General features: G+C 44.0%; 2 protein-coding genes across 2 annotated transcripts in view; both read left to right on the top strand.

Moving 5' to 3' along the window:
• Nucleotides 1–34,638, top strand: part of LOC124596652 (rap guanine nucleotide exchange factor 6-like) — a 474,460-nt gene extending 439,822 nt beyond the window's left edge. The window contains exon 5 of the mRNA XM_047135886.1: nt 34,551–34,638. Coding sequence (XP_046991842.1) covers nt 34,551–34,638 — 88 coding nt within the window. The remainder of the gene's footprint in view (nt 1–34,550) is intronic.
• Nucleotides 34,639–46,915: 12,277 nt separating this feature from the next.
• LOC124596668 (fibrous sheath CABYR-binding protein-like) lies at nt 46,916–200,613 on the top strand. Its single transcript, XM_047135887.1, has 5 exons — nt 46,916–47,033; nt 77,927–77,961; nt 92,511–92,617; nt 195,242–195,374; nt 199,474–200,613. The coding sequence occupies exons 1-5, from the start codon at nt 46,916–46,918 to the stop codon at nt 200,611–200,613; spliced, it is 1,533 nt and encodes a 510-aa protein (XP_046991843.1).
• Nucleotides 200,614–288,358: the final 87,745 nt, after the last annotated feature.

The raw sequence follows: 288,358 nt of genomic DNA on the forward strand, positions 1-288,358 counted from the left end.
TGTTATTCAATCTGTATATTGAGCAAGCAGTAAAGGAAACAAAAGAAAAATTCGGAATTGGAATTAAAATCCATGGAGAAGGAAAAAAACTTTGAGGTTCGCCGATGTCATCGTAATTTTCACAGACAGCAAAGGACTTGGAAGAGCAGTTGAACGGAATGGACAGTGTCTTGAAAGGAGGATATAAGATGGACATCAACAAAAGCAAAACAAGGATAATGGAATGTAGTCTAATTAAGTCGGGTGATGCTGAGGGAATTAGATTAGGAAATGAGGCACTTAAAGTAGTAAATGAGTTTTGCTATTTGGGGAGCATAATAACTGATGATGGTCGAAGTAGAGAAGGTATAAAATGTAGACTGGCAATGGCAAGGAAAGCGTTTCTGAAGAAGAGAAATTTGATAACATCGAGTATTGATTTAAGTGTCACGAAGTCATTTCTGAAAGTATTTGTACGGAGTGTAGCCATGTATGGAAGTGAAACATGGACAATAACTAGTTTGGACAAGAAGAGAATAGAAGCTTTTAAAATTTGGTGCTACAGAAGAATGCTGAAGATTAAATGGGTAGATCACATAACTAATGAGGAGGTATTGAATAGAATTGGGGAGAGGAGAAAGTTGTGGCACAACTTGACTAGAAGAAGGGATCTGTTGGTAGGACATCATCTGAGGCATCAAGGGATCACCAATTTAGTATTGGAGGGCAGCGTGGAGGGTAAAAATCGTAGAGGGCTACCAAGAGATGAATACACTAAGCAAATTCAGAAGGATGTAGGCTGCAGTACGTACTGGGAGATGAAGCAGCTTGCACAGGATAGAGTAGCATGCAGAGCTGCATCAAACCAGTCTCAGGACTGAAGACCACAACAACAACAACAACAACAACGACATAGAAAATGAGTTTCTGCTTAGCACGGTTGATTACTCCATCTACTTAACGCCGTGTTTAAATCCGGAAATCGTTACTCCGTTTCTCACACCCATTTCTCCGTCTTTTTCGTCCTCGCATCCAGCCATCTGGCGAACGATCAAGCTGGTTGCTTACCAGACGATGCGTGGACGACGCCTGCGTGTCGGACTACCCGCCAAGCTGCGTCGCGTTGCGGGTGCTGTAGTCGCTCTTGCACAAGATTTACTGCATCGACACTAACTGATTACCGCACCGGTATGAGAGATTTTCTGTACTGTTAGATTCGCATATCGGATCTCTGTATGTGCCTCAGTCTTATCTTCACCTCCCCAATCCTTCGACAGATGTGTGGTGGTCGCAATGAACTCACTGTTTTTCGAATACCGGTTATCTAAATTTACTCAACAGGATTCCGCAACAACCACCTCATCTTTCTCCCGATCAAATCCCCCGAGCATTTATGTTACACTTCCTTTTACGCCGTAAGACCGGTTACATTGCTAGTAGTGTTCGTCTGAATTTTTGGATGCCTACTTCATAAGGACTCAAAATACCGCAGGAGTAGAATATGTCGTACTAGCGTCTCGCTGGGATTTGCATTAGAGATACGGTGCACGTTCCCAGAACGCTTCCAACAAATATTTCCTACGTGAACGTCCCAATAAATCTCTTCCTCTTCCTTCCTGTAGAACATTTTGTCTTACAGACTCGTTTTCTTTCTAAGAAATGTTTCTCTTATTTATATGATTGATCACAGTAGTTCTAATTTGAAATTTTTTCGTGATGTAGTCTTGGTAAAGAAAGTGTTCTTTGTTTAAAAAAAACCACCAATGATGTGACGTTATTGACGGCATGTTGTTTACATCCCTTGCGATACTAGCGGACGGGTTTTGAGCTGTGACGTCTTCACTATGACAGTTTCCTCTGTATCCAGACACTCCGTAAAACTGCAGGTAAATTCAGGAAAACGATCATCCGTAAGTTACCGTCAGTGACTGTCATTCAAAGACAAACGTTAAAATGAGGCATTCGGAACACTTAAAGCACTAAAACGTGGAAAACAAACACTACATTTGCAAGGCCTCATATAACGAAATCACCACGCTACTGGCATAAAAACGACAGTAAGCAGTAATGATAATTCATAGACAGCTAATGCCCATTTACCACAACCCAAATAGATCGGCCACAGTATCTTTAATCTTAAACCTCGCTTCTTGGTTTAACAAATTATTATTTGAGGTTACAATTTACACCTGAAATTTTCTATGAAGATTTTGCATACTTGGGATTTCCAATAAAGCCGCGACTTCAGTCAACAGATTCCGAGCTGTGTCCCGATTATATTATTTTTCATACTCAGGGTGTAACACCAATTTGCTAATAAAACGGTCGCCAGCCTAATTAGGCATTAATTGAGTTTCTTCCCTGTACAATTTGAAGTACGTGTATGCAAAACAACACGTAATAACACTGCGTAATATGGTAAATTTTAGAACCAGAAAATCTACTGAACTAATGATTTCACTTTCTGTACTAATATGAACAAGCCATAAATACACAGCAATACACTATAATGTTTACTACGAACTTCGTACAGTCTATTGATCTGATTAAAATCGGGCATAGGTTACCCTAGAAATAGCAGTTTCGAAACACACATACAATGTCAATTTTGAGAAAGGTAAAACACTAATAACTTTTGGTTTTATCTCGACTTTAACTTTGCTGGTCAAATCAGTTCAGTACATTTCAGAACTTTCATGAATAGAAAAGAAAAAGGGGGGGGGGGACCCTGAAACTGTTATGATCACTGTACTGAAATTTTTGATTATCAAAATCGTTAAGCACTCAAGATTTCCAATATATGAGTTACTACTCTTTTTGTCTTACTTCTTGCTCATTTAACTACCATTATTTTTGTCTCAAATTAATTAGCCTTCATTACTAAACCAATTTCAACATTATCTTCCAACTTTGTCAGACCTATATTATTTACCTATATATTCATTAACAACAAAGTTCTTTAAACATCATTCTAACATAAATAGGTCTGCAGGTAATTATTATTAACATACACTTCAAATCTTCATCTCGGGATACTCGGATTGCACAACATGTGGAGAGGATCCTGTCTAGGTTAGTGATGAGGATAATTAAATGATAGGACAGTTCTGGTAAACGTTAAGTTGTTATTGAACAGTAAGGAACAAAAGTAACACTGGTCCACACGAATACAGTACTAAAAGATTCAACCTGTTCGTATCGATGCGGCGGTTGGCGGGCGGCGAGATGGCGAGGCGCAGAGCACACATACAATCACAGCTATGGCTCTTGATATATCGGCACTTTACTTCTTCATAGCGTCGCAATATTTTTCCATTTAGTGCATATGTAATTTTGCCATGCTGTATAGTCGTCGGAAACGGCACATCCGAGGCTCAATGAAACTACGTCTTCCAGGAGAGCCTCCTCGATCCAGAACGTGTTACTTAGACCGATGCCCAACTCCGACTACTACTGCTGAGCCCTTTATGCCGTGCAGCGCCCGTGTGCATTTTCCCGCGCTCGCCTGCCATCCACCTTTTACCGCTCCCTTACAGACAGGGTATTCACCAAAGGTTTTGCATTCTACATATCCTAATAAATTGCCTACGTATGGACCAGGCGCACGATTACAACTTTAACATCTTGCAACAGTTTCAACATTTCTTACATTTCCATTTTGTTATAATATTGTTTGCAATTTGACATAAACATTAATATTCACACCGAAAGTTGTTTATAGTTTCCTCAACACAATGACACGAAAAGAAAAGAAATGAAACCAGAATATCGATTACACTAATTTATCGAAAATCAGAAGAAAAAATTATTATATGTACAATAGTATAGCGTTGTTGTTACAAGGGTTCCACAGACTCCTTTGTTGAACTAATCAGTTTCTCAGGGTCCAATTTCGCGTGTGAGGACGTCGACCGTTTTTGCTGTAGAAAACAAACTGATCTGAATGTCATAGATTCTCATCCGAAGTACGTACATTCGGACGATGAGATCGGCTGCATTGCGATCGCGCTCGTACTGGTATACTGATTTGAAAACTCTGGCGTCTTTCGCCTATGTCGGTCGCCGTCGGCATCCGCCGAAGTCGGTACCACTGTGACGGGAGCCTAAGTTGTAAAGATGGTAATTTCTCCGAAACTACAAATCGATTTTGAAGAGTAAAATGCTGTCGAATTCGTCTGTTTTTAGAACGAATATACTAGCAGACGAGAGTATAGTTGTATTTTAAAAACAGTAGTTAGTACCGATATCTGTCTAACCTGATACAGCTATGAAAAAAATCGTGCAGAGAGAACGTTCTCACAATCCATCTTCGTGAAAACAGAATTACGAGATATTACACGCTTCCAGAACTGTAGAGGTGAAAAACGTAGCTCAATCACCCGTGCTTACGTCTTGGACCTCTTGTAAAAAACACCTCTGAGAATAAATTACTGACAGAAGGCTAGTCATTCGGCTTTAAGGGAATCCGGGTTTCATTTCGCATTTATAAAATGTGCAGAGTCAATTAGTTTGGGAAAATAAGCAAGGATTATATGCAGAGGTTCTAAAATCACAGGAATAACACCACTGCAGTGGAACGGAAGAGGGGAATTGTTGGACATACGGGTTGAAGGTAGTGTGATATTTAGAATTTTGTACAGGTAGAAGGCGTACTCGGGTAATCTTCCAGTAACGCGACTGGTCGCCAAGCCAGGAAATACAGGTTCCACTCCTGCTCCTGGCACAAATTTTCAAGTACTACTTCAGATATTTCAAATACTTACTGGAATAAGTAGCTAGTTTCATATAATTGTTCAGTACCATCTCATGGATAAAAGGCTCCTTCAGGTGTGTGTGTGTGTGTGTGTGTGTGTGTGTGTGTTTTGCAGGAAAAGCGCGCACCGAACTCCTCTGCTACCAAGAAACTATGAGAAATTGAGAAATGGCGAAATCTCTTACCAACAGTCCTAAAACACGCGAACTAGGCTTACTTTCACTATCTGGTTGATATCTTCATTAATGCAGACTCACTGTCATACTTCGCACACGATTTAACGAGAGAGGAGTACCTCTGTTACGAACTATAGCAATTTATCGAAAGATACTGGCCCATCACGCTTGTATGGCTCAAAAACAGGAGGAGAACTGGAATATGCCTTCTTCATTGCATTTCATGTCACCTATAAAATGATCGCACTTCCACCTGAAACGTCTATCTATACGGTGGAGGTATTGACCATTAGGGACGTTTTCTATTATGTCATAGACATCTAAGCTTCGTTGATACTCACGGACTCGCAACGCTTCATTCAGCAAAATCCGGAACTCGACAAGCAGACTAATAGAAGTATTTTGGTTACACCGGAGGCCATAACAGAAGCAAGGCAATATAACAGACGTCCAGTTGCTGTGGATAAAAGGACTTCATGGAATTCTACATAGCGAAATAGTCGACCACTTTGCAGAGAGGAACACTAATGAATGAAAATTCCTTCTAATTCGGATTCCTCGTACTAATCTCAAAATCCACGATCAAGAAAACTGCTCACCATGACTGGAACCGTGAATCATATGTATCTCAGCAACATGACAGACATCTAGCGGCCATACAGCCCGAAGTATCTCCTCAACCTTGGTTCCACTACGTGAACCTAAGTAAACCTCTTGTGACTTTCATCACTCGAATTAGGCTGGGACATGGAGGTTACCCCATACATTTACACTGATTGCGAATTCTAAATTCTGGATACTGGCGTGAGGATCATGATATTTTTAAGATTCATTGAAGATGGGGATCAGAAATGTTACTTAATACAACCCACAGTTCAGTGCGGAACAGGTAGTTAATATTCCTTTAGTACGTTTTACCGCAAATGTGCCCGCTTCCTCGGCTTTCGTATCAGACCAGTGAGCCAATTGGTTAACGCGCTTGTTACACGGCATGTAACCGATCAACTTACTACATTTCTTGGAAGAATACCAAGTAAGCCACTGAACGCTGACCGATACGAAATATCTCATGGACGCTGTAGTTTCATGCGCCACGAGAAAACGCGATCAGCGTGCCATCGTTTGCCGTTGAACAATTCGCCACTGCCCCTCCGGTTTTAAGCCTGAAATAAAGATAAAAAATACATGGCAGTATGCATGATAACATTAATTATTCGAGTAACTGGAGTACTTGTATGTAGCTTACACATCATCAGCAACAAGAAAGATGAAAGTTTGACTGTATGAAGGCGGATCTTCAACTTTTTCAGTGATGAGCATTTACCAAACTAACACACAGATTATACAACACGAGTCGATAAAATGATAAATTTCTAGCCATCAAGGAAAAAGTGCAAAAATCCATAATTGAAGTTACGAATTTATACAAATCTTGGTTTATTCCTGAGGATTGACAGATTAGAATCGTATAACACTGGCATGCGCTAAATACAAAGACGAACAAGAAGTGCTGTACAGGAAACTGGTTGCATGGGATTTTCCCATCCCTGCAGTGTAATCGCCTAACCCTACCGATTATAACTATCTTAAGCTATAGAATGTCTTTGGACTGTGCTTTTTATAGTCACAACACGCCCATGTTTCTTACGACGTCGTTGGGCACAAAACTCTTTTTAATCTACTTGACTTCTTATATTTTTGTTATTTGACCTTGCATATCTACCGCATAATATAGGTTGTATATTGCGCTGTACATATGTAAGCATTGTCTTTTACCTACTATTATAAAAACAAAAATGTGTATATGCACATCATATTATATAATAGCATGTGGTAGTTTTTGATACACTTGATGATGGCGTAATATTTAAGGCCATAACTGTTCGTGTAAACTTACTAACCTCCAGAAAAAAAACCCATCTGGAGCTACTTTTCGTTAGCTAAAAAAATACAGTTTGATAACGAACTATTGAAAATAAAGACTAATACCGTATACAGATTTGAACTGTAAGTTCAGGTGAAGCAAGTACTCCTGTGGAATGAACCAGTTAGAAAAATGTATTTTGATTGTGTGTGTTTATTTTTAATTAAAAACTTCTATTTTGATCAAAAAACTTAGTTTATTGTTGGATTTGTGAAATTTGAAATTGTTAACTTAGTACTGTTGTAACTGCATGGTTGATGTTACATAGTAAATAAAATATGTGGGTGCACGAAACTGGAATACAGTACACGCTTATTAGATGCTTGCCTTTCAAATTGTGATTCCCCCCCCCTCCCTTTACAGTTGTAAGACGTATTTTAAAACGCGCAGCTGTAATCCAGCGGGCTCCCTGCGGGCGCTGTAGACGCCGTTGCCATCTAGCGGCGACGCTGTGAAAGCAACAGTTCTGCCGTGTGCCCAGAGATAGCGCTGTCGGCGCAGAGTGCGACCTTCGCCAAGGCTGAAGGCAGCAGCGGCCGTCCTTGGCTGTCTTTTTGCTCAGCGTGCCTTCCCTTCCCCGGCTGATGATCACCGCGTGGGACCAGTTCTGCAGGCCGCTGCGATAATATTAGGCGCCCCCAGCTTGGCGACGCGGACACTGGCTCAGCCATGGGCTGCAGCGAGGTCCGGGAAACATTGGCAGTCTAAGACGGAAAGCAGTGTCCACAGACAACATTGTTCGGGTGGCCAAGACAGGAGACCTAATGAGCAAACACTGTCACAAAAACGTCTACAGCCGTCGTAAGATAAATCTGAAAGTCTCGCAAGATCAGCAATGAAGGGTTCCACATCATTTAGCTTACTAAAAAAACAAGTATGAAACCTGCAAAAGATAAGATCTCGACGTGAAAATGAAGCGAAAATTCACATATGCAGACTTGCACTAATGAGAATAAATGTTATGACCACTACCCAACTTCAGTTTAAATGGCGCCTTGTAGCATTGCGGGCACATGATGCGGTAAAGGAAATGCGTAAGTGAAGCAAAGCAACACCGACTCAAAGGCAGGCCTCGGCGCTTGTTGGTGACGTCACATCAGCTAGGCACGGCGAACGCCAGGTCTGCTGCAGGCAGAAACGCCTGTGCGTGCTTATCACTATAAATATCTTATTTTTGGACAAAATGTTTGGTATTGTTTTGGATTCTGCAGTTTTGTTTAGATGAAAGATTTTTTTACTATCGTAAAGCTACAAATGAAGATCATAGTGCTGTATTACTGAATCCTGTCAAAACAAACTTGGATCAATATGAGAAGATGCTTTGCCCCATTGCAAGCTTCGGAAATTTTACGTTCAACTTACTATATTTACTTGATCCATTTTGTTATCGAAACTTACCCCAACCCCCTTACAATTAACTCGTTTCTTTTATTTATTTATTTTCGTTTGACATCTTCACTGGAAATGTAAAGTAATTTACATATGTAAATGTCCAACTGTTGCCAGTCATTAGATTACAGTCGTCTTCAACGAAAGGAATTCTAAACAGGAAACCAAAAAGCTTCATACATCGAAAATACTGCTGAGCTTAAACTTTTTTAAACATGAGCATTAGAAAAGATAAATATTCTCCTCTTGCAACTGAAAGGAAAACTTTAGAAGATAAAAAATTTTTATTTGATATAACAAGTATCTCTATTTTGCCTCTTCTTCTGTCCCCCACCCCCTCCCCCAACGTGTGCAATCGCAAGATATTTCATTAACGTTCAGTGCTCCTCACCCCATAGTCAACCAAGATACCTAAAGAAGAGCACTAGTATGTTCACAGTTTCTTGTAAAAGTAACCCAGTACAACCGTAACTTCCTCAGATTTGCAAATAAGATAATGAAGCACGAATTCTGTTGCTGCTGGAAAATGAAGTTGTTTTTGTATGTCAATCCTTAAAACAGGTGGAAATTTAAGTTCAGGAGTACACTATTTATTAAGAAGTGTAATGAATTGCACAATTAATTGATTGCAGAAATCTCTCGGAACAATGTGTGTTGGTCAACTACCGCCAATAGTTTCACATTTTCCTATGTCAGAGGGGGAGACACCACCATTATGAGTATGCCTGCAACAGACCTGGCGTTCGCCGTGTCTAGCTGACGTGACGTCACGAACAAGCGCCGAGGCCTTCCTTTGAGTCGGTGTTGAGCAAAGACGAATGGGAATTCCACTGAAGTGAGCGACTTCGACAGAGGGCTGCCTGGTATCACCTTCGCGTCCGGGAACGAGCATCTGGGACTAGGGTTACCAGGTGTCCGGCTTTAGCCAGACAGGTTCTCCTTTTTACGGCCGCGTCCAGCCAAGTGTATACACTTATTTATTTATGAGTAACAGCCAGCTAAACTGCTATGTACGTTGTTTATATTTTATCTCATTCACGAGCCCATTTCGGCAAATTGCCATCGTCAGGTGCTCTGTAAATACGAAGATCAGCGATGGTCTTAATCTAATGGTTTTGTAACTATGATCTGAAAATTTATAATATACCATTTGGTGTTTTACCTTACACGTAACTTCGTTGCTGTCATATCCTACCTGTTTTGGAGTTATTACTTTCTACCAGGGGTAGAGTAGAGACGTATATCGAATGTTGCTTGTTTTCATATACAGGGTGGCCGGAAATACCCGTTACAGACATCTTGGACTTGTAGAGGGGAGTGAGTACATCGTATTTTGAATAGGAAGCCATGTCCGAAAACATCCAAGGAGACTACAGAGCGTAAAAGTTACAGGGGCGGGCGGCTGTAAATGTACGTATACACGGGGCGATTCCGTGATGGTGTTACAGACTTTCTAGGATGATGGAGAACGATAAATGTATTAATTTGAAGTAAGGATCCTTGTCCGGAAACGAACGAGTCGAAAGTTATAAACGAAAATCGTTCTGATACCTCTGACTGTTGAATACATGTGCCGCTTCTTGTGTTACGAAGAGTGTAGGGCTGGTAACTTTCAGTGGTGGTAGTGTGGGCAAAAACGAGAAAAAATGTCTAATAAACGTGGGCTCATACCTGAGGAGCTATGACCATTCGTTCATCTTCGCTAATGTGAAACACATCTCCTCTATTGAGCAAGTGTTCATAGCTGTTACGGTACGCACTTTAGAGCCCACGTTTACTGGACACTTTTTCTCGTTTTTGTCCACACTACCACCACTGAAAGTTACCAACCCTACACTCTTCGCAACACAAGAACCGGCACATGTGTTCAACTGTGAGAGGTATCAGAACGGTTTTGGTTTATAACTTTCGACTCGTTCGTTTCCAGTACAGGGATCCTTACTTCAAATTAATGCATTTATCGTTCTCCATGATCCTAGAAAGCCTGTAACATCATCACGGAATCACCCCGTGTATACGTACATTTACAGACGCCCACGCCTAAAACTGTGATGCTCTGTAGTCTCATTGGATGACGTTTCCGGGCATGGGTTCCTATTGAAAATACGATGTACTCACTCCCCTCTACAAGTCCTAGGAGTCTGTAACGCGAATTTCCGATCACACTGTGTGCTACTTTTCTGACAGTTGGATGACAGTGGGTGAGCGATGTTAGAAGTTTACATAGCTACTATTATAAATGAATGTGTGAAATGCAGTTGTGTACTATTATTTTTCATATAGTTTTGTTTCTAATTATGTTTTTGCCTAAAGTTAGTTTTATTTTTATTTTAAGTTTTTAATTTTTCGTAATAATTGTTATGTCTGATTTGTGTTAGTGTTGTCTCTGTTTTACAATATTCATGTTAACGCTGTTATTACGGATATGTGTTGTTTGGAGTCACTGATATTATCATTTTACCCGTTTCCCGATTTATAATGTGAATAAAGTTTTCTATATACTTATTGTGCATTAGGTCGGTTCGTTCGTTCAGTAAATTTGTTAGGTTTTTGTATGCATGTGGATATATATCTACTTCCTGGAGGATTTCTAGTGCTTCTTTTGTGGGTTTTACATAGTTTTTCTCTTTTCGGCAGAGATGCCACAGATTACCATCTGTCCTACTTTACAGAGCAGATTGCAGACAAGGCTCCAAATCCCCCGTTCTGTGAAGAGTCGTGGACGTCCAACCATTTGGAGCGCCTAGTGATATTTTCGCTGTCCTACGTCTTTCCGTAGATGCTTACAACAATAGCACGTCAACATTCGACCAACTTGGCCGTTTTAGAGATACTCTTTCACAGGCTTTTGGTATTAATAATGTGCACTTTGTCAGAGTTGCTTACCGCATTGTATTTCGCCATTTGCAGCCCATATCTTCGCTAGGGTGATCCACCGTCCATGTCTGCTCCGTTTACCGTGACACTTGCCCGCAATGCCACCGGGCGACATACAATATCGCGGTGGACAGTGGTCATAATGTTTTTGTCTTACCAGTGTAGGTGACATCTTCCGGCAGGATAAATATCCATGCAATACGGCCTGAATCGATTAGGAGTTTGAGGAGCATAGTACTGAACTATGTCATGGCTGCCAAATTCTCCTGATCTGAAACGATGAAACACAACTGGGACGCTACTGGACGCCAGCACGTCACCCACAGAGGCCGACCTGTGCGTAGGCGTCTGGTGCCTCACACTTCCGGAAGACTACCAACGATTTGGCGAATTAATATCACGCAGAATTTCTCCTCTATTGCTTTTCAACGGACAAAAAAATTCACCGAAAACACCTTTAATATGAAAGAAGAAACGCATGTGGAATGTTAGTTAATATCATACTGCAGCAATAAAAAGGAGTTTCCAAGTTCAAAAAATGTCGATAACCTTCCAAGCGCTGTGCTGTGCTGTAATGCAGGTGGGAAATTACTGAAGTGCACGGTTACTGAAGTGTACGAAGTCGTGTTCTCTCTTACCAGGACTGATGACTGCAGTTATGCCCGTGTGCATATTTGTATTTGAGATGATGCGGAACACGTCTATTCCTTGGACATTTTTATGTTGCAATTCGCAAATGCAGTGTAAATGGAATGAAGCGAAGTAATGCATCACTGAAGTAGTAGCGTACCACTATTTAACATTTTGCCGTCCGAACGTCTCGTACAAGTTTATTCGCTTCGCGCCGACAGTGCTAATTCGGATTACTTGGCTTGCCGCCGGCCGTTCTTGACATTATCGGGAGATTTAAAATTGTTACGTTTTACTAATCTCACCGTCAGTTGTTATAAGTTCTCAGCTCTCTTCCCCTGCTTTCATAAAATTTCGAAGATATACTTAACGTAAATAAATACAAAATATGTTTGTTTCATATATTTGTTTATTTGAATTGTCTTTGGTACTTCGTATTTCTCCTTCATATGATATGCAGCAAAACAGTCTCCAAGACGTAACGCAACTCCACAAGACTTGCACATTAAGTTTGTTGTTCCTTTTTTGAAACATACATGGCAGTTTCTTCGTTTCCGTTTATTCGTTTCGGAAATACGTAGGCCTATTAATGGGTGTTGCTTGATGTGACCGGAAAGTCTGTCAACCGGATCATGATGAGACGTACGCGAACCTCCAACGTTTGCTCAGCGCATTCATCGTAAATAATCGTATCGTCTCTTTCGTCTACCATGATGAAAGGGCACAAGTACTTATAAAAACAAGAAACTTGATGAAATGTGTAACTTACTGTTACCTAAATAAAACTCAAACAGAATGCAAAAGATGCTACAGTGCTGTCGCCCGCCATGCGCGATACTATGCACATGACACCACTATGGTGTCGCCGACCGTTGACCGATATTTCGCGCACGACACCGCTGTGGTGTCGCCGGACGGCAAAGTGTTAATTACTAAAATCGCTATTGTGCGTTATTTTCCTTGGATTTTAAAGCTAATACTGTTAAAGTGATGATCATCTGCAGGGTTATGTGAATTGAAGGCGGAGGGCAGGGGGTTGGGGGAAGGGAAAGGAAAGAGAAGCAATTCATGATATCAGCTGCATCGGAACTTTATCCAGAGTCAGCGGCGACGAGTGAAAATGTGTGTCGGCTTGTGATACGAACCCGGAATATCCTGGAACATGGACAGAGACAGCAGATGTGTGGCTCTGTTTGGGTATGTGGGTCAGCCTGGGAGCGCGCCGAGGTAGTCAACGCAGCTGCAATGAATACTGTGTCCAGGTGGTGCAGTGGTTAACGCACCTGCATAGTCAGCAGGAAATCCCGGGTTCGAATCCCGACCCGACACACATTTTCACTCGTCGCTACTGACTCTACATGAAGTAACGGTGCAGCTGACATCATGAATCTCTTTTCCCTTCACCTCCCCCTCCCCTCCCCCTCCCCTCCCCTCCCCCTCCCCTCCCCCTCCCCTCTCCCTCCCCTCTCCCTCCCCTCTCCCTCCCCTCCCCCTCCCCTCCCCCTCCCCTCCACCTTGAATTTACATAATACTTACCACAGCTGGGGACATGTCCGAAAAAGCGCAGACACAACGCATTCAGATACATGTGCAGGAGATGTGCTGGTCTTCAAAGTGATTAGCATGATTAAATTTTAAATCTAAAATCATAACTTCATCTCATAATAATTCTTTAGTCGCTTACGCTTGTTCATTTGGTTTTGAGGCGAGGTATATAAGTAACTGCAGAGTATCAGTACGACATCATTTTTAAAATAATATTGAACGTATGTGTGGCTGGGGTTGACGTATTTACCAATTTTCGCATGCAATAACATGTGTTCTCGAACAATATTTCAACGCCCGTTGAGCAGAAGTGATCGCTCTCCTCCCTCGCCTTCAACATCTATCCAATAGGAGGGCTCTGGTTGTCAATTCACTGCACAGTACCCCTCGCTCATGCATTAGGCGACTGGAGTGGCGCGTAGCGAAAACAACCCGTGCGCGCGAAATGCTTAAAAGCTGTACTTTCAGAAACTCATAACTGCCTACGATCAGAATTATGCCTCAGATTTTGCCGCGGGTGCTACCTTACTAATATGATTTCTTCCACCTTAGTATGCTTTTTTCCTCCTCAAAGTTTGAGGTAAAGTTGGTGGTGTTTCCTTGACAGAGATAACCAGCGTTGTCAAGATTACGTTCGAGGTCGTCATAGGGGCTCTGCTCGTAGCGTGATAGTATGGGATGCCGTTCTGTACACAACACGATCAGTGCCTAGTTGTAGAGCAGGCGTGACATTTCTGAGGTGATAAGGCAGACGGCTGTACCGTATCTTCGAGGTCACTATGGCGTTATCTTTCATGAAGACAAAGCAACAGTGCACGTTGCCTTTGATGTCCTGATCTACCCAATATTGTTGCCCTCGTCAGCACGTCCTGCAGACCTCTCTCACTGTACACCTCTGGCAATGGACTGACAATAGACTGGCACGCCACCACTCCCGAGCGTCTACTGTTGATGGGCTGTAGCAGAGCGTTGAAGCAAAACGGAATGAGTACCCCTATCTGCCGTGCACGTTTAGTTGGACGCTGGGTTCCTGCGGCGTTAGAAGCGATGTTTGGCACTGCTGTATACTATTCTTCGCACACTGTACTTCGCCAGATCACCAGTAATGTAATCACGTATTCTTCCCACCATATTCTACACGGTATAATGTAGCTCCCTTCCCACTGTTGTTCATACGTGTACTGAAGCAAAATTTTCTACGTCGAATTGACTGTTTTATTGTTGTCAGTGTAAAATAATTTTTGATGACAATAAACATTATATTGTTACCTTGCCATTTCGGTCTCATTGCTTCGGCAGACATACTTGTTTCAATATTAATTTTTAAAATATGTTTTCAAAGGTTTTTAATAACGAATCACTGGAATATTATGTCGCTTTTAAATACTGCCTTCATTTATTGATCTGTCCTTCACAATTTTTTTACAACAGCACATCTTGTAGAAACACATTGTGTAACATTTCTGTACAATACAAATAACATTATCGAACAGTGTCACTCAGTGATTGCTAAATCTAATCTAGCGCTATCTAAAGCTGTCTGAAGCAACTGTAATCCTATCTGTACCTATATATGTTACGAACACAGCTTTCGGTATCTTTCAGAACAGGATGTAGTGCAAATTAGTATAGTACAGCTATCTTATACGAAATAGATTTTTAAGATTTAATTTACATAATGTTTCATTGAAATAAATATTTACGGGAAGATTTATACGCTTAATGGTAATAACAAAGGCTGCAAATTCTGACAATATGGAAAATAGCAGTTTCCTTAATTGTACAAGACTGACTTTATGGTTGATGATAAAATTCCAAAAATTATAAATGAAAACAGGAATTTAGTTTGCATGAAAACCGATGCATAATATTATTATCTGTACTGTAAAGCGGTTATTGGATCATTTAAGTTAACAATCGTGATTATTAATTTAATTTTAATGGTTCAAGATCGACAGCGCGTAATGGATCGATTGAATATTAAAAAAATACACGATCAGAAAAATAGATTTTACGCAGTTAAATATATTCAGAGAGATCTTCAGACGAAGCATCTAAAATTGAAGTAAGAGAGTAAACCCTTATCCTCAGTGGGATTAAAATTAAAGTTGAAAGGATATCTGTAATACGATTCGCAGATGACATTGTTATCTAAAGTGAAACTGAAAAAGAATTACAGTATCTCAATGTAGACAAATGTAATATGCTTCAAATACATAGAAAAAAGATCCGTTATCATTTAGCTACAATATAGCAGGCCAGCAACTGGAACCAGTTAATTCCATAAATTATCTGGGAGTAGACATTAGGAGTGATTTAAAATGGAGTGACCATATAAAAGTAATCGTCGGTAAAGCAGATGTCAGACTGAGATTTATTGGAAGAATCCTAAGGAAATGCAGTCCGAAAACAAAGGAAGTACGTTACAGTACACTTGTTCTCCCACTGCTTGTGAATACTGCTCACCGGTGTGGAATCCGTACCAGATAGGGTTGATAGAAGAGATAGAGAAGATCCAACGGCGAGCAGCGCGCTTCGTTACAGGATCATTTAGTAATCGCGAAAGCGTTACGGAGATGATAAACTCTGGTGGAAGACTCTGCAGGGGAGACGCTCAGTAGCTCAGTACGGGCTTTTGTTGAAGTTTCGGGAACATACCTTCACCGAGGAGTCAAGCGGTACATTTCTCCCTCCTACGTATACCTCGCTAAGAGACCATGAGGATAAAATCAGGGAGATCAGAGGCCATATAGAAGCATACCGACAATCCTTCTTTCCACGAACAATACGAGACTGGAATAGAAAGGAGAACCGATAGAGGTACCCAAGGTACCCTCCGCCACACACCGTCTGGTGGCTTGCGGAGTGTGGATGTAGATGTATGTGCTGAATCGTATGAACAGTCTAATAAGTACAGAATATGGATTGAGAATAAATCGGAGAAAATCTGGCCACAATTTATGCAGAATCGAACATTACCATTGAGATATGAATGTTCCGAGCAGGCAGGATTAATGAGGACGCACAATAAGTAGAGTTTCGTTACTTGGTGGCCTTACTGTTCTTCCTATTTTAGTGGCTAGCAGTGCAGCATACAAGTGCGTGCAGTCTGCCAACACGCCGTTATGCAGCACACGCGCACAAGACTGCAGGTGTGCGGTAGTGGGGTTCCAGCTGTTTAAATTAGCCTGCTTAAGTCTGCTTTAACCTGTGTGGTGCACATAAGTTTAAGGTGATAAAGTCTGCTAGGTAACGATGGAGGTTGCTTTACTTCGAGCTTTTTGGTGGTCTAAGGATGTTATTTAGCAGCGTGTCTGAAGTAGCGTCTTTTATAATTAAACAAAACGTCTTTTATAATTAATCAAAACGCCTTTTATAATTAATCAGTCTTGCCCTAGGGATGGGAAACTGTCCCTAAAGGTAGAAGAATCGTCAATGATCAACGGCACGATGATGCAGAAGGCAGTGGAAACCACTGCATTAAAGGCACGTGTGTGTATCTACATGACATGTGGCCCGTAATTGAGAAAGTGTCATGATGATCTCTCCATTGGCGAAAGATTCCGGACTAGTCCACCTTTGGGATCTCCGGGAGGGTACTACCAGGGGCGCGGGGGGGGGGGGGGGGGGGTTGGTTGGTTGGTTGGTTGGTTGGTTGGTTGGTTTGGTTGGTTGGTTGGGGGAAGGGAAGAGACCAAACAGCGAGGTTATCGGTCTCATAGGGTTAGGGAAGGATGGGGAAGGAAGTCGGCCGTGCCCTTACAAAGGAACCATCCCGGCATTTGCCTGGAGCGATTTAGGGAAATCACGGAAAACCTAAATCAGGATGGCCGGACGCGGGGGGTGGGGGGGGGGGGGGTGGCCATGAGAAAAAGACTGAGTAACCAACAAAATACTAATGCTTTACTAGTCGAGGCGTGGATTCTCAGAAGTTTGTACATGGTAGGGAAACAAACAAAATCTGGAAAGGAAAGTGAAAAGTCTCAATCTAGATATAGTGGGGGTCAGTGAAGTGAAGTGGAAAGCAGACAAGGATTTATGGCCAGATGAGTATATAATAATATCGACAGTAGCAAAAAATTGTACAACAGGAGTAGGATTCGCTACGAACAGGAAGATAGGACAAATAGTGAGTTACTGCGAATAGTTCAGTAATAGGGTTATCCTCATGAGAATCGACAGCAAACGAACACCGACAGTTCGGTAGTTCAGGTATACATGCAGATGTCGCAAACTGAAGATGAAGAAATAGAGAAAGTGTATGAGGATATTGAACAGGTAATTCAGTACATATAGGGAGATGAAAATCTAATAGTCATGGGGGACTGGAATGCACTTGTAGGGGGAAGGAGTAGAAGAAAACGGGAGAATATGGGCTTGAGACAAGGAATGAGAGAGGAGAAAGACTAATTCAGCTCTATAATAAATTTCACCTAGTAATAGAGAATATCCTGTTCAACAATTACAAAAGGAGGTGGTATACTAGGGAAAGGTCGGGAGATACGGGAAGATTTCAGTTAGATTACACCATGGTTATGCAGAGATTCCGAAATCAGATACTGGATTGTAAAGTGTACGCAGGAGCTGATATGGACTCGGATCACAATTTAGTAGTCATGAAGACTAGGCTGAAGTTTGACACATTAGTCAGGAAGAATGAACGCGCAAAGAAGCGGCACATGGAAGTACTAAGGAATGACGAGATACGCTCGAAGTTCTGAGGCTATTAGATACTTGCGATAACGAGTGGCTCAGTAGGCAGTCCAGTTGGAACGGACGTCTCCAAAAACGGAAGTCATAGAAGTTGGAAAGAAAGTAGTATGTACAAAGAAGCTAACTGCGAAGAAACTACTGGTAACAGAACAGATACTGAAGTAGGTCGATGAAAGATGAAAGTACAGAAATGTTCAGGGAAATTCAGGAATACAGAAATAAGTCACTTAGGAATGCAATACGAAAAAAGTGCAGAGAAGCTAAGGCGAAATAGTTGCATGAAAAAGCAAGGTGGTAACATTAAGAGTGCAGTGCAGAGGAGAGAGGAGATAAGATGAAAGATTACAGTGAAGACCTCTATAACGGGGAAGATTTGAATGACAACATCAAAAAAGAAGACGACGAAGAAGAAGAAGAAGAAGAAACAAGTGTCGACAGGGAAGAGATAGAGGATCCATTATCAGAATCAAAATTTAAAAGAGCTTTGGAAGACTTAAGAGCCAATAAGGCAGAAAGGATAGAATGTTATCTATCAGAATTTCTAAAATCATTAGGGGAAGAAAACGATTATTCTCGTTGGTGTGTAGAATGTGTGTGTCTGGCGATATACCATTTGAATTTCGGAAAATCATCATCCACACAATTCCGGGGGTTACAAGAGCCGACAAGTGCGGAAATTATCGCACGATCAGCATAACAGCTTAAGCATCCAAGTTGCTGACAACAATAACATACAGAAGAAGAGAAAAGAAAATTGAGGATGCGTTAGATGGCGACCATTTTGGCTTTAGAAAAAGTAAAGGCACCAGAGCGGCAGTTCTGACGTTACGGCTGATAATGGAAGCAAGACTAAAAAATAAATCAAGATACGTTCATGGGATTTGCCGATCTGGAAAAAGCGTTCGACCGTGTAAAGCTATAGGGGGAGATGGGTAATATGCATTATCTACGTGAGGCAAGAGAAACTGATAAGAGTGGACGATCAAGAACAAAGTGCTCGGATTAAAAAGGGTGTAATACAGGGATTTAGCCTTTCACCCCTACTATTAAATCTGTATATAGAAGAAGCAGAGATGGAAATAACAAGAAAGGTTCAGGAGTGGGACTAAAATTCAAGGTCAAAGGATATCAATGATAAGATTCGCCGAAGACATTGCTATTCTTAGTGAAAGCGAAGAAGAATTACAGTATGTGTTGAATTGAATGAACAGTCTGAGTACAGAATAAGGACTGAAGATAAATCTAAGAAAGAGGAAAGTAATGAGAAGTAGCAGAAATGAGAACAGCTAGAAACTCAATATGACTGATGGTCACGAAGTAGACGATTATGAGGAATTCTTCTACCTAGGCAGCAAAATAACCCGTGACGGACGAAGCAAGGACGACATAAAAAGCAAACTAGCTCAGGCAAAGAAGGCATTCATAGCCAAGAGAAGTCGGCTAGTATCAGACATAGGCATTAATTTGAGGAAGAACGTACGTTTGGGGAACAGCATTGTATGGTAGTGAAACATGGTCTGCGAAAAAACCTGAACAGAAGAGAATCGAAGCATTTCAGATGTGGTGCTACAGAAGAATGTTGAATACTAGGTGAACTGGTAAGATAAGGAATGAGGTGGTTCTCCACAGAAATGACGAGGAAAGAAATATAGGCAAGAAGGAACGATATTATAGGACATGTGTTAAGACAGTTTTGTCATATGATGACATGGTTGGAGACGGTGGCTGTTATTTGAAGATAAATGTTGATGGTGTTGAGACAGCAACCAGCCATCAACTTATTTTAAGCTGCTCTATTCAAAGCGTACCGTTACTGGTTTCGAATCATTACAGTTCATCTTCAGACGGCTTTCGTGCTTTCATTAGAACACATGGTGCATTTTTTACTGATTAGTTGTCCTAAAATACAAATAATACATAATTATAAGCACGTCACACAGATGGCTGCGTTACAGATTTGCATTGGGATGTGACTCAGGTGAAATGCCGGTTTGGAGTACTTGTTTTCATAGTTTTCATCCAGCAGACGGCGTTCGTAGTTTTCGCCACATTCCCATCATTGCACACACAAACTTGTATAATTGAGCGCTTCAGATTTGTTACTGAATACATTTCCACCACTTTCCTACTGTTGCACACGTAAATTTGTATCACTGAGCACTTCACATTAGTCACAGAACAGACTTCTAACATGCACTGCATGTTTTGATAGATGCAAAGTGTTTACAAACATATGAGTGTCAAAGATGCTATGATATCTCGGTACATAAAGGCATTTCAGTTATGTAAGTTAATATGTGATCTTTCCCCACACATGGGGCATCTTTATAATGTTACGGTATATCATAGCATCTTTGACACTCACATGTTTGTAAACACTTTGCATCTATCAAAACATGCAGTGCATGTTAGAAGTCTGTTCTGTGACTGATATGAAGTGCTCAGTGATACAAATTTACATGTGAAACAGTAGGAATGTGGTGGACAAATCTGAAGCGCTCAATTATACAAGTTTGTGTGTGCAATGATGGGAATGTGGCGAAAACTACGAACGCCGTCTGCTGGATGAAAACTATGAAAACGAGTACTCCAAACCGGAATTTCACGTGAGCCAAATCCCAATGCAAATCTGTAACGCAGCCATCTGTGTGACGTGCTTATAATAATGTATTATTTGTATTTTGGGACAACTAATCAGTAAAAAATGCACCATGTGTTCTAATGAAAGCATGAAAGTCGTCTGAAGATAAACTGTAATGATTCGAAACCGGTAACGGTACCTTTTCTGAATAAAGGAACTTATTTTTAGTTAGTTGCTGGTTGCTGCACCACCACAAACATGTGTTAAGACATCAGGCACTAAATTCTTTGATAGTGGAGGGAACTGTGGAGAGTAAAAAGTGTAGGGGAAGACAGAAATTGGCATGTGTACATCAAATAACTGAGGACGTAAGTCGCAAGTGCTACTGTGAGATGAAAAGTTTGGAACAGGGGACGAATTCTTCGCGGGCCGAATCAAACCAGTTAGAACACTGATTAAGGGAAAAAAGTTTAAGCATTGTTAGGAAAGTCACTTACCTCCAGTATTGCTTTGATGCAGTTTGTGTTGTCCAGACACCGATTTCACGTAGACTGATTTGTAAAGTACTGTGGTGCAGGATTTTCTTGTTCAAAATTAAATTCCACTTTAGATGCCACTTCGTTCTCTTATTGCTGAACATTTCACTACTCACAAGGGAATAGTCAGACTTGTCACGTCGAAACCTGTGTTGCTTTATTTACCACTGTGAGTTAACGTCGAGGAAAGTCCGTGCGCAGTATTTTAGCTGTTGACATGACCTGGAAATCTGTAAAAAAGCTTTATGAAGCAAGACATTCGTAGCGTGGTTTCCACATTTGTAACTGGCTATTTTACGGCTCTGACCTCCATCACTACTGCATGGCAACGCCATCTAGGGCGTTAGCTAGGCGCCGCTCTCTTGCCGCAGCAATGAGACAGCTGGTTCGCCCAGTGAAAGCGATTGTAAGATAATAAACATTAGCTGAAAAGTTAAACTAATATGTTATCTACAACATTATTTCCAAATTTCTGTGGCATCTACACAAATCAATATTCGGTTAAGAACACGTCAAAATTAATTTTATTTCTTGTAACTACCGCAGAAATGAGAAATATTGATGCACTGTTCCAAACATACATTTCTTGTGCATCAAGAACATACATATCAAGACGACATATAACAGCCCTGCGTGTTATGGACATTATTAGACGTTCTTAGAAAAAATTGTGCCTGTGTTAGAAATGAATCAGGTAAGTATGTATCGACGAATGCCACTCATGTTAAAGAACATTTTGAAAACCGTGGAGAGAAACTTTAGAATATTGTCACGATGGTAGACTGGAAACTACAGTGACCTGCACACAATAATTTTCTGTGTTAATATTCTGTAAAATGCGTTCCACTGACTAAAAACTTCTGTCGAGCGGTTGAATTCATGTCCTGGATGGAATTTGAAGTATTTCTTCTTCTTTTTCAGAGCGAGATCGAAATTTAGCTTTTAATGAATAAGAACTTTTATGACATTGTAAGGTTGCGGGGGTTTGTTTTTGCTTGCTTATTCTTGACTTTTAGCAACTCTGTGAGATGAAACGACAAGTTTATTGTCGCAATATTTCTCACCACATTACAGCTTTTCACACAGTGTTCAACTTGCCAACATAAAAACATCAAAAAGTCAAATAAGTTTATACATAACAATGTTAAATATTAACTTTCTGAAAGAACTTTAATCTTAAGCACAATATATGAAAGTTTAATTGCACATTTCTTTACAAAATTGCTCCTACAAATACATTATGATGTTGGTCAGTACTACGAAAATCGTCCGATTCCGGTTCAAAGTTCGGTACTATTTAGGATGACAATCAAATTTATGGTGGATGGGTAGTCAAGTGACAACTCTGAGCGCAAGATTACCCAAGGCTGCTCGAGCTACAGTGGACGCAAGCTGGTGAACCAACAAAGTTTATGCCTCTGCACGTGGTATTTACCTTAAGCTGCGACGTGCTGCTGTCTGCAAGGCCGCTCTCTCCCACTGAAATTCCTACAAAACTAATCTGGCCTTTGCTGAACTTTCCAGCAGAAACTTTCCCTCTGTTTCTCGTTATGCGAGAAAACATGTACTCAGCCCTAGTCTTATTATGTGGCGATATACACGCTCATGGTTGGAACAGCGTGCATATTATAGTGCCCTCTCAGTTCTCGCAAGAACAGTTAACTAATTTGGCTGGTTCGTTTCTCCAAAGTTGGAGCTAAACGTTGCTACAACTAACTTTGCATTCACAGCGGCCTCACTCCAGCTAGTGTCCACACCAATTTCTTCTCTGCGTCGTATGGAGCGTTAAGCGCTCTGTTCTGTACTTGACGGCAGTTCAGAGTCCCTTCAAAATTTCTCCCTTGTCCTACTGATGGCAGAACTGTCTCCCTCCACTTACGTTCCTTTTTCACGTCACGGCGTTTTTCGACGATAGGAGCATTCCTCTTATTTTGGAGAAACACCCTCTACCAATCGCAACGTCCCTTCTATCAAACTGCGTCGAAACTTCGGTAGTTTTCTCCTTCCTAGTGAGTTTCTGCCAATCGGACGTTTTGTGCCCGTTCTAGACGCCTAAAGTACTATGACCTTTCCGTGTGTCGCACTCGCTGGACGAAAATGCGTCAGTTGCTTTTGTTCGTATCCCATTGGAATTTCGAAACACAGTTTTCTAAAGCTTCTTCTCTGCTCTTGTAGTGATGCCCTCACTACAGGCGGCCCTCCAGCTTGAACCACCTGGCCCGGGGTCGCTGTCCTCCTTTCTGCCACCCCTTTAAGTGGTTGCTGGCGTAACTCCAACAGCGCGGTTTCGCTATGCCATTGTGGATCTGACTTTTCAAAACTAAAAGCGACTCGACTCACGTTCCCTGTTCTACCTTCCGCTCAAAGACATGCATTGTATAGGAATGGTCCACTAATTACCGTCGATTGACTGTCATCCCTTTTTACATTACATATTGGTCATAACTGTCGATTTACGTTAGGTGTCACCTTCACCTCATTTGTAAAGGTCTCAAGTAAGGTGCGAATCTGACCATTTATTCTGCCACCTTACAACCTAATCACGATTCCTGAAGAACAACAAGAGATTTGTCCAGCAGAATGGAAGAAAAGCACGACGCATGGAAACTGCAACATTTTCATTTCCCACTTTCCCCAACTTCGATGCGTTTACCACAAGACTGTATGCATAGAACATCGCTCTTTTGAAATGTGGTTCAAAATGTCTGATTGATTCTTGAAGACATACATATAGTTTGGGAAACAATTAACATCCAAACTAATCTTGGCCATTATAGTGTACGAACTCGAGTGTGTCATTGTGGAATGCGCTGTAGCGTTTGTATGTTTTTCCCCTTTCAAGGACAGAGCTCTTTTAGCACGATTTCTTTTTTGAAAACCGGACTGATCTGCATTGTGATTCACTAAAACTAGCCACTTTATGCTCTGCATTCGTAATGAAAACTATAATTTCCGTTTGAATCACTTCGTTTTCCTATCTGTTTCTCGATACAAATTTTGTTATTTTTCGTGCCACGACTTTGTGATCTTTTGAAGCTAACAATCCAACTTTGAGAAACTGTAAATTCTGTAGCACCTATCTCAGTGGCAATACATGAAGCCTAATAACGTAAAGTTTTCTCGCTGACACTAAAAGACTGTTGGGAAATAGCTCAAAAAGTCACGCATTTAACCCCGTCGCAATTTCCAGTCGACCCTTACGTCTTCCAGTGACTTCTTTTTTCCACCTACACAATTCACGTCCAGAACGGACTAAGCTATTTTGAACAGTACCGACACGCAGGTGTTCCACAGCAGTTTCGCTCAACCAATACCTCATCGCTTTTCCGTTGTCTGATAAGGTAATTTTAGTTCCTAGCGCCATCTATCCCCAGTCCTCGACCGTGTTCTCCATGCTTGCTACTTTGAGACTCTCTCAGGAGGTCGAACGTAATTGCTTTCTGACTTTTGTTTCTTGACAATTGATTCGCCTCGATAAGCAGTGAATCTACATCTACATCTACATTGATACTCCGCAAGCCACCCAACGGTGTGTGGCGGAGGGCACTTTACGTGCCACTGTCATTACCTCCCTTTCCTGTTCCAGTCGCGTATGGTTCGCGGGAAGAACGACTGTCTGAAAGCCTCCGTGCGCGCTCTAATCTCTCTAATTTTACATTCGTGATCTCCTCGGGAGGTATAAGTAGGGGAAGCAATATATTCGATACCTCATCCAGAAACGCACCCTCTCGAAACCTGGCGAGCAAGCTACACCGCGATGCAGAGCGCCTCTCTTGCAGAGTCTGCCGAGTTTATTAAACATCTCCGTAACGCTATCACGGTTACCAAATAACCCTGTGACGAAACGCGCCGCTCTTATTTGGATCTTCTCTATCTCCTCCGTCAAACAGATCTGGTACGGATCCCACACTGATGAGCAATACTCAAGTATAGGTCGAACGAGTGTTTTGTAAGCCACCTCCTTTGTTGATGGACTACATTTTCTAAGCACTCTCCCAATGAATCTCAACCTGGTACCCGCCTTACCAACAATTAATTTTATATGATCATTCCACTTCAAATCGTTCCGTACGCATAGTCCCAGATATTTTACAGAAGTAACTGCTACCAGTGTTGGTTCCGCTATCATATAATCATATAATCATACAATAAAGGATCCTTCTTTCTATGTATTCGCAATACATTGCATTTGTCTATGTTAAGGGTCAGTTGCCACTCCCTGCACCAAGTGCGTATCCGCTGCAGATCTTCCTGCATTTCGCTGCAATTTTCTAATGCTGAAACTTCTCCGTATACTACAGCATCATCCGCGAAAAGCCGCATGGAACTTCCAACACTATCTACTAGGTCATTTATATTTATATTGTGAAAAGAAATGGTCCCATAACACACACCTGTGGCACGCCAGAGGTTACTTTAACATCTGTAGACGTCTCTCCATTGAGAACAACATGCTGTGTTCTGTTTGCTAAAAACTCTTCAATCCAGCCACACAGCTGGTCTGATATTCCGTAGGCTCTTACTTTATCAGGCGACAGTGCGGAGCTGTATCGAACGCCTTCCGGAAGTCAAGGAAAATGGCGTCTACCTGGGAGACTGTATCTAATATTTTCTGGGTCTCATGAACAAATAAAGCGAGTTGGGTCTCACACGATCGCTGTTTCCGGAATCCATGTTGATTCCTAGAGAGTAGATTCTGTGTTTACAGAAATAACATGATACGCGAGCAAAAAACGTGTTCTAAAATTCTACAACAGATCGTTGTCAGAGATATAGGCCTATAGTTTTGCACATCTGCTCGACGACCCTTCTTGAAGACTGGGACTATCTGTGCTCTTTTCCAATCATTTGGAACCCTCCGTTCCTCTAGAGACTTGCGGTACACGGCTGTTAGAAGGGGGGCAAGTTCTTTCGCGTTCTCTGTGTAGAATCGAATTGGTATCCCGTCAGGTCCAGTGCACTTTCCTCTATTGAGTGATTCCAGTTGCTTTTCTATTCCTTGGACACTTATTTCGATGTCAGCCATTTTTTCGTTTGTGCGAGGATTTAGAGAAGGAACTGCAGTGCGGTCTTCCTCTGTGAAACAGCTTTGGAAAAAGGTGTTTAGTATTTCAGCTTTACGCGTGTCATCCTCTGTTTCAATGCCATCATCATCCCGTAGTGTATGGATATGCTGTTTCGAGCCACTTACTGATTTAACGTAAGACCAGAACTTCCTAGGATTTTCTGTCAAGTCGGTACATAGAATTTCACTTTCGAATTCAATTAACGCTTCACGCATAGCGCTCCTTACGCTAACTTTGACATCGTTTAGCTTCTGTTTGTCTGAGAGGTTTTGGCTGCGTTTAAACTTGGAGTGAAGCTCTCTTTGCTTTCGCAGTAGTTTCCTAACTTTGTTGTTGTACCACGGTGGGTTTTTCCCGTCCCTCACAGTTTTACTCGGCACGTACCTGTCTAAAACGCATTTTACGATTGCCTTGAACTTTTTCCATAAACACTCAACATTGTCAGTGTCGGAACAGAAATTTTCCTTTTGATGTGTTAGGTAGTCTGAAATCTGCCTTCTATTACTGTTGCTAAACAGATAGACCTTCCTCCCTTTTTTTATATTCCTATTAACTTCCATATTCAGGGATGCTGCAACGGCCTTATGATCACTGATTCCCTGTTCTGTACATACAGAGTCGAAAAGTTCGGGTCTGTTTATCAGTAGGTCCAAGATGTTATCTCCACGAGTCGGTTCTCTGTTTAATTGCTCGAGGTAATTTTCGGATACCACCTTCAGTGCGGATGCACGAAATTTCGCTGCTAAATTATCTGTTCAAAGACAGACAGTACCTGGCGGTACCTAACCTAGTACGAGATGAAATGGTGGTATGGCTTCACCTGCTGCAGCGCGATTGCAAATTCTGCTGTATGCTGAAATACATACAACAGGATATTGAAAGTTCCATCAGAATATTATGAAACATCTCGAATAAAACGATCTGTTCACAAATAACCCGTCGTATTCAAAAAAATATCGTTTTTATGTGTTACAACTGGCTCTTTACTCACTCGAAGTAATGAATGCTATCGACACGAAATCTTAAGTAGTTTCCGTATTCAGAGATTCCCAAAAGCCTTTTGTCAACGTTACTGTAGGTAATAATTAACGGGAAGTCTTAAAAAAGTGAATCAAAAGTATAAACGATGTAGCAGATAATCAGAGTAGGTATCTTAGATTGTTCGAAGACGATGCTATCGTTTACGTTCTAGTAACCTTTTTAGAAGAACAATACAAATTACAAAATAATTTACACAAGATACCTGCATGGGGGAAAACGGACAATTGACCCAAAACAATAAAAGTGAGGAGTCCTCTACATGAGTTCTAAAAACAATCCGTTAATTTTTTTACACGATAAATCAACAAAATCAGTAGTTGTCGATCCAACTAAATACCTAGTTACGAACAACTTTAATTACAAACGAAAGACATCGTTTTATTTGCAGAATGAAAGAAAGACAGGAACAGAAGAGTAGTAATGTGATCTTAGATGACAAGTTCCTGAGGAAACGACATCCGGCGCCCTCTAGCGGCGGCGCTTTGAAGTAGCGCAACAGGTGGGCGTGCACTGTCGCCATGGCTACAGGATGCCGCGGTTTCCGGGCGGCGGGACAAAGAAACGCGCTTCACGTCAGCCGCCGGCAGTGCTAAGCCGAGTCGATACGGAAGTCCTTCTGGAAGTCGAGCAATAAAAATCCGTTCCCAAGTTGTGGGTGGGGGGGGTGGGGGGGTGGGGGGGGGGGAGAGTGAACGTGCGGTGCAGTGGTGCCTCCACCTGTTTAAGGTTGGCAGCCTTGGTGGCCAGTTAACAGTACAGACAAGAAGTTTCTGAAATGAGGTGCTCTAGAGGAGTGCTAAAGGTTGGCCTAGTTACTAACGAGGGAGTACCGAATCGAATCGGGAAAAACAGAATTTTGTGGCGCAGTTTGACTGAATGAAGGGATCGGTCTATAGGACAGATCTTGAGGCATCAAGGAATAGCTGGTTATGGACGGACATTTACTGGGAAAAAACTGTAAGCAGTTTAAAGTGGATATAGGTTGGAGTAGTTATTTGGAGACGCAGAGACTTACACAGGATATCATAGAGCAGAGAGCTGCATCAAGCATGTTCTCGTACAAAACAAACACGACTTGTTAGCTGAAACTGCATGGAAGAGGTGAAGAGCCTTCATTTCTGCCTCCCGATTGAAATTGTGCAGGATTAGGCTAATAGGACAGCAAGAAACTTAGGGTAATTGGGAGACTGATGACAAAGTATTTTGTAACACATCCAGCCCCCAGTCCAGATCTCTAAGCTGTGGTACCCAATTCCCGAAGTGTGCATCTGAAAATCTATCTTTATGATTATCTGTGTAGTAGTTATATATCATTCGTGAAGAACGCTATTTGTCTTACAAGTGAACATAACTTCATCTCATGTTTTAAGGAGGAAAAACACTCTAGCAAGATATCAGCCCAGCAATCGACCCTGCACGAAAAGTTGGGCCATAATTTTGACAGTACGTAACAATGACCTTCGGAATGCATTTTTTTAATATGCGCGCAAATCGTTTGTCACTCTCACCGTCGGACTGCAGGTGCCTAATGCCAGTGTGAGCCGCACGTGGTAGCCGCGTGGTCTGGGGCGCCTTGTCACGGTTCGCGGAGCTCCCCCTGTCGGATGTTAGTGTCCTCCCTTGGACATGGGTGTATGTGTGTGTGTCGTCGTTAGTGTAAGTTAGTTTCAGTTAGATTAAGTAGTGTGTAAATCTGGGGACCGATGACCTCAGCAGTTTGGTCCCATAGGAACTTACCAGCACATAATTTTTTTGCAGAGCGTTAAGTATTGCGCAGTTGAATGACAATCAGCGTCTTCCCATTCGCAGGATGTTAAGAGCGATGGAATAGGAAGGGAAGGCGTGACATTTCATTTAGCATTGTGGTGCAGCATTTTTCGGTGGGCAAAACTGTCAAGAGTTCAGCAGAACCGTGCTATCAGCCCTGTTTACCCTTAGCTGTTTGATCGTGGTGTAAAGGTGGTTTACAGACCCTAGTGGCTGTTTGCACGAAAAGAGGCAGAGTAGCGATCTGTCTACATAATCCATTAAAATTTGTGGGAATGACGAAAGAGAGGGGTACTGCATATTTGCTATGCAACATTACAATACCATGCAGGAAGAATTTAAAGGCTTAGTTGACAATGAAATAACAAAAAATTACAACGATCCACAGACGGGAGTCATTGTTCTGTACATCAAAGTGTACTTTGTGGTGAATTTGCAGGCATGGAGCATGTGAATAAATCGGTGGTGCGAATAGCAAAATTTCTGAAGTTGCGCGAATTATTCCAGTTTCAGATGCACCAGTTTTCAGTGGAACTAAACGAAGAGTATAGAGACGTCATACGTTACTGCAAAGTACATTGGTTAAGTCAAGGGGTACGCCTGAACTTAGTTTTCGACTTAAAATTCGTTATCGCAGAATTAAGAAGGAAGAAAGAGTGGAGGAACGAAAATTAGAACATCCAGAATGGATTGCAGACTTCACATTTTAAGTGGATTTGACTGCACACTTTCCATGGTAAGACTGATTTCAAGCGGATCTATTAGAAAAGAAAATCGCGATGTAGGAGGAACACATGCTGACAAAGACAGTAAAGTTCTGTAAGTAAATGTGATACTTGAAGAATTAATTGTGGCCTTGGAAGAATTAAAAGGATAATTTTATAAAGGTTTTGAGGACACTGTCAATCATGCATCTGGCTTAGAGACGGTTTGCAGTTTCAGTTGAAAGCGCCCCTGCACATGTGCAGATGTAACTGATTAATGAAAAATTATTGTACGTTGTATCTGCCCAGGACATCTACATTGCTTTCGTCAGGTAGTTTCCAAGTTTCCAAAATGAGGTTGCAAAAGTGCTACACTATTTCGATCGACAATTTTGTGTAAACGACAATTTTGTGTAAATAACTTTTTTTTCGATTTTGAAAGTAAATAACTCACAACTACGTGGGAACTGAAGTGTGAAACTCCATGACATTGTCTGCGTCTATCCACATGCCGACAGTTGCCTGCACTGCAATGTAAATGCGGCGTGTTCGCATTATTCACCTCTTCTCCCTCCCTGCGCTCAGACAGCGCAACATGGCGGTGGGGGAAATGTGCAGTGAGGCTGAGCGCTTTGGCACTCGTGCCCCCGTATGACCCGCGAGCCGGAATCTTGGCCGCCCCTGCCCCACGGAGTTCCGTAAGCCACTGCTGCAGTGCGCTTGCTTACGTCACAGCTGAGCGCCGCTCAGCCCAGACAGCAACGTCCCACTACAGTCAGCAGCGGGAGAGTTGCAATAGACAGACTAAGCAGCGCAGTTTATGGACAATTGTACTTTTCCAAAAGCCATCTAAGGACCCACAACTGTGCGCACGAGTGTTATTTTGTCCGGACAACACTAAAAACCCTGACCGATGGGGCGTTAGTGTGGGAACCACATTTTTCTTTTTTCTTTTTGGTTTTCCTAGTCTTCTGGCGAAAATGCTTCCCAGTGCAAAATTCGGTTGCATTAAATTTCCTACAAAAAGGGTTCTATTAATTTTTTTCTGTAGAACGAATAATCACCGCATAGCAGGGGGTGGAAAATTCGGAGATAATGAAAATAACTTTTAGTAATTTAAAATTGATTATTTTAAATGAAGCGAGGTAAGAACAAATATTAGTTGTGTGTAACCGTATCTACGTGCAGTAGAACCGTATGGGATAAATTATGTTCAGGGCGTGCGGGGGTGGGAGGGGCAGGGGGAGGAATGGATGGATGGAGAGGACATGAGCGAGGGAAGGTAGGTCGCCGAATTTCTTACTTCATAGGTCGTCAAACTGAAGAGCAAGCAGATGCTTACCCACTCTGCCTACTGTACTACGCCACAGAAAGCCACTAAAGGGTATGTTACAAAGTTATTTCGACATTTGCGCAGCTCACCATATGAATCACAGGTGATGAGAGAAGCATATGGACCGAATCGATTGGGTCGATACTCAGCCTGTGCGTCAGCTGTAGCTTTCACTCAGGGAGGCAACTTCCACCACCACGGACACTGCTTACTTCCCACTTTAGACACACCATACCTCCACAGCATTGCCTATCCAGTTCTCTTAACTGAACAGACAAAATATCTTCACTGGCTTTGTGTTTACACAGTGGAGTTGTTTGCAGTTTATGAAGTGAGTACATATTTGCAGTTGATAAGTGAGATTTTATGTAAAATGCGTTACTATAGACAGTGGCGGAGATGGACTTACGAAAGTAAGTGTAATGTTGTCACTGACCTATGTAGTGTTGGTGGGAAAAGAAATGGATGCTGTCGTCGACAGCATATTGTAAAACTGTCTAACCGTATTGTAGTTACTTGGTGGAGAATAAATGAATGACAAGAAAGTAACTGCAATTTTGTATTGGTGGTAGGCTGCGCAAATCGCTTTTGTTCAGGGATTGCCGGCAGTTGTAGAACAGGCTGCACAGAGTAGTCACCATATGTACACAGTGTTATCTTCCAAGATGGGAGTGAATATGTCTGATGCAATAAGACTGAGCATGATAAAATCTACAACAGTAATGTGCTGTGATGCGTAACTTGACTTACATTGAAATATACGAAGTTCCATAGCAACTAGGTGTCCTCCTCTGGTTACGGAGGGGGCCAATTTAAGCCTCTGGAGCTCTTCAGAGCAGAGGCTGGGGTGATGAATTTGATACCCCCCTTTTTTTTTGGGGGGGGGGGGAGCACCAGTCTTGTGGATGCTTTGATGCATCTCACCACGAATTCCTCTCTTGCGCCAACCTCTTCATCTCAGAGAAGCACTTTCAAATGCTACGTTCTCAATTTTTTGCTATATGTGTTCCAATTCCTGTCTTCCTCTACAGTTTTTGCGCTCTACAGCTCCCTCTAGTACCATGGAAGTCATTTCTTCGTGTCTTAACAGATGTCCTATCATCCTGTCCCTTCTCTTTCAGTGTTTTACAATTATTCCTTTCCCATCTGATTCTGCGCAGACCCTCCTCATTCCTTACCTTATGAGTCCACCAAATTTTTAGCATTCGTCTGTAGCACCACGTCTCAAATGCTTTGATTCTCTTCTGTTCCCGTTTTCCCACAGTCCGTGCCTCACTACCGTATAATGCTGTGCTCCAAGCGTACATTCTCAGAGATTTCTTCTTCAGATTAAGGCCTACGTTTGATATTAGTAAACTTCTCTTGTCCAGAAATGCTGTTTTTTTCCAGGACTAGTCTGCTTTTGATGTCCTCCTTACTCCGTCCGTCATTGGTTAATCTGCTGCCCAGGTAGCAGAATTCCTTAACTTTAATTACTTCGTGACATCAATCTTCATGCTAAGTTTCTGGCTGTTCTCATTTCTGCTACTTGTCATTACTTTTGTCTTTCTTCGATTTACTCTTAATCCACATTCTGTACTCATTGGACTGTTCATTCCATTCAGCATATCATGTAGTTCTTCTTCATTTTCACTAAAGATAGCGAAGTCGTCATCGAATCGTATCATTGATACCCTTTCACCTTGAATTTTAATTCCACTCCTGAAGCTTTCTTTTATTTCAATCATTGCTTCTTCGATTTACAGATTGAACAGTAGGGGAGAAAGACTACATACTTGGCTTACACCCTTTTTAATCCAAGCACTTCGTTCTTGGTCATCCACACTTATTGATACCCTCATCCTGTTAAAAGTATTCAAAGCAAATATAATGGTGACTACGAAATCAACGTTGTCGAGTTCATGTTGACAACATGTTACTCGAGACACGCTCTCAAGTGTAGTAAAAGGTTGATGGCTTCAGCTGTGGAGCTTTTCTATATAATAACTCATTTAAAAACTGCAAATAAATACTCAATAATTTGCAAATATCTGCACTACTAAACAAAAGCTAAGAGAAGTTTAAGTATTTCTAAGTCTGGGGGACTGATGACCTCAGATGTTAAGTCGCATAGTGCTTAGAGCCATTTGAACCATTTTTAAAGAGGCTCGTAATGCCATGAAACCAGGAGCTATATAAAAATAAAGGACCAAATATAACTGAAGCGGTTTATCAGTATCCAGGATGAGTAAGAACAGACTTTCAAAAGATATTGAAGTGTGATTTTTTATCTACAGCGTTTTTGTCTGATTTCCGCTTCCATATCGAAGTGTCGTCTGCGTGTATTTTTCGGAGGTACTCCATAGTAAGGCCTTATTTCACCTTGGTTTGCAGCTTTACGCATTTCTAAATGTAAACTATGACAAAATATTGCACCAATAATGTTTGTTTACTTTCCGCTGGTTAAATGATTGTGTGTCCTGTGTTAGTAGTGTTGTCAACTTAACTGTTAGTTCTAGTTTTCAATTTATGTAGAAAACTTCTTTTGTTTTTGTTTGCCATAGTGTAATTTGCTATTTTATTTGTGTTCATATGTTTTACATGCATAAGGAGGATAGAGTAGTGTGGTAGTTAATTATGTAAGTGGAAAGTGGGTGAAGGGAGGAGGGAAGTGAACAGTTAATCCAAAGCATACAAAGAGAAAATGAGGAAAGGGAGGAGGTAGAAGTATTCTGGTTGTGGTTGTGGTTTTGTGTGTGTGTGTGTGTGTGTGTGTGTGTGTGTGTGTGTGTGTGTGTGTGTGCGCGTGCGCGCGCGCGCATGATATATATAACCTTTGTCTTTGGTTCTGCCAGTCATAGCTTCACCAAGGACATAGCTTACCTGCATTACGCGCCGATGCAACAGCAGAAAGAGTACATAAGTCTTTGCGCAGCCTAATATTGCGTTTTAAGAGCAAATTCTTTCTGGGATCTTGGCCCACTACTCGTACCCAGTGCTGCTGTAATGCTAAGAATTGAATGAATGCCTGAAATGATCTGCATGTTTCAGAATGAAATGTCTTCATTATGGTCTCTTTGTATTTAAAACAAATTCTTAAATGGTAAGTGGCTTTCGCTTCAGCTGTACTCAGCTACCAGTGGGAGAGGAGCAAACTCTGACATCGTCCTCCCATAATTTGACACAGCTTTGTGGTGAACACCTGCGCGTCGGTCGTAGCTTTCACACGCTATGATACGGCGGCACTACTGTTACTTAAAATCGAAGTCAGATCGGCCACTCACGACACGCTAATTTGTAAATACTTTTAATCATTTGAAAATCAATGAAGCTATTCTATGCCACGTACATGCAATTATCTATTTACGTTCTTCCCTGTCCTTATAATTTTTGTCCCACTGTAAAATGACGGTATTGTGTATTATTGGTTTATAGTTAAAAGGTATGATTTCGTATATATTTAAATCTTGCTGTTTACACTTCATAAACTGCACAGTGTATGTTTGCACGTGCTGATTTGTAAGAGGAAGTGAACCAATTGGGCGTTTTGTTGGCAGCACTGGCGAACTGTCGACGTGCTGGTACATCCTGCTGTCCGGTTCCGTGTTCATCGATGGCTCCATGTTCCTGCCGCGATCCAGGTAAGTGCCCACCGCAGAACACACTATAGTATACGTAAATAATAATGTGTAAGAGTTGAAAACTACAGATATTTACCGCGAATATCCAAAAGCAGCACCCAGTTCTGAGAGACGCCACATAATACCCGCATCAAATAACAAATTACGAGCAGCAGGTATTTTCTGTGATTTGTCAAAGGCATTTGATTGTGTGAACCACAACATCCTTTTAAATAAATTAGAATTCTATGGTGTCCCGGGCAGTGCTGCAAAATGGTTCAAGTCATACCTCGCTAACAGGAAACAAAGGGTGTCAGTGCAAGGGACTAGTGAATTAAGTCATCAGTCATCATCAGAATGGGAAGAAATTACATTTGGTGTCCCCACAAGGATCCATCTTAGGGCCATTCCTTTTTCTTGTGTACATTAATGATCTCTCATCAGTTACACTGCCAGAAGCAGAGTTCATTTTGTTTGCAGATGACACAAGTATTGCAATAAATAGTATGTCGAGTGTAGTTCTAGAATGATCTGCTAATGATATTTTCATAGACATTAATAAATGGTTTAAAGCCAACTCACTGACATTAAACTTCAAAAAGGCTCACTATATGCAATTCAGAACCTGTAAGAGGTTTCCTCCCAGCATATGCATAAAGTGTGAAGAAGAGCAGATAGAAGAGGTTGACAGTCTTAAATTCCTGAGATTACAACTTGATAATAAATTCAGTTGGGAGGAGCACACCACAGAACTGTAGGAACGCCTTAACAAATCTGTATTTGCAATTCGTGTGTTAGCTGACATAGGCGACATAAAAATGAAAAATCTTGCATACTTCGCCTACTTTCATTCCATAATGTCATATAGTATAATATTTTGGGGTAACTCTTCAAGTCAAACAAAAGTTTTCAGAGTCCAAAAGCGTGTAATACGTATTATTTGTGGAGTAAATTCACGGACGTCCTGCAGAAACCTTTTCAAAGAACTGGGTATACTAATTACTGCCTCTCAGTATATCTACTCCTTAATGAAATTTGTCCTAAATAATATATCTCTCTTTTCCAACAAACACCTCAGTTCATACATACAATAGCAGGAACAAAAATGACCTGCACAAGGACTTAAAAGCACTTACTTTAGTTCAAAAAGGGGTCCACTACTCAGGAACATTCATCTTCAATAATTTGCCAGCAAACATAAAAAATTTTGTTACAGTTCAAAAGGCGCCTGAAGACATACTAATGGCCAACTTCTCCTACTCCATTGGCGAATTTTTTAATAAAGAGAAATGATGTATGTATTCATACTATTAGTATTGTTATTTCAGCTTTAAAAAAATTGACATGTTCCACATCCACGAGGATCTCCTCAGCATGGATCTATGGAACGAAAAACTAATCTAATCTCATCCCAATACTGTCAGAAAATGAAGCGATGTACATCTCTGGGAGTGACAGTATCACCATCTACCGTGCCTACCCCCTTAACCAAATTAAAATAGCATCTTAATGCGCTAACTTAGAAATATATTTTTGTTGTGGAAGACGGAGACGTGAGAGAAATATTTTTACGTGTCCTGACGTCGTACTATGCATGCCAGCGATTCAGAAACTTCTCAGCTACTCAAAGATTTTCTGAAGAAAGACTGTTACTAAATTCTTTCGTGATTACTAAATCACTGCAAGATAATTCAAAGGTGACGTGCCAATTCAAGACTATAGTTGGCGGCATCACTGCATAGTGGGCATTGTCGCCTGGATAGCCACGGCATCGTCTACTGCCCAATTCTTGAGGGGGAGGACCGGTTTCTTTGTATGAGGAAGTAATTTTGTGTAAGGCCTACCGACATAACCCGTCGGTTCAAAAAGTTTGGAGACTGAATTAATGAAAAATAGAAACATTAGGAGATGGTATTTTAATCCCTCGGGTCTTCTGTAGTCTCTCTCTACTGGTCTACAAGGCACAGATCGTTCACACAACCATGTGAAGCTGTCAGAAAAGTGCTTCTGTGGGACGTTGTTCAACTCGCACGTCACAATGGCTTCAATGTCGGTTATGTCGCCAGCGCCTTGATCTTTGATGTCAATTTCTACAGTTTGTTGTTCTGTGGTAGGTTAGTACTGATCACAGGAAGTCGAGTTGCCTATGAGGATTTTTTCCAAAAAATAATTGCCCGCGTTTTGCATTTCAATCCAATAGCGACAGGCTACACGGTCGTCGTCCCGCACGCCTTGACTCCCGGAAAAAAAAAATAAACTTCGCACACACTTTTCTCTTCAAAACATTGTGGAAAATATCTTGAACACTTCATTTGGACATGTTGCTCCATTGCGATTCATCACGCAACAACACTGACGTACTACGGCCTCACGTTCACTATTTAAAACTGACTGGCCGAATGCGCGTCTGTTGTTTACAATTGTCAGTTCAAGCTGCTGTCGTATTGCGTTGTCGTCGCTTATACGCCAGGAGTAAAATAAGTCTTGGAACTTGGTGGGTGGATAGTTCAGATTTAGAGAGGTTTTTTTACAACGTCGCCTGGACTCTTTGGGATTTTGAAGGCAGCTGGGATCACACTGGAAACGAAAGGTTATTTACAGCTTGTACAGAAACCAGATTGGAACTATAAGAGTTGAAAGATGTGAAAGGGTAACCGTAGGTGAGACAGGTTACGGCCTCCCACCGGTGTTATTTAATCTGTACATCGAGCAAGCAGTAAAGGAATACAAAGAAATGTGTTGATCAAATCAATACTTCCAGCTTATCTGAAAAAATAATACTGTAATTATTCAAATAAAATATATTTTTTAATATAACAGGTATTTAAACTGCACTAAAAATATAAAATAATTTTTCCTACCCCCACACACATTCCTAACGCCATGCAGATAGTCGTGATAATTCGAGACTGAATTTTTAATGGCTGTGAAATCACTTTAAAGATTTAAAACTGAGAAACATGGGGCGCATACAGAACATAGCTGATGCATGAGTTGTTTGCCTCTTTTATCGCATAGTTCACAGGTTATCATTTTGAATCTTACAAATATTTTGATAACTATTAAAAATCCGCAACCACAGATTTTCAGGATTATGCATATGTGGTTAGGAATCTGTAAGGAGCTAAGAAAAATTGGTTTATACTTCTCAGTCCAAGTTAACAAGTTTTTGAGTTAAAAATAATTTTAATTAGATATTTATTCTGTTTTTTTTTTTAGGTTTGCGTATGCGAAATTTTTCAATAGATTTCAAACATATTTATGAGAATATGACAAACATCTGACATATTTCAGATTTTTTTTTTCATCTGAGCCAACAAATATATTTCTATTTCCTTCATGTATGTCCCGAAAGTATGAAAACTGAAATTAGAAATACTGCAGCTCATGAGGAGGCTTACCGGCAATCTTTCTTCCTGCGAACCGAACGCGACTGAAACAGGAATAAAAGTAGAAATGGCAGTGGTATACAAAGCACCCTTTGCCACACACCAGACACGAAAGCCAGTTAATATTGCATTGTCAACCAGTTCTAAGGTATGTTAAAAGTTTCATGTCTCTAGTTAATCAGGAAATACTTTTAAAATCGATTGCAAGAGTTGCACAAAACAAATTAATTTTCCTTTATGCAAATGGTTGCTTATTAATTATATACGACTACAGTTGCTGAGGCAGGATAAAATACTAAGTTTGACTTGCGAAGGTCGTTGTCGGAGTGTAGTGATAAGAAAAATCGTGCCATCGGGACAACTACTGCTCAGGAATATGGATGAGTTCTATACAGGGTGTTACAAAAAGGTACAGCCAAACTTTCAGGAAACATTCCTCACACACATATAAAAAAAAGATGTTATGTGGACATGTGTCCGGAAACGCTTAATTTCCATGTTAGAGCTCATTTTAGTTTGGGCCCCATGCTCTTCCACCTACGCTCAATGGAGCACGTTATCATGATTTCATACGGGATACTCTACCTGTGCTGCCAGAACATGTGCCTTTAGAAGGAAGACAGATGTGGTTCATGTACGATGGAGCTCCTGCACATTTCAGTCGAAGTGTTCGTAACGGTCACCGATGGATTGGTAGAGGCGGATCAATTCTATGGCCTCCACGATTTCCTGACCTCAAACCCTCTTGACTTTCATTTATGGGGGCATTTGAAAGCTCTTGTCTACGCAACCCCGGTACCAAATGTAGAGACTCTTCGTGCTCGTATTGTGGACGGCTGTGATACAATACGGCATTCTCCAGGGCTGCATCAGCGCATCAGGGATTCCATGCGACGGAGGGTGGATGCATGTATCCTCGCTAACGGAGGACATTTTGAACATTTCCTGTAACAAAGTGTTTGAAGTCACGCTGGTACGTTCTGTTGCTGTGTGTTTCCATTCCATGATTAATGTGATTTGAAGAGAAGTAATAAAATGAACTCTAACATGGAAAGTAAGCGTTTCTGGACACATGTCCACATAACATATTTCCTTTCTTTGTGTGTGAGGAATGTTTCCTGAAAGTTTGGCCGTACCCTTTTGTAACACCCTGTATATGGATGGCAGCTAGCAGCAATGGCGCCAGTTTTGAACTTCGAAGTGCAAAAGGTTGCTTGAAAGCCATAGTCGCCCAGAAGTGCGGCAACACTGAAACGTTGCCAACGGAAAGTAAACAAAATTCGCCGTGGTAGACGCGAGACACAGTCCGTGAAGAGTATCGTACCCAGTCGTACAGACCATTTTAATAGAAAAATCATTCTGCAGAGTAATCACTACTAGAATATTACGGAATAATGTCATCCCACCATTTAAATTTTGACGTTTGTATGTCTACAGCTGACACAGTTTGTTTTGAACAACTTCTTGTAATGTGGGTCCACAGTTTCAATAAATTGTTTAAATGACATTATCGCCCACTTTTGGTTGTAACTATTTTCATTGTGTTATTGCGATTTCGGCTTATGTCAGGTGTAAGATGCGATGCCATACTAAGACGTACAAACTGGTAACAAATAATGATATCCTTGTAGGTCTGTATCACCATTGATTGTAATAGTCAACGGCTGTTATCAATTAAATAGGTGACATGCGTTGGATACATGCAGGTTGAAGTCACTGGACGTAGAGAATTGATAACAGCAGTTCACTTCATTACGTGCGGACAAAGGAAGTGCACTGATCAGCCAGAACATCAACTATCAAATAATCGATTGTCCACATCTCATACAACAACGGCGACGCGTCGTGGCGTGGATGCAATGAGACCTTGGTAGGTTGCTGGAGGGAGTTGGCATCCCATCTACACACACGTCACCTAATTCCCGTGAATTCTGGGGAGTGGGGCGATGAGCTGTGACGCCACGTTCGATCACATACCAGATGTGTTCGATCGGGTTCAGATCTGGCGAGTTAAGGGGCCCAGCACACCAGTTACAACTCACCACACTGACACTCCTGGCCTTGAGACATGCCGCGTTATCTTGTTGAAAAATGCGACTGCCGTTGTGTTACAAGATTGTCATGAAGGGGTGGACATGGTATGATACACCTTGGCCGTCAAATGCCTTGCACGAGCTCCATTGGACTATGGATGCCCACATAGGGCTATGGATGCCCACATAACTGTTCCCCAGAGCATAATGGAGCCGCTGCCAGCTTGTTTCCGTTCCGCAGTGTAGGTGTCAGGAGCTGTTCCCATGCAAGACGACGGATTCGCGCCCTCCCACGGGCATCATGGAGGTGGTTTCGGGATTCATTCCGAGCGGAACTGGGTTGGAGGGATCAGATAATGCTACAGAAAGTACTCTCCGCCACACACCATTAGGTGGCTTGAAGAGTGTGATGTAGACTTAGATTCATGAGACTATGCAACGCTCTGTCACTGCACCAACGTCCAGTGCCGATGGTTCAAATGGCTCTGAGCACTATGGGACTTAACATCTATGGTCATCAGTCCCTTAGAACTTAGAACTACTTAAACCTAACTAACCTAAGGACATCACACAACACCCAGTCATCACGAGGCAGAGAAAATCCCTGACCCCGCCGGGAATCGAACCCGGGAACCCGGGCGTGGGAAGCGAGAACGCTACCGCCCGACCACGAGATGCGGACAGTGCCAATGGTCACGTGCCCAATTCGGTGTTGTTGCCAATGTCATGCTTTTGACATTGACACATGCATGGGTCGTCGGCTGTGGAGGCCCATCGTTAGGAGTGTGTGGGTGCGCCGTATGTTCGGACTTGTACTCTGCCCAGCATTAAAGCCTGACATTAGTTTCGCCACAGTTCGCCTGTCCTGTTTTACCAGTCTGCACAGCTTACAATGTCCTACCTCTGTAGTGTGGGGTGGTTGCCAAATTTCACGGCGTCTGGACGTGGTTTCACCTTGGTTCCCCCATGTATTAAAAACACCACAGCACTCCTCGAAGACCCGCTAAGTCGTGCAGTTTCCGAAATGCTCGTGCCGAGCCTCCGGGACATGACAATCTAACTAAAACAGATCCCGCGCCTTTCCCATTCTACACACGGACACCTCGCTCACTGATATAATATGCACAGAGCGTGTGTCTGACCGACTGAACGGGCTATATCGATTGCAGGTCGGTGGTCACAATGTTCTGGCGGATCAGTCCCCGCGCTAAGACCGTTACGAAACAAGAGTGGCGCATTGTCAAAAGAGGGTACATGTTTCGGGTGTGCTGCAGAGACAGTTATGCTGCTGTAAGCATAACCGTGCAACGCAGCGTGAGAGAAGTGACGCAGCTGTCGGAAAAGAACTCCTAAGGTGAAGTACGTGGGACAATAAGATCCATGTGGGCCAAACGTAAAAATTGCACACAGTCGCCGTGGAATTTTGGCAGTCTGTGGAGCATATGCAATGTGGCCACAAGCCGTCGTGAAATGGTACCAACAATTCAACGAAGGTGGCACAGACTAAGGTAATGCTGAACGGGAAGTCCAGGTGTGGCATCGTGCGATTCACATCTTTTCGGCGAGCTGAAGGAACATCTGGATGGAGGAAGAGAAGTTTCTTCAACGGTTAGGACGTTCACACGTCTGAGGCGGCTTCGAGACCAAAGTGCAGGTTTCCGTGGTCGAGGTAGTAGACGATTAGTAGTCAGCTCCAACCATTCATTGTTTACCGAGACTTGGTGACGATGTTGGAAAAACTGTCACGTATCTATGTCACTGTGAAGTGTAGTGCAGCAGTGAATAAGTTACTTGGCCTGCCGTGATAATGTGTAACTTAATTTTCGAAGTCCTTCAGACCATCAAGAGTGAAACAGCCCTACAAGGATGTTGTTTGAACCTGTTTCTATGCTGTAGTATGGCATCTCATCTTATAAATTTCCTTTACTTCACGTGTATGGTCACAAATTTTCGTGTCACCAGACTACTGGACCGAGCGAGGTGGCGCAGTGGTTAGCACACTGGACTCGCATTCGGGAGGACGACGGTTCAATCCCGTCTCCGGCCATCCTGATTTAGGTTTTCCGTGATTTCCCTAAATCGTTTCAGGCAAATGCCGGGATGGTTCCTTTGAAAGGGCACGGCCGATTTCCTTCCCAGTCCTTCCCTCACCCGAGCTTGCGCTCCGTCTCTAATGACCTCGTTGTCGACGGGACGTTAAACACTAACCACCACCACCACCACCACCACCACCACCACCACCACCACCAGACTACTGGTTTCGGCCTATAATGACCATCTTCAGATCTCTAAAACGGATCTGAAGATGGTCATTATAGGCCGAAACCGATAGTCTGGTGACACGAAAATTTGTGACCATAGACTTGAAGTAAAGGAAATGTATTCTATTTTAGGGTCACTATTCAATTCGCGACTATGTCGCAGCTTGTGAATCTAATATTACGTCTGACAATTTGCATAAGCCGAAATTGGAATAGCACAATAAAAGCAGTTCCAGAAAAAGGCGGAAAATGTCATTTAAAGCATGACGAACATGACTGGACATAAGAGCAATGAACCACACACACACACACACACACACACACACACACACACACACACACACACACACACTATAGAGAATGGGGGAGAGAGAGAGAGAGAGAGAGAGAGAGAGAGAGAGAGAGAGAGAGAAGAGCAGAGGAGGGAAGGAAAAGATAAAAAAAGAGGGGGGAGTGAGCTATATGTATGCGAGTTGAAGGGAGGTAGTACCCCACTCCTCTCCCGCTGCTTTGAGGTAGGGTCGGCACCGCAGGTACCGGAAGTGAGGTGTGTAGCGCCTGTGTTGCACGCTGCAGCCTTTCGGAATGCGTTTCATTCCGTTTCTTTCTCGTTTTTCACGCGCATGCTGCCGGCGGGAGTGTGGTGTTTGACGGAACATCCGCCATCCCCCCTGCGGCTATTTTTCCACCGTCAGCCACGGGGCAGAGATTAAATTTTTTGCGCCCTCCGTGGCGGGCTCCGTGATGCATACGAAATGCGGACATCCGCCCACGCGCGGACACGTGTCCCTCCTCTGTCACACGTCTGGTTTTTTCGCGCTTTTTGTCTGGCGCCCGCCGCCTCCAGTACGAAGGCAGGTGTCGCGCAGCTCGTCAGACCTGACTTCTGGTGGACACCAGGGTATTGTGCTACTGCTTCGCTGTCGGAAGCGCCTCTACCAGCTGTACTGTGAAACGAAATACAGTATTATAGCGACAGTCCTCTTGAAATGGGCGAGCGAGAGGGAGAGCGCACATTAATGGTTGATAGGATACAGTCTGCCTGCATAGTGTGCTCATTTAGGTTAAATTCGCTTCATTTTTCTGCATCTAAGTTTGTACTTCGCGAACCACTGTGGAGCGTGGCAGATGGTACTGTATGCGGTACTTTGTATTAAGGTTCCTTGCGGTTACTATAGTTTAATTTTATGTAAACGATCTCTTTCAATTCGATTCGCATACGACAGAAGAAATTCCTTTATTTAACGAAGTAAACTCCTACAAAAAGGTGGTAGTATGTTAATCGGGGAAGTCATCCTGTTTGCAGTTAACGAACTTAAAAGGAGGCAAGGTAGAAAACATATCCAACAGTTACTAATGAACAGGAACCCTGAAGCCGCTTGCGGCCGCCAATCTCTGGCACTGTCATACAAAATAGTGCACAAAAAAGTGTGATGTAATAGAGACCACAAAAAACTTTGCATTCGTCCAGAACATATATGTAATGTAGACACGGATTACCAGCCCACCAGCTGCAACATAAGGCTCTTATGCGGACGATCTATCGCCTGGTACCCAAGCAAAAGGTTTTGAAGAAATAATTGTCTCAAACGGCTATCAACAGTAGCTTATTGCGCAAAACTGTATTACATTCCTTTATTATACTATCAGTCAGTCTTGTGCCATCATCTGGTACGAAATAATGAACACGACAACTTACATGTCACACACATGTAGCCCCCATGTCTGAATTTGTGTGATTTTATGAGTTCCATTGCTGTTATTTCTTACCCTATGGTAGTCGAAGACTGAAACCTGTAGTACAGTAAAGGAACTCAATACAGCTTTGTCTCAGGAGCTTTTTGAAAAACTTTCGAAGATCTTGAAAACAAACTCCACACTGCTCTCGACACCTTGGACACACATTACAAATGAAATAGATTGCATAAAAAGGGGGATAGATCTGATGTCAACAATTACCGTCCAATCTCCCTTCTAACAGCTTTATCCAAAATTTTTGAGAAAGTAATGTATTCAAGAGTAGCTTCACATATCTGTAAAAATGAAGTACTAACAAAATGTCAGTTTGGTTTCCAGAAAGGTTTTTCAACAGAAAATGCCATATATGCTTTCACCAGTCAAATTTTGAATGATCTGAATAACCGAACACCACCCATTGGGATTTTTTGTGATCTCTCAAAGGCTTTTGATTGTGTAAATCATGAAATTCTGCTAGACAAGCTCAAGTATTGTGGCATGAGTGGGACAGTGCACAAATGGTTTAATTCATACCTAACTGGAAGAGTGCAGAAAGTTGAAATAAGTAGTTCTCGTAACATGCAAAGATCAGCACATTCCTCAAACTGCGGAACTATCAAGAATGGGGTTCCACAAGGGTCAGTCTTGGGTCCTTTGTTGTTCTTATTATATATTAATGACTTGCCATTCTATATTCATGAAGAGGCAAAGTTAGTTCTCTTCGCTGATGATACAAGTATAGTAATCACACCTGAGAAACAAGAATTAACTGATGAAATTGTCAATACTGTCTTTCAGAAAATTACTAAGTGGTTCCTTGTAAACGGACTCTCACTGAATTTTGATAAGACACAGTACATACAGTTCCGTACAGTGAATGGTATGACGCCATTAATAAATATAGACCTTAATCAGAAGCATATAGCTAAGGTAGAATATTCCAAATTTTTAGGTATGTCCATTGATGAGAGATTAAATTGGAAGAAACACATTGATTATCTGCTGAAACGTTTGAGTTCAGCTACTTATGCAATAAGGGTCATTGCAAATTTTGGTGATAAACATCTTAGTAAATTAGCTTACTACGCCTATTTTCACTCATTGCCTTAATATGGCATCATATTTTGGGGTAATTCATCACTGAGGAATAAAGTATTTATTGCACAAAAGCGTGTAATCAGAATAATAGCTGGAGTCCACCCAAGATCATCCTGCAGACATTTATTTAAGGATCTAGGGATATTCACAGTAGCTTCTCAGTATATATACTCTCTTATGAAATTTGTTATTAACAACCAAACCCAATTCAAAAGTAATAGCAGTGTGCATAACTACAATACTAGGAGAAAGGACGATCTTCACTATTCAAGATTAAACCTAACTTTGGCACAGAAAGGGGTGAATTATACTGGCACTAAAGTCTTTGGTCACTTACCAAATAGCATCAAAAGTCTGACAAATAACCAACAAGTATTTAAGAAGAAATTAAAAGAATTCCTGAATGACAACTCCTTCTACTCCATAGAGGAATTTTTAGATATAAATTAAGAAAAAAAAGCAAAAAAATATAAAAAAATAAAGAAAACAAAAAAACACAAAAAATAAATTTGTTATATTAACTTAAGTATGTTGTTAAATTAACCTAATTATGTCATGTATTGGAAAATTCGACTCGTTCCACATCATTACGAAATATCGTATTCATGATCCATGGAACTAGTATTAATCTAATCTAATCTAATCTAATCTAATCTATCCAAATCCAGACAAAACTCGGACATGCGCATTTCAAATGAAAATTGAAAATCAGCTGGAATATAACAGCCCCGGAGCCACCCAAATATCATCACTGTCTGGGACTTATCATTGGCAGAATATTACTGTCAAATCACGTTGTCAGAATACCAGACAAAAGTCGCCACACGTAACAACATGATGGCTGCCTATCGCGCCATCGAGGTGCGCGTCCTTCCACACATCAACTCTTCAGTTACGCTACGTATTATCCAGGACTATGTCCCGATCTGCAGACATCTGTAAATTACCAGCAGCTAGGTGGCGACTCGTGCAGCGAAAGAGCTTTTAGAATACCGTGTAAGATCCCCCATTTTCTTACTAAACCACACCTTAGTTGGGGAGTCGTAGACGATGGACGTGCTTTCCCATCCGAGACTCTCAGACATTAAGACAATCAGTCCTCGTGGTCGTGTAGGATTTCCTGCTATCTGTTTTACCACAAAACTCCCGTCGTTGTCCCTCGCAGAAGCGGTATCAGCACCATCGAATTCTCTAAAAAGTGCAACTCTATATCTCTAATTTCTAAGTGATGGGCCGGCCGTTGTGGCCGAGCTGTTCTAGGCGCTTCAGTCTGGAACCGCGCGACCGCTACGGTCAAAGGTTCGAATCTTGCCTGGGGCATGAATGTGTGTGATGTCCTTAGGTTAGTTAGGTTTAAGTAGTTCTAAGTTCTAGGGGAGTGAAGACCTCAAATGTTAAGTCCTATAGTGGTCAGAGCCATTTTCTAAGTGATGAAGCTGGAAGCTATATCACTTGAAATAATGTTCGTAGATGCCCTTTCGATGTGTTTATTTACAAAAACGTCATTATCTCACAATACTCAATCTCTCTTAACCGAAAACTAGCAATTTCTGAGAGCACGGTCATAAGACAGAACTACATCGAAAGGCACCCTGTCGGCGATTGGCGACTATGGCCCCTAGCCTGCGTTCTTTAGTGCTGCCTGACCTTGTCAAACGCTACTGATACGCTGACATAAAATGTAAATATGGAAAAACAAGGAAATAAAATCTAGTATAAAAATAAGGGGTACACAACAACCGTCAGTGAAACCACACTGCAGCCAAAACAGCTAGGGAGCAGAGATGTCCTGCTCGCTTGGTCAATCCACAGGGATGGATCCCGCCTTGGAGAAGTACCAGCTGACGTGGAAGGAGGATGCAAGACCTGGTAATATATCAAGTGAATCAGGTGTGGAGTGGCGTAAGTAAGTGACTTTCCTTCTGCAGAGCGTTTTTTACGCGTGATCTGTAGCCTAACAAATGGAACACCGAGTGAGGTGCCGCGTGGTAAGTCGTCGTGGTACGTCCCTTTGATCTGCCTCGGAACTTTGGGGCCAGAATCCACGCACTCTCAAGCCGTCAAGCTGCTCCTCAGAACTATCTGGTACGTCCCAAATGACTCGGAAGGGACGAGCGTGGTATTGACAAGAGAATTCAATCCACTTTCGAAGTCCAAGGTGGAATTTATGAAATCTCTCATTTGCCTTTGCTTAATACCTTCTGCGATTATTTGGATAAAAAGTTCTCGGCCAACTTGCTGCGTCAAGTTCGAATAAAAAACCGAGCTTTTGATTATTGTCAAGGGCTATCGTCGAAAGCTTTGGATTTTATCCGAATTTGACGCGGCAAGTTCACCGACAACTTTTTATCCAGTTACATCGTAGCAAGACATCGTAGTCATCCGTCGGGTGTTTGTTTGGGTTGTATCCCAACAGCTGTACCTCTGTAACCAATCAAAATTGGACTTTAGTTATACACACTGAAGTGGAAGAAAGTCCTGATATCCCTCCTATCATCGTGTTGGACCTCCTTTTCCCCGACGTAGTGTAGCAACCCGACGTGACACGGACTCAACAAGTCGTTGGAAGTCCCATGCAGAAAAGCTGAGTCATGCTGCTTCTATAGGGGTCCAGAATTGCGAAAATTTTTAGGCCGCAGGATTTTGTGCATGATCTGGCCTCTCTGTTATGTCCCATAAATGATCGATCGGACTCTGTAGGGCGATGTGGATGGACGAATCATTCGCTCGAATTGTCCAGAAAGTTCTTCAAACCATTTGCGAGCAATTGTGGGCCGTCGCACGGTGCATTGCCATTCGTAAAAATTCGGCGTTTGTGGACGTGAAGTTCATGAATGACTGCAAATGGTCTCCAAGTAGCGAAACATCGTCATTTCTAGTCGATGACATGTTCAGTTGGACCAGAGGACCCAGTCCATTACATGAAAACAGTCACAGCATTATGGAGCCACCACTGGCTTGCACAGCTTGGGTCCTTGGCTTCGTGGCGACTACGCTACATCATCAGCTCTTACCATCTAGACGGCCGGTATGGCCGTGCGGTTCTAGGCGCTTCAGTCTGGAACCGCGTGACCGCTACGGTCGCAGGTTCGAATCCTGCCTCGGGCATGGATGTGAGTGATGTCCTTAGGTTAGTTAGGTTTGAGTAGTTCTAGGGGACTGATGACCTCAGATGTTAAGTCCCATAGTGCTCAGAGCCATTTGAACCATTTTGAACCAGAGTAGAAATGTCAGCTCTGCCAATGCACTGCCCTTTTATACCTCGTGTACGCCATTCTACCGCCATCTGTAAATATTCATATCGCTATCACATGACTTTCGTCACCTCAGTGTACATAACGTTTTATTCAAATTAGTCTGTACTACTATCTCCTAGAATAAGTACAACCCTCCTGGGACACAATATTTACGTACCGTGACGCTACACGGCGTGCATCCACTGGGATGCCCCACGGATCTGCTACGCGCTGTATTTAGACATCAGGAGACATTACGAGAGTAGTAAAAGACCCAGCGAGAGGCATCGATCGATCGCCTGGTGCAATCTTTTTGCGAGGTCATCGGAGAGGAGCGGGCCTCCGGTGCTCTTATTTGTGCGCGGCGCGTCACCTGCCCGCCCACTGGAGCGCGTGCTCCGTGTTTGGCGGGCTGCCTCCTATCTGCCGTGATATGAGTCACGGCGGCCGAGCTGTCCTCGCCGCCTGCGACAGGCGGCTGCTCACGCAACTCCGTCTGTCGTCTCCCTGCGGCCATACTTCTGACCGGGCGAGGTGGCGCAGTGATTACAACACTGAGAAATGTTCCTGCTCCTCGGCGTCGGGGCTGCCGTAGCGTCGTGCAGAGTCCCGCACGCGGCTGCGGCCAGAATCCACGCACTCCAGCCATATGTGGCGCGCGAGACAAATCAAGCTACGTATTATTACTGCGCACACATTCCAGGAAGCGGAACTAGATTACTTGTCTGCTCCGCTGCACTTCAGAAAAGTTTCATGAACGGGTTCGCCAGCCTCGCCTTGAGCTGCCAGGCACGGTTAAACATATCACTGCTGCCAAAATCAACGAATGCTGTGTCACAGATAACTGCTTTCAGAAAGCTTCAGCGGCCCGCCGACTGCCCTTGGAAAACATTCACGGCTAACAGCTTTGTAGCCCGCCACAAGTGGCTCTAGCAGTTCAAATGGCTCTGAGCACTATGGGAATTAACATCTGAGGTCATCAGTCCCCTAGAACTTAGAACTACTTAAATCTAACTAACTTAAGGACATCACACACATCCATGCCCGAGGCAGAATTCGAACCTGCAGTTCCAGACTGAAGCGCCTAGAACCGCTCGGCCACACCGGCCGGCAATCGTAGCATTTCCTAGAGCCAGTTAGACTTAGCTAAAGCCGACTCTTCAAAATATCCCGCTAGATAATGCCTCAGCCATCTGATACCATCATTTTCCGACCACCAATGCACACATCCTGAATACTCGCCTACGAAAACCAGAAAACAGTTTTGGAACCCTCATGCGTCCTCAAGAAAAGCATTTGGGAATTCATTCAGTTTTGCTCTTGTCGTACTTGTGCTCAGTGCGATATGACCGGGCTTCAGCAGTCATTTTGTGCAAGCTGCCTACCGCACTCGCGAACTCACCACAAAAATGACTAAACAAGCGATTCTCTGCTCAGAACACAACCGTACAAATGTTAAATTGATTATTACTCAGGCTACTCAGTTCCATTATCCACAAAATAAAATTTAATTAGAAAGGATCCAGCTAACTTTCCTAATGGAGAGGGAAGACTGTTTCTCCTAATGGAACCTGTATTACATTGGAAACCGTCACAATGAGACTGCAGCTGAGTGAGCTGGAATCCTCAGACGATATTTATTTTTAATGGGAAGGGTCACCTCATCAGAATGCTGTCGGAGGAAATGATGCAGTGATAACAGTCAAATTAAAGGTACCAGTTTATTTGTAGTCAATCAGTATGGTCAAGTTGAAGTTGGAGATTTACAGTTACTTTAATCAAAACTTAAATAGCAGTACGTGTACAATGTAAAGATTTTTTGAACCACCAACGTGAAAAATGCTGATTTATAAACACGGTATAGGTGCAGAAGTCACCCGAACTCTCTGAAAGACTGTAAATTGAGATAGAAAACACTTTCCGAAGTCTGGATATCTCACAAAAAGGACATACGCTAGATAGCACCGACTTTGGATTCCTGTAAGATGGAGACAAGTAACGTGTATCCACAGGACATGTGGCCTGTAATTGAAGAAGTGTCATGATGATCTCTCCATTGGCAAAAGATTCCGGAATAGTCGCTCATTCGGATCTCCGGGAGGGGACTGCCAAGGGGGAGGTTACCATGAGAAAAAGATTGAATAATCCACGAGAGGATAACGTTCTACGAGTCGGGGCGTGGAATGTCAGAAGCTTGAACGTGGTAGGGAAACTAGAAAATCTGAAAAGGGAAATGCAAAGGCTCAACCTAGATATAGTAGGAGTCAGTGAAGTGAAGTGGAAGGAAGACAAGGATTTCTGGTCAGATGAGTATCGGGTAATATCAACAGCAGCAGAAAATGGTATAACAGGTGTAGGATTCGTTATGAATAGGACGGTAGGGCAGTGGGTGTGTTACTGTGAACAGTTCAGTGACCGGGTTGTTCTAATCAGAATCGACAGCAGACCAATACCGACAACGATAGTTCAGGTATACATGCCGACGTCGCAACCTGAAGATGAACACATAGAGAAAGTGTATGAGGATATTGAAAGGGTAATGCAGTATGTAAAGGGGGACGAAAATCTAATAGTCATGGGCGACTGGAATGCAGTTGTAGGGGAAGGAGTAGAAGAAAAGGTTACAGGAGAATATGGGCTTGGGACAAGGAATGAAAGAGGAGAAAGACTAATTGAGTTCTGTAACAAGTTTCAGCTAGTAATAGCGAATACCCTGTTCAAGAATCACAAGAGGAGGAGGTATACTTGGAAAAGGCCGGGAGATACGGGGAGATACGGGAAGATTTCAATTAGATTACATCATGGTCAGACAGAGATTCCGAAATCAGATACTGGATTGTAAGGCGTACCCAGGAGCAGATATAGACTCAGATCACAATATAGTAGTCATGAAGAGTAGGCTGAAGTTCAAGACATTAGTCAGGAAGAATCAATACGCAAAGAAGTGGGATACGGAAGTACTAAGGAATGACAAGATACGTTTGAAGTTCTCTAATGCTATAGATACAGCAATAAAGAATAGCGCAGTAGGCAGTACAGTTGTAGAGGAATGGACATCTCTAAAAAGGGCCATCACAGAAGTTGGGAAGGAAAACATAGGTAAAAAGAAGGTAGCTACGAAGAAACCATGGGTAACAGAAGAAATACTGCAGTTGTTTGATGAAAGGAGGAAGTACAAACATGTTCCGGGAAAATCAGGAATACAAAAATACAAGTCGCTGAGGAATGAAATAAATAGGAAGTGCAGGGAAGCTAAGACGAAATGGCTGCAGGAAAAATGTGAAGACATCGAAAAAGATATGATTGTCGGAAGGACAGACTCAGCATACAGGAAAGTCAAAACAACCTTTGGTGACATTAAAAGCAACGGTGGTAACGTTAAGAGTGCAACGGGAATTCCACTGTCAAATGCAGAGGAGAGAGCAGATAGGTGGAAAGAATACATTGAAAGCCTCTATGAGGGTGAAGATTTGTCTGATGTGATAGAAGAAGAAACAAGAGTCGATTTAGAAGAGATAGGGGAGCCAATATTAGAATCGGAATTTAAAAGAGCTTTGGAGGACTTACGGTCAAATAAGGCAGAAGGGATAGATAACATTCCATCAGAATTTCTAAATCATTGGGGGAAGTGGCAACAAAACGACTATTCACGTTGGTGTGTAGAATATATGAGTCTGGCGATATACCATCTGACTTTCGGAAAAGCATCATCCACACAATTCCTAAGACGGCAAGAGCTGACAAGTGCGAGAGTTATCGCACAATCAGCTTAACAGCTCATGCATCGAAGCTGCTTACAAGAATTATATACAGAAGAACGGAAAAGAAAATTGTGAATGCGCTAGGTGACGATCAGTTTGGCTTTAGGAAAAGTAAAGGGACGAGAGAGGCAATTCTGACGTTACGGCTAATAATGGAAGCAAGGCTAAAGAAAAATCAGGACACTTTCATAGGATTTGTCGACCTGGAAAAAGCGTTCGACAATATAAAATGGTGCAAGCTGTTCGAGATTCTGAAAAAAGTAGGGGTAAGCTATAGGGAGAGACGGGTCATATACAATACGTACAACAACCAAGAGGGAATAATAAGAGTGGACGATCAAGAACGAAGTGCTCGTATTAAGAAGGGTATAAGACAAAGCTGTAGCCTTCCGCCCCTACTCTTCAATCTGTACATCGAGGAAGCAATAATGGAAATGAAAGAAAGATTCAGGAGTGGAATTAAAATACAAGGTGAAAGGATATCAATGATACGATTCGCTGATTACATTGCTATCCTGAGTGAAAGTGAAGAAGAATTAAATGATCTGCTGAACGGAATGAACAGTCTGATGAGTACACAGTATGGTTTGAGAGTAAATCGGAGAAAGACGAAGGTAATGAGAAGTAGTAGAAATGAGAACAGCGAGAAACTTAACATCAGGATTGATGGTCACGAAGTCAATGAAGTGAAGGAATTCTGCTACCTAGGCAGTAAAATAACCAATGACGGACGAGCAAGGAGGACATCAAAAGCAGACTCGCTATAGCAAAAAAGGTATTTCTGGCCAAGAGAAGTCTACTAATATCAAATACCGGCCTTAATTTGAGGAAGAAATTTCTGAGGATGTACGTCTGGAGTACAGCATTGTATGGTAGTGAAACATGGACTGTGGGAAAACCGGAACAGAAGAGAATCGAAGCATTTGAAATGTGGTGCTATAGACGAATGTTGAAAATTAGGTGGACTGATAAGGTAAGGAATGAGGAGGTTCTACGCAGAACCGGAGAGGAAAGGAATATGTGGAAAACACTGGTAAGGAGAAGGGACAGGATGATAGGACAGCTGCTAAGACATGAGGGAATGACTTCCATGGTACTAGAGGGAGCTGTAGAGGGCAAAAACTGTAGAGGAAGACAGAGATTGGAATACGTCAAGCAAATAATTGAGGACGTAGGTTGCAAGTGCTACTCTGAGATGAAGAGGTTAGCACAGGAAAGGAATTCGTGGCGGGCCGCATCAAACCAGTCAGTAGACTGATGACAAAAAAAAAGATGGAGAACTACTGATAAAAAGCAGTCACAAGTTAAGAAGCTCACAAGTTAAGAAGCAGGCTGTCAAATTCTGAGCTATGCCGCGAAAAGACAAAGCAAACGCTAAACGTGACGCTTGCTCTAAAACAGCTGAAGGACTGCAAAGCTGAAGCGGGGCACTGCACAGCGACTCCCCAACGAGTCGCGAACCTCCGCTGTGAGCTCGCCCCCAAAATCCACTAACCACTCTGTACTCTCACACACTTCCAAAAATAATACTGGCAGGAGAGAAAATAGCAGGTTTTGCCACAGTGACAACTGAAAATCTCTCTTTCTCTTCCTGCACACAGTAAAATATGCAGAATTTTCTTCTCCAGCAATTGTATCCTCTGTCAACAAACTGAAAATTGAAACTTCCCAGAGGATTAAAACTGTGTACTGGATCGAGACTCGAACTCGGGACCTTGGCCTTTCGCGGGCAAGTGCTCTACCATCTGAGGTCCCGAGTTAGAGTCTCGGTCTGGCACACAGTTTTAATCAGCCGGGCAGTTTAATATCAGCGCACACTCCTCTGCATAATGAAAATCTCATTCTGAATCTGAAAGTTGGTAGTGTACTGGCCCTCGCCTTATGATTGGCCGAATGTTATCCGGGCGTGTAAAAGCAGCTCGCTTCCCACGCTGTTCACAGAAACATAGCGGTGGCTCTGTTCCCTGCTTCCGCTTCTAGAACAACCTGTCGGCTTTCGTTGAAATCTCTCAAGAGCTCATGTGGTTCGCGCTGCTTCGAAAGTAATGTGGCTTTAGAGATGGCGAAAGCAGCTTACTCATGCGACCACTGCCTGTCGGAGTTCTTGGTGGGAAACTTCGCGAACTTCAACAATCGCCTACCCACCGCCTAAGACTTCAGGTGGCACGTCTTGCGACATTCCAACAACTGGCAGAAACATGATCTAAAATGGCAGAATTCACAGGCGTTGCTTTTCTATTCAGAAAGTTTATGAGAATGCAAAATAAAATCATTATATGTAGTCGCCTAGCGACATGCGGCGAACCAGTATCGTCACATTCTGTACTGGAAGAAATATTCTGTGGATCACTAAACCTCAGAAATCAGAATACTCTCGGATCAGCACCTCCTCTCCAAAGAACTTACAACGCGATCATTCAGGAGGGCTGCCGGTGTTTCCCTCGATTTCGCTCCAGTCGACTCGAAGAAATTCTATTTACGTACAGGCTTTTCAGTCAACTAACCTTACCTGAAGACTTCAGGCATTTTCGTGGGCATTTACAGCTCCCATTTACAGCAGCCCCCTGCAGAGTTCTGCCTCTCGTCAGGACGTACTGTAAATAGATTTTCAACATTTGCTAAACACACTTGCCGTCTGCGAACACGAACTACTACTCCTGATTCCTGAAAGACCAATACATCACTCCAGGATGTACAAATCACTCGCCTTTCCATCAAAGACCACGTGCCAGCTGCGACTTCCCTAGCAGCCGAGAGGAATACCCCACGACAGAGCCAGGAAAGATACACTGAAGCGCCAAAGAAACTGATACAGGCATGCGTATTCAAATACAGAGATATGTAAACAGGCAGACTGCGGCGCTGCGGTCAGCAACGCCTTTATAAGACAAGAAGTGTTTGGCGCAGTTGTTAGTTCGGTTACTGCTGCTACAATGGTAGGTTGTCAAATTTTAAGTGAGTCTGGACTTGATGTTTCAGTCGGCACACAGCGATGAGAGACAGCATCTCCAAGGTAGCGATGCAGTGGGGATTTTCCCATACGACCATTTCGCTAGTGTACCGTCAATATCAGGAATCCGGTAAAACATCATATCTCCGACACCGCTGCAGCCGGAAAAAAGTCCTGCGAGAACGGGACCAGTGACGACTGAAGACAATCGTTCAACGTGACAGAAACGCAACACTTCCGCAAATTGCTGCAGATTTCAGTGCTGGGCCATCAAGTGTCAGCGTGCGAACCACTCAACGGAACATCATCGGTATGGGCTTTCGTAGCCTAAGGTCTACTCGTGTACCCTTGATGACTGCACGACACAAAGCTTTACGCCTCGCCCGGTCCCGTCAACACCGACATTGGACTGTTTATGACTGGAAATATTTTGCCTGGTCGGCTTCCGCTGGCCACCAGACTCCCCAGAAGTGAACACTATTGAGCAAATCTGCGATGCCTTGCAACGTGCTGTTCAGAAGAGATCGCCATCCCGTCGTACTATTACGGATTTATGGACTGCCCTGCAGGATTCATGGTGTCGGTTCCCTCCAGCACTACTTCAGACATTAGTCGGGTCTATGCCACGTCGTAGTGCGGCGCTGCTGCGTGCTCATGGGGTCCCTGCATGATATTGGGCATAGGTTCCAGTTTGTTTGGCTCGTCAGTGTACGTTACAATTGGACTTGCATCCGCTGTATGTACGTGTTATTTTCTGTGTTTTATTGTCCCTGTTAATACATATCGATAAAACGAATATTGTGCTAGACATATTTGGGACTGCTCTTTCAAATGGTCTCCTAAATTCCGTTTTAGCCGGCCGGTGTAGCCGTGCGGTTCTAAGCGCTTCAGTTTGGAACCACGTGACCGCTACGGTCGCAGGTTCGAATCCTGCCTCGGGCATGGATGTGTGTGTTGTGCTTAGGTTAGTTAGGTTTAAGTAGTTCTAAGTTCTAGGCAACTGATGACCTCAGAAGTTAAGTCCCATAGTGCTCAGAGCCATTTGAACCATTCCGTTTTAAAAATCTTTTTGTTTGTAATGGAAAACAAACCGACGCTTTCCGTCAACAATGGGCGTCGCATGAAAGGTGTGGTGTGCACTGTTTGTTTGTGCCAACTCCATCTATAGGTTTACATTGCAAAAACGAAATTGCAAATATCTGCCGAAACAGCAGATAAAATGCGCCTGAAGACTTTTAGTAGAGACCCTGCGTGCGTGCGTGCGTGTGTACACACATCATCTTAACCTTATATCAAACTAGTTTTAAGTTGCAGTCGGGGACAAGAAGAGTGTGTGTGTGTGTGTGTGTGTGTGTGTGTGTGTGTGTGTGTGTGTGTGTGTCCGATGGAAGGTGCCTTCGTCTCGCCCTCGGAGCTTCACTATCGTCTCATTAACGGACGCGGCAAGAAACCATGAGCTCTTAGCGATGTGCGACGTGCGAGACAAATTATGCGACGGACTTCTCCAAAGGCTGACTAGGGAAACTTTTATCAATGGACCCAGATTAGTCCTCTGTACTCCTATTAATTAAAATCAGTCTAAAAAGGGGACACGAGCTCGCGTATAGTGTCAATTTGGTCAGTGCTCCGAAACCTATGATTCATGTACTGCAGCTATGGAACTGCATTCAGGAAGATACCGAGATCCGAACACTGGTCTGGAAATTTGCGGTGTAAACAGTTCTTACACAGATACAAAGTCGTAGGCTTCCACGGCCAGTGTCACTTCAGGTAAAATAATTTTGGGTGTTGGGCCGCGTAATTGTAACTACTGAAATAGCGAAATTGCCGACGTTTCGTCCGATTTACTGCTGTCGCAGTAAAGAGGACCGCAGCGAGTCGGTCGAAATGTCGGAAATTTCGCTGTTTTCGTAGTTACAATTACGCGGCGCAACACCCAAAATTATTTTATGCTAAAGTTTATACACAGCTTCCAGCTGCCTCCTAGTTACTTCTGTCGATAGTCTCCACAAAGACGAAACAATAGAATAGTATGGAGTCAATAGGTAAAAAGACATACAAACATACCATGTTTTAAAATTCCACGGGAACAAATGTGATTTCTGGGCTCAACTAGACCTTGCCAAGCACGTCACTTCCACCCGGCATTCCTGCCAGCTAGCTAATGGGTCCCGAATCACACAAGAGGCCTCTTCCTACCGAGCCCCTCAACACACTGTGAACTGCAGCACTGGCTCAGAAAACTGGAAGATGGCTAAACAGAATTCCACGGCCACGCACGGCGATATGGTTTCGATTCTTCCAGTCTCCCTCTATCTGGAAAGAAACTGTTAAGCGCTGAGGATTACTCATTTGATGTACGAAACGCTCTGCCTCCACAGGGCTCACGACTTGCCTCATAGATCTCCAAGAGCTTTCCTTCCATTTACAGGAGCGCCAAGAATCTCTGAGATTGGCTACAAGATCCGAGTATTCAAACAATCAGCCTCACAATGCAGAGCCTTCCATACGAATCCCTGTAGGGCGCTGCTTCCTGCCAGAAATATCCAGAAGTTTGCTGCAGCATCGGAACTGATTAAACCTTACACCAGCTTAGTGTGTATTGACCGCAGTTTGCTTTTGAGGTATTTCATAAAGAACAAGCCATTTAGGTGTAACCTGTGGCTCGTCCGATGTTAGAAAAAAGATTATCACGCAGAAGCGTAAGTAGCTTAGTAGTCAGGGCAAGCAGCCCACTGTTCGACATCGTTAGAAGTTTTAAGGTAAAATCCATGAAACGCATGCAGAATGTCTGCAAGGCATGACGACATCCTAGCAGACCTACTTGCTCTGTGGACGTTTAATTGTGCCGTGCCGTCAGTACTTGGAAGTGTTTTGGACGTCTCACAGAAGACCCATCAATAGTTGTAAACACAAGAGTACCAACAATCAATTTGTCCATTTATTACTGTTGTGAAATTGGTCATTAGACTTATATATTTAGAAATAATTGTGAAAAATCCGCCTCTATTGCACAAACTACCTGGTGTTCACCTAGGTTTCAGCGTGGGTAACCACGCCTTCTTCAGAACAAATATAAAACAGCTTGCCTAAATAGGCAAAGTCAAAGGCCTATTTAGGCAAGGTGTTTCACATTTGTTCTGAAGGAGGCGTGGTTACCCATGCTGAAATCTAGGTAAACACCAGGATGTTTGTGCAATCGAGGCGGATTTTTCATAATTATTTTGATACTTACGATTGCTGACGCCCTGCAGTCCTGAAAGTTCTTATATATTTAGATATTCGTTGTTATAATGACTCGGGAATTCGAGATAGTATACAGTCAGACTGTTAGAGACGACTTAAAATCTGACGTTTTGTGAGAGAAGGTGCAGCTATAATTTCGCAGCTGCTGGACCTACTCAGAACTACGTTCTTCGCACCAACTGCATCGCAAAAGAGCCTCACAGGGTAACCAGTGTCTTTGATTAGCAAGTCCACAACAAAAAGAAGTCCTCAGAAGGCGACCGTAATTGAGAATAATTCCAGGTCAAACATGCACAAGCTTCTAAAAGCTGACAGAAACTTGACACATTGTTACACATTGCAAGGAGGAACAACGCACCATCGTCTCTAGGCTGGACAAAGCCCTTTCCTTCAGATACCTGGAGCGGGCTCTCATTGCCACAACCAAGAGGACGAGTCCACAGTCACGGCCACAAACATATGTTAGAAGTCCGGATTCGGAGGTCACGCAGTGAGTCAGTGGTATGAGTGTGTGCTGCCCGCGAAGCTCTGTGGCAGTAGCGAGGACTTCGGCGCAGCTGGTGAGGCGCGGCGAGGCGAGGTGTGGTGTGGCCCTGAGTCAGCGCGGCGTTCCCACCGCCTGGATGGCCTGCCCCAGCCTTTCAGAGACCAGAGTTCGCCACTCGCCTCGGCCACTCCGAGGTTTCCGCGTGCGGCGCAAGCAACCACTTCGTTACACAGACTGGTGCCTGCCACAAATGGGGCCCTGCCTGCCTCCGCGTAGTCGCGCCTCGGGCTGGCGCCTCCCACGTGCCTCTGTCTTAGGTCACAGCGGGGTGCGCCGCTCCTAACAGTCGTGTCTAATGTCTCGTGTCTAGTGCAGTGGAGCTGCTGGCAACGGCGCGCTGCTAACCTGTGGACCCGTTATACTCTGCAGGTTCTTCCCGAGGTTAACACCTCCTTCAGATTGTGTGTATTATATATACACTACTGGCCATTAAAATTGCTACACCACGAAGATGACGTGCTACAGACATGAAATTTGACAAACAGGAAGAAGATGCTGTGATATGCAAATGATTAGCTTTTCAGAGCATTCACACAAGGTTGGCGCCGGTGGCAACACCTACAACGTGCTGACACGAGGAAAGTTTCTAACCGATTTCTCATACACAAACAGCAGTTGACCGGCGTTGTCTGGTGAAACGTTGTTGTGATGCCTCGTGTAAGGAGGAGAAATGCGTACCATCACGTTTCCGACTTCAATAAAAGTCGGATTGAAGCCTATCGCGATTGCGGTTTATCGTATCGCGACATTGCTGCTCGCGTTGGTCGAGATCCAAAGACTGTTAGCAGAATATGGAATCGGTGGGTTGAGGAGGGTAATACGGAATGCCGTGCTGGATCCCAACGGCCTCGTATCACTAGCAGTCGAGATGACAGACATCTTATCCGCATGGCTGTAACGGATCGTGCACCCACGTCTCGATCCCTGAGTCAACAGATGGGGACGTTTGCAAGACGACAACCATCTGCACGAACAGTTCGACGACATTTGCAGCAGCATGGACTGTCAGCTCGGAGACCATGGCAGCGTTACCCTTGGCGCTGCATCACAGACAGCAGCGCCTGCGATGGTGTACTCAACGATGAACCTGGGTGCACGAATGGCAAAACGTCATTTTTTCGGATGAATCCAGGTTCTGTTTACAGCATCATGATGGTCACATCCGTGTTTGGCGACATCGCGGTGAACGCACATTGGAAGTGTGTATTCGTCATCGCCATACTGGCATATCACCCGGCGTGATGGTATGGGGTGCCATTGGTTACACGTCTCGGTCACCTCTTGTTCGCATTGACGGCACTTTGAACACTGGACGTTACATTTCAGATGTGTTACGACCCGTGGCTCTACCCTTTATTCGATCCCTGCGAAACCCTACATTCCAGCAGGATAATGCACGACCGCATGTTGCAGGTCCTGTACGGGCCTTTCTGGATACAGAAAATATTCGACTGGTGCCCTGGCCAGCACATTCTCCAGATCTCTCACCAATTGAAAACGTCTGGTCAATGGTGGCCGAGCAACTGGCTCGTCACAATAGGCCAGTCACTACTCTTGATGAACTGTGGTATCGTGTTGAACTTACGTGGACAGCTGTACCTGTACACGCCATGCAGTGCAGCAAGTAAACAGGCAAATGTGTTGATATTCTGACAGTGTAGCACGAGAGCTCTGCCTGGTGGTGTTTGCACCGCTAATATCGATTCCGGCCACTGTGCTCTTAAATTCTAGGACATTTCTCAAATTTTTTGTGACACGTTTCAACGTCAGCATTGACAAGAGCTGTAGATTGCAGTTTAAAAAGTGCATGGTTCCATTTAAAAATTGTACTTGCTTCAGTATCGCCATTGCTACCAGCGCTAAAAACATCAACGCTCTAATATTTGCCGGAAACCGCATTACGATATTGTAACCGTTCACGAAGTAAAAGTGGTGTTACGTCGTACGTGACTCAGCAAATGTAGTTAAAAAAGGAACGAAGTTGATGCCATATTTCAGTACCTATTAACTCCTTTGAATACGTCAGAAAATTTGCTACATTGTCAGCTGTAACTAAACTGAAACTGCACCTCTACATCATTTTTACTAGTAACGTATACCTTTCCCTGTGTTTTCATTCAAATAATGTGTACTCGGTTCGCATGCCAGACATTTTCGGCCCTGGGCTTAGGCGTGAACTGTGTCGCCTTAGATCGATCAGATGCTAATCTAGCACAGATCAAAAATTGTTGGCACGGTACGGTTTTCTGTACTGCAGACTGAGAATTTGTAAAGGTGACATGCATTAAAACTGACAAAGTTTTCTGAGTGTTAAATAGAAGCTTCTTAAACTGTGTGATTTCACTTCTCTGTATATGCCTCCGATGCATATCAGAGGTTAGATGTGCCTCCACATGACTAACTACAGAGACGTGTTGGGAACAGAGGTACTCCGTTCTAACCGTATAAGGGCTTATAACACGCCGCTTCATTAGTGTATACGAGATGAGATTCTCGCGTTACCAATTTCTCAACCAGACTACAAGTAGAGGGTTTCCTGGAAATAGGGACAAATTTTAAAGTGCCCTAGAACATACAGAATTTATTGAAAATATTTTTTTTCAAACACATTGTGTAACTTGTCCCATTTATGTATGAAAAATTATATCCTCCATATGACAACCCAAGGCCGTACGGCAACGAGCAATGCGTTCATTGATGTTATAGATGATGCATTCGCAAAAATCTGGTGGCATGTCTTTAATAACGCTTCTGATTCCTTCAGTTAGTGCATTGTTCCTGGGTTGTTCACGTACACTTTTAATGTCACAAATCCTTACCAAATAGTCACAAGGCACGAGATCGCATGATCTGGCAGGCCGTTCCTGGTTGCAACGCAAAGAGAAAATATTTAGAGGAAACTTTTCATTCAGCAGAGCAGTCGTTTCACGCGATGTGTGACATGTCGCACCATCTTGTTGAAACAAAAAAGCGTCATTTTCATCAGTGAAAGGGAAGAACCAATCAAATAGGATGTTTGAGTAACGGACGCCGTTCAGTGACAGAAGCTCCCTTATCATTTTCAAAAAAGTACGTGCCGGTCACTCGTCCTGCCCAGAACCCACACCACACAGTCGTGCGTTGTGGATACATCTCATCTTCCACAGTCACTCGCGGATTTTCGGTACCCCAGATTCTGCAGTTCTGCTTATTGACGTGCCCACTCATATGGAAGTGCGCTTCATCTGAGGAAATAATTTTTTTTTTGTGAAGTTCTCGTTCTGCGCTTCTCGAGCATTGATCAATCGATGCCTCATTCTATGATCTGCAGGCTCCAACCCTTGTGTAAGGTGAATCTTGTAGGCACACATTTTCAGATCTTTTGAAAGGATTTCATGCAGTGAACTTGATGATAAACTCAATTGTTGAGCTCGTCGGCGAACCGATTTTATAGGGCTTAGGGTCACAGTGTCACGCACGATAGCAATGTTTCCTTGTGTTCGAACAGAACGCCTTCGTCCTGTTTTCTAAACATTTGAAATAGAAGCCGTGGTCTCAAACTTCCGAAGTGATGATTCCTTTGGAGCAGCATTACGTCCGCGTGTCACTTGCAATTCTTGAACGGTTACAGTGTGACTTCAACTGGTTTTGTAAGAAGTGTTTATCACTTGGGTAAGTTGCTCAGTTGTCATTTGCTCTATGATAAAAATGAACATCAAACGACAATACTCACCACACAAAAGCTGTCACGCTACTAATGAGAAGGATCGCAGATAACAAACATGAAAAAAACTACGGCTGCCAACCGTCGTATGACAAAATGGCGCAAAATTCAAATTCGTCCTTATTTTCCGGACACCTGTTGCATTCCTTCATCTGATCGCCACACTTCCTCAGAATATCGGTGGCGTGCCTTCTAGTGATAAAATTCCTCACGTACCAAAGTACTCCATTACTTGAAGAGGGAAGTTCCTTAAAAATTGAACGTCATGTCTGTCGCTGGTCGGATGGCCACCATCGCTGAGTAAGGTAACAACATCGGGAAACATCCCATTCTTGCAGTAGAGGGGCAGAGCGTATTTACACCTGACGTCTTGGTGTAGGAAGGCGTTAGGTATGACGTCAGGTCACAGCTGGTAATGATGAGGGAACTCAGGCAGCACATTAGTACATCATGGATATCCTGCGTCCTCTTGTCCCCCACGATACCACAGTATGACTGTTCCATTTTTCAACAGGACAGTGCTCCTCCACCTGTGACGTCTCTTTCTGAACTGTGCGCTTGATATTGAAGTTCTCCAGTGGCCAGCCAGATTTCCAGAGCTGTCCACGCTTTTCGGATGTGAACTCCGTCCCAATAACAGTATCGAGGATACATATCAGGAACCAGTTACAACAATGTTGTGGGCCAACTTGCCCCAGGAGAGGATACAGTGCCTTGATGTCACCTTTCCCAACCGATTCAGCGCATGCATCAAGGCCAGGCATATCGTCATGCTGATAAGTGGGCTTACACTGTTGTTTGCAAATCTGATTCGAGTTTTTAGTCGTTTGCAATAACGTCACAAGCCTCCTATCAAACTGTGGAGTTTCGGTTCTTCTTTCCGGGTTTTCACTTTTTTGTCAAGCAATGTATTTACAGGAACTGAGTCTTAGGTTTTCATCGTGCTTAGGGTTTTCTGAAATCTAATACGGTTCCGTAATTACGCGCAAGAGCAAGTTGCTACGTCATCCGTCACAGCGTCGATTTTCGAAAATTTAGCCGGCAGATGAGACGATTGGGTTTGACAAAACTCTGACGTACGTGGCAGAGAACGCAGAGAACAATTTTCATCCTAGATTAAGGCACCTTTGCGTTTCATTCACGGATTGAGGTTGGGAAGAATCATTGTTCTTACGTCTCTGTACGAGCTGTTATCTGTCTAATATTCATCTGCACAATCTTTACGCGGTCGATATGTTTCCTAAGCAAGTCCTGGCAAGATGTATGGCCTTCATCTTACCCTTCCAGTGAAGATTTTTCACATTTCTCTCATTAATCAAACAAGCATGGTACCGTTCGCACGGCCCCTCTTTGTGTAAGCTCGATAGCTCATATCAACCCAATCCGATAAGGGCCCCATAAACTTCAACACTATCATAGCAGAAATTTATTGCTTGCCATTGGCTTCAGCTGCTACTGAGCCTAGCTGGCTGTTCCAATCCATCTCTCCACACATTGTTACTGCCAACTGTTTGTGTGGCATAAAGGACTCTAGTTGTGACTCGTGAATCCTGTAGTCAGAGAATAACACGCTTTTATGCTTCGTGAAGGGCGTAGTTTTGGATTTCTCTATATTATAAGCAAGTTGTACGTCACAGCACTAGACTGATATTTTGTTGAGATTTAATGTGATTTTACTGTAGTGTTTACCACATGGAATTTTCTCATACAGAACTGTATCATCTGCGAAAGCTCTGGGATTGCAACTATTATTATCTGCTTAGTCATTAACGTATAGCATGAACACTAGCAGTCCAATTGCGTTCCCCTGGGAAACACAATACCTTACTTCAGTTCCTGTAGAAGACTCCAGATCCAGGATGTCGTGCTGTGTCCTGCCAGTCACGAACCTGTTTTTGTTTCCCATAGAACACTTTTTGTTTACACGTCGTTGATGTGGTACTGAATGAGAGAGCTTTTCAAAACACTGAATTAACCTTGTTTCCTTTCTCAGTGGCGGGGTTATGTAGTCTGTGGGGAGCGCTAGTGGAATTACACATAATCGATGTTACGAAGTAATATATATATATATAAAGCCGCTTTCTTTACAGAGGGTTAGGATTTTCCCGTCCATCGGGTACTCGATGTAAAAGTTATTACGAGCTAACACCCTAATAAAACGAAATGTGAGGACATCATTAGCACATCTAACAACATCCAGGTTGCGATTTTCTGCATATCGGTTGTGACGGTATCTGTGACTGTGACGGTATAATATTTGTGACTGTGATGGAGGAGCGAGAGAGCAGGAGCAGATCCCTAATGTGTTACTGCAGAAAATGGAAAATCGCTCGATAGTCTAGCAGCTGACTGTATCTGGCTCTTCTGGTCATGACAGAGCAGGCTGAACCATATTACTATTTCTTAAAGTACTCAAAGCTCTTGCAGGGTAAACCAGATCAACTCTCGTGGCACTTCGTGAAATGCCTTCTGGACTCCGAGGAGGGCACGGTGTGTTTCAATAAGCAGGCCAGCAGCAGCAGCATCATCTGTCATCCCAGAGCCCTTCGCGAATGACCATTGAAAGGCGATGAGATGAGACCGATAATTTGTAGGATCCTTTTATGGATGATGCGTTCCAAGGCCTTCATTGTGCATGCGGTAGTTGCCGTGTTCAGCTTGGCTACCCTTCTGCTTGAAAACTCGAACTTTCGTGCTATATGTCCAATCTGCTGGGAATTTCTTAATGCATGACACGCAGCTGCTGAATTCTCTTATTATAACACTGGTTTCAGTTTACACTTTTATCACGGTATCTGTAGACACCAAAACAAAGCATGAAACGAACAAAAATGCACAATATCTAATCTGTTATACATAAGTCAAATATTGTCACGTCGTAGTGTATCATACCAATATGGCAATCCGTAAATTAGTGCCCCATCTGAAGTTTTAAACATTTATCAAATTATTCAGATATCCTTGCACGAAAGGTGGTGTGTCCAGTTTGAACCGACAGTTAAAACTGATTATCAGCAAAGTGAACACGTCTGAAAGGGTATCCAACGTAGATGTACGTTACGAGCAATAAACCGCAATGAAAATACAATAATGTTTCTTCATGGATTCAGTATTAAAAACATGTGTTCAGTTTTTATGTCTATTTAATTTTTTCTTTGTTTCATTGAATTTTTTTGTTATTACAGCATGTTGCATGAAATATGGACTCTTGACATGAGTCTGGAGCCGAGCGACCGCTACGGTCGCAGGTTCGAAACCTGCCTCGGGCATGGATGTGTGTGATGTTCTTAGGTCAGTTAGGTTTAATTAGTTCTAAGTTCTAGGCGACTGATGACCTCAGAAGTTAAGTCGCATAATGCTCAGAGCCATTTTTCTTGACATGAGAACAAAATAAAAATTTTGTAATAAAATTGCAAGGCAGCTGCGCAAGAGTTTAATGAAAAACAAAAAAACAGGAACAGAACGTAATAATAAAACAGAGAACCATACAGGTGTAGATAATAAATAAGAAAGGTGTAAACAGTAGAATTACTCGAAAGAAAACTAACTACCCCAACATCATTTAAGAACTAGAGTTTTTTTCCTAATGTGATATACAACATTCTCATTAAGAATAAAAATATAATACAAATTTTGGATATAATTGAGGAAACATTAGAATCCGGGTAAATGAAAATCATTAGTCATTTTATCCTACAAACAACCGGCATAAAATGGGAGCATACATCTATTTTATCATATCTAATGTTAATTTTCAAAATACAAGAGCACAGTTTTTCGGTATGTGTGTGGAAACTTTACAATCGCTGTATAGGACAAGTATGGTTAATTGTAGCCTGTATATAACACAAAAAAGGAACCCTACTACTCTGTTCAGATAAAAATAAGAGGAAAGAGACCTGGTTGTTCCTGTGGCTGTTTGACTGCTCTGATGGTGGCAGTAGTTATGTGGATTGATATATTGGTATGATATGCTGTCATGTGATTAATTTTGCCTTTCGTAGGTTTCAATTTATACGTCCTATGTATAACCGGTTAGATTTTACATATTTTTATTTGTTTCATCCCTTGTTACACACATACTGTGATGATAGTGTAAACTGAAACCAGTAGTTAAAATAAGACAGTGTCATGCATTAAAAAAATGTGGCAGTTGTTGGCCGTCACCTTCAAATGATGTTTAATTGCATATTGTTCGATTTCTTAGCCCCATATATTTTTGTATCTATATTGCATTGAAAACACCTACAAAACAGTGCAAATGTCGACGACCTACTTTGTGTATCTTATTCAGAAACAAATTTGTTCCTCCTCCACCTCCTCCTCACCGTACTCCCTATTGACAACTCTTCGCGCTGAAACATTTTTTCGTATTGAAAATTTGTCAGTTTTGTCTCGGCTTCGTTTTTTTTTCCAGCACTAACACACAGTTGTAGGTAGATATATTCGACAGGTTTATCTATGAACAGTTGGCCGGTATACAACACCTAGTTTATGGTTTCACTGACTGCGACGGAAGAGCGGCATAACGATGCAATGGTAATGCGTTCGCGCAGTGACGTCAGTCCCATCATAGTACTGAGGGTCGTTGCATTAGTCTGTGTTTGGTGTTGCATGTTTCGGTATTTCCATATTATTTCACATGCTTTTTCACTGTTGTGGAGGTATCTGCTCAGAAACATGGTGTAGTTATTACAGTCACAAACACAATAAATCGGAACGTTCTTAGTCCGTAACGAGTCACCAGAGGCCACGAGGCCTTTGTACCAAAACATTCAGAAAACGCCCGTCAACAACGTCTGAGATGATGTCGGTTGAGTTCGGGTTCACACTGTATTTTTAGACAAATACATTGTGGGGACATACGTACTGGGCACATAGTTGGCCGTCATGAATTCTAAATGTAACTCGCGAGGTGTGGGAGCGTGGTGCGTGTTTTTGCCGTGTAGTGAGTGTGTGTGTGTGTGTGTGTGTGTGTGTGTGTGTAGGACGGGAGGTGTAAATGGGCGACTTCCTGGTCCCACCGCAACAGCGCCGCGTGCGACCCCGGGAGTACAGCAGCCAGCCGGGGGGCTTCCGCGTGTCAAAACACGGCCCAACCGCCACGGGACGTCCTCATTAATGACAGGCACAGCTAGCTCGCTGTGGGACCAGGGGTACGCGCTTCTCTGTGTGGGCACCGAGATGCCTGACACGTTGCAGTACAGTACATCACTCGCGTCATACTCCAGTTGACTCTCTCTAGATTGGTCGTACAGCTGCGTTGAGTGTACAAGGTCCAGGATGTTTGAAATTCGTAGAAAAAGATGTATAAGCTAGAGGGAAAGACGGTAATAGGTAATAAATACGTACAAAAATAATCACTGGACAGTAAAAATCGAAGACCATGAGGGAGGCGCTCGGATACAGATGGGTGTAAGACAGGAATGCAGTCACTCCCTACTGTTAAACCTGTACAGAACAGAAATAAAAGTAACGTTCTGCAGTTGGATTGAAGTTCAAGGTTAAAGTTATAATATTTTGACTAAAGTTCAGTCTTGTCACACCATTTACGTTTTAATGATATAGGTAACCGGTTTCGGCTCTTTTTACAAAACCATCATCAGACCTGTGGATAAATTTTAGGAAATACTAGAAACCAATCTTTAAATAAAATGAAAGTGTCTAATGATGTCAAAATTTAACAAGATAAAATAAAATTAATTATACCCATGGCTCCCTTAAGATGGTAGGCGGAGCTCTCCTCGCTGCTACGCAGTCAACTGATGGTTATGAGTGCTGAGCACGAAAAATATGCAGAGGCTCCGCCTACTTCCTGTCACACTACTTCACAACTGCCAATCAGCGTTCATAATATGACGCCATCGTCAAAGTATAAAAGTAGGAAATACACTAATAACATAAAATTGATTCATTTAAATGTCTGATTAACAGATAGTTAGTATGTGTACAGCTTATTTATATTTTGGATAAAAACAGTAAACTAAGATGTGTAATAGTTGTGCCCTCTATGGGCAACCTTAATACTATTACAGTGTCAGTTACATCAAAGATGGGAAAGCCCTTGGAGTTGTGGTATATATCGATTACACCGAGTCGCCTACATCACAATTGCATCTTTGTTGGATGCTGCAGAATCGTCTTACTTTAACTGTAGTTTTCATAGCAATATTCTTTATAGCAGTAGGGTAGCAGCCAAGAGTACGTACCGCATTATGTATGTCTGAATAGCTGATGAGACCGCTGATTAAATTTTTAAAACTCATCGATCTAATAGTTTTCATAATAATCAATGTCAATTTAATAATTTTTTTTATATGTTGTACAGCATATTTTACATACATAGCTTTTGCCATGGGTATAACTAGCCTTATATTTTAAAAAAACAAGAGTGTAGATGCTTTTATTATAAAATTTCGTCAAAAAGGTCGTAATAATATTTTTCGCGAAAATCTAATTGTTCATTGAGCAGCATTGATGATTTGGTTTTCAAATGAGCATATATCTCGATTTCTTCTAGGATATTCATAAGTAAGCCTTTATTTGCATAATGAAGAACTTGTAAATTCTGCTCTACTGTCCCCTCAGCATGATTATTGAATGCTATATGATGGCCGAATACAGACTTTGTTCGTGAGGTACCCGACGTATGTTCTTTGTACCTTACTGCAAAATTTCGACCTGTTTGGCCGATATATATTTTCTCACAGTCTCTACATTGGATCTTGTACACTCCTGATCTGGTAGATTTTCCATTATCTTTACTTACGGTATGTCTTAATTTTTGTTGTAAAGTATTGTCAGTTGTAAATGCTATTGTTATTCCAGAATTTTTGAATAAATTAGTAATTCTATCTGATATGTTTCCCATATATGTCATCTTCATATATTTTGGATTAGCTATTAGTGGAGTACTTTGTGACTGTTGTACTTTATTAAAAATGACATCTACCTGTCGTGTGTCGAAAGAGTTGGTTTCTGCAATTTGTTTTAAGATGGTCATTTCCTTTTTGATCTCATTAGCTTCTAGCGGTAATTTTAGTATTCGATGTATCATAGACTTAAAAAATGCTTTTTTATACTTGTCAGGATGACATGATGTGGCATTAATAATATCAGTGGTTGTAGGTTTCTTGTATATGGTGAAGAACAAGCCTTAAATTCTACAGATTGATTGCACCATACGGGGTTCGTTTTACGAATTGCAGTAGAGGGTACATACAGGGTGTTTCAAAAATGACCGGTGTATTTGAAACGGCAATAAAAACTAAACGAGAAGCGATAGAAATACACCGTTTGTTGCAATATGCTTGGGACAACAGTACATTTTCAGACGGACAAACTTTCGAAATTACAGTAGTTACAATTTTCAACAACAGATGGCGCTGCAAGTGATGTGAAAGATATAGAAGACAACGCAGACTGTGGGTGCGCCATTCTGTACGTCGTCTTTCTGCTGTAAGCGTGTGCTGTTCACAACGTGCAAGTGTGCTGTAGACAACATGGTTTATTCCTTAGAACAGAGGATTTTTCTGGTGTTGGAATTCCACCGCCTAGAACACAGTGTTGTTGCAAGAAGTTTTCAACGGAGGTTTAATGTAACCAAAGGACCGAAAAGCGATACAATGAAGGATCTGGTTGAAAAATTTCAGCGGACTGGGAACGTGACGGATGAACGTGCTGGAAAGGTAGGGCGACCGCGTATGGCAACCACAGAGGGCAACGCGCAGCTAGTGCAGCGGGTGATCCAACAGCGGCCTCGGGTTTCCGTTCGTCGTGTTGCAGCTGCGGTCCAAATGACGCCAACGTCCACGTATCGACTCATGCGCCAGATTTTACACCTCTATCCACACAAAATTCAAACGCGGCAACCCCTCAGCGCCGCTACCATTGCTGCACGAGAGACATTCGCTAACGATATAGTGCACAGGATTGATGACGGCGATATGCATGTGGGCAGCATTTGGTTTACTGACGAAGCTTATTTTTACCTGGACGGCTTCGTCAATAAACAGAACTGGCGCATATGAGGAACCGAAAAGCCCCATGTTGCAGTCCCATCGTCCCTGCATCCTCAAAAAGTACTGGTCTGGGCCGCCATTTCTTCCAAAGGAATCATTGGCCTATTTTTCAGATCCGAAACGATTACTGCATCACGCTATCTGGACATTCTTCGTGAATTTGTGGCGGTACAAACTGCCTTAGACGACACTGCGAACACCTCGTGGTTTATGCAAGATGGTGCCCGCCCACATCGCACGGCCGACGTCTTTAATTTCCTGAATGAATATTTAGATGATCGTGTGACTGCTTTGGGCTATCCGAAACATACAGGAGGCGGCGTGGATTGGCCTCCCTATTCGCCAGACATGAACCCCTGTGACTTCTTTCTGTGGGGACACTTGAAAGACCAGGTGTACCGCCAGAATCCAGAAACAATTGAACAGATGAAGCAGTACATCTCATCTGCATGTGAAGCCATTCCGCCAGACACGTTGTCAAAGGTTTCGGGTAATTTCATTCAGAGACTACGCCATATTATTGCTACGCATGGTGGATATGTGGAAAAATCGTACTATAGTGTTTCCCAGACCGCAGCGCCATCTGTTGTTGAAAATTGTAACTACTGTAATTTCGAAAGTTTGTCCGCCTGAAAATGTACTGTTGTCCCAAGCATATTGCAACAAACGGTGTATTTCTATCGCTGCTCGTTTAGTTTTTATTGCTATTTCAAATATACCGGTCATTTTTGAAACACCCTGTACATTCACATGAACAGGCATTCGGTTTTAGTGTTTGTAGCAGAATCCTGACTTCCGTTCTTATGTTAATATTGCTTACTCTATTATGTTGTGTTTCGGAAGAAGCTATCGTCTTTTGTATTCATTATGGTCTAAACGCATTTGTCTAAAAATGAACGCTGCCGGGACGTATCTGTACACGGCGTCGACACAGATTTAAAGCGCGCGCCGCGGCAGGGCCGGTACTACGTTGTGAAACATCCTGTGGAAGGGCATCTTGACGTAGCTGGGTAGGCAGAGTGAGGACTCACACACACACTCTCTCTCTCTCTCTCTCTCTCTCTCTCTCTCTCTCTCTCTCTCCAGTTTACTGACGGACAATAAGTTCCGTATTGGGCACTATCGTTTTACCATCGCCATTTTTAAGCGATGATCCCGATCCACCACTTTGTGCTACGTCATCAACCATTGACGGTTCGCCATCTCCTGACGGAATACCTTTTTTTAACCACTTACTACTTACGTACAGGGTGTCACTTAGTGAACTATATGAAACAAAATCGTCATAACGTCTGAACGGTCTGCGTTAGATAGTTCAAACTGCGTGGTTGGCTGCGGGGCATGATGAGAATTAGTATGCACACGCACACGCGTCTTGTTGTTGTCGGCCACTTCCATTTGGATGGGTTCGCGAATAAGAAAAATTGGTGCATTTGGGAGACAGAGAATCCGCATTTCGTGATCGAGAAGTATCTTCACCTTCATCGGGTGACTGTATGGTGTGCAGTGTCCAGTCACGGAAAAATCGGTGCCATATTCCGTGATGACACGGTGACTACCGAACCGTATGTGAAGGTTATGAAAGGTGATTTCATCCCCATTATCCAAAATGACAAGATGTGGTTCATATAAGACGGAGCTCGACCCCATCAGCAGGAGTGTGTTTTGACTTCGGGGAAGCGCATTCTGGCTCTGGAGGTCAACGTCAGAATCTATGTTCTGACGCTTCAACGGGTCGTGCAGAATTTCGCTCTTCGCCTGCGTCACATCATCAATGATGTCAGGCAAATCTAACTTGTCATAACCGAAATCCGAATATCTGTAGCGACGTTTACATGTTGAATAAAGTGTGTACACGCCGTAGTTTGTAATTTACGTTTATTTCCTATACTTCAATAATTGTTGCATGGGGGCTTAATTATAAAAATGAAAATGCAATAATTTTAGTAGCTGTGTGTCCGGTTACGAAGTCTCGTAACCGGTTGGCCCTGTGTAGTATTAGTACACAATCTGTGCATAAAATAACAATAAAGAATGAAAGGAAATTTCCGTTAACACAATTGATTAATTAAGTCCCCAGCAACTATAAAAGCTACGAAACAACGAAGCACAAGTGTAACTGCTCTGTGTGTGGTAGTGTGGTTCAACGTACACGTATCTGGCACGGTTCTTACTCAATACGACGAGATATTTTAAACACCATTTACAATGAACTAATTAAAAAAACCGGAAATACTGTAATTGCACATAGAAACCAGAATTACAAGTCTAATACATGAACACGAGCCAGATGCTTTGTTGACTGAACCTGTGACCAAGATGCATTATTATTTAGGAAATTTGAAATAAAAAATATTTTGTCACCTCCATATATATTGACGAAAAATACACTGTGATCATTGCAACATCTTCCATCTATACATTACACCAACCGAACAGTATCTGCTCTCTCGCCCAACAGAACAATAACTGCACACGACATGCTCTCAACTAGTACTGCTCTCGACATCCTCTCAACAAGCACTTCCCACGGCAACCTCTGAACCACTACTGCCGCCAGTGGAGGCGGCGGAATAATAGTCTTTGGCGCAATCTCTGGCGCTGTGACTCAGTGTAGCCACCTTTCATTGTCACGTCGTACGTTCGCCGTCTGAGTTAACGGCCGTTTTACTTTCTGTTCGTCGTAGCAATATGGCGAAGGACATTTAATCTTCAGTTTGGAACTTCCGTTGTCTGTATGGCGTATTTTGTGGACCTTCTTGTTAGAGGAAGTCCTTGTTCTTATCTCTTTCCTCCAATCGGTTGAGATTAACGTGTACTCGTTTTTAACTCATTTTTCGTATTGGTGTTCTAGGGTCCTGATATGGACTCGTATGATTTTAGTTGTTTTTGCGCCCTAAAACAAAACAATCATGCGATTTCCATCTCTCTGGCAAACTGAAATAACATCTGGGAGGGAAAAGATTTTCCATCGAAGTGGATGGTCACACAGCAGTTGTAGAATGGCTTCGTGACCAAGTAGCGGGTTTCCCTCGTCGAGGAATTGAAAGTTTGAATGTCACCAAGTCTCTAAACAACGGCCGAAATGTTCTATGTTGAAAAATAGTGTCGTGTATGTGTTTAATTTTGAAGCACTCAATAAAAGTTACTTGCCATGATAATGTGTAACTTATTTGCCGAAGCCTCTCGTACGTGTAGAGGGCACTGCCTGGTACCATGAAGGCCATGAAAAGCGTGTTACTCGTAGAAAGAAGGTCAATTTTTCTTACTTACTGATTCGGCAAATTTATTGTATTTTAACTCTGTGGCCGGGAGAACTTCTTGTCGCCGTTGTCGTCAGTGAACTTAACAAGGGACCATGAGAATGTTCCGTCACAGATTTGATTAATATTGACAGGGTGTGTAAGGCAAGGTTAGAACGTACACATATGTAAACCTGAAGACGCAAGTTTCAACTGTTTTCGAGAAAATCTGGTTTGGAAATTTTAGGCGTGGATGGATTCCGCAGCCGAGTAAATAGGCGCTTAGTTGCAGAAGCGCGAGGTGTCTGGATCGCATCTCGTTGCCGGTACTTGACCTTTTTTCATTCCATTAATTTAATTCATTCGTTTAGTTCTAACAACAGATACGCTTGATACAGCACGAAATAGTGTGATGACAGAAAACCGTAAACCAAGTCTGTTCTGCAATAGGCACATAAAAAAAACCATAAACATGCAAAAATCGATGTTCATTGAATGTACTGTACTTGTATGTCGCTATAATTACAGTTTTCTGTTTTTTACGATCATATTATCCTGATTGGTACAGTGCTCTAGAGGTTACACATTAAACGTGCCACAAATGTGGATAAACAGTATCAGTAAAACGACTGTTCTGATTTGATTGAAAGTTATTGTGTATCCTTATTTATAATTCCCATCTTACGCAAAATGTTTTTCCTCTTTCTTCAGCACAAAGGTCATGAAAAAAACAAGTCATTAAATATTGATAACTTTGGAAGTCATAATAAATCTATTGTTGAGAATGAAAGAGATCAGTAGCGGCAGCGAGATTCGATCCACACACCTCGCAATTATGAAACTACGTTCTTACAGGCGTGCCTGCGGACCCCTTCAACACACGCGACCATAGAGTTATAAACTTTGTCTACCTGAGACAGCCTTCAGGTCCGGAAGTGGCAATACGTGAAATACTGTTTGATACGTGATAATTACGGCCTCTTAATTCAGCCAGGTAGGAAAACCGGGTAGGGCTTGACCAGTGGGGATTTTAAACACTTTATTTTCTGGTAGAAGGCAGACGTAGTTTACACGGTTTTAATCACATAGCAGGCAATTAAGCTTTTTCCAAAATTAATTAAGAGCCCAAGTAATCAAAGTAATTTAAAATTCAATGACAATTCTTTAATGTACAGAAAATTTAAAGTTAACTTTAACCCAAGATGTCTTAATATTCTTTAAGGCGAGAGACGGCCTATATAAGACACAGAGTGAAGTAAGGGTAAAGCTGGAATAAAGTCAGACTTAAATCTAAACAGTACTACCAGAACAGATCAGAAGACCCTTAATTACCAAATGGTGAGAATATAACATGGTTTAAACTTGAATGCTAAAAAAATAAAACCATATTTAAAACTATGTAACACCATATCTAGGCAAGATAATTTTGACCCTAGCAATACACATCAAATGAAGATTCAACACATTTTCCAGCAACACAAGAATAAGTTAAAACAGATTAATCCCAGCGCACATCAAAATTGGCTTAAGGTGATGGCCACGAGATAATGGCTACAAGTTCAAGATTATTCCAAGTATAAACTTTATTTCAACAGGAACAGCGGTGGGAGAAAACAGCGCGAAACACACACAACAGCGAGAGCTGCCGAGCGTATGCACTCCAAATGACGTAAACACCTGGCTTAGCAAACCGACGCACCGTGAATAAGCGAGGCCCAACCCTGGGTAGCACGTTCCAGCAATGGAGTACAGAAGATCGTTAACGACACTTCCCTGCAGCACCAATAATTTTTATTAGAATTCCAACATACAGCCGTTCATCGAAGTAATTCGTCTGAGCTCTTACCAAAAACTACGATAACCAAAAGATTTAAGAACCAGCTACAAATATTTTAAAAATTAGTTTCAGCATTTAAATAGCAATTTTCTTCCTTTTTAGCAAGCCATTGGAGCAGCCACAAGGGCACTTCCATGACATTCAAAGCTCAACCGTACACACATTAATCTATTGTGGTGCGGAGAGTAGAAATGCGTCTTGGAGGAGACTAAAACTTTCTTCGGCCACTTAGATAGAACAGACGCACAATATAATTTGTCAGACAGCGTAGACCTTTAGCATTAGCTTCGAGCAAACCAGCAAAACAAATTATAAATAGGTCAATAAAATAGCAAAACCGACACACTCTGACAAGAACAATTAAACATTCGTGGTAACTGGTAATAAAACATCTTTCACTGCGCCAACTATTGAAAAGTACATGACCGATCATTTATTTTAAGAATCGGAAGAATTCATGGGCGGTGGAAAAGAAAAGGTAAAGCGTACACTAACGCATACCGCCAACCTTTTCAATGAGCTTTCTTCTGGAACATGGCGCTTTACACTGACTACAGGTTTACAAACACTACAGATACATAAGGTTAATACAGAAAACAAATTGTAATAAGATACCAACCAATGAATCAGTCTAAAACGTCTAACAGATCTTTGAATCTCATTGCCCTTCGAATACCCGATACCACCCGCCGGGTTTGACCAACGACGTAATGTGTGATGTTATTTTGTTTGTGCCGCAGATTGCTGTCGTTGAACGTTAAATGATTTCTTTGGATTTCCTCGTTACGCGCGTATATTAAAAAATCGGTGTAGATTGTTTTGTTTTCATCTCGTAACTAGTTTTCGGCGTCTTTTGTTAATGAAAGTGGTCGTGATTTATAAGTAGTAGTGATTTATAAGGTCTTGATATCTGACGCTGTTCGTTATGAATGAGTCAGTTGTGTTTACTGCGAAAATTCTGCTTCAGAAAATGAGTGACCGTAAATCAACTATAATTTTTTTGCAATCATTGGGTGCCGTTGCTGAATTTTGGAAGTGCAGTGTTTGTGGACATTGTATGGTTTTGACGAGGGTTGCGTCATCACGAACTTCTGACGAATTCTTATCGAGGTGCAGAAAAAAATGACATACGGAGATCGATACGCAAGGGGACGTGGTTCGAAAGATTGAGGCTGAATTTAGAAGTAATTATCGTGCTAACCTACTATTTTTGCTATGAATATTCTTGCAAATCTATCATGCACGAAGCAGGGGTTTCGTATGGCACTGTAGTCGACTGGTTCTTGTTTTGTAGAGAAGTCTGCGGGGAATTTACAAAGAATAGGGGGTCATTGGGGGGGGGGGGGGGGGGCGGGGCGGCAGGCAGGGGTTATAGTTGATGTAGATGAGTCACATTTTGGAAAGAGAAAGCACGTAAGGGGGTACGAGGTTGTTGGCTGTGGATTTTTGGAGTAGTAGTTTCTGGAGGAGATTATGCTGATGTTGTATTTAGGGTTGTACCAAATCGGACAAAGGGAGTCTTGACAACCTCAATAGAACAATATGTGGAAGACGATTCTGTAGCTATGTCGGATGGGTTTGCTTCGTACAAAGGGTTGGGTGAAAGGGGTTATCATCATTTGGTCGTGAATCAAAATATTCAGTTTAAAGATTTTAAGACGGGGGCATGTACTAACACTATCTACGGGTATTGGGGGGCTGTAAAATCTCTTGTCGGGTGGGGAAAGAGAATTTCTGTGTTGCAAGGCCATTTAGATGAATATTGCTGGAGGAAGAGTATTCGTAAAGGTTATTGTTTATTTCTTGCATTTATGAAAGTAGTCAGCAAAATGTACAAGCCTTGTTTTGTCAGTTAGGTGTTGGTGGGTCCGATACTTCTTTCTTGTTTTACGTTGCGTTTTTTTATGTTACTGTATTGTGCCAGTGCTACATTTTTGGTTTCTCTGGAGGGAGGTTTTTCTGTCGTTTTCATATTTTATGTTTACAATGGTGGGCCGAGGGATATTGCTGTGTCTTTGCCGTAGGGTTTATGTTATTGGCTCGTGGTTTCATTTTTTTTTACTATTTTAAAATTTTGCGTCTGATGGATGGCAGGTGGTAGGGAAGCACTGATTTGGGTGGTACCTCATTCGTGCCTGGCAGTTTGTGTTTATTATTTTTTTCATTAGTTATTCTGGATTTTTATTGTTTCGTTACAGTTTGATCTTCTAACATTATTATTTCTTGTTATGTCCTTATTTCGTTCTTGTCAGGTTCGATCTTTGACTCCTTTGGAAGTTCATATGCGGTAAGTTTCTTTTTATGTAGGCACTTTTATGTTTTCCTTTTCGATGTTTCTGCAACGCTTCTCTTATTTTTACTGTCACTCATGGTGTATCAGTTTTACTGAGTGTTATTTGGAGCCACTGACCTGGTGTGACTTACGTGTAGGTAGTATAGTTATCGGTTGCAAGGTTTGGTCATTTTTGCGTTTTATTTCTTTGTGTGTGCAGTAATGTGTGCAAAGATTTTCATCTTTTGAAAGTCTTGTCGTATTCTGTAGTTCACTTACAAGATCATTTTTAAGACGTTTCTGATATAAGATTTTTGCGAACAAACAGTAATGTCGGAATCGGTAACTAGAAATGACCTCCTACATAGTTTGCTTCTAGTTACCGATTCCAACTATTCGACGGTTCATTATTTTGATGGTTTTTGCAGTACGTGTGGAAAATATAATATGTATGCACTCATAATTGCTCTCGTATTCTTATTTATTTCAGTCATCTTCAACTCTCTTAAATGAAATTCGCGAGGAAATAATAGTCCCGTTAAATGTATTATTTTATTGCCAGCGTTTGAGTGAACATACACTACTGGCCATTAAAATTGCTACACCACGAAGATGACGTGCTACAGACGCGAAATTTAACCGACAGGAAGAAGATGCTGTGATATGCAAATGATTAGCTTTTCAGAGCATTCACACAAGATTGGCGCCGGTGGCGACACCTACAACGTGCTGACATGAGGAAAATTTGCAACCGATTTCTCATACACAAACAGCAGTTGACCGGCGTTGCCTGGTGAAACGTTGTTCTGATGCCTCGTGTAAGGAGGAGAAATGCGTACGATCACGTTTCCGACTTTGATAAAGGTTGGATTGTAGCCTATCGCGATTGAGGTTTGTCGTATCTCGACATTCCTGCTCGCGGTAGTCGAGATCCAATGGCTGTTACAGAATATGGAATCGGTTGGTTCAGGAGGGTAATACGGAACACCGTGCTGGATCCCAACGGCCTCGTATCACTAGCAGTCCAGATGACAGGCATCTTATCCGCATGGCTTAACGGACCGTGCAGCCACGTCCCGATCCCTGAGTCAACAGATGGGGACGTTTGCAAGACAACAACCATCTGCACGAACAGTTCGACGACGTTTGCAGCAGCATGGACTATCAGCTCGGAAACCATGGCTGCGGTTACCCTTGACGCTGCATCACAGACAGGAGCGCCTGCGATGGTGTACTGAACGACGAACCTGGGTGCACGAATGGCAAAAGTCATTATTTCGGATGAATCCAGGTTCTGTTTGCAGCATCATGATTGTCGCATCCGTGTCTGGCGACATCGCGGTGAACACACATTGGACGCGTGTATATTCATCATCGCCATACTGGCGTATCACACGGCGTGATGGTATGGGGTGCCATTGGTTACGCGTCTCGGTCACCTCTTGTTCGCATTGACGGCACTTTGAACAGTGGACGTTACATTTCAAATGTGTTACGACCCGTGGCTCTACCCTTCATTCGATCCCTGCGAAACCCTACATTTCAGCAGGATAATGCACGACCGAATGTTGCAGGTCCTGTACGGGCCTTTCTGGATACAGAAAATGTTCGACTGTTGCCCTGGCGAGCACATTCTCCAGATCTCTAACCAACTGAAAACGTCTGGTCAATGGTGGCCGGGCAACTGGCTCGTCACAATACGCCAGTCACTACTCTTGATGAACTGTGGTATCGTGTTGAAGCTGCATGGGCAGCTCTATCTGTACACGCCATCCAAGCTCTGTTTGACTCAATGCCCATGCGTATTAAGGCCGATATTACGACCAGAGGTGGTTGTTCTGGGTACTGATTTCTCTGGATCCATGCACTCAAATTGCGTGAATATGTAATCACATTTTAGTTCTAGTATAATATATTTGTCGAATGAATACCCGTTTATCATCTGCATTTCTTCTTGGTGTCGCAGTTTTAATGTCCAGTAGTGCAGAATCGCTGAGAAATCACACTAAGCCTGAGTGATGTGCCAGACCAGCGGTCATCATCCCTCGCGCCGACTCTACCCGGGTGTGGTTCAACACCTCCTCTCACAAGCATATTAAGCTGTACACGCAGCTATGATTATGCTGTTAGTTTTAATAACTCTAATGTCAAAGTGGGACACAGCCTGAAGCTACTAGACGTGAATGATAAACTTCATAGATGTATATTATGTTTCTGTCTTGGAGCGTCTGATAAATTTTCATTCAAACCTCGGAGCGTGTAGTCAGTTGGAATTGTAGTTTAATAAACGTTTAGTACACAATCTGCGCAAGTCGGGAAACAACTGTGAACGCAGCCATTTCTTTTTTTTTTTTTTTTTTTTTTTTTTTTTTTTTTTTTTTTTTTAAATGGCTCTGAGCACTATGGGACTTACCTTCTGAGGTCATCGGTGCCCTAGACTTAAAACTACTTAAACCTAACCAACCTAAGGACATTACACACATCCATGCCCGAGACAGAATTCGAACCTGCGACCGTAGCGATCCCGCGGTTCCAGACTGTAGCGCCTAGAACCTCTCGGCCACTCCGGTCGGCCAGCCAATTCTATTCTCAGTATTTTTCATTTTTATCATACACAACAGAGTTTATTCTTGAAACGTTTTCTTGTACCTTATCAGAAATTGCCCCGACTTATCTGTCTACAGGAAGTAACATCTCCTAACGGTACGAAATGTACGTATGTTTCCCCGTAATAAGATAGCGCCGGTCCCGAAAATGGCAATACGTCAAACACTGATAACACTTTAGCGAGAAATTCCGTTTATCACGGAAGTTGGTATGAAATATCCTGAAATCATTCGGATAAATATAAAATTTGCTAATCGTATTGTAAACGCGGAAACCACTTAATACAATTCGAAACTGTCAGGAGCTGACACGTTAATGGAAAGCTGAACTTGAACCAGGGACAGGCGGAAGGTAGACGAAATTTTGTTGTATCTGTCTGCTTACGGACGACATCCTTAAATGCGTACTGGAAGGAAATCATGCAGAGACGACGATATAGACAGCTGGCACAGATATCAAAATGTCTTAAACGGAAGGAAACATTCTGTTTCATATGATTTTAATCCTGCCAAATGTGGCAGATGTCACGATGATTAAGAGAAAAACGTACAAGCATTCTTTAACTAGTAGTGATTTGACTTATAATATTGATTTTACAGTATTTGTGTTCAGTATACTTCTAAGCATTTTGTGACCTCTTGTGCTGTGAGATACACGAATACACTTCAGTTGTACATAATAAATTAGAAATTTGCTGGGAAACCAAAAATGTACGTACATGGGCGTGAAACTTTTTCTTCGAACAACTTACTGTTCTTCAGACATTGTGGATACAACAATAGTTTTGAACTTTGCATTGATGTAAGTTTTTAGTTAAAGGGGTTTCGTGTTGAAGTGTGTAAAAAGTACCGAATGTAAAATTTTGAATTCGCAGGAGGTCACTAGTGTAATGAGCTACCTATTGTGGGTCGTGCTTAACCCGTCCGTTATGTAGTTGACATGTACAGCCGTTCTTCCTGAGTTGCCACTACAGTGTTTGTTTACATTGTATATGAAGATATTTATTACTCGTCTTTGCCAACATGTTGTTTAACCCAACATGTTCCATCTTAATGGCATGTTCAGCAAGATACAAAGGATTTTTTTTTTTTTGGTCATCAGTCTACTGACTGGTTTGATGCGGCCCGCCACGAATTCCTTTCCTGTGCTAACCTCTTCATCTCGGAGTAGCACTTGCAACCTACGTCCTCAATTATTTGCTTGACGTATTCCAATCTCTGTCTTCCTCTACAGTTTTTGCCCTCTACAGCTCCCTCTAGTACCATGGAAGTCATTCCCTCATGTCTTAGCAGATATCCTATCATCCTGTTCCTTCTCCTTATCAGTGTTTTCCACATATTCCTTTCCTCTCCGATTCTGCGTAGAACCTCATCATTCCTTACCTTATCAGTCCACCTAATTTTCAACATTCGTCTATAGCACCACATCTCAAATGCTTCGATTCTCTTCTGTTCCGGTTTTCCCACAGTCCATGTTTCACTACCATACAATGCTGTACTCCAGACGTACATCCTCAGAAATTTCTTCCTCAAATTAAGGCCGGTATTTGATATTAGTATACTTCTTTTGGGCAGAAATGCGTTTTTTGCCATAGCGAGTCTGCTTTTGATGTCCTCCTTGCTCGTCCGTCATTGGTTATTTTACTGCCTAGGTAGCAGAATTCCTTAACTTCATTGACTTCGTGACCATCAATCCTGATGTTAAGTTTCTCGCTGTTCTCATTTCTACTACTTCTCATTACCTTCGTCTTTCTCCGATTTACTCTCAAACCATACTGTGTACTCATTAGACTGTTCATTCCGTTCAGCAGATCATTTAATTCTTCTTCACTTTCACTCAGGATAGCAATGTCATCAGCGAATCGTATCATTGATATCCTTTCACCTTGTATTTAAATTCCACTCCTGAACCATTCTTTTATTTCCATCATTGCTTCCTCGATGTACAGATTGAAGAGAAGGGGCGAAAGGCTACAGCTTTGTCTTACACCCTTCTTAATACGAGCACTTCGTTCCTGATCGTCCACTCTTATTATTTCCTCTTGGTTGTTGTACGTATTGTATATGACCCGTCTCTCCCTATAGCTTACCCCTACTTTTTTCAGAATCTCGAACAGCTTGCACCATTTTATATTGTCGAACGCTTTTTCCAGGTCGACAAATCCTATAAAAGTGTCTTGATTTTTCTTTAGCTTTGCTTCCATTTTGGCCGTAACGTCAGAATTGCCTCTCTCGTCCCTTTACTTTTCCTAAAGCCAAACTGATCGTCAACTAGCGCATACAAAGGATACGAAACATATAATTGTTTGCTTTAAGTTTTTAATTCACTTCAATACATATCACAGATAAAAGTTTTGAGGTCTGGTTTTTTCTTTCCACGGTTATGAATTCTTCCGTTGCTCCGTCGTAGGACAAGTTCTTATGCGTTGTATTATCTTATAGCTTCCGTGTGATGTTTTAATTGAAATGTGTGTCCGTTCAGAGATGACTGGCCACACTATAATTCATGCTCTCTACTTTGTTTCCACACAGTAGTAAGTAAAATCCAGTACCGTATTTGACAAACATTGTGAGTTAAGAGCACTCTCTGACATTCCTTCGTAACGTCATGATAAAATAATCTGTGCCGTTTTTATTATATTTAATTTTCAAGGATTAGTTATTTTTACCCAATGATGACCTAATCGGTTAGTAATAAACACAAATATTAGTGAAACAAAATGCAATTCGCTTATTTTCTTAGTTTGAGTTTACTGAGCAATACCTTGAACGATTTTGTACAAATACAAAAGCTTCTACACAGAAATATTAAAGTTGGCAGAATAAGACAAACACTTAAGTTTAAATTTCATTTAGCAAGCGTGATATCAACTGACCACACCTGCTACATGAAATTTAAACTTTAATGTTTGTCGATGTTTCACCAGATTTCTAACGTATATGGTGTATGGAACAGGAGATAAATTCACAGCACAAGATACATCTGTTCTTACATAGCGTCTCACGTCTTTGTATTATTGTGTTACATCATCCCACAATGTTTAAAAATGACCATGTATCGAAGTTGCAATCGCAATCAATAATGTTTTAAGAGCCTAAAGCGGAATAATTTCATTTTAAAATCTCATGAAGTCTGTGGACCCAATCAGGATCAAACACCACTGAGTTACAGTATTTACATGGGCACGTCAGTTATAGCTAAGGAGCCTTGACATAACTGTAGCTGGAAGAGAATACAAAAAAAGACTTAGAATGTCGAAACAGAAGTAAAACTTGAAACAGCCAGACTCGCTTTTGTACAGTATTTGTGATGACCGGTTTCAACAAACTACGTTGCCATATTGTGCAGTACATTTCACTGAATCTTGATCAAATGCACATTATACCATATCGTCATATGACGATGTTTCATGAACTTGAGAACAATAGTATACCAACAAGTCAAGCATAAAATAACTATCAAATAAAACGGCGTACACCTCGCACTCATTACACAAGCTCGCGTTCGTACATTAACAGAATGAGTCTTGCGGAAGACCGGACAGGTTTGCGCGACCTTGTTGCAATGATGGCAGGTGTCTCGCCCAAAGACTCACGGAGCTTCTGTTGACTGCCAGGTCTCCGTAGACATTCTGTAAGTGCCTATGAATATCTGCGACGTCTGGTTTTCCGCCAAAAGGAACTCAAAAGCGGCTATATGCTGGGAACGCACCACCCTTATAGAAGCCATTTTGAAGGCTGCGTATAGCGCCGCCACCTAGCGGAACTTCATGGAACTATAGGGCCTGAAACGGAAATATTCCGCGATGTTCCACAACAACAAATTTCGGATTTTTTTCGCCAGAAACTGGCCGGTAAAAGATGTGTTGCATTACTTACTGAACACCCCTCGTATCCACGTACACATGTTACGTGATTAATAAATTAAACTGTACACCGAGATATCGTCTCCACATCTGTACTCCGCACGCATTGTTATGGTGTGTGATGCGAGTACTTTATGCACTGCTATCAGTTTGCTCTTTTCCTGTTTCAATCGCAAGTGGTGTGCAGAAGAAAGGCAGTTGGTATCCCTCCGTGTGAACCCGATTCTCTCTCTTGTTACCTTCATGGTCTTCTCACAAGATACTTGCAGGGGGAAGCAGTATTGATTGACTCTTGTAGGAACGTACACACTCGGAATTTTATGAGTACACCAGGGGCGAGGCGTGCTAGTATCTGCTTTAATCACCGATTTCAGTTACGAATAAGACGCCTTTTCTTACATTTAAACATCGGTGGTATTGGTTTTTTGTACAGTTTCAGCTGCGGGCGTACCTCATACTTTTAAAACCAGCTGTTAACCTGGGGACATATTGGGCATTAACGGCTGTCAGTGTGGCAGGCGTCAGTTTCGAAGGCGACAGGCGCTGGTTAGCTACATGGTACACTCCTGTAACTTCCAAGCAGCAACGATTAACGCAAGGCCCATCCTCTCTCTCGCTACCGCTAGAAGAAAAGGAGCGCTGTGTAACTGTTACAGGCAGTTCATAATTGTGTAGCGCCTGAGATTCTCTACCTCTTCCAAAGAGACGTGTGCTATTCTTTAGCAGGCTACAATGTTGAATGTGTTCAAATTTAAATCATGGTACATATCTCTGTGTTCCATAGTGTTTCAGAACAAATTATTTTTTATTCATTTTAGTTTTAATGAAAAGGTTAATTTTTTAATGATTTTAAATTAGTTTATCCGTAAGTGTGAAGTTGGGTTGCTGAAGCAGTATGGAAGAAGTAGCCGGCTGCTCAAAAGATGCAATGAGATTGAAATGTGTTCTGGAAAGTCGTTGGAAACATCCATTTGGAGTACTTAATTTTGAGGGGGAAAAGTGACATGATCAAGCAGTGACGGCCTATACGAAATCTTACGCCTTAAATAAAGTAACTAAACATTATGTCAGACATTTTAAAGAATTTTGGTACTCCTCTTACAAAAGGTTATGGTGCTATAAACAGTACTTTTGCCATGTGTCTCCTTTTTCTTTCGATGTGTTGTGCACAGAAATCGGCATGAGTGACATGAAGAGTTCCAAAACTTAAGGGAACGGCACGAAAATTCCAAAAACCATATTATTTTTGTATGGACGCTCAGTAAATTTGGCAGCACAACAAAAGATTTTTCTTTGAACAATGCCTTGATATTAAATGTTCAGAAGCATAACGAACAAGTGAAGAAAACAAACACATTGTGAGCTGTTTAATTTGTCATTTTTCCTGGCTGTACAGAATTTCTTTCAGAGGTCATGATGAAACAAAGAACACTTACGATCGGGGAAATTACGTTCAACTGTTACACTTAATTGCACAAAAAAAGAATGATTGTCAAATCACGTGCATGTCCCAAGTCACGTACAGAATTACCTCATCGATTACATTGCTGAAGTCATTCACACAGAAATTTCGAAAGAACTAAAAGAAACACCATTTGTTAGGTTATTATGGATGAAACGGTAGATCCTTCAAGCCAGTCCCAGCTTTAAACTGTTTTGTGATTTCTATTATCCACCAGTGAAGTGTTAGAGAGATTTTGGGGCTGGTTGTTGTCAATGATAATCGAAGTGTTGTTAATTTACCAGAGCATCTTTTTGGCTGCATAAGTCAATTCGACGGTGGAAGAAATCTTGTAGCTCATTGTCAGACATACAATGGCTGTGTCATCATGGCTGGACAACATAATGGGGTACAAAACTTTTGAGAAGGAAATACCCCTCAGCTTTCTTCGCACACTGCTGCGCTCATAAACCGAATTTGTTACTGAAACAGTCTGTTGAGTGTAGACGGGAGTGCAAAATATTTTTTCGTACAGTTTCTGGTTTTGCCTCTTCCTCCAAATCGTCTAAAGGAGCCAGCGTTTTGGATGAAATGATCAAACGACATTAGTAGCCAACGCCAGATGGTTATGTAACAGCAGATTAGTCGGGTTAGTGGCGAACTGTAAGACCAAACTAGAAGAGGTTTTCAAATCCAAGAAAGATGGTCCTAATGCGTAGGCTGGCAAAACACGAGCATGTGCCAAAGGCTTTTGCCTGGCACTTAAGCAATTTAGTTTCAATTTCTTGCTTAATGTTTCTTTTGTGTATACTTCCCAAGTCAGCAGCTCTTTTCAAAATACTGGAAACATCTGACAGGAAGTTTCATATCAGCGCACACTCCGCTGCAGAGTGAAAATCTCATTGTGGATTTAGAAAATGGTTCAAATAGCTCTGAGCAACATGGGACTTAGCATCTGAGGTCATCAGTCCCCTAGAACTTAGAACTACTTAAACCTAACTAACCTAAAAATCACACACATCCATGCCCGAGGCAGGATTCGAACCTGCGACCTTAGCGGTCACGCGGTGCCGGCCTGAAGCGCCTAGAACCGCTCGGCCACCGCGGCCGGCCCAGTATTTAGACAAAGCCAGTCTCTCACCTCCTGTGGTCTTACTGAAGCAGTTCTTGAAGCATCAGAACTAATCAAATTAATGTTAACCGTTCCTAAAAGAGCGCTTCGGCAGAATGATCGTTTCGGCGTTGAAAAGAATCAAAACTATTTCTTCGAAATAGGTAGTCGCAAACCAAACGTTCTCTCCTTGTCTTGTTGTCGATTGAGAAACGATTGCTCAAGTCCGTGAAGCAAAAAGTGTCGTTCTACGACTCGTGATAGAAGTTTTCGACAAGGATTGCAGAATTAACGTCTAATATAAATAAAACTGTGTACCGAAAATTACGATAACATCTTTTAGATACAATCACAGATTTTCCGAGTAGCCAGTATCGCTCAGTAGGCGTAATCTTTACGAGGTTGGGCCTCGTACTTCAATTCACGGCATGGCTTACTCAGTGTACAGGGCTATTACAAATGACTGAAGCGATTTCATAAATTCACTGTAGCTCCATTCATTGACATATGGTCACGACACACTACAGATACGTAGAAAAACTCATAAAGCTTTGTTCGGCTGAAGCCGCACTTCAGGTTTCTGCTGCCAGAGCGCTCGAGAGCGCAGTGAGACAAAATGGCGACAGGAGCCGAGAAAGCGTATGTCGTGCTTGAAATGCACTCACATCAGTCAGTCATAACAGTGCAACGACACTTCAGGACGAAGTTCAACAAAGATACACCAACTGCTAACTCCATTCGGCGATGGTATGCGCAGTTTAAAGCTTCTGGATGCCTCTGTAAGGGGAAATCAACAGGTCGGCCTGCAGTGAGCGAAGAAACGGTTGAACGCGTGCGGGCAAGTTTCACGCGTAGCCCGCGGAAGTCGACGAATAAAGCAAGCAGGGAGCTAAACGTACCACAGCCGACGGTTTGGAAAATCTTACGGAAATGGCTAAAGCAGAAGCCTTACCGTTTACAATTGCTACAAGCCCTGACACCCGATGACAACGTCAAACGCTTTGAATTTTCGGCGCGGTTGCAACAGCTCATGGAAGAGGATGCGTTCAGTGCGAAACTTGTTTTCAGTGATGAAGCAACATTTTTTCTTAATGGTGAACAGACATAATGGGCGAATCTGGGCGGTAGAGAATCCTCACGCATTCGTGGAGCAAATTTGCAGTTCACCAAAAGTTAACGTGTTTTGTGCAATCTCACGGTTTAAAGTTTACGGCCCCTTTTTCTTCTGCGAAAAAAATGTTACAGGGAACGTGTATCTGGACATGCTGGAAAATTGGCTCATGCCACAACTGGAGACCGACAGCGCCGACTTTATCTTTCAACAGGATGGTGCTCCACCGCACTTCCATCATGATGTTCGGCATTTCTTAAACAGGAGATTGGAAAACCGATGGATCAGTCGTGGTTGAGATCATGATCAACAATTCATGTCATTGCCTCCACGCTCTCCCGACTTAACCCCATGCGATTTCTTTCTGTGGGGTTATGTGAAAGATTCAGTGTTTAAACCTCCTCTGCCAAGAAACGTGCCAGAACTGCGAGCTCGCATCAACGATGCTTCCGAACTTATTGATGGGGAAATGCCGCGCCGAGTGTGGGAGGAACTTGATTATCGGCTTGATGTCTGCCGAATCACTAAAGGGCCACATATCGAACATTTGTGAATGCCTAAAAAAACTTTTTGAGTGTTTGTATGTGTGCAAAGCATTGTGAAAATATCTCAAATAATAAAGTTATTGTAGAGCTGTGAAATCGCTTCAATCATTTGTAATAACCCTGTAATATTAGGACGTGATGCGACGCAATAATGGATAATCGTAAACAATAACATAACACAATAATTACAATAATACTGTTACCTGGACAATCGTAAGCAATGACATCAGAGTATAAACAATGACAACAATGATTACAATAATTCAGTTACTTTTAACAGTTTTTAAAAGTGATTACAGTTACGAATACCTCACGCCCCGCCACTGGAGTAAACCACACCTCACTGCACAACGCCTCTCTTGCAGCGTGTCACTGGAGTTGGATGACATCCTGAGACATGCTTTCGTGCTTACAATATGAAACTATCATGAAAAGCGTCCCTGTTCTTTGGATTTTTTCTATTTCCTCAACCGATCCTGTCCGCTCGGGATCGCAGACGGACGAACAATATTGAAGTATGAGGTTTCCATAAGCTATCTCCTCCTTCAGTGGACTACACTTCCCGAGTAACCTTCCAATGCATCTGCCTTTCTTACGATTACTTTTATGTAGTCGTTCTATTTTCCTCATCTCCCTCAATTTTGCACGGCACACTTCTAAAGCCGTATTACAGAGTGCTCTATAACGCTGAACATTTATACTCGGCCTCTTCAGCCTCAGAGATGAAAGTTAGATTTAAGGTTACCTGAGCTCTGTTTCTTATCGCATTTACTAAACAGGAATATATTCATACCATTATTTACATCTTATTATTGCTGTGGTGAATGATGCTATAGCGGCATTACGGCCGTTGATTCCATTCACTACGTCACCCGAGTAAAAAAAAATTCGGACCTGCTTATGACTGAGAGTTCCAAGATGCTTCACAACGATCGGTACCTGATTAACTACTCAAGAAAATTTTTATCTGAGGGATACAGAGCAAAGACTCAGCGTTCAGTATCCATACTAACAGCTCTAATCACTTCAGCCTTGCAATCTACAGCTGTTAAAAATGAAAATAATACACGACTGGATTACTGCGATCAGGAATGGTTCTGACATGTCCGTGTTTGATATTTACATATAATCAAACATTTTCCTGGTTTGAGGAACCTCCGGCCCGAAATATTTCAGATTCCATTCTGAATGATTATTAATCTGGACTGAACACTCGCGTGTAAATTTTACACTGAAGCGCCAAAGAAACTGGTATGGGCATCCATAGTCAAGTACAGAGATATGTAAACAGCCAGAATATGGCGCTGCGTTCGGCAACTCCTATACAGGGTGTTACAAAAAGGTACGGCCAAACTTTCAGGAAACATTCCTCACACACAAATAAAGAAAATATGTTATGTGGACATGTGTCCGGAAACGCTTACTTTCCACGTTTGAGCTCATTTTATTACTTCTCTTCAAATCACTTTAATCATGGAATGGAAACACACAGCAACAGAACATACCAGCGTGACGTCAAACACTTTGTTGCAGGAAATGTTCAAAATATCGTCCGTTAGCGAGGATACATGCATCCACCCTCCGTCGCATGGAATCCCTGATGCGCTGATGCAGTCCTGGAGAATGGCGTATTGTATCATAGCCGTCCACAATACGAGCACGAAGAGTCTCTACATTTGATACCGGGGTTGCGTAGACAAGAGCTTTCAAATGCCCCCATAAATGAAAGTCAAGAGGGTTGAGGTCAGGAGAGCGTGGAGGCCATGGAATTGGTCCGCCTCTACCAATCCATCGGTCACCGAATCTCTTGTTGAGAAGCGTACGAACACTTCGACTGAAATGTGCAGGAGCTCGCATCGTACATGAACCACATGTTGTGTCGTACTTGTAAAGGCACATGTTCTAGCAGCACAGGTAGAGTATCCCGTATGAAATCATGATAACGTTCTCCATTGAGCGTAGGTGGAAGAAACTAAAATGAGCTCTAACATGGAAATTAAGCGTTTCCGGACACATGTCCACATAACATCTTTTCTTTATTTGTGTGTGAGGAATGTTTCCTGAAAGTTTGGCCGTACCTTTTTGTAACACCCTGTATAGGACAAGTGTCTGGCAGAGTTAATAAATCAGTTATTGCAGCTACAATGACAAATTATCAACATTTGAATGAGTTTGTACGTGGTGCTACAGTCGGCGCACGAGCTATAGGACACAGCATCTCTGAGGTAGCAATGAAGTGGGGATTTCCCCGTACGACCATTTCACGAGTGTACCGTGAATATGAGGAACCCGATAAAACATCAGATCTCTGACATCGGTGCGGCCGGAAAAAGACGCTGCAAGAATGGGACCAACGAAGACTGACGAGAATCGTTCTACGTGACTGAAGTGCAACCCTTCCGCAAATTGCTGCAGATTTCAATGCTGAGCCATCAACAAGTGTCAGCGTGCGCACCATTCAACGAAACATCAATGTGGGCTTTGGGAGCCGAGGGCCCACTCTTGCGCCCTTGATGACTGCACGACACACAGCTTTACACCTCTCCTGGGCCCATCAACATCGACATTGGAATGTTGATGACTGCAAAATCGTTGCGTGGTCGGACGAGTGTCGTTTCAAATTGTATCGAAGGATGGACGTGTACGGGTATGGAGACAATCTCAAGAATCCATGGACTCTGCATGTCAGCAGGGGACTGATGAAGCTGGTGGAGTCTCTGCAATGGTGTGGGGCATATGCAGTAGGAGTCATATGGATCCCTCATACGTCTAAATAGGATTCTTCACAAGTGACTCGTTCGTAAGCATCCTGTCTGATCACCTGCATCCATTCGTGTCCACTGTGCATTCTGGCGGACTCGGGCAATTCCAGCAGGACAGTGCGACACCACTCCGTCCAGAATTACTACAGAGTGGCTCCAGGAACACTCTTCTGAGTTTAAGCACTTCTGCTGGCCACCTAACTCCCCAGACATGAACGTTATTGAGCATATTTGGGAAGCTTTGCAAAGTACTGTTCAGCAGAGATCTTTCATGGTGTCAGTTCCCTCCAGCAGTACTTCATACATTAGTCGAGTCCATGGAACGTCGTGTTGCGGCGCTTCTGCGTACTCGCGGCGACCCTACACGATGTTAGACAGGTGTACCTCATTCCTCCCGCCGGAGGTTCAAGTCCTTCCTCGGGCATGTGTGTGTGTTGTTATTAGCGTAAGTTAGTTCAAGTAGTGTGTAAGTCCAGCGACCTATGACTCGCAGTTTGGTGCCTTAGGATTTCGCACACATTTGCACATTTTATCTATCAGATTCTTTGGCTCTAAAGTGTAGATGGAAGTCGTCGACTGCGCGGAAAAACCAATGTACCTTTTTGTGAGAGCAGCACGCTATTTAGCTAGTGTTGCCGGCGATGCATGCGAGACAGGCGCGCGGCCTCACACGCCTATAAACCGGGAACGCAACCCGACAAAAAGCGAAGCGCGTGCGGCCTAGCTATCTATCGCCTCGGCTTTCCTCTCTCCTCTCGGGCGCGTGAGCGAATGCGCTCGTCTGGCGGCTGCGTTCGGGGAAGGCCGAAGTGTGCCGAACAGTTCCGAAGTGCGCGCCTTGGAGGGCCTCCCGCACTCAGAGGCAGCGCGTCGTCGGGTTAGGACGGGTCGGTCGCAGCGTGCGTCATCTGTACTCAATCTGTCCGGCGCGGTCCGCGAGTGACGAACGGCGACTATGGCAGTTTAAATCGCAGAGAAAAAGAAAGCAGTGTGTGTTTGTTTGTGGCTGTCGAGTGTTTGGTGGAAAGTGCGACGAGTTTTGCCGTGTACACACACGTCACGTGTAGCTCCGCGCCGCAGCTCTCTGCGCCAGCGCCCCCGCCGCCTCGTGTATCACTCTAGCGTCGCCGGGACCGAAACCTCGCCAAGCTGGATGCGCCGACGCCCAAGCAGGAGCCAGCAGATCAGCAGCAGCAGCCACCTCAGCAGCCGCCTCGCAAAGATGACAGGTAAGGCGGTCTTCGTCCTGTCACCCGTCCACCCCCACGTGTCTGCTCAGGCTAGGGGGCGGCGTCGCTGCTCGCACGTGTGTCCAGGCCGAGGTACAGTCGCCTCCCGTAGCAACAGGTTGCGTTTCTGACAGCATTGCTCCTCCTCGGGAAGGCCTCATTCATTTGACAGATGCTGCTTCGTATGACATTCGTTTGTATCTGTCAAGCTGTGAGGATGATTTGGTAAGTAAGTCTGGTAAAAAAGCAAAAAAACCTATTTGTTTCATAAACAGCCATCCTTACGTCTCGACATAGTCTCCTTTCAGGGAGGTAAACGTCGTCCAGCGATCCTCCAACTTTTTCATCCCATAAGAAAAAGAGGTTCAGTCAAACTCTGCAAAATACTCGTTGACTGCAACATTGCTTCGTCATTTAATGAAAATTGCTGTCCTGCAAGCCAAAGTTTGAAGTGTCAAAAAGGATGAAGTCTTTTGGGGCTAAGTCTGGTGAATAGATTGGAAGAGGGACAAATTCAAAACCCAATTTATTCACTTTCGCCATTGTTATCGCTGATATCTGGGATGGTACGTTATCTTGCTGAAAGGCCACAGTTTTGCATGCCAACCTTGATTTTTTTTCAACCGACACAAGTTTCAAACGATTCAACAACAAAGCATATTAGGGGGCAGGTGTGGTTATCCACTTTTCCAAGTAATCAATTCCTCGGGAATTGCAAAAAACAGTGTCCATCGCCTTACCGGCTGCCTCCTTCGGTGCACTTTCACCAGCCCTTGTCCATTGTTTTGACTGCCGTTTTGACTATCGAGTGTAATGGCTCCAGGTTTCCTCAACAGTCGCAAATCAGCGCATTTGGCGGATTGCTGTTAATAGTCAGCAGACACACTGTTTAAAATTTGTGCCGGATGCACTTGTGGTCGACTCAGCAATCGTTGCACTCACCTCTCGCACAACTTCTTCGTAGTCAAGTCTCCGTACAGGATATTATGCACTCGCTCATCTGAGAAGTCTACAGTCTGAGCAATCACAAGAAGTTTTAGTAAGCTGTCTTCCATTAACATATCATGAATTTGGTCTATCGTATCCTTTGTCGTGACCTCAATTGGACGGCCGGAGCTCTCTCCGTCTTCGGTGATTGTCCGACCACGCTTAAATACATTAATCCAGAAGTAAAGGGTCTTCAATGACAGAGCAGAATCTGTGTTATCTCCATCCTGTTCGTTTTTGATTCGTGCGGCACTCTAACGCTTCAAATGAAAGTGTTTAATAACAGCTCGAAGCTCTGTTTTCTCGATTTTCAGTCGCAGTCGACACACTGACCAGTTCAGACAGCTGTCAACAATGAACTGTTACTGTACATTGTTAAAATGTTTTAAACGATCCTTGGAATAATGAAGGTTACCAACCATAAAGGGGTAACAAAAAAGTGCCGTCCTTTCATGGAAATTGACCTGCCTTGTCAAGTGCATCACAGCTTTTGCTGACGATGCAGTGGTCTGTAGTTGTCTGTAACGAAGTACTTAAAGGAAAAAGAGACGCACAATTAACCTGTCAAATCTCGATAAGATTCCAAAGTAGAGCCAAAATTGCTGTAAATGTTCAGAAGTATAGAATTCTGCACTTCACAAAACGTAAAACACTATTTTATGTGTACAATATTAGGGACTCACAGTTGGAATCGAAGAACACTCTAGAAATATGAAAGTGTAGCAATTTGTGGGGACATTAAGTAGAATGCTCACATAGGTAAATTCTTAAGTAAAGCAGGTGGCAGACTTCGTTAGTAGGATATTGGGAAAATGAAATCTATTTATCTATCTGCTTAAAAAAAAAAGTGTGGCCGGTTCTTGTATATTGCTCAAATGTATGGAACCATACCGAATAGGACCAGTGAGCATACTCAAAGGCCACACGAACTGTCATAGATATGAGTGATCAGAGGGAGAGCGTGACTGAAAGTCCGAAAATCGTGAGCTGGCAGGTGCTGAAGAGACGACAGTGAGCGATCCCAGAAATACACCGCAGCTCCCCCCCTGCATAGCGACCGCGTAAACAGTCTCGTCCGAACTGAGGCATTTAAGGAGTCAAATCACTTTCCTCGCACTCCATTCACGAACCGAGCACGAAGAAACCCTTACGTGTGGTGCAATGAGAAGTACTCTCGGCCATGTATTTCATAGTGATTTGAAGACCATGGTTGAAGATACAGACATCATAGCTGTTCCAGAGATCAAGCTACAGGAGGAATGTAAAATCATGCGAATTCTTGCTTAACATTAGCTGCAGACCTACAGTGTCATGCGTCAGCCAAGCAATGTATACGACTCATGCCACAAACTTCCAAAGTGTACTGAGCTTTACCACAGACGGCTTTGAAATAGGTTGCCTTATTCCTCCAGCTGGTGCTCAGACAGGGAAACGGCCATTTACACATGACATTCATCACAGCTGACTCTAGAAATGGGAAACACATCGGCCGATTCGTTAATTCTGAGCTCTTAAACTTGATTTTCATTCTTTGTTGACACACCCAATACCTTAGTAGCTGTAAAATTCAGAAAAAAATCTTGGCGTAACATTCTATTATTCTGAGCGACATAATTGCGTTTGCAGCAAATGACTTGTTACAATCCTAGCAAAATTTTCCATGTTTTTCCAACAAAGAAACTTTTTTGGTACTCAGTCATAGCCAGCGCCTCCCTTTAATCGTTACGTTTCCACACGTTACAGTCCACTAAGTAAAATGATACATATTGCAATGCCTGTATTATTCTGAATTACAATGTAAAGTTCCTTTGCACATGCAGGAAAGACACTACGGCGACTACAGCCGTTATGAAATACATTAAATGTATTTGAAGTTGCGGATATGGACAACCATCAGTTGTCGAATGGAATGACAATGAAAATTTGTGCCGGACCGGGATTCGAACCCGGATTTCTCGCTTATCGCGAGCGGTCGCCTTACCATTTGGCTATCCGTGCACGACTCACGGCCAATTCCACAGGCGACTTCAAAGTAAGTCTCGCCTGTACTGGAATATACGTAATGGATGTAAGAGTTCTTGTAGATGCATGGTCGACTACATATGGAATTATGGGTCTGGCGGTGAGTCGTGCTCGGATAGCCAAACAGTAAGGCGACCTCTCGCGATAAGCGGAGAATACCGGTTCGAATCTCAGTCCGGCACAAATTTTCATTCTCGCCATTTCATTCCGCAGGTGGTGGTTGTCAATTTTGCAATTGCGAATAAATTTAGGCCTAATGCAAGTGAAAGAATAGTTTGTACGGTACAGAATTCATCCAGTGACACATGACCGAATTTTTAAAAAAAATATCTTAGGATGTCCGCAAAGTATCTGGTGAAGGAAATGGGAAGCTCTTACACTTAATCAACAACCATTGGGTGGGACTAGTTGATCTATCCCATAATGGCAACACTTGCAGTAACCACAACACTACTTTCTCTGCGGGGTAACGGTTTGTGACTAAGTAGTTCTGTAAAAAGACGCAGACAAGCGGTTCAGCTAAGCAGGTCATCCATCACCGGGGTATGTATACGTCTAAGAGCGCCTACACGAAGCGGCTCACACGCCCCTTCCGTGTGAGAGGCATCTTGCATTTGTAACCTGCTTCCACACATCTTCAGACCACTTAACGGTGACAAATAGTTTCCATTTTCTGCGCACTGTTACATTGTATGTATTTTTGTCTCTGATATACATGGTGCCAGGTAAAATAATAATTTAAGAAACGTCAAAGGTGTGCTTCTATCAAGACTTCCATACCGAGTGTTCGTCTATTTTAGGTGTAGGCTGTACCTACGGCATAGTCCACATCCACGTCCAAGCTCTTCACTCCACTGTGAAATGATTGGCAGAGGATACTTCCCAATGCACACCATGTAGGGGATTATCTTACAGATATGTTCGTGTACGGAGCGCGAAAACAGTGACTAGCTGCTTAAAAGGCTTGTAGAGGTCAATGAAACAAGCAAATAACAGTAGTAAATACAGGTCCGGAAACAAATGGTTCCGCGACACGGCGTATTACGACACCATCTAACACAGACCCCGAGGATGCAAACTGCAGGTATGCACTTGAGCACAAACACCTTAAAAGTGTTCTCTATGGTCACGGTTCAGGTGAAGGCAGGCCTCAGCTCGTTCAGAAATCCCATGTATATTGCAAGTGCATTGGCAACCACCCACAATGCGTTCCCGGTGTTCTGCATATCAACAGAGCTTTCAGATGTCCCCCATGCACAAAATTCCAACGGATTCGAGTCGAGGAAATGGGCGGCGGTGGTAAAATGATAAAATCAGACGAGGGCAGTTCACCACTTTGTAATTTGTGCCTCACTTGCGATTTAGTCGAAATAAACGTAGCGTTGGATATTAACAGTATTGTAACATTGGCGTGACTGCATTTTTATATACGCCGCGTAGGGAAACCCATTGGTTAGATTTAACTGTAGTACTCCTCCTCGCCGGCCGGTGTGGCCGAACGGTTCTAGGCGCTACAGTCTGGAACCGCGTGACCACTACGGTCGCAGTTTCGAATCCTGCTTCGGGCATGGATGTGTGTGATGTCCTTAGGTTAGTTAGGTTTAAGTAGTTCTACGTTCTAGGGGACTGCTGACCGCAGAAGTTAGGTCCCATAGTGCTCAGAGCCATTTAAACCATTTTTATTCCTCCTCGGCTTTGGTGAAGTAATAAATCGGTCTGTATCCTTCAGAACCAAAGCTTAGCTGCGCTCATCCAGTCGACCTGTTTAATACTGTCTTCTGTTTGGCAGCGACAAACTGATCTGGTGGCAGAGGATAAATTCTTTCCACATGTTCGTTAGGATTATTTGCCTGTGCCATTGTCTTCTGAATCTATAATATAAACAAATTACTTCCAAGCAAACAGAAGTGTTTCAACGTAAGTCCGCATCAACATTCAGAGTTAAAACGTATATGGAGGGGAGTTATTTGGTTTTTTCGTGTGAAACACAAGTGACAAACAAGTAGGGAAAGACTTAAGTATTTCGTTGTAAGATCCAGCGATGTGCGGAGGAGAGCGGGAAGCGAGAGTGCATGCAGCCTTTCGCTGCCCGCGGTCTCTCAATTGGATACATCCTGGCTGGACGGCCTCATTGGCTAACACAAAATTTAGACCCCTCTCTGCCGGCTTGGGATTAATTTCAATAGGATACAGAACTGTTTTCCATCTGTCCAAAGTCGCTATCGAGATTAGGTGTGTGCCAAACGAAAAACTAAGTTTTCTACAATTAGTCAGAGTGCAGCATTCTTACGCAGTCTCTGTCCTTACTCTGTTGCTTTCTCATCAGAAAAGGACAACAGGACGTATTTCCAGTAGTTAGACTCAAATGTTGTATTCCCCCTTCGCCTTTGGTGAAGTAATAACTCAGTGTGTATCCTTCAGAACCACAGAGAAAAGAGCCGCGCTCATCCAGTCGGCCTGTTTATTATTGTCTTCAGTTTGGCAGCGGATTGTAATCCATGACTACTGTTGCTTTCTGCATCACAAACTGATCTGGAGGCAAAGGAGAAATTCTTTCCGCATGTCGGCCATCAACCAAATGAATTTACTGCTGAAGGCAAAATTGTATTTGGAAGTCTTATAGAAGTCCTTCTGCGGTTTCCGTTATTCGGTAATGTGCTAATACAAGGATGGTTTCTTTGAAAAGCGCGCGGGCGATTCTCTTCGTTATTTTCTCCAGTCCGAACTTTTTGTTCTATATCTCTATGCCTACTGAGCAATACAGACTTATCTGATTTCTCCTTTGTTATTGCGATGGTCATTTCTCGCTGCGTAGGTGAGGGTCAATAAAATATTTTGGCATTGAGGACAAAGTTGGTGATTGAAATTTCTTGAAAATATGTCCGAAATGTGATAAAAGGACATCGGAATCTGGGAGTGGTGACCACTGAGCCCATGTTGTTGTTGTTGTTGTTGTGGTCTTCAGTCCTGAGACTGGTTTGATGCAGCTCTCCATGCTACTCTATCCTGTGCAAGCTTCTTCATCTCCCAGTACCTACTGCAGCCTACATCCTTCTGAATCTGCTTAGTGTATTCATCTCTTGGTCTCCCTCTACGATTTTTACCCTCCACACTGCCCCCAATGCTAAATTTGTGATCCCTTGATGCCTCAGAACATATTTGTACAGAATATTTCTACAAATTGTACAAATTGTACAAATATTTTACAATATTTCTATGGACTCAGTCCTCCCCCCATGAACCATGAACCTTGCCGTTGGTGGGGAGGCTTGCGTGCCTCAACGATAGAGATAGCCGTACCGTAGGTGCAACCACAACGGAGGGGTATCTGTTGAGAGGCCAGACAAACGTGTGGTTCTTGAAGAGGGGCAGCAGCATTTTCAGTAGTTGCAGGGGCAACAGTCTGGATGATTGACTGATCTGGCCTTGTAACACTAACCAAAATGGCCTTGCTGTTCTGGTACTGCGAACGGCTGAAAGCAAGGGGAAACTACAGCCGTAATTTTTCCCGAGGGCATGCAGCTTTACTGTATGATTACATGATGATGGCGTCCTCTTGGGTAAAATATTCCGGAGGTAAAATAGTCCCCCATTCGGATCTCCGGGCGGGGACTACTCAAGAGGATGTCGTTATCAGGAGAAAGAAAACTGGCGTTCTACGGCTCGGTGCGTGGAATATCAGATCCCTTAATCGGGCAGGAAGGTTAGAAAATTTAAAAAGGGAAATGGATAGGTTAAAGTTACATATAGTGGGAATTAGTGAAGTTCGGTGGCAGGAGGAACAAGACTTTTGGTCAGGTGAATACAGAATTATAAATACAAAAGCAAATAAAGGGGTAATGCAGGTGTAGGTTTAATAATGAATAAAAAAAATACGAGTGCGGGTAAGCTAATACAAACAGCATATCGAGCGCATTATTGTGGCCAAGATAGACACAAAGCCCACGCCTACTACAGTAGTATAAGTTTATATGCCAACTAGCTCTGCAGATGATGAAGAAATTGATGAAATGTATGATGAGATAACAGAAATTATTCAGGTAGTGAAGGGAGACGAAAATTTAATAGTCATGGGTGACTGGAATTCGAGTGTAGGAAAATGGAGAGAAGGAAACATAGTAGGTGAATATGGATTGGGGCTAAGAAATGAAAGAGGAAGCCGTCTGGTAGAATTTTGCGCAGAGCATAACTTAATCATAGCTAACACTTGGTTCAAGAATCATGAAAGAAGGTTGTGTACATGGAAGAACCCTGGAGATACTAAAAGGTATCAGATAGATTATATAATGGTAAGAAAGAGATTTAGGAACCAGGTTTTAAATTGTAAGACATTTCCAGGGGCAGATGTGGACTCTGGCCACAATCTATTGGTTCTGAACTGTAGGTTAAAACTGAAGAAACTGCAAAAAGGTGGGATTTAAGGAGATGGGACCTGGATAAACTGAAAGAACCAGAGGTTGTACAGAGTTTCAGGGAGAGCATAAGGGAACAATTGACAGGAATGGGGGAAAGAAATACAGTAGAAGAAGAATGGGTAGTATTGAGGGATGAAATAGTGAAGGCAGCAGAGGATCAAATAGGTAAAAAGACGAGGGCTAGTAGAAACCCTTGGGTAACAGAAGAAATATTGAATTTAATTGATGAAAGGAGAAAATATAAAAATGCAGTAAATCAAGCAGGCAAAAAAGAATACAAGCGTCTCAAAAATGAGATCGACAGGAAGTGCAAAATGGCTAAGCAGGCATGGCTAGAGGACAAATGTAAGGATATAGAGGCTATCTCACTAGGGGTAAAATAGATACTGCTTACAGGAAAATTAAAGAGACCTTTGGAGAAAGGAGAACCACTTGCATGAATATCAAGAGTTTTGATGGAAACCCAGTCCTAAGCAAAGAAGGGAAAACAGAAAGGTGGAAGGAGTATATAGAGGGTCTATACAAGGGTGACGTACTTGAGGACAATATTATGGAAATGGAAGAGGATGTAGATGAAGATGAAATGGAGATATGATACTGCATAAAGAGTTTGACAGAGCACTGGAAGACCTGAGTCGAAACAAGGCCCCCGGAGTAGACAACATCCCATTAGAGCTACTGACAGCCTTGGGAGAGCCAGTCCTGACAAAACTCTACCATTTGGTGAGCAAGACGTATGAGACAGGCGAAATACCCTCAGACTTCAAGAAGAATATTGTACAATATTTTACAATTTTGCCCATAGAAGCAAAAAAAAAAGAAACTTGTTTTCCGAGTAAGTATCCTGGTTTAATCATTTCTGAAACAGTCTATTAAGGGCCAGTTACCTTAAAAGATCTTAAACAAACACAGAAAATTTCGAAACTAAAAATTTTTGAGAAACTTTTTAAAAATACAAGAAAATTCACAGGCCATTATAAAATCCCCCCCCCCAAAAAAAAACGGTCACCAAATCAGTTAATACTTCAGGCAAGGAACTTTTTAAGAAGTGGATCCATTTAAATGAATTTAGAAACCACGTAAATAAAACTGATACATAACTTCCTATCAACGGGTACGCGCAACCGGGACTCAGGTGGCTTAACCTTTCGCTTCCACCAGACATTCACTGTACGTACAACCAGTCACACCACTAAACGGGGCGCTAAACATGAACAAAACACAAACTTTCTGAAACAGGGTTCAAATGGGTCTGAGCACTATGGGACTCAACTGCTGAGGTCATAAGTGCCCTAGAACTTAGAACTACTTAAACCTAACTAACCTAAGGACAACACACACATCCATGCCCGAGGCAGGATTCGAACCTGCGACCGTAGCGGTCGCGCCGTTCCAGACTGTAGCGCCAGAACCGCTCGGCCACCAGCGGCCGGCTCTGAAACAGGGAAAGATCAGTCAGTTTTAAGCTTGTGAGAAAGTACTGCACGCGACTAAATACACATGCCCAGAAACCGGTGGTTATGCAGTGCGCGGATGAGAGGTTCTGCACATTTATATTTACTAACGGCAAACACTTCGCCTTTTAGTAAAACAATGTCATTAATTAGCGGATTCAGTTATTCAGTGACCGATGAGAGAAGCTGCAAAGTTAAATTTACTAACAGCACCAAACGCTAGTCTGCCGACGTCGTAACGATACCACCTTTAAAAGCTGGAATAACATCTCAACCGACACAATTTTTCTTACAGTGTCAGAAGAACGCCAAACACAAGATGGCAGATGGATGTCCACGGTTTCCAAACTGACGTGCGTATGGATGTAACCGGCCAGTCTACGACAGTCTACGAGCAACAGGAGGCAGACATGAAATCTCATTAACACGGGCTTACTCGCACGGGAAGATTCGCCACAATATGCGACAGCTATTGGTGTGATCCTCTGTCACATACTGCCAGTATATGGAACAGCGACTAGCTCTCCCGCACGCCCATCTGTACTGCCCGCAGCTGCTTCCGTGACGGACTGTCCACTCGCGTCCTCATACGTAGCAGTAAACCCAACGCTCCAATAGGGGGTATTAAGACCATACGTATCAGTACGGATGTAACAAACTCGCCGCAACGGAAAATTATCCTGTTGCAAGATGCCATCGCTGTCGAAAAGGCATCAGCGGTGAAGGGATGCAGATGGTCCGCAGTAATGCGTACTTACTGTGAAGGTCCCACCTCAGGTGTTTACATACATTTATGTTAGTCAGTTTCATATATGCCCACTGCTGTCGTATCACACAATTTCGTTTGATCAAACTGTGAACGCGTAGGGGGACGTCATCTTCACAGCAAATGACAGCCTATCCTCCTTAACAAAGCGGGCAAGTCTCCTACCTCCACTTTCCGTGATGAGGCCTGAATGTCCGCCGTATCTGTACAACGTTTGGTTCTTGTGCAATAAATAACCGAAAGTGTTCACGGACTGTATGTACACCCTGTACTTACGCGGCTGAAGGAAGCAGGGGTCACATTGGTTAAGCAAGGTTAATCGCGGAAATGTGGATAAACTGGAACGTCCGTATCACAGTCATAATATCCGGAAAATCTGAAATGTGATCTTATGATCTAAATACATAGGAAACCAGCTCTTTACGTTTACGAAAGAAAGCAAGTGTTCCGCTCTAAAATCAGAAATGAAAATGCGCTAACCTTGATTAGGTTTAAGAAATACACCAATGAAAAATGATACGAAACCAGTATAATCTGGCATACAGGAAGGTATTGTAAGGTTGTGACGGGGAAGAAAGGTATGCGAACAGTGAGAAGCGACAGTGGAACATAACGGCGCGTTATCTGTCCTTCAATATGTCTGAGTAGCTGCTGCATAGTGGCCCAGGATTAATCTTCCAATCGCGTAAATCACGTAGTTTTATTGTTCACGAGCGTATGTTACAGTAATGTGTGTGTTACACTTTCAGTACCCATCTTGAGTGTCTGAGGCCGTCAGTAAGACTTTCGCCAATACGGCGCCTTGCGTGACCTGCCATATGGCCTTATGATGGACACTGGATACATGAAACGGACGTGTGAAATATCCGCTGCTCCACGAAACTGACAGAAACAACACACTGTGAGCCTGCACGATCTTGGTAAAAGAAGAAAGGAAGATAAGGCTATAACGTCCCGTTGACATAGAGGTGGTTAGAGACCAAGCACAAGTTCAGATTGTTTAGAAGATGGAGAGGGGAAACGGCCGTGCCATTTCAAAGGACCAGTCTTGGCATTTGCCTCGAACGGTGTGGGGAAATCACGGAAAACCTAGCCGGCCGCAGTGGCCGAGCGGTCCTAGGCGCTTCAGTCTGGAACTGCGCGACCACTACGGTCGCAGGTTCGAATCCTGCCTCGGGCGTGGATGTGTGTGATGTCCTTAGGTTAGTTAGGATTAAGTAGTACTAAGTCAAGGGGATTGATGACCTCAGATGTTAAGTCCCATAGTGCTCGGAGCCATTTGAACGGAAAACCTAAATCTGCCTGCTGGACTGGGATTTGAATGCAATTCCAACCATTTAAAGACTCGGACCCAGCAAGGAAACAGAGTACTATCGTGGATGTCACGGTTTTCTGTTGCCACGTTAAATGACCATTCTTACTAAGAATTAGTTCACTTTTGAAAGCGATTTCTGAAGGAACTACACGCATTTGCTCGGCTGCCATTACATGGCTCGTTCAAACTGCCACCTACGTCCCAGCAGAGATACACTTGCGCTCTTGCGTCGTCTTTCATACGGAGAATAGTACCTAGTGGAGTTACATACGAAATTAAAAATCATTCGAATATTGTTTCGGATACAACAAAGAACATAAGAACATAATCCAATTTTCATATCTCTCTCTCTCTCTCTCTCTCTCTCTCTCTCTCACACACTCACTCACTCGCGAACATATAGAAAATCGTTACTCAAATTTTAATATTTATTAATTAATAAATTAAACCTAAATTCAGTGAATTTGATGTCAGTCAACTGCCCTGTATTTTGGCCAAAATTTCCATCCCTTTCGGTGTCAGCCGAGTTAACTAATCATGATCATTTTACGAAGTTGAGTTTTGGTGTACCGGTTTATTGGTTTGCGCAGAACCTAATAAAGATTCTTGCAATCGTGGTTCTGGTGACTGATCTGTAGCGTCGTCCGAGGTCTAGGTTAGGGTGAAAGGTGGTAATTTAGGTACTAGTTGGTAAAGCCAACGGATATGAAAGCCAGATAAAGCCTATGGTAACAAACTGATAGCGCAGCCTAATGTTTACGTCCGGCCATATTTATAAATGCAAGGGGAGGGGGGAGGGTTCAATATGGAACAAATATGGTGTAACAACTCTCATACTACAGCATAACTGCTGAAGTAAGCTTCCCGTGCGTATAATTTGAATTTTGTCACCACTGTAAGGCAGCCCTGTCCTTCGGCCCAGTTGGACTTTGCTGCATTAGCGACTGTATGCAGCGGGACTCCTCCGCTACAAGAGAAATGACACAGTTTATTGCCTGCGTTAATGAGGCGGCGTGCGCCTCTTCGATAAGCAGAGAAAGGCGGGAGAGGTGACGGATTTATGGAGAGGATGACGAGGCGACGCAACACTGGAGTTGCCTATAAGGACCGCGGGTCACTCACCTTTGACACAAACGCGTGGGAAAGAGTACATAGTGGAATATAATGCTTCCTGTTCTGTACTAGCTGTGTGGTAAGACGGTGACGTATGAATGAAGACAGAACAAAGCATCATGGTATGTCGTGTGTGTATTTCTGGTAATTGGTGATGCATGTAAATCGATTTAAACTACAAAGTAATCACCATTGTTAAGGAAGCTTGAAAAATCTGTTCGGAATATTATAATACAAAGGTTGCAAAAATTAGTTGAAGTAACCGTATTTGAAAGCAAACGGAAGAATGTGCATTGATGTCTTCAGCTTAAAACAGATAATGAAAGAGATGATACGCCTAGAGGGAATTCAGTGCAGAGGTCTAGGCCTAGCTTTTTCTCATCCATTCTGCATAGTTACGGATTATGCATAATACTGATTACGTAAATGTGTTTCAGACAGATATCAACCACAGAAAACTACGAAGTTACATTTTTCTCACATCACTTAAAAGAATTAACCATAGATCTATTTTAAAGACAAATACTTAAGTAGTAGTTTCCACGTTAATAGGTATTGAGGGATATACCAAATACTTGAAACACACTGGAAAATTTTAATATCCGAAATGATACAGAGGGACCGAAATTCATAAGAAGCGTCGTATACTGATAGTGTAGTGGTCCGTGCAAATAAATCAGATTTTTTTTTTTTTTTTACCAGAAGGAATTATCTGAAAGCATTAAGGTAATGAAAAACAAATAGTTTGGTAAACTTAAAAGGAACGATGGTAACTGGTACGGGAAAATCCCAGCGAATTATAATTTAATTACAACCCAGAAAGAGTTAATTACTGGATAAAATACAGGAAGCCCCAAGAAGAATGGTCAATATTCAAGGGTATTACAGGAAGGACCATTTGAAGCAAACTTCATGTGGATATATGGTCTGCTATTCTGAATGGTTTCCGGGGTGAAACACAGTTAATCTACATTTGCTTTTGGGGTATTGTACAGGGTGACAATTATAGAACTATATGAAGAAAAACGTAAATTAGTTACAAACTACGCGTGCACACACTTCATTCAACATATGAACGTCACTACAGGTATTCTGATTTAGGTTATGACGTGTTCGATATCCTGCCGTCTTTGGCGATGATGTGGCGCAGACGAATAGCGAAATTCTGCATGACCCGCTGAAGTGTCGGAACATGGACAATGGCGATGACCTCCTGAATGGTTGTTTTCAGCTCAGCAATGGTTTTGGGGTTAGTGCAGTGCACCTTGTCTTTAATATGGTCCCCAAAAAGGAGTCGCATGTGCTCAGATCCGGAGAATATGGCGGCCAATCGGGGTCCATGCCAGAGGCCTCTGGGTAACCCAGAGCCAGAATGGTGTCCGTAAAGTGCTCCACTAGGATATCACTCTTCTGCTTCGATGGGGTCGAGCTCCGTCTTGCATGAACAACATCGTGTCGAAATCAGGGTAACTTTGGATAATGGGGATGAAATCATCTTCCAAAATCTTCACGTACAGTTCGACAGTCACCGTGCCATCACGGAATAACGCATCGATTATTCCGTCACTGGACATTGCACACCACACAGTCACCCGTTGAAGGTAAGAACTACTCGATCACGAAATGCAGATTCTCAGTCCCCCAAATGCACCACTTCTGATTATTGAAGAACCCGTCCAAATAAGAGGGCTTCGTCGCTAAAGCAAATTATACAGTGCATGCTAATTCCCGTCATGCCCCGCGGCCAGCCGTACAGTTTGAACGTCCTAACGCAAATCGTTCACAAGTTATGACGATTTTTTTCATGTGGTTCAAGAAATATCACCCTGTATTTGTCTTAGCCAATCAACCGCTTTGACGCTTTACTCAAGCCCAACCTACCTCGTTGCTTTAAACCTCTTTGCTCGGGCTGTCTTTCTGCCATTAAACTAGCCAATAGAACGTGCAGTTGTCCATGGTGTGTTGTGAGTGATGTAGTGAGAGGGATTGAGAACCATTGGTGAACAATGTTCGTACACGCACCGGCTAAAGCGCCACATATTTACACCAATAAAAAACCTGCAGATACGGTGTATATCTACGTATTGTGCTATGGTAGTGATCCTGCTGCTGTCTTAAGAATACCGTCGGCGCTTTCCGACACGTCGAATACCTGATTGTAGGGTGTTTACCACAGTTTTTAGTACTTTACGTAAAACAGGTACCCTACGAAGAAAACATTTTTCAACAATCTATGCAGGAAGACCAACACATTGTTGAAATGATCAACGTAGCCCTACTGCTAGCACTTAATAGCACCAGCGATCGATGACTTTCTGCACGTATCAGTTACCACGAACACGTGTATGGCGAACATCATGTGCGGATAACTTGGATCCATTTCACGTATAGCGTGTCCACAATCTTCACATTAGCGATAACTCCACATGACTTGAATTTTGTCATTGGTTAAATGACAATCGTCATTTGGCTCCGTTACTACTATTCACTAATGAAGCCACGTTTGCACGGAGTGGAATCAATAACACACGTAATAATCATCGATGGTCATAGTAACCCGTGGTCTAGGGGTAGCCGGCACGGTAGCTCAGCGTGTTCGGTCAGAGGGTTAGCAGCCCTCTGTAATAAAAAAACTGAGTTAATCGATCAACAACGAACCTAAACGGCTGTCTTACGACGTCCGCCCCGAGCAGATGCAACGAACAAAAGCGAACAAAATGAGAATTAAAAAAAACAATGGGTAGCGTCTTTGATTCATAATCAAAACGTCTTCGGTCCCGGGTTCGATCCCCGCCACTGCCTAAATTTTGATAAATAATCAGCATTGGCGGCCGAAGACTTCCGGCATAAGAAGTCAGCCTCATTCTGCCAACGGCCTTGTCAAAGAGGGCGGAGGAGCGGATAGAGGTTCAGGGCACTCTCTTGTCCTAGGGGTGGGAAATTGCCCCTCAAGGCGGAAGAATCAGCAATGATCAACGGCATGAGGATGCAGACGACAATGGAAACAACTGCATTAAAGACACGTAACGTGTATCCACAGGACATGTGGTCTGTAATTTAAGAAGTGTCATGATGATATTTCCATTGGCAAAAGATTCCGGAATAATCCCCCATTCGGATCTCCGGGAGGGGACTGCCAAGGGAAGGTTACCATGAGAAAAAGATTGAATAAACAACGAAAGGATAACGTTCTACGAGTAGGGGCGTGGAATATCAGAAGCTTGAACGTGGGAGGGAAACTAGAAAATCTGAAAAGGTAAATGCAAAGGCTCAATCTAGATATAGTAGGAGTCAGTGAAGTGAAGTGGAAGGAGGACAAGGATTTCTGGTCAGATGAATATCGAGTAATATCAACAGCAGCAGAAAATGGTATAACAGGTGTAGGATTCGTTATGAATCGGAAGATAGGGCAGAGGGTGTGTTACTGTGAACAGTTCAGTGACCGGGTTGTTCTAATCAGAATCGACAGCAGACCAACACCTACAACGATAGTTCAGGTATACATGCCGACGTCGCAAGCTGAAGATGAACACACAGAGAAAGTGTATGAGGATATTGATAGGGTAATGCAGTATGTAAAGGGGGACGAAAATCTAATAGTCATGGGCGACTGGAATGCAGTTGTAGGGGAAGGAGTAGAAGAAAAGGTTACAGGAGAATATGGGCTTGGGACAAGAAATGAAAGAGGAGAAAGGCTAATTGAGTTCTGTACCAAGTTTCAGCTAGTAATAGCGAATACCCTGTTCAAGAATCACAAGAGGAGGAGGTATACTTGGAAAAGGCCGGGAGATACGGGGAGATACGGGAAGATTTCAATTAGATTACATCATGGTCAGACAGAGATTCCGAAATCAGATACTGGATTGTAAGGCGTACCCAGGAGCAGATATAGACTCAGATCACAATATAGTAGTGATGAAGAGTAGGCTGAAGTTCAAGACATTAGTCAGGAAGAATCAATACGCAAAGAAGTGGGATACGGAAGTACTAAGGAATGACGAGATACGTTTGAAGTTCTCTAACGCTATAGATACAGCAATAAGGAATAGCGCAGTAGGCAGTACAGTTGAAGAGGAATGGACATTTCTAAAAAGGGCCATCACAGAAGTTGGGAAGGAAAACGTAGGTAAAAAGAAGGTAGCTGCGAAGAAACCATGGGTAACAGAAGAAATACTTCAGTTGATTGATGAAAGGAGGAAGTACAAACATGTTCCGGGAAAATCAGGAATACAGTAACATAAGTCGCTGAGGAATGAAATAAATAGGAAGTGCAGGGAAGCTAAGACGAAATGGCTGCAGGAAAAATGTGAAGACATCGAAAAAGATATGACTGTCGGAAGGACAGACTCGGCATACAGGAAAGTCAAAACAACCTTTGGTGACATTAAAAGCAACGGTGGTAACATTAAGAGTGCAACGGGAATTCCACTGTTAAATGCAGAGGAGAGAGCAGATAGGTGGAAAGAATACATTGAAAGCCTCTATGAGGGTGAAGATTTGTCTGATGTGATAGAAGAAGAAACAGGAGTCGATTTAGAAGAGATAGGGGATCCAGTATTAGAACCGGAATCTAAAAGAGCTTTGGAGGACTTACGGTCAAATAAGGCAGAAGGGATAGATAACATTCCATCAGAATTTCTAAAATCATTGGGGGAAGTGGCAACAAAACGACTATTCACGTTGGTGTGTAGAATACACTCCTGGAAATTGAAATAAGAACACCGTGAATTCATTGTCCCAGGAAGAGGAAACTTTATTGACACATTCCTGGGGTCAGATACATCACATGATCACACTGACAGAACCACAGGCACATAGACACAGGCAACAGAGCATGCACAATGTCGGCACTAGTACAGTGTATATCCACCTTTCGCAGCAATGCAGGCTGCTATTCTCCCATGGAGACGATCGTAGAGATGCTGGATGTAGTCCTGTGGAACGGCTTGCCATGCCATTTCCACCTGGCGCCTCAGTTGGACCAGCGTTCGTGCTGGACGTGCAGACCGCGTGAGACGACGCTTCATCCAGTCCCAAACATGCTCAATGGGGGACAGATCCGGAGATCTTGCTGTCCAGGGTAGTTGACTTACACCTTCTAGAGCACGTTTGGTGGCACGGGATACATGCGGACGTGCATTGTCCTGTTGGAACAGCAAGTTCCCTTGCCGGTCTAGGAATGGTAGAACGATGGGCTCGATGACGGTTTGGATGTACCGTGCACTATTCAGTGTCCCTTCGACGATCACCAGTGGTGTACGGCCAGTGTAAGAGATCGCTCCCCACACCATGATGCCGGGTGTTGGCCCTGTGTGCCTCGGCCGTATGCAGTCCTGATTGTGGCGCTCACCTGCACGGCGCCAAACACGCATACGACCATCATTGGCACCAAGGCAGAAGCGACTCTCATCGCTGAAGACGACACGTCTTCATTCGTCCCTCCATTCACGCCTGTCGCGACACCACTGGAGGCGGGCTGCACGATGTTGGGGCGTGAGCGGAAGACGGCCTAACGGTGTGCGGGACCGTAGCCCAGCTTCATGGAGACAGTTGCGAATGGTCCTCGCCGATACCCCAGGAGCAACAGTGTCCCTAATTTTCTGGGAAGTGGCGGTGCGGTCCCCTACGGCACTGCGTAGGATCCTACGGTCTTGGCGTGCATCCGTGCGTCGCTGCGGTCCGGTCCCAGGTCGACGGGCACGTGCACCTTCCGCCGACCACTGGCGACAACATCGATGTACTGTGGAGACCTCACGCCCCACGTGTTGAGCAATTCGGCGGTACGTCCACCCGGCCTCCCGCATGCCCACTATACGCCCTCGCTCAAAGTCCGTCAACTGCACATACGGTTCACGTCCACGCTGTCGCGGCATGCTACCAGTGTTAAAGACTGCGATGGAGCTCCGTATGCCACGGCAAACTGGCTGACACTGACGGCGGCGGTGCACAAATGCTGCGCAGCTAGCGCCATTCGACGGCCAACACCGCGGTTCCTGGGGTGTCCGCTGTGCCGTGCGTGTGATCATTGCTTGTACAGCCCTCTCGCAGTGTCCGGAGCAAGTATGGTGGGTCTGACACACCGGTGTCAATGTGTTCTTTTTTCCATTTCCAGGAGTGTATATGAGTCTGGCGATATACCATCTGACTTTCGGAAAAGCATCATCCACACAATTCCGAAGACGGCAAGAACTGACAAGTGCGAGAATTATCCCACAATCAGCTTAACAGTTCATGCATCGAAGCTGCTTACAAGAATAATATACAGAAGAATGGAAAAGAAAATTGAGAATGCGCTAGGTGACGATCAGTTTGACTTCAGGAAAAGTAAAGGGACGAGAGAGGCAATTCTGACGTTACGGCTAATAATGGAAGCAAGGCTAAAGAAAAATCAGGACACTTTCATAGGATTTGTCGACCTGGAAAAAGCGTTCGACAATATAAAATGGTGCAAGCTGTTCGAGATTCTGAAAAAAAGTAGGGGTAAGCTATAGGGAGAGACGGGTCATATACAATATGTACAACAACCAAGAGTGAATAATAAGAGTGGACGATCAGGAACGAAGTGCTCGTATTAAGAAGGGTGTAAGACAAGGCTGTTGCCTTTCGCCCCTACTCTTCAATCTGTACCTCGAGGAAGCAATGATGGAAATAAAAGAAAGGTTCAGGAGTGGAATTTAAATACAAGGTGAAAGGATATCAATGATACGATTCGCTGATGACATTGCTATCCTGAGTGAAAGTGAAGAAGAATTAAATGATCTGCTGAACGGAATGAACAGTCTAATGAGTACACAGTATGGGTTGAGAGTAAATCGGAGAAAGACGAAGGTAATGAGAAGTAGTAGAAATGAGAACAATGAAGTTACGGAATTCTGCTACCTAGGCAGTAAAATAACCAATGACGGACGGAGCAAGGAGGACATCAAAAGCAGACTCGCTATGGCAAAACAGGCATTTCTGGCCAAGAGAAGTCTACTAATATCAAATACCGGCCTTAATTTGAGGAAGAAATTTCTGAGGATGTACGTCTGGAGTACAGCATTGTATGGTAGTGAAACATGGACTGTGGGAAAACCGGAACAGAAGAGAATCGAAGCATTTGAGATGTGGTGCTATAGACGAATGTTGAAAATTAGGTGGAGTGATAAGGTAAGGAATGAGGAGGTTCTACGCAGAATCGGAGGGGAAAGGAATATGTGGAAAACACTGATAAGGAGAAGGGACAGGATGATAGGATATCTGCTAAGACATGAGGGAATGACTTCCATGGTACTAGAGAGCTGTAGAGGGCAAAAACTGTAGAGGAAGACAGAGATTAGAATACGTCAAGCAAATAATTGAGGACGTAGGTTGCAAGTGCTACTCTGAGATGAAGAGGTTAGCACAGGAAAGGAATTAGTGGCGGGCCGCATCAAACCAGTCAGTAGACTGATGACCAAAAAAAAAGTCGAAGGAAAATCCACTCACTACAATGGAAACAAACTTTTAAGTTAGTTTACCAAACAATGTTTGGTATAGCGCGATCAGTGGCATGTTGATAGATGCAATCACTTAAGAAGATCGAATGACCTTTTCTTCTTCTTGTGTAATTTATTTGTTGAACACCTTGAAGACGTTCCTTTGGCCACACGGCCTGCAGTGCTCTTCCATCGTGATGGAGCCACTCCACATTCCACCAAACGTGTGAAGCAACGCCTCAACCACACTTACCATAGTTACTGGAGTGATCGTGGTAGTACAATTAACTTGCCACGAAGATCGTCAGACCTTACGTCATTAGATTTTTGTTCGTGAGATTGGATGAAGTCCGAGGTGTGCAAAGGAGAGGTGAGTAAGTGAGATGAACTGCTTAGTCGCATCGTGGACACTGCTGTACTGATTAGGAAACGTGCAGAGCCACTAACACAAGCAACCCAGTCTGTTTCCCCAAGAGTGCACAAATACGATGTTGACTGGGGGTATTCGAAAATTTCTTCTGGACTGTACAACAGCTGTATTATGATGTGTACGATAACGCTTAGAGGTGAATCTGTTAAAAATATGTATTTTAAGTTGAATGTAAAACGTATATTGTAATGTTTACTAACTGTTGAGGATGCGTACATATGAAAACCTGATGATGTATTGAACAAAATGTTGAATTCCTAAGGGACCGAACTGCTTAAACTAACCTATGCTAAGAACAACACACACACACACACACACACACACACACACACACACACACACATGCCCGAGGGAGAACTCGAACCTCCGGCGGGAGGGGACGCGCAGTCCATGACATGACGCCTCAAACCGCGCGGCCACTCCGATCGGGATGTACTGAACAATACATTAAGTAAAAAACAACGTACATTAAATGCGTTCTGTCTCGGAGACCATTTGGAATAGGGCATGTATCCAAATGAAGCTTTTTTAAATTTTTTTTATTTTTTTAATATATAACTTCAAACTATCGTTCGTGGCGTATCTCAGAATATTGATCATTCCTGCTGAGATACCCTGTGTAAGAATAGCGAAAAGTGCACCTTGGAAGGAAACACATAATTTGACGTAGAAGTGGAAGTGCTGGAGGGCATCTAAGAGAGCGGATCACACTAGAACATCTAAAGACGCAAAGAGAGGTGAGCCTTGTAAGGGTTTTCTTACACAGGTGGAAGGAATCCCACGGCTAGAAGATGAAAAGAAGGAAAGAATCAGAATCTCAGTGTACAGTATCCCGCAGGCAGTTAGCAAACGCCGTAATAAATGGACAGGCCACGTGCGACGGATGAAGGACTGTTTAAAACTACTTTGCGGAGCCAGCTGTCAGCCTACAGAGAAAAGAAGCGGCATACAATCAACCGAGGCCCCTTTAACACGAAAGACGAAGAGAGCTGAAGCGATTCGCTTTAAGACACGTTCGCACCGCAGCGAATGGTAGCGAACACAGATGAACGAGCATTCGCAGACAATCGGCCATTGTTCTCTACCGTTCGCCTGTACCTGTGAATAAGCTTTTACCATGGATGGAACGGAGGAGAACTCCAGAACGAGCGTAGCGTGTCAACTGTACAAGCGCTGCGGTTTTTGCGCTAATAATCGTTGCACAAGTTTCATTCGGTGCAACACTTGTTAAGCAACAGGAATGAATTTGTGGGTGCGTTATCCTGTTGCAAGAGTCATGAATTGTCTCGCCATATTTCACGCAGTTTTCTTCCCACATTTACTCGCAGGCTTCGCAACACCTACCGATAGTACCATCGATTAACAATTTGTCCCTCTGGCACGAGATCATGATGAACTAATCCTTGGACATTTGGCCTGACTTGACGAGCCTTTTTTTTGGTCGTGGAGGACCTTTCCCGACCCATTGTGAAGACTGAACCTTGGTCTCAACATCATAACCGTAGACCAACTTCTCATCACCAGTTAAGATTCTATTAAGAAACATCTCGTTTCATTTGCGCAATCCAAAAGCTCTTCACAGATTGCGAGGCGAAGATCTTTCTGGTCTTGGCTCTTGAGCCGTAGGACGAACTTGGCGGCAACAGGAAGCATTCCAAGATACTGTTTCAGTGTTTCATAAAGTGATCCAGCAGAAATTGTACATTGTTCTGCAACTTCTCGGACAGTCTTCGATTGGCATGCACAGTTTCGTTGACGTTCTGACATGGGCGTCGTCGGCAGACGTCCTCAACGAGGGGCATCTTTAACTTCCTCAGGCCGTTTTTAAACCGTGTGAACCATTAGTAGCACAGAGTACGGCATAAACAATCATCACCAAAGCCTTCCTGCCTCATTTGGTGTCTCTCTGTAAAGATTTTCTTGAGTTTGACGCAACATTCATGCAGACGCGTTGCTCCTTTGATCTTTCCATCTCGAAATTCGCAAACTGGGTGACACAACGTTCTACTCAGTACAGCACTAAACAATAATAAACGGACATTCAACAATGAAACACAGGTGGGTGCAGGGATGCCAACTGCGTTTCGCTCCAACACACCGCTGGTGAGAAATTACAAATGTTTCGTAATTTTCTGAACAGACCTCGTTTCAGAAGCATCACGTTGTCCAGTCACCACTCCATCACTTGCGCGACTCCATCATCATCATCATCATCATCAACATCAACAACAGAAGTAGTTAACACGCAGAACGGCGGACGAATGCTCCCTGTACTACCAGCAACGAAACATAGAGGAAGCAAGTTTCCTTTGATAGTTCACTGAACTATCGGCGAGCAGCGGAACACGAGCGAGCACCTGCGAATGCGAATCCAATACGACTGCATGGTGTTGCTTCGCGCTCGCGCACCGTTTACGCCAGAGAGAACCCTCGTCATTGATACTCCTTCGCTTGTGTTCGCTCCGGTGTGGACCTTGAACGGTATGCGTCCTTTCACGCAAGAAGCTCATAGCTTGGAGCTTCGCCTTTGGCTAAATGCAGCCATCGTGTAGTTTGTCGGGCGAGTCACCGCTGCTCGCTTCACACCGTCGCGTCAGGTGGGAGTCTTCACACGGGGAGGGCACGGGACAGAGGAACCGCTTGCCGGCACTGCTTACCACAGTTTCGGTTGTCGTCGTCTTCTTCTTCTTCTTCTTCTTCTTCTTCTTCAGTCTGAATGGTTTGCTGCAGCTCTTCATGCTGCTCTATCCTGTATATGCCTCCTCATCTGCGGGTAACTACTGCAACCTACATCGTTCTCTCTTTACTGTATTCATCTCTTCGTCTCCCTGTACGATTTTCACCCCCGGTTTTACCACATTCCCCACCCCCACACTTTTCGCCATTACTAAATAGATGGTCCACCTGACGTCTCAGAATGTGTCGTGTTAACTGATCCAGTCTTTTAGTCAAGTCGCGCCACGAACTTCTTTTCACCCCAGTTTTGTTCAGTACCTCATCATTATTTACGTGATCTACCGATCTAATCTTCAGCATTCTTCGATAATATCACATTTCAAAATCTTCTATTTCTCCCCTTGTCTAAACTGTTTATCATCCATGTTTCATTTCCACACAGGGCTGCACTCCGTACAAATACTTTCAGTAAAGAAAAGACTTCCCATCACTTAAATCTGTACTTCATGTCAACCCATGTCTCTTCCTCAGAAACTCTTTTCTTGCCGTTGCCAGTCTACGTTGGGTATCCTATCTACTTCAGCCATCATCAGTTATTTTGCTACCAAACTAGCAAAACTAATAAACTAATACGACTACATTCTATTATCCTTGTTTGCCTCTTGTTGGTATTCATCTTCTATCCTCCTTCCAAGACACTCCATTCTATTCAACTGCTCTTCCAAGTCCTTTGCTGTTCCTGACAGAATTAAAATGTCATCAGTGGGCATTGTCAGCCGGCCGCTGTGGCCGAGCGGTTCTAGGCGCTTCAGTCCGGAACCGCTCTGCTGCTGCGGTCGAAGGTTCGAATCCTGCCTCGGGCATGGATGTGTGTGATGTCCTTAGGTTAGCCAGGTTTAAGTAGTTCTAAGTCTACGGGACTGATGACCTCAGATGTTATGTCTCATAGTGCTTTAGAGCCATTTGAACCAATTAGCACTGCCTTGTGAGATAACGCGTCTGTCTTGGCTGCGACGTAATTTTGTTCAGCTTTATCGTGTTCGTAACATTTTTTGGCATATTTTTATACTACACGGCCCAGTCACGCTAATGTGGCCACCTGTCAGAAGGCTGAATAATCACATGCAGGCACGCAGACTCCACTGCGTGAGCAGCTGCGCTAGGTTTCTCGGTTGAGGATCCATGGCGCGAACAGCCCGATCCAGGTGGTCGCGCCGATTATCAGTTGGTTTTCCGGTGAGTTGGTTGGCCACGCGAGTAGGGTAAACTCATCCAGCTGCTCTTCGAACCACCCTCGTACACTGTGAACTGTATGGCACTGCATTGTTCTGCTGGTGGACGCCATCGTGCCGAGAAAGCAACAGTGCATGTAGATGCGGTGGACATGGTCCCCAAGGATGGATAGATGCTTCTGTTGATCCATTGTGGCTTTCAGAATACCAAGATCAACGAGGGATGCCATGAAAACATATCTTGTTGTTGTGGTCTTCAGTCCTGAGACTGGTTTGATGCAGCTCTCCATGCTACTCTATCCTGTGCAAGCTTCTTCATCTCCCAGTACTTACTGCAACCTACATCCTTCTGAATCTGCTTAGTGTATTCATCTCTTCGTCTCCCTCTACGATTTTTACCCTCCACGCTGCCCTCCAATACTAAATTGGTGATCCCTTGATGCCTCAGAACATGTCCTATCAACCGATCCCTTCTTCTAGTCAAGTTGTGCCACAAACTCCTCCCCAATCGTATTCAATATCTCATCTTTAGTTATATGATGTACCCATCTAATCTTCAGCATTGTTCTGTACCACCACATTTCAAAAGCTTCTATTCTCTTCTTGTCCAAACTGTTTATCGTCCATGTTTCACTTACATGCATGGCTACACTCCATACAAATACTTTCAGAAATGACTTCCTGACACTGAAATCTATAATCGATGTTAACAAATTTCTCTTCTTCAGAAACGCTTTCCTTGCCATTGCCAGTCTTCATTTTATATCCTCTCTACTTCGACCATTATCAGTTATTTTGCTCCCCAAATAGCAAAACTCCTTTACTACTTTAAGTGTCTCATTTCCTAATCTAATTCCCTCAGCATCATCCGATTTAATTCCACTACATTCCATTATCCTCGTTTTGCTTTTGTTGATGTTCATCTTATATCCTCCTTTCAAGACACTATCCATTCCGTTCAACTGCTCTTCCAAGTCCTCTGCTGTCTCTGACAGAATTACAATGTCATCGGCGAACCTCAAAGTTTTTATTTCTTCTCCATGGATTTTAATACCTACTCCGAATTTTTCTTTTGTTTCCTTTACTGCTTGCTCAATATACAGATTAAATAACATCGGGGAGAGGCTACAACCCTGCCTCACTTCCTTCCCAACCACCGCTTCCCTTTCGTGTCCCTCGACTCTTATAACTGCCATCTGGTTTCTGTACAAATTGTAAATAGCCTTCCGCTCCTTGTATTTTACCCCTGCCACCTTCAGAATTTGAAAGAGAGTATGCCAGTCAACATTGTCAAAAGCTATCTCTAAGTCCACAAATGCTAGAAACGTAGGTTTGCCTTTCCTTAATCTAGCTTCTGAGATAAGTCGTACGGTCAGTATTGCCTAACGTGTTCCAATATTTCTACGGAATGCAAACTGATCTTCCCCGAGGTCGGCTTCTACCAGTTTTCCATTCGTCTGTAAAGAATTCACATTAGTACTTGGCAGCTGTGACTTATTAAACTGATAGTTCGGTAATTTTCGCATCTGTCAACACCTGGTTATCGCAGACCATAATGCTTTCTCCTCCGCCATGGAACTTTCCGACGATTGTTGCAGGCTGTTGGCTTTCAGAAGCTTCACTCATACACGCCAGAGGGCATCTGTCTGATGGAGCATAGAACGTGTCCTCAGGAAAAGCATCCTGTTGCTATTTGGTGGACATCCAGTTCTGGTACTGGCTTGAAAATTCCATCCATCGTCGTCGATGAACAGCACTCAGCATGGGCGCATGAACCAGCCGTCTGCTGTGGATGCCCGTATGTAGCAATGCTGGCTGAACGGTTGTTGCTAGCACCTGGGTTCATTTGGAAGGTTAGTTGCTGTAAAATTACACGTCTATTCGAGGCCGACGTTTGCCCCTCTCATCTACGGCGCGTGGTGCATAACAGTTGCCGCGGCATTAGACGTTTCAGAAATCTACGTCTATACTCCGCAAGCCACCCAACAGTGTGTGGCAGAGGGCGTTTTATGTGCCACTATCATTACCTCCCTTTCCTGTTCCATTCGCATATGGTTCGCGGGAAGAACGACTGCCGGAAAGCCTCCGTGTGCGCTCGAATCTAATTTTACATTCGTGATCTCCTCGGGAGGTATAAGTAGGGGGAAGCAATATATTCGATACCTCACCCAGAAACGCATCCTCTCGAAACCTGGACAGCAAGCTACACCGCGATGCAGAGCGCCTCTCTTGCAGAGTCTGCCACTTGAGTTTATTAAACATCTCCGTAACGCTATCACGGTTACCAAATAACCCAGTGACGAAACGCGCCGCTCTTCTTTGGATCTTCTCTATCTCCTCCGTCAACCCGATCTGGTACGGATCCCACACTGATGAGCAATACTCAAGTATAGGTCGAACGAGTGTTTTGTAAGCCACCTCCTTTGTTGATGGACTACATTTTCTAAGGACTCTCCCTACGAATATCAACCTGACACCCGCCTTACCAACAATTAATTTTATATGATCATTCCACTTCAAATCGTTCCGTACGCATACTCCCAGATATTTTACAGAAGTAACAGCTACCAGTGTTTGTTGCGCTACCATTTAATCATACAATAAAGGATCCTTCTTTCTGTGTATTCGCAATACATTACATCTGTCAATGTTAAGGGTCAGTTGCCACTCCCTGCACCAAGTGCCTATCCGCTGCAGATCTTCCTGCATTTCGCTACAATTTTCTAATGCTGAAACTTCTCCGTATACTACAGCATCATCCGCGAAAAGCCGCATGGAACTTCCAACACTATCTACTAGGTCATTTATATTTATATTGTGAAAAGAAATGGTCCCATAACACACACCTGTGGCACGCCAGAGGTTACTTTAACATCTGTAGACGTCTCTCCATTGAGAACAACATGCTGTGTTCTGTTTGCTAAAAACTCTTCAATCCAGCCACACAGCTGGTCTGATATTCCGTAGGCTCTTACTTTATCAGGCGACAGTGCGGAGCTGTATCGAACGCCTTCCGGAAGTCAAGGAAAATGGCGTCTACCTGGGAGACTGTATGTAATATTTTCTGGGTCTCATGAACAAATAAAGCGAGTTGGGTCTCACACGATCGCTGTTTCCGGAATCCATGTTGATTCCTAGAGAGTAAATTCTGTGTTTACAGAAATGACATGATACGCGAGCAAAAAACGTGTTCTAAAATTCTACAACAGATCCATGTCAGAGATATAGGCCTATAGTTTTGCGCATCTGCTCGACGACCCTTCTCCACTATTCGTCGAAAGCGGATGATCATGCTGTTCTGGACGTCAGACAAATCGCTCCGTTTCCGCGTTACGACAAAAAATGCACTGTTTCCATCTTCGGCCCGCCTCCCCCCCCCCCCCTCTCCCTCTCCGCCGCACAGTTTATTTATCCTTCACTGCTAGTGGTGGCACCTGCCATTTGTAAGTGGTTATTGCACGTTGACGTGGAACATAGGCGGTGGTCATATTAAAGTCTAGGGACCGTGTATTAGCCGTATGCTTAATCAGCTCTAACGCTGATGCCGCCTTCTCATTTTCACTTTCCTCAAAATAATGAGGCAGCCTGGCCAAATTTGTCTTCGCCTGCTTAGCTGTGGATTACAGCGGATGCTTAGGTAGATTCGCTCGTCCCTTTATATAATATATATTAAATGAAACGGTTACAAAGCATTGGTGTCTGGTAATTTACTTAATTTAACAATTAATCGCTTTGTATCTTATCTGGGGGGGGGGCGGCAAGAGACAATATTTCGCAGCCAAAGCTGCCACAATATTTCTTCTGCCTGTCTGGGCAGTTGAAGAAAATACACACTTTACTTCCTATGTACCCTTTCCACGATCTCGCATTCAGCAGCCTAGTGTAACTAAATTACGTGTACACTGATTAAACATGGCCCACGCAGCTAGGCAAGATTTTTGTTGCTGTTAAGTTGGACTGACTGTCGTGACTGGAGTCGGTACTACAGTTTTAAAATTCATGAGCGCTGTCGGCTCGCAGTGTTGGATACGGTCCCGAGGTCTTCGGTGTTGTCGTGGCGTAACACCGTGACCGTTGATCACGTCTAATTGCTGGACATTTCACAAGGAGTCGCCTGCGAGGCGCGGCCTTGACATATCGTGGACCTCTCGCTGTCTTGGCTGTCCCTTACTTTCGTCTCTCTCTCTCTCTCTCTCTCTCTCTCTCTCTCTCTCTCTCTGACTCATCTGTTACCGTGAGATTACTACATCCTTAAGCGACTCTGAAAACACTCACCTGTTTCTCTACGCGGTCTGGTTGTATAATGGACAGTCGCGCTGTGTTACGGCATCTATAGCTAACTGACCTTCCTTATCCTTGCGTTACCGTATTTCCTTGTATTCCACCTTCGCACACGAAGTCCCGTTAGTACCAGCATGTTTTCCACTATCTATCGTCTAATTGTTTTTTAAATGCAGAATCAGTTCTCATCTGCAGCAAACCTGCAAACTTGACTTCTGTCACCCTTTATTCAAGCGTTGCATCATTGGAATGACGTATGTATCGCTACACGAAGCCCTGCGTCATCAGATGTATCGTAGCATTAATTATTTTCACGTCACAATAAATAATACTTACAAATATGATGTCGATAAATATTTATGGTTCTGTAGTGAGTATTAGTTGTTGCTGAGGGCTACGCTATAGAACCAGCGTCAAGTCCAGTCACATTTATAGTTAAGTATAGCCATTTCAGATAAGTTACACTACGCAGAGTGACGAGGAATATTCCTTCTCTTGGAATAGGAACGAAATACTTTGTGAAAATAGTTTATTCACCTGAGTGAATTTTCCATACATCAAGGCGTCACTTAACCTCTTAAATAGGACAAAAATCGTTAAGCTTATATGTGACGAAACTTTCATCCGCTGAAGGCTGACTATAAATTTCAAGGAGGAGTTGGTCATGAGGTCTTTTTTTCTTTATTTGTTGTTTTGTGTTAATAGGCAGAATTAGTATCAAATATTACGCGCTTGAAGTTAATAACATTATACAGAAGCCACTCCAAGATAAAAGTACTACCTAACGTTCATTACGCAGTTTCTTCGTGCACTGCGTACACAAGCCAGTCACTTGATAATTGAAGAAAAAAGTGAGAGAAGAAAGATTTTTGGTTTGGACTTGCAAAATCTTGTATTTCATGGCTAAGAGCTCCGTTATGGCGAATGATGGACAAAGTAAGAGACTCAAAGGTTCCACTGAAACTAGTGAGGCTCGAATGAAATTAGACAGTTACAAATGCTTTGATTTCCGCCGTGAGGGCACGCACTGTTGTTTCTCTACACGGTGCGTTGGTATGCGAGGAGAGTCCAGCCATGTTACGTCGTCCGCAGCTAGAACTGGTCCACCGTATCGCCGCACCGACCTTGAGCTGCAGTATTTCCTTGTGGTCGGCGACTTACCACTAGCTGCTAACGAGAGCATTTATGTTGTATCGCCTCTCGTTTCCGTGAAGTGCATTTATGATGAAACGTATGCATATTGTTAAATTTCATCTCTCAAGGCCGGAAAGATTGTGGTTGTTGTTGTTGTTGCTGCTGCTGCTGCTGTTGTTGCTGCTGCTGCTGCTGCTGCTGCTGCTGTTGTTTTTGTTTTTGTTATTGTGGTCTTTAGTCCGAAGACTTTCGATGCAGCTCTCCACACTACTCTGGCCTGTGCAAGCCTGTTCATCTCTCCATGAATACAGCAACCTGCATCGATTTGAACCTCCCTACTGTAATACTCCCATGCTCCCTTGGCATTTCCCTCAAAGTCCTCGCCTCTCGCCGCCCCCCTCCCCCCTCCCCCCTCTCCCCCTCCTCTCTCTCTCTCTCTCTCCCCCTCCTCTCTCCCCCCCTCCTCTCTCTCTCTCTCTCTCTCTCTCTCTCTCTCTCTCTCTCTCTCTCTCTCTCTCTCTCTCTCTCCCCCTCTCCCTCTCCCGTCCCCTCCCCCCCTCCCCCCTCTCCCGTCCCCTCCCCCCCTCCCCCCTCTCTTCCCCGTTACCAAACTGATTATCATGCTCTCTCTCTCTCTCTCTCTCTCTCCCCCTCCCTCCCTCCCTCCCTCCCTCCCTCCCCCTCCCCCCCGTTGCCAAACTGATTATCATGAATAGACGATCAGTAGACTTCAGTGGTTCAAATGTGTGTAAATTCCTAAGGGACCAAACTGCTGAGGTTATCGGTCCCCAAACTCACACACTTCTTAAACTAACTTACGCTAAGAACACCATACACGCCCATGACCGAGGGAGGACTCGAACCTCCGACGGGAAGGGCCTCGCAGTCCGTGACATGGCGCCCTAAACCGCGCGTCCACTCAGCTCGACACTTTCAGTGGTTGACTGCGAAACTGACTCAGCTTCATGCGTAAAACCAGTGTTTGGACTGTTGGACTGTGCAGACCTGACAAGGAACTACTCAATAATATAGTGAAAATAGCATCCACTCATTCCCTTCGAACATTATGCTGAGTAAACCATTTCAGTACAGCTGCAATCACGTTGTTAATGCAGGAAGGAGCACTATGCTGTACCTAGCAGCTAGGTGAGAGAGGCACACACTCGTAAAACATGAACTTTCCATCCCACGTAATGCCCACATATATTCCACCCGGGCCACTTACAACAAATTAGAGCACTCACTACTCTTTTTGCCGTCATAATTGTCACCTACGTGCAAATAAGAGCACATATTTTTTTCTTAGACTGCTGTCCGCCGCCGAATGTTTTCTGACGTGGATGACATCCACCGCATAGATTCAGTTTTAAAAGTGCCTTCTCGTGGAAGATGTGCAAACGCGCTGTAGATCACATGTACCTGCGGATATATGTGTCGTACGGAAGATACTTCTGTATGCGTTGATGCTAACATTTAAATACTGAAATAATTCACTATTCTCAAGAGATTTTGGGGAACTGAAATGTTTTCCGTTATGTATGTAATGGTATTATCCTCGACACCATCTAAAGCGTCACGGCAGCCAAGAAGTCATCAAACAGCCTACGTTTTCAGGATTTGTGGATGTAGAAAGCTTTTGGCAATGTGGACTGGACTATACCTTTGAAGTTTCAAGGCTAGCAGGGATAAAATACAGGGAACGAAAGATTATTTCCAACTTGTACGGAAGCCATACTGCAGTTATAAGAGCCGATGGACGTGAGGGGGAAGCTGTTGTTGGAAAGGGAGTGAGACAGTGTTGCAGCCTATCCCCGGTTTTCTTCAATCTATACACTGAGCACTCAAGCCAAGGACAAATTTGGAGTGAGAATTAAAGTTCAGGGGGAAGTAACATCAAAGGACTTGGAAGATCGGTGTCTTGAAAAGAGCTTACAGTATGAATAAAAACAAAAATCATAGGAATTAAATAAGAAGATGCGGAAGAATGGAGTTTAGGAACCGTAAGTTTTGTTATATATGTACCAAGACAACTGACAATTTCCGGAAGTAAAGCAACAACCTAATCAGTCCATTATTATAAAAAGCTAATTGGCAAATATTGCCCAAAACTATGGATTACTTGTTTTAAAGGAAGCAGAAACCAAACAACTATATTAGGTTGAGATTCAGCCATAGTTAATTATGTAATATGTGCGTCGTATCAAAGTAATTAATCCCACTTGTTGTGGCGGTGTTGGAACAACAATTGGAGATTTCAACAGTGCACAGTCGACAATGAGAGTTACTTAACCTTTCGGTAAAAACTGACCACCAGCTACCAACTACGGTTGGCGGTATGCTATTCACAAATGGTATGTGAATGTAAGAAATATTAGGTAATTTTTTTGTGTAGATGTGACACTTTGGAGTTACAGGTCATGGGAAAGCGGTTTGCACGTATGCAGATGACGGTAGTATCGCCTACCCAAGATATAAAAGGTCAGTGCACTGCCAGAGCTGTCTTTTGTACTCGGGTGATTCATGCGAAAAGGTTTCCGACGTTGTTGTGGCCGCACGACGGGAATTAAGACTTTTAAGGTGGAATGATAGTTCGAGCTAGACGCGTGGGACATCCCATTTCGGAAATCATTACGAGATTCAATGTTCCGAGATCCACAGTGTCAAGAGGCCGCCGAGAATACCAAATTTCCGCATTGTCTCTCGCACGGACAACACAGTGGCCGACGTGCGTGAAATAACCGTAGAAATCCATGTGGAACGTACGACGAACGTATTCGTTAGGGCAGTGCGGCGAAGTTTGGCGTTAACGGGCTATGGCGGCAGACTGCCGACGCAAGAGCTTTTCCTAACAGCACATCTCCTGCCGCGCCTCTCTTCGGCTCGCAACGATATCGGTTGGACCGCAGACGACTGGTAAACCGTGGCCTGGTCAGGTGAATCCCGATTTCTTTTGGTAAGAGCTGATTGTAGGGTTAGAGTGTGAGACAGGCCCCACGAACACATGGACCTAAATTGTTAACAAGACACTGTGCAAGCTGGTGGCGGCTCCATAATGTAGAACTGTGTTTACATGGAATGGATTGACTCTTCTGGTCCAACTTGTAACCTCCCCCTCACTTATCGACCTTAATGACAGTGAAAAATTAAACCGCGTGTACCTAATGGAAATTTGGGAAAAGCAATCGTCACCGAAGTCAGTTTGTCGGTAAAGGGGGAGGAAAGGGTTACATCTAAATGAAAGGAAAAATGCAAATGAAACTGGTGGAAATTAATTTTGAAAAGGGGTAAAGTTAATAAAGAAAGTAAATGTGCGACCGTTACGTTAACAATTAACTAGCGGTAATTAGATATTTGAGATTTGGGGGAAATTACGGTCGCCAGTCCTAAGGACAATTGCTATAGTAACTGAAAAAAGAAAGGTTATTACACATATAATTAGCACTAGAAGCGTGGCAACTGAAGGTTGACACGTGTAGTGTGAAAACTGAAAGTTTGTCAGAAGTAACAAATTTCGCTACACTCTGACTTAATTTAGCAAAAGAATTAATAAAACCGGAAAATCGAAAGTTAATTTAGTGACTGAAGTTAATAGTGAACTTTCTTTCTGAAGCACATCGAAATTCAGTAAAATTCGGTTAGTCTTGGACTACCTCAACAATCATTTCAAAAGCTATTTAGAAATAAGAGATTTAACTTTGAACTTGAATTAAATGATTCTGAACAATTAACAATAGTAAAATTTAGTATGTACCAAGCTGAGCTGCAGTCACAGGTAACTAAAATACGGTAACAAAACTCGCACTCTTAATTTGTGCTTGTGTAATCTAAATATTGTAGCCAGCTATGAATACCTTAACTGAACTTTGAAATTAAAGCAGTGAAATCGAATGATGCTGGCGTTTGAATTTCAACGACACTCGGGTTCATTCCGGAAAAGGAAGTGACCCTGCTTGGTAATGCAATTGGGACAATGAGCAACAAACGTTCATGCTAAGTTGCTGTAATTTTGTGATGCAACAATTTTAGAAGTTTGAAAAGCTGAGGTCTGCCATACAGTTCTAAAACTTTACGTGCTTCCAGTCTTCCTTGTTGATTGAAGGTTGAAGCCGTCGATCGAGGAGGTGGCGACAGTCACTCCTTGTCGGCCGTCGCTGTTGCAGAACCTGGATGTTGGCGCGCCTTCTTCTCGACACGGTCACCAGACGAAACGGGCTCTTGTTGCGCGCCAGCTAATGCTTCCAGTCCGCGACACCATGTCAGAAACTATCATCGCAAGTCGAGCGCAATTACATGCTGCCAAACCCCGAAAGCGCGGCAACTCGCGGGAGCTTCACACAACACACCTGCTCCACTGCACCACCCCAGCCAGACTCTCTCTGCCCGCGCTCCACGTGGCAGAGTTAACACTACCAAAGATCCTAAACACTTTCGTTCTTCACACGACCTATAGATGTATTCGTTCGATAGCATAGTTTTCCCTAGGCAAGACCCAGCGTAAAATACAAATAATATGTACAAAACAAACCAATCATATATATATATATATATATATATATATATATATATATATATATATAGTAAAACAATTACAATATATAAAGACACAGAAATGTCATATCTTGAGGTAACAAAACAAGGAAAAAAATTATAGTACAATAGATGGAAATAAAAGGATATGCATTTCCGGCGTTACAAACTGAAACGATCATTGAGTGGAAGTGTTTATGTACGGCTATTAGTTCCGAAACAATAGTGAAATTTTTTTGGATGACAAAATATTCTGGAAAATTCGAGCGAATGATTTGCCCATCCAGACCAAACAGGGATCCGACACGATATTAGGACGTATCCTAGGACTTTAGCCCCCTCAGTGTGTTTTCCACTAAAAGTGTGATTAATATGCGGAATACATAAATTGTTAACTAATACGATCACGTTTAATGCTCGCACTAGCTACAGCATTCAGAGCAGAGCGCTCAGAACACTACTGAAAACTCATTGGCTGTCGGAATATGCGTGACGTAGGTGCGCAGAACAAGGCTAAACTCGACAACCATCGTTCGTGACTCCAACTATAACAACAAATTCATCCTGTACGGCAGACAGAGCGTTCTTCTGCGAAACGCGCTTCGCCTTCCACAAGCGCTGCTCGCTCTTCAGTTTACTGAGACACTATACGTCGTATTTTTCACGTTTACAAATCATTTCCAAATGAACTGAAATTAATAAAAAAGACCTTGGGCCGACTGGACATCTAACCTTGGACCTTTCGATTTGTGGTCGGGCGCTTCTCGGCTGAACCAACAGTCCACACAGTAAAACGGCCCTAAATAGAGGCAAAAATGGGGTATGCTTGACCTAGAGATAAGCGATAGGTCGGTGGCATCAGAGTCTGTATCTCGTGGTCTAGTGGTAGCGTTGCTGCTTATTGATTAGGGGTTCCTGAAGTCGATTCCCGGCCCGGTCGGAGATTGTATCCGCTCGGGGTTTAGCGTTGTGTTGTCCTCGTCGTCAGTTCGTCATCGTCATCCATGCGCAAGTAGGCGAAGTGGCGTCAAATAAAGGAAACTTGCGCTAGGCGGTCGACACAACCGCAGATGGCGTCTCCCCTCCAGTAATACCTTGAGACGATTTCATTGCACTGGCAACAAACACAGCCTTCAAGTAAACCAATGTGGGAACTTTTACGGAGCGATTTATGGTAGAAATATCACATCAATGTACCTATGAGAAAATTATGTGATGGAGTTAGATTCATTGGCAGGATCCAAAGGAGGTGTAATTCGTACGAGAGATCCCTCAATGAATCCTCGTACCACCAAATCCTGAGTGTGGTCTTTCAACTGATTTGATGCGGCCCGCCGCATATTCCTATCGTGTACCAAGCACTGTATCTCGTAGTAGCACTCACATCCAATATTCTCAGTTGTTTGTTGGATGTGTTCCTGTCTCTTCTTATAGCTAGTTTTTACTCTCTAGATCTCCCTCTATTACCATGGAAGCTATTCCCTGGTGTTTTAACACATACCCTGTCATCCCTTCTTCTTGTCACTGTTACCCACATACTTCTGTCCTCGCACACAATCTGGAGGGCCTCGTCATTTCTTACCTTGTCAGTCCACGTTATTACCAACATCTTTCTCAGGCAACTCCGGCGGTTTGATTCCTTTCTTTTACGGTTTTTCCACACTCTGTGATTCACTTCCCCACATTCCTGTCCTCCAAATCAACATTTTTCAGGAATTACTTGATCACATTAAGGCCGATGTTTGATACTAGCGATCTTTTATTGGTCAAGAACGCCCACCTAACGAAATGGCGCATTGGTTAGAGCAGTGGACTTTCATTCTGGAGGACGACAGTTCAAATTCCAGTCCGGCCACCACATTTAGGTTTTGCTGTGATTGCCCTAAATCTTTCCACGTAAATGCCGGGATGATTCCTTTAAAAAGGGCGCGGCCGATTTCCTTCCCCATCCTTTCGTGATCCGAGTTCCTGCTCCGTCACTAATGACCGCGCTGTCGACGGGACGTGAAAACTCTAGTCTTCCTTCAGGAAACCCTGCCTGTGGCAGTCTCCTTTTCTGTGCTCCTTTCTGCATTGATCAGGTGTGTTTTTTTTTACTTTCGAGGCAACAGAAGACGAAAACTTTGTCCCAGTTTTGACAAGTTTATCGGTAATGCTAGTTACTACTTTCCTCATTCTTCGGTTTGCTGTCAATCCGTAGTGTGTGCTTATTAGACTCCATAGAGGTACGCCCATTCTCCCTCACTTTCACTGGACTCTTACCTTAACGCAAGGGGCGAAAGGAGTCAAAGATCAGCTGCACGATTTGTCACGGATTCGTTTATTCAGATTGAGAATGACAAATCCTCATTGAACTGCCAGGGCAGATGCGCATCTCGCAAAGCCTTGTACACAGAATTGCGATAGTCCAAGAGTCAAAACGAGTCAAGAGGCACATCACTTCGTTCAGCAGCATGTACCTCATGTAATGAGCGCGAGGTAAGATTTAGAGAAATTGGGGCTCATGCGGAGGGGTAGCGCCAGAGCTTTGTCCTGCGTGCCATACACCGCACCGTGGACTGCAGAGTAGCGTTACATAACTAGAAAATGATTAAGCGGCCAGTATCCGTCAGGCTTCGCGTCTTACGACGCCATTGAGGTTGGGGATATGCAACAGTCGCGGAAGGGGGCTAGAAGTTAAGCGAAGTGCGTAATGCGGGTAGACTAGTGTGTGGCGGCGGGCGCTTGGTGACTAAGTAGCGGCCAGCCGCTGACGGCACTTCCTGGCCGGAGAGCCGCTTTCATCGCCCGAGGCTCTGCGGAGTGCTAAACTGCGTACCTGCCTGCCTGGCCTACACGCCGCAGCCGCCGTTCTGCTGTCCACTGCGCACGGGACGTACTGCGCACCAGACTCCGTTCACATTTTTACTGTCGATGATTACCAGCGTACGATTAGTGCTGTGTGAGTTGCCGTAACTGACTTTGCGGCTTGGTTTTGCCTTAATGAAATGTAAATAGTACTGTATGTACAAACTACAACACCAAGGAGGCGGAATTTGATCACAGTGCTATTCATTCCACATATTAGAGCCGTGACAATGCAAGAAATGATGATAATTCCATAACTTTCACCGTCAGATTTTACATCTAGTCTCCGCTAGCCGTCTCACGATGTGTGGCGGAGGGTACTTCCTATACCAGTGTCACTTTCCCCTTTTCCTCTTCCGGTAGCGTCCGCAGCCCGTGGTCCAGTGGCTAGTGTTGCTGCCTCTGGGTCACGGGTTCGATTCCCGGCCGGGATGGGGATTTTCTCTGCCTAGGAACTGGGTGTTGTGTTGTCCTCATCATTTCATCATCACCATCATCATTCGTGACAGTGACTCGATTGGCCTGTGTGGGGGGGATTGGCCTGTGTGGGGGGGGATTGGCCTGTGTGGGGGGGGATTGGCCTGTGTGGGGGGGGATTGGCCTGTGTGGGGGGGGATTGGCCTGTGTGGGGGGGGATTGGCCTGTGTGGGGGGGGATTGGCCTGTGTGGGGGGGGATTGGCCTGTGTGGGGGGGGATTGGCCTGTGTGGGGGGGATTGGCCTGTGTGGGGAATTCAGACGGGTGCTGATGACCTTGCAGTTGAGCACCCCACAAACCAAATATCATCAATCATCATCTTCCGATAGTGTATGGTTCGCGAGAAGAAAGATTGTTGGTAAGCCTCCGTGTGGGCTTGCATCTCTTTAATTTAAGAAATATACGCTCTTGGAACTTTTAACACTAGACGACACTGCGATGAAGAAGGCCCCTCTTGCAGCATCTGCCACAGTTGCTGGCTGGCCATCACCGTGAAGCTTTTGCTCTTGCTAGATGAACCTGTAACAAAACATGCTGCTCTTCTATGAATATTGTCCGTTACATCTATCAGTCCTATGTGGTAAGAATGTCGTACTGACGAGCGGTATTAAAAACTTGTCGAAAGTGTGATTTGTAAGCTACTCCATTTGTTGATGAACAGCATTTCCTAAGGCTTCTTCCTATGAATCTCTGGCATGTACCTTACTTCAGGTTAATTTTAAGTGGTCGTTTCACTTCAAATCGTTCCATGTGAAAATTTCTCTCCGTACAGAATAACATGCTATGTTCTTTTTGCTTCATTGGTTCACAGTCGTCGTGTCAGGTAATGTTGTGGAAGCTGCACGATGTTTCGACGAGATAGCTGAAGATGACGAGCAGCTGTCTCGTCGAAATATTGTGAAGTTTCCACGACATTATTCGATGCGACGCCTGTGAACCAATGAAGCAGTTGCTACGTCGGGAAAGTGTCAAACAGCACAACTATCCTATTTGCTAGAAACTCTTCAATCACAAAGTTGGTCAGACATTCATACGCTCGTATTTTGTTCATTACGCGGCACTGCGGAACTGTGTAGAATGCCTTCCGCAAGTCAAGGAACACTCTACATCTACCTGGGCGCCTGTGTCTGCTGCTTTCTGGGTCTCATGGACTACAGAGCGAGCTGGGCTTTGCACGATCGTTGTTTTCGGAAGCTAAGTTGGTTCCTACAGAGATTCCGGCAGCCCGAAATGTCATAAGCGAGTTTAAAGACGTCGCAACATTCTACAACAGACTGAGGTCTATAGTTCTGTGCGTCTGTTCGACAATTCTTTTTAAAAATGGGAATGACCTGTGTTCTTTTTTCCAATCATGACTACAGCGTCGCTCCTGTAAGAGACCTACGGTACATTGTTGCTGGAAGAGGTGCAAGTCGTTTATCCAGTCAGGTCCAGTGGCCTCCCCCTCTGTTCATCGATTTCAGTTGCTTTTCCATCCCTTCGTCACTTACTTCGACATGTCACTCTGTCGTTCGTGCGACGATTTAAAGGAAGAACTACAGTGTGATCTTCATCTGTGAAAAAGTTTTGGAAAAAGGCATTCAGTATTTCGGCCTTTTCTGTGGCATTCTCTGTTACACTGCTATTTTTGTCAGTAACAGAATGTCGATCCGGTTAATGATTTAACATAAGACCAGAACCTATTTAACGCGGTGCGAAGCCGCCACGTGTTTCAATCAGAGCCTTTAGACGTTCTGGCATAGGGGAACTGGATATGGTGCTGGGGTTTGTAGGCGCGTGCGTGAAAGTGGCCGCAGGAGGACCAGAAAAAGCTCTGTGAACATGAACATGTCTGTTGTCAATTTGGAACACGGTTGCGGCCATAGCATACTCATCGTGAAGATCTAGTTTAGAAAGCGCACCGATGTTTAGTTAAATGTCGCGGTACCTCAAATGAGTAGACCTAAGTGACTGTATGAAAAAACACTCCCAAAACGTCACAGAACCACCACCTACCTAAACTACAACCTTTACACACTGCAATTTGAAGCCTCATTAGGCCATCGGTGCACTCAGATGTCCAGTTTCTGGTTCGGGCGCCCATTGAAGACGTATAGTTGTATGTTGTCCTGTCAGCAAAAGCCTTTTGCGAGGTTCCCAAATCCAAATGCCCATTGCATGCAGTTCAACTCTCTGTGTTCCTTTGGAAACTGGTTGAGATGTACCTGCATTTCACTGATAAGCGGTGACACACTACTCCTGTTAATCCTTGTCAACACGGTGGACAGTTTGCATTCATGTAACCACAAATTGGTCAGCTACATTCAAGATATGATCATACTCGCTATCGAACACGAAAGATCTTCATTGCCGTTTGTCATGTCTTCATCATCTTAGTGCATGATTGCAGAGAACACACTGGCACATGGTTCACATCACTGGCATGATGCACATCAACGTTGGAGAGCCTGGTACCAGTTCGGCATAGTCTACAGGGCTCCAAAGAGACCAGTGCTCTCTTTGAAGGTTTTGAAGAGTGGGACAGAGAGGGGCGAGAGAAAGACCTAGCTTCTCTATGGGTTTACTTCTGGTAAAAGTAAAATTTCGTCTTAATTTTAACGACACCGTGCCAGAACAGGAGGAAACTATGTGGTGATGTCATCTCGGCGTGGGCTCAGACATTTCAGGGAAGGAAGAGGTTTTCAACGTGCCTGGAGAATACTACTCCATTAAGGCGTAATTGTTTCACCAGTGCCCCGTCGCCTGCCCATATGATATTCTTGTTTGATTTTGCTGCGTCCTCACCATCATTAACGTTGACTGTGCAGAAGAGACCTGCAGGACGTTCCCATTTCAAAGAATGCGGTTTTCACGTAGATTCTCCGTGCGTAACTTGCGAACTTCGTGGGTGTGTCATCGTATTTCCTGCGCATTTGAGATACTTTATGGTCCACTTTTATGACGCGAATTTATGACTCGAGTTTATGACCTGCCTCTTTATGAATCAGCGCTGACGACTCAGAGGATTTTCCTTAGCTCTAGACTGTCCGTGGATTTAGTTGCAATCACTGGCTACAAATGTTTATATACGTGACTAGAACTGTGCCGGACAACACAGTAATTTGTTAAAGCCCAGAAATTTCGTAGCGAAAACTCTGCAGAATGGTGGTAAGACAGAGGAATATTGAATCAGGTTCCTGCAGGAGTTACCCACTTCTCCCTGGCATTTAATGATGAGAGCATCTCGGAACAATAACTTTCGTTAAATTTTCATTTGAGGTTTTGTAGATCGAACGTTTTGGCACTTTTATTTTAGTATGTGATGTAGAAGGGATATGTTATCTGTAGAATTAATCAAGCGATGTCATTGTGCAACTATGATAGATACATCACTAGGCAGACGCCATCTTCTGAATTACTAACACGCTGAGGAGGGTCTAGTTGCTGACCTGCATACATCGACTCTTACCAGAATTCGTGGTACCCTGGTTCAAGTATGAGCATAAAAAAAGTACAACTACTTCTCATCCTCTGTAGAAATGTCTCTCCTGTGCCCTGGAGTCCAGTGAGACCGTGGAGGTAAAAGCGGGATCTTCGACGTAGCTTATGCGGAAACACTGGGCTGCTGCATCTTCTGCTTCTGTTACATTAATTTTTTTTAAAAAAAAAAAGGCCCGTCCCCCGTTGCCTTGTCGGTTCGTTCCGCACAGGTCTCGTTGTCTCTGTTTGCCATCATTGCCCATTCGTTTCTTACGCTACGAGAACCGCTAAATACATGACACTGAGGATCGAGCAATTACTTGACGTCTGTGGAGTTCAGGAGTTAATGCTGTTGTCAAACAATGCTGGCTCACTTCGTCTTGTAATCAACAGCGATTTTGTCTCTGCTAGCTGTAATGAAGTAAATAATGTCGGCTTCATACTTCGAAAAAATATTTTTAAAAAACTCTCATCGGTCCAGTGTCGTACATCCTTTCAGTAGAAGGAAAAATAGATAAATAAATACATATCATGTAGCCTCATCACATAATATACACAGTACCTTCGGTCGTACTTGCTAAATGCAAATACAGTAGTTGCATTTAGTACTTTCACCATTGGCCGGGCAAGTGTTTTACAAATTCTCTACCGCTAACAGCCCTAGAGAAATTAAAATACACTGAAGAAGGTATCCGCTAATGCTACATCGTCAATTGCCCTTCGTTAGGCTAGAGAGAAATTCAAAACTGAGAAAGGAGACAGACGAGAAGTTTCGATATCACTATAGCTTTTCGCAGCACCCAAGAGCAAGTCTCATATCCTTAACTTGCGACACTGAAGAAGGAATTTGTTTTAACTGAATATACCTGAACCAAAATGAACATGCTATTTCACAGTGCCAGTGAATTGACGTGCGAGACATGGTTACATTTAACGACGGAAAATGTTTATTTTCATTAGCGAGGCGGTGTTCAACAACGGCTGTCATTTCCGAAACTCCATTTTAATGCGGTGGTAGATGGTGTTGTGAACATCAGTCGAAAACTGTATGGGTTGGCAGATTATGCCCTGAGACCAACACTGTCCTTAACCGAGCGCAACCTTTTTGAGGTTCTGAGAAGTATGTCTTACAAAGTCGTTTGCTCAGACAGATTTTGGTAGATGTAGCCCCCATTAAAAGATAAGAAGCTAATAGCTGCGTCGTTGCACCGTTATTGATCATGTTAGCAAGATCTTTTCTTAGTGTATGCTAATTTCACTCTTGCCAAATTGCTGTATTTTGTTTTACACGTGGGCCAGGCAACAGTTGCAATTACCGACCAAAATATACAGCTGAGAGTCTACAGAAGAGACTGCGAAGAATGTCGGAGACACAGCAGGCATATTGCGTACAGATGCAGGTAACAGATGTGACGTGAAGTCACGTAAGCTCATTTTTACGTAATTTAAAGGTTGAAGCGTCCATAATAGTACTGATACCTTCAAATTACAGCCGCAGGCCTAATGTTTCAGAGAACAGCAATGGTTTAGATGAACGAAACATTGAGTTGCGGTATGACTTTTAATTTAGCTCGATGAAGTTGGCGCAGTGTTTTTGAATCTCTGTTTAAATGCCAAGTGACTGGAATGAAGGCTTCGGTAGTTGTTTATCTCTGCTTGCATGTGGTAACCCGCTCGCTCTCTCTCTCTCTCTCTCTCTCTCTCTCTCTCTCTCTCTCTCTCTCTCTCTCTCTCCCCCCCTCCCTCCCTCTCCCTCTCTCTCTGTCTCTGTCGTGTGTGTGTGTGTGTGTGTGTGTGTGTGTGTGTGAGAGAGAGAGAGAGAGAGAGAGAGAGAGAGAGAGAGAGCGTTTTATGTGGGGATTCGGGAAGGGTGAAGATAGTGTCCTCTCCGCCTTGCCTCCACTTCTGTCATTGTTACCAAATTTGCGATAGCTGTCGAACAACATTAATGGTCTACCAGACATGAACACATCGGTCGTAGCACATTCAAAGATAAACTCGACGGCACAGAACTACCCGAAGCATACGATCGTGTTTGTTGCAAACTTCAACCTGCCCAGTGTCCATTGGAAAAACTATGCATAATTTATCAGTACTAAAGAGAAACAACCTTGGGAAGCATTACTCGTCAGACATCTACATGGATCAACCAACTACATGGATCAACCAATCCGATAATTCATATGCGAAAGAATTATTAATAAACCACCTTGCTACAGACAGGTATGGCCTTTTCGAGACTGCCGCCTGCGAGGGAGGGATTAGCCACCGCGATGCTGAAGGTGTTGATCGGATGCAAGAACGAAACAAAGGAAATAGTGTGTATGGACGTAGGCTCAACAAAACACGCATTAAAATGACCTCCGCCGGGCCCTGTACAGTGGTATGCGATGTATAGATGTAGACGTCTGACCTAATAGCGGTAGTCTTGTCCACTGAAGCGGTTGGACCTCACATCGAATGCCCCTACGGCCGCTGTAGAAACTTAACACTTTTTAGATGAAGAGTTATGAAAGTTGGACACTGAAGGGGAGAGACAGAGAGGAAATCGAAGTATTCGAGATGTGGGTTTGGTAGAGAAAGGAGAAAATAGAATGGGCGATTAAAGTGAATTACTGGAAAAGATAAAGGAAGAAAGAACTAAGATAAAACTGGTTAAGGAAAGGAAAGCAGGCTGAGTGGGACATAATGTACAAGGAAAATGAATCTTTACATCTATCAAAGGTACAGTAGAGTGACATACGAAAATAGGAAGGAGAAGAATAAAAGTTTTGTATGAAGTGAAAAGAGGAGCGCAGCTGGTCTGGAATGGAATCAGTTGGGGACGTCAGTGGTGTCAAAGGACTGCCAACAGTAGAACACGTGATGATTATGAGATAGAACTTAATATTTTCACGTGAAAATGACAAAATCGATCGGTTTTTGGTGCGAAGCAGTCACATTCCTAAAAGCCGATGCACAAGATAAATGAACGGCAGATTGTACACGGGAACGTAAATGAATTCACCTGGACAGACCAGACATTTCCGTTGCTGCCAAAAATCGATAACTACCGCACGATAATCCACTTCACCAACGGTTACGTCTTTTTGTTTTGGTCCGGCGTGCTGCGATTCTGTGATATGGGGATTTCAGTGTCTATCAGGACTGCAGATATTTATCACCAAACAAATAAAATTAGTTACGTAAGTTTGTTTTTTCGAGCTGATAATTAAAGCTTTACGAGTATTCTCTCGTATTGTGACCGAGGAGTACACACACCATAGTAGTTACAGCTCACGCAAAATAATCTGACCCAGTCTGTTGCTTTAGTTTGGTGAAAATAATTTGACTGTCGTCTCAGCGAGCCGAGTGGTAGGGGCCAGCTGCCAGCCAATCGGTTCTTTCTCGAGTGTCATGTGGTCCCAGTGTTGCCTATTTTGTAGGTACGGGAAGAGCCTTGTCAAGGGTGGCTTCTAACAGTGCCCAGCCATTACAGTATCTCAGTGACGAAGTTTATTCTCGAATCAGAAACATACAGATTAACAGTTGCCATACACATCAATAAATATATACACACAAATTGTATTTATATTACATGTGCCCAGTACTTCGCAACCTCCAAGGCGCTTGGGGTGGCTTGCAGGAGATCAATGTTCGTGTAGGATGTAGGGCACAAAAGGCACTTGAGAATGTGGCTTGTGGTTTGTTCTTGTCCACAATCACAGGACGTATCTTCTGTTACGAAGCCCCATCTCCTCAGGTTGTCTCTGGATCGTTCAACTCTTGATCGTAATCTGTTTAAAGATTTCCACACCAGCCAGCTCTCGTTGTGTCCAGGTGGTTGTTCTTCAGCTTCTGGCGTCTGCAAGTGAGGCATCGACTTCTTCCATAACTCCAACCTTGCCTTCTCTGGTGAAATGGTGAGCTTCCCGGATGTTCTCAGGAAGCTCTTTCGCTATCTCAGCCGTTGCTGTGGTGGATTATGTACATGCAGTGGATGGGCACTGTCCTGTTCCACTTTGTCTCCCCTTGTTGGCAGCCACTGTTCTGCGTATCCATGGTGGCGCTATCCCAGCCAGGCAGTAGAGATTATCAGTTGGGGTAGGTCTTAAGTAACCTGTGATCAACCTGCAGGTTTCGTTGAGAGCAATGGCTACTTGTCCGGCATGAGATGACCTGTACCGGACTGGAGAAGCATATTCAGCAGTAGAAAAGCACAGTGCCATTGCAGAACTGCGAATAGTTTGTGGATGTGATCCCCACTGTGTCCCCGCTAGTTTGCGAAGTTAATTGATTCAAGATCGTTATTTATATTCAGTATTGGTGGAAAATTCCGCCAACAATTTGTGAAGGGCCGGATTTATCGGCTGCAAAAAATGGTGACGTGGCATACGACGCGGAAGCGTCGTCCGGCGCCAGTGGGAACAGCGTTTGCCTCATGCGCCGTTCAACCCCCGGCGTTGTGGGGGTATGGGCCGCCCTCCTGCGTGGGCGTGGCGGGGGCGGAGGGCGCGCACCGTGGCGCCCATCTGGTGACGTGATCAATAATGAGATGGGGGGGGGGGGGGGAGGGGAGCGGCTGGGCAACGCTTGGCAACGCCGCAGGCAGCGAACGCCGGCCGCACAGGAATCCTGACCGAGGGAGCTGAGCGCTGAGCGGCAGCCAGACGGGCGCAAAGTGCCGCTGCGCCCAGGTGTGCATCGGGGCTGCTCACGTGCCGTGTTGCGTACCTCACACGGCGTGTTTCCGTAACTAACCTGAAATACGGTAATTCCCAGGTTCCAGTTCTCGTACACCTTACAATCTAAATGAATTGAAACTTTCAGCTGCCGATAGGTGTTGTTGATATATCTCGGTGGGGACAGCTGAAAATGTGTGCCCCGACCGGGACTCGAACCCGGGATCTCCTGCTTACATGGCAGACGCTGTATCCATCTGAGCCGCCGAGGACACAGATGAATAGCGCGACTGCAGGGACTTATCACTTGCACGCTTCCCGTGAGACACACATTCCCATCTGTCAAATGGCTCTGAGCACTATGGGACTTAACTTCTGAGGTCATCAGTTCCCTAGAACTTAGAAATACTTAAACCTAACTAACCTAAGGACATCACACACATCAGTGCCCGAGGCAGGATTCGAACCTGCGACCGTAGCGGTCGCGCGGTTCCGGACAATAGCGCCTAGAACCTCTTGGCCACTCCGGCCAGCTCTCAACTGCCCACAATCTACATACGTAATGTACTTAATAGATATTTGCCCATCCACTCATTACTCGCGCACACTAAGGTGACGATTACCGTAAGAGTTAGGGCAACCTGTACGCATTCGCACAGACGAAGGTCAATGACTGGGTAGCCTTTAAATATACAGGGTGTTACAAAAAGGTACGGTCAAACTTTCAGGAAACATTCCTCACACACAAACAAAGAAAAGATGTTATGTGGACATGCGTCCGGAAACGCTTAATTTCCATGTTAGAGCTCATTTTAGTTTCGTCACCTACGCTTCCACCTACGCTCAATGGAGCACGTTATCATGATTTCATATGGGATACTCTACCTGTGCTGCTACAACATGTTGTTCATGCACGATGGAGCTCCTGCACATTTCAGTCGATGTGTTCGTACGCTTCTCAACAACAGATTCGGTGACCGATGGACTGGTAGAGGCGGACCTGACCTCAACCATCTTGACTTTCATTTATGGGGGCATTTGAAAGGGCTTGTCTACGCAACCCCGGTACCAAATGTAGAGACTCTTCGTGCTCGTATTGTGAACGGCTGTGATACAATACGCCATTCTCCAGGGCTGCATCAGCGCATCAGAGATTCCATGCGACGGAGGGTGGATGCATGTACGCTCGCTAACGCAGGACATTTTGAACATTTCCTGTAACAAAGTGTTTGAAGTCACGCTGGTACGTTCTGTTGCTGTGTGTTTCCATTCAATGATTAATGTGATTTGAAGAGAAGTAATAAAATGAGCTCTAACATGGAAAGTAAGCGTTTCCGGACACATGTCCACATAACATATTTTCTTTCTTGGTGTGTGAGGAATGTTTCCTGAAAGTTTGGCCGTACCTTTTTGTAACACCCTGTATATACGAAGATAGTAACTGTCCTCGAAAAAACAGATACTATTGATGACCGTGCAGGTTCTCTAGAGTAAATGATAATGAATTGAAACTCTCAGCTGCTGACAGGTTTTGTTGAAATACCTCGATGCGGACAGCCGAAAAATTTGTTCCCCGACCGGGACTCGAACCCGGGATCTCAGTCTACACCAGAGCGGGATACCCGTGGAGCCGGAGGGGGAGGGGGTGCCAGGAGGGGAGGAGGCGTCATGGAGATAATGGCGCACTGCACCCAAAAACTTAATACTAAATCCATTCGTTCCTACACATGCTACTTTTCAAATTTCTCATTCAACTTTTGGGGTCTAAAGGGCTGCAGAACGAACAGTCTCGAAAATGGCAAGGAGCTGTAGAAAGTACAAGCTACATGGGCGGAAAAGAATTGCACAAAAAAAAGTGGAAAGTAATGAAATTTCGGGAATGCATTTGTCTATGTAACATATTTATCGCTGCCTGTTCTGTTCGGACATGTCCGAAAGAACAGACACCACGCATTCTTATACGAGGGTTGCCCAGAAAGTAATGCACCGTTTTTTTTTTCCTTCAGCAAATTCTTTATTGAACGTAATGAGAATTACACACACAAAAGAATTGTGTTTTATGTACACATCCTATTTTTCCTCGTAATCACCATCCCGTTCTATGGCCTTCCGCCAGCGCGAAACACGGGCGTGTATGCCCTGTCGGTACCAAACTTGTCCTGGTGGCGGAGCCAGTGCTTCGCAGTGTGAATCGCCTTCTCGTCGTCCTCAAAATGTCTTCCACGAATGTTATCATTTAATGGTCCAAAGAAGTGGAAGTCAGTGGGGGCTGCGTCAGGGCTGTTAAGTGTGGAAGTCGTGGATGGTCTCCTCGACCGCTGCAAATCGTGGAGCTTCGCCGAACCGCCTTCTGATGACTTCACCCTCCGTGCCCAGCGACTACCTGTACTTCTGTCGACAGCGGATGCACCATAGACTTTGCAAAAGCGTTTGTGAATATTCCCCACAGTTTCTTTCTCTGCAGTGAGAAATTCAATGACGGCACGTTGCTTTTTCTGTACATCACATACAGACGCCATTTTGAAACTGCCCTGCAGCTACGCTATCTGGTTGGAGTAACGCAGATTTAGTGCGCTTACTCAGGAGACTTCATATAATACATACGTAGCCTTTCGCATTCGTAGCATTGTTTTCGGATGAGAAAAAATAATGCGGCGCGTTACATTCTGGGCAACCCTCGTTACTGATTCGTCTCGATGGGCAATGGATCCACCTTCTCCAGTGCGGATGCATAGGTGCGTCCGACCTCCTGCAGGAATCTGAGTAGCGAACGTGGAGGAACTGGACAGTGACTGTGCGGATAGGTGGCGCTGGGTGGGAATGTGGGTCGGCCCTGAGGCGTGCCGAGATAGTCCGTGCAGTTGCGATAACACTGTTTTCGGATGGCGCACCTGCCTAGCAAGTAGGAGATCCCAGGTTCGAATCCTAGTCCGACAGCCATTTTCACCCGTCGCCGCTGATTGCGCATAATGTTCAGATTCAGCTGACGTCAGTGATTCCTTTCCTTTCTCCTCCCATGCACCTTAAATTTACAAATAACATACACTACTGGCCATTAAAATTGCTACACCAAGAAGAAATGTAGATGATAAATGGGTATTCATAGGACAAATATATTGTACTATAACTGACATGTGATTACATTTTCACGCAATTTGGGTGCATAGATCCTGAGAAATCAGTAACCAGACCAACCACCTCTGGCCGTAATAACGACCTTGATACGCGTGGGTATTCAGTCAAACAAAGCTTGGGTGGCGTGTACAGGTATAGCTGCCCATGCAGTTTCAACGCAATACCACAGTTCATCAAGAGTAGTGACTGGCGTATTGTGACGAGCCAGTTGCTCGGCCACCATTGACAAGCCGTTTTCAATTGGTGAATGATCTGAAGAATGTGCTGGTCAGGGCAGCAGTCGAACATTTTCTGTATCCAGAAAGGCCCGTACAGGACCTGCAACATGCGGTCGTGCATTATCCTTCTGGAATGTAGGGTTTCGCAGGGATCGAATGAAGGGTAGAGCCACGGGTCGTAACACTTCTGAAATGTAACGTCCACTGTTCAAAGTGCCGTCAATGCGAGCAAGAGGTGACCGAGACGTGTAACCAATGGCACCCGATACCACCACGCCGGGTGATACCCCAGTATGGCGATGTCAAATACACGCTTCCAACGTGTGTTCACCGCGATATCACCAAACACGGATGCGATCATAATGATGCTGTAGACAGAACCTGGATTCATCCGAAAAATTGACGTTTTGCCATTCGTGCACCCAGGTTCGTCGTTGAGTACACCATCGCAGGCGCTCCTGTCTGTGATGCAGCGTCAAGGGTAACCGCACCCATGGTCTCTGAGCTGATACTCCATGCTGCCGCAAACGTCGTCGAACTGTTCGTGCAGATGGTTGTTGTCTTGAAATCGTCCCCATTTGTTGACTCAGAGATCGAGACGTGGCTGGACGATCCGTTACAGCCATGCGGATAAGATGCCTGTGATCGCGACTGCTAGTTATACGAGGCCGCTGGGATCCAGCATGGCGTTCCGTATTACCCTCCTGAACTCACCGATTCCATATTCTGTTAAAAGTCATTGGATCTCGACCAACGCGAGTAGCAGTGTGGCGATACGATAAACCACAATCGCGATAGCCTACAATCCGACCTTTATCAAAGTCGTAAACTTGGTGGTACGCATTTCTCCTCCTTACACGAGGCATCACAACAACGTTTCACTAGGCAACACCGGACAACTGCTGTTTGTGTATGAGAAACATGTTGGAAACTTTCCTCTTGTCAGCACGTTGTAGGTGTCGCAACCGGCGCCAACCTTGTGTGAATGCTCTGAAAAGCTAATCATTTGCATATCGCAGCATCTTCTTCCTGTTGGTTAAATTTCGCGTCTGTAGCACGTCATCTTCGTGGTGTAGCAATTTTAATGGCCAGTTGTGTATTTAAGTGATTAACGTTGCAAGATTACAAGTTGACGTAAGCGTGAGTTGAGCCATCGCAAATGTGAATTCGCGGTACATTAATAACCACCAGAATGTTGAATGAAAGCATGGAAACGTGAATGCATTGGAGTGTACAGGCGCCAGATGTCGGTTTGTGGGATGGAGTTCTGTGTCTGATGCATGTTTCTGGGTACACTGGCGTTGTCGTCCAATGACCCGTACGTGTTCGATTGGATACAGATCTAGTGATCGAGCAGTCCAAGGCATCATGCCGACATTCGGTGTGGACGTGCGTTATTTTGTCGGAAAACACCCCCTGAACGCCGCTGGAACTGGTCGAATCACCAGACTGACGAACAAATTTGCAGTCAGAGCGCATGGGATAACCATGAGAGTGCTCCTGATGTCATGTGAAATCGTACCCAAGACCATAACTCCAGGTATAGGTCCAGTGTGTCTAGCACGCAGACAGATTGGTTACAATCCGTCAGCTGTCCTCCTTTTAACCAACACACGGCCATCACAGGCACCGAGGCAGTACTAGCTTTCATCAGAAAACACAACATACCTCCATCTGACCCTCTAATGATTTCTCGTTTGACACCGTTGAAGTCTCAAATGGCGGTGGTTTGGGGTCAGTGGAACGCACGCTACAGGGTATCTGACTCGGAACTGCCCTTGAAGTAACCAATTTGCAAGCATTCGTCGTGTCACTATGGTGCCAGCTGTTGCTCAAACTGCTGCTACAGATGCTGTACGATGCCAGAGCCACACGCCGAACGTGGTAGTCTTTCCTATCGGTAGTGTCACGTGACTGTCCGGAGATCTGTCTTCTGGCGACCATACTTCGCGCCAGCATCATTGCCAGAAATCACGTACAGCGGCTACATTATGGCCAACCCTTTCTGCAATATTGCAGAAGGAATCTCGAGTTTCAGGTAGCCCTATTACATGACCTCGTTCAAACTTAGTGAGGTGATGGTAATGACCATTTTTGTCGCCTTACATGCATTCTTGGCTAACATCAATTCACCACATCCAATCTGAACTTTATTTAAAGAAAATGTGATTTCCTTCCTCATATGCGACTGACGCGAAATTTGAATAGTCTTCACCTTTCAGATGTAGAAACGAGCCTACCAACTATAGTTTGTTTCACAACTCCTTCTTGGTGTTGCCTTCTTTCCATCCGTACATTTTTATTCCAGGATACGTTTCACTTGTTTGCCTGCGCGAGTGCCCGTGTGTATTGGCTTGCGGCCTGACCGTCTGCAGAAAACATTCCAGTCATGTAACACGCTCATTCACAGGCTGAACACATCTGCCGTTAGTAGCAAATCGGACACGGTTCGTGAGGCCACATGTAGAACCGACAAAACACAGCAGGTTGAGTAAGGCAAGATGCAAATAGAAGTATTCTCTCGTAAGAAGAAAATAACGGAGACAATCTTTCCCAAACGTAGCTTGAAACGACTGAAACGTACATCCCCCACTGCCCAGTTAACACGCTCGTATAGACGTAGTGTGTTCCGTCTGCTGATGATGGTAATGCTTAGTTAATTGCTGATAATGGAAAGGGCACACTTCGATTTTACAGTGTGTAAATTATAAGTGTCAAAGTTGCGAGGAGTGCTCGCATCGCCCAGGACTGGTTTTGTGAGCACTAGGTTGAATTTCGCGTTTCCCTTGGCCAACACAGTCACGAGATGTCAAAACTGCTGAGGCTTTGTGGTGTAGAGATTAGGGTGTGTTCTCTATGAGTCAAAATTTTCTAGGGACGGATGACCTGAGCAGTTTGGTCCCATAAGCCCTTACCACAAATTTTCAAACTTTTCCAGGAATAATGGTATGAGATACCCCAGCATACTATACAGGACCTCTACTTATCCATTCTTAGGCCACTGGAAGATGTTCTGAATGCAAATGAGCTTCCTGCACCGTTTTAGGCACGGTAATGTTTTTTGGTATTTCTGTGTTGTTACCCAACGCCTGTATCGTCAGGGTCATCAGCACATCATGTATCTTTTGACTGTGTGTTGCTGGTCCCGGCGGAGGTTCGAGTCCTCCCTCGGGCATGGGTGTGTGTGTGTTTGTCCTTCAGATAATTTAGGTTAAGTAGTGTGTAAGCTTAGGAACTGATGACCTTAGCAGTCAAGTCCCATAAGACTTCACACAAATTTTGACACACAATTGTGTGTTGTTTTATTTCTGACATGCTGATGTTCCCTGCCACTTTTACTTACAATTTGACGCAACATCACTATGCGACTTTACCGAGCGAGATGGCGCAGTGGCTAGCACACTGGACTCGCATTTGGGAAGACGTCGGTTCAATCCCGCGTTCGGCCATCCTGACTTAGGTTTTCCGTGATTTCCCTAAACCGCTCCAAGCAAATGCCGGGATGGTTCCTTTGAAAGGGCACGGCCGACTTCCTACCTCTTCCTTCGTTAATCCGATGAGGCCGATGACCTCGCTGACTGGTCTCCTCCCCCCCCCCCCCCCCCACCCCCCCAAACAACAACAACTACTACTACTACTACTACTACTACTACTACTACTGCTACTACTACGCGACTTTCAGTGAAGTAGCAATCTTGTAATATAATAACGCTAAAAAATCCGATTATGACAGCGTAGATCTGTCGAAACGGGTCTCCGTAATAAAAAGAATTCCTAGCGATCCTGGATACGTCACAAACGATAGGGTATCTGTGAAGGTAACGACACCAACGTCGACGCGGGAAGGACGAGGAATGCCAGTGATGCGTACGTATAAGGCTTCATACAGTCTGTAATATGTTTTTCCCTGTATTCGTTCCATATCTCTGAATTCCCAGCTGAAGTTCCTACATAGTCTTAATAATTTTGATGCTAAAGTTGTGGGGTATCGAGGTGTAGTGAACTGTGTTGTCGCGGACTGTGTGTGTGTGTGTGTGTGTGTGTGTGTGTGTGTGTGTGTGTGTGTATGCATGCATACGGTCAGCCTTTAAATTTCTACATTACATTCCTCGCATTCCCCCCAGTCAGCGCGGCGAGGTTGGACCATCGTCCGCTTGGCGGCGCGCGCGCCGCGGCCGCGTCAGTTCAAGGTCTGAGCAGCGAGCGCCGCCCCGCGCTGGTATGCCGACAGCTGCAGCCGCAGGTGCAGGTGTAGTCAGCCTCGCTCTGGCTCCTGCCTTGTTTACACGACGTGTCATCGTACTCACACCTCGCGCTGCTCCTCCCCCACCCACCTCAAAGGTGTGGCACTTGCTAGTAATACAGACGCACATCGGCAGTACCTAGGATGGTTTCACTGAACACTTTGTGGCCCAGCTTTATTATGGGGACTTCATTAATTATGTAAGGATCTTCACTGCGATATCAACACCCCACAAATACGTCTACAGGGTGAAAAGTATTTAAACCGACAAACTCTGGAGGTTGTAGGGGACATCAAAACAAATAGTTTTCCTTAATGTCATTTTTTCCTAAGAGAAGTAGTTAAACCGGTAGTGGAAGATTTCTCTGGCGGCAAATTAATTAAACCAACAAACACTTTTCCATTTTTTTATGACCAAGAGACAACACATTAACACAACTCAATTTCAATTACAGTACATTTTCAAAAATGACTCCATTGACACGTAAACGAAGGTTACACCGTCGGGTCATGTTGCGTCTGACACGGGCAGAAACCCCAGGAGTATTCTGAATTGTTCCTGCTGCTGCTGCTGCTACTTCTATCGGGGCAATCAGATCCTCTTCTGATGCAATACGAGTTGCGTAAACAAGGTTGCGCACCTCTCCCCACACAAAAAAGTCCAGAGGGGACATATCTGGGGATCGAGCAGGCCATGGTACAGGACCACCTCTGCCAGTCCACGTTTCTGGGAACCGTCGGTCCAGGAATCGACGCTCACGACGACTGAAATGTGCCAGCGCCCCGTCATGTTGGAACCACATGCGTTGTCTTGTAGGGAGCGGGACGTCTTCCAGCAATTCTGGCAATGCTCTGGCGAGAAAATTGTAATATTGCCTGCCATTTAATGGCCTAGGTAGCAGATACGGTCCAATTAAACAGTCCCCAACAACACCGACCCACACATTAACGAAGAACCGCACTTGATGAGCGCTAGTAACTGTGGCATGTGGATTATCCTCACTCCAAACATGCGAATTGAGCATGTTGAACACACTATCACGCCCGAACGGTGCTTCATCAGTAAACAACACAGAGGATAGAAATGTAGAATGCATTTCACACTGTTCCAGGTACCACTGCGAAAACTGTGATCTGGGTGGATAATCAATTGGTTACAGGTTGTGGACACACTGTAAGTGAAATGGAAGTAACAATTGCTCTCAAAGGACTGTTCTTTCATTCGTCTGGTTCGTCCCCATGTTACGTGCAATTGTACGAGTGCTGATTGAAGGATCCCGCTTCACATGCTGCAAGAAAGCTTCCTCAAATTGCAGCGTTCTTACCGTGCGACGGGGTCCCTGTCCAGGTAACCTGCTAAATGACCCGGTCTCACGCAGACGCTGATGCACATCAGCAAAGGTCGTATGATGCGGGATACGGCGATTGGGATATTGTTGTTGATAAACCCGCTGGGTAGCTCGTCCGTTGTGGTGTGCTACGTAGTACGCACCAACCATATCAGTGTACTCACTCCAAATGTATTGCTCCTTTAGTAAACAGACACAATGCACTACTACACTGGTGGACAGCAGTTGCCTACAACTGAGGAGCATAATACGGCCTCCAGCGGTTTAAATAATACTCATAGGAAAAAGTGACATTAAGGAAAAAATTTTGTTTTGATGTCCCCTACAACCTCCCAGAGTTTGTCAGTTTAAATACTTTTCACCCTGTATGCGAATTTTTTTGGTTTCTTTTGTATACGACGCTGCAAAAGTAATTCCAACTTGTTCACACTGTTAAAAATAATACACCGTTTTCAAAGAAAATCAAGCGACAACGATATACTGCCTTCTGGCCAATTCTCGCGGAAAACATAGTGTTTAGTGTAGCTAAATGTACCGAAACAATATGTGGAATTGACGAACGGTAAATGCTGTAGGCTGGCCGATCGTTTTGACGATTCTATATTACTACCCTTTTGTTTGACTTGTGGTTTGCTCTTTTGACTCAGCATCGGGTTATCTACGGATACCATTACTGGGCAATCTAGCTCCTGAGATACATGCATCGCTAAGTGTTCCTGACGGTGTGCGTATATGACAGGTGTCCTCCCAAACTCCGACTGTATCTCATCAGTAAATCTTTATCACTAGACATACTACGATAAATAAGATTCTCAGAATTAAACAGGTTGTAGGTGACAGTAAGTTCATTATATCTCCAGTCCATAAAAATGCTCCCTATGTCGATCTTAAAACTCAGTTACATGAATACACACACTATCCACAATGCCATCGCTCGTTTAAATTGGGTCGCCGTTATACACAGTGATTCATCTGCCCTTATGCATCCTGCAACGCCCACTTAAACCAACTGCAAAATTTTCATATTCTCTCGCTCGCTACACGCAAACTGTTAGTCCTACAGAAAAAAAATGAACAGGCTCTTTTTGTAGGAAACTTTAATGTAGTTAAATTTTGTCCTGGAGGTACGTTTTCGCTGGAGTCAGAGTTTTCGAATTATTAAAGAAAAACTCCTTTGAAGCTCAGTTCTGTATGATTTCCTTGAATAATTCGAAAACTGCAGCTACTAGCGAAAACGCAAGTCAGTGCAGGTGTGGTATTTGAAGGCGTAGCAGGTTGCATAAAAGCCAGCTTTAGGGGCAGCTGAAACACCCTGTGTTTAAAGTAAATGTGTACTCCTTCAGAGGGCACAGTGTTACTCAGAATAAACATTTCACGACACTGTCCGCCAACGGAGCCGCACCTCAATTCGTAAGTGTTCATTCCGCGATCTCACCTATGAGACTGACTACTTGCGCACTTTTCCCGCCGTTGCCAAAAGCTTACCCTGTTCCGTAGGCGACAGCGGCGCGTCCCCGCGGCACCTGTGATCTGCGGTCCATTAGAGATGGGCAAGGGTAAGATGCGATGCGTATTAGCGGCATCGTTAACTACACCCATACAGTGTGAAGCTGAGTTGAAATCGTCTTTTTTGTTGATGGGCTAATCTGACTAAGCACATGTTGGTAGCGACTGGGTATCTGTGAATACTGTTCGGCGTCATTCAGTTTCTATCAATTCAGCTGCACCAATCTACTGCTTCGCCGGAAATCTTCTTACACGGGGACCGGGCCTACACCTCGTCACCGATTTCGTCCAATTTTTTTGCTATATGGCCGAAATGAAAATGACAGGTTCGAGCGCCAGCTGACCAACTGTTCAGAAAAAGTATCATTTTTGACACGGGTAGGGCGGTTCACGAGTCATTAACGTCAGCGTACTTTCCAGAAAGCGGGTGGCGCAGCGGAAAGACTACGAGCGGTAATGCGAGGGTCGTGTAGTTTAGTCACTATAGTTTCAATTTTTAGGTTACTAACACTGCTGATAACGGAAATAATTTTCATAAAATGCATGAAAAGGCAAAGTAAAATTCTGGATTTCAAATAAATTTCCAGAAAGGGGTTATAAACAGCATACGAGAAATTCGTATGTGGTGGGGGTGATATTCATTGTAAAAATAGGGAAACCAATAATTCTTTCGGCGTCTTGCACACGTTATAAACGCCATACTCTTAATTGCATGGTGACTGTACTGTTTTCTGACAAAAACTAGAGACAATATATGTCAAAAGAGAGTTTTGCTAGTATGTATCATTAACCAGTGGAATTGACAAATCAGATCAATCCCAGTAAGCCTTCTGTATCTTCACATACTGTTGAGTAATACGCTTCTACACGGTCCAGTCAGCGCCTGTGTTTGACGTCAGCTACGTCAAAACTAGGAATAGCCTCTCAGAGACTTCAAATGATAGCACTGGCAGTGGAGGGTATATAACGCGTCACGGGTGGCGAGAGAGGGGGGGGGGGGGGGGGGCGGAGACACGAATAGAGGGTGGAAGCGTTTCCAAAACGGCTAAGTCGTAAACCGTGTGCTGCCGATGTTAAAAGTATACTGTGCATGGCAAAACGTCAGTATCCAAAACCGGTGCCAAGGCGACAGTGGTACACCACAGGCCATTGAAGACAGGGGTGAACGACAGCTGGGGAGACATGTACGGGCGAAGAGATGTGCAACTATTGAGCATCTGGCCGGCCAGGCGAGCCAAGGGGCTACTAACAGTGTCTCCTCAACGACCGCTCAGTTAACGTTTATGCATGTGGGCCTCCTCAGCAGGCGCCTGGCTCATGTACCCATGCTGACCACTGTTCATTGGCGACGAAGGCTGAAATTTCCACGGCATTACCGAAACTCCGAAACTGGACGTCCACTGAGTGCCAACAGGTGGCCTTTTCAGAAGTATCACGTTTTGTGCTGCATTGGACAGGTGGCTGTCTGCAAGCAAACACCCCGCAACATCAGAGGAACGGTCCAGGCGGGAGGAGGGAGTGTTTTGATCTGGAGAACGCTTTTTTGTGGCATTTCCTGAGTAACCTCAGCATACTGGAAGGTTCAATGGATCAACGCAAATGTGCATCTGTCCTTCATGTCCACAACTCCATGCATTTTTCCTTTTTTTCGACGGCAGCACGACAACAGAACGTGTCAGAGCTCACAGCGCTCGTGCGTGGTTCGAAGAGCAACAGGATGAGGTCACCTTACTCCCCTGGCCAGTAAACCCCATGGTTTTAAACCCAATCGAAAATCTCTTGGAGTCACCTCGATAGGGCTGCTCGCGCCATGGGTCGTCAACCGAGGAACCTAACGCTGTGGTGCATTAATTTCACTGCAGTGGACAACTTTTTCTCTGGTGTTTTCAATCAAAGAGAGACTGAAAGTGGAACAGGACAGTGCCCATCCACTGCACGGACATAATCCACCACAGCAACGGCTGAGATCGCGAAAGAGCATCCTGAGAACATCTGAGAAGCTCACCATTGCAGCAGAGAAGGCAAGGCTGGAGTTCTGGAAGAAGTCGATGCCTCACTTTCAGACACCAGAAGCTGAAGAACTACCACCTGGACACAACGAGAGCTGGCTGGTGTGGAAATCTTTAAACAGATTACGATCAGGGGTTGGACGATCCAGAGACAACCTGAAGAGATGGGGCTTCATAACAGAAGATACGTCCTGTGATTGTGGACAAGAACAAGTCACATGCTCCAGTGCCTTTTGTGTCCTACATCCTGCACGAACATTGATCTTCTGCAAGCCACTCCAAGCGCCTTGGAGGTTGCAAAGTACTGGGCATACGCAACGCAAGCGACTGTATAGTCCGGGGCTGGCCGTGTTTGATCCGAATCCAACTGTTCCATTCGCATACAAGGAGAGAGGCAAGACAACAGTCTCCGTGCCTTTCTAAGCTCCCTAATCACTGTCATCTTTTTTCCACAATCCTCCTTAAGATGCCAATAAAATGGTGGCACAGTCTTCCAAAACTAACTGTTTTCGAGATGTGTCCTACAGGGCGAGAACACTGCAGCCGTTGTCTTACGTCCAAAGACTGCCATTGAAGTTCCTCGATACACTTCGGTATGGAATGTACACGCCACTTGCGATCTTGTCTTCGAGATTGTACACGTTTATTTCCCATATCATAGTGTTACCATTAAATACCAAGGTGGTAAGGGTAAAATACAGGGAACGAAAGGCTATTTACAATTTGTACAGAAACCAGACGGCAGTTATAAGAGTCGAGGGGCGTAAAAGGGAAGCAGTGGTTGGGAAGGGAGCGAACAGAGTTGTAGCCTGTGACCGATGTTATTCAATCTGTATATTGAGCAAGCAGTAAAGGAAAAGGTATTAAAATCCATGGAGAAGAAATAAAAACTTTGAGGTTCGCCGATGACATTGTAATTCTGTCAGAGACAGCAAAGGACCTGGAACAGCAGCTGAACGGATTGGACAGTGTCTTGAAAGGAGGATATAAGATGAACATCAACGAAAGCAAAACGAGGATAATGGAATGTAGTCGAATTAAGTCGAGTGATGCTGAGGGAATTAGATTAGGAAATGAGACACTTAAAGTAGTAAAGGAGTTTTGTTATTTGGGGAGCAAAATAACTGATGACGGTCGAAGTAGAGAGGATTTAAAATGTAGGGTGGCAATGGCAAGGAAAGAGTTTCTGAAGAAGAGAAATTTGTCAACATCGAGTATAGATTTAAGTGTCAGGAAGTCGTTTCTGAAAGTATTTGTATGGGGTGTAGCCATGTATAGAAGTGAAACATGGACGATAAATAGTTTGAACAAGAGGCGAATAGAAGCTTTCGAAATGTGGTGCTACAGAAGAATGCTGAAGATTAGATGGGTAGATCACATAACTAATGAGTAGGTATTGAATAGAATTGGGGAGGGGTTTGTGGCACAACTAGACAAGAAGACGGGACCGGTTGGTAGGACATGTTGTGAGGCATCAAGGAATCACAAAATTAGTATTGGACGGCAGCGTCGAGGGTAAAAATCGTAGAGGGAGTCCAAGAGATGAATATAGTAAGCAGATTCAGAAGGATGTAGGTTGCAGTAAGTACTGGGAGATGAAGGATCTTGCACAGGATAGAGTAGCATGGAGAGCTGCATCAAACCAGTCTCTGGACTGAAGACCACAACAACCACCACCCTTAAATACTTAATAGATGTGACAAACAGAAGACTGTCGCGAGTAATCTTGTTAACGGTTCCTCTCGGGATTTTTCTTATTTATTACGGGCATTGCAGTCGTTGTTTACAGCTATGGTATCCTGCAAGATCTTCTCAGGAGAGATCGCGGCGCTGGAGCTGGCGATTAACGTCTGCGTACGATATATCTGTGACGTTCGAACTTTCGAATATGTTTCAACTTCTTATGTCTAGCTATCCTGGCTACGTGCAGATAAGCACAGAGATTTGCATACACTGTTTCCTCTACTGCCTTATCAATGTATACAGTCTCATATCTCTCCTCGACCTTGTCTGAACAGCACAGCAGACCGACTTGTTCCCATCAGAGCAAAATACTTCGTGTCCCGCTCATTGTTCAGATTCATTCTTTAAGTCCTTTTGAGTAGCAGGAGCTCAATTTTGGGACATTCTCCCTTGCTAAATCAGAACTGAACCGAATAACCTCTCGCTTCAGTATACAGCTCATTGCATATCTACTAAAACAACAATGTCTGCATTTTCCTTTACGCCCCATTGAGCCATTACAACTAAGTATACTTCCATACCACCATACCGTCCTCATTTCTCACAGCGCAAAGCTGGTGTAACATTTCTAAATTTCACTCCCTCACAAGTCACTGTGGCACTAAATATAATTTTCGTACATCCAAATAAGCATTTTGTATTTTCTGCTGTCGTCGTCGTCGTTGTTAATGATGGTGAAACTACTACTATTAGTCAATATACTACCGCGACGCAACTCGTGATCCTTCTGAAAAGGCCACTTGTTGCCACTCATTGGACGTTCAGTTTCGGTACTGGCGTGCAAATTCCAGCCTTCGTCGCCGATGAGCAGTAGTCAGCATGGATGCACGAACCGGGCGCCTGCTGCGTTGGCCCATATGCAGCAACGTTCGCTGAACGGTCGTTGAGGACACACTTGGTTCATCTGGGCGGTCAGTTGCTCAATAGTTGCGCGTCCCTTCCCCCGCACGCGTCACCGCAGCCGTCGTTCAACCCCTGTCATCCATGGCCTGTGGTGTGACACAGTCACCTTGGCGCCCGTTTTGGGTAGTGCCATTTTGCCATGCACGGTATACTTTAACCTTGGCAGCACATGAACTGTTTACAGACTTAGCCGCTTCGGAAATGCTTCCACCGTTAGGCCGGGAGCCAATGATCATGCTGTTTTCGAAGTCAGAATTCAACATATTTTTTCTCGCCATGTTTCGGTTGAAAAAAATGCTGAATTTGTGGTGGAACAGCGCGGAATACTTCCACTTCCATCCCTAAAGTTTACCGAGCGAGGTGGCGCGGTGGGTAGCTCGCTGGACTCGCATTCCGGAGGGCGACAGTTCAAACCCGCGTCCGGCCGTTCTGATTTAGGTTTTCCGTGATTTTTCCAAAATCTCTTCAGGCAAATGCCGAGGGATGATTCCTTAACAAGGGCAGGGCCGACTTCCTTCCCCATCGTTCCCTAATCCGATTGGACCGAAGACCTCGCTGTTTCATCCCTCCCCCAAATCAACCAACCAATCAACCCCCACACTTTCTTGAAGTTCCGGTAGATGGCAGAGCTATACGTAGCTTTCAAAATGGCATCTGTAACGAAGGTGTATTCCAGGCAGAGAGCGATGATTGAGTTTCTTTTGGCGGGAAACTAGAGCATCGCAGATATTCATTGGTACTTGCGAAATATCTACTGAGACCTAGCAGTGAACAAAAGCACGGTGGGTCGTTGGGCGAGGCGCCTGTCATCATCGCAACAAGGTTGCGCAAACCTCCCGTGTGTTGGCTGGCCACACACGACTGTGACACGTCCAGGGATGGAACGCACTGTCGCCTTCGTGTCTTCGGTGGCCCAAAGTGCTTTTAAGCTTGACGCAGTACCCGAAAAATTGTACTCCAGATATAGTTCTTACAACTTTGTTTTCGTCTATTTTAAGTATGTACCATAGTTTTATCGTTATTTATACTGACGGATCCCAGCAGGGGAATGCTCTTGGTGGTTCTGTGGGTTTCCCTGATAGGGTTTTTAAAGTGCGTCTTCCAGAACAATGTACAAATTATGATGCGAAGTTATATGGCATTCTAATGGCACTGGAGATGGTTCACAGACATCACCGTACGAGTTTCCTTGTCTGTTTCGATTCCCTTAGTGCACTGCAAACGCTCCACCAAATTTATCCGGTAGACCCGCTGATTCAGCTCATCCGTGACTGCTTACAGCGGCTCCAACGCCGTGGCAAAGTGGCAACCTTTTGCTGGGTACCTGGCCATGTTGGGATAACGACATGGCTGATAAAGCTGCCAAGGAAGCATGTTGGGATGGTGCTGTCCATCAGTGTCCCATCCCGTTGCACGCCATTATCTCATTTTCTGACAGATGCATCATGCGTCGGTGGGAGACTGAATGGCTGCAGGTGTCGGACAACAAACTGCGGTCCCTCAAACCGACCATAAAAGCTTGGCGGACTTCGTGTCAGCCTTGCTGCTGGAAGGAGGTTTTGCTTACCAGACTGGACATCGAGCGTAGCCCTTTCACGCATGGCTTCCTCCTCCGGGGGGAGGATCCACCTTTCTGTGAAGTTTGTAGTGTGCCGCTTTCAGTTCAGCACATTGTGGCTACGTGTGTCCTGTATACTGATAATAGGGCAGCCCTCGGTCTCACTGGCGATCTACCCACCGTCCTAGCAGACACCGATACAAGTGTTAACAGAGTGGTGAAATTTTGTGAACTATCAGGCCTCATCCCTAAACTGGTGGGGAAGGGCGGCAGACTTTAGTACGTTTGCTCTGCATGTGGGGACAGCCTTCATCCCCACCCATGAGATTTCATGTTGACTTTTCGCCAGGGCGCTGATGACCGTGATGTCGAGCGCCCCCTCAACCCAACTCATCACAACCACGTCTGTGACTTGCACACTCTCTCATTCGAGGTGACCGACAGATCAGAAAGTGATACCTCGCTGCTCAACTGGACGTCTCTGTTAGTAGTGCTGGTACACTCGTCCACCAAGGCGTGTACCCGCTGGGTTCCTTATGGCTCAACTCCCAACTCTGAAGTGTATCGTGCTGCCCTCAGGAAAGGAACGAACGACTTTAGCGTGTTCGTCGCCACAAAACTGCATACCAACTTCTTCTGCGCAACCGAGAGGAGCTCACAAAATTTCATTGGGCTTTTTTTCTCATCGAACCTATAGCCCGAAATTTCACGCCTTCCGGCTTCCAACTGGTCGGCCCAATGAAGGCTGTACACCATAGGAAGCAGTACGTGGACGTGGAGAGGTTATGCAGCAGGACGTTAGCTGCAACGTCGACCAGTAGGGTGGTACCATGCGGGCCCTCCCACTAAGGTGGCGTAAGGCTGTCGCATTGAATGAAGATTATGTTGACACAGACGGCCACGGAGTACTGCAGGTAGCCTTGCTCGGGACCTTACCGCAGGCACTGGAACAATTATCTCCAGACACACAGTCTACAGACATGGTTTATTCGCTCGGAGACCTGCAAGGTGCATTCCACTGACCACTGGTCACAGGAGAGGCCGTAAAGCCTGGTGTCAAGAACACAGTACATTGTCATTGGTACAGTGTTCCCAGGTTACGTTCACGGACGAGTCCAGGTATAGCCTGAACAGTGATTCTCACTGGGTTTTCATCTGGAGTGAACCAGGAACCAGATACCAACCGCTTGATGTCCTTGAAAGGGTCCTGTATGGAGGTCGTGGTTTGATGGTGTGGGGTGGGATTATGATTGGTGCACGTACACCCCTACATGTCTTTGACAAAGGAACTGTAACAGGTCAGGTGTATCGGGACGTCATTTTGCACCAGTATGTCCGCCTTTTCAGGGGCGTAGTGGGTCCCACCTTCCTCCTGATGGATGATAACGCAAGGCCCCACCGAGCTGCCATCGGGGAAGAGTACCCTGAAACAGAAAGTATCAGGTGAATGGAGTGGCCTGCCTGTTCTCCAGACCTAAACCCAATGGAGCACGTCAGGGATGCTCTCGGTCGACGTATCGCTGCAGGTCTTCAAACCCCTAGGACACTTCAGGAGTTCCGACAGGCACTGGTGCAAGAATGGGAGCAGCAGCTGCTCGACCACCTGATCCAGAGTACGCCAACCCGTTATGCGACCTGTGTACTTGTGCGTGGTGATCATATCCCATATTGATGTTGGGGTACATGCGGAGGAAACAGTGGCGTTTTGTAGCACATGTGTATCAGGACGATTTTCTCAACTTATCGCCAATACCGAGGACTTACAGATCTGTGTCGTGTGTGTTCCCTATGTGCCTATGCTATTAGCGCTAGTTTTGTGTAGTGCCACGTTGTGTGGCACCACATTCTGCAATTATCCTTAAATTATGAGCATGGATTTACTTCAATTTAAATCATGTGTAAAATAATTTGTAAATGGTTTTACCATAATGTCATTCATGAGTATCATATTAAAATAGTCATCCTTTAAAGGACTGTGATGTAAAAAGTGTTGTCTGTGGAGAGCCCTAACCCGATTTAAGCTTCTAATTCGATCAGGTTAAATGAATAAATACTATATTATCGTCTTACATTTATCAACGTTTAAAGAGAACTCTCGTTTACGCTAAATGGAAACGTTGTCCATATCTGTCTGCATTTCCTTACCATCGTTAAATGACGGTACTTTCGTGTAGACATCATCATCAGCATCTGCGAACAACCTGATATTGCTGTTGCCCCTAACTAATAAATAGTTACTGTTTATTGAAAAAATTAATGGGGGCCTATTACGGTTTCTTGGTCACCCCCAGCATGACTTCGTTTGTGTTGAAGTACAACGCAGGCGGATTTTATCAGTCAAAAGATTCAAAGCCAGTCGCACGGGGCTGGAAATAGAGAGAGGCTACCGACAGGAAGAAGGCACCGTGTGATTTGAGGAAGGGAACATAATGGGGCCTGGCTGTGAGGCGATGGATTGGAGCGCATTCAGCTGCCGCGGGCCCGTTATCTGCGCACAAAAAGCCGCCTCCCTGCACCGGAGGCGCACACAGGCTCTGCGTTGTTCCATCTGTGCTCGCACCGCGCTCGCTCTTGGCCAGGTTCCACGCCGTGCTACGCGGGCCGCATACCTAACGCCGGCCTGGACTGCTTTCGTTGTAATAGAAACAGGTAACTGTGCGGCCAGTACTGTCTCGCCTGTTACACACCGGGAAAATACGCTGGTCGGTATCTGCCCTTGGTCATCTCTGTAAACCAACTCAGTTCATGTCACGGAAGCCATATAAATTACAAATTGGTGATAAGAAACATCCTTGAACAACGTCTGTTTGCTTCATGTGGATTATTTATTTCCATGGCGTTTTTGTCAGAGTGGCGAATCAGTGTGCTTTGCACCATTGCCAGATACACTTGAAAGGTCTGAAAATTTTTCTGTGCCTGATACAACCAGAAGTGAAAACAGATTTGAACTCATCTGCGTCTATAACGCGTCAGTGGTGGAAGGTACATTTCATTGCACCACATCTTTGCATTCTTCCAATTCCATTCGTGAGTGGAGCGCAGGACTGCTTGTTCGCCTCTGTGCTGATGGGTATTTGCTTGTCCAGCCTCTACGGAGAGTAGAGACGTATGCGACTCGAAAATAATCGCAGTTTGTACTCTGAAGACGGTTTTTTAAATCTGGAGAACCATTTCGTCGTGAGACGTACAGCGTCTTTCTTAGTCTGCCAATGAAGAATTTTCAAAATTTCTGTCGCCTCTCGCTTGTAAGAGAAGCATGTGACAGTTGAAGGGGTTGAAAGAATGAAGTGCCAACCCAAAGGGGTGTATTTTTACTTGTTGCATGTTAAATGCTTGGTTAAGTTTCAATAAATACCGTAAGACTAAACAGTTCATACAGGCTGACTCAGCCGCCCCTACCGATGTCGTCTTACGCAACCCGCAATTCTGTATGTGACCTTAATAAACAACGCGCGAGGTTTTCATATACTCTCGATCGTTACACGCAGACGAGTGGTCCTACAGCAAAAAATGAACTGGACATTTTTGTAGGAAATGTAATGTAGTTAAATTTTGTACCGGGATATTTTTATGGATGCCATGGTCGTCTAGTTCGCCAGGAAAATCGTACAAAAGTGACCTGTACAGAAATTTCCAGCTACATCAGATATTCCTAATAATGCCAGTGAAGACCAAAAAAGGTCGAATGTGGGAGATAATTAGTGCTGTCACAAATATTTGTATAGTGGTAGAAGGGAGAGTCACGAATAATACAATAGAAATCGTGAACGGTAGGGTTTGTGCGGGAGTGGGGCCGTGATTCAAGGTCACTTTCGTACATTTTTGTTGATTTACTCGAAAGCTACCGCCTCGATCGAATACGTATCGCAGTACAAAATTTAACTGCGTTACATTTCCTACTAGAAAAAGTCCTGTTCACTTTTTTCTGTAGGACCAATACTTTGTCTGGCGAACGAGAGAATTAGAAAATCTCGCGAGTGCCTTTGAAGCCCAGATATAGAACTGTGGGTTGCAAAAAGTGACATCGGTAGGTGCAGCTGAGTCACCATGTTTACTAGATAGCGCTGTCCAGCGGTACATGTAAATTTACTCGCTACCACCCTGTGGTGCATTAGAGTATACACTGACTGGTCAGAACTATCTGGACACGCCTTTGTACTGCGGAAATCATCACTGGATGTTACGAGACGCGGGGAGAGTTTTGTTCGTCAGTAGAGAAGCAGCAACAACTGAATGCGCCGGTGAGGAGAGCTAAGTAACTTTGAACGTGATTTACTCACTGGATGTCACCTCAGCAACAAAGCCACCAGGTACATTTTAGCCCTTCTAAAGCTGCCCAATCTGAATGCTAGTGGTCTGATTGTGAAGTGGAAACACGAAGGAGCAACCACATCTAATATCTGTATTTCGTACATGACAATCGATGTTTTTGTAAATCCTACGACTGTCATTCATTATTTTTATTATTTTGGCCTTTTCCTCACTACAGAGGCTTTTCTCCAACATAATAATTTACTCGGAAATTACTATACAAAGTATAAACGTTCTTAAACTATATTTTAAAAATATACCTCCAAGTGGTTCGATCTTGTGTCTTCTTCTGCGCCCATTCTCCTCATTGTGTGCTGTACATTTTGGAGCCTGGTGGTCATAGGTCGTCCTCTTCTTCTCCTCCCCTCCGGTTCCCACTTCAGTATCAATTTTGGTATTCTTTTCCTCCATTCGCCTGGAAAAAAATTTCAGAACCCAAGAACAACAATGTGGTTTTACGGCTGGGAGACCATGTATAGACCATATTTTCACATTACGGCAGATTTTGGAGACACATAGGGAAAAAAAATAAGATTCATTTTCATGGATCTAGAAAATCGTATTATACGGTTCCAAGGAAGCTGCTTTGGAGAGCAGTACATACGGCAAACATAATCCCTTCCTTGATTAAAATAATATAACAGACGTATAAAGGTAACATTTGCCAAGTGAAAGTTGGTAATAAATTTTCACAGAAATTTAGAACAAGAAAAGGCCTTTTACAGGGCTGTCCCATGTCACCATCATTAGTTATATAGGCCTTAGAACATGGTCTCGTAAATGTATTAGTATGGGATTATAAATAAGAGATGGAGTTTACCTACATCATTTATTGTTTGATGATGATAAAGTAGTAGTAGCACATATGTGCAATCAACTAGCAGTAGCATACAGAACTTGGGGTTTTAAGATTAATTACTAAAAAAAAGAATGACTCTTGATTCAGATGAGCTGGACATTGAAGGAAAGAAAATCAAAAAGATAAACATTTTCTGTTATTTGGCATCTATTTTAGAAATCGAGGGAAAATCAGTCAGAAATCAATAAAAGAATTAGTAGCGGACGGAAGGCCATTGGGATGCTTAACTCAGTCTTATGGAGCAGGGGAATGTAATGAGCAGAACTAAAAAATATACAAATCTATAATAGAGAGTGTGGTTCTGTATGGAACGGAGACCTGGACAATCAACCTGAAGCACATCAAAAAATTACAAGCTCTAGAGGTGGACTACTGGAGAAGATTGGCAAGACTCTCCAGGAAAGAGAAGATAAGGAACACCGAAATAATAATAAGAAGAATGGAAATAAAAGAAAGAATATATGACGTAATGTGTCATTCGTGATTTAAATAATAAAGACTGCGCCAGTTATGTGGCTTTTTTTTTCATGCATAGCACAACACGTTTCGAGAATTTCTCAAATGCATTTGTTCACATAAATATTTTATGTGATGTTAGCATGTTTGATTTTCTACCTCTCATGCACCGAAGTTGTCTCCTACAGGTTATGCTCCAGTCGCAAAATGCGAAAAAAAATCTTGTGATGTTATTTATCTGCTAAAGATAGTATTTTTGTGTGTCTACTTAATAGTATTGTGCCTCTTCGACTACAGAAAATAGCGCATACACAAATCATCACTTACTCTGTTCATTTTTGTAATCAGAATAAGTTACAGATATATTTCGACAGTATGGTTGTACAGAGTGTCTGTCTACAGTCAGAGGTGTTAGATTTTCTGTGGATTACGTCATTTACTTAAAGATGTCAATTATAAAATTTATTTTATTTTTGTTTTGATTAAAACAAGTAGTGTGATGATTAGTATATGCGTGATAAAAGTGCGTAATGGAGGAGGCTCAGTACTTGATAATACAGACTTCGTGTACTGACGGATAGGGACAATCGAGCGTTGCGGAGGGTAGTTGTGGAAAAATCGCATCGCATCAGCGGAAATAATCACTCGTGATTTCCAAAGCGTTAGTCGGCCGCTGTAGCCGAGCGGTTCTAGGCTCTTCAGTCCGGAACCGCGCTGCCGCTACGATCGCAGGTTCGAATCCTGCCTCGGGCATGGATGTAATACCCTTAGGTTAGTTAGGTTTAAGTAGCTCTAAGTCTAGGGGACTGATGACCTCCGATGTCAAGTCCCATAGGGCTTAGAGCCATTTGTACCATTTTGAACCAAAGCGGTACTTGCAGTCCAGGTAGCAGTAGTTTTCGTACTGAGTGTAAAATAATGTTACACTTATAAAGCAGCTCCTCGTAAGCCACACATTTCTCTAGTAAATGCTAAGCGACGTTTGTAGCGGTGTAAGAGGCTGGGCAGTGGGTGACTGGGAGAGAGTGAATTGGAGTGATGAATCACGATACACCACGTGGTAATCCAATGGAATGCCTTGGGCTTGGCTAATGCCTGGAGAACGTTATCTTCAATCACGTGTAATGCCAACGGTGAAGTACCCAATATGTGGCGTCATGCTATGGGGCAGGGTTTCGAAGTTACGGTGTGGTCCCCATATGCCGCTTAAGAAAACACTAAATACTGCTGTTACCGCTTCATTACTGACAACACAGTACTATACACCTGGCGGGATCGGTCTCTCATGACATCCAGTGGCGAATTCCACATTACGTAGTGGTATAAGGTTACTTTCGGTCAGGCAGCGTTCTTTTAGTCGTGTGACCCTTGACTGGTAGGACGAGAGAGACGGAACCGTCGGTGGGCGGGCGCTACCAAAGACTGACACAGAGGGCTCTCTGTGTTGCTATCAGAAGAGCAGATAGCGGGCGCGTTTGCAGACTGCCTAGGCTACGCTTGTCAGGTAACACCAGACACTCAACTCCCTCCCGAGAAGAGCCATGTTATCACCTGCAGACCTAACATTACGTTGCTCACACCGGGAGACATTTTCTGGCAGGCTGTAATGTGCATACAGTAACTAGCACGTAAAGATGGAAAAACATAATGTTACAAACACTGATGTAAATCTAAAAAATACTCGTATGGCATGGCACGGTACTGTAAGGACATTACATGGACGTACTGGTACTGTAGACTGTGTGGTGTCGTCCGAATAGCGACGTGCCAAAGCAAGGTTGTTACCTCGTAACACAACGACAACAATAGACAGCCGCTGCAAGCCGCATCGACGAATGAGCGACAACGGCGCAGCCACGTCCGGAAACGTTTCGCTACGCCGCCGCATCGGATCTTATACTTACGGCCGGACCCAGTACCGCTCTGCCCAGTCTTGTCTTTTAGCAGGTCAGCTATGTGATCGATGTATTAGGCAGAATTCTACCTGAAATTTACTGTTGAATATACTCTTAGTCTGAGACTTGTATTCTGTCCATATCAAGCGGTAAGTTAATTTCAGACACATTTGTAAATAATGACATTCCTGTGGAAATGGATTGTACATAATTAATTCTTCTTATCTACGTTATAATAAAGTGAACTAGCAACATGTGTGTTATAAACTGAAGAGAAAATGAAACTGATACACGTCCCTAATATCGTGTAGGGCCCTGCAAGCACACAAAAGTGCCGCAACACGATGTGGCATGGACTCGACTAATGTCTGAAGTCGTGCTGGAGGGAACTGACACCATGAATCCTGCATGGCTGTCCATAAATCCGTGAGAGTACGAGGGGGTGGAGATCTCTTCTGAACAGCACATTGCAAGACACCCCAGTTACGCTCAGTAATGTTTATGTTTGGGAAGTCCGCTGGCCAGCAGAAGTTTTCAACTCAAAAGACTGTTCCTGGAGCCACTCTGACGTGTGAGGTGTCGCATTGACCTGCTGGAATTGCCCAAGTCCGTCGGAATACACAGTGAACATGAATGGATGCAGGTGATCAGACAGGATCCTAACGTACGTGTCGCCTGTCCGAGTCGTATCTAGACGTATCAGGCAGGGGTCCCATATCACTCCATCTGCACTCGCCGCACACCAGTATAGAGCCTCCACCAGCTTCAACACTCCCCTGCTGACATGCAGGGTGCATGGATTTATGAGGTTGTGTCTATACCCGTACACGTCCATTCACTCGATACTGTTTGAAACGAGACTCGTCCGACCAGGCACCACATTTCCAGTCATCAACAGTCCAATGTCGGGGTTGAAGGGGTCCAGATGAGGCGCAAAGCTCTGTGCAGTGCAGTCATCAAGGGTATACAAGGGGACCTTCGGCTCCGAAAGCCGATATCGATAATGGATTCTCTTCAATCGGCTTTGGTCTCATTCTTGCAGGATCTTTTTACAGCCGCAGCGATGTCGGAGGTTTGATGTTTTACCGGATTCCTAATATCCACGGTACGCTTATGAAATGGTCGTACAGGAAAAATCCCCATTTCACCGCTACCTCGGAGATGCTGTGTCCCATAGCTCGCGCGGAGACTGTGACGCCACATTCAAACTCACTTAAATCTTGATAACCTGCCATTGTAGCAGCAGTTACCGATCAACAGCGCCCGACACTTGTTGTCATAAGAGTACATAGGCGATACTGACCGCAACTTCGTATTCTGCTTGTTTACATATCTCTGTATTTGAATACGCATGCGTATACCAGTTTCCCTGGCGCTTCAGTGTAGTATCCACCCTGCCTCCTCCTGGAGCAAACCAAAGAAACCACCATTGTACCGACAAAGGTATTTTGTCCGGTACAACAGACAGCAATCGGAAAGAAGCCGCTAAGTCGCTGAATGGACAAAATGAGTTCTATTGCGGACACGTTCTTTAATGTACACAGCTACCTTCTGCTCTAGGAAACAGCCTAATTAACTAGACAGATAATCTGTGCTACAGACACCTGCGAGACTCGGCTTGTAGAATTTCCCATCTTAAATAGTTATTACATTAAAAAATAGTAGTAGACTACTACTGCCCGACGCTGTACTGTGTCTTTGCAACTAATTAAGCGCGTCAGTTGAAAGAACAGCCAAGGTATATTCTAACAAACTGCACTCCATTCTTCCCTAGATATCTACTAAAGCTGTCTTGAAGTCCCTGCTGAATTTTTTCTCCTTCCGCCGCAGATTCTAACATGTGACGGCCTTTGGGAATGCTACTGTGATGCACCAATAATATCTCACTGCATGGGACGGCACCTTGTTTATTAATTGGAACCAAAATGAGGAAACCTTTATCACAGGTGGTCCTAGATACGAGCCGGTCTTAGCTCATTAATCACAGTAACGACTGCGGAATGTGATTGTAATTACAGTTTCCTTAATCAAAATTCCACTACAAATCGTTTTGTTAAGTAAAATGAATCAATCGTGATTAATACATGTTCACGTCATGGACGGAATAGCTAGACTGTGTTAAATGGTGGCTCTACGGTTCCCTGCATCGTTGCGGAGGTCTTACTTTCGTAAGAGAATGTCTTATGTTAATTTCTGCGGCTCAGCATCAGTACGGGTGAAGTCTTCAACACTGTCAGATTGGTTTCTTTATCAGTTGAACATTAATATTGATATTGGACGTTATGGCCTTTGCTGCCAAATCTGGTGTTCTATTTTCTGTGATCTGTCGTCGCTCAAGGACAAGTTAGCCTACTGGATTCGCTTTCCCACACATGCGAGCCATATGGTGTGGCCATCTGTCACTTCTTTAGTGGGCAACTTATCTTTTCTCTACAACGCTAGAACAGCACATGCAGTTTCACACAGAATGTTAACGTATGACATTAACAGCAAAAGAATATCTCCATCCATACACAGTTTATACAATGGAATGCGATTATCGAATCTGACGCCCTTTACGCAAGCTAAATTTAGATCATCAACACTAAATTCGGTCTGGAAAACAACCTGCAGGAAAAACGAAAGATTATAAGGAAATTTTTGGGCAAAAAAACAAGACTGAGGACCGATACAGACTGAAATTGCATAAAACGACACGGAAGTTTTCAAACCTGGCAGCAGACATTAGAAAACGAAGATTAAAACTTTTTAGTCATTTTCAAATACTCCTAGTAGTGTAGTTCACACACACAATTATGACATATACGAAAATGAAGAACGAACTATGAATTCGACAAGTGGAAGTAATAGTTCAGCTTCTGACTGAACAGATTCCTATCGTGCAGTAGTGTCAGAGAATGAGGTTTGTGTGTACAACTTGGTTCTAGTTAAACTTCTACTACTTGGGCTAGTGTAAGTGTTAAACTACTTACATTTTGGGTGGCCAACTTTATAGGAATTATGTTCAGACAACGAAAATTAGAACATCTGGAGTAGATTACTGCCTTCTCGCATTTTAAGCGGTCCTGACTGCACACTGGCCACACTAAGACATTGCAAGATAACTTCTTTCGGATACATTTAAAAAGAAAATTGCACTGTAGAAAGGATACATTCTCACAAAAACAGACCAGTTTCCCAAGCCCACTAGCGTTAAAGAAAGCGTGGGGGTTTTGAAGAATTGACTGTGGCGTTACAAGAATTACAACGGTAGTTTTATAAAGGTTTTGAGGACACTGTCAATCTTACATCTGTTTTAGAGACCGTTTGCCGTTTCAGTTGGCCGGCCGGAGCGGCCGAACGGTTCTAGGCGCTACAGTCTGGAACCCAGCGACCGCTACGGTCGCAGGTTCGAATCCTGCCTCGGGCACGGATGTGTGTGATGTCCTTAGGTTAGTTAGGTTTAATTAGTTCTAAGTTCTAGGCGACTGATAACCTCAGAAGTTAAGTCGCATAGTGCTCAGAGCCATTTGAACCATTTTTTGAACCGCGCGACCGCTGCGATCGCAGGTTCGACTCCTGCCTCGGGCATGGATGTGTGTGATGTCCTTAGGTTAGTTAGGTTAAAGTAGTTCTAAGTTCTAGGGGACTGATTACCTTAGGAGTTAAGTCCCATAGTACTCAGAGCCATTTGAACCATTTCGGGTTGAAAGCGCCACTGTGCATGTGCAGATTTAAATGACTGACCTGCAAGGTAATACCAGTTTTAATTGCAAATATTTTAACTTAAAAATTGCCCAGGTCGTCTATATTGCTTTTCTCAGGTAGATTTCCAAAGTCTCCATAATGAGGTTGTAAAAGCACTACAATATTTCGATCGACATATTTGTGTGAACGGTCTTTTTTCGATTACGAAACTGAATAAGTCGCGATTACGTGGCAACTTGAGTGCGAAATACTCTGATATTGTCTGCATCTGTCTGTATGCCGATAGTCTGTACCACATAAAAATTACATTGTGTCTTGAGGGTGCCATAAATAGTTAATTAATATTGAAAAATTGCTTTTTTTTTAATAATCTGTGTTATCGAGAAATGTGAAATATAAGACTAAGCAGTATGCAGTACGACTGTACTGGCATTTAAATGCGGCGCGTTCGCTGTTTTTCCCCCCCTCTTCTCCTTCCCCGCGTGCAGACAGTGCGGCGTGGGGGTGGGGGAAATGTGAAGCGAAGCTGAGCACTTTGGCACTGGGGGTCCAGCATGGCCCGCGATCGGAAACCTTTGGCAACCCTGGGTTAGACACTACTTTCAGGTGCCGTTGCAGCGTACCAACATGTCAAGATCTTCATTTAGCAGAAATATCCTGCTTTTTTGTGTTTCTGCGACAAACATCTGTGACTGCTGTGTAGCATTCTGGTTGCACGCGCTAATCGTAGTGCATGGCGGAGCAACGTGCAGAAATACTGACCAGGTAACACACGTGTAACACCAGTTACGATAACGTGGTACCTGCAGCGCAACTCGTTACGGTCGGTTGGCTGACCTTATGCTACAGGATATTAAGTTACTCGCCAGTCACGGCGTGACTGGCAAAATGAACTGCACGCCGGTCTTGATTGTCGTGGGAGAGACTTAACCGTTCCGCAATCGTAACGCGATATCAGACGCGCTTTTAATACCGCTTCGTTCTCAATGCTCAGCTCCTAGAATGAGGCGCATAAAACTGCCTAGCAAATTCCATTCTGTTGACGTCGCTCTCATTGGATATGGACGTGTTAAAAACGGATATTAGGTTTCGTTATGGGGTGTACTTTAACTAATTTAGAGAGCATATGTAATAAAGTATATGACTTGAAATTGGGCGCAGTCACCATTCATAAAAACTGCGACACCTACACGCAATAAAAATACTACAACCGTTGCGTGAACGCGGTTTCTCGTTTTCCAGTGCGCTAAGCTACACACAGTAGAACGTGTAGTGTGTGCGATGTAGTAATCGACGCCACGGGACAACGCATGACTAGAAACGAGTGGTTTGGTGTGATGAGTCACGCTGTACCCTGTGGCAATACCGATGTTACGGTACTGGTGTGTCCCTGGTGGTTACAGTGTTGTCCCCCGATTGCGCTTAAGAAAACGCTAAATACTGCTGTTACTGGTTTTTAACTGGTAACACAATACTCTACGTCTCGTTTTAACTGGCGGATCTACCTCTCATGCCTCTCCTCTGAACCATCACAACCACCACCACGATCACCACCACCACATTTCACATCTACCCCGTGATAGAAACCTCTAGACTTCATGATAAGCACGTCGCCTCTTCATGTTAGGTCTTCTCCCAAGCTTCCATTAGACTTTCGTCTGGATTTTTTCTTATCTGTTGGTATATGGAGAGAGAACTTTTTTTTCATTTTATCTGTTCCCCTCTGTCCCCTTGGCTGAATATCCCACTTACCTCCATTTAATTTTCGTTAAAGCTACAATTATGACGCCCTTTTCCATGATTAATTTCTTTGGATGCGCCTCCAACACGAATTTTCCCTTTTTTCCCTGAGAAACTCGGAGCTGTTAAACGGTCTTGGCATTAAAAGTCAAATGTCTCAATGCCATAAGTGAAATCTGGTTATAAACATTAATTGTAAACTTCGATTTTGGATACTTAGTTGAGTTTACGAAAACATTCCTGGCCATTTTTCCTCTTTTCATTTTCTTTCAAAGATCCGTGCAAATTGAGAAGTATTGCTCTATTTTGTTGTGCTGTATGTACACAGGGATTTGTCTTAACACTTCTACTATCTTTTGTAGTTTTTAAGTACTTTATTTTACCTGTACAGGGTGTGCGTCGCTCCCTGTATTCTCTCCCAGAGCTCTGCCACATCACATGGTAGAGGCGGTAAATACACCAGATCTTTAAAACTCGTATGTCCCCACAGAAAAAAAGTCACATGGAGTGAAATCTGGTGATCGGGGAGCCCGTTTCATGAAACAGCTTGCTCCGCACCTCAACTCGCCATGTTAGCGACTAGCACTATCGGCAAATTACCAAACCACACTGTGGTTCAAAATGAGGTATGTATGATATCTGTACAATGTTTGGTTCTTGTGCAATAAAGCATTGAAAGTGTTCTCGGACTTTACGTGCACCCTGTACTTTCTGTAAAGGTTGATGTGGTACACCTTGATGTACACTACATTTGTACTTTTTTTATTATTCAGGGGCCTGAACGTGGCATATTGAATTGATGAAACTGGTAGCGAAACTAAAACTAAATAACTTATGAATTTGCACGGGTGTTTGCCGAATTTCTTTGTTAAGCAAAACAACTGGTGGTGGCCCTAGCAGAGAAGGAGTCAAATGCAGACTGGCAATAGCGAGAAAAGCCCCTCTGAAAAAGAGTAACTTGTGACTATCTTTTGTAAGTCTAAGTATCAATTTCATCATTACGAGGTGCATCCAGAACGGTCGCTGCATTAGTAACTCGGCCATCCACTCCTTCATCACATACTAAATGACTTCAAATTTGTGTTCAGTTACATGTTAGTGTTTTATAAAAGTCGAAGACCCTGTATTAGCCCATGTGATGACCGTATGACCTTTATTTTTGGCCGGTCCATGTCATTCGCTGAGAGCTCGTGAACCATTTCACCTGTCGCAGCATCGTCAACGGTGGATAGTAATAGGTCCATATTTCGTGTAGCCAGACAGTAACAGATGTTCACGCTTACCAGGTGCGTTGTGCTGAACACCAGGTGCGAGGCATGGGTGGTTGGTGGTCCAGACAACCAGAAGCTGCTCTGCTCTGCTCTAGTCTAGGCTAGTCCGGTCCAGTCTAGTTTACTGTCTGGCAGCCGGCGAGGTCAGCACCGCGGCGCAGGAGAAAGTGGCCCCGGGCTCGTGGGAACTGCGAGCGAGTCTCCTCCCGTACCGTTGGCCAGCCTCCTCAAACACCGTACGACCGTTCCGGTAACGCCCGTCCATTGCAGATTCAACTGAAACTAGTGGCTGAGCACAGGCAAAACGGTGCCCTAGAGGCTCTGGTGGTATCCCCGTCTCGTTAATGTAAATCAGTTTTAAGTTTCGGATTTCCCTGTAGCTTGTCGGCACGACAAGTCTGCTGGAAATAATTGTTTGCAACTATAAATTGTTTAGTATATTTGGTGCTGTGGTGGGTACAGCGTTTGAATCCAGCTCTGAAGATCTCGAGACTAGGAGCGGGAAATTTTCCTCATTCCAGTGACTCCAGGACGGTTCAAAGTCCTCTCAGTTTGCTATCAAATTAAGTGCCGGAGACCTTCCCCAGGGCGTTCGGGGCGATGACCTCGTCACTCAAAAATGGTTCAAATGGCTCTGAGCACTATGGGACTTAACATCTAAGGTCATCAGTTCCCTAGAACTTAGAACTACTTAAACCTAACTAACCTAAGGACATCACACACATCCATGCCCGAGGCAGGATTCGAACCTGCGACCGTAGCGGTCGCGCGGTTCCAGACTGAAGCGCCTAGAACCTTGTCACTCATCCCCTCCTAGTGCCGCGGCAAACGAAAGGCTGCTCTGTACCTGCAGTGCGACCAGAACTTCACTGTTTTTAACACTGCTACTATACCTGTTAAAGTTAGCTCCCTTTCCTGTAAACATGGTGCCAAGACGCGATTACACCATCGGAGAAGCAGTCACTTCCATTTAATATCTAAGAGTATGCGTACGAAACTACCACATAAAAGTAATCGCAGTAAGGGCAGATGACAGACTGAGATTTATTGAAAGAATCCACAGCAAGTGTAATTCACCCACAAGAACAGCTTGCAAAACCGTCGCTCAGCCGGTATTTTAGTATTTCACCTTAGTCTGGGATCTTCACCAGGTAAAATAAATACGAGAAATAGATAAGACCAAAGAAAAGCAGCAGGTTTCGTGCAGGGTTCGTTTAGTTACTACGAAAGCATCACGAAGAGGCTCATCTGGTTTCAGTGGCAGACACAAGAGCGGAGGCTTTATGCATAGCTCTGTGGTTTAGTGTCAAAATTCCTAGGGCATACGCCCTACAAGAGTCAGTCAGTACGTTGCTTCCCGTGTAAATCTTATTTGAAAGAGGCTCTTAAAATTAATTAGACAGATGCGATCACACACGGAGAGTTAACAAATGACTTTCTTTCTGCACACAGTTCACGACGGGGTTGTGGCTTGTGGAGTATTTGATATTTGATGCAGAAGAGATATATTTTGCTATAAATATGACAAAGGATTAGGTCACTAAAATATTAATAAACCACTGTTGTAATACCAGAAAGCCTATATGGTGCTGAGTCAAGCATTTTAAAAAGTATAATTCAGGCCTCGAAAATATCGCTTCTATGGTCGGTTATACTTGTAATCAGCATAGAGTAAATAGTCACTCTATATCTACAACGTCAATAACGGCATAGTGGAATATTGCAGACGCGGGGATCTGCCGGAGAACTCGTGAGTGATACTTGCACACTGACTTCAGTAAACGTGGGTAAGGTAACGAATTGAACCGAGCGCGCAGGCCCAAGTCAGAGATTTATTAACTGCTCGTCTTTTCATAATAACAAATCACGTGGTATGTGGAGCAACCACAGTTCTGATGATACATTTCCCTTGATCAGAACTACAACAGCTGCGTCACAGTGATTTATTAATTACGACTAGTTTTGTGACAGTCATAGCTTCGGGTAACAAACTTCTGATCTTTCAATACATAAAGTCCTTACTTATTTTTACGAAGTTTTAACGGCATTACATGTTGAAAGGTCAACACTTCATCTGTAGATATGACTCTAATGTTACAGAACAAGTCGTACTTTCTTTTAATGATTTTGAGGCAGCTCTTGCGGTTATCATCAATTGAAATTTTCATAGTAAGTTGGCAACAAGCAGAACGACCTAATATTTCAGGGGTGGTGGTGGTGGTGGTGGTGGTGGTGGTGGTGGTGGTGGTGGTGTCCCAACGTTTTATAGCCTAAAGACGTGATTGTCATTCCTATGTGACCCACGCGTTAAGTAGATATCCACTGATAAAAACGTCGCTAGTGATGAAAAATGAAATATTAATAACCCAGGATAATGCAGAGTCCCTTCTGCAGAGCATTAAATACTGTTGACCTTAAGATACTTAAACATGAGGTAAGGCGTTGAGTTATGTAAAAAGACATGCTATTTTGTTTGATTATGCTATTGGTCCTAAGTGACTGAAACAATTACTATCGTAAAGTATCTGGAAGAAACCGTCTGGACTGAAACAATTACCTCAAACTAGTTCTAATAAACAGAGACGACAGATTGAGATTCATCAAATAATTTTAAGAAAATGTATTTCACCCACGAAAGTGACAGCTTACAAAACCTAGGATCGACCGAACCTTACGTATTCATTTTTCATAGACTGTACAAAACGTAACTTCGTTTCAGAATCGTTTAATAGAACCTCATCACGGTAAAGCATATGTCACAGTTTTAAGAAACTAAAAAGCAGGTGGTCCTATCACAGAGAAACATGTCATGATCAAAGCGATTAATTCTGCCAGAACGAACTACCGGCGGGAAAGTAAAAAAGTATTTATTAATGTGAGACAGGAGGAGATACTGAACGCAAGTAAACAGTTAAAAGATGTGTGTGGACGCGAATCTTCTCGCGAAAAATAGTATTGCCGTCAGTGTTGATATGATGTTATAGCTTGTCTCACGATTATGTCCTGCTATTTAATGAAAAGTGTAAAGAGTGACAGGAGGTTAAAGTATATTTCAACACTGATCCTGAAATAATTGTACCCATCATGTGGACCTATCTACGACTCTCTTAGTAACTTGTTCTCACATTAATTGTTAACCACACGTTTCCTCTTTCGCTTTGTTTTTTTCGTATGTGAAAGAGCCTGCCAAAACGAGCAAACTCGTCGCCCGAGCTCCACATGCCGAAACACAGAAAGTGATGCCTCTCCAACAAATTATGCGTGAAGTACATGGTGACGAAATGGATTTGTGCATGTTTGCACGAAGTGTTTGAGTGTGGGCTGGCAAGCTTGCGGTTGCGTATGTAGGCGCCACTACATCGTGAAACTGCATGCCCCACCGTCCCCCATAACGAATGGCTGCTAATTGACAGACTGGAGGAAGCACCATGTCAGATAAAGCACTTCGGGCGTTGAAACTAGCATCAACATTTTGTGGACAGCTTTAATTTTATTGAAAAGAATTGTATTCAACTGTGGTGACTGTATTATAGGGCGTTTTTAAATTAGTTATACGAAAGTAACCTTTAATTGTGAAAAGGTAAATAATTTACAGAAATGTTTGATTCAGGACTGAATGTAGTAAATCTTGGAAATTCATTTACAAATGTTCACTGTGACTACCTTTTGTAACACGACATATGTCCCATCTGCAATCAGTTTCTTGCCAAATCCTATGAAGTAAGTCTTGATGCATGGTGGCAACTGCTTGTGTCACAGCTTGTCGACGTTACTCGGAAGCGGAGGACTACACACTCTGTCTTTAATGTAATCCCATGCGCAGAAATCCATTGGGGTTAAATCGAACGATCGTGATGGCCAGGATATTGCTCCGTCACTTCCAGTCTGTCGGCACATTCCTACAGAGATTCGCGCGACAGTTTCACGGTGATAATGTGGTGGCGCTGGAAAATAAATTCTATGACAATATCCTGTTGCAATTGAGGCATTAGAAAATGGTCAAGCATATCCAGGTACGATGTTCCAGTTACAGTTGACTCGACAAAAAAGAAAGGACCGTAAATCTTCTTGCAGATAACATCGCAAAAACATTTACCTTACGCTCGCTCCGGACTTGTTCACGTAGGTTCTACTGCTGGTTGCTTGCGATATCTAGGCCCGAAAATTTGGAAATTTGTGGTAAGTTCCAATGGGATCAAACTGCTGAGGTCATCGGTCCCTAGGCTTACACACCTAACTTAAACCAACTTGCGCTAAGGACAAAACACACACACACACACACACACACACACACACACGGGATGACTCGAACCTGAGTCGCGCGAACCGTGTCAAGGCGCGCTAGACCATGCGGCTACCCCGCGGCTATTTAGGCCTGAATTGTCTCTGAACTGTAGTAGCAGATTTGGATTCACGAAACCACAAACAGAACTGCGCTGTTATACGACTCCATGATGACTGTTGAAATAACTCAGTCGTACATGCCATATCGCACGAATGTTTGGTACTAACAGTGTTAGGCGAGAATAAAACTTGAAGATAAAATGAATTTTGTGCTGTTTCAAACATTTCTGTATGTTATTTACACTTCTCATAGTTAAAGATTACTTTTGTATAACTAGCACATACACACACCGCTTTTTGACAAGCTAAAAGTGCAGAGCCGGGACTCTAAACGGTAGATGCTGTCCTCAGCGAACAATGCACCTCTTTTGGTTACGCCATCCCAGCACGCTTGACCGACCAAGTGGTCAACTTGTCACGTGCTCTCTCTCTCTCTCTCTCTCTCTCTCTCCCCCCCCCCCCCCCCGTGTGTGTGTGTGTGTGTGTGTGTATGTGTGTGTGTGTGTGAGAGAGAGAGAGAGAGAGAGAGAGAGAGAGAGAGAGAGAGAGAGAGATGAGCCCCGCTGAGTCAGCACCCGGAAGGCTTCGGCGGGACAGCTGCGCAAACATCCCCGGCCGCACTGCAGCCGCGTCCGTCTGGCCGAGGTTCCGCCCCACTAACTACCAGCACTTAGAGGCCGAGAGTGTTAACTGCACGCACACACCTTTCCCTAACGTTCAGAGGGTTCACAGGCCCCTTCAACAATGACAACTGTGTTACCACAAATGTGTTCGCTATCGTAACAAGAGTGACACATCGTAAAGATCTTTAGACCGAAGAAAGAGACGGAAACAGGTAACAAGGTTTTGGTTCTGTGAGGTTGGAGGGGAAGGGAGGCGGGGCCAAAGTTCGAAACTGTCTCCCCCTCATGCCCTCCCCCCACCCCTAAAAATAATTTGCCATCCCCCCCCCCCCCCCCATCACCACCACACCACCACCACCACCACCACCACCACTTGATACAGTTCCTTGATTTAAATCTACGCAAAGCTGTCGTTCCCTCCTACGTTCGGAAAGCGATTCGTTTTTCTCCCTCTTTTCTTACTGGAGAACCTTTCTCCTCCTGTCTTGCCCTACTCAACTCCTTGCGGTTTGGGCCCGCCGCTGTGGCCGAGCGATTCTAGGCTCTGAGCACTATGGGACTTAACTACTGTGGTCATCAGTCCCCTAGAACTTAGAACTACTTTAACCTAACTAACCTAAGGACATCACACACATCCATGCCCGAGGCAGGATTCGAACCTGCGACCGTAGCAATCGCGCGGTTCCGGACTGCGCGCCTAGAACCGCTAGACCACCGCGGCCGGCGGTACCCAAGTGGTAGATAGTTTTCCGTCTACGCTGGTTATAAACCACCATGTAGATCAGCACCAACGTGCATGTGTACGTCACACGTCTCTGTTCAGATCATAGGAATACTACTTCAGTTCACTTACCTTGAGCAGTAACGGATAATACGTAATAATTACCTGAGAGATGGTAGATTTCTTAGCTAGGATCGTTTGTGAAACAACCTTCGTCGATTACCGGTTTCGGTAAGCGTGGTTACTTGTACAGTTGGTATAGGAGATACGCATTAACCTTTTATCGAGATCTAAAGATGATAACCATGCTTGCTGAAAACGGTAATCGACAATGAAGGTTGTTCACAAGCGATCTTGGCTAAGAAGCTCAGTTTCTCTCGAGATACCAATACTAGCGCTATCTGCCCTACTCCATTCTCACGTTGAGTGAGAGAATGATGGCTGTCTTTATTCCAACTTCGCTTCCATCAGGAAGTGTCTAGCCTGTGACCGAGATTCACAGCAGTCTGTCCCAATCCCATAAGCTTTTTATGATTCTTGCAAATCTAGATTTCGGCTATAAGTAGTATAATGTAATAAAATAATTTTTTTTTTATTTTTCTGTGACTATTAGTGTAATGTAATAAAATAATATATGAGCCGTGACTTATACAAAAAAAGAAACACATTAATGCAATGGCTCAGCATAAAAGAGAAATAACACATGTAGGAATATTATTAACAGTGTAATATATTGTTTAATTTAGCCCGACATGTATAAGTACTCAGTAAACTAGCTCAGTTCTCAGGATAGTTAGGTAATCGTCGATAATTAATTGTCCTTTTCGTATTCATACAACACTAGGCTCGTGAGAAGTCGTGTGCTTATTGCACCAGAGAATATTTGCCAAGTCTCTTAGGTGTACACTACTGTAGTACGTAACTTAATACGGTGGTTTCGTCTCGATTCCCCAATATAAGATAACAAGAGTAGCATCTACAAATGAAATCCTATAGTGGAACTGGAATCCTGTGACCAGACCTTTTTTGCCTGGGATGTTATCTCGTGATATAAAGAAAATCTGTAAGTAAAATTGTTAAATTTTTAGTAGCTGCCTCCGGTCTCATGGGATCTGAAATAAAGTTAATAGTCCTAACCGACGGCACGTCTCGTAGATGAACTAAAAGAAAAATGTTAAAGATTTTTCTAAGATGGCGCCTAACAATGAAAATTCTTTGTTAAGGCCAATATCTACTTAAGACAGTCTAGGTATCAGACGATCAATTAATTGACCACATACACAAATTCTTTTGACAAAATAACCATTTCTCGGGTTTTAAGTACAACTTACATTATCAGCTGGTACAGCAAGATGAGCTTTACACAAGAACGTCCTCTTAGGTCCGAATCCAAGCAGATAAGATAAGCGAATGACAAAGGAAAGATATTTCATGCATAGAAGCGCAAGAGGCATGGAATAACATGTCCATTGTAGTTCTCTCTCTTCTTCTTTGGCGTACTTGTCGATTATTTATAAAACTTACCGTAATATTTAGTTAACATTTTTTTAAAACCCAAGTCCACCCTGGAGAAACAGTACAGTAGCCATCTTAAGGGCATGTTCGTTACATTTCAACAGTCTCGCGATAGTTTGTATCACCATAGTCTTACAGGTGTTTAGGCGGAAGGAACTACTTTTGGCTATACACCTATAGATATACGGTGATGTGTACTGCCGCGAGTCTGTTGAGATGTAACGAAAATGCCCTGAAGATGGCTACTTGTAGCCGAAATCTACATTACTGGGATCACAACTGACTGATGTGTGTTTTTATTCCTCAATACACGCCCTGATCTTACGTTACTCTCGCTGACATACGATAGTGGTAGCACAACTCTCGCACACTCGATCCAGAATACCACCTTCAAAGTGCACAGAAATTCTTGAAAACGTATTTTGCCAAGCACACCCGTTTTTGCGTTCTCCCGCATATCTTTACGCTCTTGCCATCGCTTATCGGAACTCGTTCCACGTCTGGTGTTGTTCCTATTCAATGAGCAAGCCAAACAATACACTAATACTATCCCAATACACCTCGTCCACACACTACCGACGCGTAATTTACGAAAATTGCATGACCCGTGCCACGAAGAAACCCTGCAATAGTGCGTTCCAGAGATGGAGAAGCTGTTAAGCAGATGTGTGTATTGCGATTGCTACATCCCAATGACTGATGTTACCATTTCGTACTTTCTCTCGTTTCTCGTGTTTAAAACTTCAGGAAGAGCGCTGTGTTTCGTAGCGACTCTTATTTCTATCCCGACTTCCGTATCTTGCATGAAAGTAGGAATGTTAATTTATCTATACATTGACTGGTATTGAGAGGTTTTGTTTTATCCCGGCTAGTTCTTAAATAAACCCCAGTGAGTCACTGAAGGAAAAAACCGTAAGTAAATTAATACTAGTGTGTTCAATAGATTCTCGTTCACTTGTTTCAGTTACTAGTCTGCAGTTTATTCTTGGTGAAAATGACTTAACCTAATTAATTATGAACCTAAATCGAAGTAAAGTTCAAGACGAATAGTCAGTTTCAAATTAATACGTTATTTTATTTAACAATAATTATTAATAAATCAGTTCATTCACACGATCGCATTCAAAGGGGTTTATCTAATCAGGAATCCCGTCAGTATCAGAGATACTAAACAATGTTACGTCACTTTCGATAAAAAGATTGTTCCCGTTTAATATCCATAAACTGTCACGAACTATGATTACTAGTCGCATGAAGTAAAGCTTTTCCACTATCACAATACAAAGTCCGAATCTGTCCAAAAATCGTTAATTTCGTAAAATATTTAAATCTTCACACGAAGTGACGTTAAAGTGAGAGAGATAATTGATCACCTCCCCGTTCCTCCAATATGACAAAAGTTCTAATTCTTCCCAAAAAACTATCTCGTCGCGATTTATTCTCGCGCCCTGGTTTAATAAAGCTCCTATTGTTGCTTCCTAAAGCTGTACGTCCTAATTGACTTTGAACAGACTAGAGGATAGAGACTGGAGTATCATAATTGCATTGTATGTCTATTTATACTTTAGTAAAAGCTATCTTTGGTGTTCAAGACCTACATTCTGTGACTATAATATTGATTTTCTCATATATAAGAATAACTAATAATTTAATCGTTTCTATCGTTTTCCCCCCTCCCATGCTTCCAAAATTTATGATTAAAATTCTTTTTCTATTATTTTTCTACTATAGATTTCCCTCTATTTGTCTCTTATTTCTATTTCGTAAATTACTACTTGTGGAGGGGCTTGGAACATTTTCTGAATTTATATTTCGAGGGCATGGGAGCTAATTTGGGAGCTATTTTGAATTATTAACATCGAGAGGCGTTGTAGGTGTTACAGTTGAAAACCATTGTAGTCGCCGCTCGTGGACAGCTGTCGGAAGGCACATGCAGAGACACTGGGTAGCCCGCTGCAGCTGCTGATGAGAGGAGGCAGGAATAGCGAGGAAAGGCGGCAAACCGGTTGCGCGGGACTGCCTGCCAGCCCGTCCCCTGAGAAAGTCTCGCCGCTGCTGCCCCAACATCTCTGATTCCTCCTGTCCCGTTGCGGAAGTACGGCGTCAGCGTAACAGGTACCAGGGTTGCAAGTCAGCGAGCGGCGTAACGCGATGGTTAAGGTAATTGTCTCGCATTCTGGTGGACGACGTTTCAAATCCCTGTCCGGCCTTCCCGATAAAACAATTAACATAGTTTCCTTAAACAGCTTAAAGCAAATTCCAGCATGATCTCTTCGAAAAGGACGTGACTGCTTTCCTTCCCCACCATTCTACGGAAGAAGTCGGTACATTTAAAGAAAGAGTGCATTTACAAGGGGCAAGGGACATGGAAGTGAGACAGTACTTGACAAAGCAAGGAGACAGTGTTATACTCTACTCCCTATACGGTTCTGTACGACTTCATATACAACGGTAGGCAGAGATTGGCTAGTGAGTGATGTGGCAACATTAGTGATAGGAAACCTGGATAGGAGCAGAAATGTTTAGCGAGCACGTTAACACAGTAAACAGGAGATTTACTTAACTTGTATTTCTCACGTATACGAAGACTCGTGACAAATAATGCAGCCGGCCGGTGTGGCCGAGCGGTTTCAGGCGCTACAGTCTAGAGCCGCGTGACCGCTACGGTCGCAGGTTCGAATGCTGCCTCGGGCATGGATGTGTGTGATGTCCGTAGGTTAGTTAGGTTTAAGTAGTTCTAAGTTCTAGGGGACTGATGACCTTAGAAGTTAAGTCCCATAGTGCTCAGAGCCATTTGAACCAAATAATGTAGCAAGAAATAGAGGCCTGCTAATACAGTAGCAGCAAGGATAAGGCTTTCTGAACTAAACACACAGTGGTCGCCGCAGCAGAGGGCGCTCGTAGTTCAGAGGCGTGACTCAGCGAGTTTGCTGCATTGGGTTCACCTGATCCCAGACGGGCAACGTGATTATATCGCGGCTAAATAGTCTACAAACTTGGCTACCAGACTATCCTTTGGGATCTCCTGGTAATTCAAACATGCAACGAAGTGACCAAACGAACGATTTCTTTGGGAACCATCCGACTAGAAGATTGGGACCATCAGTCCGGATCTGCCAGCTAAATATTGAGGGAATTAGTCGATCCAAATCTGAATATCTTTCAGAGTTTCTATTGGACAATAGCATCGATGTGGTACTCCTTCAGGAAACACATACCGACTCGCAGGAAGACTTACAAAGAAGAGGACGTATTCAAGGCTTCCAACAAATAGGCGCAACATATCATCACGCCTATGGCACCGCTACATATGCCCGATCCGATATTGAACATGCACACCTGCTGTCCACAAGCACAGAAAACAACATCCATGTTGTTGATATAAAAGTAGACAACATAAGACTTATAAATGTCAACAAACCACCAAACCAAATCTGGCCAAGTATTGTACTACCGTACATGAACACCCAACGATATATGCCGGTGATTTTAATAGCCGTCATGAAATGTGGCGATACACCCAAAATAATGAACATGGAGAAGCGCTGGTGGAATGGGCCGACGAGAACAATCTACATCTTATATTCGATGCCAAGGAGAGGGGCACATTCCACTCGGCCGCCTGGCGCAGGGACTACAATCCGGACCTCTGCTTTGTAACTACCGATAACGAGGGAAAACCAGTGCCTATACATAGAAGGGTTGCCACAGATTTCCCACACAGCCGGCATAGGCCTGTTTTTTAGACATCGGTGTCACTATACCCCTGATACGGTCCTTCTCTCGACCTAGATGGAATTTCCAAAAAGCTGACTGGGAGTATTCAGCGGACCTTGATAAATGCATCCGGTTTATACCGTCACTACCTAAAGGCTACGATCGTTTCAGGAAAGCTATAATTACCACAGCTAAAAAACACATCCCTAGGGGGTTTCGAAAAGAATACATCCCAGGATTGGATGCAAAATGCCATCAGCTATATGAGGATTTTACTAGTAGTGGTGACCAAGAAATAGCTGATGACCTCCTCCACAATCTAGATTCCGCAAGAAGACAACGATGGACTGAAACAACTGAATTTCACTCAATCAAGTAGGAAGACATGGAGTTTGTTACGTAAACTCGGAGGTACGACAAGACCAGCCCAGAAAAATCCAACCATAACACCAGAGAAAATTGCAAATAACATAGTCGAAATGTCAAGAGCTCCGAGAGACAAACCACATACCAGGATGATTAAGCGCGAACTCAGAACACTAAAAAAGAATACTCCAAATATATCAGAGCTTTCCAGACCATTCACTGAGGATGATGTCATTACTGCCCTCAAGGATATGAAACCGGGCAAAGCCCCAGGTTTTGACAACATACATCCAGAATTTCTAACCTACGCTGGAAAGAACGTAGTCAAATGGCTGGCAAATTTCTTTTCGAACATTTCGACTACAAACCATCTCCCTAGAGAATTCAAAAAGGCAAGAATAATAGCTTTGCTGAAACCAGGGAAACCAGCAGACCAACCGCTAAGCTACAGACCAACAGCACTTCTTAGCTGTACATACATACTTCTCGAACGACTTGTCCATAATCGAATTAGCGGCATTATTATGGAGAACTTATCTATAGAACAGGCAGGCTTCAGACCTGGCCGTAGTTGCTGTGACCAAGTTCTGGCATTAACACCCTACATAGAGGCTGGCTTTCAGCAGAAATTGAAAACAAGTGCTATATTTCTAGGCTTAACATCTGCATATGATACTGTTTGGAGAGATGGAATAATTTACAAACTCTTAAGAGTGATTCCTTGCCAGATTCTAACATCCTTAATACATAATATGCTGAGTAATAGAACCTTCCAGGTCACCCTAAACGGAAAGACAAGCAAATCAAAACTTATTAACAACGGGCTTCCGCAAGGCTCCGTATTGGCCCCTCTTCTGTTTAACCTCTATATAGCAGATCTCCCAAACACAGTCAAGAAAATTTTGCTATGCGGATGACGTAGCACTGGCTACCAGAGACAAGTATCTCTTCAATACAGAGGAAGTCCTTAATAATGACGTTGAAATACTATACAATTATTTCAAGAAATGGAGACTCAAGCCAAACCCTAACAAAACTGAAGTATCTACATTCCATCTTAATAACAAAATGGCAAATGAAATTATTAACATAAAACTCGGAAACACCAACCTCAAACATAATAAGTTTCCAAAGTACTTAGGTATAACATTGGATCGCACTCTTTCTTACCGAAAACATCTGGAGAACACCACTGCAAAAATTGGAACACGGAATAACATCATCCAAAAACTTAGCGCTACTACTTGGGGAGCTAACGCAAAAACATTACGCACCTCATCTATCGCCTTAGTGTTCTCTGTGGCTGAGTACTGCGCTCCAGTCTGGATTAATAGCTGTCACACCAAACACATTGCCAGGCAATTAAATAACACAATGAGGTTGATTTCTGGAACTGTTAAATCAACGCCCACGTACTGGTTACCGGTGCTATGTAATATACTGCCCCCGGACCTGCGTAGAAAAGCGGCCCTACTGCGCGAATTCAGAAAGATTGAGACAAAACCAGAACTACCAATTAAAGAAGAATTCTCACAACTGCGACACACTCGATTGAAATCAAGAAAGCCACCCATACGCACAGCTGAGCAGCTTCAAAATAATAACTATGACCTCATGAAACAATGGAGACTAGATTGGAACCAAAAGACAAATGACCAACTACAGACCTGGTTTGAGAGCTATAACTGCAACATCTCTGGAATGGAACTAACACGGAAAACATGGTCCGCATTAAATCGAATACGTACTGGACATGGCAGGTGTGCGGATTCACTACACAAATGGGGAAGAGCGATGTCACCAGAATGCGACTGCGGTGCCCCTAGACAGACGATCCAACACATCCATGATGAATGTTCCTTGCGAGCATATGCAGGGAAATGGTCCGACTTCCTGGAGGCATCCCCATCGGCGCTAGAATGGATCTCAAACCTAGATATAACCTTTTAACTGACCAATATAAACATAAATTATATTTATGATTGTTATAAGATTTTAATGTCTAACACTTGATGTATTAATGTTGCATGTATAGCCATACGCTAAATAAATAAATAAATAAATCCCAGACGACCACAATAGTCGTCTTCCAAATGATACTAAAAGAAAAACTAACTTTAATGTTACAAATGTCGGTTTGGGGTGGCTTCCTCTAGCTCTGAAAGTATGCCAGCTTGAAAGATGAGATTATGTAAAAATCTTCTTTTTAATAACAAAGGGCAGAATATTTACTTTTAACTTAATTGAATAATATATAATATAGTTTATTTAGATTCTTAGGGGCTTGAATATTCTGTCGCTCGAATTTACACAGGTACCGCTTCCCATGGATAGGCAAGCGACAGGTGCGAATGAGTCACGCTAAGATACAAGCGGCTGTTTCTACCCCCGTCAACGGTTCCAAAGCTACGAGCCGTACTGCAATCAATGCTATTGCGTATTGACTCGCTACGTTACAGTCGATGGAATATTTTTATTCCATTGCCAACTCTGAGACGCTGGTAGGTTGGTATCGATACATGATATCACAAATATTTTTCAGTCTGTACATTCAACAAGTTCTGAAAGAAACCAAAGAGAAATTTGTAGAGAGGATTAAAGTTCAAGAACTGAAAAAAACACCTCTCAGGTTGCCGATGACACTGTAATTCCGCCAGAGACGGGAAAAGAGTTGGAAAACCAGTTGGACGGAATAGAATGAAAACAGATATTAAGGAAACATCATCGAAAGGCATAAAGAGCACTGGAATTCCGCCACATTAAATCAAGTGACGCTGATAAAACTGTAACAAGAAATAATATACTATAAGTAGTAGATAAGTTTTCCATTTGGATAGCGAAGTGTCTGACGAACGCAGAAGTACAGAGCATCCAAACTGCAGACTCGAAATAGCAAGATTGTGTTATGAACTCTCTTTCTGAAGGTATTTCACTAGGAGCCCGTCAGAGGGAGTGAATATTATACAATAAACAGGTAGGGCAGGAATGGCGTTCAAACTTTTGAAATCCGGTGGTACAGAAGAATGCTAATGGTGAGAGATGAAGTTCGGATAACTAGTGAGGACGTACGTAATCGAATAATTGAGAAAAGAAATTTGTGGGAGAATTCGCTTAAAAGTAGATTCATATTCATAGGAAAGCTTAGGAGGCATGGAGGAGTGGTCAGTTGAATAGTGGATCGTAGAAGGGGACGGGGGCTGCGTGGGGGAATTGTAGATATTGAGCAACGCTCGACAGTAGAAAGCAGGTTAAAATGCATGTGGATGACATTAGTTTATGCAGAGGTGAAAAGTAGTACTCAGGATAGAGAAGCGTCAACTACTACGTCAAACCATTCTTCGAAATGAAGACGAGGACGACAATAGGAGAACTATTCGTACTTGAGCTCCGTTTCTAAAGACCTGTACATCGACGTACGTTAAACCTCAAATTTCATTCTTTCGTTTGCAGGCCTTCAAAATAAATGGTCAAAATTTCTCTGCAAGCTTCACGCGCTTGTTCGAGATAGCACGCGGTTAAGAGTACTGGACTGCAGTCCATTGCTTATTTTGGGCGGAAGCCCTTTCTGGCAGTGTTTCCACCTGCTCTTCCCTCTTCCGTCTCGTCTCGTCTCATGCCGTTTTGTCTCACGGTTGCTGCAAAACGGAAGAAGTATGTTCATAGATTCATGAATGCTGCTTAATTTAAAACAATTTCATATTAAGACACCTGCTCCGTGAGCAACAAACGTACGATGTAATTCTCAGAATTCGTACTGAGGATTGTACACTTATTTGCCACCCGTATTTGGAGCGATCATAAGTATGTGCACTCGTTGTTTTCCGGGTAGTGACTGATTCGTGTAGCAAGTTCTATTGAAGCTGCTCCTTCTCTGAAGGAAAAAAAAAGCGCACATGTGCTGTTGCATGTGTATGTACATAGTAATCGTTGATGCCTGTCAAACGTGGCATTAGTTTGAGCCACGTTAAGTTCTATTGGACAAAAACGGCTGAGATGCTACCTGATCCGAACTTTCACATGCTAGACTGAGCCAGGTGGTGCATTGGTGTATACACCAGGCTAGAATCCAGGAGTAGCGTGCTCGAAATCTCGATACCGCCATCCAGATTTGAGGTCGTCTTTGCTGTCCCTACACACATTACAACAAACTGTAGGCTAGTTCTTTCGAAAAGGACGTGGCTGATTCTCTTAAGTAACTGTTTTCCATACGAGCTTTCAGCCAATATCTTATGTCCTGCCGGCCGTTGTGTCCGAGCGGTTCTGGGAGCTTCAGTGCGGAAGCTTGCTGCTACTATGGTCGCAGGTTCGAATCCTGCCTCGAGCATGGATGTGTGGGATGTCCTTAGGTTAGCTAGGTTTAAGTAGTTCTAAGTCTAGGGGACTGATGACCTCAGATGTTAAGTCCCATAGTGCTTAGAGCCATTTGAACCATCTTACGTCCTCGTCGTCGATTTGTCGTTAAACTGCAGTCCTTCTTCGTCACTCACCAAATGATTGTGCAGGATTATTTTTTCAATGAAGTGTGCCTGGCCTTCTGGACGCGGTTAAGGACCTAGTCGACCGTGACACGGACGTCTCGCCCCCCCCCCCCCCCCCCCCAGACCGACGCACACTGGGAGGTGAAACCTCGACAGCTCACCGGCTGCGCTCGGCCTCCGTATCGGAAAGAGCCGGCCGGGGTTGGGTGTTTACATCGGCCGCATTTGATCGGGATCGGGTTGCTCGCGCCGCCCACGCCGGGAAAGCGATATGGCTGCCCGGCTGTGCGCCGACGCCGGGACGCCAACGCCAAGCGGCACTGAGCCCCGCTGTGTTCCCCACCTCCTCCCCCCCCCCCACCCCACCCTCTGCTCCAGGGGGAGCCAGGAGGCCCGCACTCACTGTGTAGCCGACGACGGGGGCCGTTCTAGGTGTGCAAGCCAGGCTTCCAGTCTGAATAACAATAATACACGAACTTCCAGCATGCTGGAGTAATTTGAGGCAGCAATAGAACGAAAAACCATTTCAAGTTCCAAGTATTTTATTTTTCAATCGATAATTAGTTTCGGGCCGACATCCGATTTCAAATCAACATAACAAAGTTGGAAGCTGACTTTGTTGAAATATTCGGAAATGCCTTTTTCGACTATACGTTGATTCGAAAGTGGGTCTCGGCCCGAAACTAGGCAACGCATGAAAAATAAAATATTTGCAACGTGGATTGGTTTTTCGTTCTGTTAACAATAATATAGTTTGTTGGCGTAGAAAACTAAACTTACTGGTACGGCAGAACACTTCTAATGGTACTGTTGAGCCACCAGCTGCACGGAGTGCGAGAACATTAAGTGAACTTTACTTCGGTGTTTGGCGGAACACAATTATAATAGACTGAATAACATAAGGCTTTCCTAAGTGAACGTTTTACATGTCGTCATTTTTGTATCTTCTGTATAAGTAATATATGTGGGTGTCGCATGTCATTGTATCTGTGTTGGTGACTCATTTTTCACCTTAAGATAGCTAAAGAAGCCGAAATCCGGTTCATGACAAAATAAATTTAATCTCCTGATGTCGTGCAAAAACGTTCTACAAAATTTAGTTTGAAACTTCCTGGCAGACTAAAACTGTGTGCCGGACCGAGACTCGAACTCGGGACCTTCGCCTTTCTCAGAAGAGCTTCTGTGGAGTTTGGAAGGTAAGAGACGAGATACTGGCAGAATTGAAGCTGTGAGGACGGGTCGTGAGTCGTGCTTGGGTAGCTCAGTCGATAGAGCACTTGCCCGCGAAAGGCAAAGGTCACGAGATTGAGTGTCGGTCTGGCATGCAGTTTTAATCTACCAGGAAGTTTCATATCAGCGCACACTCCCGATGCAGAGTGAAAATTTCATTTTCGAAAATTTAATTTGTTTGGTCTCAAACCAACTTTCAGCTTCTCAGACTGTGTTAGGTGACAACTCAGTGCCGCAAATACGGTAAAATCACTAGCGACTGACACATATAACTGCACAAAAGATGAAAAATGATGACATGCAGAATGTTCACATCGGGAAATGTTATTTTTTTTGTCATGCAGAAACGGTTACCCCGTCCGAACAGGCCTCGAAAGGCCCAACGGTACCGACCGACCGCCGTGTAATCGTTAGCCCATAGGCGTCACTAGGTGAGGACCGTTGTCAGTTACCGGACCAGAGCCGCTACTTCTCGGGCAAGCAGCTCCTCAATTGCCTTCATATGGGCTGAGTGCACCCCGCTTCCAAACAGCGCTTGGCAGACGCAGACGGTCACCCATCCGAGTTATAGCCAAGCCCGACAGCGCTTAACTTCGGTGATCTGATGGGAAGTGGTGTTACCACTGCGGCAAGGCCGTTGGCAGGAATGATTAAATTAGTTGAAAAAGAAATAGTTTTCTGTGAAGATACACTCAACAGTCGATAAAAAATAATTCTGAGTTTACAATTTCTATCTGTTATTTACAATTAAAATTTCATGTAAAAGAAGGGGAGAGGAAACTAAATTTGATCATTTAAATTCTAAGCTGGCACTCGGTGTCATACGTTAGTTCATTTCCAGTGGGGTCATCTTACTGCTTTTCCTTACAGAATGTAAAACTTCGCATTCTGCATCATATGAGTCGTTAAAAGAAGATAGGCAAAAAGTGAATCTTTCCCAGTTTCTTTCTTTTTAGATAATCTTACGACTGACCAGTAAACACTTTCTCACATTGCTTGCATGCGATTCTATATACACCACTCTGTGCCAATGGTTGCAGTTTGTCTTTACTGCTGAATAAAAATTTTGGTATGCTGTTGGTATTACAAAATGCAGGAGTCATGTTGCGAGGCTTCAACTGTTCACCGAGATTATCTGAAATATTGTAGTATACGGGATGTTGGCCCACGCCGGCCGCTGTGGCCGAGCAGTTCTAGGCGCTTCAGTCCGGACCTGCGCTGCTGCTACAGTCGCAGGTTCGAATCCTGCCTCGGGCATGGTTGTGTGTAATGTCCTTGGGTTGGTTAGTTTTAAGTCTAGGGGACTGATGACCTCAGATGTCAAGTCCCATAGTGCTTAAAGCCATTTGAACCATTTGTTGGCCCGCTTTTGTAACTACTTACTGGTTCCTGTTGGTCTGCATGCAGAGATGGTGTAATTTTATGCATTTTCTTTTTTCGTGCTACATTATCAACCAGGGCAGAACTGCAATCCATTTCCTGCAGTTTGGAGACTTGAGTGGAACAGATACTGTGGCTGTGTGGGTGCTGGGAACTTAGGATTACTCTATTAGTAGCTATGTTTATTCCGTAAATGCTAAATAAGTGTGTCTTTCTGCTGATATCTATATTACGGCGCGAGAAGTTTGTAGAAGAGCCTCACACTTCCATTGTGAAGTGAATTTTCTTACGTTTGGAGCACGAACGTTGTATAATTCTCGAATGGCACCAGTCCATAAACACATATCTGAACCAATACTTAGAAGTTTTGTTTTAAATTGTTCTTGAAAATATTTCCCCTCTTTTAAATGAAGCTTCAGTTACTAACAATAGATTGAAATTGTAAATTCAAAATTATTTTTCATCAGTTGTTAAATGTATCTCGACGAAAGAATGTTTTTCTTCATAAGTTAATGTAATTATTGCAGCGTTACAAAAGAAATGAATAATTTCCTATTCGAACGCTCTGCATATCAGTATTTTTTCTTTTTGTAAATAAATGTAAGTAACATCTGTGTAAGTCGCACGTCATTGTCTGTCTGCGACATTCAGTGGTCTTCTGAAGATGGCTAAGAACCCGAACGCCGCGTCGTGACCAAATGAATATAATTTTGCTGAATGTCAGGAAATGTTCTTATTTAGCAATAAAAATACTTTTTTTATGTACTATATCGGCTGGTGTCATTAGTTTTATGACAATGCGTCGAAAATTACATCGACGTTTTCAATATATATATTGTTACAAGTAGTAAAAGACAAAAACATGAAAGCATGAACCCAACCTCCAACATGAATGGCACTATGAGCGTATCCAAGTGTTTTTAATGTTTCAACTCACGTTTACGGCACTGAAGATGGCCACACAGTAGGGCCGAAATCCAGGTACGGAACAAATATCATATGCGGTTGACTGCCGTACCCTTTACTGCTTGCAGTGAATGCAGTCGCTGGTTACAACTGTTTCCCTGTGGAATCAAACCCGTCAAATGTTGTGATTGATGACTGAATATGATTTGGATATGTCTGAAACTGAAAGAAAACTGTTACTGTCATAGTGTTCAAAACCTTTTAGTAGAAATTACAAAGACAGCTATAACAAAAACAGTTTTTCGAGAGTGCCATTGTTTCTTTCCTGTTTTTTTTTTACAAAAACATTTGCAGTCTGTCTTCTGTCGTTCAACCAATTTCGTTATTGCTCTAAAAACTTCCGCCTTCAGTGAAAGTAGTCTACCGAAAGGACAGGTGTGCTACTCATTCTTGCATATTTGCAGGCGACTTCATAAAATTCTGAAAACTGTGTGGAATAATCTTTCCAATTTTCAATGGATTTTTGCTTGGTCCTCCTACAGGAGTTCTCGGACAGATTGAAAGTTAGTTTCTCTGAGAATCATCAGATTCATTACTCTTCCAATACCGTGAAATACTTTATGATGGTCAGGCCATAATGGAACCATCTCTTCATTTATTTTTCTTGGATTTTCAGATTGGGATTGTGTCACAGTCGCGCCCTCTAAAAGTGATTTAAGAGAGAGAAACCTATAAGTAGATTCACCCAGCAAATGCATAGATTAATTTTTTAAAAATGTGAATCGAGTAAATCAGAGCTCTGACAACACATCCGTTGCATCTACATTGTACATATATGAATGCATCAGGTTCAGTGCGAATGCACAATTACGTTCACTCGGGAATCTCATAGTAGCTAGCATGGAGGACACGAACGGGGACTACGGGCAGGTGGCGTTCGGTGGGAATGTGGGTCGACCGAGAGACGTGCAAAGACAGCCCGCGCATTTGCGTTGAACATCGTGTCCGGATGGCGCAGTGGTCAACGCAGCTGCCTAGTAAGCAGGTTCGAATCCCAGTCAGGTACACATTTTCACTCGTCGCTGCTGATTCTGCATAAAGTCCGGAACGAACTGACATCAGTAGTTCGTTCCCTTTCCCTTCTTTTCTCCCCTCTCCACCTTCAATTTACATAACTGTACTTTCAGTTGTTTTTAGTAGCACATCGGTGTATATCATCCATCCATAATGTGGCATCGGACCCTTTCCCGGCAGTCCGACAGTCGATCACAGGACTTAACCGGCCACTTATCGGAAAGTCGCTTGCGGAGTCTGCAGAATATGCAGACGTAAACACACAAGTTTCTAAGAATTTCACACCAGTGAGTGGGCTGCCCCAGGGGTCGCCGTTGGCAGCTGTACTACAGGCGTTGAGGAGGCGAGCCATGGACAGCAACTTCCCCTTAGTATGCAGAGCTTGCCTCTGCTGTCGCCGCGTTTCGCATGGCGGACATCAGTAGGGGATCCTCTAGAGTACTGAGACTCCCCCACACTGGCTGCCAACTTGGTTCGCAGCTCGGCGCCCCAGCGCGTTTTGTGTCGTCAGCATGCGGGGTCACGTCTCAGCTGCAGGAGCTGCAGCCTCTCGCTGACTGCTATTCTGTTCTTTACTGTGCAGGGCCGTGACGTCCTGTATTGTGATGGTGACGCAACGAGTGTTTGCAGCATAGCATAGCTAGCTTGCAGCGTCTGCTTTCCGTCTACAAGCAGCGATCGGTTCTATGCGGATTCCAGCATCGTATTACATGCCCGCTCTCTCATGGTTGATACAATCAGTCTGTTAGGATAAACACACACACACACACACACACACACACACACACACACACACACACACACACAATATATATATATATTGGGGGGGACTACCGGAAAAAGATTAGTACACCTGTGTAACAACCACAGCACAGATACGAATACATAGAAGGAACAATGCTTTATTGTATGATTATATGATAGCGGAACAAACACTGGTAGCAGTTACTTGTGAAAAATATCAGGGAGTATGCGTGCGGTACGATTTGAAGTGGAATGATCACATAAAATTAATTGTTGGTAAGGCGGGTGCCAGGTTGAGATTCATTGCGAGAGTCTGTAGAAAATGTAGTCCATCAACAAAGGAGATGGCTTACAAAACACTCGTTCGACCTATACTTGAGTATTGCTCATCAGTGCAGGATCTGTACCAAGTCGGGTTGACGGAGGAGATAGAGGAGATCCAAAGAAGAGCCGAGCGTTTCGTTACCGGGTTATTTGGTAAGTGTGATAGCGGTACGGAGATGTTTAGCAAACTGAAGTGGCAGACTCTGCAAGAGAGGCGCTCTGCATCGCGGTGTAGCCTGCTGTCCAGGTTTCGAGAGGGTGCGTTTCTGGATGAGGTATCGAATATATTGTTTCCCCCTACTTATACCTCCCGAGGAGATCACGAATGTAAAATTAGAGAGATTCGAGCGCGCACGGAGGCTTTCCGGCAGTCGTTCTTCCCGCGAACCATACGCGACTAGAACAGGAAAGGGAGGTAATGACAGTGGCACGTAAAGTGCCCTCCGCCACACACCGTTGGGTGGTTTGCGGAGTGTAAATGTAGATGTAGATGTACGAGGGCCTGTGAACCCAGACGAAATGTTACGAACCGGTTCTTAGCAATGAGACTAAGGGCGTGCACACCTCTAGCCTGTCTTCGACTCGCGTCACAGCATCGGCGTGCACGGTTCGACAGGTGCCGACAGAGGATCTCTTGGAAGATGGAATGGCGCGCTGTGCTCTTCAACGACGAAAGCCGATTCTGCCTGCATGTTTGTGATGGTTGTCTGCCCGTATAACGTAGACCCAGTGAGTGTGTCTCGTAGAGTGTATTCGTCCGAGACACACTGGCCCAAACAGATGGCTTATACTCGGGGATGCGACAAGCTACAACTTGTTTCCGGAGGGGACGGTGACCAACGCTCGGTGTGTGTGTGTGTGTGTGTGTGTGTGTGTGTGTGTGTGTGTGTGTGTGTGTGTGTGTGTGGTTTGAGGTTTTCGGGCGCTAAACAGCGTGGTCATCAGCGCCCAACCAACGCTCGGTACGTGCAGAATGTTGTTACACCCATTCTTTTACTGTTATTCCAACGGAAGGCGATGCGTTGTCCCAACAATATAATGCTAGCCCACACACTGCAAGTGAATATCAACGTCCTCTGCAAGACGTGCAGCAACTTCCGTGACCAGCACGATATCCAGACTTGTCTCGAATCGAGCACGTGTGGGATGTGATGGGGACGAGAAGTGACTCCTGCGACCTGTCAACCAACAACTCTTACAGAACTACGTGAACAGGTCGGTCAGGCGTGGAATAACGTATCACGGGTCAGTATTCGCCATCTGTGCGATCGACTGGATGTCAGAGTCAGCGCCTGCATTGCCACGCGTGGAGGCTACACCAGCTGCTAATATTGGTGTTTCAGCAAAGGTCGATACCTCGTACCTCAGAACCGCGTGTGCTATTGATATGTAAATTTGTTTCATGTACTCCATATGCACTGTTGCAACAGTAGATCATGAACGAAATGGAAACCTCAAAAAGGTTGTAGTAATTTTTTTTTCGACAGTGTAGCATTATCACCAGCTACGTCTTATATGCATGAGATGTAACACTCCATTTATTTCATAAGTGTTTAAAGAAATCTAAACGAATTTTTCGTCACGTGAAAGTTCCAAGAGGAAACCGTTATTTTGTTTCTTGTTTAATATACACTGACTGTTAAAAAAAGTAAAGCACTCACAAAGGAAGTTGTAAACTGTATCGAACTTCATGAGTTGATTGGATATGTGATGTTACTGCAGCAATTACAAAAATTTGCAACTTGGGCAGTATGAGCCCACTTCTCAGTACGACGCTGTACACCCTCTGGCCTGGCTGGATGCCTGCACTCAATGGATGGGGAAGGGCGTGATACAGCTGTCGAGACACGATGGCTCACAGATATTGTAACTTGTCCTCGATGTCCTAGATGCTGGCACTGGGACGTAGTTGACGTCTGTGCTAGTCCCCCACATGTTCTATGGAGGACATATGTCTGTCTTCCTAGCCACGGGAGTATCTCAACATCATGCAGACAGTTCATAGAAACACGTGCCATGTGTGAACGAGCATTGTCCTGTTGGAAAATGTCAGCACGATATTGTTACATGATAGGTAACACATGAGGACGCAGAGCTCTCTCAATCACTATTAGATACACCATAGTTTCCCCACAAAAACTCTAGGCGTAACAGCTCTGTGCCTCATCAAAACATTGCCAAATATGGCGGCCATCTGGAGAGAAGTAGTCCCATTCTACCAACGATGGTCATCGTAGGTAGTACAGAACTGCGATTCAGCTGCAGTCCGTGCTTTTCGGCCACTACAGCATTCCAAACACATCAGTTTTTGTTGCTGTGTCGACGGCAGCCTACGTATGTTATAGCACTTCGCTAACCCGGCTGCTCTTATTTTCTGGTCAATGGTGCGCGATGACACACAGTGCCCCTTACGTGGATGGCAGGCGCGTATGTGAAGAGGTTATGACGCCTGGTACACAGTGCGGCGGTCATCTCTTGAAATGGTCGGTGGTCAGACGTGATTGACTGGAACATTGACAATGAGTGTGTCTGCCATCACATTCTCAGGCAGACCAAGGCACAGTCACATCCCAATGCCAGAAAAATCAGGGTATTGTAGGTTTTGCCCAACAGATGCATAGTATAAAACAAATCAACGAATCGAATACGCTGAAGGCTGAATATACCCTTCTCTAATCTAGACTCGGGCTTGTGGACGAGTATCTCTCCCCCCTCCCCCCTCTCCCTCTCCCGCACGTGTCTAGTAAAGTCAACTGCGGATTGTAAAGAGTGTGTAGTACACGCAAATGCAGAAGTTCCTCATCAACAGTGTTCGGCGAGCCCCTTTGGTTACATCTGGCGCAGTTCAGTCTTCGAATGAAGATCGGTGGCTACACACATTTCAGTTGACTGGTAATGTTTGTGTAACACTTACTGTTGTTCTGTTATTTTGCTCCTAATTACAGTATCTGATTAAGGTGGGAGTCCACCAAACATGTCGTAATGAATGAAAAATAGTAAGCTATCTACACTGTTACTCGAAGGGAAAAAAAGATCGCAGACCGTTTAAGGAGTCTCTTTATTAAAACGGGCTCTTGGTTCTATATAATATCACAATTGAAATCCATATTTGAGGTCTGAATTTTTTTCTACATGTGCTCTGAGATTTTTGATTTGTTTTTTTTCATTAGAAGAACATTGAGAGCCTCCGAGAGCTGGAAACTCAATGTTTGTTTCGTACAATGAACGAAAGTGAAAGTGACATATTAATGAAGGACCACTCAATGCGTGGAAAAAATCCGTGGCTACAACTGTTAAAAAATAGGACTAAAATTATCTGTATATGGAAAAGTGATCAGTGTAAATTAACAGAAAAGACAGTTACAGAAATAACTGACGAGCTCTGGTATCTAGTACAGTAACGGGATGGACAATGAAAGAAATAAACAGAAAATAAAATTTTCTTGGGATGCTTGTGATAGACTACATAGCGTTATTTAAAAAGGAGCAGCCGACATGTGCATAAACGGGAATTTACGAATAGTATGTATCAACGGTTTTTGCATATGACGGTGAGAAACGTACATTTAATGCTAAAAGCATCCAAAAAGCTGAAGGTTGTTAAATGTAGAAACTGACGTTAGGAATTACTTGGAAAAACAGGAAACACGGTGATATAAAAACCGTAATTATGACCTTAATGGGTATACATTTGATGTGAGAGGGAAAGGTGGGATGCTGAAAGGGTGATACATAGTCCAAGAAAGTTCTTCGCTGCATTCCGAGAAATAAGAAAAGACAGAAACGGCGCCAGTATGGAAGATGGTTAGCAAAGATGGACACACATCACTGGTCATAGTGCATGGAGAGGCGGCTTTTATCCAGCAGTAAGTGTCAAATGGATGACGATCAGAGTACAGTGTGTCCCATTTGCTTTCAGGCCTAAAAAACCTAATCAAGGGATACAGTAATAGTGGGAGAGGGTTGAGAAGCTGCCAGTGGGGATTTTTACACACGGAACGTGCGTTATAGTATTCACAGTTCAAATTACGTAAGGAAATAGCAAACAAATGGAAATAGTGCAGAGAAGATTTTTTCTTTTTTGCCGACCTCCTAAAAAGGTTATTGTCTTCAATATCAAAGCAATAACTTTCGTCCTCTTGCTCTCCAGGAATACGAAATACAAATACAAGAAACGCAACGGAGAAAATACCCGTGCTCTCAAACACACCGTGTGCTGGAGTGAGTATAAACTACGTATTTCAAAGCAATTGCTTTAAACGTGTTTGTACGTAGCTGTTGCGCTATGTTTACGCTATGATTTTGGGACATTTGAGGGGCCCGGTACAAAATTCTCAAGGTATCATCTACGTCTATACTCCTGAACCCATCTTATGGTGTGTGGCGAAGGATACTTTGTGTATCATCCTCCCTTCCCCTTTCTCTTGTTTCAGTCAAATTGATGGCCTATACCACGTGATTATGCTATTGATTAAATGATTCCGTATGAACATTAAAGCTGATCGCGAGTCTGACAGAAGAATATATATATATATATATATATATATAGATATAGTCATCAGTATAGCCCGCATCTCGTGGTCGTGCGGTAGCGTTCTCGCTTCCCACGCCCGGGTTCCCGGGTTCAGTTCCCGGCGGGGTCAGGGATTTTCTCTGCCTCGTGATGGCTGGGTGTTGTGTGCTGTCCTTAGGTTAGTTAGGTTTAAGTAGTTCTAAGTTCTAGGGGACTGATGACCATAGCTGTAAAGTCCCATAGTGCTCAGAGTCATTTGAACCATCATCAGTATATTCAAGACCCTCTAGAATTGCAGTGAGCTCCGCTGTAAATAACGAGGCTTGGCGGTAGGGGGGGGGGGGGGGGGGTGCTGGATTTGAACACTTTGTCTGTCGATATACGCGCTTCCAACCCCATCTGTAATACGTGATTAATCTGTGTAGAGACCGTGCACATGTTGCCAACCACTTAGAAGGTCCTTCAACAGTTGGGGAGTCATTATGTTCGGTGTGTGGTGTATCCGTTGGAATCTGTCGTGGGATTCTTGTACATTTTGACGTTCGTGCGGCAGTTTAGGGGAGAGGAGGGTAAGGATCAGAGGGTCTAGGGCGTGGAAGTCTCGTACGCGCGCCGAGAAAGCGCAGCGGCCGCTGGAGTGTGAGGACCGCGAAAAGCTGCGCAGCGCGGGGGCAGATCCACTTCCGGTAGGCAGGCAGCGCGTCACTTCCGGAGGCTAGAGCGGCGACCTTGGGCGGATGAGTAATAAGGCGCCGCGGTAGCACTGCTGTGTGGGAGGATGAGGATGAGGGCGGGTCAGGGAGGGACGGCCGGAAGTTTAAATGCCCGCAGCGCCGTCGCTGCCTCCTCCCACACCAAGTCGGCACGCTGTCGCAGAGGCTTCCATGCGAGGATCCGTCTGCCGGGGCCGCTTACTGTGACGGACAGCTCTGTTCTAGCGTTTTACGGTTTCATTTCGGTGTGAATTTCCGTACTTGGGACTCCAAGGCTAATCTCTGTAGCTAAATGCTGAACGAAATGTGTATACGAGAACCATTTTCAATATTTTTCTAAGTGTGTGTCGTCAGTCTTTTGAAGCTGGGCTCTACGATTTCGCTCCGTCTGCTGGTCTATATTTCATCTCTGAGTAGCACATAGACAGCTTCCTTAATTATTTTTTCTATTGCAATAGCTTTACCACGAGTACTATGGAAATTATTCACTGTCCCCTTATATAATCATTGTTTTTTATCCACATATTCTTGCCAGTCCACTTACGGGGAGATTTATTATCTTTGGCCGAATGAAACATGTTCTTTGAGAATTTTTTTCTCGGGATGTGTTATAGATATCTGTGTGAAATTTGGTCAAAATGTTTGCTGATATTCACTCTCCAGACTGGAATTTTTTCGACCGGAAATGTCGAAGAGCAAAGGCGAAAGTGCCATCGGAACGAAACAAAATTTCGATGTAGACCGCCACGCGTGATGTGTGACAGGTCAGCCGCTTCGTCTGAAATCAAAATTGAGTTGACGTGACCCAAGTATATAAGATTCTTTAGAAGTTGTACCTCGCTTAAGTTATTTGGACCATAGGAAACAAAATGACGGCCATTTGAAAAAAATAGGGTTTTTCCCATCGATTTTTCGACTTCGTCGGCCAAGTAAAATATTTATATTTGATGGATCGGAATAAAAGTGGTACAACTCGTATACAATTTAGGTAGCTTCGTCGGAAAAATAAAGAATCATGCCAATCGGTTCAGTTGATTGGAAGTTACCATAGCGTGCGATAAAAAAAACGTCATTTCGAGAAAAACGCGTTTGACTTTTTGACTACATATAATTGCAATATTATGCAACTTTCGTTCAATCTGCTATTCCGGGTCCATAAACTAGTCCTTCCTCGTCCTCATAGACGGCATTCTGCTCGATCTGGGGCATCCTGCGCTATTCCAGAGCCGCTCGTACGGCCGGTGACAAGCGGTTTTCGGCCGCTTGAATCCGGTGGTCGTCTGAATGCTTGGCGAAATGCGTCAAATAGTCCCAGTGTGACGTCCATCGGTGTCATGTCTTTAGAATTGCTGAATACCCTTCGTTGAAGCGGATCACTGCCAGGAAAGTCGCAATCTCCACAGTCTTCGCACCAGGATGCAAATGCTTGGGAGCTAACTTCCAAACACACGCGTTCAAACTTTCATTTGAATTTTGTGTGTTTCCTCCCAAGCACCGATACAATAACTCGTCCCCCGAAAGAGGCCAATTTCAGGTACGTGCATTTTTTGTTCAACCGCGAATAAAAAAACATTTCCGTTGCGTATTCGGAAAAACCGTTTCAGGGGTGGATTCTAAACACTTTTATGGATCGAAAAATGCAATGTAGAAAATCAGATTTTCTGAACCAAAAGAGAGTAAACCTTCCCTTAAATGTCATGTCTGTAACATCAAATCACAGATGTGTCGATTCTCTCTCTTTCCGGTTTCCCACAATTGATGATTCATTTCCATACAATAGTGTACTCTAATCGAGCATTAACAGAAATATCTTCATCAAACTGAGGCTTACGTTTCACACAAACAGAATTCCTTTAGCGATGAATGCCCTCTTTTTCGTTTTCTAGTCTACTATTTATGTCGTCCTTGCTCCGTCCGTCGTGAGCTGTCAGAATTCTTTAACTTCGTCCGCTTTGTGATCATGAGTTTCGTTGTTAATTTACCGCTAATCTGATTTCTGCTACTCATCGCTTTCGTCTTTTTCCGGTTTACTCTAGTCCATTTTCTGTGCTCATTAGTCTGTTAATTCTGCTGAACAGCTCCTGTAATTGTTCTTAAATTTCACTGAGAATAGCGTCAGCGTCCCCGGCAAGGTGCATACATCAGTTGCCGTCAGATCACGGATGTTAAGCACCGTCGGGCGTGGCCATTACTTGGGTGGGTGACCGATCGGACACGCAGCGTGCTGTTGACAAATTTTCCCTTCACCTTTACGGCAGACAGGACGAGAGGGGCCCCCCTGAATACCAGTCTCTGCGCCATTGACCTGAATTAAATCCCAAATACGTCCACAGCGTCTCATGAAGCGAGAGCATGCGACGCTGTTGATGATGCGTGCGTCGGATGTGGACGCGAAGCTCGGTGAGACCCCTTAGTGCTCTTAGAGAGGGCCAGGCTCTGTGCCGGCACTTGGGTCCACAGTAAAACCTTTCTAGTAAGTCGAGTGAACCTGCCCTTCGGCATCTCCAAGCCATTCATCCCATACGTCTTCAATTTCTTTCTGACAATAACAATGTCGTAACGGAATCCTATCACTGTAAACCACTGCTGAACCCGTTTGTTTCTCGATGGAGACTTCGCTCTTCAGCTTGAACAGTAGAGGACATGTTTATAAACATGTGTCGTGATCATTGTAATTTTTGTGTTTATCACAAAACATTACGGTGACGTGGCCTGCATAATGGCTAGATAACGTTGGCCTACCTTGAAACGCGTGTTACTAACCTTAAAATATAAAGTGAGACCCATTACTGCTTATCACGTCTTTTATAGCACCTTCTTAAACATCTGCATGTGCTGCTACCTCTGTTCTCTTGTGTGACGGAGGATGCTACCACGTTGTATGGTGCATAAAAAAGGTCTAACAGCCCCTCTCCGTACACTCCTCTAATTTGTCTTAGTGGTCATAACGAGATGTAAGTCCGGGAAGTAATATGCTAGTTGATTAATCTTGGAACCTAAGCTCTCAAAATACTGAGTATGGAATCTACGGAACTCTGAATACCCTCTGATCTGCTCCATTGATATCTCCCTCCTCCTGCTTCTACACCAGTCTCCACGGCTGATATTTATTGCTATGTGTATACTGATTTCTCAAAGCGTTATTCCCTTCCACTGTGATGCCCGTCTAGGATAACTACTTCTTCAGTGACAAACTGCCTAACTCAAGTTTTTCCTCTCGTCTGTGGATGATTCGACTCAAGTCCAGCCAGATCACAGGCTCGGGAAATCTTGTCCTTTTGAGTCTGATTTCTTCTAACAGTGTCCTCGATCTCCGGTAGAGTTTGTTACTTAATTATTGCTCTCACCTTCCCTTTCTTAAACGTCAAATATCTCTCCAAGGATAGTTTCTTTTTGCTTGTTCTGCACCATGTATTTCTACAATTTCAATTTCGGCAGCCAATAGCACTACGTTCACTACTTGTTTGTAGGGCCTTAGTTGCAGTTCTTTACATCATTAACTATTCTTGTTATAAAGCATTATGTTCTTCTTCTTCTTCCCCCTTCTTCTTCTTCACATTCTTACTATTCCCTATACTACTCTTGTTTATGCTGGGCTGTGACATAATGTTTGCACCTCACTGATCACATCTGCTGCTCTCACACCTGACCCCTCAGCCCAACTACCCTGCGTTTCGTTGACCGTTGGCCATGCATTCAGTTCGGAGCGCCTCGTCCTGTAGACTCGGCGTCACTTAATTTCTGCTTTTCTTCATTTCATAACCACGTCCTTTCACGCAAGAAGTATTGCTATATCAGTACATCATTGTTAAGGTTATTTTAACAAACCATAAGTGTGCTAATTGTACGTTTACATTTACATTCTGAAAACCACTGTGAAGTGCATGCCAGCGAGTACTCGCATTTTACTACGTATTAGGGCATTTTTCCATATATTTCGGGTATAGAGTGCGCTCCGTATTTCTCAGGTCGCCTTTGCGATCTGTACGGGAGCAATACGTTCTGCTGATGACCTGTGTAAATGAGATAAGCTAATTAAAGAATAATCATCAAATAAGTTTCCCGACGTCAGAGTTTCCCGGCGTCAGAGTTTCCCGGCGTCAGAGTTTCCCGGCGTCAGAGTTTCCCGGCGTCAGAGTTTCCCGGCGTCAGAGTTTCCCGGCGTCAGAGTTTCCCGGCGTCAGAGTTTCCCGGCGTCAGAGTTTCCCGGCGTCAGAGTTTCCCGGCGTCAGAGTTTCCCGGCGTCAGAGTTTCCCGGCGTCAGAGTTTCCCGGCGTCAGAGTTTCCCGGCGTCAGAGTTTCCCGGCGTCAGAGTTTCCCGGCGTCAGAGTTTCCCGGCGTCAGAGTTTCCCGGCGTCAGAGTTTCCCGGCGTCAGAGTTTCCCGGCGTCAGAGTTTCCCGGCGTCAGAGTTTCCCGGCGTCAGAGTTTCCCGGCGTCAGAGTTTCCCGGCGTCAGAGTTTCCCGGCGTCAGAGTTTCCCGGCGTCAGAGTTTCCCGGCGTCAGAGTTTCCCGGCGTCAGAGTTTCCCGGCGTCAGAGTTTCCCGGCGTCAGAGTTTCCCGGCGTCAGAGTTTCCCGGCGTCAGAGTTTCCCGGCGTCAGAGTTTCCCGGCGTCAGAGTTTCCCGGCGTCAGAGTTTCCCGGCGTCAGAGTTTCCCGGCGTCAGAGTTTCCCGGCGTCAGAGTTTCCCGGCGTCAGAGTTTCCCGGCGTCAGAGTTTCCCGGCGTCAGAGTTTCCCGGCGTCAGAGTTTCCCGGCGTCAGAGTTTCCCGGCGTCAGAGTTTCCCGGCGTCAGAGTTTCCCGGCGTCAGAGTTTCCCGGCGTCAGAGTTTCCCGGCGTCAGAGTTTCCCGGCGTCAGAGTTTCCCGGCGTCAGAGTTTCCCGGCGTCAGAGTTTCCCGGCGTCAGAGTTTCCCGGCGTCAGAGTTTCCCGGCGTCAGAGTTTCCCGGCGTCAGAGTTTCCCGGCGTCAGAGTTTCCCGGCGTCAGAGTTTCCCGGCGTCAGAGTTTCCCGGCGTCAGAGTTTCCCGGCGTCAGAGTTTCCCGGCGTCAGAGTTTCCCGGCGTCAGAGTTTCCCGGCGTCAGAGTTTCCCGGCGTCAGAGTTTCCCGGCGTCAGAGTTTCCCGGCGTCAGAGTTTCCCGGCGTCAGAGTTTCCCGGCGTCAGAGTTTCCCGGCGTCAGAGTTTCCCGGCGTCCGTCCGAGTTTCGTTCCACTGAGGTCCATGCGACCGTCGGCATTTGAAATGCATTTTGGAATGTTTAGGCGTCCCGTCAAGTGTGAATCGGCGTTACGCGTCTTAACGTGCGGCGTCCGACCGCACTCCGCAGCAACAGCGGGCAGGCCGGAGAGCCAAGGCCGTGAGCAGCGCTGGCCGGCCGGTCCACATTCCTGTGCAATCGCCGAGGCACGCCGGACCACAGCCGGGGTACTGCCCGCACGTGTCCGCGCTGCGACCAATCCAGTCCAAACCAAACCCTGCACTCCCACTCCGCTGTTTCTACAGCGTGTGAAAAACTCTCTAAGATTTTGAGACGCCTTAGTAGTCACTAAAACGAGGGAAATAGTCCAGGAAACATGGTTATGGAAACTTAACCTTTCTGAGATACGAACACGAGTTAATGCGAGGCTTAGTCGCAGAGCTTTCATTTTCATCTTGAAAGATAAAGTTACATGATTTATTTTTCGTTTGTTCGCAGGTACATATCTGCAGTCGATTTGTTTTGATCCCTCTAGCGGCGTTACTGTCGAGCGGTGATGTTAATGTGTACCATCAAACGAACAAACAAGTTCAAATGGTTCAAATGGCTCTGAGCATTATGGGACTCAACATCTGAGGTCATCGGTCCCCTACACTTAGAACTACTTAAACCTAACTAACGTAAGGACACTAGCTGCTTATATTTTGTGACCCACCGTCTAATTTCTTATGGTGGGTCGTATGTTGCCACTTAGCCGCTGTGACTGGGTACGGGGTCCGGAGTGACTGAAAGTAACACCACACCGGCTCCCGTCCCCACTCACACCGTTGCCCGTGTCCCGCCACGTGGAGGCGGGCTCTGTTTGTTTAGATCCAATTGATATCTTTTTTTTGTGCAGCATTAGAAATACTTATAACTAATACAAAATCAAGTGAGATATTAATAAACAAAACGAAATTAAATATTTGGGAAGAAGGAAGGAAGTACCTAGCTTTAAGCTCTTATTAGACATGGAGATGCTGTTACCTATTTACATACAAAGTGCAATCTGTTTTTAGGATTGTGTGTGATTTGTGCACCTCTTGTCGGTTGTTCCACTCTGTTCTTTGAAGCTGACTTGGTTGACACTATGGATCATCCGCGCGGGACGCTTCAGTATCTGTGTTGGTGCCCTGCTCTGTACCTGTTTCTTCTTCATCACTCGTGGTGCTAATCATATCTGTGTCCCCCTGGGCATCGTGATGTCTGTCTGGACCGACTTGCCAACGGTAGGGTCTGTTGCGTAAGTATTCTATTTGTTGGATCTTCGAGATTTCGTCAGTTAGTTTGTTGAGTTCAGTCCACCTTTCCGGGTCGCGTATTATGGCATGTAGTTCGTTCTGTGTGTTCAGGCGATTTATGTGTACTGTGTGTCTTGTGTTCGTGCGTTGTCCGCAGAAGAAGACAGTATGTTCAGGGGAACCTTCTTCCCCGCATGTGCATCTATAAGTCCGCTGCAGACTCACGCGGTACAGGTGCGTGGGATAATGGCCATGTCCTGTGATGAAATGTACCATACCGCGGCTGGGATCGATATATTTTAGTTTTAGTCTTTCCCGGATGTCAGGGAAGAAGTTGTATACACGGCGGCCCTTGTCGCTGTTGGCCCACTCGCTCTGCCAGGTATCCACTCGCCATGTTCTGAGTTAGCGTGTTGTCTCAGTCGGTACACCAGTGATCTGCCGAACTTGGTCTATTCTCCCCATCCTAAGCCAGTACATTGCTGCGCGGTACCTGATGGTGATATCTATGGGGAAGATTCCCATGACGACACATAGTGCGTCATTTGATGTTGTGTTGAATGCCTCTGTTAGTCGAAGTAGAACACTTCTTTGGCCTCGACGTACAATGGTTCTGCTGGTTGAGAGATTTAATCTGTGGGCCCACGTACTGGCAGCAAAGCATAGTACTGACTCGAAGAGAGCGCAATGATATGTTCGTGTCACTGACAGGGGTAGTCTGAATTGTTCCGAATTTAGCCTAGCCAGTTTGTGTAGTATCTTTTCTGCTTTGTTTGTGAATATTCGCATGTGTTCGTGGAAGTTCAATCGTTCATCAATGTATACTCCTAGATAGCGTGTGACTGCTAGTCTTTTTATGTTTGTGTCCCCGATTTGGACTATTGGGTTCCTGCGCAGGATACCCTTTAGCAATGTATAAGTTGTTTTGTTTCCTGCTATCTTTAATTTATTATCTGTGCACCATTGGGTTATTGTCTGAAGTGTTCCATTGGCTCTTTCTTCTAGCTGGGTACGGTTGTTTGCTGAAACTACGACGAGTAGATCATCAGCATAAGCGACAACTCCATCTGTCAAGATGTGCTCCTGTAGTAGCTGTAGGAGCGGTTCTATAACTATGTCCCAGAAGATGGGGTCGCAGATCGACCCTTGTGGACAGCCTTTTGTAATTCGTTTAATCACTTTCTGGTTGTCCATTTGCCAAACGGCCGTTCTGTCTCTGCAATAGTCCATGAAACTATTATACAGAGACTCCGGTACCTGCAGGTGTCTGAGCCTCTTGAACAAGGCCGGCCACCAGAGGTTGTCGAAGGCACCTGAGATGTCTATCATAATTGCAAGTGTGTATTTGGAGGGTGTGTCGTGTACTATTTGGAGTGCTCTGTTAATTGCGTCGTCTCTAGATTTCCCTTCCCTGAAGCCGTATTGGTGTGGTGTCAATCCCCGTAGTGTTTGGTGTGCTTGTAGTCTTTTGCGGAGTAGTTTTTCTTGTACTTTACCGAGTGTATTGATAAGGCAAATTGGTCTGTATGACTTGGGGTCTGATGGGTCTTTGTCTGGAGCCTTTTTGGTGATAACCGCCTTCGAGGTCTTCCACACTGCAAGCACACGGCCCAGCCTTAATGCATCGTTTAACAACGTTGTGAGAAACGGGTAATCTGCGGTGCAATTTGTTTCAGTACCTCAGAGTGGATACCATCCGGTCCAGGCGCCTTTTTGTTTTTGAGTTCTGAGATCGCTGTCGCCACTTCTTCTTGCGCAAATGGACAGGTGACGGTTGGTGTGCTGTATACTGTGTCTACTTCGCGTCTCAGTGCTGCATGTTGTGTGTCTGTGTCTGCGATGTCGTCAGGCGGGAGTTTGCTCAGCAGGAACTCTGCTGTGCGTCTCCAGCCCATCTCACCATCCTCCTGTCGCAGCGTTCGCAGAACCAGTGGGCTCTTAATTTTCTCTGTCATGATTTTGTATGGTTCCCCCCAAATGTTTAGTTGTGTTTGTGCTGCTACATGGCTATTCCAATGGTCTCTCCTGGTCTTATTCAGCTCAAGTTTATATTTGTCCTTGGCAGTCTGTTGAATGAGTGAGGTGATGGTGGGCAAGTTCGTATCGTGGTGGATAATTGCTTGAGACGAACCAAGGCGCGGCGTCCATGATCCTGTGAATCTTGTTCTGTGGGATATGAATCTTTTTAACTTCACAACCATATAACAATGGGAAGAACGACCGTCTTCCACATGAGTAATTTTCCACTGGTGGCAGTCGATTAGCTTTTAGCAATGGGTACATGTTATAAATACTACGCGAACCTCGATTACACACATTCAATTTGTGGGAGTACCACAGTAGTTCAGAGTCAAATTTTAGGCCGAAATATTTGACGCTGTTACACCAGGGGAGGCCCCGATCCTCAGTGATTTGTCGATTGGGCAGTGCCCTCCTGTTTGTAACATGAGTGCACTACATTGGGCTGAATTTACTTTCATTTTGCAAATGTTTCACCATTGTGTTACGTCCCCTACATGCCTCTGGAGGTGGAAAAAGGTTTGCATTGTCATCCGCTTTGGGTTGTCATTTGTTAATGTAAAGGATAAGCCCCAATACCGAGCCTTGAGGAACTGCTGCTCCAGTTTCTTAAGACTGCTCTTACATCTTAAGCTTACATAGAACTTCCAACTACCTAAGAAGGAAGCCAGGGTTTTGGCGATATGTACAGGACACTCGTGTTGGAGGAGCTTGTACAAGAGGCCGTCATGTCAGACACGATCGAAGGCTATTTTATCCACAGGAAGACACCCATCCTGTGTGCGACTGCCTTTGCCTTACATATTTGCTCAATTACACGGGTGGCTTGGGATATGGTGCCAAGCCCCCTCGAAAACCACACTGTTCGGAAATGGTTGTACGTCGGTCAGTAAGGAAAGGTTGGAGTGATTTAAGGGTTAAGCGTTGTAGTATTTTACTTTCGAAACTTAGGAGTAAAATAGGACGGTAGTTTTGTGGAAAGAGGGGGTTTTAGTTAGGTATGGGAATGAAAATAATTTCGGCTATTTTCCAGGAGGATGGGCATGGTGATCGTCCGCAACATCGGCTCCCCTATTGCGCTATGGGCTTCCGAATCATAACACAGTACTACTCGAATATTTTTATGATTTAACATAACCAAACGTTGTGGATTTATACCACTACCTTACACCATAAAATAATTAGTTAAGCGAAAGAGAGAACATCCATAAACTCCCATAGTACTTGAAAATGGAAATAAATTTCCGAAATGCGTCTTACTATGCATGGAAGATGGAAAAAAAAGAAAAACTAAGAACTTAACCTGTGTAATAGGTTTGTTGTTGTTGTTGTTGTGGTCTTCAGTCCTGAGACTGGTTTGATGCAGCTCTCCATGCTACTCTACCCTGTGCAAGCTTCATCATCTCCCAGTACCTACTGCAACCTACATCCTTCTGTATCTGTTTGATGTATTCATCTCTTGGTCTCCCTCTACGATTTTTACCCTCCACGCTGCCCTCCAATGCTAAATTTGTGATCCTTGATGCCTCAAAACATGTCCTACCAACCGATCCCTTCTTCTAGTCAAGTTGTGCCACAAACTTCTCTTCTCCCCAATCCTATTCAATACCTCCTCATTAGTTACGTGATCTACCCACCTTATCTTCAGCATTCTTCTGTAGCACCACATTTCGAAAGCTTCTATTCTCTTCTTGTCCCAACTAGTTATCGTCCATGTTTCACTTCCATACATGGCTACACTCCATACAAATACTTTCAGAAACGACTTCCTGACACTTAAATCTATACTCGATGTTAACAAATTTCTCTTCTTCAGAAACGATTTCATTGCCATTGCCCGTCTACATTTTATATCCTCTCTACTTCGACCATCATCAGTTATTTTACTCCCTAAATAGCAAAATTCCTTTACTACTTTAAGTGTCTCGTTACCTAATCTAATTCCCTCAGCATCACCCGACTTAATTCGACTACATTCTATTATCCTCGTTTTGCTTTTGTTGATGTTCATCTTATATCCTCCTTTCAAGACACTGTCCATTCCATTCAACTGTTCTTCCAAGTCCTTTGCTGTCTCTGACAATTACAATGTCATCGGCGAACCTCAAAATTTTTACTTCTTCTTCATGAATTTTAATACCTACTCCGAATTTTTCTTTTGTTTCCTTTACTGCTTGCTCAGTATACAGATTTACTGTTTAAATCATATTGACACAATTGCAGGTTTTCAAAATGTAACATTGATAACGAATGAAATTAAACCACAGTTTACCTCTAATTTTCGTATTAGGCATTCAGCAATAATCTCTCTCCCTCTCTCTGGAAGATGAAGCGTGTGCTGCAGCAGAGCAGAGCAGAGAAGAGCTGCGCCCTTGTCCGCTGGAGAGGAGACGAGAGGCGGAAGTAATGCGACTCGGTGCTGTGCTGTGGTGTGGTGGGGCCATTACTGTGCAGGGTGACGGGGTGGGGAGGGGAAGCCCCCAGGCGGCGCTGCTAACGAGCGGCGCGCTGATTGGCGGTGGCTGCCCTGCCAGGCACAAAGGGCGCCGATCGACCCGACAACCCACCTGCGCCCGTCTCAGCCTCTCTGTAAAAGCCTATGTAACAATGCAGCGTGCCGACGCTGGCAGCAAGTTTCCTGTGCTCCTTCCAGCCGCGCAGTATCTCAAACGTTACATGTTTTTTTATGAATGCTTAGTGTCTTTTCTCTCGGAAACCGCAGCTTAGATACATATTATATAATAACTGAAGTTGAAGAGGGGGGAAGGGAGGGAAAGGAAAGGGACTATTGATGTCAGCTGCATGGGGACTTTAGATGGAATCAGCGGCGACAGGTGAAAATGTGTGACGGATCAGGATTCGAACCCGGAATCTTTTGCTTACTAGGCACCCCCCCCCCCTCTCTCTCTCTCTCTCTCTCTCTCTCTCTCTCTCTCTCTCTCTCTCTCTCTCTCCCTCTCCCCCTTTCCCCCTCACCCAATCATTGTGCTGTAAAAGGTAACTTACATTCTTCTCCTTGTTCTTCACCTTCATCTTTTCCCGGTTCTCTACGGGGTCGGCATCATTATACGGGGTTTGACAGCGGTAGGGATTGTCGGTGGCGGGATGCCCTTTCTTCTGACGAACCATTCCCCACCCGCCGGGAGGAATACGAAATGTATGTACCCAATATGTCTGCTGCTAGATGAAATCTCATGTTCAAGTGTGAGAACGTTTCCTGAATGTTTGCGTAGCTTGTATCGGAGCCAGGAAGAAGGTATCAGCCCTTTATTCAGTTAGATGAATGCGAGAGACCACCTAGAAACTACATCCAGGCTGGCCGGCTTTCTAGCCCTCGAAGTTTGTGCGCGAGGCGGATTTGACCCGGAAGCGACATGTGAACGCGCTCGGCTATCCGAAAGCGCCAGGGGGTTCCTTTTATTATGCCTTATCTTATGGTGTCGTCCTGTGCCATTCGCGGATTAGACATGAATAATGACTGTTTGTAAGCTTTTGTGCGATCTGGTGTCTGCGTAATTTTATCTGCGCGATATCTACGGGACATAATGTGTTTGCCGGCCGCGGTGGCCGAGCGGTTCTGGGCACTTCACTCCGGAACCGCGCGACTGCTACGGTCGCAGGTTCGAATCGTGTGATGTCCTTAGGTTAGTTAGGATTAAGTAGTTCTAAGTTCCAGGGGACCGATGACCTCAGATGTTTAAGCCCCATAGTGCACACAGCCATTTGAACCATTTATGAACATAATGTGTTTCCTCCTGAAGAGTGTTAGTAATATATGTCCTGAAGTATAGTTGTTGGATATTTTTTTCCAAGCAAACCTGTCGAGGCATATGGCATCTTTCGTCCAGTGTCCGAAAGTTGGGATAATGTTCTTTTATTTTCTTTATTTTTAAGACACTTACATGTGGTTTCCACGCTGCAGTAATCGTTTTTTCAACCAGTCAGTGGTCGTAATGACTGTCAGTAGATAACAGGAGAGATAAAGAATCGTTATCCAATGTATGAAATCTCCCCAGTAGCCTGGCAATGACAAAAAAGGAATAAATAAAATCATGCCTAAAAGAATTTTCTGCAAACGATTTCGTTTACCGTGTCAACAATACCGTAGGCAACAGTAGGTATAGGTCAAGGCTTTTAGGTGGAGATAGATGCCGTGAGTGTATGGAAACTGATTTCACTCCTACGAAACCGCTTGTAACAAATGCCTTTAGGAATGTTATTTATTCTTTTCTCTCATTACCTAGCAGGTTTTATACATGGTATAATTATTCTTTGTTTCTTTGTTTCTTGTGTTTATCTGTCGACAGTCTTACAAGATCACCAATCGCTGGTCGAAATCGGTTACTGTAGTGTTTAATGCAGAAGGATGTATAGGTTGCAGAAGTTACTCGGAGATGAAGCTTGCACAAGATAGAGTAGCATGGGAGCTGCATCAAACCAGTACCAGTCTGTGGACTGAAAACAACAACAACAGTGTCTAATTGTCATGCGATTGCACCGCAGAAAAAAATTGAACAAAGTTGACCATAATTAATCGCTTAATCTTTCTGAGCCGTATATCAGTTACAGATTTTTGTAATATTTGTGCCCGAATCTCGTGGTCGTGCGGTAGCGTTCTCGCTTCCCACGCCCGGGTTCGATTCCCGGCGGGGTCAGGGATTTTCTCTGCCTCGTGATGGCTGGGTGTTGTGTGATGTCCTTAGGTTAGTTAGGTTTAAGTAGTTCTAAGTTCTAGGGGACTGATTACCACAGCTGTTAAGTCCCATAGTGCTCAGAGCCATTTGAACCATTTTTTTGTAATATTTGTCTCGCATTTCAAAAACTTCACCGTTGACCGCCAATAGTAGCTGATATAAATTTCTTTATTGCACAACCGGTTTCAGTCCACAGACCATCAACTGGTACCATAAAATATTTGTAAAATCCATGGCGTCAAAGATATATAAAATCCATTATTCGACACTGTATTCTGACGCCATTGATTTTATAGTGAACTGTCTGCTGTTGTAAATATTTTGTTATACCTCATGAAACCTTCCCGTCTCCTCTATATATCCTTTGTTAGGCATCCTTCCCTTCTACAATAACCTATGAAACCTTCCCTTAGGATTTCTATCTCTTAATTAATAATAACAAATGAAATCTTCCCTTTGAAATTATTTCTCTTTCTCAATAATAATAAGTGCAAATCTTCGTATAAAAATTTAAATGCTACTTATTAAAAGTGATTTGCTGATTATTTCGACGAAACAGAGAATGTGTCGTCCTCGTGCCCCTCAGTCGTTACCTGCAGTAACCCAAAACTGTTCCTTACCTTTTTTTACTGTTACTGGATCGCCATCTGACTGCTACATCGAACTGCGACATGAATATACTTACTCTGTTTTACTATACTCTACTAGTTGCTGATGGACTGTCATAATAAGTGGCTGTATTTATTACCAAAGCTGACGTTATTCTTTAATTAATTTGACTGAAGTTACATAATTCATAGGTAAACTTTTTCTTGACAGCAATAAAATTTTGCAAAGTTTTACGTTGATGGTTTTTGGGATGGATTATAATCAGTAATGCAATATTGCTGGCAAAAATTAATTATATTCTGAAAACCATTCTTCAAATATTTACTGTTGGTAATGAAATGATTTTACAAACGTTCAAATGGGACTTACTTTTTACAATAATCGTACAACTAGCATTGCGCAAACATACCTTCAGATGTCTTGAGTTTCTCAAAAAAATAATTCAATAATATTAATTCCTCTTATGATAATGGTTAGGTGATGTCTCTGTACATCCGTTTATAACCCCCTTGTAAATCATAGCTAGTGGCTGGCAGGCACACCGCTCCTCTCAACCTCTCGCTTCAGACCTGCTACCGACTCGCTCCGCATCTCGCTTACTACTGACGTCCACGAACGCTTAAGTGCGATCTCACCCTCCAATAATTCTTTCTGGTGCAGCAATCCCTGTTACCATTACAAAATGTATCAGTGCGCGGTCTTTCCCGCTCTTTTCTTAAAATGTATCCGTACGCGGTTACTTTTGTGCAGACATTCCCTGCTACCAGAATTATTTCCAAAATGACTTAATCCTATTAATAAAATATAAACATCTGTCATAAATTGTGGTTTGACAATAGACAATAGAAATATACACATCTTACACTCGTAATGGCTTGTGGACCGAAATTGGCTGTTTACTAAAGAAATTCTTTTCAGCAGTTCTTGGCAGTGAATCATGATGCTTTATAAATATTTACGAGGTTTGGGACACCACTTTTTTTAAAATGAATTTCTCTAGCGTTCCCTCGTCACAGAAACGAGCCTGTTACCGACACTACGCTCATCTGCGGTCGAAGTGCCCAGTTTTCCGATCTGCCCATAGACTAGGGCGGTACTCAAGAATGCGCCTTAAAAGTGTTTCGCATGGATTTCTCATTCAAACTGCAGTTTACCAGTATCCTACCGATAAATCATAGTCTCTCATTTGCTTCACCTATAGTATGTCCTACGTAATTGTTAAGACTTCCTATCTCTAAACAATGTTATTCCTAGGTATTTTTATGACATGACTGACTATGGTTGTGACTTATTAATCCGGTAGTTGAAACTATACGTTTCGTGGAGCGCATTTGGATATAGAAAGTGGAAATTTGTAAAACTTACGAAAGATAAGATTAAGTTATCCTGGACGGTAAGTTTTTAGTGGAAGTAAACAGTTCATTGTCGAATACATTCATCCGTCCTCTGAGTAAAATGGAGACTGACTAGGAGAAAGGGTGTGAGGGAAGGGTTTTAAGTAGCTAGTTCAAGCAATAAGGGATCCTCGTCCGAATTTTCTACCGTCAAACATCTGCACCTTCCTACGCAGTATACGCTGCAAACACTGTGACATGCATGGTAAAGGATACAACGTGATGGGGTTCCGTCACATATAGTTTTAAACGAAACGTGGTCTCTGTGCGGGCTGTAATTGATTAATTTTTTCACGGTCCCTAGGCGAGTGGCACATTCCGGGATCGTCTAACTCCAAGCGTCTGTAAATTCAGTATGCTCAATATTTCCGTGACGATCTCATGTGAGTCAATCCTGCACCCTTTTGCGCAGCCCTCCTCTGTATACGTTCAGTATCCCGTGTTAAGTCCAGTTTGGTACGCACCCCACTCACGTGAGGAATATTCAAAGATGGATCGCGCAAGTGATTTGTTAAGTCTCTTTTGTAGACTGATTACGTTTTTTCAGTATCCTCTCACTAAATCGAAGTTTACCATTTGCCTTAATTACAAAGTTTTATACTCAACCATTTGTTTGAATTTAGTCATATCACAATACGGTCTTTCGTTTTGTGATGTGCATAATTTTACATTTCTGTAGATTTAAAGAAGTTGCCTATCTTTGGACTATTCCGAAATATTATCAAGATCTGAGTGAATATTTTCCAGCTGTTTTAGGAAGGTATTTGATTGTAGTTTACTGCATCATTTGCGAAAAGTCCGAGTTGCTGTTAATGTTGCCAGCAAGATCGTTAATATAAACCATGAACAAGGAGGACCCCAACACACTTGCTTTGGGCACGCCGTTAGTTATTTCATCATCCTGGATCACAGGGTCCCAGGTTCGATTCCCGACCGGGTTAAGGATTTTCTGCGCCCGGATACTGGGTGTTTTTGTTGTTCTCATCATTTCATCATCATTCATGAAAGTGGCGCGATTGAGCTGAGTACAGACTGGGAATTTGTACGGGCGCTGATGACGGCGCAGTTCGCCCCACAAACCAATCATCATCATCATCACTATCAGTTACTTCATCTGTAGATTCCCCGTCAAAGATAACATACTGCGTCGTTCCTCCCAATTTTGTTTGAGGCCCCTTAGAATCGGAATCTACTAGAAGGTGTTAGTGAGTTAGCGACTCAGCTGCTTTTCGGAAATAAAGGAATATTGTCATCTACTTGATTCCCTTGATACGTGGCTTTCTGGGTGTCACGTGAGAAGAGAGCAAGTTGGGTTTTACAGGTCATTGTTTCAAGATCAATTACAGTACCCTATAACAAAGGCAATCTGTAGGAGAAAAAATACATCAAAGGAATCTGCAGAACGTGGCTCATTCCACAGCACTGAGACAAACACTGTTCTTGCATGCAAAAAAAGTGCAGAGACATGCCTCTGTAGCCTAGAGTCTTGATTAAATGGGTAACAAATCATTAAACATAGCAAATTTATTAAGACAGTGGTAGACTGTATTTCCTGAAGAACACTTTTTTAATTACATTGTTTTAATTAATAAGGATGTGATTTATAAGAAAAACAACATATAATGAAGTTTTGGTCAGTATTACTCAGGTGGTGCTAAGTAATACAGGGTAAACATTAATAAACCGACAAACTGCAGAGGAGGATTCTTCACTGGCAATGAACGAAAGAAGTTCCTATGAACGTATGTCCAGAAATGAATTGTTGCCACGGTAGATGACGGTGACGAATGATAGTTCATTTATATCGCTACTGGCACGCCACCACATCACTCGTCTTTGCTCACAGATCTCTCAAAGTCAGCTGATCGTAGCGAACATGGGCGCTACTCTTCAATGGCCTGAATTTTTTGTTCCAAAAACTACCGAAATTACACGTGTAGTTCTTATTACTATAGAGACTACATATTTAAACACTTGACACTATTCGTACTACCACACTCTTTACTCTGAGGTGGTGAAAATGGCAGTTTGATATTTTTTTTTCCGGCAAATTTATAACGGGCGGGCTGCAGGTTCGGCAGTCTTGTAATCACTGTCATATTGTTCTGGTAAACCTTCCGGGATGTAAGGTCGTGGTACATGAAACTCTTCAGCTCCTAACGTTTCGTCCAGAGCTGCGCTGGACATCTTCAGAGGGGTGTTTCTCCTCCAGTGAGTCTTGCTGACTCGTGAGTCGCCCGAAACTCTTCAGCTCCTAACGTTTCGTCCAGAGCTGCGCTGGACATCTTCAGAGGAGTGTTTCTCCTCCGGTGAGTCTTGCCGACTCGTGAGTCGGCAACACTCACCGGAGGAGAAACAACCCTCTGAAGATATCCAGCGCAGCTCTGGACGAAACGTTAGGAGCTGAAGAGTTTCATGGACCACGGCCTTACATCCCGGAAGGTTTACCAGAATATATGTCATCCGGTCGTGAAAGCTTTCATACTATGACTGTCATATTGTTTGATATTTTGCAATACAGCACTTCAGATTTCTTTTGCAAAAGCTTATTTAACTTGGTGATTAAGGTCAAAAGAATTTTGCAGATTTTTTTCATTTTGTTAAAGAAAATCTTATGGTTATATATTATTAAATAAACAGGTTGTGTGAAAAGAAAGTTATTTTGGTGGGTCTTCCACGTTTTCTATAATTCCAGTAAGTACCACGTCGCACATACATGTCGCCGAGCAGTCCCCTATGTGATATCTGGTGTACCAGAACGATAGTTAATCCGGTGTACGAATTAGACTCTTTCTCGCAAGCTAGCTCTGTACGCGTTAGGAGCAGATTTATGTCAGCAAATCAGCTTTCTCAAGCAGTTCCGCAGCGCGCCGTGTACCAGGTAAGCGGTCGATCCTGAATCGGTGTCGTCCGCCTCCGCATGGCACGTAGTGAACCGGCGTCTACCATGTTCTTGTGGCGTCTGTCTGCCTTTCAGCGCCGTGCCCAACCGTTGTGTAAGCGCGACAGTAATCTCACGCGGCGAAAGCGAGCTGGCTCGGTCTGTCTTTTTGTCCGTGAGAACGAGGCCGTCGCGATTAAAGTCAGCTCTTCTGGAAACACAAGAGCTCTGCTCACTCCCTGTACACCTCGGTAGCTTCTCGTGTAATTTGAGGCACCAGGGCGTTTCACCGTACTCTGTTACACTATCAGAGTAATGCTCAGCCACCAGCTGTTTTCTCCAGTGATTGCGTGTTTTCGTTCTGAAAGATGAGAGAAGAATAATGTGAATGCAGTAACTGAATGGTACTATTAATTCAAACCAAACATCCAAAGTAACAGTAAACTGTTTTCCTGCTCTTTTCCTTAAGGTAGCTGATTAGCACATTTGCAAGTACGCACTTGTTATGGGGCGCCTAACGAATAATATTTATTAGGGTTATGTTACAAAATGGAACTTCGGTACAGTTTGTTGTGTGACCGTCAGAAGTCGAAAACCTAATGCAATGGTATCTAACTTAGCTGTGTCTTGGCAGCCTACGACATCACTGGTAGTAATGGTTACACACACTCTTTTACAGTCGTTGTTCTCCATAAATAGCGACTACTACGACGGAAGACAATCTTCAGAGTATTATACTGAGGTGACTGCAGGCACTGGAGTGAACTGTCCGACGACTGGTTGGTAATTGGCCGAGAGCCCGCGACGTGTAGTGTTTCGAGCCTGGCAGCAGAAGAATATCCACGTCCGTCCCTACAAAGCGGAAGCAATATAGCCCGCAGTTAACTGCCACCAGAGGGCACCGAATTGTAGCTTGTAATACAGCTGTGTTTGAAATAACTACGTCGAAGAGTGAGAAACAGCGTGCTGTAATCCACCTTCGAATTCGGGTACTTCGTGCACATATGGAGCACACTCTCCCTGACAATGACAATGCCAGGCCACACAGCAGCGCTGCGACATCGACAATCCGATGCCTTGGGCTCGCCGTCGTCCGTCATCCCCCATACACTCCCAAACTGGCGCATTCTGATTTTTCATCTGTTCACAAAACGTACAGAACAGCTTCGGGGACTTCGCTTTGATAGTGATGAAGCGGTGCAAGCAGAGGCTAGGTAGTGGCTCCGTCAACAAAGTCAAACATTCCACAGTGACGGTATCAACAAACTGGTCTCTCGTTGACAGTACTATGTTTCGAAATAAATATATAGACATGAAGCATGATAATGATAATGTCCCATACTCCGAGGAGCGTAGGGGACGATGCGGGAGACCCGCACCGCTGTACTAGGCAAGGTCCTAGTGGAGATGTTTTGCCATTGCTTTCCTCCGACAGTAATGATGATGATGCTTTCCTCCGACAGTAATGATGATGATGATGATGATGATGATGATGATGATGATGATGATGAAGACGACACAACACCACCCAGTCTTCTCGAGGCAGGAAAAATCCCCGACCCCGCCGGGAATCAAAGGTGTAGAATATCAATAAAGTTTTGAAGAAGAAACATCTGCCGATCCCTCTGTTTCCAGCTGCTGATTAGAGTTATGTAAGTGTGCAAATAATTTCTTAGAAAAGTGCAGGCTTCTTGTAGCTGTCCATGAACACTTGCCTACGATGTATCTAAGATATTAGAGTTTTTGATCGATTTCTCTATCTTATGCGTGGCTATGACCAGACAAGCGCAGAGTTTCCACACACTGTCTCCTATATACACTTATCCACGTATGCAGTTCCTCGTGTGTCTGCTCGACGTTATCGCTTTTCTGGAGGGAAAAAAAAGCACAGCAGAAAAACACGCTTCCATCACAACAAAATCATTTTTTTTTGTCCCACTCCATGGCTCAGCCAGTTTCTCTAGGTCGTTTTCAGTTCAGTAGCAAGAATCCTCACAGTGTCAGAGAACGGAATCACATGACCATCTTCAAAAGGCAGGTAACGGTCTATCTTCTAAAACAAGAACGATGTTTACACTTCATTCTGAACGTTTCTTTCCACCATTACAAGTAAGCCCCGTCCTTTCCCACCAGACCTTTCTCAGTTCCTAAGATCCGAACTGGGGGCAGTTCACCCAACTTACTCATTTTTCTGAAAAAGAAAGAAATTTGTTAACGGCTAACATGCGTTCAAGTGTTAAGTCTTCCATGAAGTTAATTGCCCGGAGCGTAGCCTTGTACAGAAGTGAAAAGTTAAAGATAAGCAGTTCACCCAAGAAGAGAATAAAAGCTTGTTGAATGTGATAATCCAGAATAATTCTGAAGATTAAATGAGTAGATCGAATAACAAATTAGTCATGGCATAACTAAAGCTCGGCCTAAGTTGATACGACACATCTTGAGGCATCAAGGAATCGTCGATTTGGTATTTATCTGATACTGATGTAGAGTGCAGTAGTTGTGCAGAGCCTTCAGCGCAGGATAGACTAGGGCTGAGAGCTGCATAAAACCAGCATTCTTTCGGCAGACGAAGACAGGAAAAATAACAGCTTTATAGAATAAAATCCGCTTCAGTTGCCAATGATTTGTTTAATTTATTCCACGACCCGTTTCGAACCTTAAAGCTTTCTCTTCAGATGCCACCAAATGATTATGGGAACATACAGTGACTCACATAATTATTCGGACACTCACTGATTATCGTTTGCGACACAATGTCCCTATGATTTCAAGAAAATAGTGTACTCACAAACTAGTTGTATCGCTTTTCGACAGAGTCAACACCAGGTAAAATGTTTACTTTTAGGAAACATTCGAAGACTGTTAACGAGCGTCAGCAATGTTATTCGGACACGCTCAGTTGTCCTGCAGAGGACGTGTGTAGAATAGCCACGGACAGTGTGAACGTCAGCGAAGAAGTTAGCTCTTTACAGCTAAAGTAACGATGGGCCGCAGAGGAAGAGAGTACATTCAAGCAGCGGCAGCTAGTAATTTTCACCATGCCAAAGGTAAAAGTTGTCGCAAAATTACTGAAAGCTTATAAAAGAAGAAAAGTACAGTTTCCAATATAATGAGAAGATTCCGGGAGGAAGATAGGATTGACAGTCGACAGCATAAGGGACGTCTCAAAGGGTTTTATATCGAGAAGAATGTTATATCAACAGGAAAACGAAAAAGAACTCCAAGTTAAGTGCTCCAAAACTCACAATTGAAAGTGCCAAAGACACCGGAAAGGTAGTGCATCCACAAACAATAAGGAGAGTGCAGAGGAGAGGTACCTTTCACGGCTATATTGCCCTTGATAAGTAAAATAAATCAAAGAAACAGAATGCTATTTGCCAAAGAGCATATTAGAGACAATACGTAATGGAATGATGATACATTTGCTGACGAGAATAAATTTAAAATACTTCAATCTGATGGGAGCATAACGGTTTGGCGGCGACCTAATACTGACCTGCAAGAGAAATCTCAAAGCAGCTGTGAATTATGGCGGTGGACGTGTAATGGTATGGGGCTGCATTTTGGCGAGTGGAGTTAGGTTGATACTGAGGGTAAAATGAACCAATTTCAGTACCTCAGACTACTGAGGGACAATTCGCAAAAGATCCCGGAAACATGCGGATGGAAACAAATTTTAAATTCTACCAAGGTAAACCGAAATATATGGCCTGGAATGTGAGGAAATGGTTATTTTGTAATTGTCGAAAGGTGCTACATCCGCTCCGTCGGTCACCAGACTCCAGTGACAGATCTTTGGGACAAACTAGATACATAAATAATCCAGAGAACAGCTGAAAAACACTCAAGAAAAATGACAGAAAATATCTCCCAAGTACACGCCGAAATAAGAGCAGAGTATTCCAAGTAGTCTCGTTAAAGTAGTCATAATTAAAAGAGTGCCTATCAGCTGCTAACTTACGGAACATAAGTAGAAATAAAAATGTCGTAATAATTTTGTGCATTGTTGGTTTTGTTTTTGATTGTGTTCATTAATTCTTATGTTTGAATGTCCATCGTACTTCTAAAGAACACCACAAGTACAATTCTTTTATCCCTTACAGGAACTTGTATTTACTCTATATCAGTGCTTTATTACTACTGGGCTCACTAATACGCAGGGAAATGTAATACATCACGTGTGCCGAATAATCATGTGAGTCACAGTAAATGTGTAGCGGTCGGGCCGTTCAGTCACTTGGGTTCACAACTACGTCAGACAAACGCAAGGGACATCTTCAACTTCTGTAGTCCTGTCTTACTCAACTGCGTGTAATATAACGGTATATTGATAATTTTTACTTATGGACCGTCTGACAGCAACTGAATAAAACACAATTTTAGTGCCATACGCGTTTCGCCTTTGTTTTGAACTGTACTTACAGGTTGCGTGGACAACTTCTTACATATTACGCTCCTGTTGCATTTTTGGTGGTGTTCTTCTTCTTATGAATGCCAATTTGCGGTTTTTTCCCGCATTCCACAGCACTATGAACTGAACTCTTGTTTCAATGCAATGTTTTGGTTTCTGTTGCCGACTGTCAAACGTTTTTGCCAAAGATCGAATGTTATTGCCAAACTTTCGAGTGTAATTATTGAAGTATCTGTGATCTGTTCGTGTGTGCGTTTGGGTGCCTTTTTTCTCTCTCTCTCTCTCTCTCTCTCTCTCTCTCTCTCTCTCTCTGTGTGTGTGTGTGTGTGTGTGTGTGTGTGTGTGTGTGTGTGTGTGTGTGTGTGTGTGTGCGTGTGTGTGTGTCTCCAGATGGTGTGGGGAAGAATTTTTTTTATTTTATGTTGTTGTTGTGGTCTTCAGTCCTGAGACTGGTTTGGTGCAGCTCTCCATGCTACTCTATCCTGTGCAAGCATCTTCATCTCCCAGTACCTACTGCAACCTACATCCTTCTGAATCTGCTTAGTGTATTCACCTCTTGGTCTCCCTCTACAATTTTTACCCTCCACGCTGCTCTCCAGTACTAAATTGGTGATCCCTGGATGTCTCAGAACATGTCCTACCAACCGATTTCTTCTTCTAGTCAAGTTGTGCCACAAACACCTCTTCTCCCCAGTTCTACTCGATACCTCCTCATTAGTTATGTGATCTACCCATCTAATCTTCAGCATTCTTCTGCAGCACTACATTTCGATGGCTTTCTATTCTCTTCTTGTCTAAACTATTTATCGTCCATGTTTCACTTCCATACATGGCTACACTCCATACAAATACTTTCAGAAACGACTTCCTGACACTTAAATCAATACTCGATATTAACAAATTTCTCTTCTTATTTTATGTTATCATTTCCTTTATTAAGTGTAGTAAGGAGCCTGTGCTGATGTGTGTTTGTTCATCTATCACATGTTTGTTTTCTGCTATGGCTTTCTGGATGTGAAAGTTTTCTTGCGTTTGTATAAGATGTTTGTCATGGTTGCTTATTCTCATTATTTTCATTTCTTGTTCCATGTTTGTAAGATGATGGTTATGGTGTTTTAAATGCTCTGCAAATGTGGAATGGTTTGTTTCAAACTTCCTGCATGTCATGCCTATGTTTACTGCATCACAACTTTGACATTCAAGTTTATATATTACTGATTGTTGGAATTAGTCCCTCTTGGTAGCTGGCTGGCTTAGTTGTGGTTGGAGTCATGGGAGTGTAGGACCTACAACCTCAGTGCCCGCTTAGACAGCAGGACACGGACGTTACTAGTTGCTGATCTTGCGCTCCCGTGCATATATTTCAAGTGGTGACTGAATAGCCCGACCGCCACACATTTATTTATGTTCCAACAATTATTTGGTGGCACCTGAAGTTCAAGCTTGAAGCTTCGAAACCCGGTCGTAGAATAAATTAAGAAAATCACTGGCAACTGAAGCGGATTTTTGTTCTATAAAGATATACCTTAGTTGATGTTCACCTGATCAAATATTTTGTCACAACAAAGGCGCTCTATATCGTAAATTACTTTTCTACCATTGATCTTATGGAATTACATTTTCCTGGAGACATATTGAGCTTCAGTATTAACTTCGATGAGGATAGAAGCTGAAGTAATCCTATTGCAATATCGGAGAACCTCGGCAATACTGACGATTTAAGAAAGGGAAAATCAAGGTGGGCTGAGGTGTGAACTGAAGTTTGCGTTAGGGAGGTCACTGGACTAGGGTAGTCCTTGAAGTTGTGAGTTAACCACAATGCCAGGAGACCTGGGTTCAAGTCCCGATATTGACACAGATTTTATTTCATTACTTCAGCTTCCATCCCTATGACTTTTGTACATCAACGAATTTATTTTGCGTCTTCTAATGTCGCTGGTGCTGCTGTTGTTGTTACTGTTATTTCTTAGTGAGTACTGTTACTGTTTTTCTAAATTATCTTAGATATATCCAGATGTTGTTTCAGTATTGTAATTCTTTAGGTTACTGCGGTGTAAAAAGTACTGTGTACATAAGAGCATGATGTAAGAGAGAAGCAGATGACCATAATTTGATCAAGGAGTATAAATAAAAAGTACAATGTTGGTGCGGTACAGGTTTTTTTTCCCCGCCACGTGAGACTAACTGCTGCTGTGAGACAAGACGTGTGTGTGTGTGTGTGTGTGTGTGTGTGTGTGTGTGTGTGTGTTTGAGAGAGAGATGCTCCATGACAATACGGTCACTGTTGCCCTCGCTGAATGCACCGTCTGATGCTCTGTTTGTTTGCTTGTTGCAGGTGAGTGTGACGCCACGCAGTGTGCCTACTCGCTGCCCTGGTAAGCCACAACTGCGCTTCATTCACCTTACGTCTGACGTAATGCGCTAGCTCTGCCCTTGTTTGTGATTCACAACCTCACGAATAATCACTTCGTGGCTCCGCGAGTTTCACAGTTGCAACCTAGCCTGATTGCCGTCGCTTGGAAGTTGTTGTTTCACAAGTTACATCTCATTCTTGGTGATTACTCAACTCAGGCACATTGCTGAACTGTACCAATTTGTCGACTAATAGCCAAGACAATGTCAGCTGCGTGACTGATTCAAAGCTTTTTTTTTTTTTTTTTTTTTTTTGTCATTTCCAGGCAGCATTTTACATCCTCTCTCCGTGGGTCATCGACAGTTATTTTCCTGTCCAAATAGCAAAACTCTGAGGCAAGCTACAGCCCACCTCGGCAGGGTGTGGGGCTCTTTCAGTACGCGGCTGTAATAGGACAGCGTCGCTACAGGACTTCGTAACCATCACTCTACAGTGTACGGTGACTTTAGGATTAAAGCAGACGGAATCGCATGAAACTACGTTGCGTTGTAAACATTTGTACGAGTTAGTCGTTTCAGAAGCAACGCTAAGAGTTACTTAGTGCTTATTGTCCACTTCACTGTTCGAAAAAAAAGGTTGCAACTTTTTCGGTTTTTTAGCCATATGCATACTTAAATTATATTCTAAACTAAGTCTGACATGTAACTTAAAAACCAAAAATAGTCAGTCAGTCAGTCATAGGGAGTCCATGGTTTATTACAAAACACTGTAGAATTGATTCCACATTAATATGACTACGCGGCAGATAATAAGGATTTCGTGTGAATCGCGCAGGGTACTTGGGGTGGCAGCATCATTTCTCACCTTTGCTATTCCATTCCTGAATGGTGTGCGGGCAGACCAACTGTTGGTAAGTTTGCCATGTATTCCCTTTACTCTGAGTTTTGCCATCATAGCCATCACGCGGTGTGTGTGTGTGTGGGGGGGGGGGGGGGGGGCTGAAATTCCGAGAGAGTGATGCCCCTCTTGTAGCATCTGCCCCTGCAGTTTGATGGAGCATCTTCATTGTGCTCCCGTGATTACTAAACGAACGCATGACATAACGAGGCGCTCGTGTATGGTTATGTTTCCTGTGATTTATCGCCATTGGTTAGACCTAGAAATACAGAGGTCTTTGCAATTATTTCCCCGCATTCCGTTATAATTATATGTGTGTGTCATCAGTGTCAACTACCAGTCGCTGCAACTCTATGTGGGTCACCGCTAAAGTCTTCTGGTGTTGCAACTTCACAATAGACACCATCATCCGCGAACACTCGTGGAAGTTCGAAGAGTATCCAATAGATGATGTACTTTCCTAAGATATTTTCACAGTTTCTTACATATCCCAAGGTTTCGCCTCTTTAAGAAGGACGTGCCGTGTTCTGTATACTAGGAAGTCAATGATCAATTCAAAAACTAGGTCAGGTATACTATAGTATCGTATTTTGCTCGTTAGGCGCAATCCGGAACTGCCATGAATGCTTGTGGGCACTGAGGGAACGCAGCATTGTCCTGGGCTCAGAGTTCTGCTGCTGTCAAGGCTCACAGGCGACAAGAGCGAATTGAGTTTCGCAGAAGTCTATGTTTGTGGAATCCATGTTGATTCGGCACACTAGATCGAAATGGTCTAGGAACTCCATAAAATAGTGGTCGACGAATTTAATAAATCGTCCAAATATCTGAGCGCAGAAGGGCTGGAGTACGCTGTGGAATGGAATGATGATGGGTACTTTTGCCTCAGGAGGAGTAAACAGCTACGGAACGCGAGAATTATAAGCAGGTCCTGACTAAGCATCGGAGTCGTGAAAGGGAACAAATGTTTACTCGCGGAGAATGCGCCGACTCACTGCGGGCACTCACAACACGCCTCTCGCTCCGTACGTCGCAACTGAATAGCGGCGCGCGAGTTTTTCTTAATGGTACGCCGTCGTTACCTCTGGAAACCTCACGAGGGCTTCTGTTCGTTCCATTTTCGTGGATGCAGTTGCCTAAGTGCAAGTTCTGCCCACATGTTGCCTACAGTTATGAGTTTAGTGTGAGAACATTTCTTTTCATTCACCTTGGCAATCAGCAACTGTTGTTTATGCTGCAGGAAATACCGGGTGGTTATAATAAAGTTCAATTACACACAGATGTCCAATATGGGACGTTATTATCGCAAGGCAGCAAATCTTTCTAGATATTTCAGTGCGTTAACGCCAACCGATTTACGCTGGAAAAAAACAGTTCTAGTTTTCAGAATGAGATTTTCACTCTGCAGCGGAGTGTGCGCTGATATGAAACTTGGAAGTTTGGAAAGTAGGAGACGAGGTACTGGCAGAAGTAAAGCTGAGAGGACGGGGCGTGAGTCGTGCTTGGGTATCTCAGATGGTAGAGCACTTGCCCGCGAAAGTCAAAGGTCCCGAGTTCTAGTCTCGGTCCGACACACAGGTTTAATCTGCCAGGAAGTTTCAGTTCTGGTTTTGGTCACCAGGTGAAAATCTGGCTATGTGAATGCAGTAAAGATACATAGAAACGTTCCCGTATGTAATGGATTAGAAAAGGTCAAACAAGTGAGAAAGGCATAATGTTGACGTTATTATTAGCCACTGCTTACACAATTTGTTCAATATGAACTCCGCAGACGTCAACAAGATGCTGTACAGTGCCAGAATTGCACCTGGTGGCCAAAATTGGAACGAATTTTTTTCCAGCATAAACTGATTCCGCATTAAAATCTTAGCATATCCATCAAGTTTCGCTGTCGGACGATAATCACAGCACTCCGCGAGTAGCTGAGCTTTAATCATACCCACCCGGTATAAGTCCATCTTACGGATGCTGGCGTCCATTGAGCACCGTTGCGAGTGAGATTATGTTGCAGATAGGTTAAACGTATATCATTTATTAAAACAATATTATCAGTTGCGGCTGCAGCAGTCACGGGCCCTCCGCAGCTGCAGCATAGAAGCAAATGGGATACAGGACTTCGTTGCAGATCGAACTCAAGAACGTCATTCTTTGTATCAAGGAGAGGTCTACTTTTAAAAATTCCGAGAACGTAGGTTCCCGGAAGTTTCGGGCAATATATTACTTCCTCCCACATGCCGCTCGTGAAATGACCAATACGAGAAAATCAGAGGAATTGCAGCTCAGCTAATGTGAAGTATTACCGGCAGTTACTCTAATAGCGTTCCATTAGCGAACGGAAGAGCAAAAGGGAAGTGTTAAAGTGGTCCAGAAATACGCACCGCAACAGACCATAATGTGACTGAGCGAGGTGGCGCAGTGGTTAGCACACAGGACTCGCATTCGGGAGGATGACGGTTCAAACACGCGTCCAGCCACCCAAATTTCCATGATTTCTGTAAATCGTTCCAGGCAAATGCCAGGATGGTTCCTTTGAAAGGACACGTTTCATTTTCTTCCCTATCCTTGACACCATCCGAGGTTGTGTTCAGATTCTAATGACCTCGATATCGAAGGGGCGTTATACCCAATCTTCCTTCCTTCCTTGCTGTATTGTGGCTTGCGAAATGAACGTGTGGATGTAAATGTAAGAAGAAGAGCGTGTTACAGTCGCACCAAAAGTATTGGCACACGCGTATTTATCGTTGCTGGTTACAAACGCTGCACCCTCCGCTCCACAGCACACGTACGTGCTACCCTCACATACTAGACATTAAAATTCTGCCCACAGTGCCTACCATTAACAAAGAATTGCAGTGTTAAGGGCTAACATGTATCTCCTCTGCACACAAAAAGTATTGGCACAGATCGTGGCTTCTCGGTATATTGCTGGGTTTTCAGGCACCGGAACGCCATCTGCTCACGCAATAGACACTGCGTGTTGTTGACGGCCCAGTCGTTAGTATGTTGTTGTACTGCGCGATAGTGGTCAGCATGGCGCCGCAGAAGAAGGAACTTTCAGTGGCGTTGCGTGAGAAGTGGTATTGCTCCATTCACAAGGGAGAAGCTATCGACAAATCGAAGCAGTGGTGTCTGTCAGCTACACCACGGCACGAGCCATCATTCATAAATATAAAGAGACTTGAACAACAGTGAATAAGTATCGTCCTGGACGTCCAAAAGTGCTTACAACCCGAGAGCGTCGCCGTATCATCGCATTTGCTCGGAAGGAACCTGCTACAAGTGCAGCAACTATTGCTGAGGTTGTTCAGACAACGTCCGACAAGACGGTTAGTGTTCAAACTGTACGAAATGTGTTAAATGAGGCTGACCTGCATGGACGTTGTCCCAGGAAAAAGCCATACATGTCGGAAATTAACCGGCAGAAACGCCTGCAGTTTGCCAAGGACTACATCAGCAAGCCGATGGAGTTTTGGAACACGGTGACATTTAGCGACGAATCGAAGTTCAATGTTTTCGGATTTGATGCCAGAAAGTAAGTTTGGCGCGAGCCGAATATGCACCTCGACATCAAACACATGCATCCCACAGTCAAACACGGTGGGGGCATATCATGGTCTGGGGCTGTATAGCGGCGTTCGGCGTTGGAAATCTAGCTGTAAATCACGGTACAATCGATAATGAGATACATCGCCCCTTACTGGGGTGTTTCATTTCCAGCAAGACAACGACCCAAAACATACCACCATGAAAACCCGTTAGTGGTTACTGTACGATGCCCCCAGAAGGGTTCTAACACCACCTCAGAGCCCTGATTTGTGTGTGTGAAATCTTATGGGACTTAACTGCTAAGGTCATCAGTCCCTAAGCTTACACACTACTTAACCTAAATTATCCCAAGGACACACACACACACACACACACACACACACACACACACACACACACACACACACACGCACGCCCGAGGGAGGACTCGAACCACCGCCGGGATCAGCCGCACAGTCCATGACTGCAGCGCCTGAGACCGCTCGGCTAATCCCGCGCGGCTGCCCTGATTTGAACCCCATTGAGAACCTGTGGGCTCATCTTGACACACAAGTCAGAAAAAGGCGTCCATCCGGTAGAAACGACTTAGAGAAAGTGCTCCTGGAGGAATGGTCGAAAATTACCCCTGATACCACAGCATTCCTAGGCGTTTACGTGCTGTTATGGATGCACACTAGCTATTAGAAGGTGAACATCAATGAAGAACACAAACCCACTTTTAAGTAATTGTAAGTCTCGAGGACTGATGACCTCAAATGTTAAGTCCCATAGTGCTTAGAGCCATTTTGAACGAAAACACTGTCCGATTTATACGCGTGTGCCAATACTTCTTTGGATGCGGAAGAGCGATGTTTATTTTCGTAACACTGTATGTTACTTTACGGACAGGTGATGGTTCAAATGGCTCTGAGCACTGTGGGACTCAACTGCTGAGGTCATTAGTCCCCTAGAACTTAGAACTAGTTAAACCCAACTAAACTAAGGACATCACATACATCCATGCCCGAGGCAGGATTCGAACCTGCGACCGTAGCGGTCTCGCGGTTCCAGACTGCAGCGCCAGAACCGCGCGGCCACTTCGGCCGGCACGGACAGGTGATTTGGACATATTTGTAACCTATGTAACGTAAGGTGGCAAGTGTCTGAGTTCTGTTCTGAAAGATATGTTTCGTTTAACCTACGACCACTAAAATGTAACTGCCCCAATACTTTTTGGTGCGATTGTATATCCTATACTTGAATGCTGCTCAAGTGTATGTATTATGCCCACGAGGAGAGCGTAAATTCCAAATTAAAATGTCACCCAGCCAAACATCCAGTGAGAAAGCCTACATTAACTAGTATGATAAGTGATACGGTTCGGGCCGTACTCACACAGCCACAGCAGTTGGAAAGCACGATATTGTTTTACAGGGTTGCACATTTACGTGCAGTATTTCACACGGCCTTCTGATTGGCCCTGTTTGGCGGCTGCAGGACTCTGTTCAGTGACAGGCGGAGCGTGGTAAATCTCTTGCCTCGTGCTGAGGCACAGGTGCGCGCCAGATGTGGCGCCGGTTGCCATGGAGACGGTCCCAGGGGCCAGGGGGAGACCGACGCTCCCCAGGTCTGTCTCGCCCTCCGCAAATTGCACAACCTGCTGCGCGCTTCCACCCTCCCAACCCAGGGCAGCCATCTTCTCCCCAGACTCACAGCTTCCTGCTAGCCGCCAAACTCGCACCTTATGTCACGCACTTGTTACGGCAGATGGACCCTTTGTGTTGGGGCATTGGAGTGTCAATGGTAAGGCTGTTAACTGGGTTATACAACATATTCTCGTTCACATCATTTTCTCTGTGACATGGCGCTTTTTAACTTATCGAAGGTTGGGACGTCAATAGTTGCGACACTGCCTGGGACCTCTCACACGCGCCGTATTGCGCAGTATTGCCGATTTGAGCAATACATTGAAGGAGATTGGAGAGCTTTAAAAAACAGCCGCTCGCTCAATATATTGTGAAATATATATTGTACTATGTAAAGATAGTATTGCTCAATAAACGGCAGTTTCTGTTGAGACTGAGAGAAACTCAGTTCGCTCCGAACGAATTTCGCGAAGAACTGAAAATGTAAGAGACAGATAGGGATTGTGTTGGAGAGCTTGTATTAAATCACCATGCGACTCCAGAATGAAATTTTCGCTTTGCAGCGGAGTGTGCGCTGATATGAAACTTCCTGGCAGATGAGAACTATGTGCCGGACCGAGACTCGAACTCCGGACCTTTGCCTTTCGTGGGAAAGTGTTCTACCATTTTTTTAACATTTTCATTTTTTTCGCTTTTGTTCGTTGCATCTGCTCGAGGCGGACGTCATAAGACATCCGCTGAAGTTCGTTGTTGATCGATTTTTATTACAGAGGGCAGCTAACCCTCCTATCGAACACGCTGAGCTACCGTGCCGGCTTTTAGAAATTTTTGGAAATTTCTGGTAAGGACTAGGGGACCCTAGGATTGCGCACTACTTAATCTAACTTACCCTAAGGACAACACACACACACACACACACACACACACACACACACACACACACACACACACACCCATGCCCGAGGGAGGACTCGAACCTCAGTCGGGGAGAGCCGCGCGAACCATGACAAGACGCCTCAGACCGCACGTCGTTAAAATTTTACAGTTCAGGCGAGTTTTGAACTCACGACCCCCCATGCAACAGTCTAGTATCATAACCACTACACCACAGTGACTGCTGCCATCTGAGCTACCCAAACACGACTCACGACCCGTCCTCACAGCTTCAATTCTGCCAGTACCTCGTCCCCTACTTTCCACCATGCGATACTTCGAGAAATGAATTTCCTGAAAGCTTAAGAAACGCCAGATACCTCATCGTCCACAACAGCAGAGGACGCTGTAGACCATATTGATATGATAGTAAGCAGAAATGTTTATTTTACTTATAGCATTGTCAGAACTGGCAAATAAGATCTGGTTAGCTGTTCAGTGAGCATACCTGTTGTTTTTTTTCGATAATTATCATACCACGGGACGTGCAGGATGACGCAAAAAGTCCGTTAACATTTGAAAATTCAATGCGTCAGTGAATAATGCAGGTGGAGAGATAAAAATTGACATACATGCCTGAAAAGACAAGGTTTTTTTTTTTAACCAAACAAGTGCACAAAATGACTAACAGATGACGCTTCATATTCTACAAAAGCAAAAAGCAATAATTAGTATAACAATTGATTTTTTAGCAAAGACTATGTTGTTTACAACAAATGCTTATCATATCGGCCGTCTTTCATGAACAGTACCTGTAGTCGAGGGGCAATGTTGTGAACAGCACTGCACAGCATATGGGTAGGTATGGTGAAAAACCGCCATCGCACGTTGTGTTTTTGCATCCTTAATGAGGGCGGACGATCGCGGTTGACTTGCGACTTCAGGTAACTCATTAACCAATAATCACACGATTTGAGGCCTGGGGACACGGGAAGCAAAGGGTGGCGGAAGTGGCAGCTTCAGCACGTGATCCTCAACAAAGGATGTGCGCAGTAGATTTTTCACAAATGTAGCAATATGGGGTGGAGCGCCATCGTGCGTAAGTCGTGCCTTCCAGCAAGAGTTTATCAGCCAGGCTAGGGATGATGCGCTTTTGTAAGGTACCGGAATACCTCGCACTCCGCCACATGACTCCAGCGCAATCTGTTAGCCAGTATTTGCACTCGTTTTTGGTTTCAGTAAAACGCCATGTCGTTTCACATGTCATATTAGGCATGTCTGTCAGTATTACTTCTCTACCTACATTATTCCGTGAAATAGTGCATTTTCAAATGTTAACGGACTTCAGAGTCACCCTGTTTATAAGAGCATGTAAGTTTTCAATAGGTAATCAGTAAATATTTGTTTTATTTCATTTGAAACTGTAGTTGTAGTACTAATATACCCAGAAAGCAGCACATGTACGCGATAAATTACCCAGTTCACATCTTTAATTTGTAATTGGTTGTTACTGTGGTTTAGGACTCTAAACCGCAGTGAATAAACCCCTCGTCCACAGATACGTTTACTGGAAGCTTTTCAGGCTTCGTCCGTACTGCATAATTTCTGCTTGTGTTTTGCAAAGTAAGCAATTTGTTCGCATTACATCCATCGTCGAACGCAGAAATGTTCGCAACTGAGAGTTCTAATTGACGCGTCCCAGGCATAAATGTTCTGCAATAATATTGTGCTTTTCTTGACCTTCTACTTGTGTGCGCAGTATATTGACGCAATATTATTTCGCAGTAAATATTGAACGTGTGAGGGCCCTTTCAAGGACACAACGCAAAGCAGTGAAATGATGCTGGTTGTACTGGTCAGTGATTGACGCCAAACGATTTGTGAGTTGACACGATGGACAAGATTAGTGCATACGATTGTACCACACATGCTGAAGGATCGCCTCGGCATGATAAAAACCGTCACGATGAGTTCCACACGACTCGACTGAAATGCAGAAATGGCTGCGACAGGACTTTGCTCTTAGCTACTTGGGATGCTATGAACACGAAGGACAGACTGTCTTACACCGCTTGCGATAGATGAGACATGGACGAAAGAGTACTAACCACGCCTGAGACGGCAAACGAATTGCGTCCTTGTACGCCACCACGACAATCGAAGGTTCGTCAGACCCCAGCAACGTCACGGATACGGCGATTTTCGTGTACGACGTAATAAAATGGAACACCGACAACCTTGCGTTATATGTTATTTATTATATGGCTACCAGTTTCGATGATTCAGTACATCATCTCAGGCTTAACTGACGCTGAGGTGTTAACTCCAATTGTATATACGATCCAATCTGGCCAACACCTGTGAACTGGTTCCTGTAGGCTGTGTAGTTGATAGCTGAAGACACAACATCGTTGTTGCAGTCTGCGGAAACCAGTTCATGGACGTTGGCCGCTGATGAGATCGTATATACGATTGGAGTTAACACCTCGGCGTCAGTTAAGCCTGAGATGATGTACTCAATCACCGAAACTGGTAGCCATATAAAAAATAACATCAAAAACGCGGCTGTACGTGTTCCATTTTATTGCATAAAGTGAACGACCGAAGTGTCTCAAACCTTCAGTCAGAAGGATGGACATACAAAAAATGTAACGGTATTATCCTAACGCACAACCGTTTTGCTTCGACAGAACATCAATGTGCTGTGTTGCTATTCATTTTTGGAACACAACCCGAGATCAGATGTGTGAAAGAAAAGACGACGGATTTTGAAGGACTATGCTCGGGCGCATACAGCACGAACTGTGACTGATTTGTTCGATCGAAAGGGCTTGGGAAGTGCAGTACCAGTCACTGCACTCTCCGAGACTTAAGCTTTTGTCTCTTCGACTTTATTTCTGAGATGAAGGGACCATTCCGTGACATTTGCTTAGGAACTGTAACGGAAATTCGTCGGAAAATTGACTGCTCCGTTTGAACAATAAACAAAACTGGCGCTGCTTAAAGCAGCCTAAGATTTTGATATTATCCATTATGGACATGAGAGGTCGTGTTTCAGGGTGGTTACAGGTAAAGCAGGTGACAGAGTCACGGAACTTCGCAGGAAATATTTGTTGTCTATAAAAAGTTGGTTCCGTCCTTCTGATTGTTCGCTTACACAACCACGTAGATGCGTCGGCGACATGACACTTTTTTAAACTTAACTCTTGCTTGCTTGCGAGTTGAGGGTGTGGAACTGAATGCACGATAGATTTTTTTACAAGTTTTTGTCCCGTGTGTATTGGTCTAGGTACGATAGTACATTGGTGCAAAGTAGTGTTCGAATGGAACATAAAATTTATACAGTTTGCTGCATGAGATTATGAAATGTTAGTAGAAATTATTTCGTGTGACTATGTGACATACAGGGCTTGAGTTTGAACTCTTCTTGTTAATCAAATATTCACATGTTCAGTGGCAAATTGGACACTGCGTTCAGCAAATAGCAGTCGTCACCAGTAAGTGAAGAAGACTCAAATACTATCCTATCACGTTTCGTGATAAGTTGTGAAACAGCTTAGCGAGCACCTATAATTTCGAACGTAACTAAATCTACTAACTTAAATTGGAAGGAACACACAGAAAACGTTGTGGGGAAGGCTAACTAAAGACTAAGTTTTATTGGCAGGATATTTAGAAAATGTAACAGATCAACTAAGGAGACTGCATACACTACGCTTGTCCGTCCTCTTTTAGAATACTGCTGCGCGGTGTGGGATATTTACCAGATAGGACTGACGCAGTACATCGAAAAAGTTCAAAGAAGGGAAGTACGTTTTGTATATCGCGAAATATGGGAGAGAGTGTCACAGAAATGATACAGGATTTGGGCTGGACATCATTAAAAGAAAGGCGATTTTCGTTGCGACGGAATCTTCTCACGAAATCTCAATCACCAGCTTTCTCCTCCGAATGCGAAAATATTTTGTTGACACCGGCCTACATAGGGAGAAACGATCACCACCATAAAATAAGGGAAATCAGCGCTCTTACGGAAAGATACAGGTGTTCGTTCTTTCGGCGCGCTATACGAGATTGGAATAATAGGGAATTGTGAAGGTGATTCAATGAACCCTCTGCCAGGCACTTAAATGTGATTTTCAGAGTATACATGTAGCTGTAGTTGAACTAAATCGAAAGTCTTCCCTGTGCCACGACCTAGTTGCAAACGCTTGTTACTGTGACCAAAAACAGAGATAGAGACCTTCCTTCGATGTGTCCGAAAGACAACTCGTACTCTGATATCTTAACCCATCACAGTGTCCTGGCTTCCGTCTGATTGCAACTTAATCATTTGTGACGCCAGACGCTACAAATTACACGATATTACTATCAAGCCAGTAGGCCGATTTAAAATAAAAATAAACTTTACTAGATGGCCGTTAATGCGTTGGTCATTTTGATATACAGCATAACTACGTTAAGTTAGCTAAATTCTTACTTCAGAATTGATAAACTTAATACTTATAATTTTGCGTCATTTCGGTTAACGACCTTTACTACTGTAAGAATCATCCTGGAAATATAATACATTATTTCATTTTTTTTTTCTTCATTGCGTTTGGTCTACTGCTAACTAAACTTTTATTTGCTACTTAACCATTCAGGATAATGAGCGTTAACAGAAACTTTTCTCGACGTAACAAGTTCAGTACAAGCAGATTTAAATCATTGTTGGTTTCATATTAACGTTACGCACAATGGGCGCGATAAAAGTGGCTTGGAAAATACTTAAAATAAGAGTGACGCTGGACTGACTCTTTGCAAATAGTGGAGAGTTTATTCGCTACAGAGCCTGTTTAGGCCCATTTTATCACGAAGTTTTGCCTTGCCGACTTTCTGGCAAACAGTTCGGCGCACATTTTCCACGGATTGTGTTTCGCATAACGCTCCATAATGAGCGCGTGCAGCTTTATCGTGAGCACCACTTTTTGTTGCGTTCAACTAGTCGCCGAACACGTGTCCTCCTCTCACTCATTCAAACGTAACGACACAGCGGAATACAGGACAGAGCGTGCGGGAGACGAACATGCGCAGACAGATGACAGCAACTGACTGGTGCAGCCAAATGAGCGATTCCAGCATCTTCTGGGATGGACAGTTCTCCTGTACATTGAAAACGGTCGGTTCTGCGCCGGTATTACAAATTTTTGCTGGGCCAGCTTCGTTTTGCCCACCTTGTATATCACTGTTGAGAAGTAAGTGTGCCGTGAAGTTAGTTTTAGTGTGTGCTGCTTGTCACAGGGGAAACAATCACACCTGCCAGGCAGATAACTGAGCAGGGACACCTCTTCAGTTTGCTAACTCCCCCCCGCCCCCACCCCTCCCCTCATTTTCCCCATCGCCCGGATCTCATTCCCTTTGAAAGCATGTAGCCTGTTTGTCATCGCTGAGCTCATCTGTTGAACTCTCCATGCTGAAACCACAATTACCTTGAAAGTGTAACACTTCGAAACATGTTGCAGTATTATAATACACTGCTGGCCATTAAAATTGCTACACCACGAAGATGACGTGCTACAGACGCGAAATTTAACCGACAGGAAGAAGATGCTGTGATATGCAAATGATCAGCTTCTCAGAGCATTCACGCAAGGTTGGCGCCGGTGGCGACACCTACAACGTGCTGACATGAGGAAAGTTTCCAACCGATTTCTCATACACAAACAGTAGTTAACCGGCGTTGCCTGGTGAAACGCTGTTGTGATGCCTCGTGTAAGGAGGAGAAATGCCTACCATCGCGTTTCCGACTGATAAAGGTCGGATTGTAGCGTATCGCGATTGCGGTTTATCGTATCGCGACATTGCTGCTCGCGTTGGTCGAGATCCAATGACTGTTAGTAGAATATGGAATCGGTGGGTTCAGGAGGGTAATACGGAACGCCGTGCTGGATCCCAGCGGCCTGGTATCACTAGCATCGAGATGACAGGCATCTTATCCGCATGGCTGTAACGGATCGTGCTGCCACATCTCGATCCCTGAGTCAACAGATGGGGACGTTTGCAAGAGGACAACCATCTGCACGAACAGTTCCACGACGTTTGCAGCAGCATGGACTATCAGCTCGGAGACCATGGCTGCGGTTACCCTCGACGCTGCATCACAGACAGGAGCGCCTGCGATGGTGCACTGAACAACGAACCTGGGTGCACGAATGGCAAAACGTCACTCTTTCGGATGAATCCAGGTTCTGTTTACAGCATCATGATGGTCACATCCGTGTTTGGCGACATCGCGGTGAACTCACATTGGAAGCGTGTATTTGTCATTTCCATACTGGCGTATCACCCGGCGTGATGGTATGGGGTGCCATTGGTTACACGTCTCGGTCACCTTTTGTTCACATTGACGTCACTTTGAACAGTGGACGCTACATTTCAGATGTGTTACGATCCGTGGCTCTACCCTTCATTCGATCCGTGCGAAACCCTACATTTCAGCAGGATAACGCACGACAGCATGTTGCAGGTCCTGTACGGGCCTTTCTGGATATAGAAAATGTTCGACTGCTGCCCTGCCCAGCACATTCTCCAGATCTGTCACCAACTGAAAACGTCTGGTCAATGGTGACCGAGCAACTGGCTCGTCACAATACGCCAGTCACTACTCTTGATGAACTGTGCTATCGTGCTGAAGCTGCATGGGCAGCTGTACCTGTACACGCCATCCATGCTCTGTTTCACTCAATGCCCAGGCGTATGAAGGCCGTTATTACGGCCAGAGGTGGTTGTTCTGGGTATTGATTTCTCAGGATCTATGCACCCAAATAGCGTGAAAATGTAATCACATGTCAGTTCTAGTATAATATATTCGTCCAATGAATACCCGTTTATCGTCTGCATTTGTTCTTGATGTAGCAATTTTTATGGCCAGTAGTGTAATTAAAGCGGGTTGACTAGTAATTTGTGACTGATGGCTGCCTCTGAACACCTGTAATAAACAGTTGCAATTGCCCGCCTCGACACAGCTTGTAGCTATGCGCAGAGTCGAGATGTAAGCAGGGAACACTCGCCCTCTCCGCCACCCGTCTGGTATGTTACGATATGATGCGCTACCGTGCTTCGTCAGTGTACAGGCACGCCGGTGTGTGTGACGCACGGCCAGTGTACTGGATAAAGCGCTGGAGTGCCGCGCCGACCCCCACGCTTCCGGGCCCAAAGCGGGACACTCGTCACGGCAGGAATGTGTGCCGGCGCCGCCCACGTCACAGCCAGCTGGACACAGAAGGACCTTCCCTGCTCTGCTCTGGTCACCTCGCGGCGCCTCCTGCTGTTACGGCCTTCCGACGTAACAACTGTCGCGCTCTTACGCTTCATCGCAATGAATACGTTAATATGGCCTGGCCGGGCAGAACGCGGCTGTCGCCTTGAGCCGCGACTGCGAGGCCCTGTTACTGAAGTGCTCTTTTATTGCATAGGGTCGGTCAGTGAGAGGGCGATTTGAACGCGTCGGCACCCCGCCTGCAGCAACGGACGGTGCCAGGTTGTCACAAAATTCGTCGCTGTGGCCGGTGGCTGTGTGCATAGTTAGACACAAGACTGTCAATACGTTAATCGTCAATTAACGAATTTGACTTTTCGAGTAATGGATTAGCTTTTAAGGTAATTTTACAAAAACTTCCGGTTACTCTCTTAGAGTCCGTTGATCGTTAATTAGGTACTTGATGTATGTTAACCGGGGACCTGGAAACGACAGAGAGGCTTCGTCCCCGCCGCTGCCGCAGTGGTCCACAACCCCACGACGACTACCGCAGTCCACTTCACCCCTCCGCCGCGCCACACCGAACCCAGGGTTATTGTGCGGTTTGGTCCCCGGTGGTCCCCCCAGGGAACGTCTCACACCAGACGAGTGTATCCCCTAAGTTAGCGTGGTAGAGTAATGGTGGTGTACGCTTACGTGGAGAACTTGTTTGCGCAGCAATCGCCAACATAGTGTGGCTGAGGCGGAATAAGGGCAACCAGCCCGCATTCGCCGAGGCAGATGGAAAATCGCCTAAAAACCATCCACAGACTGGGCGGCTCACCGGACCTCGACACAAGTCCGCCGGGCGGATTCGTGCTGGGGACCAGGTGCTCCTTCCTGCTCCGGAAAGACATGCGTTAGACCGATCGGCTAACCGGGAGGGATTAATTAGATATTCTCTATTTGTGTCGGAAATGACGCAACGCTTGCAGCGGGAATCATGTTCTCACAAATTCCGTTCGTGTAGATGTGTGTACGCCGGGGTGCATGCAATTGATGTAAACAATCGAATGCGAGCAAGAATAACTGGGTGCCGGCCGAAGTGGCCGTGCGGTTAAAGGCGCTGCAGTCTGGAACCGCAAGACCGCTCCGGTCGCAGGTTCGAATCCTGCCTCGGGCATGGATGTTTGTGATGTCCTTAGGTTAGTTAGGTTTAACTAGTTCTGAGTTCTAGGGGACTAATGACCTCAGCAGTTGAATCCCATAGTGCTCAGAGCCATTTGAACCAATAACTGGGTGTTGGCTGTTGATTGTTCGTTTGTTTAGTTATAGTGGCTCTGAGCGCTATGGGCTTTAACATCTGACGTCATCAGTCCCCTACAACTTAGAACTACTTAAACCTAACTAACCTAAGGACATCACACACATCCATGCCCGAGGCAGGATTCGAACCTGCGACCGTAGCAGCTGCGCGGTTCCGGACTGAAGGGCCTAGAACCGCTCGGTCACAGCGGCCGGCCGTTTATTGAGTTGGCATTAACTGCTACTTACTGGATGGAGTAGGAAACTAAATCGTGGATTCGGATAACAGTCTAAAGAGAAGCCTAGTAGTGCCACATCTGTAAAAAGTAAAGCCCGGGGTCTAGTCAAAATGTGGCTAGACATGAAATCAGAAGACTCATTCTGCGATGCGGTATTTGTTGGGGAATAGGTTTTATCAAATTTATTTACTGAATATAATACCCCTTCGAAGTGAAACGTGGACGATAAATAGTTTAGACAAGAAGAGAATAGAAGCTTTCGAAATGTGGTGCTATAGAAGAATGCTGAAGATTAGATGGGTAGATCACGTAATTAATGAGGAGGTATTGAGTAGAATTGGGGAGAAGAGAAATTTGTGGCACAACTTGACTAGAAGAAGGGATCGCTTGGTAGAACATATTCTGAGGCATCAAGGGATCACCAATGTAGTATTGGAGGGCAGCGTGGATGGTAAAAATCGTAGAGGGAGACCAAGAGATGAATACATTCAACAGATTAAGAAGGATGTAGGTTGCAGTAGGTACTGGGAGATGAAGAAGCTTGCACAGGATGGGGTAGCATGTAGATCTGCATCAAACCAGACTCTGGACTGAGGAAACCACCACCACCACCACCACCACCATCAACAACAACAACAACAACAACACCTCCCCCTATATCCTAAATTGTTAGTCAGTCGATTTGTTTTCTGTGGGTACAGACATTTTTTCTCCTAAATGGGCTTCGCTCTCGGATGAATACTTCAACATGTTGCTGTTCATGGAGGAAAATAAGCACTTTGTCAGATACTATCTGATTCTCCTGTATTTTTATTCTCCCGTGATTTAACATTGATACTAAAAAATTATAAAACTGATTAAATGATTTGTTTTTTGTTTATCTACGATGTGCTACCTGAACTTTCCAACCAAACCATTTTCATTGAAGCGATGGTAGAACTTGCTCAATGTACTACACCGACAGCATAAAGTTTACAGTTTGTAACGGAACATATTAAAGGCTTTACTTTAATGAAGTAAGTGATACCCTCCAAATTCAACCAGTTTAACGAGTATTTATGATTATAGAAGAGTTATTGTGTATGTTAACAATGATTGCACAACATGTCTCCATAAACAGTCAACCCATTAAATTATACTGAATAACTGACCCACACAAAAGTTAATATCACTTGATCACTGATACAGCAAATGTCATCATGTAAAAACACTAAGTTTATCTTAAATAATTAATATGAAGTACGAAAAATAGTGGCCAACTTAGGTATTTTGGATCTCCTTAAATAAAAATCACTCAGTGAAACCTATTTGTTCACTAGGAGCGGTTTCACTCAGTATTCACGAAATCAATCCTGTTTTAGACGAAAACCAATGTAATTCTTAATAATTCATGTTAATTACTTATTTATGCAAATTAGAGAAGTCAATTGACAAACTTCTAAAAAATGGCCTTTTTGTAACAAAGAATTATTCTGTCAAGTCAACAAATCTGTCTGTCATTTTCATAACATGTTAAATTATGTCACTCGATGCAAATTAATAACTTATCTGCACAAATTATGATAACAGATGTACATGTGACTTATAAACGATATCTCTTTTTAGTAGTCCTTTGACAATGTTATAAATGCAAGCAGCAAGAAGGGTCGAGGGGGCAGTCGGAATGTCACTTTGGTAGAGTGTGTTTGTGTGTTATTGTTTGAGGTGGATAAACAATGCAAAGATCATGTAATGGAAGTACTACTTTGTGTTGTGTCATGGTCTTTGGTGGACAGTGGAATTAAGATGGCCACCAGAGTAATAAATATTTGAAGGTTACATATTTGTTGGTTTTGCTCGTTCTTTATCATCAAAAGCACATAAAAAACACGGGACCTCATGTTTTTAACCCTAGACAACCAGATTTAGAGCCAGCATCAGCATCGAGACACAGCAGCGATCCAGCAAGCAGCAGCGATTACTACAACGCATTTTAATGGCGCCAACCAAACATCAAGTGCTAACAAGCTCCGTAAATGGGAGTGAAATAGTGCGATTACAGCAATTAGCAATATCAACGACTGGGCGACCATTACAAGTTGAAAGTTAACAATCAACTTTAATGTCCAGTGAAACTCTTATGAAAGTTTAACGAAGTTAACTTTTTCAGTCACGGATTAAAAATTAGGAAGAAAACATTTTTTATTAACTTTGCACGGCTGTGGCTTGTGTGCCCCTGCTGACCCATTTAAGTTCAGTTTTCTCATACTGACGGCTGCTCGTGGGAGCGAGATACGTTGTTTCGCACTCCACTTGCTAGCTAATAATAAGAATTCGGCCGCTTCCACATTGTGGCAGCTGACACACCAACAACAGTCGCTTCGCAACTCCTATAAGCCCAGTCAACGGAGGAAAAATAAGGGGGAAAATTTGAGTACTCCCAAATTTTTACACAGTGCTAGGACGGAGTACCACGTACAACATACTAAAAATCCTGGGTTTGAGCGATGGTGTGGTGGGTCGTTTACAGGTCACGTTTTTGTGTTTCTCTCTGGAAAAACTCGTTAAACCCCGACTTCTAGCGAAAATGTTGCACAGTACACAATTAAAATACATTAAACTTCCTACAGAAAGATACTGTACATCTTTTCTCCAGCGCTAATCGCAGTTACTAAAAATGTTGTTTTAGCGTTATGAAACTAATGTTATCTTTAAATTAAGTGTCTTAAGAACAAATATTAAGTGTGTGTGTATCAAGTCTATATGCAGTAGAGCCTTATTATGGGGTAAATTTTGTTCGTTCGGTGTAACAGGGTGAAAAGGAGGGGGTGGGGGGTGAGGTTAGGTAGTCAGATGGTGTTCATGCACTACCCTCCTTCATAAGTCAGCAAACTGAAGGTCGACCAAGTGATTGCCCACTACGTCACAGAAAGGAATTGCAGTGTGTTTCAAAAGTTTACCTACCTCCGTAGCGCACCTTATGAATCACTGGCGACGCAGCGTGTAGACATGCCCCGTGTGGGAGGCAATGCTTTAACAGTACGTGAAATAAAATTAATGTAAGATAGGCATATGGACAGAATTTACGTAAATCTCTGCGCACTGTCGTGCACCGCCAGAGGGGAAATTCTCAGTTGGTGTTCTTACGGAAAAGGCAACTTCCTCCATCACAAGCGCGGCTTGATTTTCAGTTCATTTACTGTCTAGTAAGTACTTTTTTGCAATTGTGTGATCTTATATGTAAAATACGTTCCTGTAAACAATTACTGAGAAGTGTTTAATTTTGGACTATGACGTTGTGAGTGGCCTACGTAGTGTTGGTGGGAAAAGTGTTGGATTGGTGTATCTAGCACCTTGCTGCTGTCTATCGTTGACGGTGTATTGTAAAGCCGTATAATTGTTATAGTCACTTGGAGATTAATTAGTGATTGACCAGAAAGTTAATATAGTTCTCTCACCAGTGGGAAGGACTGCCCCTGGAACATTGCGAAACACCAAAATACTTAGGCGTCACCTTGGATAGAGCACCCACCTATAAAAAGTACTGCGTGAACACTAAACACAAAGTAGCCGCGAGAAACAACATTGTGCGCAAACTAACGGGCACTACATGGGGGGGCACAGCCTGGAATAGTGAGAACCACAGCTGTTGCTTTGTGCTGTTCAACAGCGTAGTACGCGTGCCCAGTGTGGAACAATTCTAGCCACGCCAAGCAAGTGGACATACCGCTTAATGAATCCTGCCGCATCATCACAGGCTGCCTGAGACCAACCCCGACTGATAAACTGTACTGCCTGGCAGGCGTGGCCCTACCAGGTATTAGAACGAAAGTAGCGGCCAGGAAGGAAAAGACAAAGGCGTTGACCTCACCAGCCCACCCGCTGTACAAATACCAGCCAGCCCGCCGTCGTATAAAATCCAGAAAAAGCTTCCTGCACACAGCAGAAAACATCGTCGGGATACCGCAGCAAGTGAGGCTGGCAATGTGGCGTGAAGAAAACGCGCACATTGGGGAATGGTTAGTCCCAAACGAAGAACTCCCTCCCGGCCATATGGAAGGATGGACGACATGGAAATCTCTTAATAGGCTGCTCTCTGGTGTCACACGATCCTAAGAGGATATGCGCAAATGGGGCCTCTCAAATGAACCGGCGCTGTGTAACTGTGGACACACTCAAACCACCATCCACCTCACGCAGTGTGTGCAGTGCCCAAGCACCTGCACCATGAAGGATTTGATGAATGCCACCCCGGAAGCGCTGGACGTGGCCAGGTTCTGGTCCAAGAATTTATAAAATAAAAAACTACTGACCCTGCTTATATATCTGTATACTTTTATACTCTTTTTGTATTTGTTATATACTTGATATGTATGTGTTAATTATTCTGATTTTATGTACGATGCTTCTGACACGATTAAATAATAAATACCAGTGCGATAATGGTGAAATGCATAAATCTTTCCCATTCAGGAACAGTTGGCACCCAGTAGGATGGGCTGCTGTTAACGCACATCTGGGATGTACCTTCCAAAATGGTTGTGAATATATCTGACGGATGGGGCTGGCCATGTTCAAGTCTAGGGCAATAATTTGCCGTAAAGCATTGCTCGACTTAAGTTGAAATATGTGAAGTTCCAGAACTCCTACGTGACATCTTTTCGTTGTAGAGGGAGACGATTTAAGCTTCTCGTCAGAGATTGGCAGAACTGAGGCTTGTGTCATGCATCTGATATGCTGTGAAAATTATTGAATACAGTGACAGTGAAGACAATAAATGGACATTTTAGAATATATATTGGTAGCATTGAGACACTTGGGTCAGGCTCTTTAAGTGACGTAGTCAGTTGACAGCTCCAGCTGTTTATTATTTTCACACAGCAGAGCACTTACAAACGGCCACTAAATATTCAGGTAATAATCTGAAAATAAATCCATCGTATAAAAACGAGGTTAGTGAAGATATTCCGTCTACTCGCATAAGAGAACTGGACGGGAAATCATGTCGATATATGGTCTATCTGTAAACTGAAAAGCAATTAGTGCTCGTGATGGGGGAAATTGCCTTTCCCGGAAGAACGCTACAGCTGCCGTGAAGTTCGACTAAGAATCAATTTCCCCTGTAGTAGTGCAGAGCAGTGCACAGAGATTTACGTAGATTCTGTCCACATGGGTTTCTTGCGTTAGTGTTATTAGTAACTCATACCTTCATTCCACGTAGCGTGAACGCGTTTTGTGGAAATTAAACTTGCCGGGCGTGTGTGCACACAGTGCCATAAGGCGAGCTGCGGAAGGTCGGTGTAAATTTGTGAAGCTCTATGTAGCTGCTTTTTGCGACTTAGCGATTAGTGGAGAATCAACTGCCCGATCTTAAGTTTGGAGACGTATGAAGAAGGGAAGTAGGTGAACAAGATCCATCGATCTACATTGTCTCTGCTTCCATCCACCCTGTTAAATCCACGTAACACAATTTATCCCTTAATGTGTCTTTTTAAAATACCTCTTTTAAAGGTAAACATTAATTTCACACCGATGAAACAATTTTTTTAAGAATCTGCGATTTTTTCCGTCCCTTAGTCGTAGAAGAGTCATCCAGTATATGATTTTTTTTCCTACTTACAACTCGCGAAAAGACCATGAAGGTAAAATTAGAGAGAGATTCGAGCTCGCACAGAGGCTTACAAAAAATTGCTTTTCCCGCGGGACACTGCGGAAGGGAACAGTAAAGGGAGGAAGTACACTGCGTACCCTCCGCCGCTCACTATAAGATAGCCTCCGAAGTAATAGATGTAGCTGATTTAATGGCCAAGCTTTAACCAATAAACTACCTAGAAAATTCGCGTTCAATGTAACCAATCATGGATAGGAATTTAAAATTTGCCAATTTTGTCTGTTCAATAGAAAAAACTACCTTTGGGTAATTTAATTAGTAACTGCAGTCTTTAGCATGACATTGGTTAGCTGGAGAAAGTTAAGAGTAGACACACACACACACACACACACACACACACACACACACACACACGCACGCGCGCGCGCGCGCGCGCGCGCGCGCCGCTGATGGGCTGTCGTTTTTTGGCCATAGCTTCACAAGCTTTCTTTTACGACTTACGTCATTAGGAAAATATTGCTTGGTTCGACATCCCATACCCTGCTCTGACCTTAACGTCAGGTAGTCTCTCCACCTTGTACACGCTGCGTGCCACTTCACTCCGCTGTGCGTGGCGGAGCGCACTGGACAGATTGCTTCACTGAAACTGCACTAGACTTGCCATATATGCGACCATCAAACACAACGCTCTTACTGCCAACCAACGGCTACCCAAGCCGGTCTTCGAATGCTTCCTGTAGGAACGCTGTGCGTTGTGGTGCTCAATGTTGTTCTCCGTTGTACCCAGCGTTCTCTTGTCGGTAGTTCACAGGGCTCCAGACGGCGCTGGTGTAGCGGCGCTCCCGCCGTAGGGATGGGAAAAACTGGCCGGTAAAACTGATATCGGTGTCTCAGTTCTACATAACTGATATTTCTCGGTATTTGTGCGATGTCGATTATAACTTTTTGTTCCTAATGACCGGGCAAAGGAGTAGTATATCAATTAGTCATAGCAGTGGAGCTAACATTTTTTATATTTAAATAATTGTTTTTAAAGCGAATAAAACATTAGATGGTTATAGCAAATGGGAAAAACTGCCAGTTATTTCAATAATAGTCCCAGATGTTAGAAACGAGCAAGAAACAAATGACATTAGACTCGGTACTGGACTGTTGAAACAGAAATGTACCTGTTGTCCTTTACTATACAGTAGCTATGATCTTTCCGTTTTTTGGAGAAGGAAGGTGTATGCCAGCCTTATAATTTGCAGCCCAAAAATATTTCTCGTTGGTGAAAAGTTCTGTGGTTTCTGAAGGATTTTCTCGAAGGGGTTAACTTAGAGAGCAAAACATTGCGGAACGAGTATTTATCAACACATTAGACAATAAATATTGACCAGTAGATTAATTCGCTATTGAAATTTTAACTATTTTGAAATAATTGAGCCTGATAAATATTATGTTTTGCCTACCATCTGAACTGGTCATTCGAATTTTTTGAGAGCATTTTTAGTTTTGTCATAAATAATAATTGTAACCAAATTCCTGTACGAAAGCAAACAAAAATATTGGTCTGTGTATGTTTTCATTCAAACTAATGGAAGTACAAGAATGGCTACAGTAATAGAGTAAAAATTTTACAATTCATTTATTATCTATAATAGAAATATAAAGTAGCTGATCTGGCCTCTGTGTACATATGTACCTTTGTTTGCAGCCCTTGGAAGTGGGCAAATTAACACGAAAAACAAAGTTCTCCAACCTAAGTTTTCATCCTTTAACATTGTATTGTATTAAACCGGGGACCTAGAAACGATGGAGAGCCTTCGTCCCGCCATAGCCCTTCAGTGGTTCACAACCCCACAACAGGAGACAGCAGTCCACCCACCCCACTGCCGCCCCACACCAAACCCAGGGTTATTGTGCGGTTCGGCCTCTAGTCGATCTCACTTTTGAGACGTTTGTAATCCTTTTCGGTGCTGTATTTACTGAATTTTTATACTTTCTCCTTTCATCAATTAAATTCAACATCTCTTCTGTTACCCAAGGATTTCTGTTAACCATCGTCTTGTTAGCTAATTGATCCTCTCCAGTTTGTCAAACGCTGCGCCGCCTCCTCGACGTAGAAGAACGTAGGTAGTAATAATAGCCAGGTCTTCATGTAACATTTGTACCGCCATGAAATCAAAATAAAATAACAAAATAGACATTAAGAAGACACAAAAGTACGATTTCAGTTACTCTTATCAGAAGGAGTGCAACATAGACTGACGGAAAAAAAGTCGCTCCACAAAGGAAGAGTTGTGCGAAATAAACGAAAGTTTATTTCGGCGCCAATCGCATAAGAGTGGCGTTAGTAGCGTCACTATGAGGGTGCCAATCACCTTTGCTTTAAATACGCACTGTAAAGGTCCTGAGCGTTAGTTATCTTAGAGATTGGGCGTGGTGACTTGATGTTAGTGAAGAACGTCTTTAAGACGACAGAGACGCCATTATCAAAAACTCACTGAATTTGAACGAGGTCGTTTACTAGGGCTAGAGAAGATAGATGTTCGTCTGCGATACTGGGGAAAGACCTGGCAGGAATGTAGCCACTGTACATCGTTGTTGGCAGCGGTGGTCACGATAATGTACGGTCGGAAGAAGACCGAACTCTGGACGGCCGCGTGTCCCTGCCTCTGGGAAGACCATCGTGTGGCTCTGGTGCACCGTACTGCATCTGTAGCAGCAGTCTGAGCAGCAGTTAGTACCACAGTGACACAATGAACTGTTACAAATTGGTTACTTAAAGGACAGCAACGAGCCAGACGTCCTGTACCATGCATTCCACTGACCCCAAGCCACCTCCATTTGCAACTTAAGTGGTGTCAGACTAGGGCTCATTGTAGGGTAGGGTGGAGGTATCTGGCGTTTCCTAAGAAAGCTAGTTGTGCCTGCGTGTTCTAGACAGTGTACCTGCACTCCTTTGTTCTTGCAGCCCAGTCGTATTCCATCATTCCTTGTCGCCACTCTTTGATCACTTTATCGAGGGCACAAAGAGCGAAGGGGAGAGTCCGTCTCCCTGCCTCACCCCAGTTTCGATCTTAAAGGCCTCAGACAGCTTTCCTCTGAACTTGACTTTGGCTGTTGTGTTGCTTAGGGTCTGTTTAACCGGTTTGCTGGATTATCTATCCAAACTCATCTCCTCTAAAATTTGGAACAGTGTGTGTCTGTCTACAGAATAATAGGCTTTCATGAAGTCTGTTAATGTAAGCTCCTCTGTTTTTGATGAGCAATTATCAGTTTTAGATTCAGGATCTGTTCTGCGCATGATATCTCCTTTCTGAAGCCCACTTGGTACTCATCAAATTGTGGATTTATTTGTTCTTCCACTCTGTTTAGAAGTGCTTTTGTGAATACTTTATAGGTCACAGGTATTAAAGAAATTTCCCTGTAGTTCCCAAGTTCCGCCTTCTCGCTTTTCTTGTCTATAGGAGATATTAGTGCCGATGTCCAACCTTCTGGAAGCTGCTCTACTTCCCAGATTTTTCGTTTAACTTGTGATAGTTCTATGAACACATTCTCGTTCGCATACTTTAAGAGTCCTTCCATGATCCCGTTTTCCGCAGGTGTTTTTTATTTTTCAAGGTTCTTATAATGTTTTTAACCTCTTCTACAGTTGGTGGTTCCGAGTTAGGGTTTGGTTCTCCCTATTGTAATTGAATGTATCGGATGGCGGTTTACAATTCAGCAGGTCTTCAAAGTATTCCGCCAAGATCTGACTGTTTTCCATGTCTCCATACACTATCTTTCCCTCCTTTTCTTAAAGCTAAGGTTTGGAGGATCATGTTTACTTAAGTTGGTCTTCAATGTTCTATGTAAGTCTCGCGTGGTGTCCTTCCGGCGGCTACAATCATTGTGAAATACATGAAATCTTATCTCAGCTGCGAATGCGAAAAACCATCAACTGTATAAGGGAATGACGACAGTGAAAATTTGTGCCAAGTCCCCGAACTCGGATTTCCCGCTTTATGCAAGCGGTCCCCTTAACTGCTTTAGCTATCCGTGTACGGTTTACGGCCAGACGCAAACTTCCATAATCGTCGTTCTGTGTCACAACCTGGATTAGTATACACATTATGTAATTCTCGTACAGGGGAGGACATTTTAAGTGAAGTCGCTGCCTAGTATCGACGGATAAATGCGAAATTGCAGTGCCTATATTAAGAAGATCGATGCAAGGTTCTTTCAGACATGCATTTTCGCTGTCGTTATTCCGTCATACAGCAGATGGTTGTTCATATTAGCAACTGTGAAAACATTTCATGTAATTCTGACTGTATGTGCCACATTTGGTGTCTCTGGGAACGAGTCGTACAGCCGCTTGATGATGGTGGAGTTGTTTGGTGCAGCCCTACCATACTTTTCTGTGGAGGCATTCTGAGTCGTAGCACAACTGGAACGTTTCACGTACTTCGTTGCAATGAATGCTGTAATGATCAACCCACTCCTTCCTACTAAACAAGATTCATACCTGCAACAAAAGGAAATATTCTTCCGTAGGGCTGCGTCATCTTTTGAAGTCATTACTTCTATACAGAACAGAGTTTCTGATAGGAGTACATATTTGCTGAGTCAGTTCCAGCTTGTTATCCAATGGACCAGTAGCTGCACACACTGCCACGGTGAGCTCGGATTCCGGCTGGTTTTCGCGCTGTCTGCAGAGCAGGCAGCGGAATCTTGTCTTCCGCCCCCACGCCCCCACCCAAGCCGTCACCCCTTCCCTGCTTATTAAATTCCGCCTCCGTTTCTGCGCGACTGCGTCTGGCATTCCCCCGACAGGGGGAGACATACCTTTCCGTTCCCTCTATAGGAATGCCCGGCGTCTCGACCCAACACGAAAATCATCTGCAGACAACAAAATCTCGTAACGGAAATATTCAGTTTCCGTGGTGTAAGCCCTCCCTCCCACCGTTCTCTCTCTCTCTCTCTCTCTCTCTCTCTCTCTCTCTCTCATTTGTGACGTCAATATTCGTCGTTATCCTACTTTTTCTCCCATTTCCGTGATATTTACGAGCATGGAGTCATTCTGCCACATATGAAATTTTTCAGAATAATAGGAGCTACAGAATATTCAGGGAGACGACAGCCAGCAACAAACACTGTGCAAAAAACCTGTATTTCATTGCCAGAATTGGATTCGGACTACCGTGCCCGCCTTCGCTTGGCCACACTGGTTGTATTACACTGTCAGTATCTTAGCAAATGTAAAAATATGCTAATGTGCATGCAGTTAAAATCACGTGATGTTAGAGTTGTGTGCACTGTCAGTGTTTTTTTTTTCATCTTTTTTTTCCCTGTAAACTGAAGGTGGAGGGGAATGGGATGAAGGGAAGGGGAAGTGAAGCAATCGATGATATCAGCGGCAATGAGTAAAAATGTGTGCCAGACCGGGGCTCGAACCCGGGATCTGCTGCTTTCTAGGAAATTGCGTTAACCACTGCGCCATCCGGAAACAGTGTTCACCGCACATGCCCTTAGTACTTCGGCACGCTCCCCGGCCGACTCACGTTCCCAGCCAGCGCCACATGTCCGTAGTCCCTGTCCATGTCCTCCATGCTAGCTAATTTTAGATTCCCGCCGGAAGTCGATCGCAGAAGTGCATAAGCACTGAAGGTGGTGTATTCAATGCCCATAGAGGCGAATCAATTTTATGAATTAATGGACTGACGCATCCATATACAGGGTGGCGCACGAAATGAGTTAGCATTTTGTTTTTGAATATAAACTTTATTGTCAATACAATCGGAAAGGAACATATACTACAATGAAGAGCCGTCCATGGAGATTTGTTCTAACTCAGCACATGCTCAATATGTCCACCATTGCGCTTCTTAACTTCCTTCAAACGAACACTGAAGTGAGTGATTATCCTACGGCACATGTCTTCCGTAATTTCACTGCAAGCTTGAAGAATAAGTCTTCTAAGCTCCATTAAATCACGTGGGCGTTTCGGGAAAATTTTTTCCTTTAGGTACCCCCAAAGAAAAAAGTCACATGGATTGAGGTCTGGACTATTGGGGGGGGCCAATTTTGTCCGTCATTGAAGCGACCTGGAAACCTGAGTGAAATGATCCGCATGTCGAAATGCTCGTGTAAAAACTCCAACACAGTGTTTGCAGTATGTGGCCTTGCTCCATCTTGCATGAACCACTACTTGTTGAAGGGCAAGGCAGTAGCAAGAAGCTGTGGAATTTAATGGGGCTCGGAAGACTTACTCTTCAAACTTGCAGTGAAATTACGGAAGACATGTGCCGCAGGGTAATCACTAACTTCAGTGTTCGTTTGAAGGAAGTTAGGAAACGCAATGGTGGACATATTGAGCATGTGCTGAGTTAGATCAAATCTCCATGGACGGCTCTTCATTGTAGTATATGTTCCTTTCAGATAGTATTGACAATAAAGTTTATATTCAAAAACAAAATGCTAACACATTTCGTGCGCCACCCTGTAATTTTTCCCGAAAGAACACACCATACATTCATATGATTTTTTTTTTCTCATCATTTGTTCTTTTGAATTATTGGACTAAGCGGGAAACATTTAAACGTAAAAAACTTTCGCAGAGTGGGCATTCGACTGTGGCACACCCACACCTGAAAACAGCAGGAGCGATAGACCGGTGCTTTACAAATAGTCTTTTTGTTTACAAGGAATTAAACCTACCTTTTATGTGCTGCGAAATGAAATGTTTAAGAGGGTTTCTTTTGGAGAGGGGTGAGGTGGAGAGATTATTTCGTGGACTGACTTCCAGTGTGTTTTTGACATATCATCATAGAAACTTAGAGCATCGGTAATGGTAATGGAATAATATTGATAACATAACACTAATAGAAGCTGTTTACTAAAACATCTAAAGCTTCCGTGAACTATTTAATGGTACTGGTGTCAGTCGCCAGTTTTTTGTAACATTAAAGATTTCTGACCATCTCTACATGCAGCTAAATAAATTCGGCTTGCGTTTAGCAGATGATTTTTTTCATCAGCTGACTAAGGCATCTTCAGGATAGTGAATTACATCCCCATTTTCACTTCAATGCAGGGTTTTTAATTCCCATATTTTTTAAATACACGTGCCGAGGATGGATAAAATACTTTTCTGTATTGTGTCATTGTGCCATTGACAAACAGCTGTGGCCCTGGTACAATCTTACTAAACCATAGGTTTTATCACTTAACAACGTGTGTTTGTCTTGTTATCTCTGTTTTGGTTTATGTTGCCAACTAATATATACTAATATTTACCCCAGTAGTTAGATTTTGTTTACTTGGGTTTTGTCATTCAGTTGCTTGCTATTGCCATGCTATTGAATACGATACTTGTCGTACATTGGCAGGACATATTTATTGTGACTATTTGTTCTGTCGGCTGTTTATTCCTACATAATACACTGCGTAGCACTATAAAGCAGTCATCGGTGTTACTGTCAGACATTCATAAACTTCGGGATGGTTAAGTATATCAAAGCAGATCAGTTTAGAAAAAGGCGATGTCTCAGAAATTGACATTTAGGTACATAGGCAGATATTTGCATGCAATTGTATAACAACAGTAGTTGTTACTTTGTGGGTATTTTTTATTTTATTAGTGACATGCTGTTACAAGAATATCTTTAAAGTAATAGTCAAAGCTGCTGTAAATTATTTAAAGAAAATAATTTTCCTGCTTAGGCTTATGTGTTACATGGAAATATATTTCATTATTTAGTAACAAGCTAATTTCGCCCCGTTGGTCAATGTGAAGCTACATGACAATAAAAATTGGTAGGGCAGCCACATAAAATGCTTATAACATACGCCACACAGCAGTGTGTGTGTGTGTGTGTGTGTGTGTGTGTGTGTGTGTGTGTGTGTGTGTGTTTTTTTGTTTTTTGCGCGCGCGAAAGCAACATGTGATTGCGGTTTTTTCACTTTACATGTGAGCTTGACATCTGTGATAGTTCTGTTCGTGCCAGCTATGGTGGTGCTGAAACCGTTTTGGACGCCATGACATGTTGCTTTTTCCCCTCACGGATATGTTCAGTACAACATACTGTAAGCCTGTTGTTGTCATCTTCACTTCAGAGACTGAGTTAATCCAACTCTAAATGCTACAGCAGAGCTACATGTCCCCTGGAAATATGACGAGTGTAATTTCCTCTTTGCTCTCAGCCTTTACAAGTACCAATACATGAAGGCATTATGACGAATGTTTAAAGGCCAGATCAGTGAGTCATCCAGACTGTTTCCGTAGCAGCTACTGAAAAGGCTTCTGTCCGTCTTCAGGGACGATATATTTGTCTGGCCCGGTTGCACCTACGGTGTGGCTATTTGTATCGTTGAGGCACGCAAGCTACCACACCTTGGCAAGATCCTTGGTTGTTGGTAGATGGGTTGTCTGTAGTCGTAATAATTTTATGTAACTCCATGATGTCCAAGGGTGTGAAATAAGCCAGTTGCCAGATAATGAAACAAAATATTTCGAATTAATGGAAATTCCTACAAGAAATAATTTTTTTTTACATTTATGAGGGGCGATGAAAAAGTTCTGTTTCGAAGGCCATACAGTCCAGAATCGGTGTGCCAATCAGGTAAAATTGCTGCGGTCATTGAGGCAATCATCCCGTCGACGCACCAGGCCGACGCGAAACCCGTTTGGTAAAACACTGTGCCCTGCTTTGTGAAGATGTTCGTAACTGCTTGCTGCATATACTCGTCAGACATTGATCTTGGACCCTGCAAGGCCCTTCTTAAGGGTCCGATAGTAGCATGGGGAGAGATCAGCAAGATAGGGCGGGTGCTCGAGTTCAGCTAGCTTAACTTTTGCGTTAACGACGTTTTTGATGTGCGGACGTGCGTTCTCATGAAACAGCACCTCTTGCCGCTCAGCAGTCCTCAATGATTGTTTTCGACAGACATGCTGCCCGTACACATTGTCTGCTCGCCAGTGAATGTCTGCCGGTGTTTGTCGTTCTGCAGCCAAGAAAAGAGTAACCTCATGCTGATTCTGTTTGGACGCTTTTAATAGTAACATAGCCACAGTGCACTTTTCCGCACTTTCCGCACGCACATCTGAAAGACACAAATCCACACTAACCCTTTGCCTACATGCCGGTGCTTATACACACGCATAGCATTCGCGCTACGTCGCATATACGCCGCAGCAACGCCCTCAAACGGAAACTTGATCGCCCCCTTCTAACGTATTGATGATCCATCCATCACCTGTCCAACAGAATGGAGAGATTTCTGCATTACAATTTTTTTTTACAAGTTGTACAGAAGACATTTTTATTGTGTGTCTGTATATAAAAGGAAATGTACTGACGGACTCATCATTGCCAGCCCAAACTGCTAAGGATGCAAACGTTGAAATTTGGAGATGGTGTGGGTTTGTACTTTAGGCATAGTTTAAGAAGGGATTTTCAAAATTCCAGCCGTAAGATGGTAAAATAGGAGAAAAGGTTTTTTGAAAATATGTCGCTATGAAGATAATCTTGAAGCTAAAACTAGGAAAATTATTTGGTTTCTCGGTCAGAAATAAATACGTGTTTCAGTATTTTTGGAAATTTGACCCCTATGAGGTGAAATGGTGGTGAAATTTTTTTGGAAGCGAATTATTATTGAAGAACCACTGAAGCATTTTTAAAGCTGCATCTATGGAAATTGCTTTTGACTCTCGGTTAGAAAGAAAACATACATGTTTTAATGATTTGGTAATTCAGCGCATGTGGGGGCGAAAAGGTGACGAAAATCTTTTATGAAAATACTTCATTATAAAAGCATGTGGATAGCTAAATCTATGAAAATTAGTATTTGATTTCTCGGTTAGAAAATTTAAAAAAACGTATTTCACTGTTTTAGAGAATTAATGCCCTAAGGGGGTGAAATAGGGCCTGATTTATTCACTGACTTGCCCTCCGCCAGCTCAAACCGCTAAGGATAGAAGCTTGAAATTTGGGGAGGGCGTTAATATTAGAAATTACACTCCTAAGAGGGTGAAATATGGGATGAAACGGTATTTGAACTACGAAAATTTGTATTTGGTTTATCAGTTAGAAATAAAAAAAAATACGGGTTCCGCTGTTTTTGGAAATTAAATCCCTAAAAGGGAGAAATAAGGGGATGAAAAGTTTATCTGTGAAAAATCGGTATTTCAGTTCTCGGTTATAGTAAAGAAATATTTGGTGGAAGATGAAAGTTTCTGTGGAAATATCATTGCAAGAACTCAAAGGGTAGGATTAACAAAAACCTCCTAACTCCAGTTACCAGACTCGCCTTTGGCCCGAAGCACATTCGGAAAAGACCATGCTTATGTGGCCGTAATTAGCTTGGCACAACACAGAAATTCAATTACAGAAAAAAAATTGTGCAGACTAGACGATTTTACAATTACACAAATATTCAGAAAGTAAAGTTAGATTGAGAAATTTGAATGTAACTTAAGATTGTTATTAGGAACGAAGAGCAAAGGAAAGTAGGATAAAAATTCTAATATTCCACCACAAGCGTCGTTCTAAATGCAAGGATTTCGATGGTACACTTAGAGCCATTCACCTCTCTATGGCGTACTGATTCCGTATGCTATTGTTAACGAAGGTACAAAAATACGGAATATGTTCCCAGGTATGTGAGTGGCTCGAAGACTCCTTAAGTAACAGAACCAAGTATGTTATCCTTGACGGCGGTATTCATCAGAGACAAGGAGTGCCCCAGGGAAGTGTGATTGGACCGCTGTTGTTTTCGGTAAACGTAAATAATCTGACAGACAGAATGAGCAGCAATCTGCGACTGTTTGTCGATGGCGCTGTGGTGAATGGGATCGTGTCACCGTTGAACGACTCTAGGAGGATGCAAGACGACTTGGATAAATTTTCTAGTTAGTGCGATGGGTGGCAGCTAGCGCTAAATGCAGAAAAATGTAAGTTAATGCAGATAGTAGGAGAAACACACCCATCATGTTAGAATACAGTATTAGTAGTGTGCTGCTCGACATTCACGTCTATGAAATGGAATGAACATGTAGGGATTGTAATAGGGAAGGGGTGACATAAAGAATAACCAAACTCTTCATTATTATATCATTGATTAATGTTTGGTGTTTTGATACATAATTCTTTTATGCTGTAGCATAAACGAATGTGAATTTCACATGGGTGCGTATGTGCAGCCCTACAAAGATGTTTATAGGCCTCTGGAGGTATTGTCTTGTTAGATGGGACATTGCATAAGACAATCGAAAGACAGAGGTGAATGCATTATCTCTGTGGAGTCTGACGCGTAAAGAACCAATGTACCCTCGAAGACAGTGCTTAAAATGGCCACCACCAGAGTCAACACAACCTTGCGAAAATTGCTCCACACCTGCTAGCATTTCAGAGGAAAATACACTGCAAGCAGCAGTAATACGTGGTTTCGTATCATGTATAATTGTTTGAAGATGTTGACGTCTATTGGCATATCTTCCGGCGTACACGAGATACGAAACGAAAGTTATACTTTCTACATTCACTTCAACCTGTGATCATGTCCACTCTTTTCGCATGCATGTCCTACTACGTCCAACACCACACAATAAGTGACAGGAGAGGGGTTTATTTGGAGATTTTTACAAAAGTATGGCTCATGTGTATACGAGACCGCATATGCGACACTAGTGCTATGCGTTGTTGGGTGCTGTTGGAATTTTTGAGATCCGCACCGGGTTGAATTAGAGGAAGACACAGAGACAATTCAGAGGTGGGCTGCTAGTTTTGTTACCGGTAGGTTCGAACAACACGCAGATATTACGCAGGCGCTTTGGGAGCTCATATGGGAATTCCTGGAGGAAAGGCGACGTTCTTTCCGAGGAGCACCACTGAGAAGATTTAAAGAACTGGTATTTGAGGCTGACTGCAGAGCAATTCTACTGCCCCCAATATACATTCCGAGTTACGACCACAATAAAAAATTAGAGAGACTAGGGCTCTTACGGAGCCATATAGGTAGTCGTTTTTCCTTCGCTCTGTTTGCGAGTGGAACAGAAAAGGAAATTAGTAGTAGTGGTACAGGGCACCCTCCGCCATGCACCATACAGTGGATTGCGGAGAATGTATGTAGATGTAGTGATTCACTGAGTATAGGGAAGCATCTCCGGACGAATGCGGAGTCGCTGCCGTAAGTCTGTCTCCTATTGTATTCTGCTTACTATTCTACGAGGGTAATCCCAAAAGTAAGGTCTCCTATTTTTTTATAAGGACATAGACCTGTTTATTCCTACAATGGTTTACATCACTTTATAATTTCAACATATAGCTTTTTTTGACATAATCACCATTTCTGTCTACGCATTTTTGTAGGCGCTGTGGCAGTTTTTGTATGTCCATGTCATACCAGCTCGCCGCCATGCTGTTCAGAAAGTTACGAACCTCTTCTTTCACCTCGTCGTCGGAGCTGAATCGCTTTCCAGCCATATGTTCTTTTAACCTAGGGAACAGGTGATAGTCAGTGGGTGCCAAGTCAGGACTGTAGGGTGGGTGGGTGATTATGTTCCACTGAAACTGTTGCAGGAGAGCAAAGGTTTGCCGAGCGATGTGTGGGCGAGCGTTGTCGTGAAGAATGTGTGCGCCCTTGCTCAACATTCCTCTTCTCCAGTTCTGAGTTGCCCGTTTGAGTTTTTTCAGAGTCTCACAGTTTCTGTCAGCGTTAACTGTGGTCCCAGCGATTCAGCTCCGACGACGAGGTGAAAGAAGAGGTTCATAACGTTCTTAACAGCATGGCGGCAAGCTGGTATGACATGGGCATACAAAAACTGCCACAGCGTCTACAAAAGTGCATCGACAGAAATTGTGATTCAGTCGAAAAATAGCTTAATTTTCAAGCTGTAAACTGATGTAAACCATTGTAGAAATAAACAGGTATATGTACTTATGAAAACATAGGAGACCTTACTTTTGGGATTGCACTCGTATTGTAGTTTGCTTCTTGAATGTAACTGCCCAGTGAAGGTGTTACTTTGTATTTAAACTCTTAGTCTTCTATCAGTCTTGCGCCACAGATTATCGTTTCGTTAATGATACCATAAGAGTGCAAAGCCATGACTAGATGTTTTCGGTCGGTTTCTCAATGACGACAGTCAAGGTGTGGTCTGACTCGGTGTGTAACGAAGCCGCTGGGGAAGGTTGTTAAGCTCTGAAGACGTGTGGAATGCGTGGCACGGCGTGTGGCCGCTAAGTATAGCGGGAAACACAGCACACCGCCGCTCACCTAGAAGCTGCGCTGGCGAGGCACCTGCCCCTGTCTCACACGACGTGTGGGCGCAGGTCCTCAGCGAAGGCACATCGGCAGGTAGACCGTCACTGCCGTCACAGTATGCCACGAAAGTGGAGAAAGTACACACACACACACACACACACACACACACGCGCGCGTCTTTCAGATAGTGTGTTCTTCTCTGTAACTTAACAAATTAGATACGTATACGTAAGAAGTGCTGCTCGTTCTGTGGTGCTATAAACATAGTCTGTTAGTTATTTTGCAGAGAATTACAGCAACGAGCTATAATTTTTTAATAGAACGCTATTTTTTTTCTATCAAACAACTGTGCACGAATCAATTTAAAACGAACCCTTTACACCCTGAGAGGAAATCTCTTAAAATTTTACCTGATATGTACCAATTACCATGCATTATTACGTGTAGAAGCAGGTAAAAACACTGAAAAAATTCACATAGTGATAGTTCGTTCAAGAAGTCACCAGCTTTATCGTGCTACTCAAAATTCAAACATGTATAAAACGCAAGTAGCATTTCATGGAAGTGTCTAGACACCTTACACACCTTAAGTGAAAGATTCTCTGTCTAAAATGATACAGGAACTTCCTTAAACTAATGAAATGTAGGAAAACAGAATGCATTTATCTCGGTAACGCATGGCTTTGTCTTGTCGTTGAAGTTTTAAATGATCTGTTGTACTCTGGTGGTCACGGAAGCTGGGTGCTCGCACCATCGCTGCAGTCCGGAGTGACGCAGAAACGTAATGTAGCTGAAAAACGAAAAATTTATAATCCAACCCGCACGATTGTGCGAGCCAGAGTGGAAAGGCATATAGAATCCGCCTCGGTTGCAAATAGAAAGCGGATGTTGACCTAGGTTTCGGCGCGGATAACCACGCCTTCTTTGGAACACACTGAAACTACAAACTGCCTAAAGAGGCGTGGTCAAACATTAATACAGAACGCCCAAAAGGGCAAAAGACTCGCGTAAAATGTAAAATAAACGGTACGTGTGTACCATGTCAATAGCTGTACTTCGCTCAAACGTCAGAAAGGTCAAATTATGTAACGGGCTTAATATACATGCGTGAAAGGACGTACAGGGCTATTACAAATGATTGAAGCGATTTCATAAATTCACTGTAGCTCCATTCATTGACATATGGTCACGACACACTACAGATACGTAGAAAAACTCATAAAGTTTTGTTCGGCTGAAGCCGCACTTCAGGTTTCTGCCGCCAGAGCGCTCGAGAGCGCAGTGAGGCAAAATGGCGACAGGAGCCGAGAAAGCGTATGTCGTGCTTGAAAGGCACTCACATCAGTCAGTCATAACAGTGTAACGACACTTCAGGACGAAGTTCAACAAAGATCCACCAACTGCTAACTCCATTCGGCGATGGTATGCGCAGTTTAAAGCTTCTGGATGCCTCTGTAAGGGGAAATCAACGGGTCGGCCTGCAGTGAGCGAAGAAACGGTTGAACGCGTGCGGGCAAGTTTCACGCGTAGCCCGCGGAAGTCGACGAAAAAAGCAAGCAGGGAGCTAAACGTACCACAGCCGACGGTTTGGAAAATCTTACGGAAAAGGCTAAAGCAGAAGACTTACCGTTTAGAATTGCTACAAGCCCTGACACCCGATGACAAAGTCAAACGCTTTGAATGTTCAGCGCTGTTGCAACAGCTCATGGAAGAGGATGCGTTCAGTGCGAAACTTGTTTTCGGTGATGAAGCAACATTTTTTCTTAATGGTGAAGTGAACAGACACAATGTGCGAATGTGGGCGGTAGAGAATCCCCACGCATTCGTGCAGCAAATTCGCAATTCACCAAAAGTTAACGTGTTTTGTGCAATCTCACGGTTTAAAGTTTACGGACCCTTTTTCTTCTGCGAAAAACACGTTACAGGACACGTGTATCTGGACATGCTGGAAAATTGGCTCATGCCACAAATGGAGACCGACAGCGCCGACTTCATCTTTCAACAAGATGGTGGTGCCCCACCGCACTTCCATCATGATGTTCGGCATTTCTTAAACAGGAGATTGGAAAACCGATGGATCGGTCGTGGTGGAGATCATGATCAGCAATTCATGTCATGGCCTCCACGCTCTCCCGATTTAACCCCATGCGATTTCTTCCTGTGGGGTTATGCGAAAGATTCAGTGTTTAAACCTCCTCTACCAAGAAACGTGCCAGAACTGCGAGCTCGCATCAACGATGCTTTCGAACTCATTAATGGGGACATGCTGCGCCGAGTGTGGGAGGAACTTGATTATCGGCTTGATGTCTGCCGAATCAGTAAAGGGGCACATATCGAACATTTGTGAATGCCTAGAAAAACTATTTGAGTTTTTGTATGTGTGTGCAAAGCATTGTGAAAATATCTCAAATAATAAAGTTGTTGTAGAGCTGTGAAATCGCTTCAATCATTTGTAATAACCCTGTATATTAAGCCCGTTACATTATTTGTCCTTTCTCGTCAACAGCTATTAGAACATAAAGGTAGTTTGTCTGTTCCACGTTATATGCGTTCACAGACGTCACTTGCTTAAGTTTCATGGTTCAGTACCTTAAGTACCCGATTTTAAGAAACTAGTCTAGCCTTTGGTTCTTTTTGCACTATTTTGGTACATATCCGATAGCACTATTCAAAATGACCTCTGTCAGCCATTAGATATTAAGGGCGATGAAGGCGACGTCGCACGTGCGTTCACACAATTACATTAAGCCTGTCATACTAATTTGACACTTTTCTGGCCGACAGCGCTTAGAATTTAATATAGTAACTTCACACGCTTATCGAAGCGTAGTCATCAAATAGTATCACCGACCCCAAGTCATTGAAAAATGGGTTATTCATCCCCCATATTTTTAGCCTGCTTCTAGCTGATGGTATTTTGCTGTCCTGAGTGCATGCGTTTTGACCATCCGTGGAATTTGCTATCCCACATATATAGTTTCAGCCTATCCACGTTCTGTAGCTCTATAAAATCGTCTTCGAGCTAGGACATTATACACACACACGCATTGACTTCCTGCGCCTTCGACCCGGTCATCGGCTCACTTTCGTAACACATTTTGTTTCCAATCACATGGAAGAAGACGATTTCTCAACTTGCGCATGCGCGTTCCTTTCCGGCATTCTCACAGCCTAGCTGCCGGCGCCACCTCAGTTTACCTGAGAGCCCGCGGCCCACCGAACGTTGGCTGAGGTGATGAAGCACGCTTCTGACGTTTGAGCTAAGTACAGCTGTTGACATGGTACACACGTACCGTTTATTTTACATTTTACGAGCGTCTTTTGCCCTTTTGGGCGTTCTGTGTTGATGTTCGACCATGCCTCTTTAGGCAGTTTGTAATTTTAGCGTGTTCCGAAGAAGGCGTGGTTATCCGCGCCGAAACCTAGGTCAACATCCGGTTTCTATTTGCAATGGAGGCGGATTCTTTATAATCATTAAATTATTCACGATTGACGACAACGGCGTCCTAACCTCCTCCCAGGAAATATATTGTTCGATTCTTGGACATCATCACGCAACAAAGGGTCTTTGTGCCTGCGGTGTCTACACTGACATTTTCAAGGACAGCACCTAAACAGTTCACCGTAAAAGATCGATACAACTCACCTGTCAAGAGTACCCGCGAAGAAGTGCGGATCGACGATTTCATGTCAACGGATTCCACACCACAAGTAGTGGACCACCTCCATTGTCGAGCGATACGACGTATCCACTTAGGGCAGTCATGCGTATTACAACGGTTCCTTGATCCATAATTTGTGAACGTGGATTCATCGGAGAACGTAACACTTTCAAAGGCGTCCAGAGTGAAATTATTCAGGATCCATTCGCAGGAAGTAACTCTCCGATTGAAATCGTGCCTATGGAGCTCCTTTGTCAATGGCAGGTGGTGGGTGTGAGTTCCACTCGTCACACCGCAGTCAAGTTCATACCAGTAACTGAAGCAACTTCTCGTAAGCTTACATGCAGGGCATGGTGCATTGCAGCTAAAGACTTCTATAGCCTGCCCTCACCTCATGCTGCCATTCGCCTATTATTGCTGGCCCTTCCCAAACTACTTATTTCTCAACGTTGTCATTCAGCATGAAAGAACGTAATGGCCGGTGCGAGCTCTTCGACCAGGGTAGCTCACGAGACGAGCCACGGTGTCGGTAACGCGTCAGCATTCGCCGAGCATCAGCATAATATCAACGTGCTCGTTGGATGCGTACGCCACATTTATTCCACGTCAATATACGTTACAGGGCCAACCCCATTTGTTAGTGCATTCCCACCTGCCTTGTTTACGGCAGTGTAAGGATACAGGCCAACTGAACATGACTTTAGAGCGTTGCGAAGGCTAGTCGCTGCTTGGTTTCATGTACAGCATATTGCATAAACCCCTTAATCTCATGACGCCCCAAAAGGGTGAAACGCGTCATTGTCAGTAAATAATTTCGCAACCAAGACTGTTTTTATACTGAAATAATTCTAAATTAGTTGCTGTGGCACCCTGCCATAAGGGAATCGAATAATTTTTAGCTTATACTTGCTTTGCTGTGCAGAACGTACGTACTCTTGTCATATACGTAACAAATTGTCTAACCAGTGAGGTAGGACGTTGCATCAGAAGCTCCATGGCGAGCCGCCTACCTGCGGGCGCCCGTCGTTACGCGAGCGCATTCTTCTCTGCGATGCAGTGTTGCGCAACCCGACGCCGCTGCGCGCATCAGCAGCGAGCTGTGAGCGGGACAGGGCCGTCCGTGTAACGGGAGAGCAGACAAGCGACACACAGGCCGCCCTCTCACCCACGGCCGCCACGTCTGTCCGCTACATACTCTCGGTCAGCTAGCAGACGCGTGGACATTACGCTCAGGTGACAAAAGTCTTCGCCCACCAGCGGACACACGGTTCTTTCGTGAGTTCGTGCTTGGCGTACGCAGTGCCCCGAGCTATTGCAGCCCATTCTCCCTTCCCTGCCTGCGTTTCCATCACTGTGCTCCTCCCTCCCTATCATCGCTCCCTCGCTGCTGTCCCCTCCTTACCCCGTCTCGGTATTCTGATTCATGTCGACCCTATCCACCTGGTTCCCTTGTATGACTTGCAATTTTGTTCCTCCTGCCTTTTCTCTTTCATTCTTTTTGGTGTTCAGGTCCACGCTTGGGGTTTGATCACCACTACTAAATTCTATGTTTTTAGAGTGAGCCACGTGAAGAATTCACTTCCTAGCGTCTACGGCGTGGATTGCTCTTCCCCTTCCTTCCCCACCGTAAGCCCTGTGGTGTGCGTACTGTAAGACCTTCAGTACACACACCATCACATTATTTGACTTGTCGCTCTAACGAAGTAGGCGAGTGTCACAATATATCTCGTGGTCTTGTCATGGCGTGTTTATCTTCTGCCGTTGTTGTTTTCAGTCCTGTGACTGGTTTGATGCAGCTCTCCATGCTACTCTATCCTGTGCAAGCTTCTTCATCTCCCAGTACTTACTGCAACCTACATCCTTCTGAATCTGCTTAGTGTATTCATCTCTTGGTCTCCCTTTACGATTTTTACCCTCCACGCTGCCCTCCAATGCTAAATTTGTGATCCCTTGATGCCTCAGAACATGTCCTACCAACCGGTCCCTTCTTCTTGTCAAGTTGTGCCACAAACTCTTCTTATCCCCCAATTCTATTCAATACCTCCTCATTAGTTATGTTATGCCGTTAGGTCAGACGATAGAAATGCCACTTGCACGCTTAGAGTAGCAGATTCACGGTGACCAAGTTTAAACAGAACTTGGTTAATTTTCACACACATTTATTAAAATAATAACAAGCATAAAAATTACTTAACTTGGTTCTGGATGCTATTTACAATTGACAATCTGAAGTTCCTTTGGTATTGGTACATTAATCTTATTCTCACATATATCTCTGATACTTGACAAAAGTGTCTGTACATTTATCTTCAGGGCTATGTACAGGAATATGGTAATCTTATTAGGCGCGGACTGAAACTTGACTATAGACTGGTACAGACAAATGTAGAACTCGTACAGACTGGTGCAGACAAATGCAGACTGCCTAATCGGAGGTCTGTACACTCGTTATAATACCTCGCGCGTTCATGTATCACTGCGCGAGTGTGATCCGCGAGGAGAAAAGGTTCTACGTTAGCAGCAATCTCACTGGCTGCGTTACATATTAATACGCGGATCGGCGGAAGCAGAATTTGGTCAGTCTCTATGGCAGAGCCATCTCGTAGTGCGGAGACGGACGAGTGCTGCGCCTGCGCTGTTGTGCTTAGCGGGAGGCGCTCTAGTGGGAAAGTTGTGTACGCGCTGACTACGTGGAACTATGTACACAAGCCCCCTCCACCCCGCTAGGTCACCTGCGTGTGTAGCCAGTCCATGTGGTGGGGCCAGCCACTGTGCACCCGGACGTGCCATCTCTCGCCTTGCAACCTGAGACTGACATTTATGGATGTCACCCCATCATTGTCGGCGACTACCGACTGAGTCGTCTTCTTTATATCTAACCTGGGTTCTCACCACACGACAATCCAGTGGAATTGCAATAGATATTATCGTCACCTGCGGGAAATACAACAACATGTTTCCTATTATTCTGCTTTCTGTCATCCTCTTCAAGAAACACACTTCCGTGTGTTATTGGACGTTCCGTCGAAACCGGTCTGCCCCGACATAGCATCTGGAGGGGTCTGCACTTTGAATCCCCTTTCGTACCAACCTGGAAGCAATAGCGGTTAGAGTCCACCTTAACACACAAGCTCTCGCCTCCGTGTCTCCTCCTCTGGGACTTCACTGTGTAATCCCTGACACAGTACTCGTTAAAGCCTGTGCTATGGTAAGTGAGCGGGATTCACATTATGAGAAAGGATTTTCGCATAGATATCGACCGCGTGTACCTGAATGGTGGCAAATCAGACTTACATCCAATTCCGTAATAACAATGATCCGTCAAGTAAGTTCGAAATGCAATTACACGTCGGGATAGACCAAAAGCAAACCAGAAGATGCTAACAATGTGGCAGTAATACGGTCGCCAGCCTAATTAGGCATTAACTGAGTTGCTTCCCTGTACAAGTTGATATACACTCCTGGAAATTGAAATAAGAACACCGTGAATTCATTGTCCCAGGAAGGGGAAACTTTATTGACACATTCCTGGGGTCAGATACATCACATGATCACACTGACAGAACCACAGGCACATAGACACAGGCAACAGAGCATGCACAATGTCGGCACTAGTACAGTGTATATCCACCTTTCGCAGCAATGCAGGCTGCTATTCTCCCATGCAGACGATCGTAGAGATGCTGGATGTAGTCCTGTGGAACGGCTTGCCATGCCATTTCCACCTGGCGCCTCAGTTGGACCAGCCTTCGTGCTGGACGTGCAGACCGCGTGAGACGACGCTTCATCCAGTCCCAAACATGCTCAATGAGGGACAGATCCGGAGATCTTGCTGGCCAGGGTAGTTGACTTACACCTTCTAGAGCACGTTGGGTGGCACGGGATACATGCGGACGTGCATTGTCCTGTTGGAACAGCAAGTTCCCTTGCCGGTCTAGGAATGGTAGAACGATGGGTTCGATGACGGTTTGGATGTACCGTGCACTATTCAGTGTCCCCTCGACGATCACCAGTGGTGTACGGCCAGTGTAGGAGATCGCTCCCCACACCATGATGCCGGGTGTTGGCGCTGTGTGCCTCGGTCGTATGCAGTCCTGATTGTGGCGCTCACCTGCACGGCGCCAAACACGCATACGACCATCATTGGCACCAAGGCAGAAGCGACTCTCATCGCTGAAGACGACACGTCTCCATTCCTCCCTCCATTCACGCCTGTTCGCGACACCACTGGAGGCGGGCTGCACGATGTTGGGGCGTGAGCGGAAGACGGCCTAACGGTGTGCGGGACCGTAGCCCAGCTTCATGGAGACGGTTGCGAGGGGTCCTCGCCGATACCCCAGGAGCAACAGTGTCCCTAATTTGCTGGGAAGTGGCGGTGCGGTCCCCTACGGCACTGCGTAGGATCCTACGGTCTTGGCGTGCATCCGTGCGTCGCTGCGGTCCGGTCCCAGGTCGACGGGCACGAGCACCTTCCGCCGACCACTGGCGACAACATCGATGTACTGTGGAGACCTCACGCCCCACGTGTTGAGCAATTCGGCGGTACGTCCACCCGGCCTCCCGCATGCCCACTATACGCCCTCGCTCAAAGTCCGTCAACTGCACATACGGTTCACGTCCACGCTGTCGCGGCATGCTACCAGTGTTAAAGACTGCGATGGAGCTCCGTATGCCACGGCAAACTGGCTGACACTGACGGCGGCGGTGCACAAATGCTGCGCAGCTAGCGCCATTCGACGGCCAACACCGCGGTTCCTGGTGTGTCCGCTGTGCCGTGCGTGTGATCATTGCTTGTACAGCCCTCTCGCAGTGTCCGGAGCAAGTATGGTGGGTCTGACACACCGGTGTCAATGTGTTCTTTTTTCCATTTCCAGGAGTGTATATTCATGCAAAACAACAAGTTGTAACACTGCATAATATAGTAGAATTTTAGAACCAGAAAATCTATTGAACTGATAGCTTCACGTTCTGTACTGATATGGAAAATCATGAATACATGACACTACACTATAATGTTTACTATAAAACTTTATACTGTCTATTAATCTGATTAAAATCGGGCATAGGTTACCCTAGAAATTGGACTTTCATGCCACAAACGAAATGTCAATTTTGATAAAGATAAAACACTGATAAATTTTGACTTTTATATTGACTTTAACTTTTGCTGATCAAACCAATTTAGAACACTTCAGAATTCAAATGAATGAGGGGGGACCCTAAAACTGTTATGATCGCTGTATTTAGAAAAAATGATTACTGAATTTATTATTCATTCAAGATTTCCAGTATAGAAGTTACTACTCTTTTCATCTTATTTACTGCTCATTTAAATGCCTTTAAATCTGTCTGTATTGTGCCACTGACAAACAGCTGTGGCCCTGGTACTATATCAATACTAAAGTTATCTTTCGACTTCGTTAGACCTTCGCTATTCATTTACTGGTTCATTAACAAAACATTTCTTTAAACACTATTCAAATATAGTTAGTTCTGCAAATAATTATTATTAACACTATTTTTAATTTTCATTTCGGGACACTCGGATTGCACAACGTTTGGAAAGGACCCTTCTAGGTTAGTTGTGAGGATAATTGAATGATGGAAAAGTTCTGGTAAAATTTAAGTTATTACTGCACCAAACAAACACAGTTCACTCTCTGATCCATACGAATACAGTACTAAAAGTTTCAACCTGGTAGTATCGATGCGGCGGTTGGCGGGCAGCAAGATGGCGAGGCACAGAGCACACATACAACCACAGCTATGGCTCTTGATGTATCGGCACTTTAATTCTTCTTAGCGTCGCAGTACTTTTCCATTTAGTGCCTATGGAATTTTGCCATGCTGTGTGAGCGTTGGAACGGCATACCCGAGGCTCAGTGAAGCTATGTCTTCCAGGAGAGCCTCCTCGCTCCAGAAGGTGTTGCTCAAACCAGTGCCAAACTCCAACTACTACTGTGTCCGTTGTACCGTGCAGTGCCCGCGCGCATTTTCCAGCGCTCGCCTGCCATCCACCTTTTACCGCTCCCTGACAGACCGGGTATTTTTGCACTCTACATATCAAAAATGGTTTAAACGGCTCTGAGCACTATGGGACTCGACTGCTGTGGTCATAAGTCCCCTAGAACTTAGAACTACTTAAACCTAACTAACCTAAGGACATCACACACATCCATGCCCGAGGCAGGATTCGAACCTGCGACCGTAGCGGTCGTGCGGTTCCAGACTGTAGCGCCTTTAACCGCTCGGCCACTCCGGCCGGCCACTCTACATATCCTAACACATTGCCTACTCATGGACCAGACGCACAGTTACAATATTAAACATCTTACAACAGTTTTAACATTTCTTACATTTCAATTCTATTACAATATTACTTGACATTTGACATAAACATTAATATTCACATTGAAACTTATTTACAGTTTTCTTAACATAATGGCATGAAACAAAAAGAAATGAAATCAAAACATCAATTACACAAGTTAATCGTAAAATCAGATGAAAAGAATTACTTATATGTACAATAGTACAGTGTTGTTGTTACAAGTGCACATCACCTCCTGTGGGGGAGTGTCACTTCGACGGGTATGGGTCTTCTAATTGACAAACTTATTACAGACACGTTTGTGTCTACTCAGTGACGGCTCTCCTACTCACTTTAATGCCATTCATGGCTCCTTTACTGGTATAGATCTCACGATCTCCTCTCCGGCTCTCGTGTTCTACATTGGTCAACCAGTTATGATCTTTGTGATAGTGACCACTTTCCAGTGACTCTATCGTTCCCCTGCCGCCGCCAGGCAGACAGGCCCCACGTTGGGCATTCCACAGGGTCATTTGGCCTTAACGTGCGCCTACTGGGCATTTCGACTTCGACACCTCTCTCTCGAATTGCACTGATGCGGTCGTGCAAGAAGTCTCTGCCACCATTCTTCATCCTGCTGGCACTGCTGTCCCCCTATCCACAGGGTCGACCGTGGTGGACCAAGGAAGTAGCAATCGCTGTCCAGGACCGACGACTGGCGCTGCAGCAATTTAAATGACACGCTTCACTGACAACTCTCTCAGCTTTTAAGCGTCTCCGCGATAAGGCTCGCTACCTTATTAAGCGGAGTAAACAGGAATGCTGTGAGCGCTATGTTTCCTCTCTGGGGACGTATGCCTCTTCACCGTAGGTTTGGTCGAAGCTCCGTAGCCTTCTGGGCCGCCAGCGACAATCAGCTGTCCAGGGTCTGATCCTCCAGGATGCTCTGTGTACAGATCCACTGGTCTTCGCAGAACACCTCGCGACGCATTTTGCGACAGCATCATCGTCCACTTCCTATCTCACTACCTTTCGCTGGCAGCAACACCGAGCTGAACAAGCTCCCTCTGTTTCAACGTGCACCAAGCTGAACCCTATAATGAATCCTTCATTGAATGAGAATTCTTGCAGGCTCTTACCACTTCATATTACACAGCCCCACGCCCGGGTCCCATGGCTATTTTTGGCCCACATTTACAAGAAAGTCTTCTGCAAACTCTTTTAAACATTTCTCATTAGAAAGACCATGTCCTAAACGACGTATAAAACTACATTTGGTTTTACAATGAGTGCATTAAAGACCGTGAAAAAAGAACAAGGTCGGGTCCATTGAAAATGGGTCCGTATTCCGCTAGTACTCAAATCCGAAATCTTTTATTTTGTTCTACAGTTGTTCAGTATTTTCTGTGGAAGATAATAGCAAAAGTCCTGATGACTAGGAAATGAGCTCAAGTCAGAAAAAACGGCAAGTAAGTAGTCTTTTTTTCTTTTTTAGGCATCTCTATAGCATTCGTCTCAACAAATCCCTTTTTATATAAGAAAATAAGTGCAATAATGAGCCCAGTAAAAACAATAGTTTTCTCATTTTTGTGGTTCTAATAATTTTAGGTAATCACATTTGAAAAGTGTAATTTTGGGGGTTTTGTCTTACCAATAGTTCTTCCCAAACAGTCCCTTTAGCGACATCATCTGGCCGGCTGTATAGTTTTCCTCGTAACATTCTGCAGCAAATTAATGGAACTTGTTAAAAATATTCGCCGGCCTCGGTGGCCAAGCGGTTCTAGGCGCTTCAGTGCGGAACCGCGCGACTGCTACGGTCGCAGGTTCTAATTCCGCCTCGGGCACGGATGTGTGTGATGTCCTTAGGTTAGTTAGGTTTAGGTAGTTCTAAGTTCTAGGGGACTGATCACCTTAGACGTTAAATCCCATAGTGCACAGAACCATTTGAACCATTTTTTTTGTAAAAATCAAGTTCCTTCAAATGGACATACGCGTAGGATCCTAAAAGAGATTTCTTCTACCTTTGGTTTGTGACGCTTATAGAAACATATCATCAGCTTTGGATCCTGTGTAAAGAAATGCTTATCACGTTTGGGAACCTGTGGCGAAGAAACCCATGGCTACTGTTGCACAGCTCTCGGGCGCGGCACCTATGGTGATGGGGGTGCCAATTTTTTCACTGTAAAAGGAACCAGCATGGTTTAGCCACCATGGACCATACCAACACATACATTCTTTCTTTTGTACATTAATGTTCCAGATTAAATGCAAACTAAGCTAACACAAAGTGCGCTAGACCTTAAACTAGAATTAAACTAGCACATAAGTAGCGTTACGCAGTAAAAACATATTCATAATTATCCATAACATGAATCTACTTCAAAAAACTCTCAGGAAGTTTGTTCTGAACATCACCAAAACTTAGGCAATGTGACAATGGTGCAAAACCCGAAGGCTACTTATGCTGTGTGTACTGCAGCTGTTGTTCAATCGGTTGTTTACCATGATCACCACTGACTTAGTAACGCACAGTTAAACTAAGAAGTTTATAGCCAGTTTGATCCTGTAGTTGTAGCAGAAAAACAAGCTGAAATGCATCACGATGAGTGACGACAAAACACACCCCATTTTTGTATTTCTGAGATTTACTTGGGCTTCATCTCAGTTCCTAGTCACTAATACTTTTGATATTGCCATCCCCAGACAGTGATAAACAATTGTAGATGATTATAAAAGTTGACAGATTTGAGTACCAGCGGGATATGGATCAATTTTCAGTGCCCCTCCACTTCCTCGGTCTTTTTTAGGGGCTCAAATGTACGCATTGCTAAACCAAATACAATTTTTAGGTGGTCTAGAACATGATCTTCAAAATGAAAACTGTTTTAAAAAGTTTGGAGAAGACGCTTTTTGTAAAAGTGGACAAAAAGTGGCAATATTTCGCGTTTTAGATACAATAGTCAAATTTGCCCTCGATTTGTAAACTATTGAAAAGCAGTGTTGTTATCGGGAGATATAAAAAGCTAACTTCACATTTTTTGGAGCTTCTACTTTTTCGACCGATTTCGCTTTAATTTATCCATAGGCACATCGCTCAGGACACCTTTCTTTTTTTATTAATTCGTCTAAGAACAAAACGTTGTGCAATGTGACCTAGATTTGTTTCTTTCACGGCTGCAGGAGAGCTTCTGTGAAGTTTGGAAGGTAGGAGACGAGGTACTGGCTTAAGTAAAGGTGTGAGGGCGGGGCGTGAGTCGTGCTAGGGTAGCTCAGTTGGTAGAGCACTTGCCGGCGAAGGGCAAAAGTCCCGAGTTCGAGTCTCGGTGCGGCACACAGTTTTAATCTCCCAGGAAGTTTCATATCCGTAAGTCTTGTTTATTTCGTAAGGCACCTCTGCCTGCTCTTGCGCTAAAAACTACTATCCTTCTCCTAATTTGTTGTGGTTTAACAGAAAACTGCTGCCAGCACTCATAGCTAGTAACTTTGCTTTGAGCTAAATTTCTTTTGTTGTTTGCGGATCTCTCATTTCACTGTGATTTTTGCCCGCTGGCAGTAAGTATTAAGTTCTCTTCGTTGGTTGCTGCTCTAGCATTTTAGTGACAGAATCATATAATCTCGACTATGCAGGCAACACAGCTACTGTAAATATAGTTAAGACATAGAAGTCTCTTCCTCTGCTACCCTTTCCTTTGCCTTCAAAGTCCTCCTTACTTCAGCCGAGCGTCATCCGGAGCGCCATATTGATCCTCAAAGTGAAAAAAGCACCGTCGTGTCCTTGGTTTTAAGAATTCCTCGGCAGTGGTTTGCTTTCTTCCTTGAAGAGCGCCACGTCACAGTTCGGTCTTCTTTCGTTCTCTTCACTATGTAAGAATAGCCGTCGTACTTGCAACGTGGCTTACCGTGAATGGTTGTAGAAACGTCCAGATCTGGTGGTAGAAACTACCATATCGGAATTATTGTGACAGAAATACACAAGTCACACTATGTTACTTCAACGACAGCTAGAGCGGTATTAAGGCCGTTCTTTCAGACAGTTGGCTATTGTGGTATGGGTGGTCTATAGGGCCGTATTTCGGCCGTGTATGAGGAGCAGATAGCTTATAGTAATTCGACAGTCCGGGCGCAGATAGGACGTGACACAAAGGGAGCAAGTATTGGACGCAGGTTTCACAGATTTCTGGTGGGGCACAAATTTCAGTGGGCGCAGGTTTTGTGTATTCCCTACAAATACTGTGCGAACATTCGTTGTCAACAAACTGGTATTGTAAAAAAAAAAAATTAAATAGATTTTGCACAAAGGCTTTGAAAGATCTTGCTGATCGACTGGTCGTCGGCGATCGACGGGTACAGCACTGTTATCGTGGACTATCGATCTTCCTGAAATACGTTTGCTCGGCATTTCGTTCCGCGGCGCCTCGTAGTTAGACACAGACGGTCCGATACCTCAGCGGAAAAAGTGACCTAGTATGCGTGTGGCAGCCGTCTGCCGCATCTCGCGAGCTGGAAATATGAACGGCCCCCTGAATGTTGTAAGTACGCGAGCTGTCGGGTGGTTTTATTCCCCGAGAATAATGCATGGGCCGGCGACATCGCCGCGGTAATGGCCGGCGTGCATAAAACAGCAGAGGCAATGGCTGCGGCTGTCACGGGCTAGGTTCTCCCTGCAGGCTGCTCAGACCAGAACGACCGCCGTCCATTAGCGACCGTGTCCACCCCAAATATTGATGGCGCCGCCCGCTGTGACGTCACGGAGTGCGCGCTGGCTTTTGGGACGGGCGGCGGCAACCGCCGCTGCCGAACTCCGTGCGTCAGAGAACTTCACTGAACATGCTGGAGAATCAGTTCGTTTCGTAGCTCATTGTTATCGAAGATCTCTCGCACAACGAGTAGTCCCGCGTGCCTGTGAAAGAACACAGATCATCCCTGTTTACAATAGAAAGGGTAAAACATCCGATGCATTGAACTACAGATTAATACAGGTGCGCTCCGACTGTTGCCGGATTCTAGAGAATATTCTGAGCTCAAAAATTGTGAAGTTGTTGGATGAAAAAAAGCTGCTCTCAAAGAATGAGCATTCTTGTTAAACACATTACTTTTATTTGCGGCCAACTTCAGACTAGTAGGCTGGAGCATGAGTTCGTAACGTTTTTCTTTTGCATGTTGATATTCCGGTTACTATGGGTTTATATATCGATTTTCTATTTTTATTTGTAGTTCACTGTTGCTATTTGAGATTACACAGTGGCATTTTGAGATAATGAGTTCTAACGTCCCCTTAGAAAAATTATGAATGAGTGTGCTGGTAAACTTCTACGTTATTTCATTTTCAAACAGCTGAGCGAAACTCAACGTACTCAAACAGCTTTCTCTTTACGTATTCTGATCATCACTAAACTGACACACAATATTTTTAGCGCAACGCAGTCTGACTTTCAATAATCCTTACAAAAGAATAGTTCTGACTAACAATAACCTATACCTTTCATGAATCACTTACCTCACAAAAATCTTCGTTACTCGAACTACTGCAATACAGCGAGCGCCAATGCTGCCAGCTAAATAAAAAATGGTTCAAATGGCTCTGAGCACTATGGGACTCAACTTCTGAGGTCATCAGTCCCCCAGAACTTAGAACTACTGAAACCTAACTAACCTACGGACATCACACTCATCCATGCCCGAGGCAGGGTTCGAACCTGCGCCCGTAGCGGTCGCGCGGTTCCAGACTGTAGCGCCTAGAACCGCTCGGCCATTCCGACCGGCGCTAAATAAAAGATTCTAACTAGTGAAGGCATTAACTACAGATAGACATAGTTAGCAAATGAAAGATTTTGATAGAGAGCAAAGTATTTACGTTAATAGTGTTCAAAAGCCGTATATATCTATCAATTCATGACATCCATCTCTACAAATTTCCTTTTTCTGGCGGACACACGTCCAGATCGTCCGCTTATAGTAAACCTCTCAAAACTCCGGCATCTCTCTCTCCACATCCACCACTGCTGGCGGCTCACCTCCAACTGCGCAACGCTACGCGCTATTCACATCCAACTGCCGAACACTACACAAGTGAATATGAGTCCAACCAGCCACAGACACAGCGCAGTCAGTATCTTCATACAGAGCGCTACGTGGCGTTTACCAACATAAAAACGTAAACAGCCTACTTGCAACGTGAATGAGGCCGATCAGAGAAACCTCCCCCACCACGACTACCCAGCAAACATGTATTCAAACGGCTCTAGCACGGAAACGTTACATTTCCTGACAAGGGTTGTTATTCAAAATATCGTGCACTAAAAGTGCTAGAAGATTGTAACGGGAATTTCCGAGCACCCTGTATTTACTCGTAATGTATACTTTTCGAACTTGCTTGTTTGTACTGCTTGGCCTAAGCATCAGTGCCACGTCAGTATCTTTCGTCGAATAATTATAGATGGCATTATTAGATGTGCTCGAATATTGATACTCACCGCTATCAGGCGTGTCAAATACCTCCTAATGGGAAGCAACAAGCAAAGTACCGTAGAGCGTCGATTATCCAAAGTAATTGGGGGACATGGGTGTTCGGAAAACTGGTTTGTTCGGATAATCGAACTGTACATGTTTATTTGCCAAAAAGAAGTACTGTACAGTAAATTTATTCATAAAAACAGGCATCTCTTTTAGTATTACAAAGTAACATACAAAGGCAACTTCAGTAAGAAAATATAGTAAGTGGCACAGTTTATTAAACAAAAATATATACATATTACGTACGCATTTTGCATGAACAGTACACACAGTATACAAAATTAACGTTTAAAAAAAATCCTTTATTTTGGTCTGTCTAAGCTTGCGACCAGCTAAGTCACGTACTTCTTTCATTACAGCTATCTGAAACTGGTCACTTTCATCTTGGGCTTCAAACCATCGCAAGGCAGTATCTAAACGTTTACGTTTAAGCATTTTGTATCGTCAAGTTCACTTCTTCACGCAGCAGCACACAAGTGGTCGTAACAGAGAACAAAGGTGACTGCACCGTGAGAAGCTCTTCTTGGGGACGCGCAATCCTTCAAACTGCGCGGAGCTGTTGCTGTGAACAGCTTTGATACTGCCGCTACTTCTACTGCCAGTGCCAAGCCGAGAGAAGTGTGCTGATGTTGAAACACAGCGACTGGCGGCGTGGCCTGTCAGCAGCGCCTTGTGAAGGCCCCATTAGAAGCAATGTTCCGCCAGCGGTGGCACAGTGCGGCGGCTACTGTGGGAAACTTGGTTTGGGAGTGAGGGGGATGATGGAGGGTAGGGTGGGAGAGTAACAGGTGAGAGCGAGTACACAGTTCGGTTAAGCGGTCGTTCGGTTGACGACGTTCGGATAATCGACGCTCTACTAGTCTACTGTACTGCTTTTTATGGCGGGCGATAGGAACCTTGCTGCGGTGAGGTGGGTCCCTGTGATGTTCCCAGCGGTGACGCAGAAGTGTCCAAGCGTTCCGGAGGTGGCCAACCTGCAACGGGCTGGCCTTCACGGCCGCCACAAGCGACCAGCATGTGTAGTCCTTGACTGCCGCAATTTGTCCGCAGCTGTCCGGTCAAGGTGGCTCAACTGCTGCTGCTGCTGCTGCTGCTGCTGCTGAAGACCCCACGCTCCTGAGACGGCTGGAGGACATCGTCTCCCATTAAGGGAGTCCTGCTGAGCAGCCACAAGTCGTCATTTGCTTCCAAAGCAAGCCCAAAAAATATTACGCTGCTTGTTTTCAGCACCTAGTGAAATAGTTGTTCAAATGGCTCTGAGCACTATGGCTCTTAACATCGGAGGTCATCAGTCCCCTAGGCCTTAGTACTACTTAAACCTAACTAACCTAAGGACATCACACACATCCATGCCAGAGTCAGGATTCGAACCTGCGACCGTAGCGGTCGCGCGGTTCCAGACTAAAGTGCGTAGAACCGCTCGGTCACAGCGGCCGGCCTGAAATAGTGGCACCTAGCCTAAATTAAATTTGCTAATGTTCTGTTAAGAAGACTGATGTACAGTCTGTCGTAGCGTATTAGAGCCTGGCTGTCTTCAATTTTTATCTGTAGCCTCAGGCTGTTAGGCGTACGCAGATAAAATTTACGGTGCATCAAAGTAAACAAACGTTGTAGTGGCCGAGGAGCTTGCAACACGGAACGATCTCAGTTGCGCCCTGTGGCACAAAGGAAACGAGGTATACTTCCAATGCACTATGTGATCAGAAGTATCCGGTAACGTATTACTATGGGATGTATCCACCGTTCGCCTTTATTGTATCTTGAACTCCGCTGGGGACACTTCCAGTGTGGTGTCCGAATGTCTGTGGAGGAATGGCTGCCCATTATTCACGAAGAGGCGATACCAGAGAAGGTAGTAACATTGGGCGCTGGCGTCTGGAGCCAAGTCGGCGTCGTAACTCTTCCCGTAGGTGTTTAATTTGGTTCAGGTTGGGACTCTGCGTGGGCACTTCATTTCAGGAATGTTACTGTAACAAACCATTGCTTCACAGATGCTGTTTTATGTCAAGCTGATAAAAACAATAATCGTCTCCGTCTCCGAACAAGGAACAAGAGCATGTCATATCAACAAGATATCTTTCGCCTCCAGGCACTTCGGAGCCCAGTCAACATACTGGCATTCCATCTCGAATGTTTAGTAACTATGACTTAAAACCTTGGTTATTGTCAATATCTTGCTCTCTGGTCTGCTGCCGGATCGCATTTTGTGTATCCCACAATATGTCGACTGCCCGACATCGTCGAGCGATGGCTGCTTCTTGAAACTGGCAACTTCCGCTGTCCAGATTGTGACGGTCTGCGTCTCGGGAACGTCGTCCGGAAGTTGTGCATGTGTGCCCGAGCTGCATACAGAAGATACCGGTAGCATGTTCAGAGCCCCCTATAGGGAATCGAGCTGTGGCATGCTGCGCATGCGCGAGGTCTCCCGGTCCTGCTGCCGAATGTCCCTGTGGCCAGGAGCCAACCAAAAATTGGTAGTAAGATGGACCATCTAGTATGCTGCCGCGTAATTGTTTTTCTGTGTGTCTAGTGGCAAGAAGCACCGAGTTGCACCCGCACATTGGTCTCCGTGGGAAGGCATTAAGTGCTCCGCGAAAAACTATTAATAACACGGCGATTTTACCGTCACTTAGCTTAATTTCTAGCCGCGCAGTCTCAGGCGCCTTGTAACGGTCCGTGCAACCCCCCCCCTCCCCCCCCCCCCGGAGTTTCGAGTCCTCCCTCAGGCAAGGGTGCAAGGGTGTGTGTGTTGTCCTTGGGAGTAAGTTAATTTAAGTTAGATTAAATAGTGTGTAGGCTTAGGGACCGAAGACCTCAGCAGTTTGTTTGCGTAAGACCTTACCACATATTTGCAATTTACATTTTCTTATTTTCTAAAATTTTAGGATTTATTTGTTATTAGTTACGATTTGAAATTGAATTAATTACTGAATAAAACAAGTTGTTCTCATTTTTTAAACTTTTTATTTTATTAACCTTCCAAATAAACAAGGTGTTCAAATTGTCAGGATTCTCAAAGCGCTCTGTTAGAGGAAAGGTATGGGAAGCTCCTGTGATTAGATTATCCGTCTGCGAATATGTGTTGCCTCCTCCATCACTCAATCTCACAATGACAAAACTAAGGATATAATATTACGAGGAGAACAGAAGTACCATAACCTGACATCACAAACTTCGCTCAGTGAAAACGGGGGTCCGAATAAGCGAACACGTGACTCAGCTTATCCGTAGATACTCAACGGTTTCTGCAACGACAGTCAAAACTTTCGAGGTATTTTTCAGGCACTTTATGTGCCTGTTACCGGACGGTATACTCAGAGGAAATGGTGGCATAGTGGTTAGCGTCGCGGCTTTTATCATTTTGCGCCCCGTTCTTGAAACCCGATTGTTATTTTAGTTTTTGTTTTTCATTTATGTACCCATGTCCGTGCAAAATTACTACAAGAATGTTTTTCAGTGTATACTAATACAACGTTGTCCTTATTCATCTACTAATTGTATGTCAGATGAAATAATGTAACAAAAGAATAGAAAAGTCTTTGAAATTGATTTCGGTGAAATTCTTGTAGTGTATCTTGATTTTAATTGCAAACGCCAGTTTTCGGAAAAGTGATACTTTTGGCATGGTTTGCCGCGAAATTATTGCTAACGCGCGAGATCGTCACCAATTTTAACGACATTTTTTCCTGAGAGATTCCTATGAAGAAATGGCACTATGGCAAACTTGGGCTCGATTTTCGTGGTTTTTGGAATATCTGTGCTTCGAATGTTTCTGTTCTGTGATCGGTATCATCAAAGGCAGTGCACCAAATTTTCCTGAAGAGTAAAATATAAGAATTAAAATAACAACTGAAACGAAAATGAAATATCGGAATATGAGAATTTAAAAAGATTATAACCCCTCGACGTACCATACACGCATACGCATATTACACAATAAACGTGTGATGCTTACTGTGAAATCTAGTTCCAATTTTACAAATAATATAACTTTGTATCCCCTGATTTCTTAAGAAACATTCACGTAGTAACCGTTCACGGGCATGGGTAGATCAATAAAAACAATGAAAATAAAATAAATAAAAGAATAATTGGGTTTCGAACTCGGAGCGTAAAATAAATAAAGTACGACGCTGACCACCGAGCCAGCATTTCGTCTGAGGATATCTGTATCCATACTCCGCAAGCCATCATCTGACGGTGTATGGTGGAGGATGCCTTCAGTACCTGTATCGGTTCTCCCTTCTATTCCAGTCTCGTATTGTTCGTGGAAAGAAAGATTGTCGTTATGCCTTTGTGTGGGCTCTAATCTCACTGATTTTATCCTCATGGACTCTTCGCAAGATATACGTAGGAGGAAGCAATATACTGCTGGTCTCCTCGGTGAAATTATGTTCTCGAAATTTCAACAAAAGCCCGTACCGAGCTACTGAGCGTTTCTCTTGCAGAGTCTTCCACTGGAGTTTATCATCTCCGTAACGCTTTCGAGATTACTAAATGATCCTGTAACGAAGCGCGCTGCTCTCCGTTGGATCTTCTCTATCTTTTCTATCAACCGTATCTGGAATGGATCCCACACCGGTGAGCAGTACTCAAGTAGTGGGCGAACAAGTGTACTATAACCTACTTCCCTTGTTTTCGGACTGCATTTCCTTAGGATTCTTTCAATGTCATCTGCTTTACCGACGATTAATTTTATATGGTCATTCCACTTTAAATCACTCCTAATGCCTACTCCCAGATAATTTATGGAATTAACTGCTTCCAGTTGCTGACCTGCTATATTGTAGCTAAATGATAAAGGATCTTTCTTTGTGTGTATTAGCAGCACATTGCACTTGTCTACATTGAGATTCAATTGCCATTCCCTGTACCATGTGTTAATTCGTTGCAGATCCTCCTGCATTTCAGTACAATTTTCCATTGTTACAACCTCTTAATATACTACAGCATCATCCGCAAAAAGCCTCAGTGAACTTCCGATGTTATCTAAAAGGTCATATAGCAACGGTCCTACGACACTCCCCTGCGGCACACCTGAAATCACTCTTACTTCGGAAGACTTCTCTCCATTGAGAATGACATGCGCGGTAAAAGGCATATAAAGACCTGGGAAATAGCTTGAAACCTTTCACCGTCGCCTTTTTAGAAACGGTCTGTATCTACGGACAAGCAGAGTCCGCGCGGTATTAGCCGAGCGGTTTAGGCGCTGTAGTCGTGGACTGTGCGGCTAGTCCCGGCGGAGGTTAGAGTCCTCCCTCGGGCATGTGTGTGTGTGTGTGTGTGTGTGTGTGTGTGTGTGTGTGTGTGTGCGTGTTTTTGTCCTTAGCATAATTTAGGTTAAGTAGTGTGTAAGCTTAGGGACTGATGACCTTAGCAGTTAAGTCCCATAAGATTTCACACACATTTGAAAATTCTTTTTGATAAGCAGAGACACGTGTTCGCTTATTTTGACTCCTCTTCCACTGATAGAAGTTCCGGTGAAATCGGATGACGGCATTTGCCGTGTTCTGCTCGTTAGTCTTCCCGTACGTCATGCGGTGTCCTGGTTCTGCTATTTCAGGTTTATCAGGTTTTGCGCCGCACGATATGTCTGGGTAGTAAACATTCCAGAATTGTCAGGATTTTTGTATGCACCTTGTATGCTGAGGCCGAGATAGTTTTTGACCAGACACATCAAACTCATCAGTTTCGCAGGAGGGTGGGAAACGGGGATTGGGGGGGGGGGGAGGGGGGGGAGGGGGGCGTATCTTATAAGTGTTCCGTTGACTCTTAGTATACTAGAGGAGACAAAGTGTTTGTATCAGATTCAAATGGCTCTGAGCACTATGCGACTCAACTTCTGAGGTCATCAGTCGCCTAGAACTTAGAACTAATTAAACCTAACTAGCCTAAGAACATCACACACATCCATGCCCGAGGCAGGATTCGAACCTGCGACCGTAGCTGTCGCTCGGTTCCAGACTGCAGCGCCTAGAACCGCACGGCCACTGCGGCCGGCTGTATCAGATTCCTTGTGGGCGTGGAACTGTGGATATTGGCCAGAGCAGTCGGGTTGTCCGCTGTTGTCCCGGGTGTGGTGGAGTGGCGGTGAAAGCAGCAGGAAGCTGCGCTGTGCGTCCAGCCTGCGTGCCGCTGTCTTTGTGCGCACCGCCACCGACGCACACACGCGGAGTGGCGTATCCTGCGACCCAGCCCCCAGTGGCCGCTTTGTAGGCGTCCGCCGCTTCCGCCCTCTCTGTGTGGGTGGCTGGGTGCGGCTCATCCCATCCCATCCCAAGCCCTGTGTGTGTGTGTGTGTGTGTGTGTGTGTGTGTTTTGTGTGAGGTAGCTTGCGAAACAGCCGCCGCGGGGGACCTTGCGTGTTTGTTATCTCGGGAACGGGACACATCCAATATCGCTGTAAGGGCGGTTCTTAATAGCTGTAGACTTCACAGCGTCCCACGAGATGCCAGTGAAACCCAGCGGTGTTATACGTGTTTGGGATAATGAGGGATGCAGTGAAACCTCTCTAAGGGGAGGTTTACTATCTTTTGGTTCAAAAAATCGATTTTTTTAAATTGCATTTTTGGATCAATAAAAGTGTTCAGAATCCATCACTGAAACGGGTATTCCGAATACGGAACGGAAATGTTTATTCGCGGTTGACCAAAAAATGCACCTGCCTGAAATCGGATTTTTTCACGCAGCAGTTTTTTTCTTTCTGAGGACGAGTTATTGTACCGGTGCTTCGGAGGAAACACACAAAATTCAAATGTAAGTTTGAACGCGTGTGTTTGGAAGTTAGCCCACAAGCATTTGTATTCTGGTGCGAAGACTGTGGAGATTACGACTTTCCTGGCAGTGATCAGCTTCAACGAAGGGTATTCAGCAATTCTGAAGACCATGACAACGATGGACGTCACCCTGGGACTCTACTCGTCGCAGTTCGCCAAGCATTCGGATGACCACCGAATTCAACCGGCCGAAAACGGCTAGTCACCGGCCGTACGAGCGGCTCTGGAGCAACGTAGGATGGCCCAGATTGAGCAGAACGCTCTCTATGAGGGAGAGGAAGAACTAGTTTATGGATCCGGAATAGCAGATCGAGTGTAAGTTGCATAATATTGCATTTATATGTAGGCAAAACTTCAAACGCGTTTTTATCGAAAAAATACATATGTAATCACGCGGTATGGTAATTTCAATTCTACTGAACCGATTGTAATGTTTCTTTGTTTCTGACGAAGCTAACTAAATTGTCTAGGAGCTGTACCACTTTTATACCGATCCGACAACTATAAATATTTTTACTTGGCCGACGAAGTCGAAAAATCAATGAAGAAAACCATATTATTTTCAATGGTCCACATAACTTAAGCGAGCTACAACTCCTAAAGAATCTTATATATTTCGCTAACGTCAACTCAATTTTGATTTCACACGAGCCGGCTGACCAATGACATGCCGCGCGTGGAGGTCTACATCGAAATTTTGTTTCGTTCCGACGGCACTTCAGCCTTTGCTCTTCAACATTTCCGGTCGAAAAAATTCCAGTGTGTAGAGTAAATATCAATAAACATTTTGACCAAATTTGTCACTGATATCTATTACACATCACGAGAAAATATTCTCAAAGAACATGCTTTTTTCGGGCCAAAGATAGTAAAGCTCCCCGTAAGCCGACTACTTGAATTTTTGTGAGAAAGTGGTGGTGATATTAAAGGGTGATCAAGGTAAAATTTGGTGCTGAACGTATTTGCTTAAACACAATTAATGAGTACTGCTACAATGAAACACGAGCACTTGTAACGCATCAATAAGCGTAATAATAACACATACCTAATCGTTTACGTTTACGTAGTAAAATACGCGGGAATTGGCATCAAAATGGTTCAAATGGCTCTAAGCACTATGGGACTTAACATCTGAGGTCATTAGTCCCCTAGATTTAAACTTCCTAAACCTAACTAACCTAAGGACATCACACAAATCCATGCCCGAGGCAGGATTCGAACCTGCGACCGTAGCAGCTGCGCAGTTCCGGACTGAAGCGCCTAGAACCGCTCGGCGACAACGGCCGGCCAATTGGCATCTACAAACTCTTTTTCATAGGTTTGTTTACAGTCGTGTTCTCACATTCCTTTCTCACCTCCTATTACTACAACATCAGTTTCTGGTTGGAAAGCTCATGTGTCACTACACCGAGGATCTGGGTTCATTTTCGCAAAGACATTTTCCCAATCATCACCAATACTGAAGCATTCAATTTTTTCTTTCACTGTAGATTTGGCCAATTCAGTATTAGCAGCACCGCAAAGATGGCTGCGTATGATTATTGATTCATTGTCCACATTTTGTGAAGACCGAAAACCAAAATTGAGGCATTTTCTAAATGTTTCACATTCACTCCATATCACGCCCTTTTAGTTCAGCTGGCAGCAGCACCTACGGTCACAGACATAACTAGGTTATACAGGGACGTGGCGTTGTCTATTTTCCCAGCTAGGCGACGCAGAAGCTTCTATCGGTAATTAAATTCAAAAGACTGGACTACTCCTTGGTCAAGAGGCTGAACACACGATGCTGTGTTGGCAGCGAAATTTTGATTTCCACATTTGATAAGTCACATTGGACATAGTAGGAATATTAGGAATTTACGTTTAGGAATGCTCATTCAATAATTTAAATCATTCAGCCAGCAGGCCAAGAGACACCAAGCAAGGAAATCACCCTTCACAGCTAGTGTTCATACTGGAACAGCTTTAAAACATAGACCAGTTTCATTCGTACTGTAGATGTCACTACCACAATAGCCACTTGTGTCGACTTCCAGTCAGATACATCATCTTGATTAACCTCTGCAGTTTTTCCACAGACTGCTCGGAAAACAATACTACGTCGAAAACAAAATCGTTCCAACCAGCCGTTGCTCGCACTGAAATTAAGAATTTCAAGATCATAAGCAAATTTGAGTTTTTTTTTCTGATAGCGTCGCTCCACTAAAAGGTATTTCTTTGGCACGTGCTCTATTTATCGGCTCTAAAACAGCATTATTAACATCAAGAAATGGTAGCCTTTTTTTATTTTACTCTTCTATTTTTTGTTGGCGTTTTCTTCCCATTCTTTAACATATCTACCGCGATTTGCAACTGTATCGTACTTGGCTTTTTCCACAATTAAACTCACTCGCTAACTGACCCTGAGATTTTACTTTTTCACTCTTTGTAATAACAGAAATTCGCTGTTGTAGTGAAAGAACAAAAAGTTTTCTTTTATTTGAAATAGCCATTGCTGTTCACGGAGGAATAATCAGAACTGTTTTGCTACTTGAAGTACAAATGAGAGTTAAATTTAAGAGACTGTTGTGCTACATTGTCGACGAGAAACTTTACAGTAATACAATAATTCCCTCGTTTGTGGTTGTTTTAAGGGAGGACATCGTTAGTTAAAGATTGGTCATAAGTCGGGAAAAGTGGTGGTGATCTTAAAGTGGATAAAGATGCATTGGTCTTGTAGAAGCTTATTCCCGTTCGTTAAAAATGTGGTCGTTTAGCAATGGGGTCGGCTTAGAGGGGTGTTCTTCCTTAGAGGTTTCAGTGTACAGGCCTAAACAAGACAAAATTGCCCAGTAAACGTGGGTTCTAAAATGGCTACCATCAGATTTATGAGCGCTTGATCGTCTTCGCTGCTGTCAAACACATCTCTCCTACTGCATACACTTCGCTATTACGGACGACCTACAGAGTGCAGTAAGCAAATGAGGACACATTCCTCTGTTATTCTCTATATATACAGCGTGCAGTAAACATTTGTTATTGTCCTTGCTGTAAACTGTATTCACAGTTCTGGGTAAGTGCACTGCATGTATTAGTTCTAATGGAACCAGTTTGTGTCTGGATAAGTTTGTGAAACATCTTTACGTCGTAGTTTTATCTTTGCACTTAACGACATAATGGAAGCCTACTATTCCACACGGGAAATGGCAGACAGAATCTTCCGTTATTATCTTGCTCGTGGAAGATTATCTGCTGTTTTCTAATGGAAGAATACGCTTCCATTATGCTTCTAAGAGCAAAGATAAAACTAGATTGTACAAGTATTTCACAAAATTATTTTTGTTTGACAGGAAAATATCGAGATATCGCGATATAAATGGGACGAAAATAACGTGAAGGAAGCTGTAGAAATAGTTCTTGAAACGACGGTCAGGAAAGCGAGTGAGAAATATTCAGTTCCACTAAGTACATAAGTACATTACTTGATAGACTTGAAGCTTTATGGGAAATCAAAGATGCGGAGGTGACTATGAAACCTGTTTCATGAAATATCAAATTCTTCGCAGAACGTTCAGTGATGAATAGGAGAAACATTGTAGGACCAATGAGACCCTAAAGGAAAACTGGATTTAGTGCCACAGTTGTGAGGATTGGGGCCCATGAGTATTATACACATATAGTGATGATCAATCTTTAACCTGCCAGAACAGCCGAGAGCGCTAACGCGTTGCTTCCTGGACTCGGGTAGGCGCGCCGGCCCCGGGCGGATTAACTACGAGGGGTGTGGTTTTTAGGCGGTTTTCCACATCCTGCTAGGTGAATACCGGGCTGGTCCCCACATTCCGCCTCAGTTACACGACTCGCCAACATCTGAACACGTTCGCACTATTCCATGGATTAAACTAGACGCAGACAGCTGGGGTACGCTTATTCTGTGGGCGGTGGGGGTTGGTACGGGGTGGCGGCAGGAAGGGCATCCGACCACCCCTTCATACTAACCTTGCCAAACCCGTTCCTAACAATGCCGACCCCGCGTCAGTGCGGGACATGGGTCCAGTGAAAGAAAGAAAGAGATGTTCAATCTTTACTGCACGTTGGATATATTTTTTTCTAAAAGTCAAACTAATATTTGATTTACGCCGATCCTGTTCATAACTAAACATAATAACTTCATTATAAATTCTTGTTTATACGAGTCAACTTCATGCCGACTTGGATACTTAGCACTAACAAAAGATAATATGCCTTGCAGTAGACTCAGTTTGATTTTTATACCATGTACAGTCCACGTAAGTTTTTTATAATAAAAGTTACTTTTTTTGGTATTATAATTTCATTTACTATAGAAACCTTCAAAAATTTAAACGGCCAAATTGCCGAGGGTGGATAAATATTTAAAAAATCGACAGATGTATATTATTATGACAGAGTTTTATAGTACTATTAGCGAAGCAGGCAAACCTTCTCAGTAGCTAAATATGTAAGGGCCTTGGATATACATTCTAAACTCTTTCCCGTTGTTTCACTCTGGCCATCTTCTCCCCCTCCTCATCTTTGTCCATCACCTCCTCCGCCCACCTCTATCTGTGCGTTACTTCACTCCCTCTTTCTGTATATTCCCTCTACTAATTCGGCGTTTGCTACTACTGACAAATATAAATAGAAAGAGCTGAATATAAATATTCTCTCACGACAGAGGAGTCCTTAAATCGAACAGAAAAAAAGGTCCCAGTGTCCTGGTTTTTCTCGTGAACAGTGTAGGCTGTCTGACGCAATCTGGGTGCGAGAAACGTAGCAACGCACATCATAGTAATGTCCCCACAGGTTGTAGCAAAAGTACATTAAGATTTTCCATAGTAAAAATACTTCAAAAAAAGAATTGTTCTCTCATGTTTATGGACGAAGCACGTCATTGAGTATTGGTTACAATATGCTAATATCAAATTGCCGTATTCTGCATGATATACCATCGGGGGAAAAAATTAATTCATTTGGACGGATGTCGATTTTGATCCGATGCGGCGTACGCCACCAGGGGATAGCAGATGTACTGATAATTGTTTTAACAACGTCCGCAAACAGGTAGCATAGTAGCATAGCTACCAGAGCGCCATCTCCACTCTACTAGGGAATTCTCACAGTCGGAAGCAAGCAGGCCACGCGAACATTCTCACACCCGCAGACAAGGAGCTGGACGTCCACGCAGCACAGATCGTCGTATTGTAATGGCAGCAGTGGCAGATTGTACAGCTAACAGAGCACAGATAAGAGCGCTTGTGAGCCCTGGCGTGTCAACACGAACTGTTGCGAACCGGTTATTAGTTGTGCGACTAAGGGCTCTCACAATTCTAGTCCTTATCCATTCACGCCACAGCATCGACGTGCACGGGTAGATTGGTGCCGTCAGAGGATCACTTGGAAGATGGAATGGCGCGTCGGGGCGTTCAGCGATGGAAGCAGATTTTGCCTGCACGCAAGTGGTGGTCATTTGCGCATACGGTGAGGAACGTCTCGTGGAGTGCATTCGTCCAAAACACACTGGTTCCACCACAGGCTGTATGGTCTGGGGTGCGATAAGCTACAACTCTCGTTCATCTTCGGTATTTCTGGTAGGGACACTAATCAGCTTTCGGTACGTGCAGAATGTTGTTAGACTCGTTCTTTTGACGTTCTTGAACAGGTAGGTGTGTTGCGTTGTTTCCACATACCTGCAGCAACTTCAGCGGCCAACATGATGTTCAGACTTGTCTCCAAATGAGCAAGTGTGGGACATGATGGGACGAGAAGTGACACGTGTGACTCGTCAACCAACAACTTTTATGGAAGTACGTGAACGGGTCGAGCAGGTGTGGCATGACCTATAGCAGGACAGTATTCTGCCCCCGTGAAGGCTTGTGTACTGATACGGATGTTTCACTATGGGTCGATTCCTGGTACCTCATAACCGCTTGTGCTATTGATCTGTATATGTAATCATTTCATGTACTTTATATGCACTGTTTGCAATAATAAATCTTTATTGAAATGGAAACTGTAGAAGGGTGTACTACTTTTTCTATGCGCTATTTATATTACTTCATAGAAAAGTTAAATGTAAAGCACACTGCATACAGACACGGAGGAATCCACTCTGTACGACTGACAATTACGGTTCAAGACAATGATGCGCAACTGAATTATTAAAAAAAAAAGTCATTACGCAAATATCTGTAATGCTTTGTTTTACACCATCACTGTCACAACTTTCTGAACGACAGTCGAGTTTTAATGTAATGAGGTTATTTCGGTACATCGTTTAGTTACCGAGGGAAGGAGGGAGCTGTTTCCTTGAACTTGGTTAAACCCAATTCCATCTAAGACTACCTTAAGATGGCAGGTGCCCTTTCCTGTCGACGGATCGATAGCTGCTATCAATAGAAAGCTGCACGCCCAGTCAGGACTGCCACCGCCGAAACACTTTCTTGTTCTTCCACATGAGCAGTGTGAATCTCCTCGTTTTAGCTTGCTGACTTTTACACCGATGATCTTCACCAACGCCGTACCAGCACAGAAATATGAGAGCTCCAGTCTTGACCTTTATCGCTATATACGGGGCATCACAAACTTCAGGAGGGGTTTCTGGATCGAAGAATAGAAGGAACGACATGGTATGAAATCTTTCTCTCCAGTACTTTTAAAGTTACTGTTTGATATGAGGCTACAGAAGGAAGCTGAAGATCAGATTGGAAGCTCGGACAACTAGTGGGCAAATACTGAATCGAATCGGGAAGAAATAAATTTATGGTACAACTTGACTGAAAGAAGCGAAAGTTTGGGTGCTATATGACATATAATGTTTTAATATCTCCTGTGAGTTGAGATGGCAATGAGACAGGGTTGCAGCGTATCCCCGATGTTGTTCAATCTGTACAATCAGCAAGTAGTAAAGAAAAGAAACATTTGGAGTACGAATTAAACTTTAGAGAGACGAAATGAAAACTTTGGGTTTTGCCGATGACATCTTAACTCCGTCAGAGACGGCAAAGGACTTGGAAGAGCACTTGAATGGAAAATGACAGTATCCTGAAGGGAAAATGTAAGATCAACATTAAAAAGCAAAACAAGGATATTGGAATGTAGTAGAATTGTGTAATTGAATCAGAGGATGTTAAGGGAATTAGAGTAGGTAACGAGATACTTGAAGTAGCGGATGAGTTTTGTATTTTGGCAGCAGAATAAGTGATGATGATTTAAGTAGAGAGGAATGTAAAATATAGGCTGGCAATGGCAAGGAAAACGTTTATGAAGAAGAGAAATTTAACATCGAGTACAGATATATGTGCTAAGAAGTCCTTTTCTGACTGAAGGTATTTGTCTGGAATGTAGCGATGTATGCAGGTGAAACATGGACGTTAAACAGTTTAGGCAAAAAAAGAATAGATGTTTTCGACAAGTGGCGCTACAGAAGAAAGTTGAAGATTAGATGTGTCGATCACGTAAGTAATTAAGTGCTGAACAGAATTGGGGAGAAAACAAATTTATGGCACAATTTGACCAAAAGAAGGGATCGATTGATAAGACGGATTCTGAGACGTCAAGATATCAACAGTGTAGTATTGTAGGGAAGTGTGAAAGATAAAAATCGCAGAGGGAGACTAACAGATGAGTACAGTAAGCAGGTTTGGAAGGCTGTAGGTTGCAGTAGTTATTCGAAGATGCGACTTGCACAGGATAGAATAGCATGGAAGCTGCAGCAAACCAGTCTTCGGACTGAATACAACAACAACAACAACGACGACGACGACGACGACGACGACGACGACGACGACGTCTTTTGGGAGACGTGTTAGAAGTAGTATTAGTACATTTTGGAAACGTTTTCGGGGAGCTCTGCCTGTTGGAGACTTACGCAGACATGCAGACAAACTCCGCGTAAGGAAGATATGTCTCGCGTCCGGACCAGCGGTGCTCATAGAACTGCATGGTAGTTTGTCCCCTACGTGTTGCTGGCACAGGTAAATGAGCCGCTTCTTTGTTAATCTACTGAAGGCAGTGTGAAAGAGGCTCACAACGAAAGAGACCGGGTGGTTTTGTGCTGTAGCGTTTAGTGTGGCAAGTCTCCCCTGTTATACACACACACACACACACACACACACACACACACACACACACACACACACACACACAGAGAGAGAGAGAGAGAGAGAGAGAGAGAGAGAGAGAGAGAGAGCGCCAGCCAGCAGACTGCTGCGGCGGTGGGAACACGGCAGGCTGGCAGCGAGCGAGTGAGTAACAACTCTGGCGCGAGCAGAGCTGAGGCGAGGCGAGGCGAGATGTAGGCAACGCACGACTGGCGGCGCTAACTGCGCGCTTCCGGCGCACACGTGCTGTCTCTGTGAGTGTGATGGGACCACGGGTACAGCAGAGTTTTCCTGGAACAGCCCACGGTCTATCGTTCCGTAGTCCGCAACACTGTGGAAGAAGAGTTAAGAAGAAATGTGAAAACAATACGCCGATCCCATCTTACAGCTGCGCTATATTACATGCAACACGCAACACAGCACATCTTCGGGGATTATGTGAGACTGGTAATGCTGCATTCCAACGTTATGGAACAGCGGCGTATTGTCAAATGCCAGATGGTTCGCATCTGGGAGATACCTTGTGGTCGCGTCACATAAATAAATGCTGAAAGCTGAATGGGAAGTTTGAAGGGAACGATTATCTTTAACTTTTATTAATTATCAAGCTGTACAGTGAACGAAAGCTAATATAGTGAGGTGTTCAGTCATGCTAAAGCGATATACACGTATACAGACGGTGGTAGTATTACCTAAAAACGACGGGAATTATCAGACTTCGACCGCCGAATGGTGGTTACAGCTAGATGCAAGGGACATTCCACTTCGGAAATCGTTAGGGAATTCAATATAGAAACATCAAAAAAAGTTTTGCATCACCTCGGTTCCTAGAATTCCGAAACCTGTACAGAAAATTGGAACAGAGATCAACATCGTAAACATCATTTCCGCCCTTTTTATTACTCATGAAAACCACACACACTGCATGTTGTACCACCATACAGCGAGACCTTCAGGACTGATGGTCCAGATTGCTGTACACACCAGTACCTCTAATACCCAGTAGACGTCCTCTTGGGTTGGTGCATACCTGTATTCGTAGTGGCATACTATCCACAAGTTCAAGGCACTGCTGGTCCAGATTGTCCCACCCCTCAATGGCGATTCGGCGTAGGTTCCTCAGAGTGGTTGGCGGGCCACGCCGTCCATAAACACCCGTTTTCAATCTATGCCAGACATGTTCGATAGGGTTCATGTCTGGAGAACATGATGGCGACTCTAGTCGAGCGATGTCGTTTCCTGAAAGAAGAAGTCATTCGCAAGATGTGCACGATAGGGGCGCGAATTGTCGTCCATGAAGACGAATGGCTCGTCAATATGCTGCCGATATGGTTGCACTATCGGTCGGGGGATGGCATTCACGTGTTGTACAGCCGTTACGGCGCCTTCCATGGCCGCCAGCGGCGTACGTCGGCCCCACATAATGCCACCACAAAACAGCAGGAACCTCCACTTAGCTGCACTAGCTGGACACTGTGTCTAAGGCGTTCAGCCCGACTCGGTTGCCTCCAAATAAATCTCCGACGATTGCCTCGTTGAAGACATATGCGACACTCATCGGTGAAGAGAACGTAATGCCAATCCTGAGCGGTCCATTCGGCATGTTGTTGTTCTCGTCTGTACCGGGCTGCATGGTGTCGTGGTTGCAAAGATGGACCTCGCCATGCACTTCGGGAGTGAAGTTGCGCACCATGCAACCTATTGCGCACAGTTTGAGCCGTAACAAGACGTCCTGAGGCTGCACGAAAAGCATTATTCAGCATGGTGGCGTTGCTGTCAGGGTTCCTCCGAGCCATAATCGTTAGGTAGCGCTCATCCACTGCAGTAGTAGCCCTTGGGCGGCCTGAGCGAGGCATGTCATGGACAGTTCCTGTCCCTCTGTATCTCCTCCATGTCTGAACAACATCGCTTTGGTTCACTCCAAGACGCCTGCACACTTCCCTTGTTGAGAGCCCTTCCTGGCACAAAGTAACAATGCGGACGCGATCGAACCGGGAATTGACCGTCTAGGCATGGTTGACCTACAGACAACACGAGCTGTGTAGGATTTTGTGACATCTCTGAACAGTCAAAGGCATGGTGTCTGTGATACAGTATCCACAGTCGAAGCCTGTCTTCAGGAGTTCAGGGAACTGGAGTGATGCAAAACTTTTTTTGATGTGTGTGTGTATTCCGAGATCCACGGTGTCAAGAGTATATGGGGAATACCAAATTTCAGGCATTATTCCTTACCACGGA

Source organism: Schistocerca americana, chromosome 1 (genome assembly GCF_021461395.2).
Source record: "Schistocerca americana isolate TAMUIC-IGC-003095 chromosome 1, iqSchAmer2.1, whole genome shotgun sequence".
Lineage (NCBI taxonomy): Eukaryota > Metazoa > Arthropoda > Insecta > Orthoptera > Acrididae > Schistocerca > Schistocerca americana.

What these genes read in the sequence shown, in the direction of transcription:
- LOC124596668 (XM_047135887.1), top strand. Translation starts at nt 46,916, where the DNA reads ATGTCCTGCTCGCTTGGTCAATCCACAGGGATGGATCCCGCCTTGGAG. An exon ending in TGAATCAGGTGTGGAGTGGC is followed by an intron (nt 47,034 to 77,926) that starts GTAAGTAAGTGA and finishes CGTTCTTGTCAG; the next exon opens with GTTCGATCTTTGACTCCTTT. An exon ending in CGGGGGCAGATCCACTTCCG is followed by an intron (nt 195,375 to 199,473) that starts GTAGGCAGGCAG and finishes TCCCGACGTCAG; the next exon opens with AGTTTCCCGGCGTCAGAGTT.